This window comes from Leuresthes tenuis, unplaced genomic scaffold (assembly GCF_036924035.1).
Source record: "Leuresthes tenuis unplaced genomic scaffold, fLeuTen1.0.hap1 SCAF_12, whole genome shotgun sequence".
Taxonomy (NCBI): Eukaryota; Metazoa; Chordata; class Actinopteri; order Atheriniformes; family Atherinopsidae; genus Leuresthes; species Leuresthes tenuis.
The window spans coordinates 8,036,561-8,298,467 of record NW_027325366.1 but is presented as its reverse complement, the minus strand read 5'-3'; the positions used below and the strand labels follow the sequence as shown (position 1 = coordinate 8,298,467).

Genomic DNA, 261,907 nt, shown 5'->3' with positions numbered 1-261,907 from the left:
GCAAATGCCACAACACAACGGAAGTGTGTCCAGGGGACACCTGAAAGTGATACACACCTGTCTCCACAGCTGCAGGCAGGGGGATCTCTTAAGAGCAAACATCCCGTGGGTAAGTTCATAATGTTAAAGTTACACAGGATGCACATAATATCTGTCGCTGTCGTATTTATGACTTAAAATTACGTAATTTTGTGTGTGGGAGCAGCTTATGTGTGTAGTGTATAACGTTAGTAGAACATAGCTTTGACCAAACGTGCAGAAAGCTATTTCAAGTTGTTGACTTGTCAACTGCATAAAAAACTGTAAGGTAACTGATAGGGTTTTCGTTCTTATTACCGAAGTCCCACCTTAAACAGAAAGAACCACACAAGAGATCAATATAAAGTTCAGCTTTTGCAAAAGGGGAGAGCCGCCGCAGCTTCAGCCACAGGTGTATGTGTCTAAGCAACCAACAACAATCTCCGACTCCCTCTTTGCAGCAGCCTGGTTTTATTCAGTGATAAGAAAAGGGGAAGAGCTTTACAAAACAAAAGGTTGCATAGAAATTTCGGAGCGTGTGAATCTGTCTAACATTTAGAGACACATCTGCAACTTCAGAGTGTGAGACCTTGACGATAATCATTCTAAGAGATACATCTACAAATTAGTTTGAATCAGGCATTGTGCGTTGTAGTTTGAACTCAGTTGACCTCCGGAAGGCTCTGTCCTGAAGCATCTCCCTTTGTTCATACTCACACACACACATTTCATCATCACATGATTAGAACTAATGCAGTATAAGATCCATACATGATCACACATGATTTTTATGGTATAGCATATGAGTGCAATTAAAGCTCAGGACTATAATTGTAAAACAGGCTATATCATGAGATAACAACTAAAAACTCTAACATTTCCCTCCTGTTTATCGAATGAGATACAAAAACAACATATGCAAACATTACAGAATTTCTTTTGCTTTCACTGTGGTAGGCAGAAACAGTACATTCTACATCACTTGTTTTGGACATTTTCAATGTAGAAGTCATTCTTAGTTTCTTTATGCTTTACACATGTGAAGAACAGTCATCATAGTCATCACAGTAACCATCATCATCCTCTGTGATTTGGCGGAGCAGTTGTAGGTTCACCATGGTGGAAGTGGCCGTCTTAGTTATCACAGACGTGAAACAAGGGATCACACAAGTCGTAAATACACAGAATAAGATCAACACACCAAAGAAGGGGGTTACAATCTTTAAGAGTAGTTGCCACCAGGCATCGGTCGTCAGCCATGAGAGAAAGTCCCATTGTTGTTGTGCTGTTTCTCGTGACATAGTTTGTTGCAGGTTACACAGGGACGCCATTGCCTCATTTATGTGAGTGTCATTTTCTCCAGGGATATAGGTACAGCAAGAAGTACCTATAATGTGATACACACCACCTTGTGCTGCGGTGAGTAAGTCCAGAGCCATTCTGTTCTGGAGAACCATCAGCCGTGTGGCTTGGAGTTCACGATTCTGGCCATTTTCTACCTGCAAAGAAAAGTTGACAGAAGACTGGAAGCGATAATTCAGAGTTTCAATATACAGTGCATGTTTTCCAATACCATCCCAAGGGAAGAGGGAATGTATAACTTTTGAGCCTGTGCTCCAAACCTTATGTTCGAATGGGACATCTGAGCCCCAGATAGGATTGTGTGGTTTGAAGATTGCGACATCTCTCCGTTGTCGCTTATGAAGGGAGGGCAGTTGGCCACGATAGATCTTATAGGTATGGTCGGTGACCCATACCGGCGCACAGACTCCCGTCCAGTTGATGGGCAGCATTGGATATACATTATGTCCGCATAACCACCACCCGTTCTGGATGAGGTACGTCCCGTTCGATGGTGCGGATATGTTAGTTGGGGAGCCTTCTCCAGTTGTCGTGGCAATTCCGTCTTGGCACTCAGAAGTGATGCTTAGAGCTCCCATCCAGGCTCCTCCCTGTGGGCAGCCCTTGCTTGTGCACAGATGCGTTTCATTTCCTTGGGTGAAGCAAGTGAAGTGCTGCCCTTGGGGAATGTGGAGATATGTTACCTGTGGTGTGGGTTCTCCTCTGATTGTGATGTTCATGTTAGCCCAGAACAATGTATTGCATGTCCCGTTTTCCACTCCTCAATGGGGATCAGAGTTATTGATCACAATATTGCCATGTTGGAACCCAATACCTGCCATTGAGGCCATACATTTCGCTTCAGTTTTATTCATCCATTTGGCTGCGAGATGGGTCTGCATAGAGGAAGGGGGAAGTTTGGAACACACATAACATCCCTCAGTTCTGTCCGACCGTCCCACTGTGGATTTCACATACCTGTACCAGGTATTTGTGTCGAATGGGTGTTTTGGGTCCCATGTCCAGTCTTTGTAGTCCACATCATGGGTCCATCTCTTTTCCTGGTTTGGTTTGGGATCACTTTGAACACCTAGGATGAACACAGACAATACACACGCTACAGCCGCAGCACAGCTGAGAAACACCTTTTGTGTCCCCATTGCTGCTCAGTTATCAGAGATGCAGGTGCACCCTAGGCCTAGCAGAGTGAGGATCAGTTGGTTTCTTCACTGACGTTGAGACACCTCACTCTAAACAATGAGGTCCCTTTGTAGTCAGGCTTCCCCACCACTCTGAAATTAGGGGTCCAACACTCTCTGTAACTTACAGTGACTGAGGTGGATCCAGCTGGGTCTTTCAGCAATCTTCACTGCAATAGGTGTGGTCAGGAGCACTTGGTATGGTCCTTCCCACCGTGGGCTGGCCCAGTTCTTTCTTTTGATGACTTTGATGTACACCCAGTCACCTGCTTTGATGGGACTGTCAACCTGTGGAAGAGAGGAATCAGAAGGCAGTAAATTTGCTTTGGACACGTCTTTCTGTTTTAGTGTCCTGATCATATAATCTGCCAGAGTCTGTTCTTCGTCTGCTTTCTGCAAGTCTGATGAAAACACTGGTAACCTATATGGTCTCCCATGGACTGTCTCAAATGGAGGTAATCCATCTGATGTGGGAGTGATTCTCATATAGAGTTTCACCAGGTCCAAGCATTCTGGCCATGGACGGCCAGTAGATTCCATGCACTTTTTCAATCTGCTTTTGATAGTGCAATTTGTTCTTTCCACAAGGCCTGCACTCTGAGGGTGATGGGCACAATGATTTTTCAAATCCATTCCCAAATGCTCTGCCATTTTCTGAACTACTTTGTTCACAAAATGTGGCCCATTGTCACTGTAAATGGTTTGCGGGATGCCGTGGGCTAGGATGATAGTTTTGCTAATAGCCTTAGCTACTGCTAGTGCATCAACTAGTTTTGATGGAACTATCTCAACCCATTTGGAAAAAGCATCGATCATCACTAAACAGTACTTATAAGGTTCACTTTGTGTGAGTTCAATGAAGTCCATGTGCATTGTTTGAAACGGGTAAGAGGGTTTTGGAAAAGAGCCTCTTTTTGGTCTCATATTTCCTTGGGGGTTGTGTTTCACACACACAAGACATGCTTTACAAAAGTTTTTTATGTAGGAATTTAAGGATTCTTTCTGAAATTTGGACCAACGAGTCCAAAGTTATGCAGCTGAATGTACTTCAAACTTTGATGTGTTGGTGGCGCTAGAGAGTTCACTTTTTGGGCACAAAAATTCTTGACTTTGCTAATGGGACTGTCCTGAATACATGTGCCAAATTTCAAAACTTTTTACGATAGCGTTCATGGGCTGCCATAGACTTCAATTGCAGCGGAAGAGAAATCTCTTACACTAATTGACACTAAACAAAGCACAACATCCACAGATATATACGAGAGGTTTTTCAAAGAAGAATAATGTACTTACATACTGTTTCCTTTTTTTTCTTATTTTTTCTCTTTCCTCTCATTTTACTTATTAATTTATTTATTATCCTCCCCACTTTTTCAAGTTTACTGGCATTACTAATGATAACCTTAGTTTACTGTGATTTATTTATTTTTGTTGTTACATATATATTGGAGCACCTTGAACAAAATCAAGATAAGGGATTACAGCATACTTAAATAGACCTCGCGATCGCTCACAGAATCACAGATGGGAACATGGATGATGGATGAACATGATGGAGTTTTATGAAGAGGTGAAAAAAAGGCAATACCAATGCCATAATTAAAGAATGTGAGAAATCCTGGCAAACAATAGCGGACCGGCTTAATGCGTAAGTAGTCCAAAACTGTACACTCCACTGGAACTGTCACAATTAGGCTACAATTAAAGGAGTAAAGGAGTTTCAAGTCCACTAATTAACTGTTGTACACTTTACATTTTCTGAGTAACATGCACCTCTACTTGCCACTTTTAAAGTAGAGTATTGTAGGAGCCAATTTCTTGGAATATAGTTTGGTGAGTTTAGTTATGATTAAGTGCAAAGAATTATCCACAATGTGTGTCATTTAATCTCTTTTTCCTCATGTTACCTTTTGAGCTATTTTATCTTTCTATCCTTCATAAAGAACAAACTTTAAAGTAAATAAGAAATATATATGTAATATTTTAATGCAGGATAATTAGAATGATGCAACATACTTAGAAAGACCATGGACATGCTGTAAAACACATTAATTCCTCACAGGATTGAAGGTGGAAATACAGGTGAATCACTAGGATTATCTTAGCCTGGTCTTGAGCAGGCCAGCAGCAGAGAGTAAATCACCATAGTAACTTGGCCGGGTTAAGTTTGAGGTGCTTTCATGCAACCAACTTGAGACTAAAGTCAGCCAGAGGGGTATTGCACAAAACCAAGATAAAGGATTAAGCCGGGATATGTTGGTTATCCTGGCTGAGTTTAGCCTCAAGTCGGTTGCATTTGTCTTGGTTGCTTAGATCCTGGAATAGAGAGAGTAAAAGCAACAAAACAGTGTTCGGACAGTTTGTGAAATCACTAAAAGAAATGTAAATTAGCGCAGCAGGATTTGTGTATAATGTAGATTTAATTTGGCCAATACTCACATTGTTACCAGGCTTCTTAAGAGACTGCAGCATCTGGGTCCTGTTACACATATTTTCTATTAGCACCACATCACTGACTTCATATCCTTTATGGACTACATAAGCAGGATATTTCCATAAAATTGACATACCTCAAGCCTTCTGGAGTTCAGTGACACAGTCTCCTCATCTGCAGAAGTGCATTCTGCAGCTGCAGATGTGCCTTCCCCTGCCATATACATACATGTATTGAGAGAACTTGAATCAAGATTTCACAGTACCAAGTCTGTGATTTCAATACAATGTACTAACTGGATGATCTTGTGGTGGCTCCAAGAGTGTAAGGCTGTGTCCAAAATCACTCCCTAACTACTATATAGTGACCACGCCATTTTGTAGTGGTGTCCAAATGTTTAGGGATTTTTGATGCTCACTATATAGTGCACTCAATGTATCCCACAATTCACCGCGAAATGTCGCTAACCGGAGCAAGATATCCCATAATGCATTTCCAAAAATTCTCTGGGCTGCTTGTATTATGGCAGACGGACATTAAATTAATATTTAAACTTTAGTAGTAGAGATGGTTGCAGCTTTATCTAGAAAATGTACATAGATCGTTTAATAAGTAAAGCTTAATTCGTCATTTATTAATAATGGCTAGTACAGTGTGTGACTAAAAGCTGAGTGAATCTGACCATTGTGACTACTCAGACTCAACTGGATTAATCAGTTTGTCCAATATTGTGAGACAGGAAATAAAGGAGCTGCCTAAGGTTCAGGAAGTCTCGCCAGTAGGGGTTGTAGTTTTACTTTTTTTTTTTATGGACAAGATTATGTGACATTATAAAGAGTTTATATGTCTATGGTGTCTGAAAGATTTTTCTGTTGAGCACACTATATTGTGCACTACATTTATACCCCTATATAGAGAGTAGGGAGTAGGGAATGAGTGAGTGATTTCGGACACAGCCCATCAGATGTTCACTACATTTCGCTGTGAATTGTGGGATACATTCAGTGCACTATATAGTGGTTAGGGAGTGATTTCGGACACAGCCAACTTGCGCCATGTATTCAACTGATGCTCTTTGTCATAATTGGCTTTAATCAATTTGAAAGAATATTAATTAATAGTTTGCATGTTTATTGTGCTGTAATTGTTTTTATTTGAAAATTATTTTTTGTGAGCTTTGGTAGTGTTATATAAATATTTTTCTTCAGGCAATTTTATCTGAGGTCCTTTACATTTTCACTAAGGCATTGTACAATAGTATCCCCGAAGGACCCGAGCGTCACACACGTGTGAAATTTGCTGTTACAATGGCGGACGTACAGATGAAGCTTCTTCGCAAGAAAATTCAGAAAAGAATTGAGAAAAACAAAGAGCGCAAATCACTGAAGAAATGCAAAGAAGACGAGGAGACTGGTGAGTGTTTCTAAATAAAAACGGTCAGTTTATTTCTGGAGCCGGGTCGAACGTCACTTGTTGTTGTAGCGTTGTTAGCTCTTGGTGGCACCAATAACTTTCGAGTAAATTTAATTTACTCAAAAGTTATTTAAGTGCGGTCAGTTGCTGTTATTACTCCTCGTGCGATTGCTCAGTTTTATATGTATGCCACCAACTTGTCACATGTTTTGATATTAAAGCCTACATTGATAACGTGCTGTTAGCCACTGCTATAGCACATTTAGCCTTCCAGACTTTTCCCAGCAGATTTTCATATGAAGTTGAACATTTTAAGGAATAAATAAGATCTCCTGACATGTACGCGAAAAAATATTTAAAATAAATCAGTTTTATGCATTTACCATCTGATGGTCTGCGTTGCAGTAAGTTTTACAGTGAAGTCCAGTGGACTTGAAAAGGGCCGTTTCGAGGAGAGATCCTCCACCCGTAGGACAGACTGTGAGGCCAAGAAAAAACCGAAGAGGCAAGTTGAGATACCAGTGGACAGGATCACAACTGATGATACTCCTGAGAAGAAAAGCAAAAAAAGAAAGTTAACAGAGGCTCATAAACCACCAGGTAATGCCTACAAAAGTCCAGTTAAAGGGAAACAACAGTGCTTTTTTTTGCTGCTCATCTTAAATATGATCATTTTCATTCTAGCTGTGAAGAAAAGGAAGAATGAGAAAGAAGAGATAGAGATGGCAAATGAGGTTAGGGTAGATGGAAAAGAAAAGCCAACAGATGAAGAAGACAAAGCTTGGAAGGGACTTGAAGAAGTGGAAGATGAGCCTGAATTGCCATCTGGTTTAACAGGTATTGAACACATGCTGTCTGCTTATTGTAGGTCTTGATCTTCACCTTTGGGATTATGTATGATCTTTTTGTTAAAGCAGTGATTCCTCTTAAGGCAGTAACTGCAGGAAATGCTAGATTTGATTATATTCTCTGGGACAATTAACTTTATTTTATATACAGCCCTTTACAGTGGTACCATCTCATTTCATGAACTAATTGCTGTTCAGGAGCCTTCGAGGACACTTTGTTTGCCTCCCTTGCTGGTCTGGTGAGTGAGAACACGCTCAAGGGACTGAAGGAAATGGGATTTGAACATATGACTGAAATTCAGCACAAAAGTATTCGGCCTCTGCTGGAGGGAAGGTAAGTCTGATTCTCCTGAGTTTGTCCGATGAGTAGAATGATGTAACATTATGATTGCGCGATTTTGTTTCAGTTGTCTTAGGGCTCCTAAAAATCATGCCGACAATACCCTCACAGGGATGTCTGTATCCTGTCTTTGGCTCTTTCAGACACTTTCAGTTTCTCAGCAGCCTTCTTTTTTTTTTTTAATGTTCAGTAGCCATAGGGTTGGTCAGTTGCAGAATTGATATGGCTTTTCTCCAACTGACTTCAGTTCAATGAAAGAACTTGTTAATAGTACATTGATGTGACTTCTAAGTACCTTTACAATGCATTGTGCTTAATATAGCATACTTGTACAAAAAGTTAGTTTAAATTGAAACAGGTTTTCCTAACGCATTAAAACCAGCCTATAACTGAGGAACTATGTTTAATGATAAAATCTGAACAGAAAATATTTGGACTTTATACGCTGTTTTGTTTACACTTCTTTACCTTACTGAATAACTGACAGATTTCTGTTCCATTTTGACTACAAAGTGGTTCTCATGCACACTCATAAATCTTAGAGTTGACCGTTTCAGGTCGCATTTCTGTCACTGAGAGTGAGATGTTGAACTGTGTTAAACCCATGCTTTCCTGTAGAGATGTTCTTGCTGCTGCTAAGACAGGAAGTGGTAAAACCTTGGCCTTCCTGATCCCATCTATAGAACTGGTGTACAAACTCAAGTTTATGCCAAGGAATGGTAAGTTGTTTTTTTTCTGTATTGTTTGCTTCTTTGACTTTCATGGTTGCATTTCTTCATCTCTTCACTCGCTGAATCCTGAGATTCCTTTCTTGTTCCAGGCACTGGTGTAGTGATCCTTTCTCCCACACGTGAGTTGGCAATGCAGACTTATGGTGTGCTGAAGGAGCTGATGACTCACCACGTGCACACCTATGGTTTGATCATGGGTGGCAGCAACCGCTCAGCTGAGGCCCAAAAACTGGCAAATGGCGTCAATATACTGGTAGCCACACCTGGCCGTCTGCTGGACCACCTGCAGGTGAGCTGGGACAATATGTGGCATATACATATAAATTGTTTCTTCCTAATCTCTGTATTTTGAGGTTGTTTTTAAAATCATGTGCTCACTTTCTCTTCAGAATACCCCTGGGTTCATGTTCAAGAATTTGCAGTGTTTGATTATTGATGAGGCCGACAGAATCTTAGAGGTGGGCTTTGAAGAGGAACTAAAGCAGATCATCAAATTGCTGCCAAGTATGTTATTATTAATATATTGTCCTTTTTGTGACTTTAGATGTAAGGTTTCCTCAGTGACCTCAGTGTTGCATTGATAAGAGGTTTAGAAATGTTTAAATTGAAGCAGCATTGATCTTATCTTTCACTAATACCAGTTACCATAATACACATTTAGAACCTTTTAATGAAACCATCCTTCCTGAAAAAAGGATTCATGGTCTATTTTGTACATTTCAACTTACAAAATAGTTAGTGTTCAAACCCAGACAGCAAGTGTAATAAGTGTTATTGTAATATTCGGAGGGTAATTTTTTTTAGCCATTTTCACAGGTCTAACTAATTTGTTTTATTTTCTCTACAGAGAGGAGACAGACCATGCTTTTTTCAGCCACTCAGACTCGAAAGGTAGAAGACTTGGCTCGAATCTCCCTGAAGAAAGAGCCCCTGTATGTCGGGGTGGATGACAACAAAGACAAAGCCACAGTGGATGGCTTGGAGCAGGTACTGTCTGACATGGAATAGATTTTTTTTTTTTTTTATTCATTCCCCAGTGGGGGAAATTCAAAATTAGTGAAGTAGCTCAACATTTTTTATTTTTAAATATTTACAATTACTATCCTGGCTAAGTTTGAAGCTGTTACCATTACATCTGTTGGAGGAGTTCAATCATATGTGAGGTGTGGAAACAGCGACGTTTCCAGCCACCAGCAGGTGGCGCTATGGATGAGTGTCGGTATACATATATGTACGCAGTCAGGGCAGAGTCTTGGGCAAGCTCCCGAAGTCTGGTGAAGATCGGACAACGTATGCACGAGTTATAAGTGACTTTGGGTTTTGTGGCGAGCAGTAGTGAGTTGTGAAAGTTTGAGGGTCTGCCACGGTCACACCCTTCAGAGTTTGGAAAAGATTCTCCTAACTGTTAATCCCCCATGGCTAAAGAGTAACCTGACCAAGTTTGAAACCGTTATCATTAAATCTGTAGGAGGAGTTTGATCATATGCGAGTTGTGGAAACAGGTAAAACGGCACCAATTTGCATCTTCCACTCAAAATGGCCTAGTTCCTGTGGACCTGGCACCATGATGTCTGACATATGTTATGATTTGGAGCTTTATAAATAAAACTTGAAACCAGGTGTCAACTTGTAGTCATTTGACACTAATAAAATAAATATATATATATATATAATGGCATCTTCATCAGAAAAAAAAATCTCCATTCAAGTAACTTAAAACTGACTTCCCTGCTGTGAATTTGACTGTACTTGCATCAATGATGATCTCCGAAAGAGACAGTTGGTGGTGGCAGAATGTCTTGAAATTATACTTCAACAGTCCACAGCTTCATACATACTGTGGTTGATTACACAATTTCACACTTGGACTAATACTAGAGTACTAGGTCAGGGACGATGTTACAAATAAATGGCCAAGCTTAAAACCTTACCTCAACACGGTTGTGAATGCAATTGTGGAGTGTCATTTAGTAAATGGAATAATTTTGCAGTCATGATCACACATGAAAGAAACTGTGATCTTGTCATGTATTTCAGGGCTATGTGGTGTGTCCATCTGAGAAACGCTTCCTGCTTCTCTTCACCTTCCTGAAGAAGAACCGCAAGAAGAAGCTAATGGTCTTTTTCTCTTCCTGCATGTCTGTCAAATTCCACTATGAGTTGCTCAACTACATTGACCTACCTGTCATGGCCATCCATGTAAGCTCTCCCTCACAGGAGTCATCGGACAATTTTTATTGTCATCTGCAGAGCCAGCTGTTGTTGAAATTTTTCTTTACATATACCATCTCACAGGGCAAGCAGAAGCAGACCAAACGTACCACCACCTTCTTTCAGTTCTGCAATGCTGACTCTGGGATCCTGCTGTGTACAGATGTGGCAGCTCGAGGGCTCGACATCCCTGAGGTGGACTGGATTGTCCAGTATGATCCCCCAGATGACCCCAAGGTATCAAAAACTTATATCTTCAAATTAAGCTAAGCGACTGTTTTAATTACTTTATAAGATTAATTTAAAGCTTTCCTCCTTGCAAACAGGAGTACATCCACAGGGTGGGCAGAACAGCCCGAGGCATCAATGGCAAAGGCCATGCACTTCTCATTCTGCGGCCTCAGGAACTCGGTTTCCTTCGCTTCCTGAAACAAGCCAAGGTGATCATCTCACACTCTCTGGTTTTTATTTACTTTACATACACAGTTGACCAATAAATTTCCCTTTCAGTGTTTCTAGGTTAAAATAAAATCTTTGCATTTTCTATATTTGAATGTCATTTTTGAAATCATGAATTCTGAGGTTTGGCTCTATTAATGTGTTCGGTTTAGGTTCCACTGAGTGAGTTTGAGTTTTCCTGGAGTAAAGTCTCTGATATCCAGTCCCAGGTGAGAAAACTACTTGAGTCTCCGCTCAGTGATATAGCATTAAATGCTTTAGATGAATATCTGGGGCTGTATTCATAAAGCTACAGAATTTTCTCAGAGGGCTCTTAACTTGGCTTAAAATCTTCTTGCTTGAAGTCTTTGCTCTCATCTCTTATCTTTGTGAGGACAGCTGACCCTATTGTTTGGTTAGCTTAATTTATTTGAGTGTAATAAAACTCTTGCGTTCTGAAAGAGCTGTCTGATCACTCTGCCTATAGAATGTTGCGAAAGATCAAAAATCTCTGGTTCTTAGCTGAATTTTCCCACTTTCCTGTTATTTTATTTTAGTGATCACTTTAATTTCTGGCATTACTGTACTGTTGTGCACAAAATGATTAGTAGCCTTTTAATAATTCAAAGTAATCCATGTCTTGAGCACATCTCATCCATCTCTTTCAGTCTTTTCCTTTGCTGCTTGAGAAACGCTTCAGCCTTTTAGAAGTCCTCCTACCAACCATTTTTTTACCTTAGTAGGTTGTTTAAGGGTTAAGATGCTTTATGAATACTATTTATCTTTACTAGGATCTATTCTTTCATTTTCAAGGGAAATGCCCACAGAAATTGTAAGAATTCTTACAATTTCGTCACTTGCTGTTTTTTTTTTTGTTTGTTTGTTTTTTGCATTAGGAACTTTTAGGAATATATATACTCCATACTCTTGGAAAATATTAAACACTGGTTCCTGATCTGTGTCTGATTTCGAAACTCTTGTTTCTTAGTTGGAGAAACTGATCGAGAAGAACTACTACCTCCACAAGTCAGCCCAAGAGGCTTATAAGTCTTATGTGAGGGCATACGACTCCCACTCCCTCAAACAGATCTACAGTGTTAACACACTCAACCTACCCATGGTGGCGCAGTCCTTCGGCTTCAAAGTTCCCCCATATGTTGATCTCAGTATCCTTTAATGTGGTTACATATACACTCTATTATTTGTTTCCATCATTGCACAGGTCTTCATTCTGCTTAAAAAATAGTTAGATTCTAATGTAAAACATTCAATTTCTATGCACCAACAAATATTACATGTTGTCTAACGGGTAGTACATCTGTTGCATCGTCCCAGACTGGTCCTCATCGTGGTTTAGTCGGAGTCTGTAAGCACGAGTTTTGGTGTTGACAGTGTATTATAAGTATAAATCAGTTGACAGCACTTTCTGTACTCAGTGCGGAGGATGGTTTGACTCCGACTCCACATGTCGAAGTGTCCTTGGGCAAGACACTCAACCCTACGTTGCCTACCGATGCAGCCATCGACGTATGAATGACTAGGAAGCACGTAGTTGGGTATAGACTAAGATGTGCTGTGTGGGTGAATGTGGCATGTAGTCTTAAAGTGTTTTGAGTGGTCAGCTAGACTAGAAAAGCGCTATACAAGTACAGTACATTTACCTGTGACCTAATGGTTTGAAATGAAATCGCCATAAAAGAAATTGGCTCCACAAATGCATAAAGAAAACCGTTTTTCTCCTTAATTGCTCCCCTCTTGAGACATCCACGGCAATAAAGGTGCAAAACTGCAGAAGCGAGGTGGTGGAGGTGGCTTTGGATACCAGAAGTTCAAGACAGTGCAAAAATCCAAAATTTTTAAGCATGTCAACAAAGGAAAAACTGATCAGAGGCAGTTCTCCCGTTAAGCCCTTCCATACAAACTTTATCTCCATACTTCTGTATTGGTCAATTTCTGTTTAGCTGTGTAGTTTTATAAACTACGTTCTACCTAAGATAAAGCTTATCTGATTTTCCTCCTGAGTTCTGTAACAGGTTTTCTATAAATGTACTATTGTGGGAGTGTCTAAGAATCCTTAAGTTCAATTCTGATTGACAGATGGTCACTTCTTTCACTAATCTCACATTTATTTTAGTTTACTTATCACAGCCTTTTCATATGCTTGTTATAATTAATAAAATGATACATATCATGACTGGATGTTTTCAATTTCATTATACAAGAGAGCTAAATATTATACAGTCCAAAATACTTAATACTTCACATCAATAACAGTAAATAAGAAAATAGGAGAGCAAACTGTTTTTTGTCGTGGCTGTTGCCAATAGTAACCATTTTGTTTTGGGTCAATAAAGGGGAATTTTACAGCCTATCGTTCGATTTCACGGTCTTGCCGAACAACGCAATACATATTACCACGAATGTGGGGAAAAATACCTTGTTATTTTTTAGTTTGTTTATGATTCCTTCCTGAATCCCACAGCCCTGCAGAAATTGCAGGAGGGCATCCTACTCTCTCTCCATTTCATGTGCCCGTCAGAAAACTTAAAATAACATAAGAAAACCTTGAAATACACATTGTCCCAGATCTTAATTGGCATGTAAAGTAGCCAAAAGAGAGTCCTTGATACAGGATACAATACATTGAATTAGAAATACCTGGAGTGACCAATGATGTCGCCACATGCTAGTCATGTATGTATGGTTGTCTAGGATCTTTTAATATAGCACCTACGCAATCAGTTATTTTTGAGTAATTTGGACATTAACTGGCGCTCAAGTAGTTGCTTTTGTAATACCCTATGGGCCAATAGTTTGCACTAAAAAGCCATTGTAGAATTATTTGAAATCATGGATAAACAACCATGAACATTGTTAAACAAAGGCCTACCTGATTAACACCAGCCATACATTATGAAACTGGAATACCAATCACCCATCAAAACCTCATGCATTCAGCAAAATATGTTTTATTTAACCTCTTAACGTTTTTATGTCTGCCGGCGGGACGTTGCATACTTCAGGGTGAATCTGGGGTTTTCCTTAGCCCCCCTTTATATGGACCTAAGTATGTTATATACCATTGGAAATCCAGGAACTGTGGGCACAGTAAACACTTGTGTAAAACCAGTCGCAAATATAAAAAGTACCAAAGTCACCTATAAACCCTCACAGTATTCTAAGAAAAGATACAACTCCAACAAAAATGGCCCTGTTATGTTGGCAAGGGTCCAGTTAATGTACTCCAGTAAAATAGTTAGTCTATAACCAGTCTTACTCCCACAAAGACACAGTCTGCGGTGGCAAACTTTCAAAATTTCCATCAGATGCATATTTTTCCGCACATTCTTGATCTTAACTTCAGTTAGCATGCATGTATTAGCCACACTGAGTTGTTCTGGTCTTTAAACATTTGAATGACATGTTACTTGTTCCAATAGATGACTGTTCACCTTGTCTGCTGGGACACAATAGTCAATTACTCACCGATGCGTCAATAGTATCTGCACCTATTCTTATATGTAAGGCTTGAACCAGTTGCGACTGATTTTACTTCAGAGTTTTGCATTGAATAGCTAATGAAATTCTGAAAACAAAGGTATGCAGATTGTGGGTTGGTCTTTTCTTCCATATATTGCAAATGTAACACGTAAAAAGCGTCACACAAAAATAGTCTGGCGTAATAGTGGCAAATTATGCATAGTCGTGCGTAATTTCAGATTCTGCCGTTTATTTGTTTATTTTTCTACAACATGGCTAAACAAACCTCAAAAACAAAATACAGTAAGGAGGACACCTCGGAGGTTTGTTTACGACGGGACAGTGATGCTTCTGACGTCGGGGACAGTAATAATGACTGGACAAAGCATCTGAAGAGGGAAACATCGCTGTTGCTGAGTATTATTTATATTTGTAATGTAATGAATGCTGGACATATTTTGGTATGATTTTTCTTTTTTGTTTTTCTAAATGTCATTTTAGGTACATGGGGGTACATGACCTATCAGATGGCTTGATAAGATATAAAACGCAGAAGTAGACTTTCTTCTACTTCGTGGACATTACTTTTGTGAATGCATCTTGCTCAAAGAACAGAAGGCATCAACAGCAAATAATGTCAATACAAATTGTGAATAGTCATTCAGTCTTGTTTGCTATGTCATTATTTATGCATATAAACTCGTTGCATTTACTATTCGTTTGAGCATTTATTGTATGCACAAAGCTCTGGTTATAGACAAAATGTGTTTGTGCTTCTGTTATTCTTTGTCAGTAATACTGAAACAGTATGTGGGATAAGACAGTCCCAAGTGTAACCTTTCATTAGAGCCTAAGATCATGACTGCATGTTTAAGCGTTCGGGAATGGCAGCCTTTTTTCCCTCTCCAAATGACACAGTTTTGGCATGCCTGGTCCTATTCTTAGACAAACATGTACAAAATATTAATTTCTTGTTGTATTACAGTCAAATTTGAAGTGGGACTAGGTAAGACTTCAGGTTGTAGTTCCATTCTGTTTCTCAGTCTGCAGCTCTATGCTAAAGTCACTTTTAAGATATATTTAGGAAGAAAAATTAGGCTGACATAAAATTCCATCTCTGGCCCGAGTAGGGTGGGAATAGGGGCAGTGGCCACAGGTGCAAGTAGTGGTGGACCACCCGCTGGAGGATCTAACACAGCCACTGAACCAGGAGCTCCTTTCGCCGCTGCTGCTGCTGCTCCTGGAGGACCCGCTGGAGGATCCGACACGGCTGCCAAACATGGAGCTCCCATCACCACCAAATTGGGAGCTCTTGTCCCGGGAATCGGGAGCTCCTGTCACCACTGCTACTGCTGGAGGATCAGACACTGCCATCGAACATGGAGCTCCCATCGCTGCTGCTGGAGGGTCTAACACAGCTGCGGAAGATGAAGAAGGACTCGACGCACCCATCTGAGGCGGATACCCTATCGCCACTGCAGCTGCCGCTGGGGAAACAGACACAGCGAATGGAGGAAGAGCAGCCATCGTCGTCTCCGGAGCCGCTGTTGGAGGGACTTGGCCGGTGACACTACTCGAGTGCTGGAGCACAGCCTCCTTCAGTATCCTGCGCTGGTTAGCAGATGTCAACGAGCGGGGAGTCGGTCGTGTAGCCTGCGTTTTAGCGCGTCAGGACACTCACTGGTGGTGACGGAGGGGACGCAGTGAAGTCAAATGGAGTCATTTCGAGTTCAAGGTGGGATGGGGTTGTTGATGCAGGGACATCAGTGAGGTGGTTTGGGATGTCACCAGTTGAAAGTGCCGAGTACCGTTTTGAAAAGTGGAGGGGGGGAACAGTTTCACCTATGTCTCTCTTCTTCCCTCGGATCACAACTTCTGTGTATGGAGCCTCATGTTTAGGATTTGAGCAGGAGAGCTGTGGGCAGAAGTGGGAATCCCAAACAGCAGTGTCCTGAAGCGCTGTGCTGACAGAGGACAGCTTAACGCACTGCTCGGTCGTCACGTCCATGAAGTTGGACAACAATTCGTCTTTCTTCTGGAGCTCATGTGAGAGTCGTCGGATATCCTCCCTAAGGTTGACAATTGTTTATTCGCAATTTGCAGTGGCATACTGTCTTCACAGGGCAAGGCTTGCATTTGACGGTAACCATAGTTTTAGTCCGTTGTTATCTTGTTTTTAGCTTGTTGTACATGCAGAGTTGTTAACTTATAGCTTATTAATTATCAACAGCTGGATAACAGAAGTAACGCGTTGCTATGTGATGTATGGCATACTAAATTACAGCCACTACCATTACAACAAATATAATGTGGTAACGTTCTATTGTTCTCTGTTATACTACTGACTAAACATGGGCACTGGATTTCATTATTCAACGCAAGTTAGCTGGATATACATAAAAAAACCATGGATTGGCAAAGACTCAATAATCAATACAGTGCCACAGAATACACATACAAAGAAACAGAATTAATTCCACAAGAATAATCAATTTTTGCACTCTTATAGACAAGGGTCTACAAATCTGAGGTGTTGATACTAAGAATAAAAATTATTTATATACACATATGATGTTGATAGAAAGTTTTCAGTTGTTTTTTTTTTTTTCTTCCCTTTTACTAGGAGCTTTACCCAGGAATTGCAACCAACAGTACCTTGAAGTACCTGAACTTAATGTAAATTATGTGCTTATCTTTCTTTTTTCTATTCTGAGTACACAAAGCGTAACAAATTAAATTAGCAATTTCTTTTTCAAATATATTTTTTCCACTGGTTTAAAGCGATTGAGCAATTCCAAAAGTACATCCTTATGTATGCCATTGTGCATTTACTCCACTGCCATTTGAAACTAGAACCCTGATTGCAGCCCTTTACAACAAGTAAGGCAAGCAGTACCGGTTCCAGGGAATAGTAACCTGGCCTATGTCAAAGCAGACTAGATATAGAATGTATTTTATTTTTTCTGATAAGAAAAAAACAAACAAAATACTTATGCCCACAATTAAAATTTGATCCTGCTGATATCAGTTGTGATCTGATGGATTTAACATAAAGTAGAACATTTAATTTCTAAATAGCAAAGTTAGTCCTGTAATCTTAACCAACAATCACACCTTATAATTAATGACTGTCTGAGACCCATGTCAGGTAATCACAGTACCTAAACAGTGATATTATGAGAGATCCGTTCAGCACCATGGATAGCATTTCACACAACTTGACAGACCATCAGTGCAGACCCAATTTTATTATCCATTAGCCCACTTATGTATGTCCCAGTCAAAGAGGAACTGTGGTGGAGTTCAAAAGTACTTTACATAAATGTAGTTTTGAGAAAGGTTACTAGTGCTCTATCAAACTTAGGCAATTCAATTTTGCGCAACTTACTTCAACTCTGTAAAACATATCGGGAACATCTTCAGCAAACAATAACTTAACATATTTTAAAATAGATATTGTCAATAAAAATTTAATTGTGACTTAATATGCTTTGTAAAGATGGCTCAGATTCTGGGCTAAGTTTAAAAAATATGTAGACAATGCTTCCCAGCCTGAGCAAAATTACTTTCCACTCTGTTTTGCATTTCTTGGTCAAGTCTTTTTCAAAAGCAAGTTGGATCAAATGAGCTTTCTGGGAATGTAATGTGCTTCTTCTGTGCTCTGTGAACATCTTTATTAAAGTAGAAAGTGAGTTGTTACATAATGCTGTGGAAGCCCCAAAGGTTTGGCCAACCTTATATGCAGTCAGAATGCTTGGCATGGCTTCGAGGACTCAACAGTGTGTAGTTCCAGTTGGCATTAACAGGACTTTTTCTGGGTCCAAGAATGTGCTGTTTTTTGGGTTAAGCGAAGTAATTCTATTAAAAAATACAAGGCTCCTCTCACCCACAGTTCATATGAAAAAGTATGAAAAGTTATGGACAAATTTTTGTGCATAATCCTACAAATATCCATCAACACGAGCGACCAGCGTGCCTGCGCAAAGCCTGAAGTCAGGGATGATGTGCCTTTTATTCACAGAGGAAAATAAACATTTTAAAATACGTTTGACATTATAATACATTGTTGAAAGTGAAAACTGTACTTTTTTTTTTTTTACGATCTTCCTTCAGGGAATGTATGCAAGCTTTAATTTGTTAGTTGTTAACCTGTAAAGTTTATTTTTGTTTCTAACGTTGCTATGGTGGTTACTAAGGACGCTACTATCGCTGTAGCTTCCGCAAATGTCACGTTCAATCACCATAGGCTATTTTTTTGTTTGTTTGTTTGCTTGTTTTAATTTGCGTTTGTTTTCCGGCTTTGCTACTGAAACGCACTATAAAGGAAATACACGCAGGCAACGGAGAAAAACTGCAAGTTCATTTTGGATGAATAACTGCGGACCCTGAAAGATCATTGCCCACTGACATCTTCTGCATCAAATCAGAGCGCCGAAGCGAATGGAGAGAGCCGTAATAATTATATTTACAGGAGGATGTATTTACCGACAGGTAATATATAAACAAATAAAATAAAGATGGGTTTTATTTGTCATTCTTATGCGTCACATAAAAAACTAAATTGTGTTTCACACATCCACCTTTTGGAGATCAGTGTAGTTAATTTCAACAATAAATAAGTAAACATGGATAAATAAATCAAAACATAAAAATGGTCAGGGATAAAAGAGAATAAAAATTATCATTAAATAGGTGCTCTAACAAATAAACAGCTACAGACACCACTCACTCGTAGCAGTTCTATCTTGAGCTAAAGTAACACACTTTGGACAGGGTGGAGTGATTAAAATGGAGTGAAGAAAATGAGACAACACTGTAAGTGTACGGAAATCCCTTCATCATCTTCACATCATTGCTAATAAACAACATTTGCAAGGCAATGTATGCAAAAGTTAAAATTGTATATCCAGATACGTATTGGCACTCTAAAATGCTGAAGTCTTGGTCATCTAGAACCATCCTGTCAGCCTGGGGAAAGGGATAAAGAAAGTATAATTGGCCATATTAGGTCATTAGAAAATAAAATATGAAACTCACTGTAAATTATGGGGAAAACCAGGTCTAAACTGGTCCAAATTTAAAAGTCTGAGAGTGTATTAAGCAGACCTCAATATTTTGTACACGTTTGAATTATTTAATCCGGCTTGGCCTTAATAAGGGTGTGAGAAAGTACACCTCAAAGGGTCTTGCCTTGGAGAAAGATGAAAATTAAACTTTGGTGAAGGACAAAAGTGAAGACACCATTGGAAAGGTCGTGATCCAGGGAGTAACATAGGTCAGTATGAAAATTGTGGGCAGCTCCTGCTCCTCAGAGGTGACCATAGAACCTTGAACCTGAGACTCTTTTGAACGTTTACAGAGCAGCAACAAAATGGGCTATAGACCAGTTCTTAACAGTTTTGGAAAACTCTTGACCTATACTACCATCACCTGTGGAACACCTGTAGGTGACGTCACTAAGTAGGGTGAAAACCCAGAAAAATTGAAAAATTGTGTATGGCAATTTTGTACAAATAATAGTTTTTATAGCGTGGGTTTGCAAAATTAGGGTTTAAAAAACATATCTGCACATTCTTCAACTGAAAAAGTATAAACCTAATATGTACATTTATGTCATGAGAAAAACTATGTTATAAAAATATGCTAATTTAGACATGATTTCTGCCACTCCGTTTCACCAACGGAAAGGGGCGTGTTCATTTTTCACTGCAGGGAATTGCGCATGCGCACTTGTCGCTCATGTCATTGGATATTCGTAGGATAATGCACGAAAATCTGTACATAACTTTTCGAACGTTTCCATACGAACCCTTTCATGAGAATACGTTGAAAATACACAATTATGCACTGTGGCATCTCATCGGTTACTGCATCAATGCAGCTGTGAAACAGCTTCCGCGGCTCTGTGATCTCCTCGTTTTCAGATGCTCTTGGTATCTCTCCAACAAAAAAAATGTTTGGTGGTCCATGTCCTCCGGCTGCAGTGCCCTGGTAGGTGGCTCGAGGACTGAAAGCATTTCACTCATCATAAGGTCATGAAATCTGAAGCTGTGCTAGGATATAATCCTCAGCAACCCAGTCGCCTCCATCCTTGTTCTATCACGAGTTTTCAACATGCATCAGCACTTGAGATACATCCTGAAAAGATTTCAGAATATTCTGCAGAGTTACCGAGTGCCCTGTCCACCACTGCTCAAGTAAATGCTTCAGTGTGTTCCCATGATACTGGGCCGCAACGGTGGGCTTCTGTGTGAACTTTGCATTATCTGGGCATTACGGATAATAATAATCAACTAGAAAATTTCTGAAGAAATTTTGATGGGTGCCAAGCTGCTGCCCGTCTTCTGCCCGTCCACACACACACACAGAGAGACAGAGAGGCTGGTAGTTGCCAGTCAAGCATTATATGATCGTAATCCAGTCTGAAATATGAGATTCTGGCATGTCCTGGTGAATTCTGCCTGCTTTAGACACATAAGGCCCGGTTGATCTGTTCAGAATAATGGAAAACATATGAGTGAATGCGCGCTATCGCGCGCATTTGTGTCGTCAGGTGCTGCCATGACGCTGTTATCACAACTGATGTGTTGAGAGTAATGGAAACATATGAGTTAGTGCGCGCTAACGCGCGCATTTGTCTCATCAGTGGCTGTTAATCTGTTCTGAAAAATGGAAATTTATGAGTTAGTGCGCGCTATCGCGCGCATTTGTGTCGTCAAGGTCTGTCATGAAGCTGTTAATCTGTTCAGATTAATGGAAGACGTATGAGTTAGTGCGCGCTAACGCGCGCATTTCTCTCGTCAGCAGCTGGCATGAACCTGTTAATCTGTTCAGATTAATGGAAAACATATGAGTTAGTGCGCGCTATCGCGCGCATTTGTCTCGTCAGTGGCTGGCATGAACCTGTTAACCTGTTCTGAATAATGGAAATTTACGAGTGAGTGCGCGCTATCGCGCGCATTTGTCTCATGAGCAGCTGGCATGAAGCGGTTTAACCATGTTGGCTGCCCTGCTGATGCCCTGCTGCTACCCTCCTGCTGCCCTCCTGCTGCCCTCCTGCTGCCCTAATGCTGCCCTAATGCTGCCCTCCTGCCCTGCTCCAGCCCTAATGCTGCCCTCCTGCTGCCTTAATGCTGCCCTCCTGCCCTAATGCTGCCCTGCTCCTGCCCTCCTGCCCTGCTCCAGCCCTAATGCTGCCCTCCTGCCCTCCTGCTCCTGCCCTCCTGCTTTTATGTTTACTCTGCTCTCATCAGCCATCTTATATAATAAGTATGAGCAATAGTAATATGTGTGCCCTGCCTTTGGCATTGGGCACCCATAATAATTCTTCAATAGCCCAACATAGACATATGGGATTTTTCTGCCTAGCTCACCCCAAAGGAGGGTTGCAGAAGGAAGGAACTCCACTGTCTTCCCTCTGTCATAAACTTGATTGAGTACTTATTCTGTCAGTGCAAAGGCCAGTTTTTTGTTGTTCTGTGAGACTTTTATGTATCACCTACTTTTACTGTCAACAGTTTTTCTTTAATGATGTAGTTTTCATCAACAAAACACACCACAATAGAAATAGTTTCACAACCCGTCAGTTCCATTGTAGCATTCTAGATATAAAATTAATTTAATATTCAATTACCTTCGTCAGGGCACCACCTCCTGTCCAGTTTGGGAGGAAACAGGATTAGAAGTTATAAACTCTGGAGTTCATTACTGACGGAGAGAGTTCTCATCTGAATTGACCGTAGTTATTTAAAAAACATGAAACACTGTAGTGATGCTGTAGTGTCGCGAGATTGTGTGAGACTATCGGCAGATTCAAACAAGGCGCGCCTCTAACAGAGCAAACAATATAGTAAGATTATAATTACGCCAATAACTACTGTTTAAATAAATATATTATCGGGTGAAACAAAAACAAAACACTGGAGTACAGTGAAGAAAGCCTGGAGAGCCTCACAGATTTCATCGACGAGTGTTTTGACAGGATCGTCATGGGGAAAACTAACCAAACCCCATCTGCCAGCAGCAAGGCTTCAACCTCAAAAAGAAGTCGTAATGAAGAGTCACCCGGAGCGACGTCTCCAGCTGGTAATGATTCTACGGACATTTTGACATCAATAGATAAGAAACTATCCAGCTTCGACGCCCGTATGTCTCTGTTAGAAATTCTACACAGAGAGTTCCAGGCATTACGGGAGTCGTTGGAGTTCAGCCAGCAACAGGTGCAGACGCTGGCTGCAGAAAACGCAGCCCTCAGAGGATCGGTGAAATCACTCACCGAAGGAATGAGCCGGATCTCTGATGAGAACAAGAGGATGAAAGAATCAATTATTGATCTCCAGGCTCGTAGTATGAGGGACAACCTGGTGTTTTCTGTAATCCCGGAGCAGGCAGACGAGGATCCTGAACTTGCAGTGAAAAACTTAATCCAAAATCAGCTGAAACTTCCAGGAGACGTAATGAAAAACATTACTTTTCACCGAGTCCACCGCCTGGGAGGGAAGAGACCTGATGCCCGCCGACCGAGACCGATTGTGGTCAAGTTCGAGCATTTCCAACAGAAGGTCCAAGTGAGGGGCCGCGGCAGGGAGCTGAGAGGAACGGACTTCAGCGTCAACGACCAGTTTCCCAAAGAAACCCTGGAAAGATGCAGGGTTCTGTTCCCCATCCGGAGAAAGTTCATGGAGGGAGGCTCCCGAGCTGTCATCGCGGTGGATAAATTATTCATCAACGGACAGCTTTACCGCGACCAGGAAACCACACCTTGGCTCTTCTAAACTCCAGGTGATCTGTATTCGTTAACTTGTATGAATCATTTCACTGTAGATGGCATATAAGTAAGATGAAATAATCTATCCAATTTACAGTTCTCTATCAAGGCAAAATATATAGCTCACTGCCAGTCTCACCAGCACAGGATATATGCAGTTCATATTTGTTTATCTGGGTTTGTTTTTGTTTTTGTTTTTTCTATCTCACACTTCCACTCTTTTGCACTGTTTTTCTATTCTGTCTTTCTTCCCCAACCCGCTGCGTTTACATCTTAATAAGTAATGTTAACAAGGACGGTGCACACAGAGTTTTGAGCAGAGCACATAATCAAATACCACACAGCATCGACAGCGCAAGTACATATTGTAGCAAGCTCATACTGACAACTGAAACACCAACAATGGCATGTTCATGGAAGCATATATGCACACACACGCACGGGATGCTTTTAGCAAGCATCCAGCACTCAGTGCGTTAGTCTGAGCATGTCCACGCTAAGGTTTATTTCATGGAATGTGCATGGAGCTGGGTCCAGGGAGAAGAGATTAAAAATCTCCAATAAATTGAAGGATTTACAGGCGGACATTGTTTTATTACAGGAGATTAATTTATCAAAGACTCATGTGTACTCAGCCTGTTACAACTCCAGACAAAGAGGTGTAGCCATTCTGATAAATAGAAGAGTAAATTTCACCGTAAACAACACAGTTATAGATCCAGAAGGTAGATTTCTAATAGTTAATTTATCTATTCAAAATATGAATTTATGCATTGCAAATATATATGGTCCAAATGTTGATGACCCCTCATTTTTTCACTCCTTTTTCACTTCACTCTCTGATCACTCAGATAACACACTCATCATAGGAGGGGACTTTAACATGGTATCTGACTCAGGAGTAGACAGACTCAGTACTTCAGGAAGTCAGCGGAACTGGCAGTCCACGAATATTGTTAAACATTTTGGTCTTTGTGATGCTTGGCGCTCCCACCACCCCATTCTTAGAGAATACACCTTCTTCTCACCGGTACACCACTCATATTCAAGAATAGATTATTTCTCAGTTAGCAGTTCCTTGATGAGGGATATTTCAGACACCAAAATCCACCCCATCACTATCAGTGATCACGCTCCAGTTTCTATCACACTGAAGAATAACAGAGTTACACCACCAGCTAGGAATTGGAGATTTAATACATCATTACTAAAAGACCCCGATTTTATTAATTATTTCAAAAGGGAATGGTCTGTATATTTAGAAAATAGTGACCTGCCAGGAATGTCAGCTTGTACTCTCTGGGAAGCCGGAAAAGCAGTTATGAGAGACAAAATAATCTCTTTTTCATCAGATAAGAAAAAGAGGGAAAGTTCAAGGATATCAGATTTAGAACTCAGGATTAAATCATTAGAAATTGTCTACAGTACCTCCAAAAAGGAATACATACTGAATGAACTAAGAAAAGCTAAACTTGAATTAAACAAAATTATTGATAAACAAACACAGTTTCTGATACAAAGACTTCGCTTGGAGAACTTTGAGCACGGCAATAAATCTGGAAGGTTCCTAGCTATCCAACTAAAGAGAAACAAAGAGAAAACAACAATCACTTCTGTTAAAGACTCAAAAGGAAATGTCACAACAATGCTTTTAGGGACTTCTATAAAACCTTATATTCATCACAAAATTATCCATCAGACAGTAACATAGATCAGTTTCTTAGTAATATCAACCTTCCAAAATTACAAACCGAACAGGCAATGGCTCTGGATTCACCTCTTTCAATAGGAGAACTCCATGAAGCCCTTCAACATATACCTAGTAACAAAGCCCCGGGACCAGATGGTTTTCCAGCAGAGTTCTACAAAGAATTTTGGACTGTTTTGGCACCTGCATTTCACAAAATGGTATTGCAAGTTAAGCAGAATGGCAGATTATCCCCACACATGAACTCTGCTAACATTATCTTGCTACAGAAACCAGGAAAAGACCCCATACTTCCATCCAGCTACCGCCCAATATCTCTAATAAATGCAGACCTCAAAATAATTTGTAAAGCCCTTGCCAAAAGAATAGAAAAAAATAACTCATAATAACTTATAATACATCCTGACCAGACAGGTTTTATAAAGGGTAGACACTCATCCACTAACACTCGCAGGCTAATTAATCTCATAGACTATTCTACCATCAACAACCTGGAAACCACAATAGTCTCTCTAGATGCAGAAAAAGCATTTGATCGAGTGAACTGGAAATTTTTATTCGCAGCATTAAACAAATTCGGGTTTGGGTCACACTTCATCAACTGGATAAGGATATTATATAGCTCCCCAAATGCAAGTGTCAGGACAAATGATCAAACCTCTCCAAGCTTCAGTCTGCAGAGAAGTACAGGACAGGGTTGCCCACTTTCTCCCTCACTTTTTGCTATTTTCATCGAACCTTTAGCAGCTGCTATCAGACAAGATAGAAATATTAAAGGCATCCAACCCCAAAATATTGAGCATAAAATAAGTCTTTATGCTGATGATGTTTTACTTTTCCTTCAGAACTCTCAAACGTCTCTCACTCACACGATCACACTAAAGTTTGGCTGCCCCTCAATTTTAATTGCTCACTATTAGAAAATATTGAAGAGCCAGAAGGGTGAGGGGAGGGGTCTTCTTCCCACACTCCTCCTTCCTGGTTGCTGCTCGGGGCGGGAGGGGCCAGGAGGATTGATTAATTGTTCTGCTGGTTCGGGGTCTGTGGTGGCTGGGGGGGCTGCTGGCCCCCTGGTGTGCCCGCTGCACTACACCCCAGCGGAGTCGAGGGAGGGAGGACGTGTGGATGTGTGGATGTATGGGACGTGAAAGTGTGTGTGGTAATGATCGGGCCTGGATCTGGGTCTTGCTGTCGCCTGGCCTGCCTGTGCTTCTCCCGATGGGGGGGCGGCGTTGCCTCTCCCCGCTGCTCGCGACTTCACCCACCTGTGGGCACGTCTTGACTCCCAGGGCACTTGGCCAGGGGCGCTGGGGCAGGAGCTGACCCATTGTGTGGCTGTCTGGGGCGCTTGGCCCTCCTGGGTATTGGGTGGGGCCTCTGCAGGGGGATTTGGGGGCGCTCGGGCTCCTGGGGCCTGGGTCAAGTGCACGCCCCATGTCTGGGCGGCTGGGGCCTGGCGGGGTCGGTGGGCTGTTGCCCCTGGCTCCCGGATGGCCTCTGCCCTATGCTTATGGGGGCTCTGTCCGGGGGCTTCCTCTGCAGTCTTCTGGGTGGATGCGTGGTTGTCCCTGCGGTGGGCTTCCTGGGTTCTGTGCTCTCTGGGGGCTGCTGGTGGCCTGGGTCTTGTGGCCCTCTCTGCCTGCTTCTGATTGCTTGGGGGGGCTGGGGATTGTGGCCCTGTACGCTTATACACTCATAACTAAGCACGGTTATCATGTAGGTCCTGTGCCATGGGTGTTGCATGTTCTCACACACACACACACACATTCATTAGTCCAGTAGCATGGTCGCTAAGCAGTTGATGTATTATCATGTCATCTCAGGTCATCTATATCCACAGCTGTGTTGTATGCGATTGCCGCTTCTTGTGCTTGTTTGTGTGTTTGTTTTTTCTCTGCTTGTCTGCTTTCAGGTGCTCCTGGTGGCACTAAGGCTGGATTTCCCTCAGAGGCCATGGATTGTTGTCTGTTTTGTTTTTTACAGGTGTAGCAGCTGGTTGTCTGGTTTTTTGTTTCTATTTTTGTTCTGTTTCCTCTTCTTTCCTCTTCTTCTTTCCTTGTCCCCCGGACGGTTCAGTTCTATTACATGTTATATATTGTAAACAGAAATAAATAAATGGGCATCAAGGCGAGCTTTACATTTATAAAACTTCCCTTGGCAAAGCAAATCTGTTTGGCATCAAAGGTATTCAGACTACAATTCTGCTGCCATAATGCTGAACGGGACAAGGGGAAAAAAAAACAAAAAAACATGAAACACGGCTAGTGACTAAATCTGGGTTATTTACTTAATATTAACAGAAAACAGAAACCTTAAGGTTGCAGGACATAAAGTGATAATGATTTAACACCACAGTTTAAAAGGGCCTGAAGCCTTACTGTGGGTAGATTCACAGACGTGGTCCGCCAAGTGGTAAGTAAAAAAGAGAAGTAAGGGAGCTAAGTCAGAAAAGAAGAGATGAGTCTAAGCCTAAGAGATAGAGTTCGGAGAGTTAAGAGATTATAAGAGCGTTTTAATCTTTGCGCATCTGAGTTTTTACTCATGCGGGCGGACTTCCGCTCTCAGCTCTAAGCCAGTGAGATGTCCGAAACAATTTGGGCGTAGCCGAATGTCTTCATTCTTAGATGAACTTTTATGAAAGTAAAAATTAATCTCTCTTATCCCAGCATCCCAGTGCACATTCAATGAGTACATTAGTACACTAATTATAACACAGACATGATACATAGACATGATATAAAGGAAACCTGACTTTGATTATAGTGAATTTATAAAACTGAGTACCATTTTCAGATAGGAGATGGTGATTACATAAACATTTGATTTAAACTGATAAACTGAATGCTATTCGGTAGTTTGGCCCTCTGGCTTACTGTAACACATAGTTCATTTGTATCAATTCTACAGTCATAGGAGTATTTAGAAGTATTTAAATGCAGAGTGATTCTAATTCAAAGGTTTGGTACCACCAACCTCTAGATGGCACTGTGGCTCCACTGCACGATAGCTGAGACCATGATAGAATTATTACTTTCCCTGTGTACCATGTACGACATTGTGAAAAGTCTTAAAATGAAGCTTGAGAGGTCCGTGATTATGTTTCACAACTTGTATGCAGGTATGAAATAGGTTTATCGAAGTTCCATTAATCCGTTTGAAATTGGACTCCACGAATATGGAAACGGTTTGACCAAGTCTGCGTTCCAAGCATGCTAATGACTTCTATTATTTTATTTTGCATTTTGTGGTTTATGTAGTTGACATTCTTGGGACTGCTTGGGGCAACTTTTTCAAGGATACTCAAAGATAGACAAGAATAGACAAAAATATCCCATAATCAGACTAAAAAAAGTCATCATGACTTCTGCAGGACAGGTGATTAATTGCCAGAAATGCCAAAATATCAGTGATAGGGCCCATATAATATATTTTTTTCGTCATTTCTGTGCACAAAAGTTGCTATTTCCTGACTGGTGTCAATTCAAATCTGTATCTCTCACACACTATATAATCCTTAGACAAAGCATGTCTGTTTAGTTCCTTGTCTTTTTTTGAGGTGTGTCTCTGAAACCATTTACAGCAAAAGTCAAATCAGATATATGATGTGCTCTGGAATTTCTACAGGGGAAACAGTATGCTGCATTGCTTGTGACTAAGTACTCAAGAAAGGGCCTATTTTGATACCATACGCTGGCAACAGAAAAGTTGAACAGGACAATTATCCAGCACTACCTGTTTGGGTTTATTTGGGATTACAGCATAATATTCTGTAGATGGTGGAGAAACTGTGACCCAAGCCAGGGTGGCAATGGAAGAGAAGGCAGGGAGTAAGGTGGGACACATGCACCGGGGGTTGCTGAGGTTGCTTCCTTGCTGGGTTCTGTCACGTTGCTGGAATCGTGCAAGCTGCTGGAAGTGGTTTATTTTTGCAGCATGACACCTACTAATATAAGTAACCATCGTCAGTTGTGCCTTTATTGTTAACCACTTTCTTATGTCCATTGTCCAAAGGTATCAGGCTTAACTTAACTGAAGCTAGCCAATGAGTGCAAAATACCACAATTAGTTACACACACACTTCGCTCTTTGCTGTCCATCGTGTACGATGATGATGCTTGCTTTGGGGGTGGTGGTGGGAGGAAGAGGTAAGCGATGTTGCCGCTGGTGGCACTTCAGGTGGCTGTCGAGGTCAATGCGTGAGCCGATCATCTGTCCACTGTCAGGGCAGGGGAGCCCGAACGTGGGGAGAATGCGGGCTGCCCACTGGTGTCGCTGGGCACGTCTCTCGGTCCTTCTCTGCTGATTGCTGCCGTGTATTCATGAAGTTGCCCTGGCACAGGTTACCTGCCAGGCTGACTGGTTGAGTGCCAGGATTTTTTTGTCCGCCGGGAGCTCGTTTTGCGTCACTCAGTTGGCCGTAGAGGACTTAACGGGGCAGGCGGTGGTCAGGCGGTGGTCAGGCGGTGGTCAGGCGGTGGTCAGGCGGTGGTCAGGCGGTGGTCAGGCATGTGGATGATGTGTCCTATCCAGCGTAGGTGTCTTCTGGCGACAGTTGCTTCCATATACCTGGAGTTAGTGTTCTTCAGGATTTCTGTGTGGAGGACACGGTCTTCCCAGGACAGATCAAGGATCTTCTGGAGGCAGCGGAAGTGGAAGCCCTTGAGGAGATGGTGTTGAGGGCGTGCTGCATGGATTCTGGGCTGTGTGCTAAGACTGCACAGTCATCAGCATATTGCAGCTCACAGATTTGGTTGGTTGGTCTTCATCTTCATGTGGGCCTGGAGGCATTGGATGTTGAAAAGGCTTTCGTCAAGACAGTATTCTAGGTTGATATCATCTCCAAGTTTCAGGGCACAATGGAATAGGTGTGTGATGGCAGAGATTGAAAGGTACAGGTGCCCAGACACAGCCTTGTTTCACCCCAGTTTTTACCTCGAAGGACTCTGACTGGAGGTCTCCTGTGAGGACTCTTGTGTGCATCACATTGTGTAGCTGTTTCAGGATGGAGAGGAACTTGGGTGGTACCAAATGTTTTGAGTTGTTGCCAGAGCACCATTGGTGACATCAATGAAGGTTATATAGAGGTCTTTTCGCTGCTTCCTGCTCTTCTCCATTTGCTGTCTCAGGATGAAGACCATATCTGAGGTACAGAGATTTGATGGTGTCATAGAAGCCCTGGTTGTTGTTGCAGTCTGCCAGGTGTTGGATCTCCTGAACTTTCAGCACCATTAGGGGTCTTCCATAACCTGAAGGGCACGTTGGGTTTCAGCTTTCGCTGCAGCGAAGGAGGATTTCAGGGTTGGAGATTCAGGGCAGGACAGGAGAGCTTTATGAGCTTGATGTTTGGTGTGAGGAGGTGACTGCATATTGGCTGAATTGCAGTCATACCAGTCCTGGTGACATGGTGGACCAAGTGCCTCTGAGGCTGCGTTGTAGATGGCGTGATGCAAAATCGGCCAGTCAGTGGAATCCTCCGGGATCTGGTCAAGGTTTGCTGCAAAGACCCGTCGAAGATTGTCTTTAGTGGTGGGGCTATTGAGGGCTGTGCAGTTGAGCTTTCTGTTAGTCTTTCACCAGATAACAGAGGTGGATGTTCATGAAGAGCTTGGATCTGACCATGAGATGGTCCATCCAACATTCGGCTCCACACATTGCCGGGGTTGTAGTAACATCATGTCTGTCCCTTTGACGACCAATCACATAGTCCAGGAGGTGCCAATGCTTCGAGCGAGGGTGCTGCCAGGTGGTTTTGAACTTGTTTTTCATCAGGAATGTAATGTTGGTGATGACCAGGGGCCTCATGTACAAAGACTTGCGTGAATTTCCTACTGAAACATGGCGTACACTCAAACCAAAATGCCCTCCAACGTACAAAAATATCAATTTGTGCGCACGCATGAATCCAAGCACATTTCGTTTGTACATCCCAATCAACGTGGAATTGAGCTCACATGTTGGAGTACCCGACTCCTCCCTGTCCACGCCCCTACTTAAATATGCAAATCATATTTAAATGAGCCCTGCACCTGCGATTCCCCTCTCTGCACGATCAGAAAATAAAGAATAAAACGGAAAAAAGAATAACTTAACGGAAAGTGAGATGGAGGTGCTACTTTCTGAAATGGAGGCCCGCAAAAATGTGCTCTTTGGCACGCTGTCCTACGATATAAGCAGCAAACGTAAGAGTAAGCAGCCTTTAATGCTGAGGAGTTGAACAGAGAGTCGACACAACTATGGGTGACACTGCTCTCTCAGGGGTGGTGGGTGTGGGAATGTGGGTGACTCTGATTACCCCCAAGGTAAATACCTATATATTTGTAACTCACAACTAACGTGTTCATACAGTAATCTAGAGCAGAAGTGCACCGGGGAAAAGGTGAGACTCATTGAGACATTTCACAAGCATGGGGTTATCAACATTTGCACACAGAGACGATCAGGGGCTTGTTAGAAAGATCTTAAGCTATTGTTTAACCAGCAAAAAAACAGTTAGTTATTGACTTTAACCACCAACTATGATGCTGTGAAGACGGGATAGAAATTTTCTTCGCACATGCTCAATGCACTTCATGGGGAACAATATTAGGACAATTACACGGATAAAGTTACTCACCAAGAAGCCACCCATTGCGCATAGTGCCAGCTTGTAGTCTGTTCCCAACAATGCTGTTACTCAGAATGTATGAGTCGTGTGTTGAACCAGGCCACCTCGCCACAATGTTAGTTAAGTGCATTTGCACATCACAAATGATCTGTACATTGATGGAATGGAATTGCTTCCTGTTGACATACACAAATGTGATGGCGCTTTTATAGCAATGTGTGTGCAGTCGATAGCTCCGATTACATTAGGAAAACCGGCTGTCGCTGCAAATTGCGCTTTAATGTTCAGCTGCATTGTGGAAATTTGATATACCTGGCTGAGATGCGGATAATCCCGTCCCACACGGCTGGCATGGCTCGGCTCAGGGTCGACTGGCACAGTCCCGATCGGTCGGCCAGCTCCCTTTGAAATGCCCCGGCTGCCAGGAACCCCAACGTGGTCATCACCTGTATGGGAACAGGCAGCACATGGCTCCTCGCTGTGTTGCGCTCCAATGCCGGCCGCAGCTCTGCGCATAGCTCCATGAGGATTGCCCTCGGGAACCTAAAGCGGCTGATGAGCCACTTGTCCTCATGTGCCAACAAATCATGTCTGTCTCTAAATACACGCTCTCTCCTTATTGCACCATTTGCTATGTCTTCCAACACCGCTAAAGCAGCCATTGTTTTTAATAGTATGCATTGCACCATTTTGCGCATACTTTTATATTCACTCTAACTGTAATTGCAGACACATGGGTGTGTTAATTGTTTATCAGTGATAATTGTTCATGTGTTCCAGATGTGCACATCTCTCATTCTGAGGACAAATTGTGTTTAAATTTATTCATTATAACAGTTTCCCAACATCACCTGTAAGTGTCGCCAATGAAACAACCGCTGTAGAAAAGTGCGTACGACAGCCCTGAAATTTGCGTGAGGCACCGCACATTTCCACAGTCATTTCGCTCTTGATACATCTGATCGTTGACGTGAAAAAGTGTGTACGCCACTTTTTTGTGCGTACGTACCCTTTGTACATGAGGCCCTTGGTGAGGTTCTGCACAGAGGGAGAGGAACCGTAGCCCATTGGTGTTCATTTTCCCCACTCCGTGTTGACCAATAACTCAGTTCTATATCAGATGGTCTGTGCCCACTCTAGCGTTGAAGTCTCCCATCAGTATGCGTTTGTCCATATTTGGGATCTGCTGGATGACATGAAAGAAAGTGTAGCCTGCACTGACCTCTGTCAGGGAGTCCTCTCCATTCAATCTGGTCTCACTGAGTGCTGCGATATCGATATTGTATCTGGCAAGCTCAAGGGCCATGAGCACTGTCCTACGGTGGGGCCTGTCCGGAATCTGGGAAACGCGGCCAATATCTTTTAGATTCTAGTAATCTTTTCATTACTATTTGAAGACCTATTTTACTTTGACTTATTTTATACAGTATTTGTCATAACCACTGTCAGAAACTGTTTGATTCCATAATCATTTAAGTGATTGATTTCATGTTATTCATGTTTTCTTTTAAATATTGAATATATAAATGTCTAATAATGTTCTCAATTTCAATGTTGTCTTACTTTCTTCAAACAGTAATGGTCATACATTACATACGACAGCATAACTAACAGATCATTTTATTTTATTTTGATAAATATGCCATTTCTAAACTTCAATATAATACAAAATAAGCAAAGAAAATCTTCATGTGGGCCTGGAGGCATTGGATGTTGAAAAGGCTTTCGTCAAGACAGTATTCTAGGTTGATATCATCTCCAAGTTTCAGGGCACAATGGAATAGGTGTGTGATGGCAGAGATTGAAAGGTACAGGTGCCCAGACACAGCCTTGTTTCACCCCAGTTTTTACCTCGAAGGACTCTGACTGGAGGTCTCCTGTGAGGACTCTTGTGTGCATCACATTGTGTAGCTGTTTCAGGATGGAGAGGAACTTGGGTGGTACCAAATGTTTTGAGTTGTTGCCAGAGCACCATTGGTGACATCAATGAAGGTTATATAGAGGTCTTTTCGCTGCTTCCTGCTCTTCTCCATTTGCTGTCTCAGGATGAAGACCATATCTGAGGTACAGAGATTTGATGGTGTCATAGAAGCCCTGGTTGTTGTTGCAGTCTGCCAGGTGTTGGATCTCCTGAACTTTCAGCACCATTAGGGGTCTTCCATAACCTGAAGGGCACGTTGGGTTTCAGCTTTCGCTGCAGCGAAGGAGGATTTCAGGGTTGGAGATTCAGGGCAGGACAGGAGAGCTTTATGAGCTTGATGTTTGGTGTGAGGAGGTGACTGCATATTGGCTGAATTGCAGTCATACCAGTCCTGGTGACATGGTGGACCAAGTGCCTCTGAGGCTGCGTTGTAGATGGCGTGATGCAAAATCGGCCAGTCAGTGGAATCCTCCGGGATCTGGTCAAGGTTTGCTGCAAAGACCCGTCGAAGATTGTCTTTAGTGGTGGGGCTATTGAGGGCTGTGCAGTTGAGCTTTCTGTTAGTCTTTCACCAGATAACAGAGGTGGATGTTCATGAAGAGCTTGGATCTGACCATGAGATGGTCCATCCAACATTCGGCTCCACACATTGCCGGGGTTGTAGTAACATCATGTCTGTCCCTTTGACGACCAATCACATAGTCCAGGAGGTGCCAATGCTTCGAGCGAGGGTGCTGCCAGGTGGTTTTGAACTTGTTTTTCATCAGGAATGTAATGTTGGTGATGACCAGGGGCCTCATGTACAAAGACTTGCGTGAATTTCCTACTGAAACATGGCGTACACTCAAACCAAAATGCCCTCCAACGTACAAAAATATCAATTTGTGCGCACGCATGAATCCAAGCACATTTCGTTTGTACATCCCAATCAACGTGGAATTGAGCTCACATGTTGGAGTACCCGACTCCTCCCTGTCCACGCCCCTACTTAAATATGCAAATCATATTTAAATGAGCCCTGCACAAATGTGATGGCGCTTTTATAGCAATGTGTGTGCAGTCGATAGCTCCGATTACATTAGGAAAACCGGCTGTCGCTGCAAATTGCGCTTTAATGTTCAGCTGCATTGTGGAAATTTGATATACCTGGCTGAGATGCGGATAATCCCGTCCCACACGGCTGGCATGGCTCGGCTCAGGGTCGACTGGCACAGTCCCGATCGGTCGGCCAGCTCCCTTTGAAATGCCCCGGCTGCCAGGAACCCCAACGTGGTCATCACCTGTATGGGAACAGGCAGCACATGGCTCCTCGCTGTGTTGCGCTCCAATGCCGGCCGCAGCTCTGCGCATAGCTCCATGAGGATTGCCCTCGGGAACCTAAAGCGGCTGATGAGCCACTTGTCCTCATGTGCCAACAAATCATGTCTGTCTCTAAATACACGCTCTCTCCTTATTGCACCATTTGCTATGTCTTCCAACACCGCTAAAGCAGCCATTGTTTTTAATAGTATGCATTGCACCATTTTGCGCATACTTTTATATTCACTCTAACTGTAATTGCAGACACATGGGTGTGTTAATTGTTTATCAGTGATAATTGTTCATGTGTTCCAGATGTGCACATCTCTCATTCTGAGGACAAATTGTGTTTAAATTTATTCATTATAACAGTTTCCCAACATCACCTGTAAGTGTCGCCAATGAAACAACCGCTGTAGAAAAGTGCGTACGACAGCCCTGAAATTTGCGTGAGGCACCGCACATTTCCACAGTCATTTCGCTCTTGATACATCTGATCGTTGACGTGAAAAAGTGTGTACGCCACTTTTTTGTGCGTACGTACCCTTTGTACATGAGGCCCTTGGTGAGGTTCTGCACAGAGGGAGAGGAACCGTAGCCCATTGGTGTTCATTTTCCCCACTCCGTGTTGACCAATAACTCAGTTCTATATCAGATGGTCTGTGCCCACTCTAGCGTTGAAGTCTCCCATCAGTATGCGTTTGTCCATATTTGGGATCTGCTGGATGACATGAAAGAAAGTGTAGCCTGCACTGACCTCTGTCAGGGAGTCCTCTCCATTCAATCTGGTCTCACTGAGTGCTGCGATATCGATATTGTATCTGGCAAGCTCAAGGGCCATGAGCACTGTCCTACGGTGGGGCCTGTCCGGAATCTGGGAAACGCGGCCAATATCTTTTAGATTCTAGTAATCTTTTCATTACTATTTGAAGACCTATTTTACTTTGACTTATTTTATACAGTATTTGTCATAACCACTGTCAGAAACTGTTTGATTCCATAATCATTTAAGTGATTGATTTCATGTTATTCATGTTTTCTTTTAAATATTGAATATATAAATGTCTAATAATGTTCTCAATTTCAATGTTGTCTTACTTTCTTCAAACAGTAATGGTCATACATTACATACGACAGCATAACTAACAGATCATTTTATTTTATTTTGATAAATATGCCATTTCTAAACTTCAATATAATACAAAATAAGCAAAGAAAATGGTTAGGTTTGAAATTTTACTTAGAAAAATTATATAAGGTAATTAACACTTCTCATCTTCCCATTAGCACTGTGCTATGTGCGCATGCATATATTTTAGTATTTCGAAATGTCTGAACTTTTATATCTTGAATCTATCTTCAGTAGAAACTAAACAAGTACCGGTAGATATTTAAAACATCTGACTGAGGTTTGTGAGTTGGTCCTTTAATTTGCGTTGAAGTAATGATATGAACTCATGAGATTAACTAAACTCAACAATATCTCCAATGGATACAGGCAAATGAGTAATTTGTTCATACTGTTAAATATGACCCATAGAGACTTCTTGTAAAGTACCACCCCTATAAGTGGCAGTAGGGAATTATAACATGAGCATGTACAAACAAGAGCTGAAAGAGAATCATCTCACTAGGCTACGATGAAGCTGTCCATCCATCCATTTTCTATACCCACTTAATCTGTCGGTCGGGTCAGGTCAGCCTGTCCCAGTGGTGATCGGGCGAGAGGTGGGGTACATCCTGGAGAGGTCGCCAGTCCATCACAGGGCCACACAGAGACAAACGAAACAAACAACCAAACTCACTTATGATAAAGCTGTTAGTGGAATTAGTGGATAGTGGAAATCAGAGAAAAACAATAGTGTAGAATTTGTGTTTTGTGTTCAAATTTATTTCTCAGCTTTTACATGCGGTTACAAATTACAACATACAGCATCATCGTGGTTTTCTATCTGCCTGTCACTGTTGTAATTTGTAATTCCATCCTCACTGAACTAATTCAATGGTCTACTTAGCTTTTAAGTTTAAGTCAGTAAGTCTGATCCCTATTCTTTAAAACTATTCTGTTTTGTCAGTCTTCCTCCAAACTGTGCAACCCACCTTCGCCATCATGTTTCTCCAAATGTCATACTTTTAGAGAATTTACTAATATTATTGGATTTAAGTAATCTAATTCTGATGATTAAAGATGAATTTGACAGGTTATGTAACTGCAGCTCTTTTTTCAGTGCTTACTTCTGAGGAAACCATACATGTTTAAAGTATTATTGCTATTATCTGTCTACTATGCTGACACCATGGGGGCTGATATCTCCTTCCTTTTTCAAAAATTATTCAGACTCACAGTCATTCCTAAGAATGAAATGTATTTTGACCATAAGCTCATAAGTGGCAGGTTGGGAGCTTTGGGAGCATTCCTGGTGGGGTGCTAAAACATTTAGGCCAGTGCACTGTTGAGAAAAAAAAAGGTGTCATGAAATTGTTTTACACATATGCATGCTCTGTTCAGGACTTTTTGGGCCTGTGACTCACTGTTGGGAGGAACATGGATCAATACTGTTCTACTGTTCAATACTCTTCTTCCGGCTCTCAACGCATTTCTACTCCCTCCTGATTCTGCCCTCTCCCATATCTCTCCTGCTTCTCTTGTCTTGTCCTGTCTCAACTTCAGTGCCTCTCTCTCTGCATTGCTCTCAAACTAAATCATGGAATTGATCGGCTGGTCTCTAAACGCAATTGACAAAATCTTTGCTACAAGAAGCTCAGGTCCAGGGGAACCCGCCTGTCCCGACGGAACGTTTGCCGCTGGGTACACGAGGGACTCCTGGGAGAAGTGGAGAGTCGTGTGCCTGTCGATTCTTTCGACGTTGAAGACGTCGAGGATCTTTACATATTCTGAACCATGATAACGGGCTTTCTGCTGATTGGATTAGGCATTGCCCGGGTGTATCGCAAAATTCGGAAGTCGGAGACAGCGGTCATAGGCCCCAAGCTGCCCGGCATGTTTGAATCGGTGGGCAGAGCTATTGGCTCTCAGACTGTTGTCACTAACCGCAATATGGAAAACATCTTGGTGAAGCTGGTGGCTCTGCAAAGGCGTATGGATCGTTTTTGTGACCAGTATGGACAAACAGAGTAAGTCGTGTCCATTGAAAATGACTACTCGCCCTAACCAACTATCATAATCTAATCTGCATTCCTGCTCTCCTGGCAACGGCCTAGGCCAAGGCCGCTGCTGTAACAACTCTCCTGAAATCACTGCTCTGAACTACTTCTCCCCCTCCCTTGTTCGGACACCTGGTGATTGTTGACTCCGACTGGGACCCAATCAAGGACTTCTCCATGGCAACCCGCTGTGGTATCACAATGACATCTTGTGAACTGAAACATTGGTTGAGAGCCAGACATAGCAACTCACTGGGCCTACCCCCATCCCACGCCTTCGTGTGTCTTGCATTTTTATGTGTGAAACGAGCAAATGTTTGTTTATGTTTTGAGTTTTATGTCGGATGGTGACCTATGTTACTGTTCTTGATGTGCTGAGGTTTTTTCCCCGACCCCACATTGTACTCCCCATGAAGTATAGTCTGGTGGCTGTGTTTTTTTCCCCTCTCCTCTCCTGTTGTCCCCCGCTTGACTTTGACTTTGACTATAATCACACGATTTTGCCTTAACACGATTAAGCCTTAGATTTATGGTGTTTAGATTTATTCACTACTACCATATCTCTTTATCAAATTATATTCTAGGCTTTGATTAGCAAATTAAATAGTCCCCCATTGAGAATGATGGTGAGAAGATAAGTAGGATAGTAGTTTAGATTATATATGTAGTTATAAATTATTACACTTTAGGAGAAAACAGACATCAAACAAGAATCACAGGTGCATTCTTGTACATGATATATGTTCAGAGGCTTCTGGTGCCTACTTACATCATAGATGTTGTAGAGTTACAAGATACAATTACACCAGATACAATAGAGTTATTTTATTTTAATCAGATGAAGTCAAGCCCTATAATTTTTAATTATACATTTAACATAGATAAAGTCATTGTGCTTGAATGTATTATAAAAATCTAAATGATAGATTAAAAGATGACTTAATGCTATTATGTACTGCAAAGGAAGTCCTTACGTGCAAATGAGACAGTAGTTTACAAAGCTGCAGAAGCCAGCAGATGGTTTAGACTGAAAAAATCTATATAAGGCAGACTACTGAAAGATGCGGTTTAGAATAAACCATTTAGTTTAGTTAATACTATTTCCTCCACAATCATAAGAATGACTGGTCTTGGATTGGGAAGTCCCTTGTCCAATATGTTCATGGTTCAGGTGACATAGCTCAACAAAAGAGAAAAAACTGACTGTATCAGTGAGAAGTGGAATACATTTCATGACATCTAATAGTTATTAAATGCATCTTTAGATGTGAATAAGCAATTTTAGAAAATTTAATAAAGATCCTGCGCTTGTGCTAGGATAAATAAAATCCTGCGCTATTATTTATTATTTTTTTTATCCGAACATTTAATGTTTAAGAGCAAAATTGGCTCTGAAAATGTTTTCCTTTGTGTATTTATTTATTTTCTCTACAGTAAATTGGTGATTATTTCACAGGAACATGATCACTTCCCTTTATGCAATGTTTTTGGCTCTTGAAGAGATTTTTTTTCCCAAGTTGGGTTGTGTAGTGAACTGTATGAGTGTGTGAGTGAATGGGTAAGTGTGGCACGTAGTGTGAAAGCACTTGGAGTGGTCAACTAGACTAGAAAAGCACTATACAAGTACAGTCCATTTCCCATTTTCTCATCCACAGAACATTTATGGACTTGTTCAAAATGCTTTGAAACCTTTGAGGTTTTTTAAAGAAGGTAAAATAATATATTTTCTCATGCCCCTCATCTTTATCAGTGTTCAGTTTGCTAGCCAATTTTATTTTTGATTCTCCAAACTGAGAGCATTTTGACTGCTGTCTACTGTGTATACTACACGGACTACAAATATATACTATACACAAGCCCACTTACAAAAAATCACCAATGAATTTAAACTATAATTATTAGAAAGATTATTTACCAAGTGCAGTAGCTGCTGCATCACCAGGCTTGTCCAACCACATATTTCTGTTGAGGTCAGATCTTACGTGTTCATCATAGAATAGGTTGTTTTTGTGTGCTTATCTTTTTTTGTACAGATGGAGTGTTTGATTTAAGAGACACCTCAGTGGTTAGCATTTGAGCTCAATATAGATCCATTTGATAGGTTTAGGGACCAATTGTATGGTATAGTATTCCCAAAAAGTTTTTTTTTTGACATTCTGTACAATCACACTGCAGGCCTGACCAGATCAGATGATAGCAACACTTTCAAAGACAAGCATAAAAGAGACAAACGCCCCAAAGGTGATGCGATTTAAATAACCCATTTTAATAGACATTTTGCTCAGAGGAGTTTTCTGGCAATTATTACTTGTGACCCACAGCAATTATCTTGTGCTCCCAGCAGACCAAAGGTAATTTTCAACTAATTGAACACTAAGCCGCAGGTATTTATGAGAGCTTGACCTTTTTTTGCTGGTTCGGAGAAGGTGTTGGTACTTTATAAAGCTCTAAAAACTATTTTGAAACTGTGACAATCAGCTTTATTTTCCTAAACTTAGTGATTTATTGAAAGCCTGGGGATAGAAACAAAACGCCAGATCAAGTGTTTTACCAGATCTAATGGTATTGTTACAATTGGCTTTGTTCTTAGACATGTATTCATATTCTGTATTTTTCTAAATAAGTTATGTTCCTATTATGTACTTTTCCACTCTGCGCATACTACGCAACAGATTACCTTAAATGGTCCAAGACTTTGAGATAGCATAACTAGACTAAATAACTGGGTCAGATGAAACTTCTCTGTCTTCTCAGGAAGACAGGTACATGTCAATTAAGGGGAAAATCTCCTTGAACAGTCTGGTTGGGATTGGGTCTAAACTACAAGTCCATGGTTTAGAAGAGACTATTGCTGTTGTTAGCTCAGAGAGATCAACTGGGCAGAAGCCATCTAAATACAAATCAGGTTCTAAAGATACTTCTAAAGCTGTTCTACTTGATGATACATCAGTGATAATAGTGGGAAGGATTCCATCAATCTTCTCTCTGATAGAAACAATTTTATTGATAAAGAATCTCATGAAATCATCACTGCTGAGAGTTAAAGGAATACATGGCTCAACAGAGCTCGGACTCTTTGTCAGCCTGGCAACAGTGCTGAAAAGAAACCTGGGATTAGTCTTATTCTCTTCTATCAATGATGAATAATAAGCAGTTCTAGCTTCACGAAGGGCTTTCTTATACGTTATTAAACTATCTTTCCAGACTAATTGAGACTCTTCTAAATTAGAGGAACGCCACTGTCTCTCCAGCTTTCTTGCAGTCTGCTTTAACGCACGCAGCTGTGAATTATACCAAGGAGCCAACCTCTTCTGACTGATTACCTTCCATTTCAGAGGGGCAACTTTGCCCAGTGTTGTACGCATTGAAACTATAGTGCTGTCAACAAGAGAGTCAAGTTCTACTGGAGTAAAATTTAGGTAGCCGTCCTCTGTCATATCTGCACATGGCAGTGAAGAAAAGGATGAAGAAATCAACTCTTTAAATCTTACAGCATTCTCTGATAGACACCTTCTATATGTAAAATTCTTCAATGTTCAGCTGAGATCTATATTTTGTTTTCAGTGAAGCAACAGCTGAAAAGCACATCTCACAGAGATATGATGTGGCAAAGGGAAGAAGAATGCACACAGCTCTCTGCTCGATGAGTGGATACTCCCGTTCCACTCCAAACCAGAATTCACTAAGAGTGTGAGCTTTAAATCTTAGGCTCAGGGTGGAGTCAGATGTCATCTCAATAAACTGGTCCCTCAGCAGACCTAAAATCAGCAGGTGTTGCAGACAGAATTTAAATGAATAAGCTTACTTGTCATTGCATAATAAACACAAGGAAATCTGACAAGAATCCATTCCAGTTCGTAAGTAGCATACAACATAAATAAAATGCTTGTATAATATATGAGTATAATATTCAATAAAATGTCAAAATACCAACCTGCTGCATTGAATGGCTCCATGCAGGCATACTGTGCACTGTTGTTTGGGAAGTATCTTTGAAACAATCCTCTCAGGGAAGAGATGTGCTGCTTAATACATGGGATCACTGTGGTGGCTCCAGAATCAGCGGTTTCAGCAACTTCACTCAGGTTCTCAAAGACATCTATGTTTTGCTGATCGAGGCGCCTGCCCCATACCTCGAGCTTTCGGGAGAATACAGTGATCTTGTCTGCCAGGTGAGGTAGGTGCTTGTCTTTACCTTGAAGCTGAAGATTTAATTAATTCAGCTTCCCTAACACATCGCTGAGGTTGGCCAGCTTAGACAGAAATTGTTCATCTCTGAACTTGCTTGCAGCATCATACATGTGCTCCTCCTCCAAGAAAATCCGAATCTCTGCCCTGAGCTCAAAGACGCGCAACAGCACTTTTCACCGGGAGAGCCACCTTGCTTCACTGTGCACTGTCATCAGCTCCCATTTCCTCACAAAGTACGGAGAACAGTCGTGCTTTCATGGGTTGGGTTTTGATCAAATTTACCACGCTCACAACTTCTGTCAAAAAATTTCAGATAATTCCTGAGGAATATGACTTAACGGTACCGGTAAAAACTTTCTCGTCTTAGTTGTAGTTTATGCTTTAACGTCATTTTGACCGATGTCGTCGACGTTGACCCCTCCGCCGTAGCTTGACGTGCACCTCCAAAAAATTCTAACTACATATCGCGTAGACGCGGGCCATAAAGGCTGTGATTGGTCCGCTCAGAAGTACTTTCCGGCAGTTGTCTTTTCCGGTCTTAATGACTGTTTACGGCGAAGAAGTTTGTTAACATTCGAAATTATCGACAGTACATTACATTATACAGTACCATCCAGGTTGTAAATTTATGGAAGCGAATCGTGACCATAATTTAAATTAAAATGTATTTGCAGAAATGCTTTTTCATTTTAAGAATGTGGCTGCATTATTGGAGTCCTAAATAAAATTACTAATCAATCTGCATTGCATTATATTGCAAATGTGCCAGGAAATTTATTGAATTGCCGGGTCTTTAGAGGACGCATCACAGATCATGGCGCTCCCTCAAATTGTGCAAACACTGTTTGAGCAGGTAGAATCTAATCATATATCTGAGTCTGATGCCCGTGACCGAGTAGAACAAGTCACAGAGAGCTTGGATGCATACTCTGCCATCACAGATTTACACATTAATGAGGTTGCCATAGTAAACCTCTGTTCAGTCCTGGAACGGCTGGATGCTGTGGAGCCTGAAATGGGACAAGGACGACCAACCATCAACATCCCGTTTGAGTCCATTGAAAGCTATTTCTTAAATGGTTTAAAAATAAAGGAAATAGCGGAGCTGTTCAGCGTAGGCCACCAGACCATCCGTCGGAGGATGCAAAGCAACTGTTCGATGTAACAGACTCCTTATTACCGTTACTTGTAAAGGGACCGTGTTCACAACTAAACATATTTGTTGCCATTTGATGCTTGGTGCCAAAGTTATAACCTGATGTGACTGCCACTAAAAATAACTTTCATAACGTAAATCAGCAGCTCCCAAACTAAATGATCAGCGGCACTCCCTTCTATGTCCCAACTGGGTTGACGCACCCTCAATCCCCCATACATTAAGAAACCAGACGGGCAGTTACGTCCGCTGTTCATTCATGGAACGGGAGGTTTACGTCCACTGCTATGTCAGACCTCACGTATCAGAGAGAATTTTTTATTTTGCTATTTTATTTTATTTTATTATAACGACAGGAGAAGAAATGTATTGTGTGACAACTGAGTATCTTGAAAAGGGAGGATTGACTTGGAAGAACTGTTTTAGTATCTGTACTGATGGTGCGGCTGCAATGATGGGCTGTGCCAAAGGTTTCATTTGCAGGGTCAAAGAGCAAAACCCAGACATCCACACAACCCACTGCTTCCTTCACAGAGAGGCTGCAAACATGCTCTCAAAAGTACTTTCGGATGTCCTTGACAGAGCAGTGAACATTGTTAATTTCATAAAGGCGCGCCCGTTAAAGACACGTCTGTTTTCGATTCTGTGCAAGGAAATGCCACAAAATCTGCAGTTGAAGAGATCACCAATATGCACAGGCGCGGACGCAAACTTTGCCCTGCATATGGCAAGAACTGTCGCTATTGTGGAACAGTAAACCACTCTGCAAAAATGTGCATGAAGAGGGGCCAAACCACTAGACATTTGAACGCAGCAGATACCAAATGCCAGGAGGATATGAGCCCGTCAGACACAGAGGCACATATAGATACTGCACAGAGCTTTGGGGCAGTACAGGGGTGTGGAAAGAAATGGTTTGTTAATATTAAGATGCATGGGGGTGGGGGATCTCAGAGATGCCAGTTAGATTCAGGGGCGACCTGTGATGTAATGAGCATAAAAGATATGAGGAGACTGGCACCACAGGCAAAGCTATTATCAATACAAACCAGATTGGTTTTATATTCAGGCCAGTCGATAAGATCCATAGGAATGTTCAAAACAGAATGTGTAGTGAGAGAAAAAACACACGAGCTGAGCTTTGAGATAGTGAGGAGCAGTGAGAGACCCCTGCTGTCAGGTGACATCTGTGAGCGTCTAGGTTTGATGAACTTCAACATACCTAAGGAGCTACTTATGGTAGGACACATCCGCTCAGACCCTCTAACTAGGCAGCATCTTATCAATACCTATGATGACATTTTCAACGCACCAGTTGAATCTCTCCCAGGGGAGGTTTATTTTGAGCTAGACAAAGAGGTAGCTCCAGTGCAGGCTTCTCCACGTAATGTTCCAGTGGCTCTCAGAGATGCAGTCAAGGCTCAATTAGACAAACATGAGAGAGATGGACATTTAGCCTCAGTGTCATAACCAACCGAGTGGATTAGCAACATGGTGATAGTCAGGCAGCCAGACAAACTGAGGATTTGCATAAACCCCAAATCACTAAATCTAGCTTTGAAGAGGTCCCACTACATAATGCCAACACTTGAGGATGTTTTATACAAACTGGCCAAGGTCAGTGTTTTCACTCTTGTATACGCGTGTGATGCCTTTTTACAGTGTAAGCTAGATGAAGAAAGCAGTTATACAACCACATTTTGGACACATAGGGGCAGGAAACACTGGTTAAAGCTGCCTTTTGGGGTATCAGTGGCTCCAGATGTATGTCAGTGAAAACAGCATGAGCTACTGGCAGGGCTCAAGGGCGTAGAACCCATTGCAGATGATATACTGGTGGTTGGGTTTGGGGACACAGGTGAGGAAGCCACAAAAGACCATGATAGAGAACTGCTAGAGCTCATGGACAGGTGCAGGAAGGTCAAGCTTAGACTGAGTCTAAAGAAACTGCAGTTTAAGGTCAGGGAGGTCAAATTTCATGGACTCATTCTGTCAGCGGAGGGGCTCAGGGTGGACCCTGAGAAAGTCAGGGCTTTTCAGGTTATGCCTCTCCCCACAGACGGCAAAGCAGTACAGAGACTGATAGGCTTCGTGACCTACCTGGTAAGGTTCACCCCACACCTCTCGGAGGTGTGTGAGCCACTATGCAGGCTGCTTGACAGGGATGTCCCATGGCACTGGCTACCAAAGCATGACTCTGCAGTTGAAGAGATCAAGCGCCTGGTCACAGCGGCCCCGACCCTGAAATACTACGACGTGACCAAGCCGGTCACCATCCAGAATGATGGGTGCTGCCTATTACAGGAGGGACAGCCAATAGGGTACGCATCACGGGAACTAACTCAGACTGAACAGAATTATGCTCAAATAGAAAAAGAGTATGAGTATTGTGTTTGCATGCCTCAGTCCTCAACAAGCCCCTCCTCACTGCCCCCAAGTGTCTCCAGAGCATGCTGCTCACACTCCAGAATTACAACCTCAAGGTAATATACAAGCCAGGGCCAGACATGCACATTAGTGACACATTGAGCAGAGCGACGGTTTCACCACAGAGGACTGACACAAGATACACAAAGCACAACATCTGTAACCCGCAGAGGGTGCAGGAGGACACAGAACAGGTAAACCACGCTGATTACCTGAATGTCACCAGCAAGCATCTAAGTCAGATCAGACAACACACTGAGGGAGATGTATCTCTTCAGTTGCTGAAGGCATCAGTGCTCCAGGGATGGCCAGATCGCCGGAAGGACATCCCTCTGACCGTCAGAGAATACTGGTCAATCAGGGACGAGATTAATGCACAAGATGGAGTGCTCTTCAAAAGCCAGAGAGCCATAGTCCCAAAATCGCTGCGAGCAGAAGTGTCAGCTAGTGTCATGCCAATCATGTAGGAGGAGATGCTTGCTATAGGCAGGCGAGAGACATGCTGTACTGACCGAAACATGCACGGGGAAGTCAAGGACTATGTGAGCCAGTGCTCAGCTTGCAACGAATACTCACATGAACAGCAGCGTGAAACAATGCTGTCACATGCACTCCCGATGTGGCCATGACAGATTATGAGCATGGAATTGTTCAGGCAGGCAGGCAAAGACTTTCTACTTATTGTAGATCATTATTCAGATTTTTGGGAAATAGACTTGCTCCCAGATCTATCAGCAGAGACCACAATACTGAGACGCAAGGCCCAGTTTGCAAGGCACAGGCAGCCTGACTGGGTGATAATAGGCTGTGGCCCCCAGTTTGACTGTGAAACATTCAAAAGGTTTGCAAAAGAATGGGACTTTGAACACGTTAAGTCCTCACCCAGACATCCGAAATCCAAAGGAAAAGCAGAGTCAGCTGTGAAAATAGTGAATAATCTGTGTAAGAAGGCAGCCTGTGCAGGCAACGACCCGTGGCTGGCTATTCTACAGTGGAGGAACACACCCACGGAGGGAATGTTCAGCAGCCCAGCACAGAGACTGATGTTCTGTAGACTGAGGACCCCGCTCCCGGTGACTGACATGCTCCTTGAGTCGAGTGTGGTCACTGTTGTTCCAGACAAACTGCAGGTCAAACATCAAGCAGCTAAGCTCTGGTATGACAGGTCACCCAGGGATCTGTCTGAGCTGAGCATTGGCCAGGACAGGTCACCCAGGGATCTGTCTGAGCTGAGCATAGGCCAGGACATTAGAATGATGCCGTTGCCTGGGGACAGGACGGGCAGGTGGAGAAGAGGAGTTTGCATCCAGCAGGTGGGACCCAGGTTATACCTGGTATTTACATTTAGGCTATGCAGTGTTGTTTTTAATCATATTTTACACTGGGGTGCCTTAAGATTGTATGCACTTTTGAAAGGTGCCCTGACTGAAAAAAGTTTGAGAAAGGCTGGTTCATACACACAAAACAACACAAACAAATAAACAATTATTTATCGCAATTTTCTACTATCTGTTTTTAACGTACACACAGTTATTTATTCTTCTCACACCGACTATGGACTCATTTTTTAACTTCACCGTTTTGCAGATCCTAATTGAATATTCCACAACACTGAACTTTACCGGATGAGCAGGTCTTCAGCAGCCTATATGTGAGCATCTATGTGTAAGCTGTACTTCTTTGTATTTATCAGCAGCAAGCAAATCTTCATTGCACATGCATATGAAAACAGTAAAACAATTCTAATACGTCAGCGAAACCTTCTATATTAGGAGGGCCTATCATGATGCTGAGAACCGAACCTCTTTCCCAGAATAGTGAAACCTTCATTACTCAACTGATCCTCACTCCACAATGAGCACATTTCAAAATATCATTCAAAATACATGGACACAAGAATTTATGTATAAATATTTAATATTTCTTATATTTATTGATATTGTTTGGGGTGTATGTGGCCTAAACCCAATCTGTGTGTGGTGATTTTGATTTAAACTGGTTGAGCTCTGCCTCTGATTATCTAAAAGAGGTGTGTACAAATGTCAATCTTTCTCAGGTAATTACTGATCCTACAAGACCGAATTTAAAAGATCCTTCAAAGTCATCCCTGATTGGTTTAATCTTAACAAATCAAAGATACAAAATCTCTGACTCCGAAGTATTTGAACTTGGTGTTAGTAATAATTGCCCAATAACCTGTATCAGAACTGCCGAAATAAAAAAATAAGGTCTGCACTTGGTATCCTGACAGAAACTGAAAAAGCTCTATGAGCAGGCTTTTTTTTTAACTGATTTGCTGAATAGTGATATTTATGACACTGTCCAATTCCCAGATGTAGATCTAGCTCTTGACCATTTTTGTAAATCTTCTAATTCCAGAGTTGCTAAACACGCCCCTTTTAAAAAAAATAGAATATAGGTAGTTCTCTACCTGTTCTGAGTTCTGTCAGTCCCTGGTAGAACTATCTTCTTTACTTAAAGAATAAATAAATCTTGGATGCTAGCTAAGCGTACGAGGGACCCAGGTCATAGACTTGCTTTTAGGCAGCTTAGAAATAAATGTACGTCAGCAATAAGAAAGGCCAAGTCTGATCATTATCTAAATTTGATTCCGAGAGCCTACTCAAATCCAACAAAATCCTGGAGGGTGGTAAACTCTATGAATCGTAAATCTTCTTCACTTCCTACAGCTCCTGTTTTTAATTAGACTTGTGTTTTCGCAGTCTCTCTTTGTCACTTCTGTTGAGCTTATTGCGTATTCTAAATATTGTGTTTTAATCGTGTCCTTAAATGTTTTTGTGTTTTTTTTTGTCTCCGCTATATTTTAAATGATGTTGTTTCCTCAATATATCTTCAAACTTAGATAAAGGTGTCACGTCTGTGGGTTTTTGGTGTTTTTTTATTTCTCTGTTATGACTTGAGGTTTTTCATGTTTCAGGTTTCTGTTTAGTATTTGGTTTCTTGCCATGTTTTCCCCAGTCACTCTTGCACATCATTAGGTTCATCCATGTCACCTGTCTTTGTTCACAGCTGCACTCCATCACATATCACATCCCCACAGTATTTAGTTTCCAGGTTCCCTCACGCCATTGCCAGACCCTCACTGTTCACCAGCATTCATGTTGTCAGGGTGGTCTTTGAGCGTTCTTATTCATAGTCATTATCCATAGTCATGTTTTCATTACTTCAAGCCATGTTTTGTTAGTTTTTCCAGTTCAGAGTTAATTTTCTTTTTTTTTAAATCTAGCTCAGCCACGCTTTTTGTCTGAATAAATCAAGTTTTCCTTTACCAATATCTGCTCCCAACTCTTTGCCAAGCCACACCACAGCTTACCTGGTTGTGACAAAAGGTTATAACGAGTGTGGCACCTGCTGTGTCAAGGGGACAGTGGTGGTACTGCATCATCTTTATTTCTGCTAATCCATGCTTCATACCATAAAATTTGGACTATATAATAAGAGTAATGATTAACAACACATAGTTGTTTCCTCTTAACCCACAAAATCATGGGCATCTAAATGGATGCCACAGCCCTTGTCTGTCCATGTCTTATTTTAGCCACACCCTATGTTCTCATTTTCCTGTTGAGAGAACTCCCCTTTGTAGTCAGACTTATGCCTCAGAGCTGTGGTGGGTAACTAATCTTTCCCTCCTTCTGAAGGTTGTGGTCTTACCAGTTTACAATATGATAAGTGAATCCAGGAAGTCCAGGATGAATGGTTTAAACTGTGGGAGTACAAATGGTCTTCCATACATTATCTCAAATAGAGTTAATCTTGGGCTAGTTGGAGTAATATGCATGTTTAGGGCTGTTATCGGTAAACAGTAAACCCAATTTTTCCCATTTCTTCCATGATTTTCTTCAATCTTGACTTAATTATTCCATTGTGTCTTTCCACCCATCCTGCTGATTTGCCATCAGTGAGATGACATTGTTTACAAAATGTATCAAATTATCACTGTAGATCTTTTCAGGAATTTCAAATCTAGGAATTATTTATTTTACCAGTGCTTTTGCTACTGAGAGTGCATCTGCTTATTCATATGGAAATACTTAAGCCCATTTGGTAAAAAAACTCTATCACGGCAGAATCGTTTCCCTTCACATTTATTTAGTTCAATGAAATCTACACAACAATGAAATTATGAAATCCCTACAAATGTGTTGAAAAGGGTACACTGGCTTAGGGAATTATCCTAGTTTTGGTCTTAGATTGTCTTGTGGATTGTGTTTTGCGCATATTTGACCTGTTAGACAAAAATTTTTTTTATTTTTAGGGCCTGAGCTGTGAAAAAGCGGAGGCCTTATTGTATCTGAAGGAGTTACTAGGGCCCAAGCAGTGAACTGCGAAGGCCCTACTGTTCCTGAAGGCGTTATTAGGGCCCGAGCAGTGAAACGGAGCATGGGGTATTTACCTAGGATATCCCAGAAAAAAACGTACGAAAAAATGACGAAACACCCTTTTGGCAGGCTCAAATTGCGATGGTGCTAAACGGCCCTTAGGGCCCTTTGGGCCGTTTATCACCATCGCCTATAAGTAGGTAAAAAAAATAAACACACCCTGCGGAGCAGGGGATGCGTGCCAAGAACATCCCTGAAAAAAATTTGCGAAAAAAATAAAAGTACAATAAAATTAGAAAAAACCTATACAGTAGGCCCATATTGCGATGGTGAAAAACGGCCCGAAACATACATATGACAAAACTTACACATATTCATAGCGCCACCTACTGGTGGCCAAAAACATCACTTTTTAAGCCTGGCGGTACTATGCCTGGCTGAGAATCTTACATCCAGCTCTATACAAATTTAATGTTGACGGCTTTAAACTTGGTGTGCTAACTCTTCAGCCATGGGGGATTAAAAATTATGATCAGATTTTCAAAATTTTATGTACAAAAGGTGTGTCCGTGGCAGACCCTCAAACTTTAACGACTCGCCTCTGCTCGCCACAAAACATATAGTCACTCATAACTTTTGCATACATTGTCCGATCTTTACCAAACTTCATAGGCTTGCCAAGGACTCTGCTCTGACTGCGTACATATTTGCATAGTGACACTCACCTATAGCGCCACCTGCTGGGGGCTGGAAAGTCCCTCTGTATCCACACCTCGCATATGATCGAACTGCTACTAGAGATTTAAGGCTACCGGCTTCAAACTTGGTCAGGTTACTCTTAATCCATGGGGGATTAAAAGTTAGGAGAATTTTCTCCAAAATCTGAAGGGTGTGGCCATGGCAGGACAGCGAAGATCGTGTTTTGGCATTTGTGGATTAAAATTTATATCATCATCGCAATGTCATTAAACTTGGCACACATGTCCACACTGAAGACCTCATACGTATGTAAATAACATTGTTTGTGGCCGGAGGAAAATGGCTCTGTAGCGCCCCCCCTACAAATTTTCAAAATACCCCTGCCCCTGGGCTTAGTTTTGTGTAGGGTGGTCAAATTCGGTACACGCCTTCATCATGCCCAGACGCACAAAAACGCCTCTTGACATCATGGCGCTGGGGCCACAGGAAGTCAGCCATTTTGAATTGAACGTGCAAATTAGTGCCGTTTTTGCCTTTTTACACGCCTCGCATCTGATTGAACTCCTCCTAAATATTTAGGTCTACCAGGTTCAAACTTGGTGTGCTTACTCTTCAGGCATGGGGGATTAAAAGTTGTTATCAGATTTTCCAATTTCTAAAAGGTGTGTCCGTGGCAGACCCTTAAACTTTGACGACTTGCCACTGCTCGCCACAAAACACAAAGTCACTCATAACTTTTGCATAAATTGTCCGATCTTCAGACTCTGACTGCGTACATATGTGCATAGTGACACTCACCTATAGCGCCACCTGCTGGTGGCTGGAAAGTCCCTCTGTTTCCACACCTCGCTTATGATCGAACTCAAACTACAGATTTAATGATAACGGCTTCAAACTTGGTCAGAATACTCTTAGACCCTCAAACTTTAAGGACTTGCTACAGGTCGCCACAAAACACAAAGTCACTTATAACTTCTCCATACATTGTCTAATCTTCCCCAAACTTCATAGGCTGCACTTGGGCTCCACCCAGAACGCATATACATGACCAAACTTACACATGCTTATAGCGCCACCTGCTGGTGGCCATAAACGTCACTTTTTACGTCCGGTGGTACTACGCATGACTGGGATTCTCTTGTCCTGCTCTACAGTTGATGGACGGCTGTGCGGTGCACATCGGATGGAGTCCAGCGCATACCCCACCGTGCGCACGTGCTTGGGCCCGATCAACGTTGCTTGCAGCTTTAATTATTATTATTGTTTGCGAAACCTCCTCCAAACCACGCCAATTTTGGAAGGGAAGCCAGTCATGGGGGGAAACAGCGCAATTTAGCGTTCACAAATATTGGCGTCGCAAAATGGCTCTGTAGCGCCATTGTATTTACGCCTAACAAATGGGGTCATTTTGCTGTACCATGACGAAACTTGGTACACACCTTCGTCATGCCCAGATGCACAGAAACGCCTATTGACACCATTGTGTCAGGTCCACAGGAAGTCGGCCATTTTGAGTGGAACATGCGTTGTGGCGACATTTTTGCCCGTTTCAACACCTCGCATTTGATCGAACTCCTCTTACACATTTCATGCTACAGGCTTCAAACTTGGCCATGTTACTCTTACGCCATGGGGGACTACAGGTTATGGAAATCTTTCTCAAACCTTAAAGGGTGTGGCTGTGGCGAAACCTCAAAGTTCGACGACTGGCCATTGCTCGCCATGAAAAAAAAAGAAGCTTTTAACTCCCACATACATTAACCAATCTACCCCAGACTTCATATGTTGCACTTGGGCTCAGACCAGAACGCATACATATTTATTTACACATACTTATAGCGCCACCTACTGGTGGCCAAGTAAGTCACTTATAACTTCTCCATACATTGTGCGATCTTCATCAAACTTCATAGGCTGCACTTGGGCTCCACCCAGAATGCATACATATGACCAAACTTACACATGCTTATAGCGCCACATACTGGTGGCCAAATAAGTCACTTATAACTTGTCCATACATTGTCCGATCTTCACCAAACTTCATAGGCTGCACTTGGGCTCCACCCAGAACGCACACATATGATTCAAATGAATGGCTCCTTATCAGGCCACTGCAGAGCTTGATGACGAGCTGATAATTTGAATCAGCTTGGTCATCAACACTGACTTACATTAATATAATATCTATTTACATTTATAAATGTTCTCTATACCATTTACAAATGGTCTGTTTACCATTTATAAATGATGGTTATTGCAAAGTGTTACCGATTTTCCCCTTAATCAACACTTCTATATTGGATTTGATCAACCTGTCTTTGTTGATAGGATATGTACCTCAGACTTTTTGGGTTGCTGAAATTAAACCTTTGCAGCTCAACTTTGTTATCATTTACAAAGAAACAGTCATTTTGAACAGTTCCAGTCAGGATTCAGAGCACATCAAAGCACAGAAACAACACTGGTGAAAGTTATCAATGCTCTTAGCTGATAGCAGACCTGTGTTTGTGCTTGTACTGCAGAATTTGATACAATTGATTCTATTACAGAGACTTCAACATGTTACTTGGATTAAAGGAACTACATTAGGCTGGTTCAAGTCATATCTATCTGATAGATTCCAGTTTTCTTTGATAAACAAATAATCTTCCTCACACACCACAATAAGTCATGGAGTTCCACAGGGTTCTGTGCTTTGACCGATTCTTTTCACTTTATACATGCTTCGATTAAGCAACATTATTAGAAAGTATTGCACAAATTCCATTGCTATGCTGATGATACTCAGCTGTACTTGTACTATGAAACCATATTAAACCAATAGATTGGTCTGACCACAAGTATGTCTCAAAGACAAAGACTTGGATGGCTCAGATCTTTCTGCTTCTAAATTAGTCTAGATGACATTTCCTTGGCTTCTAGTACTACATAGAGGAACCTTGGAGTTATTTAAAACAGGTTTCCAGGACTGCCTTCTTTCACCTTTGTAATATTACCAAAATTAGGAGGTTTCTGTCTCAGAATGATGCAGAAAAACTGGTCAATGCATTTGTTACTTAAATATTGGACTACTGTTATTTTTGATGATTGGGCTGTCCCACAAATTCTCTGAAAAGCCTCCGGCTGATCCAAAATGCTGCAGCCATAATTCTGATTAGAACTAACAGGAGAGATCATATTTCTCCAGTTTTAGCTTCTCTTCATTGGCTCCCTGTATAATTCAGAATAGAATTTAAAATTCTTCTCCTCTTAATGACCAAGCTCCACTGTATCTTCAAGATCTCATTGTTAACATTTTCCAAACAGAGCTCTTCGCTCTCAAACTGCAAGTTTACGTGTGGTTCCTAGAGTTTCTAAAAATGGAATGGGAGGCAGAACCTTCAGTTCTCAGGTCCTTCTCTTATGGAACCAGCTGCCAGTATATGTCAATGCTCAATGGTCCCACCTTTCCTCACTCTGCTCTATTTTTTCTCCCTTTTACTTCTTCATATGACATTATATACATGTGGCATTATTGTTATCATTAACTTGTGTTTCCCTGTCTCTGCAGGTATCCTTTGAATGGTGTCTGTTGTCCCCTCTTTTCTGTCCTCTCAAACCCTAGCTGATTGAGACAGATGGCCACCTTTCCTGAGTCTGGTTCTGCCAGAGGTTTCGTTCTGTTAAAAAGGAGTCATTTCTCTCCACAGTCGCTTCATGCATGCTCTCGATGGGGGATTGGACCAAAGAGATGTTTCAGTGCAATCTGTTGGTTTTCTTAGATAAGAAATTGTTTTTGAATTGGCTTTGTATGTTAGAATTGGATTAATTTTTAATCTTGATTAATTGGATTTGATTGGATTGTGATTACAATGAATTGGACTCTAATTGGCTTGAATTCCACATTACATTGTGGGACAGATTTTTTCCTGTGGGTCTGAGATTGATACCTATGCTGTAGATAGAATTCTGATGAGAACTAGCAGGAGAGATCATATTTTTTCAGTTTTAGTTCATATTTCTAGCTCCCTTTTAAATTCAGAATACATTTTTAAATTTTTCTCCTCATATATAAAGCTTTTAATGACCAAGCTCCAGCTTATCTCAAAGATGTAATAGTTGGATATTTTACTAACAGAGCACTTTGCGCTTAGAATGCAGCTTCACATATTGCTCTTAAATAAAATGGGAGGTAGAGCTATCAGTTATCTGGCCTCAATCTTGTGGAACCAGCTGCCAGGATGCATTCAGACAGGCTTCCTTTTAAAATTAGACTTGAAAGTTTCCTTATTGATTAAGTTTATAGTTAGGGATGGTTCAGTTGACCCTGAAACATCCCACAGTTAAGCTGTTATAGCCCTAGAGTGCTGAGGGACCCCTAGATGCATCTTTACTCACTCTGCTTTATTTTGCACACCATGCACACGTGATATTATTCTTGACATTTACTTGTGTTTCTCTTTCTCAGCAAGTCACCTGGCTTGGTGGTATGATGGTTGTTGTCCCCTCATTCCTGTCCTTCTCAACCCCCAACAGGTTGAGTCAGATGGCTGCCCTTATTGAGTCTGGTACTGCCAGAGGTTTCTTCCTTTTAAAAAGGAGGGGTTTTTTTCTTTCCACTTTTGCCTCGTGCATACCAAGGACAGCTGATTGATTCGAAGAGAAGTTTTGACGGAATATGTCGGTTTCCTTAGCTAGTCAATTTTTGCAAAAAATTTCTATGTATGAATTTGGAATTCAGTGAATTTGATTTCTATAGATTATGATTGGATTTCAAATTGCTGGATATAACTGGCATGAATTGGACTGTATCTTTGAATTGCCTTTGTTGTGTTTCTGTGCTATATAAATAAAACTGAGTTGAATTGAAATAAAAACTTTCTGAAGCTCTGTGTATGGCGTCTACCTACATCTGATGAAAATATCTCATTCCTAATCTCTTAAATACCCAAACTCATTCACCAGAAATCTATTTCTGTGTCATACCTGAACTCTCTTCATTCACCAGAAATCTGTCTGTGCCATTATCAGTGGCCAACAATGAAACTGAGACTAAATGTAAAGGCAACAAAAAAAACAAAACATGTTTTTAAAAGTCAAAGAATGCTGATTGTTTTTTTATCCTTATTTTTTGTTAGTTGTTTTGCATTGCCATTTGATACACTGTAATTACAATTGTTATTGTCTATTTTAAGTATTAAGTGAGCTCTTTATGGTTTGTTTGTCCTGTCATTATATATCATTAAATGATTGAACAAATAACATAAATAGGACAACCTTGGGTTTTACCTTATAATTAAAGTTAAACATAAGAAACTTGTGCTAAAGAAAAAAAAATTGACCAGACTCAGTGTATAATTCCCTATGATCCCTATATAGACCATTGAGCAGTGCTGACCAACATGTCATTGGGGTAATCAGGTGGGAACCTCCTTTCATCAGTGTTTCGTCAGGTTGGGCCAACAACACCTCCAGGAGGCTAGACAGTTATCACTGGTGTCCCAGAGTCACTCCCCTAATGCCAGCCATCACTGCTCCTAACACCACAACAACCATCTTTTTTTCCACAACCACAAGCTACCCCAGCCTCTCATCAACTGCACACCAGTCATAGCGGGGTGGGGATACAAACCCTGGTTCGGGTAGGGGGTACAAATAGAAGAGGTAAAGATATGTAGGAATGGAATTCAAACCCTGGTTCGTGTAGAGGGTAATGAAAGTATAGAGACTTAGTAGGTTTGATTTTCATACCAGCCCACTTAAGATTCTTATTAAGTCTCTCAAGTATTCTCTTTATACATGGTACTGTTGTAGTCAGCAACGTCATATCATCCATGTAGGCCCTAACTGGTGTAAGGTGCATGCCATCCTGACGTCTCTTTCCACCTATAACCCACTTGGAAGCTCTAAAAATGATCTCCATCGCCATTGTAAATGCAAATGGAGAAATTGTACACCCCCAGAAATATAACATGGCTGTCTGAATCTGATGCCAAATCATGCCAGTGTGCTCTAAACACCCTGCAAAAACCTGGTATTCCTGCCTTAAGCACAGTAGTATCTATTAAGCTATTCTTTTCTAAATAGCTAGTTAATCTTTGTGCAACTACACTAAAGAGAATCTTCCCCTCTACATTTAGGAGAGAGATCATTCGGAAATGACTCAGGTCCAAGGACTCTTTCTCCTTTGGAATAAGAACGTCTCCTGCTCTACGCCATGTTCTAGGAATTAACTGTTTCTCCCAAACTATTCTTAATTGCCTCTACAAAAACTTTAGGATATCAGGTGCACTTTTATAAACCTGGTAGGGGCCTATGAAGCCTTTGCACGCCTGACTACCTCCTCAACTGCTTTCCACCTAGGTGGTCTAATATCCATCTTATGAGCTATCTCTCCTACTGGTGGCATGTCAGGTGGAAGGCCTACTACTCTACACTGCTCAAGATCTGAATATGCATTTCTTAGATACTCTTCCACTTCTGACTTTGTTGCCTTAAGCTGCCCTCTCTTTTCCTGGTTAAACAACCCTTTAACAAACTTGAACGGATCCCTATAAAGCACAGTCCTTACATATTCTTTCTTTTTTATGAGATATTCAGATATTCTGAGATATTCAGCCCTTCTGAGTATTGCTATCCTGCTTCTCAATTCTTCCTGCAAAATATTAATTCCCTCTCTCTCTTCCTCTGTAGCTATTTTCCACTGATTTCTTAAGTTTCTTCTTTCCTTAACTAATTTCTCCATTTCTCTTTGCCATCTAGACTTAGCGAAATGTACTCTTTCAACCCTTTCTATTTTGCACCCTAAATCTTTCTACACCGTAGGAGTAAATTATATCTCCCATCTTCTCTAGCCTATCTCTTGCATTTCCTCCTAACCTACTTAATATTGCTGACAAATCTTTATTGACTGTCTCCCATTCTTTGTTGCTATTTGCCATAGGCCACTTAACTCTACCTTTCTGCTCCATATTTCTTTCCCTAACTGGCCTATTCACCTCAGTATCAGCTGTATCCCTTCTTAGGACCTCCTCCTCCACCTAGCCTACCACTTTTATTTTCTCCAGCTACACTCTCTTTGCTCTGAGAACTATTCTGCCCAGTTCTAGCCCTAGAGAACTGGTCCGTGCACCTATCTTTCACTGAGTCACATCTCCCCCTCATAGTCATGTCCGTTCCAGTGTCAGTTGCCATGTAGTCTGCCTGTGAGTCATCTTCCGCCCTTGCTTTCACTAGGGACCCTAGGGGTATTCTCCTTAAATTACTTGTTGCTTATGCTGGTTGTAACAAAGCTGCTAGGCCTCGTTATTGCTACCATGGATTGCTAGCCCATAGCAGCACCTTTGGGGTCTTTGCCTCTTGTCAGCAGTCTTTCCAATCGGTCACATGGTCTTTTCCTTGTTGTCAGCTGCCCTATTCACAGCAGTCACTAGCTAGGCTAGATTTGAATTCAAGGTAAACACAAGAAACTTATGCTAAAGAAAAGAGGTCAAATGCAGACATAAACGATGGATGCCTGTCCTGCTCAGGCAATAAAAATATAGCATTATTATCGCAGCCTCCATCGCTCTCTCTCTCTCTCTCTCTCTCTCTCTCTCTCTTTCAGTGCATGTGTATATGTTTGCTAACAATGCGGCTTGTCCATGTCCCTTTCCAGCTCCATGAAGTTGAATCTCTAATCACATTAAATCTAGCTCTCTCTAGGAGTAATTTTGATAAAGCAGTAGGTTCTTCGGTTTCATTCATATCCCTCCAATATAAGGAATAGATAGACTCGTATTTAAGGAATAACAGCGACCTGTTTACTGAACGTTTAAGCTCTTTGCTGCGGCTAAATAAAGGTTGTTGCATAACAAAGCGATACGACTTTGACACTAGAAAGAGGCCCTCCGACTGAGGAAATGGTCGATTAAGAATTTGATAAAAGCAGCGGCGGGTGGTGAGTGAGCCGTTGTTGCGAATGAAGATTTTACAGCTCCTCCTCCATGTCATGTAGCTTTTCAGTGCACATGGGAAGAAGAGTGTCATTGTTCCCCCAAAACAACCAACTAAGATCAAATCTTAAGGCTCAACAATTCATATTCTCCCCCTTTTTATCTTCAGTTTTTTTATCTGGGGTCTCCAGCAAATTAATTCCCCACCCTCTCAGGAAACCATCACAAGACCACTTGAATATCCTCCTCTTCCTTTATATTCCTTTTTCTTGGGGAAGAGTATCACTTCCTCAGTTTGCCGGACAAGTGAGAACAGTTCGGCTCTTTTGTGTTGATAACGAACGTGTCAGAAATTGTCCTCCCTTTTCCCGCAGGGTGTGATGTGAATGCACGGGCTGCATTGCCTTCACGTCAGGCACTCACTTGCACCTCGCAAATATTCAGTCGTGACGGATTCATCCCTCAGCCCCACCACTCTTGTTTAAGATTCCGCAGCTGAAAAGACGGGCTTTTTTGCCGTCAGCCACAGCCTCTCCTCTGGTGTTTTGATTCATTTACGAAAACGGGGATCTTTCCGGGTTTCTATCGGATTTTGCTAAGTTTAATTACACGAGTTTGCAATGACAGCCACCAAGGAACAACCGAACCAGAGACCGAATCAACCGCAGCAGGATGAGGTGGGCATCTGGCTTTTTTTGTGTGTGTGTGTGTGTGTGAATTTGATTTTATGATAACTCTTTGTGGTAACCTGTCATACAATAGCTGTTTTAAAAAAAAATCAATTTAAAAGCCAGTTGCTCTGACCACTTTCATGACGTGAGATGTGTAAAAGGCTATTAGTGTTTTTGACTGTGTTGCCTTTGGCTTCTTGTCTCCAGCATCAGTTTTCTGATAATCAGACCCTGTGACTGTTGTTATACGGGCTTGTTGAAGTTGGGTTGCAACGAACCAGTCGAATCATGGTGTGCAGACAGGTTATTGCAATTTTTAATAATGGTTTTCGAAATTTCAAACAAAGGATGCGCTTGTGTGTGTGTGTGTGTGTAATGCACCCGTTGCCTCCTGCCAGCTATCCAGACACCTTGAAAGACAGCACACATGCAAATCACTTCGGGTGAAGGTAATATAAGTGTATACAGAGACGCAACATTTTTGTTGCTCCCAGCCAGACAAATGCACTGTTTCTGTTCAAGACTCATGGTGTTCTGGGTTCAGGTACGCTTGCACTAATGGCATACACTGCAATGTTTGTAACCCTAACCCTTTCTTATTTATTAATTTACATTTTTCTTTATGAGCACGGAGTTTTTACCAAGACAGGAATGTTCATTTTGACAATCATTCATCTGTTTGTACAACAAATAACTAACTCAGTTTTTGGTTTTCTCTTTTATAAATGTTTTCAATTTTCCTTTGACAAATGATGCAGTTTTTGTCCTTGCTATTTTAGGCCTTCATCTATTCTTGATCTACCTTCATATTTTCTGGGTGCTCTTAATTGAATTCAGCCATGTAATTCTAAGAAATCAAAACCTTGCTTTCATAATTAAGTTTATGTACCAGAAGGCCTCGTGAGAAATGGTTGACATTTCAGAGTTCAATACCTCCAGCTCCAAAGCTCAGTGCATGCTACTTGGTCGACCTCCTGTTGTTTAAAGTTATGCTGTTGATTTTATGGATGAGCAGCATTCACTGATTTAATTAGTGATGAAATTGTACTTTATGAATACAGCAGAAAGGAGTTGCAAATAGAGCTTGCTTTTATAAAGGTTGTGTGCTTTAATGTGTAAAGAAGCTAAAAGAAAGAAGAATAATTTATATATCCCAAAGTCAGATATTGCGGTATTTGTTATCAAAAGTACAAAAGATGACAATGTACAGCAATTCAACATAGTTAGAAAACTTCAGTGAATTTTTGACCACTCAAGATTTGTGCAGCAGATTGGTGTTATGTTTGCAGGCTGAGAGGAGAGTCAAAGCTTTTAGTGTCCCAGACTACTGGAGTACTCTCAACCCACAGTGTGTATGAAGAGCTTTTTGGCAGGCTCTTAATAAGGTTACTTTATATAATATAAAAGTTGCATCCCGATAGTGAAGGAATTACAAAAGGGGAAAAGATGCAGAGGTCTTTCAAAATACTGTTGATAGTTTTCTTTTTTTATGTGTATGAACCACCATTTGTTACATTTAAGTACATAGTTATTGCACTAATAACTTTAACGTATTGTTTGTTTAATGTGGTTTAAATTTAAAATTGTGTAAAATAAAGAACAGTAGTGATAATTGTAAGGCTGAAATTCACAAACTTTTCGTCAAAAAGTATGATGGACAATTTGTTCTTTGTTTTGTAATTGCATCAGCATCTTGAAATGCAAAGAATATACAGCGTCAAACAACTTTCAACTTAAAAATCCATACTAGGAAATCCCAGATCAAACTGTTAATAGCCAAATAGAATCATGGTTCATGAACATGTTTGATTTTGATAAGGAACAGAAATGCTTTGAGTAGAATAACATTATTTCACTGTACAAAAGAGTATAAAACCTAAAATTTAGTTCTGGTTGGGCCACCACACTAATACAAGCAAAATGACAAAGAGACAAAGCTATTGTTGCCCATTAGGACCAGAGCCACTGTTAAATGAGCCCCGTCTCACAAGAGAAGTGTAATAGGTACATATATCCAAATCTACAAAACCTAGAAGTGTTATACAATGGGAAAATGTGAATGATGAAAAGTAGAACTTCTAACCATGTATTTTTTTTAACTTGAACAAAGTGTTCAAGTTCTAATCCTAAGTATATTCTGAGTGAGGGGGAAGTAGAAAAGTGAAAACATTGGGTCTCATTCAAGAAACAGTCATATAAACAGATTTGCTCTTAAATTGTGCATACCCGTAATTTAAGAGAACTTGCACATTCACCAATTTTTTCGTATTTTGAGTTTTCTTTCAGGTACGAACAGTATTTACGAGTGATCCAGACCTGTCATAGGCGTCACGTCTGTCTCTATGAGTGTGTGACCATGTGCATGTGTGTGTCAACAGGTGCGAACCTGGATGGGTTAAAAGCGGAGGACAAATTTCATGTGCATGCATGTATGTATGACAATAAATTTTAATAGATCTTAATAAAGTCAGGCTCTTGGAAGAGAGCATGTGTTCTGAGACCGTGTAGATATCCTTGCAGAGACAGAAAATATTGAGATTCAGATTTCCAGGGACTGTACTGCTACAAATATGCAGCTTGCTAGAGCCACAACTCCAGAGAGAAACACGATGATCAAATCCAATTCCACCATGTGTCCAGGTCCTCACCACGCTTGGATTTTTGGCCACGGGAACCTTTCAGAGGGAGATTGGAGACAGATTGGGTTTTCTGCCCTCACTGTTAGACTGAGTAGAGATATGCAGATAGATAAACTGACAGGTGTAATGTCCACTTTAATGACGATGCCTTTGATTATCGACAGAGTAAAACGTATGACAAAAAAAGAGATAAACAGCATTTAGACTGTATACCAATGTACCAACACATGTATGATAGCTTAAATCTATCCAACATGAATAAAAACTTAATTTAACAAAGGTGGCCCTCTTCGGTACAAATATGCAAAAATTTTAAAATATATGGTGACTAACATTCATCTTAAAAATAAAATACTTACAAGCAATGCTTTCTGTAAAACAAGAAAGAAGGATGGATGGAGATTACTCCAGGAAAACTTGCTGTCAGTCATTACTCAAACATGTGCTGTAATTCTAACTCTGCAACAATTGAACTCAGCATAAGCAAGAAATAAAACACAGAGCCTTCTGCGGTGAGAAAAACTACAACCAGCACATCGGGTGTGTCCCAGTCCTCTGTGAGTCGTGTGCTTCTCTTGCTCATCAAGCTTCTCATCAGTTTATCACCCATGGTATATCAGATTCCCATATACCACTGTCGAATAAGTACAAATTAAGAGGGACTTTCATGTCATGCCTGGACTGCCAAACATAATTGGAGCAATATGTTGCACACATTTACGCATCAAAGCACTCGTGCCATTGTGGAGCGCACTATTGGTGTGCTGAAGGCCAGGTGGATGTGTCTCGATACAGCGGGGGGCAAACTGCTCTATAGCCCAGATTATTCTGGCATCTTGCGTTTTGCACAGTTTTACCATGAACGAGCGTCTCCCACTAGTGAGATGAGGAGTCAAGGAATTGGTGAGACGTTTTTTTTTAAGCCATTTTTATATCAAAACATTTCGTAAACTACAGGTGACATGGAATTAACAGCACTCGTAATTGCTTCCCATTTCTTCACTTTAGCAGGTTCTGTAATTCCACTGCTGACGCTACTAAAAATGACAGATTTTCCTCTGAAAAGCAGAACTTCAATCTCAGAGCCCGTAAAGTTGTTCTTTTTGCGCTTTGATGCTGTTCTCATGACTCAACACTTCCTGGCACAGGAGATAGAAAGTGTAGCCTTACATGGTATCATTTTGGGTGTGGAGTATGTAAATTTACTGTCCTTGTGCATATGCACTTAAATATGCATGGGTGGCATTCATCATGTTTACACAGGTCATTTACACACTTTTCCAAAGTTAAGAGCGATTGTGGAATCTGATGTGGTGTGTTCATACAAGACCTTCTTGCGAAAAAAGCGAGAAAATTTAGAATAAGGATACGAAAATGTTCTTGCATGAGGCCCATTGTGTAGGAAGCCTATCAAACTGGTCTATCAATTGAGTGACTCTAACACCTCAAACCATTCCTCTATCCGCCATATAAGCAATTGTGGCCAAATCAATATTATTTTAGCTTTTTAAAAGTAAAACTTAGAATTAATAAAAATCCTTTCACAGAAGTAGATAAATGCTGCTATTGTGCCTCCACACCACAGATTTCACTAGTTCAAACATTTAAAGAGAGCACATACAATCACCCACCCATTTTTAGATGCAGTGGCGCACTCTTGGCAGTGGAAGTATACAATATAGCTATTTGTATCTTAAGGAGTTATTATTATTCTATGTGCATTGGACGCGATTTACGGTGCTTTCGCGTGCGCGAAAGCTCACCAATTTTGGCATGAGTGTCAGGCCTACGTCATAGTGAAGTTGCTTCAAAGGGAATATGGAGCGCCCCCTACTGATTCATTAAATACTCGCGTCGTGGGGGTTAGTTTTGCGTAACCGGACAAAATTCGGTACACGCTTTCGACATACCCAGACGCACAAAAATGCCTATGGACACCTTGGTGGCAGGTCCACCGGAAGTCAGCCATTTTGAGTGGAACATGTGTTTTGGTGCCATTTTTGCACGTTTCCACACCTCGCATTTGATCGAACTCCTCATACACATTTTATGTTACAGGCTTCAAACTTGGCCAGGTTACTCTTAAGCCATAGGGGATAAAGAATCTTGGAAAGCTTTCTCAAACCTTAAAGGGTGTGGCCGTGGCGAGTTTGACGAGTTCTACGACTGGCCATTGCTCGCCATGAAAAACAAAGAAGCTTATAACTCCCACATACATTATCCAATCTACCCCAAACTTCATAGGTTGCACTTGGGCTCCACCCAGAATGTATACATATGCCTAAATTTACACATTCTCATAGCGCTACCTACTGGTGGCCAAATAAGTCACTTATAACTTCTCTATACATTGTTTACATTGATAGTTTAAGTCATCAATTGTGGCAAAGATAAGGGGAGAGACAGCCATCAGATCTGACATAGTAGGAATTAGTGAAAAGGAACAGTCATATCTTGTATGTGAATGGGCTGTTAGCACTTAGAAACTGCAGCACTAATCCACTCCTGAGCTACATTGTAAATGTATGAATTGGTGTAGTTTTTCCTTCACTAGCTTAAACATCCATCCATCTTCTATACCCACTTAATGTGGGGGAGCTGGAGCCTATCCTAGCTGTCTTTGAGTAAGAAGTGGGGTACACCCTGGACAGGTTGCCAGTCCATCACAGGGTCTCATAGAGACAAACAAGATAAACAACCATCCATGGTCACACTCACATCTAGGGTAAATTATTATTATAACCATTGCACTACACATTTAACCATGGCTTGAAAATGCGTTGAAAATGTAAAGGTACTTTAGGCAGCATTCTCACAGCTTTAATTGCGGTGCTGGGCCTACAGACTGTTTTCAGACTGAACTAAAGAACTGCCTCCTAAACAACCATAGCAAAATATCCAAATAACTCAAACATCCTAAGAGACATACTATCTCTCATGCAATCTCTTCTTTTCATGTTTATTCTTATATTATTGTACAGCAAGGGTATTAGGCATATTAGATGAGCCTTATATTTGTAGATTACTGTTATATTACATTGGTCAGACTTTTCAAACACTCCTTGAGCTCAACAGATAGACCAAAATATAGTACAATATTTTTTTTATTGACTGTCAATTGTATTTTCTCTGAACATGGCATTGTGAGCAAAAGATACATATGCAAGTTAAGTGTAGACAGTGTAGACAGAAATGTTTTGAAATAAAAAAATATCCAATGAATTCAATTTAAGAAACTAAATAAGAAAAAAAGTTTTAAGAAACTGGATTTGTAAAACAATTAACATGCATGGCCAGATGCTAACAAATGTAGACTGTATGTATGACAGTGGGAGAAAACACTATGGAAATATTTTTTATGTATAGTAATATTAATTGAAGAGCCAATTTACCACGATAATGGATTGGACAATCACCTGAAGGCGGAGACGATGCAAAGTCTGCCTAACAATCCATCTAAAACAGAGAAAACAGAAAAAAACAGCCCACCCCGCCCAGACCCTCATATACAGTATACATTCGATTTGACTCCAGATGTAATATAACCCAATAAATATAACAATTTCTCTTGCCATAAGTCTGTCTCTAAAACTATAGTATAATAATAACTCAAAATTAAAATATCCTGGACAGGTTGCCAGTACATCCCAGGGCCACATAGCGACAAACAGACATTTTGAGACACCAATTAACCTGACATGCATGTTTTTGGGCAGTGGGAGAGAGAACCCGGAAAGAACCCATGCATACATGGGGAGAACATGCAAACTCCACATAGATTGACCCCAGCTCGTCCCCACAGCCCGCTGCCATGTCCAAGCCGGCCGCCACTGCCATGTCCAAGCCGGCCGCCGCTGCCCTGCCCCAGCACTCTGCTGCCGCCAAAGTCCTCCCCTAGCACTTTGCTGACGAGGTCCTGCACCAGCACTCTGCTGACGAGGTCCTACACCAGCTCTCCGCTGACGAGGTCCTGCACCAGCACTCCGCTGACGCCGCCATGCTACAGCCCACTGACGCCGCCACGACCCCGACTGTGGTTCCAGCCACGACCCTGACTGTTACTACAAGGACCAAGATTATTACTACCAAGACCAAGATTGCTACAACCAAGACCACTGTTCATGCCATGACCAAGAATGTTACTACTAAAACCAAGATTATTACTACCAAGATTATTACGACCAAGACCCCTGTTCATGCCAAGACTAAGACTGTTACTACCAAGACTCTTGGTAGTAACAGGTGGGTGCATTTTCGTCCTCGCCTTCGCCAATGGAAGCCCAGGTGGGCGCATCTTCACCACCACCTTCGCTAATGGGAGCCCGGGCTGGCCCACGCCTATCCTTGTCTTCGCCAGTGTAAGCCCAGGTGGGCGCATCTTCGTCCTCGCCTTCGCCAGTGGGAACTCGGGCAGATCCACCACTGCCTTCGCCAGTGGGAGCCAGGGATGGCTCACGTCTACCCTCGCCTTCGCCAGTGGAAGCTCTCGTTTGCCCTCGCCTCTCCTCGCTGCCCTGAAGGGGCGTTCGGGTCGCTGGAGATCTGGCCGCCCACCTGTCGGGATCCGGCACTAGGCCCTTCAGAGCCCCTCCCTCCCACCCTTGTTCCCTTGAGGGGGGGTTCTGTCACATTTTAGGGTTTTTTTCATGTCTTGTCTCGTCATTTCCTTTTTTATTTTGAAATCACTAACTTCCCTCTCATTTCAGGTACCTTGCCCTTCCTCCTGTGTCAAGTGTTTGATTGTCTTCCCTGATTCCAGTGTTTCCACCTGTTCCCCATGGCTCCTCTTGTATTCAAATAGTCTGCGTCTCCCTAGTCTTGTGCCAGTGTGTTGTAACCTGTCTCGTTCCTCAATCTTGCGTCCTTGTCCCACGAAATCCATAGTCTTGCATCTATAAGCCTGAAGTTGAGCGATCCTCCTTCAGAGCTATCTTTGTTTGTAATTTATCCCATAGTCCTAGTTTATCGCACGGTAAGTTCATAGCCTGTTTTGTTCCTCCGTTCAGGAGTGATTTTTGGTTTTCTAATATTTCATTGAACCTCCTATATAGGAGTGTTGAGTGTTTCAGTTATCATTCAAGTTTCATAGTTCCTCCGCTAGTGGAGAGGTTTTGTGTTTTGTTTTCAGAGATCTTTGTGCCGCCATTAAAGCCGAGCCTAGTGTTAATCGTTAAGTTTGATAGTGCCTCCCTTCGTGGAGAGTTTTTTTTCTTCTGTACTGATTGTGCCGTTTATCAGGTGAGCGTCTTTTGTTTAAGTCCACCTCATTAGGAGAGTGTGGAAGTTTATTTTGTAATCGTTCATAGCCTGTTCTGCTTTCCTCCGAGAGTGGAGAGAGTTTTGTTTAGATAATTTTCATAGCTGCACCATCCTCATATATAGTTATTGAGGAGAGTGCTTAGGATTTTCACAGCCCCTCGTTTTTGCTCTGTTTTGGAGATCCTCGAACTGTTTATGAAGATAGCTTATAAAAAAAGTTGTTGTTATTACTCTAATTATTGTTTGGTTAAAGGCATATACATTGAATCTTTCAAACTTTGTTTAATCCAAAGTACTAATTTTCACAAAATCATTGCTTTGGTCATTAGCATCGAACACTCAAGTATCTTCCCATGTTTCATTCTGACATTGTTTTTTTTCTCTCACCCTTCTATCTACAGGATCTGGGTGGAGTAAATCCTCCTCAGAGGAACTGGAAGGGGATTGCCATTGCTCTACTGGTCATCCTGGTGGTCTGCTCCCTCATCACCATGTCTGTCATTCTCCTCACACCAGGTAACATTCAGACGTGATCTTTGTACGTTAAACTTTCCGTGTTCACGATAGTTCTGTTTTTACATGGTCATTTTGAGGAAGGTTTTTGCTGTACTATCAACATTAAAAACTCTCTAAAAAACTTAAAAATTTACAACAAAAATGAACAATTATATAGACAAATACGATTAGAAAGATTCAGCATTCAAAATATGTACATCTTTTACAATTAGAAATAACATATATTGTTTACCACAGCTCAAACAAGATTGGGACCTCAGAGATACCAAGTTATTGTTTAACTGGCAAATAAAGCCTGATCTCATGCAAATACATTAAAAGAGGATTACTTTTTGACACCAGATTGGGTATCTCATTTTCGACAAATTACTATATTATGGGTGCACATAGTGTCTTTAGGTTCAGGGTCAGATCCACCTCTTACTTGCACCAAGACAGCAATGACAATGTCTAACCCCATCAAATCTGTACAGTCCAGACTGGTTCCACTGAAATGTATGAACTTAAACTCAGCTTTTAACACTGCATTAGATTGTGGAGTAACCATGTATAGGGATTAATGTGTTAAAAATACTTTCTACTGGCAGTATTTCTGCGATGCCTATATGCAGTTTCCTCACAATACATGAGATCACCGTGCAATACGGTTCTAAAGATGTTATGCTTATTACATGTAGATCAAGTTGGATAACTCTATACTATCCAATTGTTCTAAGTAGTTTTTCTATATTCTTTGTATATGTTAATACTGGCTTACAAAATTATCCAGAAGAAGGAGAATATTTCATATATTTTTTTATATTTATAAAATTAAACATTTTCAGATCCTACACTCGAACAGCTAAATAATTTCTAGGGCAGTAATGATTATTAATATATGTATGGAATGCCTTGTGAGAGACACTCATTGTAAATATCTTTATTACTATGACATTCTGCATATCTTTCTACCATGCACCATGTAACTGTCCATGTCGTAAATATCCATAAATGTTCATTTCATTTTGACACACATTGAAGCCTTGTGGCCACTGAAGTTAGACAAATGTCTACTTAAAAGCAATATTAGCAATTTATGTCTATCATCAATTCACTGATAATAAGTCCTTACATAAAATTACATTAGCTTGTAATATATTCAGGGGTATAATTTAGTATGTCTTAAATATGTGCTATTATGGCTTGGGCATTTTGTGTCTAGTTGTGCAACAGCATTCTGCCTTTGGCATTCACACTAAATTCTGTTTATGAGGGAAAGACAAGATATATAAATCTTCACAACAATAGAGGGAATAGTAAATAGTGTAATAGAAAACACAATTCTAGAACCAAGCAAAAAGGTGCATTCTAAATTTGGGATAGTTTCTTTGCAGTAAAAAGTTATGTTTCACTGCCGAGTGGTGTTGGACTCAGAAAGCAGACAAAAAGCAGATAAAGATTAGAGAGGCAGCTGGCACTGGGGTGTTTCCATGAACTGGTAACCAAGCTAAGTTCAACTGATATCCAAACGTATACCACAAAGGAGGATTCTCTTTAAATGCAGAAACCACAGTGTCACAGTTGATTGATCTCCACACAGGATCCTTGGAGCATTTTCCTTCCAGTTTGTGTGGATGTCGAGCAACAAGTGGCGGTTGACAAGTTGGCTGCTGGAAGACAAACAGAGACTTGATTAACGTTGAATAAATAACAACTGAGGTATATCAGACTGAGACTTGACCAGAGTGTACCACTGAGGTAGATACAATGATTTATCGATGAGTAGATGCAGAATCAGGGAATATATATGGCAAAGGTTGTTGACAGAATGAAGAGCAGCTGCAACAGGACACCTGCAGGGCAGAGGAGAACATGCCCTCGAGCCACACACTCATATTGCACACAGGCACACACACACACCAGGGAGAGACAAATAATCGCAAAGATAAGGGGAAAGGAAAAAAAAGGGGGAAAAACACCAGAATCGGGAGCTTCATGACACTGTGTCCCACTGCATAACACCAAAGTACACCTTTACTTCTTCGATATGAACTATTATAAAAGGCTATGTAGCCATTTGTTGCACTTGATTATTTGATCATAACCAAGTGTCACCAACTCTATAAAAACAGAAGTTTTTAGCTGTTTGCTGGTCTGGAGAATTAATTTGTGTGGCAGCACAATGCCAAGGTGCAATTGTTGCTGGCCATCAGTTGAGAAAAGGTTGTAAGGTAAGTAAAGTACATCCAAGATATTTGCCAAACTTTCCAGGAATGGACATCCCAGTATATTCACTGAAGACCTTGCATTGTTCAAAGAAATGTAAAAAAAGTAAAAATAAAAAATTTGTTTGGACAGATGCACAGCACCACATTTGGTTAAAACTAAACACGACATATTAGTGCAAACAAATTATCTTAACAATCGAGATTGTAATGTGGACTTGTTTTGTAACCCCAGAACATAAGCACTTTACTGTTATAAAGATGACCATGAGCACCTCTGTATACCAAAGTATTCTTGAGTCAAATTTGAGTCCATCCGTCTGAAAGCCAAAGAAAACCAATATCAGGATCGCGGAAAAGGTAGGACCCAGATGCAGCTCTTTAGTTCACAAAACAAGGTTTATTTACAAAAAAGGGGAGCAGGAACAAAAGGCGCGGCGGAGCCGGATTCAAAAATACTTAACATTAACAAAACAAGACTATGACAACGTAACAGGACTATGAATAAATTCTACGACTGTGACAAAACAAGGCAAGACTATGAGGCAGGAAAACCAGACTTATCTTAGTGCAGCGAAGCATGGAGGGATAGTTAGGATTCTGCAGTTACTGAAAGTAAACCAGGAAGCTAAATACTGTGAAGGGAGTGATCAATGACATGAGGTGCCGCTGTGAACAATTAGACAGGTGACGTGAGTGAACTGAACGTGACAGGGGAAAAACATGACTAGAACATAACATAATTAAACAAACTGTGACATAACATAAACTGATCGGCAGACTGTGACAACCAAAGCCAAAGAAACTGAGTCATGGAACAGGAAAATTATCCCAAGTACATCAGTAAATCTACAATAGAATTGACCTGAAGTCCCCAGTGACTGAGATACTGCACTTCATGACTTTGGTTTCCAGTTCTGTTTTGCTTTATGATTGCTTGACATTTCTGTGGGTTTTTGATTTCGTCTTTGTGGCCTCTTCAACATGGCAACAGAGCCATTTAAAAAAAAACGTTTTATGTATTGATACCTTTATAGAACTGCAAGAGGGTGTAATTTATTTTATCAAATAACCCAATTTCGAGGTCTAGAAAACAAACAAAAAATAACAACAAAAACTGGAGAATATTAATGCCGGAGATCACACGGGGCTTATGGTCAAAAATGATTTGGCATTCAACACAAAGGTGATTAATAATAACCACACAGAATCACACACCTATACAGTGTCTATATTTTGTTTAAAATATTATAACACTAATGATTAAATTAAGCTATGCGTTGTTTGTTTTGCAGCTGACAACCAAGGAGGAAGTGATACTAAACTAACCATAGAGGATTTGTTCAAGCCTGAGTTCAAGGTCCATGACCCAGAGGCCAGATGGATCAGCAGTGAGTAATCCATACAAACTGTACCTGCTAGAATAAAGGCATGTTTACTTTTGAGTGGAAATTAGTCACATGAGTGTTATGGATTAAAGACACTGTTTACTGGCCTTCTAATTTTTCTAATTGTTCTCATTTTAATTAAGGAGACAAAACATAATTCTTATCAACAAAAAGAGTACTGTCTCAAGGCATTAATGCCTGCCTGTTTTGTAGAATGGTCATCATTTGTTAAATTATATATATTATATAGATATGTTGATATTTGTTATCTTCTATGATGGTCAACAATAAACACCCCACCCACAGCATCTTGGCAGGACAGAGGAGCAGCTGCAGTGAGAGGCTCTTCTCACTGTAAATATTTGAATGACAATTAAAAATTACAATGACAATTTGAATTTCCCCCATGGGGGGAATGAATAAAGTATTTTCTATTCTAGTTTCAGAATTATGCAAAAACTTAATTGACAGAATGCTAAAGTGCTTGCTAGTCATTGACATTGCTAGTCCCAATGCTTGTGCAACAGTATTTATACAAAAACCTACTTGACTCTTGCTTGACATTAATGACACTATATTAGTTCAGAGTGTACTCTGCAAGAGCAAACAATGTTGCTGTTTTTGTCTAGCAGCACAGGGATGCCTTCTTTCTATCTTTCCTTTAATAACCAATAATCAGTGGAACAGCCAGCAAAAACTTCACATCTAAACAAGGCTGGGATATTCCCTCCCAGCTTTTTTGTTGTTCTTGTTATGCAAAATTAGATTCTCAGGTTTATTTTACCTTTAGTTATTTATGTATTAGTTCTTATTTTTCGGAAGGGGATCCCATGTCAAGCCTGGAAGACCCTGACTGTAAAAAATGAGTCGAATTATAGTTTGCTTAATGGAATGGAAACGATAACCATTCTACTTAAGAAGAGCATGGACAGGATTGCTACATTCCTGTACTGCTCCTCGCCCCTTTCTTTTCCTGCAGATTAATGTGTTTGTTTTGATGTTCCTCTCTGCTGCTCATCAACTGTGTGACTCTCACTGTGTGCCTGAAATCAAGAAAAAGCAACTTCTTTCTGTCCATCAGTATTTTATTCTTGGGTGATGTTTTTTGCAATGCCATCTCATTCCATGATCTGACATCAGGCTAGACAGAAAAAGCTTTATTTTTGTGCAATAAGGCAGTTAGAAACTTCAGCTTTATTAGGCATTTTCTGGGTAGATGAGGCAAAATAGACCCTAGAGAAATAGAAGAAGCTAACGACCAAAGGGCAAACGTTCCCCCTCCAAACCATATTCTCTGGCAGTTTGTACTCCTGTCTGTATAACGGAAATATAGGTACGTCATGTGATCAGTTAATGAATGAAAATAGCATGAAGTAGTCTGTGGACTCTAGCATTTTGTGTTAAATACATAAAATAAGGTGAAATTTTAGCCAGGTCACAAATTACAACAAATGTCATCTCAAGGCACTTCAATAACATAGTCCAATTCAAGTCAATTGGAGTTCACGTAATTGTAATCATAATCCAATCAAATCCAATTAATTAAATTCAAAATTAATCCAATTCATTCATACAGTGCCAATTCAAAAAATATTTCCTAGCTCAGGAAACCAACAGATTGCACCGAAACTTCTCTTCAGTCCAATCTCCCATCCTGAGCATGCATGAGGCATCTGGAGAGGAACGACTCCCTTTTAACATGAAGAAACCTCTGTCAGAACCAGACTCAGGAAGGGTGGCCAACCAGCTGGGGTTTGAGAAGACAGAAAAGAGGGGGCAACAAACACTGTAACACCATTCAATAGATACCTCTTGAGACAGGTAAACACAAATTAATGACCACAATAATGCCAAATGTACATAACATAATTTAAGAAATTAAATGGGGGGGGGGGGGGGAGCAAAGTGAGGAAAGGTGTGACATAAGAGGCCCCCCAGCAGTCTATATCTATAGCAGCTTAAATATGGGATGTTTCAGGATCACCTGAGCCATCCCTAACTATAAGCTTTATCAAAAAGGAAAGTTTTAAGCCTAGTCTTAAAAATAGAGAGAGTGTCTGCTTCCTGGACATTTACTGGCAGCTTGTTCCACAAGAGAGGGGCCTGATAACTGAAGGCTCTGCCTCCCATTCTACTTTTAGAAACTCTGGGAACCACAAGTAAACCTGCAGTTTGGGAGCGAAGTGCTCTGTCAGGAAGATATTTTCCCAACAGATATTCAAAATATGATCTTTAAGATATGATGGAGCTTGGTCATTAATAGCTTTATATGTGAGGAGATAAATCTGTCTGAATTTAACAGGGAGCCAATGAAGAGGAGCTAAAACTGGAGAAATATGATATCTCCTGTTAGTTCTCATCAGAACTCTGGCTGCAGCATTTTGGATCAGCTGAAGACTTCTCAGATAATTTTGGGACAGTCTAATAATAAAGAATTACAGTAGTTCAGTCTTGAAGTAACAAATGCATGGACTAGTATTTCTACATCAGTCTGAGACAGGATATTCCTAATTTTGGCAATATTACGAAGGTGAAAGCAGATTTAGCAGTCCTAGAAACCTGTTGTATATGCACATCAAATTATCAATTCTGGTAAAAAATAACTCCAAGGGACCTCACTTTCTCCCTGAAGCGCTCAGGTCCAAAGATAATGAGTTTAGTTTTGTCTGAATTTAGAAGCAGAACGTTTTGAGTCATCCAGGTCTTTATGGCTACATTCAGACTGTCATTGCAAGTGACCTGTATCCAATTTTTTTTCGCTCATGTGTGACCCATATCTGATTTGCTTTTGGTAGTGTGAACAGCACAAGTCGGATTGAATCTGCCATTTTCGAATCGGAATCAGGCCACTTTTAAATGTGGTACTGAATCCGATACGTATCAGATTTTTTTTCTTTTGTTTTTCTTTTTTTTTCTTTTTTTTCTTTGAATGCGACTGCAGTCTGAACAGCCAGGTCACATTTAATGCGACTTTGTCGTCATTCTGACCCGAGGACTTTGCGATTCAAAACAGGTTGGCCAAGGTGCGGTAACCCCCCCCGTTGCTACCCAATATAGCACTCCCACTCGCTGTTTTCAGGAGATGGATCTCCGTGATCTCACAGATTTCACTCACACTGCCGCCACACACTATTTTTAGCAGGGATCTCAAGTTTTGAATGAAGGTAAGAGTGAGAATCCCGGCCGGGGATACTTTTTTTTTCAGCGTGAGAAATACCATGTGTGGCCTTTGAGTGTGACAACTTGTTGAAATGCGTGTGTCTCGTCAGACTTGAGAGCGCTGATTTTTTTTTTTTTAATTTGGTCTAGTCAGACCAACCTATTGGGTTGATATCATTTTACAGATAAGTACAGCTTTGTATCATCAGCATAGCAATGGAAATGTATGCCATGCTGTCTAATAATGTTATCTAATGGAAGCATGTATAAAGTAAAAAGAATCGGTCCAACCACAGAATCCTGTGGAACTCCATGACTTACTCTGGTGAGGTGTGTGTGAGGAAGATTCTTCATTTACAAGAACAAACTGAAATCTATCAGATAAATATGATCTAAACCAGCCTAATGTAATTCATTTTATCCCAGTAATGTTGTAAAATGTGTTGTAAACAACAGCAATGTTTACAATCTAGTATATTTAATTTGTAATTTGATAGTTGAGTTTACTTTTTTGCAAATTATATAATTGTCATAAACAGATAAGATTTAAGATACTACAGTAAAAAAAGTAACACCTTCATTCTTTAATATCAAGTTGTGTGTAACACAAGGAGAGATGATGAGATAATAGAAGAAATCATCTGATATTATGTCACCTTGGATGTCATTACATGTAATTATGAAAAAATATGTAAACAATATAAAGAGATATGAAGATACACTTGAAAGAACACCTGTGGTGCAGAGTAGTCCTGATGTGATAGCAAAGAGGACCCCAGCCATGGACTGAGTGATAGTGAATTTGTGATCTCTTAAAGTAGACCAAGCCTGTCCAAACTTACATTACCTATCAGTTAATTTGACATTGTGATGTGTGTTGATTTTACCTAATTTTGCTCAATAATTTAGCTTGTACATTTTAAATACAAGGAAAAAGTAGCACCCTTGAATTGCTTACACAGCCTGCTATACATTCCTTAAGCAATAAGTCCGATACACATATGATGACTTTTTGAGAAGATATAGCCAGAATCAATCCAATCAAATGTGCAATTGAAAAGATTTGAATGGACCACTCTAGTCTAGTTGACCACTCAAAGGGCCTTACCGTACAAGCCACATTCACTCCTTCACAGAGACACACAATTATACAACTCTTCTTGGTAAATAGTATAGCAGTGCTCTTCTCTATTGCACACATCCACACAACGATGGACACATCGAAGCCGACATGGGGTTTGACTATCAATTGTCTGATTGTGAGACGAGTGAGTTTCTGCCTGAGCTATAACCACCCCTCCCCCACTCGTTTGCTTGCTGTTGATCATGCTTTGGTGCATCAAAACTCTGAGAGCTGTGATGCTTGATTTATTATCAAGAAGAGGCAAAATGTGAAATTTATTTACAATCAGCAGTCTTGCAGCTTGAATAAGAAAAAAACCTCACTAATTTTTCCATTAAAAAATGTACTGTCACATCAATATCATATATACCATATGATATTGATGTGACTGTATTGATACACACAGTATATTGATGATAAACCCATTAAATGGATCCAGTGAGTTGTGTCATTTTTATTTTGCAAAACCAAATATTATCACTGGCAAGATCACCAATATTAAAATGTACGACTGACCACGTCATACTGTAAAGAACCGCAGCCAGTTTATATTGGTTTTTCAAACTGTATATTACCACAAACAGAAGCCACGACATTTACTATGCAAATTGACCTTTGTCACACATAACTGAAAATGCAGGCAATGATATCTCAGAACTAAACATGAAGACCTGCAAAAGGTTTTGGTGCACTGGGTATTTTATGATTCCCTCTTGTTAAAGATCCAGATTGTTTTGATTTCCTTCAGTAAGTTGAAAGTTCTAGTTCTTGTCACGATTTAGGTTTTTTTCATGTCTTGTCTTGTCATTTCCTTTTTTATTTTGAAATCACTAACTTCCCTCTCGTTTCAGGTACTCCTCCTGTGTCAAGTGTCTGATTGTCTTCCCTGATTCCCAAAGTGTTTGCATTCGGTTTTGATTAATGTTTCATAGTGCCTCCACTAGTGGAGTGATTTTGTGTTTTGTTTTAGAGATCTTGTCACGCCTCCGTTAAAGGAGAGCTTATAGTTAATTGTTAAAGTTTCATAGTGCCTCTGTTTTCGAGAGAGCTTCTTTTGTTTAAGTCCGCCTCATTAGGAGAGCGTGAAAGTTTATTTTGTTATCTTTTCATAGCCTGTTCTGTTTTCCTCCTAGAGTGGAGAGAGTTTTTGTTTTGGATAACTTTCATAGCTGCACCCTCCTCACTCATAGTTACTGAGGAGAGTGCGTCAGGAGTTTCACAGCCTCTTTGTTTGCTCTGTCTGGAGATCCCCAACCTGTTGTTTTATATTAATAAACACTTTTGCCTTGAAACTGACCCTGCACTTGTGTCCTGGGGCCGTGACAACTACATGTGTGTGTGTGTGTGTGTATGTACATGTATGTATACATATATATTTTTATATATATATATATATATATATATATATATATATATATATAGAGAGAGAGAGAGAGAGAGAGAGAGAGAAGTTAACAATACCAACCTCCAAGGCCCGACAGAGATTTGATCTTAGTTTGCTGCATTGTTTTTTGGACGTGGCCCTCTTGTTCAGCTTTTACTCCCAGTCTCATAACCCAAATGGTTATGTCTCAGGTCCTGCTACTCGGAGCGGATAGATATCTGGTCATTCATTCTAATAGACATACTCTGAATTGTGAATGATCGCTGATGGGAATCTTAAATACCTTGAATACATACACCCATCTGGATTTATTAAATCCAGATTTGTGTGTGTAAGGTTACACGCATATGAATAAAGAACTAAACAATGTTATCTCATCCTGTGTTAACAAAATGGAGCACACACAGTAACGGGGAAGATGAGCCAATAATGGAGTTAATTAATTTAAACGTCTGACTAACTAATTATTTTAGGTTTAACTACTCAATGCTGCTGACCACTAGATGGAAACATAGCTCTATAAAAAAGTTACTAGTTTACCTAATTAATGATTTATTTTTTATTAAAGTTAGTACAAGGTTGAAAGGGGTCAATGCAGCTTGAAATATCAATGAAAAACCTTAGATAACCTGTACAAAGGTTACAAATGGGCCTCCCAAAGATTTAGCATCGTTAAGTGTTCTACAATGACTAGAGAATCTCACTCTTTATCAAATTGGTCTTCACAGTTATGGAAAGTAATTTTTCTAACCACTTTTGTGAGGTTATTCTCTGGCATGCAACTACATTTTGAATACATTTGATGATGTCTGCCCTCATTTTAAGTTTGATAATGACTCTATCACTACATAGGATGAGACACATTTAAAAGATGGGAATAATTGTGGTCTCACTAGCACAGCCTGTACAAAGTACTCACCAGCTGACTTCAGTTCCTAAACCAACAACACTTGAGAAAACTCAGAACACTCTCATTGAAGGCTACATATGTAGAAACCTATTTCTTTGTGAGCAGAATTTAAAAAAAAAAAATAATCTTGCGCCCAGACAACATTTTTTTCCTATTCGGTCAAATTATAACATTTACTTAGGTCAAATGATGAGGTGATTTTATTTCAATATTTTTTTTTTAATTATGAGTAAAAATGTAAAATCAGGTCATAATAATGACTTACTGATATATAACAAGATAGAAAATATACATTTTTCTACTTGAACAGAACTGAACAATGAAAGCAAAACTAATCACAGTATACTCTAAATGCAAATGGTGTATTTGTTTAGGTGTCAATATTTACTCAACACTGATAAATGATCACTTTAAAGGAGCTCAGTGAAGGATTTAATGACACACTGAGTCTGCATGTCCAATAGGAGCTACAGTAGAAACATTGCAGTTTCCACAGAAAAGGAACTGTGCTATCTGTAGACATAAATTGCTTCTTATTCTAAAGAAAATAGGAAAAAATGGGGCAACACGTCACAGAATGTGAATTTGTTGCCTCCCTGATCTGGCAGGAGTCAGTGGTGATAAATCCTGTTAGCATAAAACAGAGAGAAAGACAGCAGGAGCTTGTGATCAACCGGGTGCAGGATTTATTCTGCTTTAACAAGCATTCACAAACACCAATAACTTTCTGACATGTCTTCCAAACTACCAATCATTGACTGTCAAAAAAAGTGTGATACCGGTTTGATGTTTATTATTGTGAGAATGCTGTAATTAATGCTTTTATTATTTTTTATTTATTATTATTATTAAGTTTTTTTGTCGTTTAACTACTCCTGCATACTTTCACCGATTTCAACAATTTTGGTCTCAAAACGTTCAGTTCATTCAGGAGATGGGATATCTTTTGGTATTTCTGACTTTTATACTTTTTAAAATGTTTAACTTTTATTTCTTCTTGGTTTTTATGAATTAGGAGCCAACAGAGTTCCGCACTGATAACCTTCAGCTTTTTCTGAAGTTCAACTACATTTTTTCAAACAAATTCCTCTAACGTTCATACAGTTTAACTTACAGAAACAGATTCTACCCTAAAATGTAGGAAACTTTGTCCTCTTTCAGCCACATGTAAATACGAAAGAGCTGACATTTACAGAATTTCAGTTATGAGCCTTGAAGCGAGAGAAACTTTTCAAATTCTCTCACTAACTCCAATGGAACGTTTGGTCTGTTACAGCAGACAGTTTCAAGTGTGTTCAACTCACTGCCGTTTCAACATCTTTCACTCCATTGAAATAAAAACTACATTACCACGTTACTCTAACCCTTCTGGTGCAGACGGTTTTCAAATTATTTTCAAGGCTCTTACAGTTTTCTCACAGGAGGTCATAGTCACCCTTCAGCTGTCTTCTCCTCCTTGTCCATATCTGCTGTATGTGAGCTCCTCTGTTACATATTACACTGCAGCCATTTTAACAATTACTCACTTGACCTTTGACCTTCTTTATATAATATCGTGCTAATTAAGGTTTTAAGCAACTACTTTTCAAGTAAAAATCCACTTTTCTTTTGCTAGTTTGGGATCTTCAGGTGTCTTCATTACTTCAACCTTGAGGTAAAATGTGAGCACATTTCATTCCAGCCCTTTGTCTCTTTTCTGTAGTTTTCTGCCTTCATCTAGCTCCAGGTCCTTTTAAAAATACCATTCAGGCCTTTTGAAACGTCGGCAAATAACTTTCTGCTAAATTTCATAATTTATTTGTTTTGTTTAGCATGGTCAGCTAACCCTATTCAGCTCATCAGCATTCTCACTGCTGTTTTGCATGACCAGGATTTTATAGTTATTATTATTGTTATTATTATAATATTTCACAGTCCTTTGTTATGACTTAGGTAGCTATAATTGTTACTCACTGAAACACTAGAAAAACAATGTCCATTAGAAAAATAAAGAAATGTCCAAAAATATTCTTCTCTCTGTTTCCATAAAAACTCTATGTTTCAGTCAAACTGAAATAGTCCATTAAACTAAATTTTTTTATACATTTATATATATTATTTTATACATATTCATATAACTTTATATCTGTAACATTTAGGCACATTCAGCATTTGTTGAACATGAAACAATAAAACATACATGAAGCATGTACATTAACACATGCTCTCACTCATTATGACCACATTAACCACTCGGCTTCCCCAGGTCACTTGTCGAAGCATCCTTGGGCAAGACACTGAACCGAGTGAATATGTGTGAAGTAGGAAGCACATAACTGTACAGATTAAGACGTGATGTGTGAGTTAATGAGTGAATGTGGCGTGTTGTGTTAAAAGCGCTTTGAGTTTTGCATAAAACAGAGAGGCAGATGACAGGAGCTACATTTTAAACCAAGTCCAAGTTAACTAGCGACCTTCAGCTAAAAGCGTTGGTGGTTGCTGGTATCATTGCAGCAGTTGAAAAATCGGAAGAGGCTGGTTAGCTGTCCCGATCAATGTTGTATTCTATGTGTCACATCAAAATTCCAGAGTTGTTGTAATGTGGAGTGTGGTCATAGTGAGCAGTCACGACCAGGAAATATTCAGTTGCATCTATATTGTTGCAGTTCAACAGGAAAAGCTGAGAAGAAGACGACAGGAAGAAGTTCTCAACACCATCCACAATACATGCCCACTTTCATTAAATTTCCAAACTAATCTGTGTTGTATATGAAGTTTTGTCTCAGTGAAGATTTGCTATATGTATTCAGATGCATCAGAACAAAAAATGGGAAAAAAGAAGTATATCCTGTGGGACTTGGTGTTATAATGAAAGGGACTTGTTACCAGCTCTGCATGTATCCACATCAATTTTGCGACAATGCAGTATTGAGCCTTGCAGATACCTAACCTCCAATATACGACCCATTATGTTTTAAGACTGAAAGAATCGGCTAGATTAACTGGTGACCAGTGAGGCATAAGCATATACAGTAAGGTTATGTGACCATGTCTAGAATGTCTTATTCTGTGTCTCATAAAACTAGCCATTTAGCAGTTACCATGATGAAGGATCTGTTTGACTTCAGAGTTACTTCTTCAGAAGTTGTAACTCTTAGTTTTTCGATAGTGGGGCTGAAATATTCTACACACAGAAACATAATGTCATGGTCATGTTTTGAGCTTTGTTTTTTATGTCATGTTTTCAGGTTCTTGGTTTATTTCTGGTCATGTTTTTTCCCCTGTCACTTAATTTCATTCAAGTCACCTGTTTTCGTTCACAGCTGCACCCCATCACTAATCACTTCCCACAGTATTTAGTTTCCAGGTTTCCATCGCTCATAGCAGAATCCTCACCTCACTTCCAGGGATCATGGCACGTCTTGTCAGGTTAGGTTAGGTTTTTGCCTCATAGCCACAGTCTAGTCTTGTTTCTTATTTCATAGTCTTGCCTTGTCTATTCTTGTATATTTATTTTTGTCATAGTTAAAGATTTTTGATACCCGGCTCAGCCGCGCTTTCTGTTCTTGCCTTGCTTTTTTGGAAATAAAATCTTGTTTTTGCTATGAGTTCCGCATCTGGGTCCTTCACACCGCGTTTCTGACACATCATATCCACGGGTGACTATCAGGATTTAGTCCTTCTTCTCAAGTGAGATGGTTTTGTTGTGTGATACATTTAATATTCTCTGTTCTGGAGTTGAAATGATAAAGTTATATTTATTAGATTTCAATACTTTGAAATTTTCTTGCCATCCAAACAGTAGCACACTGTGATGGAAATGTTTGTTAACAAAACACAGTGAGATTGTATCAATGTTTCCAAGTTTAATTTTACTTCATGAAGGAGAATTACAGGCCAGGCTGTTAGAATAATGAACAGCAAGCTTGGAGGGAATTCAGTCGCTTGCCCTCTTCAATGTAGGCAAGGTTTTTGTGATCCGTCCAAATGATGAATGGTTTCTTGGCCCCCTCCAGCCAATGTTTCCACTCCTCCAATGCCAATTTGATGGCTAACAGTTCTGTTTCCCACATCATAGTTCCTCTCCGCTGGAGACAGATGCCGGGAGAAAAAGGCACAGGGCTTGCCCTCTGTGTCCTACGTCTGAGACATCACAGCTCACAATACAGAATCAGAAGCGTCCACTTCCAGGACGAATTGACGGTCGGAGTTAGGTTGGGAGAGAATGGGTGCAGTAGTGAACCTTTCTTTAAGTAGCTCAAAGGCTTGGGCTACTTCAGGAGACCAGAGGAAGAGAATCTTAGTGAAAGTTAGTCATGTCAATGGTAAGGCAATCACAGGCTACGTTAGGCTACGTTCTCACTGCAGGTCTTAATGCACAATTACTGCTCAAATCTGATTTTATTTATTTTTTTTGTTTGGCTGTTCACATTACCTCTTTAAATGTGGCCTGTCTACAGATTGCTGTGTGAACAGCTCACATTCCTGAAGTGACCCGCATGCGCAGTTGATCATTGATTACATCACGCCCATAGACCACAATGGTGTTTACTGAAGCAACCAGTACTGCAAGGCTGTATGGTTTAATGCTAAAAATCAGGGCTCTCAAGTCTGACGAGACACATGCAATTCAACAAATTGCCATGCTCACACGCCACATATGATATTTCTCACGCTGAAAAAAAAAAGTATAATATAAATTTCTCTGGCGCACCGCTATCGCTATGCAAATGGTAGGGAACAAGGACGTCTTCCATGAGTCTGAGCAGACCAACACTAACAGCAACACTAATAGTAATATAAGTAATGAAATACCTGCCCCCCCCCCCATATTCAAAACTTGAGAGCCCTGCTAAAAATTGTTTGTGAGATCACGAATAAGGAAGAAGAGGAAGAAAATTCAGATGTTAATGATGGCTCTATGCGGAGTAATAACCACAACATCCGCGCAGAGAAGTATTTGGATGTGGCATCAGAACCAGGAGTGGTGAGATCAGAATGTGGCTGGTTATACGGAGCAGGATTTCTTCCAGAACTTTAGAATGTGGAGGAATACCTTTCATCACATTTGTCAGCGCCTCTCCCTGAGACTTTCAAGAGACAAGTCGTTCAGGAGATCCATCTTCCTAAAGAAAGCGAGTGGGAGTGGGGCTATTTTGGGTAGCAACGGGGGCGGGTTACCGCACCTTGGCCAACCTGTTTTGCATCACAAAGTCCTCCGTTTACGCTATTGTGCATGACTTCTCCAAAGCTGTGCACCAGGTCCTCATGCCTGACTATATTAAACTACCCCAAGGAGACGATCTCCAGGAGGTGCTGCAAGGCTTCAGGCAGAGGCGGGGTTTCCCCCAGTGTGCTGGCGATCAAGCAGTGCAGCTACTGTCAGAATGATGTCAAAATCGCATTAAATGCGACCTGGCTGTTCAGACTGCAGTCGCATTAAAAAAAATCAGATACGTATCCGATTCAGTACCACATTTAAAAGTGGCCTGATTCCGATTCGAAAATGTCAGATTCAATGCGACTTGTGCTGTTCACACTGCCAAAAGCAAGTCACATATGAGCGAAAAAAACAGATTCAAGCCACTTGCAACGACAGTCTGAACATAGCCTAATTGCGGATAAGAAGGCGGTAGAAATTAACAAATCTAAGGAACCTTTATAGCTGCTAACGGTCAGTATGAATGGGCCAGTCTGTCACCGCCTGTATTTTCTCAGAATCAGTCTTCACCTGTCCGCTCGGAAAGATGTAGCCGAGAAAGATCACAGAAGAAACATGACATTCATACTTCTCAGCCTTTATGAATAGACGATTCTCCAGAAGCCTTTGGAGCACTTGGTGGACATGGATCCAGTGTTCAGCTGGTGATTTGGAAAAGATAAGGATATCGTCAAGATACACAAACACAAATTGGTTGAGGTAATCTCGCAGAATGTCATTAATAAGACCCTGAAAAACTGCAGGTGTGTTAGTGAGACTGAAGGACACGACGAGGTACTCAACGTGACGAAGCAGGGTGTTGAAGGCTGTTTTATACTCGTCACAGCACCGAATACGAATCAAGTATTCTCGGCTGTCGAGTTTGGAAAAGATAGTCTTGCCCTGAATAGGTTCAAAATGTAATTAATGGCAAAGGATATTTGTTTCTGACTGTGATTTTGGTTTAAGCCTCTGTAGTCAATGCAGGGTTTCAATGATATGTTTTTCTTTTGAACAATGACCCCTGCTCCAACTGGGGATGAACAAGGTCTAATGACACCGGCCGCAAGAAAGTCTGATGTAAATTTCCATGGACTCTCTCTGGGTGTGATAAATTGTACAGTCTGATAGTGGGTAATGGAGCTCCTGGAAGAAGGTCTATGGAACAGTCATAAGGACGGTGAGGGGGTAGTGATAATGCTTTTTCTTTTCTGAACACTGAACCGAGCTTATTATATTCGCTTGGGATTTGAGATAAGTCTACTGAGGAGACAGTGGTAATAGACAGGGTAGAAGGTGAAGACTGAAGAGCAGATTTGAGACAGTTGGAGAGACAGAAATATCTCCAACTCTCAATGTGATTGTTGGACCAGTGAATATGTGCCAGCCAAGAAAAACCTTGAATGATGAATGTGTTGGAAATGGGGAAGAGATAAAACTCAAGTCTCTCAGAGTGAAACTATAAGGGTGATGGGTGAAGTCTTGTGTGTTATAGTGGTGAGTATACCTCCATCCAATGCAGACATAGAGATGGGAATAGGTAACTTTAGAAAGGTTAGATGATGGTTGCCAGGATGGTGACCCTCCTGAGAGCTCCTCTCCCTCCTTCACTCCGTTAATGTACTGTAGATGCATATGGCAAGGGTTACGAAGTCCTCAAAAGAAGATGGCTCTTCTCTTAAGACTATTTGATCTTTTAATTGTTCATTAAGATAATTTAGAAGTATTTCCTGGAGAGCATTGGGCAGCCAACCAGTCTCTGTGGCCAAAATGCGGAGCTCAATAACAAATTCGGCCGCAGACCAGATGCCCTGTCTGACGCCCAAAAGTCTTTTAGCAGCGTTTGACTCACGTAGTGAGTCTAAAGCCTTATGCGTCAACAGTGAGTTCTTGGCTGCAGCCATGGTAAAGGAGCATGGTGAACGGGCAAAAGCCAAGAAATACTGAACCCTCTGCACCAGTTGGTCTCCATGGAGAAATGGTCCAGAGAAGGAAACGCTGCAGGATGAATAATGTAACTAATAAGGGGTGGGTAGTCACTATGCCAAGGGTAGCGGTTTCCCTCACTTCAATATTTGCCACCTGTGCCCGTACGATAATCTCCCCTCATCAACCAACAATGTGTCAAACACAGGAGATAGGTACAATTTGCAGCCCACAAAGATGTACTATTACATCTAATCTCTGCTATCCCTGGAGCATACTCAGTGACCGCTTCTCAATACGAGTACCATTAGAGCAGAAAGCATACAATTTGCAATTAAGGGGATCCATCTCACTAGGGACCCCACTGTATGCAATGGGTAGTGCATCTTTGATGCAAACAACACAAGAGCGGTTGGACACAGATTTAAATATTTTGCCAATTGATACCAGACATCATGTGAGACCCAAGGTTGTTGTAAAACATCTGTGGACTCCTTCGGTGGTAAGGAAAGCTTGTGAGTAAATATGAGCTCGCTATCTCCACCAAAAAGCAAGCTAAGGGAAAGAGACAATGTTAGAGCAAAAATCAAAACTGTAAACGTAATTAAAGATATACCAATCCAGAAACATTTTTCAGAACAGCGTTGTTTTATATGCAATGTGCAGAGGTCTTTTTTTTTTTTAAATACATTTTTATTAAGTTTTCAACAGAGACACAGAACAATCTGCCATCGTATCAGTTACAGAGATAGATCAAATAAATAAAATGAAATATTGCCATCCATCTATTATCAACAGGCAAATCTTCCAGCTGACTGCCCTCTATCCACCCTCATAGCACAGGCAGACATGAGCCCCTCCCCATATTGCACTGCGTGCACTCATCACCCATCAATGTAGTCACAGGCACATCAGCTTCCTATACAAGTAGACAGTGGTATATCACAAAAACAATAAAATATAGTAGCGTGTAGCTGCCACACTACAAGCGAGGACACTTATGGATTTATCCCAAGTGGGCGTGACCATTGTAAGGAGGACTGGCCCCTCATCACTAACTGAGTTAATTCGTCAGATAGATAGTTAAGCAGAGGAGCCCACATTACATTAAAGGACCTCTCATTACCCTTAACTAAAATGCATTTTCCGGCCAGTAGTAACAATTTCTCACATAATTTGAACTTCAAATGGGATAGAGTCACCTCCTTTGAGGGGAGGCCAAGGATCAAAAGGCCAGGGTCCCTCCTCACTTTTGCTTGAAAGATGCCACTCAGTTCCTGCCAGACTGTCCCCCAAAATCTTTCAATAAATTTACGTTGCCAAAAATAATGGTAATATGTTCCCACCTCTCTATGGCACTTATTACACAAAGGTGAGAACTGACAGTCCATCTTATTTAGTATGTATAGGGTTCGGTGTAGATGGTGTAATATTTTATACTGCGTCTCTCTCAATCTGTTACATGTAAAGGTAATTTAAATACTCCTGTCAATCATCTTCAATATACTCTATATCAAGAGCTTTCTCCCACTTCTGCGCAATGCTTGTGATATCCCCTGTACTAAGAGAGCATAATAGAGCATAGAAGGAAGAAATAAAATGGATGAGACCTTTTCGGGAGATAAAGAACCTCTCAACCTCACTGTACATAACTGGATCAGGAGGGGGTAGGGTCTTAGATCCAACAAACTGCCTGACCTGAAGAAAGCCATAGTGATGTTCCTTAGGGATACCGAATTTAGACTGCAATTGTTAGAAAGTCATTAATATCATATTGTCATATAAGTCTCCTACCACACGCGCCCCATTGCCATGTCATATGTCAAAAATATTGGGATGGAGACCTGGGGGGAAATTCTGGTTCCTCATAAGAGGGGTCAGAAACGAGGCATAACTCCCTCTGCCTAGATGTTTACTGATTTCCTGCCACACTCTAATTTTGTTGGATATAATTGGATTATTCTTGACCTCCTTGTGTAGCTTTTTCTTATCACTCATGACCAAGCTCCATAAGCGAGTATGGCAAAGAGGACCACAAATCTAGACAGGGCTTGGATTCCAGATGAGCATGTAACGATTCCCATAGGAAGCGAGCGTGGCATGCCCAGTTATAATGGGTTATGTTTGGCAGGCCTAGGCCTTCCCTGTCTGAAAGCGATTGAAATGTTTTTATTTTCTGTCTGTGCCTCTTGCCATGCCATATGAATCTAGAAAAAGCCCTCTCTATATCAAGAGAAACCTTCTTGGAGATCCACAGGGGTAGCTTGGTGGACAGATAAGGAAGGGTTGTCAAAAGGACCTTTTTACAGTAGCTGGCGTGAATCCAGGAGGCTCGCTCTGCAACCTTAACAGCAGTGTGAGTGGTCATGAGCACTTGCAATGGTGCAATCCAGTGCTTCCTTCGGGATTCTGAAGGAATCAATCACCCAGTCCCTTGGCTTGAGGTTGTGAAGGGGGCCCTCAGCTGGATCAGGAAGGGCAGTTTCTACCTGATGAGAGATTTTTGACAAGACCGCAGACAATTATTTACAATAATATAACATGTCATCATCACAAAGTGATGTGGTTGGAAGTGGTCTGTTTTCTGGATCCTATCCTAGTCCAGGAGGATGTCCGAATTCTATGACTCAATTTTACTCTGTTTCTTTGCCTCATTTTCTTATAGGTTATCCATGTAATTTAAACCCATTTCCTCACAGCACTTAGCCAGTTTAGCTTTAAGTGTACCACTTTCCCTTTCGACCGCTCCCCCACTCTGTGGATAATACACACAGTGTGTCTTTATGTCAATTCCCAGGAAGGATCCTACTTCTTCCAAGGCTGTATTCACAAAATGTGATCCCTGATCAGAACTTATCTTACCTTGAATACCCCATCTGGGAATTATCTCTGTCAGTAGGCCCTTGGTTACAGCACAGTTTTAGGCATGTTTAGCTGGGAATTCTTCAACCTATTTGTACCACATGTCCACATGACCAAACAGTACTTCTTACCCTTTGCAGGTGTGAGTTCAATAAAATCCATTATGAGGTGGTCAAATGGGTGACTGGGTGGTAGATGAGCTGCCTGGGGAACTGATGTCCCTTTACCTGCATTGTTAGTGGCACCGATCATGAAAGCTTGGCAGTATTTTTGCCCCTTTTGTAAACCAAAATTTTGTCAGAGCATCTAACATCCCTCCTTTTGTCACATGGTCTAACCCATGTGTTAACTTATCATAAAGAGGGAAAAATGCTTGGGAAAACAAGGTTTGTGATTTGGTCCAAGCCAAACATTCTCAGAGAAAACTGCTCAGTTGGACTTCCACAGGTTCTTTTCCTCCTTTGTTGCAAAGCTTTGAAAATAAGACAAAGTATCTGGCAGAAGAAGTGGAGAAGCGAGACATGGTCTGACAACAGCAGCCGCATCTGCTCAAGCATTTCCTGTAGAACAGCCAGTATGAGATTGACACTTACAAACAAAAATAGATTTTGGGAGGAGAACAGCCTCCAAAAGAGCAGAAACTTTATAGTGGTGGAGGAGGGTGGGTTTTCCATCAGATTTCAAGAACTTCCTATGTTTCCATGAGGCGCCAAAATCATGCCCAACTCCAAAAACATAACAAGAGTCTGTGTCTCCAGCTTTCTTGCAGTCTGCTTTAAAGCATGCAGCTGTGAATTATAACAAGGAGCCAACCTCTTCTGACTGATTACCTTCCTTTTCAGAGGGGCAACATTGTCTAGTGTTGTACGCATTAAAACTGTAGTGCTGTCAACAAGAGAGTCAAGTTTTACTGGAGTAAAATTCAGGTAGCCGTCCTCCGTCATATCTGCACATGGCAGTGAAGAAAAGGATGATGAAATTAACTCTTTAAATCTGGTTACAGCATTCTCTGATAGACACCTTCTATATATAAAATTCTTCTCAGAAGCTTTATAATCAAGTAACGTAAATTCAAAAGTAATCCAAAAATTGTCAGACAAGACAGGATTTTGAGGGAACACTGTCAACTGTTCACTCTCAATGCCATAAGTCAGCACAAGGTCAAGGGTAAGATTAAGGCAGTGAGTAGGTCTGTGAACACTTTGAGAAAATCCAATAGAATCTAATATAGAATTAAACTTAATATTTAGGCATATTAGATATATAATTTCCAACAACTACATGAATATTAAAGTCACCCACGACAATGACTTTATCTGTATTCATCACTAACTGTGATAAAAACTCTGAGAATTCAGACAGAAACTCAGAATAAGGACCAGGTGGACGATACACAACAACAAGTAGAAGAGGTTTTTGTGAGTTCCACTTTGGATGGGAAAACCCGAGAGTCAGAGATTCAAAAGAGCTAAAGCTAATCTTGGGTCTTGGACTGATTAGTAACCCTGATCTGAAGATAGCTGCCACTCCTCCTCCTCTGCCTGTGGTTCGAGGAATGTGAACATTTAAATAGTCAGAAGGAGTTGATTCATTAATGCTAACATGATCCTCCTGCTGCAGCCAGGGGTCTGTAAGACAAAATATATCAATATAATGATCACAAATCAAGTCGTTCACTAACAGAGACTTCGAAAGGAGATATCTAATATTCAGCGAACCTCATTTAATTGTTTGATGTTTTTGTAATTAAACTCCAATGAACTATTACTGGCATACTTACATATCCAAGGTAAGTATGTTTCATCATGATTTTTCATCACAAAAGCACATAAGATGGAATGTTAGCTGCAAAATAGTAAAAAAAAAAAACATACTTGGAGGACGTGTTCAAGAGAGCGGATTGAGTTAAATATATGGGGCTTGAGGAAAAGAGGAAAAGAGATTGTGAAAGCTTGGGGGAAGAGAACAAGCTTGTGAAAAGGAAAGTAGACTGCAGATAGCTAGAAGAAAAAACAATGCATTTGCAATGAGCCTAGGGACTGTTGAAGGCCATAAGAGAGGAAATGATTTAATGAAAGGCTAGAACATAACAACTTTGTAATAAGGCTGTTGCTTGTGAAGGCTTGTAGAGAGAAAAGTCAGTTCAGTTCAATTGAATTAAACCGTACTTTATTAATCCAGAAAGCAACATTATATTGCTTCAGTGTTTTTTATTATTGTCATTATTATTATTCATAGTAACAGTATTCACAAAATATATAAAGATATTGTATATATTACATATGTGTCTATATATATATATAAAAGATGGCAACGCGCAGTGATGCAGCGGCTTGTTGAGCTCTCGGGACTAACCCTTAAAACTGAACCTGACAGACATTTTCCCCAGTTTTTACTTGCATGTCACCATTTCTACATGGGGAGACAACACTGTGGACTGTGTGTACACTAACATTCACAGGGCATACAGAGCTCATCATCGCCCCCATCTTGGCCTCTCTGACCAAATTTCCATCCTGCTGATGCCAGGCCAGATGGGTCAGGGCAACAAAGACGACTCTGCAACCAGTGCTCCTGGACTGTTTTCAGTGCAGAGACTGGCAGGTCTTCAGAGAGGCAGCTACGTGTGAGGGAGAGGTGGACCTGGAGGAATACATCTCCTCCATCCTCAGCTTCATCTGTGCTGACGATGTCACCACCACCAGGACAGTAACCTACTATCCGAACCAGAAATGCAGGCATTTCGAGGGCCAAAGCCACATACACCCATAAAATTCAGGGTCACTTCACCACCAACGACTCCGCATGTGGAAGGGCATTAAGTGCATCAAGGACTACAACACCAGGGATGCACAATGTCCAAAGGACCCCTTCTTGCCAGATGCACTCAACAGGTTCTATGCCCACTTTGATGATCCTGACACCCCCCCAATACCAGATTTACACCAGCACCTGGTGACACACCCCTCAGTGTGACCACAGTAGAGCTGCAGGCCCCGACAATATCTCAGGGTGGGTACTGAGGGACTATCGACCTGTAGCCCTAACCCATATCATGAAGTGCTTCGAGAGGCTGCTTCATGACCCACATCAAAGACTCCATCGACGTCACTGTGGACCCCCATCAATGCGCCAACAGGAAGAATCACTCCACTGATGGCGCCATCTCATCGGTGGTCCACACAGCCCTCACCCATCTGGAGAGCAGAAACTCCTACGTCCGTCTGCTCTTCATGGATTTCTCCTCAGCCTTTAACACCATCATCCCATAGATCCTGGTGCAGAAGGTCTCCTCTCTTGGACTCAGTCCGAGGTGTCCAGGTGTACCAGGTGTCCGAAGAAGGGAGGGGGAGAAGTAGTTCAGAGCGTCTCACAGCAGTGATTTCAGGAGAGTTGTTACAGCCTTGGCCAAGGCCGTTGCCAGGAGAGCAGGAATGCAGATTAGATTATGATAGTTGGTTAGGGCGAGTAGTCGTTTTCAATGAACACGACTTACTCTGTTTGTCCTTTCTGGACGATCCATGCGCCTTTGTAAAGCCACCAGCTTCTCCAAGATGTTTTCCATATTGCGGTTAATGACCACAGTCTGAGAGCCAATAGCTCTGCCCACCGATTCAAACATGCCAGGCAGCTTGGGGCCTATGACCGCTGTCTCCAAATTCCAAATTTTGCAATACACCAGGGCAATGCCTAATCCAATCAGCAGAAAGCCCGTTATCATGGTTCCGAATATGTAAAGATCCTTGACGTCTTCAACGGAAAGAATCGACAGGCACACAATTCTCCACTTCTCCCAGGAGTCTCTCGTGCACCCAGTGGCAAACGTTCTGTCAGGACAGACTGGCTCCCCTGGACCCGAGCTCCTTGTAGCAAAGATTTTGTCAATTGCGTTGAGAGACCAGCCGATCAATTACATGATTTAGTTTGAGACGTGCATTAATTATTAATGTATCTACTAAATTTAAGCCACTGTGATTGGTTAATGATTATGGCTGTCAACTTGTGATGTGCCAGTCCAATGAATGAGTTGTGGTCTTTAAACTCTGCCGAAGTGGAAATTGTGAGTAAAGGGAAAAGACAAATGTCAGGAAAAAAAAACAAAAAGTGGAGCTCAAACACGAAAAATGACACAGGCTGTGCGTAATACCCTACGTGGATGTTTTTTTAAAATTTTTTTACATTTATGCTTCCTGTGTGACCATTCTGTGTATTAGAGGGCTGCATTGGGATTGGGTTCGACCGGGTCCCGCGGGACCCAACTCAAATCTCGCGGGAGCGGGCGGCTAAAAAAAAACACTGCGGGATCGGGATGTAGCCTAGCGACAGGATGTCAATAAATGATGTGGAAAGAAGGTCAAATAAGGTCTTTACAGCACAAAGACAGAACAAGGCAAGTCTGACATTTGCAGAAGTTTCTCAATTGTCCATGAATGTCTTTATTAATAGCCTATAAAATGTCGTGTTTTCTCCTGCGGGACGGGAGAAGACACAAAATCAATGCATTCTATTATTATGCGGGCAAAAATTCTCAAAGTTTTGTGGGTGCGGGCGGTAATGGTCAGAAATTCAATGGGAGCGGGACAAAACAAAGCGCTCATAGTGTCGTATGAGTAGGTTAATTCAATTTCTGTATAGAGATATGTAGAGCTATGTACATTTCTTTGACATTAAAAGTATGTTTTGTTACAGTCAAAGTTATACTGCAGTGATTCTTGAAGCATTATTTTATAAAATATAAGTATGTATTCCCGGTGGTGGTGGCGTGGAGGGCCTTGCGAAAGTGGTTAGCCCCGGGGCCCATGGTGCTTTAATGCGGGCCTGGGTCCAGAGATGCTCTTTGTTAGTGACACGTCCAGTTTCACAGGAAAAATGTTCCTTTGCATTTTAATATATAATACAATAGTAATACTCAGAGTCAATCCTTTCCCCCCACTTTATGGTAAAATTATGAAATTATGAAAAAGTAATGCCATAACACATACTTTCTTTTAGCATTTCATACATTTTTTAGATGTTTTAGGTAGGCTCACTTCCACTTATCTTTAAGAAGAAAATCTATAGTCATTGAAAAATGTGCTCTAGTAAATGAGCAGGATGTTACAAGGTTAAATAACATGCATTCATACAACATTCCCTCCCTGTTCTGGGTGCTCATTACCAAAGAACTGATAACTAAACATTTTACAGATTAATTAGTTATGTATACAAAAAGTGCAATGAATTTGATAAAGAATTCTTCACAAAAGAAAGTAAGTACCACTTAATTCAAAACAATTCAACATTACTAAAAGACACCAAAACAAACATTTGTTCAATCAATACTTATAGGCACAAAATGATAATCACAATTACCTAATGTAATTAATTAAAAAGTAACATTTTCAAAGCCCTTGCTCAGCAGTTCACAATCATACACTTAAACTTGCTGTTTGTGATGGTTGTGAGAAATGTGGGGATAAGCAATGGGACATACAGTGGTTGTAAAAGTATTCACCTCTCATGGAATTTTTTCTATTTCGTTTTATCACAACCTGTCATTTCAATAGATTGAAAAGAAGATGGAAAATGTTTAGTTTTTTGTGAATTAAGTATTATTATTATCATTGCATTATCTATCCAGTTAACATAACAAAAACATTAGGAAAACATATACTGCTACATGTCAACTGGTGTTTGTAACATACACTTTTTAAAACTGCTGTGCAGCAAAAACATCCTTGAAAACAAGTGCTATCAGCTTGACTCGAGTATGGTTACAGTTTACTATGAAGTAAATTAACTTTAAGTACAACATATTTCATTATAAGTTACGTAAAAAACTGTACAACAAGTTTGCCTTACTTTTAGAACCAGTTTCAGCACATAAAAGTATAATTTACAGGGCCTCTGGACTGATTGAGGAATGTTAGAGAAGACCAATGTTAGTGTCTTGCTCAGACAAGAACATATACATTTATGAGCTGCTCATGTGCCAAGCGTGTAGCTAGCACATCTTCTCCAGTGCACCTATAAAAGCACCATCTACCGACATAAAGTTGTATTTAGTAGATAACAATTATAAACCAAAAAAAATAGGGGGTGTTTGAGTTTTTTTTGTTGAACACAGTTATTTTTTTCAATCAATCTAACAAATGAGAGGTTGACAGACATGTAATACTCAAAAGAGACACATGTAGGGGTTGACCAACATTCCTCCTCCTGAGCACAATGTTTCCTGAATAAATGGTTGACCAGCATCTTCCTAATTGCAAAACCCAGCTGTTTGGTCAAATTACTTAGCTGATGTCTGTCCTTAAACTGAAGACCATTATTATCCTTCTGATATTTTGACAGGACTCTCCCATGTCTCCAAATAAACAGAATCCATTTCTATAAGACACAAGAGCTCACACAATCTGATTTCCTGCCATTTCAGTCATAAATTGAGCACAGCAGGTCTGCCATCTTCACATTGAGCAAAACACCAAGTAGCTTCTCCACTTCTCATAGTAGCTTGCTAGCTTCTCATTTTACTGGTTCTTCACAGCTCTTGTAAATTAGCTGTAAAGGTCTTGTAAATTGCAAGGATTGCTTCTTTTAATGTTCAATTCAATTCAATTCAATTCAATTCAATTCAATTCAATTCAATTCAATTCAATTCAATTCAATTCAATTTTATTTATATAGCGCCAGATTACAACAATTGTCATCTCAAGGCACTTAAGTAATATAGTCCAATTCAAGCCAATTGGAATTCAATTCATTGTAATCATAATCCAATTAATTCATATAGAGCCAATTCAAAAAATAATATCCTAGCTCAGGAAACCAACAGATTGCACCGAAACTTGTCTTCAATCCAGTCTCCCATCCTGAGCGTGCCTGTGGCGACTGTGGAAAGGAACGACTCCCTTTTAACAGGAAGAAACCTCTGGCAGAACCAGACTCAGGAAGGGTGGCCATCCGCCTCGACCAGCTGGGCTTTGAGAAGACAGAAAAGAGGGAAAAGAGGGGGGTAAAACACCATAACGCCATTCAAAGGATACCCGTTGGAACAGGGAAACACAAGTTAATAACCACAATAATGTCACATGTACATAAAATCAAAGTGTGTGTGACAGATGAGGTCCCCCAGCAGTCTAAGCCTATAGCAGCTTAACTATGGGATGTTTCAGGATTACCTGAGCCATACCTAACTATAAGCTTTATCAAAAAGGAAAGTTTTAAGCCTAATCTTAAAAGTGGAAAGGGTGTCTGCTTCCCGGACATTTACTGGCAGCTTGTTCCACAAGAGAGAGGCCTGATAACTGAAGGCTCTACCTCCCATTCTACTTTTAGAAACTCTGGGAACAACAAGTAAACCTGCAGTTTGGGAGCGAAGTGCTCTGTTAGGAAAATATCTTACAATGAGATCTTTAAGATATGATGGAGCTCGGTCATTAAGAGCTTTATATGTGAGGAGAAGAATCTTAAATTATATTCTGAATTTAACAGGGAGCCAATGAAGAGAAGCTAAAACTGGAGAAACATGATCTCTCCTGTTAGTTCTCATCAGAACTCTGGCTGCAGCATTTTGGATCAGCTGGAGGCTTTTCAGAGAATATGTGGGACAGCCCAATAATAAGGAATTACAGTAGTCCAATCTTGAAGTAACAAATGCATGAACTAGTTTCTCTGCATCACCCTGAGCCAGGATGTTCCTGATTTTAGCAATGTTATGAAGGTGAAAGAAGGCAGTCCTAGAAACCAGTTTTATATGTGCGTCAAATGATAAATTCTGGTCAAAAATAACTCCTTGGTTCCTCACTGTAGAACTAGAAGCCAAGGAAATACCATCTAGAGTAACTATATAACTAGACAATTTCTCCCTGAAGCGCTCAGGTCCAAAGAGAACAACTTCAGTTTTGTCTGAATTTAAAAGCAGACAGTTCTGAGTCATCCAGGTCTTTATGTCTTTAAGACAGGCTTGTAGTCTGACCAACCTATTGGTTTCATCTGGTTTCATAGATAAGTACAGCTGAGTATCATCAGCATAACAATGGAAATTTATGCCACGCTGTCTAATAATCTTACCTAATGGAAGCATGTACAAAGTAAAAATAATTGGTCCAAGCACAGAACCCTGAGGAACTCCATGACTTACTCCAATGTGTGAGGAAGATTCTTCATTTACAAGAACAAACTGGAATCTATCAGATAAATATGACTTAAACCAGCCTAATGCAGTTCCTTTAATCCCAATAACATGTTCAAGTCTCTGTAACAGAATGCTGTGATCGATCGTATCAAATGCAGCACTGAGATCCAACAGGACAAGCACAGAAACAAGTCCGCTATCAGAGGCGAAGAGGAGATAATTGGTAACTTTCACCAGTGCTGTTTCTGTGCTATGATGCACTCTGAATCCTGTCAGAAACTCTTCAAACAGATTATTTCTATGTAAATGATCACAAAGTTGAACTGCAACTATTTTTTCAAGAACTTTAAACAAAAAAGGTAGATTGGATATAGGTCGATAATTAGCCAACACTTCTGAATTGAGAGTATTTTTTTTAAGTAAAGGTTTAATTACAGCAACCTTAAAAGAGGTACATATCCTGTCAACAAAGACCGATTGATCAAATCCAATATGGAAGTGTCAATTAAGGGGAAAATCTCCTTGAACAGTCTGGTTGGGATTGGGTCTAACATACAAGTTGATGGTTTAGAAGAGACTATTGCTGTTGTTAGCTCAGAAAGATCAACTGGGCAGAAGCTGTCTAAATACAAATCAGGTTCTAAAGATACTTCTAAAGCTGCTCTACTTGATGATACATCAGTGATAATAGTGGGAAGGATTCCATCAATCTTCTATCTAATAGAAACAATTTTATTGATAAAGAATCTAATGAAATCATCACTGCTGAGAGTTAAAGGAATACATGGCTCAACAGAGCTCGGACTCTTTGTCAGCCTGGCAACAGTGCTGAAAAGAAACCTGGGATTATTCTTATTCTCTTCTATCAATAATGAATAATAAGCAGTTCTAGCTTACCAAGGAGCCAACCTCTTCTGACTGATTACCTTCCATTTCAGAGGGGCAATATTGTCCAGTGTTGTACGCATTGAAGCTATAGTGCTGTCAACAAGAGAGTCAAGTTCTACTGGAGTAAAATTTAGGTAGCCGTCCTCCGTCATATCTGCACATGGCAGTGAAGAAAAGGATGATGAAATCAACTCTTTAAATCTGGTTACAGCATTTTCTGATAGACACCTTCTACATGTAAAATTCTTCTTAGAAGCCGTATAGTCAAGTAATATAAATTCAAAAGTTATTAAAAAATGGTCAGACAAGACAGGATTTTGAGGGAACACTGTCAACTGTTCACTCTCAATGCCATAAGTCAGCTCAAGATCAAGGGTATGATTAAGGCAGTGAGTAGGTCTGTGAACACTTTGAGAAAATCCAATAGAGTCTAATATAGAATTAAAGTTAATATTTAGGGTGTCAGTTTCAACATCTACATGAATATTAAAGTCACCTACGACAATGACTTTATCTGTACTCAGCACTAACTGTGATAAAAACTCTGAGAATTCAGACAGAAACTCAGAATAAGGACGATACACAACAACAAACACAAGAGGTTTTTGTGATTTCCACTTTGGGTGGGAAAAACTGAGAATCAGAGATTCAAAAGACCTAAAACTAATCTTGGGTCTAGGACTGATTAGTAACCCTGATCTGAAGATAGCTGCCACTCCTCCTCCTCTGCCTGTGGTTCGAGGAACGTGAACATTTAAATAGTCAGAGGGAGTTGATTCATTAATGTCAACATTCTATATTGAATGTTCTATATTGAATGTATAAAACTTCTTTTGAGATTGTAGGTCGTGTTCTGCAGATGTAAAACAGAAATCCTCAACTACATCATTGAACGCTGATTTTTGCTCAATATGTGTTGTAACAAATCAAAAACATCTTATGAAGATTTTAGAGTTTAACCAAAGTCAACATAAAAGAATACAAGAGGACCCAGTTGTCCACATGCCTTCTAACTTTCAGCTGTTTAGCCATTAATGAATGATTAATGATTATTAAGGGTGTGACCACTTTCACAGATTGAACAGATTAAGATTAAGAGAGTACATGAGAGTAAAAAAAAAAAGGAGAATTTTAGAATGGGAATAAGAGTATACTATATACTAAAGTTGCTTAGCATTATTACAAGCCCCATATTTAGGTTTCAGAATTGATTGAATTTCAGAAAGCTTAGATTGGTCAAAGGGGTAAACATAACAAAGCTAAAAGTAACATGGTGACGAGCAAGATCAAACAGCTACATCACCAACTGTTCAAGAGATCTTCTGAATTGGAAAATATGTTAAATTGGGTCTAGCTATAGAGAGGGTAGCTGTGATTCCCTCATATGTCAATAATCCTAAAATGATTCAGATCATGATAAATTAATAAAATGATTGGTTTTAATGGCCTTATTGTGAGACCTCATATTTAGGAGGCCAGAATTGATTCACGTGCAGAGGAAGCATAAAAGGGTATAGAGCGAAAAATGAGTAGATTGTTATTGTTTACACCTTTAACAACAGTGTGTATACTGACACGGGAGGCCAGTGAAAGGGGCTTCTTGAGAGAACAAGAATCATATCAGAGTAGAGAGTGGGATGTAAACAGGTAGGGCTCTTTCAAATGAGAGGCATTTATTTTGTGAATAGTATCTAAAAGATAGACAAAAGGCCTATTTCATTCAGGTTTTCAGTGTCTACCAGTAATAACTCTTCCTTGCTAATGTTTGCTTTTGTAGTAGCAGTTGCAGGTGCTGGACAAATGGTGCATTTAATGATAAACAGCAAAGTGGAATTTCTGACTTCCAATTGTTAAAGAAAATAAAATAAAGAACAGCAACTGGAGGTCAATTTTTCTTGATGGGATATAGAATATCAACACAAGAATGTATTGGTAAATTGATATTGGTAGTAATATTACCAGATACTTTGTTTCTGAATGTTAAATGAACTATACAACCAGTGATGATATTTGACATTGAAATCAAAGAAAAAAAGCAAGTGCAAAAGAGTTTAAACTTCCCACTTCTGAGGTACAGTGAATGCAGCAAGGTTATAAAAGGTTATATTTCTTCTTCTTCACTGGCTGTAGCTCAGGAGGAAGAGCAGTCGCCCACCAATCGGAATGTCGGTGGTTCGACTCTGGCTTCCCCAGGATACATGTCGAAGTGTCCTTGGGCAAGACACTGAACCCCACGTTGCTCCCCCAGTGTATCATTGGAATGTGTGTATGAATGACTAGAACGTAGTTATGAATCTTAAGACGTGCTGTATGAATGTGTGTGATTGGGGTGAATGCGGCATGTAGTGAAGCGCTTTGAGTGGTCAGCTAGACTAGAAAAGCGCTATACAAGTACAAGTTCATTTACCATTTGGAAACAATTGAATATAAAAAAAACAGAGGATGAAACATAAAGACTTGCTAAAGGTTTTGGTGCAAAAGGTGTGTATGGCTCCTTGTTAAGGATTCTAGGTTGTCTAAGGTCTCTTATGCACCAAAACTACATAAAAAGATGTCTGGTATGGCATGCTCTGTCTTCTCATGTCACCAGCGTCTGAGAAAAATAAATTAATTCTGCACTTGAACACACTACAAAGACAACCTCTTAAATCAGCCAAAAAAAGCATCACAGGAATCTGACTGATAACATGTTGTATCATACAGTGAAAAGACAGGTGAGACAGACATTCATCAATCCTCCAGACATCTGACAAATTTTCAGCTTGCTGTATAAGGAACCTAGGAATTCCTCCTGTCAATTAAATATCATGAATTAAGAATTATGTGGCAGTCATTCTGATAACATCTTAGAGCACTCCAAATAAGATTACAAAAAGAGAAACACTTTTACACTTTTAACACACATTCCTCTGTTTTGTCTAAGACGTTTTTACTGTGATTTACTGAGCTTTATGTTAGTGAATAATTTTCTTTGAATTTTGTTATTTTGGAAGGGCAACTGCTTAAATACATATGTAACAGGGCCAGATGTAAAAATTGCTGTGTCTGTGCCTTTTGGCCCCTAATCAATCACTGCAACTCACTTGTAAATACAGACAATGACTTTTTATCGCTAAAACTATGATTTTTGACTGGTACAAAATTAAAGTAAATTTGCTCTGAAACGTGAAGGAGCTGGAGGCTTTTGGAAGCTAGCAGTCTAGTTTCTTGCCCCCATAAATTCTCAGCTGTCATGATGAAAATGAAGCATGTCATCACTAATTTGTAGTGTGGGTAGAATAATCTAAATGAGTGGTGATTAAATGGAAATATTAATTTGATGGGCGTAGCTAATATTATTTTGGGGCACAAGATGTGTCTGTACATTCTCTGTTTACTTGAAATATCTAAGATACAGTGAAGCAGCACTGACTATTTCATAGTGTCATTGAATACAGTCCCAATTTGCCACTGGATTGGTTCAGACTGGATGGTCAAATAAGACTGTGTCAGTAAATAAATCTCTTTTTTGATTTATTCTAAAAGGTTCACAGTGATGAGCCAGTCTTAATGTGAGATAATTTATCTCCTAATCTTTTAATCTGACCAGAGATGTTGCTCATTAATCATCTTTTGCAGGAGAGAAGACGTCAGTCAGGCCACATGCATGGCAGGAGTAGTCTCTAATTTAAGGCATGTGTCTGCTTTTACTTTGTCAGTCACAGTACACTGGTAGTTTCAAAGAAACAAGTGTCAGATGATTGGCTGCAGCTTGTCTTGAGTCACTTTCAGTGGTCTCAACTGATGTAGACATGAGAGCTGCAGATATTCAGAGAGAAAATGAGAATGAACTGAAAGTAAACCCTACTGAAATATACATGTAACATCTCTCAGGTTGCAAGTCTCAAATTTTCATCAAATTTGTGTGATTAATGAAATATTATTTGAATTATTTGCAGATAACATTCACCATCAAGTACCAGTGTATATAGAATTTTTTTTTATGTTTGAGATATAACTTTTTTAAGTGTATAAATCATAAACCAACATAAACCATACATGTCATCTATAAGGATTTTGAATATCTGCTTCAAATATAGGAGCCCAACATGTATTAGCTGTCAGTATATTACAGCCCCAAAACATAAACTTCAACCTCATGTTGGCACAAAAAGTGCATCATTATGGACTTCAATAGATGTTTTTCCATTGAGGGCCATCATGTCTTATTTAGTAGCAGACCATTCAGTAGTTGAGATTTCAGTCTCATATTGTTAACTATAATTTCTGAGAAACGGTGCATAAGCCTACTTTGAAAACCGATCACATTGTGCAGGAAAATATTCACTGTTTGAAATGCAAGCTGAAACTTAAAAATGTTTTAATGGGATTAAAGACTACATTGGGACAATTAACCTTTTAGGAAGCATGTGTTCAAGCAGAAAACCTCTGCATAAACAAAAATAATTTGTTCTAAGAAAAAGTTCAACTGTTGCTTTGAAAGACAATAGAGCAGACCTGACACCATACCCCATGACACCTCTCACCAGCCACAGCCCAGGAACTCCACCCACCCCACCTCGCAGGAGCTTCAGAGCCATGTGCCACTACTGCTTCAAGGCCCCCACCATTATCACCATCCCTAAAAAACGAAGGATCACAGGACTTAACGACTACAGACCTGCCACCCTGACCTCTGTGGTCACGAAGTCTTTCGAATGCCTTGTCCTGTCACACCTCAAATCCATCCCATGCAAAGTATGTTCCATCCATTTTCTATACCCGCTTAATCTGTTGGTCTGGTCGTGGGGAGGCTGGGGCATATCCCAGCAGTTCAATATTAATATCTGAGCTATATATAATTTTTTCGTAGAATCATTAATCAGGTGCATTGTTTGTTTGATGGTGTTGGTCCTCATCCACTATTGCAGAAATGAAAGCTTTTGAAAGTTTCTGACCTAGCGGGCTGATTTGGTTTATTTCCAAATTCAAATAATCTTTGTCTGGCAAATATATCAGATTCTGCCTTCTTTGTCATTAAATTCATTAATGTTCTTGTCGCCTTTAGCTCTTCTAGCTCCTCATCTGATTTAGAGAGAAATCTTCCTCAAATTTTTTGTTTTCTTTTCCATTTTAGAATGCTCTTACGTGCGTTGCTTTTTCCTTTTACTCGAATATGATATAATCATACCTCGCATGTAAGCTTTACAAGCCTCCCATACAAGTCTTAGGTCAGAATCAGTTCAGTCATTTTGTTCAAAATATAAATCTGAGTTTGCAGAAATGTGATAAAATTAACAAAACACTGAAGTATTAATTTTCCAAGACGGTGAACATTCTGCAGGTCTAAGTGGCTGCATTACTATATTAACCATGGTCTGAAAGGGCAATGGATCCAATGTCAGATTGTTCAACTAACTTTTACAACAATTTTACTAAGAGGGCAAAGAAGTCTTCATACGCAATCTGAACATTGTTTTTTTTTTTTAAGACAGTCGAGAACTGATTTTCTCTTTATTACACTATATGAACCCTTTATATTCCACCTAGAAAACTGAATGCTTTAAACATTGTAGGATTATATCATGCTGTATGATCTCTGGCAAAATAAAACAAAACCATAGAAGGAACCAGCCCAAGCAAAAAAAATATGGCGGATGACGAGCGACGAGAGGGCCAATCCGGCGAACGGCCAGGCATCCGGCAACGTGGAACCAGGTCTGGTGGCCGACCAATGGCGAAGGAGCCGATTCGGCATCCGGTCAGACTTCTGGAGATGTGGGAGCTCATCCGGCCAATCAGGAGGAAGCTATTTTACTGGTACGACCCTCTTCAGAGCCGATGTAGAAAGAGGCGAGCCCGCCCGGGCCCCCTCTGGCGAAGACGAGGAGAGCCCGCCCGGGCCCCCTCTGGCGAAGACGAGGAGAGCCCGCCCGGGCCCCCTCTGGCGAAGACGAGGAGAGCCCGCCCGGGCCCCCTCTGGCGAAGACGAGGAGAGCCCGCCCGGGCCCCCTCTGGCGAAGACGAGGAGAGCCCGCCCGGGCCCCCTCTGGCGAAGACGAGGAGAGCCCTCTGAGCTGAAAGAACTCCAAAATGTCGCCAGTCACTCTTAGTCTCTCCCAAGAGCCGGCTCCCTGCACCAAGCAGTCTGCAAAGGCCGCGAATAAACCCTGGAGAACCTGTAATTCTGCTAGGTCCATGCTGGCGAAATCCTACTGTCACAACCATGGGGATTGTGCGTGACGTAGTGGAGAGAGGACCCAGATGTAGAATTCAAAGAATAAATTAGATTGTTTACAAAAAGAACAAAACAAAATAGATAACATGAAATCTAAACTGTGAAGCAAAACAACAAGACCATGGCTGTGGAGAAATAAGAGGCAAAAGCCTGACCTGACAAACCTGAAGACCATGAAAATCGTGGCAAGACGTGAGGAAAGTTAAGGTGAGGATTTTTTTTTTTTTTTTGCACTGAACTGAGGAGAACCTGGAAATTAAATACTGTGGTGAGGTGATTGGAGATGGGGTGCAGCTGTGAAACAAAGACAGGTGACTTGAGTGAACCTAATGATGTGAAAAGTAAAAAACATGGCAAGAAATAAACCTAAAACCTGAAAAGAAGACATGACAAAAACAAAACCCAAAACATGACATGACAAGAAATGCATTTGCTGAGGTTTCAAAAGGCCTGAAATGTATTTTTGAAAGGACCTTGAGCTAGATGAAGGCAGAAAAGTACAGAAGAGAAGAAACATGCAAAAAGGACTGGTAGTTGGGTACTGCTGTGATTCAGTGGCTTCTAATTAAAAAAGTAAAGTCCTGAAGGCTATGACAGTCACATTGGCTGAAAGAGGACTAAATAAAAATTTTAATGCTAAAATTATTTCTGTGGTTTGAATATTTTGGAAACAGTGACAGGTTGAAAACTTTTTTTCTGAAGAATCTTTCTGTATTTTTCCACTCTGTCATTTGGAGCCTCCACTCACATGAACATTCCATGTCATTGGAATGCATTTTAACCTCAGAAATCATTCATTTGCACAAAAACCTTTTTTTTGTCCCAGATTTTTTAAAAACTATAAAAGTTAGAAACACCAAAAGATATAGCCATCATATGATGCATCATATCCAGAAAGAGCTGAACGTTTTGTACAAAAATGTTTTTATGTTTTATTTGTATGCTGAAGTAGTTAAATGGCAAAAAACGTTTGGAATAATAATGAAACAGGAAAATCATAGTGCTTTACAGCATTCTCACAATACTAAAGGGAAACAGGAAAACAATTGTAAGCATTCTCACAATTATAAAATTATTAATACCAAATCAAAATTCTCTATCAATACAGAATTTCTTTGACATATGAGCGACATCTCAATGTCATACTTAAGTACACTTCAATAACTAGCTTTCCTCAAGATGCCACTTCAACATTTATTTTATGCGTGTAGCTGCGAAGCCTCACCAGGACCGCTCTGTGTCTTTGTTCCCCACTGGATTCCTGTAAAGGACCCAAGCTGTGAGCGCGTACTTTAATCGGTTCTTCTTGTGTGTCCATGTTCAAGGCCTCGGGAATCCATGTTTCCAAAAAAAAAAAAAGAAGGGATTTCTCCCTTTTGTATTTTCTTTCAATCCCAACATTTAGTTGTCTGTTCTGATTTCGATAACTCTCAAGTTTTTTTTATTGCTTTCTTGAGCTCCAACTTGGGTTTGGGCTTGGGCTGTATCTTCCCAACTCGGTCCACTAGCTTGTTTAGCTTTTCTGACATCTCTGACAGGTTTCAGGACATTGGCAAGTTTAGTGTCCAATACTTTCTCTATGTTTTGAGTCACTCGTTTAACCATCCTGTCATCCCTGGTGCCACGAGAGTCCACTATTTCAAGCTCTGTTCTAGACTCTTGCTCATTTTCATCATTAGCTCTTGCTCGGTCACACCATCTTGGCTAGTTAGCTCTGTGCTAGCCATACTCCTGCTGCCTTTCTTCCACAGTACTCTTTTCGGAGGCTTCATGAAATAGTCGTCCAGAGACATGTCCAGTGTCAGTATACATTTAGCAACTGCAACAGCTAAAATTTTAGCAATAGTCAAGCCGAGAAATATTTATTTCAACAAATCCAGTGAGGAGACCCGCTGCGCAGCGTCTACCCTCCTTGATAAATCGTGCGACCCCCAGACTTAGCTTTTTTCATAAGGAAGGTAAAACGATTTTTGAGTTGCCTAAATATAAGCCTATCTGCCTCGGATTCGGTCTTCCCAGCCTTAGCCCAAGCAAGGTTTCTTTTGTGTAGTACATTGGCTAAATCGGGTGCAAACTATGGATTATCCCTCCCTTTAATCTTAAAGGGAGCTCAGGAGGAAGAGCAGTCACCCACCAATCGGAAGGTCGGTGGTTCGACTCTGGCTTCCCCGGGCTACATGTCGAAGCGTCCTTGGGCAAGACACTGAACCCCACGTTGCCCCCCCAGTGTATCATTGGGGGTATGAATGTGTGTATGAATGATTACAAAAAAAGCACGTAGTTTTGAATCTTAAGACGTGCTGTATGAATGTGTGTGAGTGGGGTGAATGCGGCATGTAGTGAAGCGCTTTGAGTGGTCAGCTTGACTAGAAAAGCACTATACAAGTACAAGTCCATTTACCATATCTTCTGAAGTTTGTCAACCAGAGAAGAAAAAACTTCTCCACATCATTGATTAATTCAATACATCTCCAATTAAAACTATACAGATCATGAAAGAACCCCTGTTCAACAAAGGGGTTCTTTGTTAGAACCAAATTTATGTCTTTTATCTGTAACAGCCTAACTTTGAGCTTCACCAGCTGCGACATTTTGTGGAACTCTGGGATTGCAGAAACAGCATTCAGGCCAGCCTTTGCTAAATAATTCAGTTTTTGCTATGCATATTACATTGTGCCAAAAGGCTCTTAGTCTCTTCACCCTAGTGTCCTCATCTGCCACTGGATGGGTTCACAGTTATGCTATAATTGGGCTCCATGCTGTTTTCAACCTCCGCCTTTCATTTACCGTGCAACTGCAGCTGACATGTGTACAACAAGGTTTGCAAAAAAATGGTTATGATTCCACGGGGAGTGAGTATTTGGGGTAAAGTGGCATATATATTTGACACACGAGTGTTTCTCATTTTTAGCAATTCTGCAAATGAGTTGCAATGTGGTGGAATGCAATATCTGTTCAAAATACATTTTACATTTTGTCTGGGGCCCAGCTAGACAAAAGTAAATTCTCTCAAGATACAGTGGATGAAAATGAAGAAATTCTATAAACAAATGCATAGGGTGGTGTATGCATGGGCAGTTTTGTTGCGATAGCTCCCCCAAGTCACCCATATTGTTGTAGATTGTTATACACATGACCTATTGCGTATATTGCGTATCTTGTGTATCATATATTGTGCATAATATTTTGAAATCTATCCAATCCATCCAATTAAAGCACTTTTGCACTGCAAGCCACACTCACCCACTCCCAGAGACTCATACAGCAGCTTTTAGTCTCAATGGTTTTCTCCATCATGCACATTAACACACAGATGAATGTGCTTGAGTCAACATGAGTTTCAATGTCTTGCCCAAAGACACTTCAACATTTGGCCAGCGTAACCCAAGAGCCACCAACCAGTCAACCACTCTTTCCACCTAGGCAGTTGTGGAGGGAGTTTTGGTTGATTCATCCCACAGATGCCATCATAATGTTAATTTACTTGTCAGGTTTTATGTTGTGGCTGATTGAGCATATATGAGATTTCACATTGTTTAAAGTATGCAAGCTCAGCTTCCAAATCTGTTGCATTCTAAATTGCAAACCTTGTCATACATTTTAGCTGTAATTTGCTGTGCACTTCCATGAAGTACAGCAGGAAAGAAATGGATGCTCCAACTGTACTCTTCATTCAGTCTGAATATGTTTATATCCTTAATCCATTAATGTTTTGGGGATGTGTTTTGGCTGATACAGTGATCATGGAACAATTTTGATTAGCTTCAGCTAGCAAAGAAGACACTTTGTGTATGTTAATTTGGGTCACACAAAAATCTGAGTACTTGCCAGTGTCAGGCCTATAACAACACTGTTTTGAGATAGAATGCTGTAAAGTACCCAAAAAGTACCCAAACAAGTGCAGGACGACGTATTTGATTTAGTTCATATTTAATCTCCACAATGATTCTGAATAAGGGGTTGTTGGTTTCTAATTAGAATTGGTCCATTTAAAGGCAGGCAGTGTGGATAATTAGTAAACTTACTAGTTTTGTCTTTAAAAAGATCCAACATAAGACTTCAAAATATTGATGAACTTTAAAACATAATGGGTCCGTCAGCCCTTTTCATGAAATGGATATTGAATACAACTTTCATTCAACAGCAGAACCCTTCCTCTTGTGGCTCATTTATTTTCAACAGCAACACTGTTGAAAAAATGAATAGCACATTCAGTGACGATGACAAAATAATGCCTCCATTAAAAGTAGAATATTTCAACTCAGTCCTGTTCCTTGCTAAAAACTAAGTTTTGGTGAGAAGATGAAGTGACCTGTGGTCCCCTTTCAGAGGATAACACACAGGACATTTCTTATACATTAGAGTCTGAGCTTGTTCTTTTTCAGCTACAAATATTTAATTATTTAAAGTGACAAGTGCAGAGACCGATAGTAATGTTTTAAAGATCCCTGGGATGAGGGATGCAGCAGCTACTTCATTGGATAGTAAATAGCAGTGTGGCTAGAAACCTGGTCAGTCATATGCTGTCTCGTCAAGTGATTGTTTACAATTATAGCAATTTTTTCATTAGAACAAAGTTACAGCTAGTCATGGTACCCTAATTGAGTCTCATGAGAAAACATGTAATAGATATATTATTCCATATGTCCAAACTCTATATCCAAATTCATGCTTAGAAATTGTGAAATGAAAATCCATCCCTAGGATGTTGTATTATACAGGACAGGATCAATATGACATGACTAATTCATTACAATGGTATTCTTTGAGCAGTTTTCTTTCACGCAGGACCACCATTCTTAGCCATAATCATATATACCACCATTGTCCTTTCAATTTATCATCTTTCATCTGGTACAGTCAAAAATGTCACACTGTGTGTGCTTCATAAGCACTCATGGCAAAAGTAAAATGTAGTGAGACATTTGAATCAATGACTCGTGTATCAAGATATACACTTTAAACCATTCAAACTCAGTACAAAAACATATTTTACTGGATGTGTCACACAATGCTGTCTCTATTGACACATGAAATGCTAAGTTACCTGCAAGATGAAAAATTCACACCTTTTCCCTTGTGTTTGTCTGGAAGCTAAAGTTCACCTTTGATGCCCAAAATAAGCAGTGCATTGCTGTCGTTCAATATTGGGCTCTTTCAGTCATCTGTTGCATTTATGCTTTTATCTAATTTGTGACATTTGTGATTCCAGGATGTTGTCTGTTGTGGTGTTGTGAATCTACTAAATAGATGGATGTCTGCATTACTCTGATACTTACTGTATGTTTTGACAGCTTCCAGCATTCACAGAATTTTGTTTCCTTTCTTTCTATTCACAGACACTGAAGTCATCTATAGGAACAGTGATGGCCACGTCATCAAATTCAACATTCTCACAAATGAAACTGAGATTGTCCTGACAAATACAACATTTGTAAGTGTGAAGTACTTGCTATGTATTAAGCTCCAGTTAAGATTTTGGACATTGCTATTTTTTATTTCACTACTGAAACAAAACTAATGACAAAAATCTTTTAAAGAAATACACTTGCAATTACATAGTGGAGGTGGGGAGTAACACAGAGACAAACAAGACAAATTCTTAAGGTTTAATATATGTTATACATTTAAATAAATCAGAAGTTGTAAAGTTTTAAAATAAAGTTTTTCTAAAAATGTCGATATATCACAAATAATTACTTGTACTGCATAGTTACCATTGTACAATGTAAATGTATTCATTCTTCATTCCTTATATGATTTCCACCAGATTCATTTCAACGTAGCCAAATATTACGTGTCCCCTGACTTGAAATATGTACTCTTCGCATACGATGTGAAACAGGTAAGTTCCTTAAAAACACCTGTCTTGATACTATTGTGTCATACTGAGACTCAGAAAAAAAATTTTTTTTTTTTACAGTTGACTTTTATACAGTTTCTTTCTGTTTACTTAAAACTGAACCACATGTTGAAGTATCCTTGGGGAATACACTAAACCCTACATTGCCTACTGATGTGTCCATCAGTGTTTGAATGTGTGTGATAGAAAAAAAACACTGTGTAGCCTGTAAAATTATACTGACAAAAACATGCCGTATGAGTGTGGGTGTAAGTGGGTGCAAAAAGCTTGTAGTGTAAAAGTGCTTTGTGTGGTCAACTAGACTAGATAAGTATTTACGATTCATAGGATCCTCCTTATATGATTTTATCTTTCGAAGGTGGGCACAGTTTAGTGAATAAATTACAATATACTTGTAAAGCAGCCTGTGACCCTCAAAAAAAAAAATGTCTACCTACTTTTCTAACTAACTACAGTATGTTTATTTGGCATCTAGACCCAACCATTTACATAAATTCTAACCGTCTTACCATGTACTTTAAACTCTAAGCATTTGCAGGTGAGAAGAAAATAGAAATATTGAAAATTGAATTGAATATGAATTGAATGATTTACACTTATATAATAAGTGAATGGGGGGGGGGGGTAGAGTAAAAAATCCAATGCATGAAAAGCTTAGTTATCTCACTTGATCAACATCTTGACTGAATATAATTTCAATGCTCAACATGCAGTTAGACAAAGAAAAAAATATGTATTAAGTGAAATTAAGGTGTAATGGATTTGGAGAGGATTTTGAAGGATTTAAATTTTCAATATTAGAATAAACAGTAGTTCAGGAGGCTGCATGGTGGTGTGCTGGTTAGCACAGTCACCTCACAGTGAGAGGGTTCCAGGTTCAACTCGTGGCTGATTTATTGCTAGTCACTTTTTAAATTGTTAGAAAAATGACTAAGAATACTCAGGACTACTGTCTGAAATTCACCAGCATAGGCATTTAATCTTGTTGCAACAAGGGAACAGTTTACACACAGACTGTGATGCAACTGCTTAAAGATACAGAGAACTTTTATAGGTTATAGTGGTTGAAGGCTTCCATTTTTGCTGATACAAGTCGTGGGATATTCCCTTTTGGCAGCAGACAGTGGTGCTGATAACACCAAGGCCATGGGATACTCCTCTGTGGCAGCAGACAGTGGTAATGATAACGCCAAGGCCGTGGGCATGGGTAATAATTTCTCTATCATTTCCCTCCCGTTTATACTTTATGCTTACTGGAAACTTCAAAATCAAAAAAGAAAAATTCACTCATGAAATCGTTTCATGAGTGAATTAGAAGTGAATCAAAGTACATCTGTAACATCGATACACACTACACTTTGTTTGATTTCTATAGGGTATCTCATAGACCTTTCACTCATCTTTACAGGGCATGTGCTTTTAGATTTCTATATAATCACAGTTATCATAGTAGGTGTTGCTACCTAGATATACATTTGGAAATTGGCACAACTATATTTAACATTGACATAAGGAAAAATATATAGTATCTTTATTTTGTTTGTGTACTGAATACTAAGAAAGAACGGGAGAGAATAAAGTTGCCACAGGAAAGACTGATTCTAAAGTCTGTTTAAGGGTGCAAATTAGGCATCTGAAGTAGTTAGGATCTGTTTATACATCAATGTTTTAGCTATATACACACGTGGACAAAATTGTTGGTACCCCTCAGTTAAAGAAGGAAAAACCCACAATTCTCACTGAAAGCACTTGAAACCTACAAAAGTAACAATAAATAAAAAATCATTGAAAATTAAATAATCAAAATCAGCCATTACTTTTGAAATGTTGATTAACATAATTATTTTTTTTAAAAAAAACTAATGAAATAGGGCTGGACAAAAATGATGGTACCTATATAAAAGATTGAAAACTATTTGACCAGAGTGACATGATTAACTCAGGTGTGTCCTTTAATTGACATCACAGGTGTTTCCAAACTCATAATCAGTCAGTCTGCCTATTTAAAGGGAGACAAGTAGTCACTCTGCTGTTGTGGAAGAGGGGAGGCAACATAGATCACATAGTTAAGAAACTACAGGAAGGGATAGATCAAGTGGATAAATGGGGAGAAGAGTGGGGTTTTAAATTTTCAGTGGAGAAAAGTAAAGTAATGTTCTTCTCAAAAAAGAAAATTAGTGAAAATAAAAAGTTAAACTTGTACAGAAAGAACTTAGAGAGAGTAAGCAGCTTTCGATTCTTAGGAATGATAATGGATTCTAGATTAACATGGAGGGAGCATGTGAAGGGAATTGAAGAGAGAAGTAAGAAAGTATTGAATATTATGAGGTGTTTGGCTGGGTTAGAGTGGGGTGCGGATTTTACAGCATTAAAATATATATACATAGCATTAATAAGGTCTAGAATAGATTACGGTTGTGTGGGATATGGATCGGCAGCAAAATCAGTACTCTCGCAAATAGATATAATTCAAGCCAGAGCATTAAGAACTTGTCTCGGAGCAATAAAAACAGCACCAATATGTTCACTACAGGTTGAAGCAGGAGAAATGCCATTAGGGCTCAGAAGAAAACAGCTAATAGCCAACTACTGGATAAATTTAAAAGGACACAAAGAAGAACATCCAGCAAAGAGAGTTCTGGAGATGTGCTGGGAAAAGGGGAAGGAGGAAAAAATGAGTTTTGGGTGGGTCAGTGAGGGTTTAGCAGAACAACTAAAAATTCAACATGTGGAATTCAGCCTAACAGTTCTTTGGACAACAATACCAAAATGGATGCTACAAGAAACAAATGTAGACTTAAACATGTGGAACATCAAGGAAAGAAATAAAACAGCAGATATTCAGATGTTCATGTGTGTACCAGCTCATGTAGGAATAAATGGAAATGAAAAAGCAGACAAAGCTGCTAAGGATGCAGTAAAGAAAGAGGTGGTGGAAATGAAAGTAAAATTATCAAAAACAGAAGGGAAAAGTTTAGTATGGAAAGAAATAAACAATCAGTGGAATCAATATTGGAAGAATCAGGAAAAAGGAAGACATTTATATAAATTACAAAGTGTAGCAGGAGAGGCAGGGTGTTATGAACAGAACAGAACAAGTAATTATTAGCAGGATAAGAATAGGTCATTGTAAACTGAATAATACACTTAAGATAATGGGGAAACATCCAACTGGGCAGTGTAGCTGTGGGGAGAAGGAAACAGTGGAACATGTGTTGATAGCATGTCCCAGATATGGAAGGGAGAGGGAAATAATGAAGATAGGGCTGCAGAGGGCAGGAATAACAGAATATAATTTGAAAAACATAGTAGAATCTGCTAAGTTTAAGGAAGGGAGGAGAATAACAATAAGATTCTTGGTAAATACTGGAATAATTAAAAGAATATAGAAAAGAAGAAATAAGAAGGAAAAAAAAGAGAGAAATTTAGTCCAGTAGATGGCGGCATATGCAACACCAAGGATGCCAGCTGCCATTAAACATCAAAGAAGAAGAAGAAGAACACTGTTTGGTGAAAAGGTGTGTACCACACTGAACATGGAAAACAGAAAGCGGAGGAGAGAATTGTCCCAGGACATCCGAAAAAAATTATAGACAAACATCTTAAAGGTGCAGGCTATAAGACCATCTCTAAACAACTTGAAGTTCCTGTGACAACAGTGGCTCATATTATTCAGAAGTTCAAGACCCACGGGACAGTAGCCAACCTTCCTGGACGTGGCCGCAAGAGGAAAATTGATGACAGATTGAAGAGACAGATCGTTCGAATTGTATCCAAAGAGCCCAGGACAACCTCCAAAGAAATTAAAGGTGAACTCCAAGGCCAAGGTACATCAGTGTCAGATCGCACCATTCGTCGTTGTTTGAGCCAAAGTAGACTTCATGGGAGACGACCAAGGAGGACACCACTGCTGAAAAAAAATCATAAAAAAGCGAGACTGGAATTTGCAAAAATGCATGTTGACAAGCCACAAAGCTTCTGGGAGAATGTCCTTTGGACAGATGAGACCAAACTGGAGCTTTATGTAACTTAGTAACTCTATGTTCATAGACTCAAAAACCAAGCATACGAAGAAAAGAACACTGTCCCTACGGTGAAACATGGAGGAGGCTCAGCAATGTTTTAAACAACTGTAATAGCCTGTGAGATCAATGTTAGGGTCTAACAGCAATGGAATTGGACCCAAACTTGGCTGAGCTGTGGCGCAAGCTAAACAGTCTTGTTGCAGTTTTGTGAAAATGAGTTTCATTAATTTCATTCATTCTTATCAGTAAAACCAATTTCAATGGCTACCACAGTTTGGAGGTCAGAGATATTCAGATAAGTTACTATGGGTCTAGATGGTGGTAAAGGTAAACTAGACTGGCTATCATCCGTTTGCAGAATAGTATTGATTGTTACCGTTGCAGTTGCCAGTGGCGTGTAAGTCTATTAGAAAGGTAGTGCTCTCTCCCTTGCACAAATTCACTGTTACCTTGCCTCCCTTGTTGGGTTGGTATCCGCTGACCCTCTTACTTCTATGTGTTTCACCTGCTCGATCAGATGAAATAGGTGATGTTAGGTTGGTGTTGCTTGTGTGTGCCTTTTGGGTGTGGTTGCTGCAGGTGGAGGCTTTCATGTCCTGTAGCTCAAACAATAACAGGGAAAACAAGAAGAACAGCTAAAACTGTCAGAAAACACATTGTGCCTCGGAGGCCATACATGCTAGGCTGTCTAAATGCATGCCAGGGTTGGCCTCTTACTCTGTCCATTTTGAAGTAATGTAATTCAGCAAACCTTAATCAGATTTCTCTCAGTCTCTACCCCCCTCTACTTCCTCAGAGTGTTGTTGGTTGCTTCACTGAGTCCTGTGACTGGTGTGCCTTTTGCCCATTAGCCCCACCTTAGGAAGTGTTCCTATTGATATCACTTCCTCTGGATTCAGACTTACACCACTGAAGTGGTGGGTTTAGAGAATTTACAACTCGTCTGTGTCAGGTTTGCTTGAAATAGTAGATGTGTCTTTTTACACTATGACAAGGAGGTCCTCTCAATAATTTGAGTGATGAGTGATGGGAAGAACTTGAACCTTCCCACCTAAGGCTGGACCAGGTCTTCTTTTTGTTAATTTTGATGAAAACCCAATCTCCGGGATCCACCGTAGATATGGGATACTGATGATAAATATGAACTCAGAGTTCATATGAACTAATCATCTCTGTCCCATTACAGATTGTCAAGAGATTTAATAACTTCTTTATTTAAGCTGTTAAAAATATGACAATGACATTTTGTTATAATATAACTAATATAAATGCTATAACCTATACCATACAAATTCCTTTAAGATCAGGGAAGTGAACCAATCAGATGTCAGGAAAGCCATCAATATGTTAAATTCTACATTTTCTGTTTGTTTCCAGTAAAACTTGTGGTGATGTTGCAGAAGAGCTAACCTCAAATTTAGAAAAACTATCTGACCTTGCTGTTTTAAAATCCTGATATTTTCATATGTCATATGGTTTGACTGTAAGGTTCTGCTTCAGGATGCAATTGTAGACTTTTCAATTTGTGAAACATCTTTTGCTCAGACAGTTTTTCTGTGAAAGGAGCAAAAATTTGAAATGCTCTAGTTGTGTATTTGTCTTTGATACTTTGTATTTGTATACAAATTTGTATACAAATACAAAGATTTGTATTTGAAAACTTCTGAACTTTAACTCTTTAAGAGACCTGTTAAATCTTAATAAAAGCGTAGTGGTATGATTGCCACCTTCCATGTGGGAGACCTGGGTTCAAATCCCCTGCATGAAACGTAACACCTCCAGCAGGGGTCCTTAGGCAAGACCCCCTTATCCTATCTGTCTACTTGTAAGTCACTTTGGATAAAAGCATCTGCCAAATGCATAAACATAAACTTCTTTTCTCTTAAATATTGAAAAGCTGTTTTCAGGCTGTTCATGTATGTTGGTATCGCTCCCAATCAAATACATTTTAAACTAAATAAATTAGTTAATAAGAATTGCTCTAGTAAAAGCTTAACATCAGGAGACTTTGCGACATCTGGTAGATCGTCAGGGTGTACTCCACATTGTGATGCCCCAGTGTCGCACAGAAATGTTACGTCTCTAGTTCCAACAATTAAAGTGATTTCCAGTTTTACCTGATGATTTAAAATTAGGTCTTCATGTAGTAAACTAAACATCTCATTTTCTTCCTCTTTGTCTTCTGTCTCTGTATGTGATGTAGATTTTGTCAAACCTTTTTTTAGTCACGCAAGTTCAGTCATTGCCACTTTCTCCACCTCCCTGAGGTCTGTCCTTTCTTTCTCTGCAGTCACGAACAGAAGTAGCAAGAGTTTCTGTCACCGTGTGGTCTGCCACATCCTCCCCCTCGTCCACCAGCTCTTCTCCTCCAGCTATGTCCTCTGCCACGCTTTGCTTGGAAATACACAATCTTTCCCTCCTCATTAGTTAACACAAAGACTTGTGTTTTTATTGTATTTTTATTGTCATTAAAGTGACTTTCAGCATGTTATCAATGCTCTTAAACGCTATTCAAACAACCTGAGCATAGACTGAAGTCAGTCTAGCATACATTTTGTCACAAAACTGCTGTCTGTACTTCCTGATCTTAAATTGTTTTCCTTTATTTACTCTGTGTATTTTATTGGCGTGACTGTGGTAGTCGGTGCTGGAGGAGCTGTTGGACCTGTGTATGCTCATTGTTGTAAGTCAGGCTAGACTGGTTGTGTTTGATTCGGGTTTGGGTAAGGTAGAGGGTTTGGTATAGGTCCTAGTGGAGGGTCTGGTCTTTGTCCATGTCTATGTCAGCTATATGTTATGTTGTCATATTTTCTGTCAATCAGTCATCATTTCTGTCTTTGTGTATGTCTTTCTGTCTTCTTTGCCTTTTCTTTCTACCTCTGTCAACCATTTTTTTGCTTCCAAAAGACCATTGTTTTGTTTTTTCTTTTACAATTTTTACTAATTTCTCACACTCACTTACTGCTAACCTTCCTAAAAACCCATACTTTTTTTTTTTTTTACTTTTTTAAAAATAATTTTATGTTATCTCAATTTCGACGAAGCATTAACTTTGCATCTCAGAAAGTTGATCATTTTCTCCTTTACAACTGTAATAACTGCAGTTGCCCATTCTTATTTTAGTTATCTTTAATGTGCGCAGTTATCTATATCTATTTCCTTAGGGGTCAGCTCCACGGCTGACCCCTGAGGAGCAGACTCCCAACCGCACACGAGTGGAGAGCTTGGGAGCGAGGAGACTGACGAGCCAAGCTGCGACATGACTTGACAAGCAGATAGCAACGTGACAGGAGCAGCAGACAGCTACAAGGCTAAAAAAGCTGGCAGCACCATGACTGGAGAGGCAGGTAGCAACACGACTGGAGAGCTGAGCTTGGCTAGTGCTGTGTGGTACTCTGCCTTGGCTTCCACTTCCAGCATAGTTATTTCCAAAGAGTAAAGAAACCAAGGCCTTGAATGCAGCAAATCCAGGAATTTTCTACCACTCTCTTTCCCAGAGTCCAGCAAAACCAGCCAAACAGTCAACAAACGCCTTAAATACCATATGTACCGCTCGCTTCAAAGTCCAATGGGTCCATGTTTGGCCAGATCCTAGTGTCACAGGTGGTGGAGGATGAGAAGAACCCAATAAGCAGACTTCAGGCAGGAGGTGAGGGAAAATTAATCTTAATTTATTGCTAAATGAACAAAAAGCACCAGAATACCAAAACCTAACAAATCCTAAGAACTCACAAGAAAGAACAGAACAAGAAGTGAAACTAGAATAGAGGATCTGGTAAGGACTGAAGGAAACAGAGGAGCTTACTGTGGGGAGAGTGATTAGTGAATGAGTGCATCTGAGGATAATAAATACAGGTGGTGGCAGTGGAACTGATAACCAGACAGTAGGGAAAAAGAAGAAGCTATGGGGGAGAATATGAAACAAGAGTAAAACAAAAGAGGCAAGACAAAACAAATCTGATTCAAAGAAAACCTGATAAAAAACTAAAACTAAAGACTAAAATACAAAATAATCACTAGGAACAAGACCAGAGCAACAAAGGAAACAGAACACAAAAAAACACAGATCATGACATCATATAACTCATCATAACTGTAGCCCAGAAGAGTTATTGCAGCTGTTCATCCCGCAGAAACTGACTGTAACTGCTTCTGGCAAGCTCTTAGCTGTTATTTGTTTCAAATATATTTGCTCTCACAATATTTTGTTTTGATTTTTGTTCATTCCAACTCAGCCAGTAAGATTTCCAATTAATTTTCCATCTATTTTCTATACCGTCAATCCGTCGGTCGGGTAGCGGGTGGGCTGGAGCCTATCCCAGCAGTCATCGGGCGAAAGGCGGGGTACACCCTGGACAGGTCGCCAGTCCATCATAGGGCCACATAGAGACAAACGAGACAAACAACCATGCATTCAATGAATTTTCATTTTTTTTAAACTTTTCAGTTAAACTATGAAAAATATGTAAATAAAGAAAAAAAAGATCTTTTGTCAAGGATTTAAGTAAATTTCATTATGTCAAAATATGAAAAAAGTGTAGTACACTCTGGGGAAGCAGGCTTTATTTCAACAAGCATTTCTTAATAACAGAGATTTTCATAATAATGATGTTCCACTTTATATCATGATTGTAGGTGATTTACACACAATATCTAAAATGTCCATCCATCCATTGTCCTTACCGCTTAAGCCACATGGGGTCACAGTGGCAATATGGAGAATAGAGTGCCCCAGACATCCCCGCTATTTCCTCCAGCTCATCCTGGGTGACCCTGAGCCATTCTCAGGCCAATCGAGAGACATAATCTCTCCAGCGAGTCCTGGGGCGACTTCGGGGCCGTGTTGGTCGTGCCCAGTACACCTCCAGAGGAAGGCGACCAGGAGGCATCCTGATCAGATGCCCAAACCACCTAGTCTGGCTCATCTCAATGCAGAGTAGCTGCTCTACTTTGAGAATCTCACAGATCTCCTCACCCTATCATGAAGCATGAGACCGGCCACCCTGCAAAGAAAACTCATTTCAGCTGCTTGTACTTGTAACCTCATTCTTTCGGTCATGATCCAAAAAGACCATAGGTTCATGACCATAGGTGAGGGTAGGGATATAAACTGCCCGGAAAATCAAAAGCTTTGATTTAAGGCTCAGCTCCCTCTTCACCACAACAGTCCAGTGCAGCGACTGCATCACTGCTGCCGCTTGTCCCAGTCTGCGGCTGATTTCACCATCCCTTTTCCCATCACTCGTGAATAAGACCTAGATATACTTAAACTCCTCCACCTGGAGCAATTTCTCTCCCTCTACCTGGAGAAGGCATGCCATCCTTTTTCGCGAAAGGACCATGGACTGAGACTTGGAGGTGGACTTGGACTTGGAGCATGCTGGAGGCACTCATGTGATTGAGCCAAAAGGACAACATCATCTGCCAATAGCAGCGATGAAACCCTCAGACTACCCCACACAATGCCCTCCTGACTTCAGCTACACCTTGACACCCTGTCACAAACAGGAGTGGAGACAAGGCACAACTTTGGTGGAGTCCAACACCCACCAAGAACAAGTCTGACTTAATACAGAGTATACGGACACAAGCTCTCACGCTTGGAATACAGAGACCAAAGCACCTGCACTACCAACCCCGGCATTCCATAGTCCCAAAGTACCTCCCACAAGACATCACGGGGCACATGGTCATAGGCCTTCTCCGAGTCCACAAAACACATGTAGACGGATGAGCAAACTCCCATGCCCCTTAATGATCCATGAGAAGGTGAAAAGCTGATCCGTTGTTCCACGGCCAGGGTGGAACCCGCATTGTTCCTCCTCAATCTAAGGTTCAACTATCGGACAGAGCGTCTTTTCCAGCACCCCGGCATAGAGTTTCCCAGGGAGGCTCAGAAGTGTGATACCCCGGTAGTTGACATACACCATCCAATCCCGTTTTTAAAAAATAGGCAAACCACACTGCACCAAAGGCTCATGCAAAATTGCAGAGACCTGTCAGCCACGACAGCCCCACAACATCCAGAGCCTTAAGCATTTCCGGGTGTTTCTCGTCCCCGGGGCCTTGTCACCAAGGAGTTTTTTGACTACCAGGGAAATGAACACCACATATACCTGTGGCTCTGAATCCTGAGCAGGGGGCATGTCCCTCGGGTTCAGAAGCTACTAAAAGTGTTCTTTTCACCTTCCAATGATATCCTCATTTTAGGCAAGAGGATTGCCACTTCTGCTGAGCACAGCTTGAGCAAGACCACTCCGGCCCCTCCTGAGATTTTAAAAATTTTAATTTTTCAAAGTTAATCGGGCATGACGCTTAAGGATGCAGAGATCGCTTCCTCCCATCAGCAGTTTGGTAAAGATATGGACATGAGTTAATACTAAAACGCAAACGTGATATAGTCAGGGGTTGTTATCAATAACACAAAAAATTAGTTGTGTCAGACAGTGCACTTCTGAGTAAGAACACCTTTCTGTTTTCATGGCACAGCATTGACAATTCACAAGAAGCCACTTGAATTATATTAATGCGTTGACTGAGGCATAGTTTCAACATTACTGTTAGAATTAGCTGTGAGGCGGGCTGTACCCAGCAAGGAGCAGAGACAGCAGGTAAGTAAAAAGAACAAATGTTTATTAAGGAAAGCCAAAGATCCGCTTGGAGAAACCAAACTCAAAATAATAGTCTGTGGCAGTCAGTCTCTGTGAAGAAATAACAGGTATTAAATCTTGGTAGATTATCCAGAATTTCCATAATCCAAGTTAATAATAAGATAATAATCCTTCCAGAACAGACTTAACTTGTGACTGAGGCAGAAGTGGTGGTGGTGCAGCGGCATAAACAGACTCAGCATGATCAGGTTCAACTATGGCTTGCTGCAGTTTAAACTGGGAATTCTCAGTAAAAGAGTCACAAAAAAACAACTTGGGAATACAAATGAAACTGAAACCATGATTTGGCCGGTGTTGTACTACACATGCAAGGCAATGATCTGATGATGAGGAAACTGTAGAGTGGAGCTTAAAAAGGCAAAGGTTGGTGATCAGCAACAGGTGAAACAAATACTCTATCAGCACCTCCACACACCCAGCAGGAAGTCCTGGAGCCACACCATGTAAATCTGTAGAGGAGTTGGGTGTGATGATATTTGTGACGTTCAGTGCACTTTCAATGTAAAATGTGACAGATATGTCACAAGCTAACAAAGCTTTTAATATATTTTAATCAGACATGTCTTTCACGCCCGACTTGGAGTATTTCCTTCCGGTTCAGTTTAAATTTCTTGAGCCAATTTCTGCCCAGTAATGCTGGTCGGTCGCCTTTCACAATAACCAGTGGTACTCTGGCTTCTTGTTGTTCATATTCTACCTTCACAACCACCTTCCCTAACACTGGGATGGGTTCTCCCGAGAAAGTAGACAGCAGTATTTTACATGGACAAAGTGGCAAGTGAGCAAGTGATCTTTTGTAGGTGCTTTCTGACACCAGAGACACACATGGTCCTGTGTCTAACTGCATCTGTATGTTCTGGCCCTCAATGTTCACATCAACCACATAGCCATCATTTCCATCTGAAGCTGTGTATACTGTGTACAGTCTAAACAAACACTCATTATCCTCATCTGCCGGGCTCGTTCCAGCCTCCTCTTCAACATAATGGGTCTTATGCAGTGTCTTCTTATTCCTACACATGCGTGCAATATGTCCCACTTTTGTGCAATGGTGACATTTTTCTTGTTTAAATCTGCACAGTAGCTGGATGCTTACCACCACATCTGTAGCAGGGCTGATGTAGCTGTTGCAGCTTGTCATCCACGCTGCCCTTTTTCCAGTTGCTGTGTGTGTCCCTTGATTTTCTCTGGTCATCTCTCTTTTTACTTTGATTGTACACTTTATTAACTGTTGCACTCTCCTTTATTTTCCCAGAGAATTCCAAGGTGTTGCGTGAAGCCATCTCCATGGACTGTGCCGCATCACATGCACTTTTAAAAGTTACATTTTTCTCTGCCAACAATTTCCTCTGTATTGACTGATCTCAGTCCACTCACAAACCTATCACGGAGGGTATCATCCAGGTGAGCTCCAAAATTACAGTTGGTAGACAGCTGTTTCAGAGCCACCATAAAATCACTCACTGATTCACTCTCTTGTTGATTTCTCTTCTGAAATCGAAACCTCTCCATAATGACAAGTGGTCTGGGCTTATAATGGTCACTGAGTGCTTTGGTGAATTGTGCATAACTTTTTGTACTTGGCTTATCTGGCAGGAGTAAACTTTTCAAAAGTTTGTAGGCATCTGCTCCAATTAGCGACAGAAAAACGCTGACTTTCTTTTCACCTGCCACTGTATTTGCGGCCATCCACTGTTCCAGTCTCTCCAGGTAAGATTCAAAATCTTCTTTACCCTCTTTGTATTCCGATATGCTGCCGATAAGAGCCATTGCTACACTCCGTCTCTTTGTCCCGCAGTCACGTTAGCTTATTAGCTCGTTTGTTAGCCACTCACGATAGTGCCACAATTTCTTCTCTTGTGATCTGCCGGTCATGAATCTCTCGTCTTTCGGGATGTTTTCCTTTTTAACATCCCATCCTCGTCGCCACACTGTAATATATTGAGGTGGGTACAATAAGCCAGACGGAGACCGGACTGGGCGTGCAGACTGGAATTTTACTCAGGTGTTCAACAGCACAGAACCACCGGTTACAAACCGGGTAAAACCTTACAAGAACCACAAGGGGGCATTTCATTCTAGGAGTATCTTCTCAATACACTACAGAGATCTCCAATCCTTTTTTTCTGAGGAGGTTTATACAGAGTTCTCCACTGTGGGCTCAGTCCACCCAGCCTCTCGGTCCACACACTCTCTGCTCTATTGCACAAGCTCACTTTATGGATGGTTTTTACACAGTTCATGTACAGAGTCTTTTTATCGGCCTTGTGCAGGCTTAATTTTTCTCCATCACAGACTCTTAATAGAGGACCGCTGAGTTCTATGAATCCAGGGCTCAAGTGAATCTCTGGATAAGGGTCTTTGGAGTCAGGTTCAGTCTCTCCTCTGCTGTATCTGAGGAGAAGATCTCTCTCCTTGTCTGTCAGCCTCTTCCTCCGGAGCTCAAGGCTCCTCTCCATCAGCCAGACAGAGCGCACCCCCAGAATCCCTGCAATGACGCCTGATGGAGGGTCCAGACAGGCTAACCTGTGCCATAATAAAGAGGCCACCAGGTTATGTTATTTAAGACCAGCACCCTCCCTCTCAAGGACATTTGTGAGTGGAGCCACCTCCACTTAGCCAGTTTGCTGTCTACTTTCTCATTGATGTTGTCCCAGTTTTTCTTTCTCATGTCATTGTTCCCTAAATAAATACTGAGATACTTTAACCCTTCTCTCTTCCAGGTTAGGCTTTGAGGGAGAACAGAACACTGATTATATTTTATATATTATAAATTATATTTTATAATCAGTGCAGAAGAGACAGACAAGGACGCCAGTTTTGCAAGCTTCCTTTTTTGGCAAGAGGGTAATGATGGCTCTCCGGCATGATAAGGGCAATGACCCAGACACCAGGCTTTCATCAAAAACATCCAGAATGTCATGGGCTAAGATGTCCCAGAAACCCTTGTAGAACTCTACAGTGATGCCTGGAGCCCTTCACCCCTGCATGCTCTGCAGTGCAGCATACAGCTCCTGTGGAGTCAGTGGCCTGTCGAGCTGTGAATTAACCCCTTCAGTCAACTGAGGAAGTCCGCCACAGACCTCTTCCATCAGCTCTTTGTTCTCTTTAAATTCACTTTTGAACAGTGAGGTGTAAAACTTGACAGCTCTTTTCCTTATGAAGCCTGGCTCTGTCAGCTCCTGCCCCGTCTCAGAGAGCAGAGAGTGGATTTGTCTCCTCTGCCCTCGTCTCTTCTCCAGTCCAAAAATGTAGCTCGATGGAGCTAAAAGTAGCTTGCTGTTTTGAACCCGGGACGGGACCAGTGCACCCTGTACTTTAGTGACCAGCAGGTTGGCTAAAGCCATCTTTTTAGTCTTGAGGATTTCAATATATCGTCAATTTCCTGTGGAATCGCTTTCACACTCGAGATCCACAATATCAGTCTCCAGATCTTTGATAGATCTGTGAATGTCACGTGTGACATTGAGCGTGCACTGCTGTCATGAAAGTTTAATTTGAACCTTTCCATGGTCCCACCACTGCCTCAGATTGACAAACTTGCTTTTTGTCTGTCTAAAATCTTTCCAAAAGAAGCTTAAAACTTCATTGAAAGATTTATCTGTTTAACTGTTAAAACAGAGGGTAAAATATTTCTAATAAAAATGATACATAAAACCAGAGAATGATCAGTAAAACCGACCGGTAAAATCTTACACATTTTAACAACACTGACTCTGTGCTTAAAAACATAAAAGCCATCAAGTCTGGCCGAGGAGATTCGGTTTTCACTAACGTGGGACCATGATTACTGTCTGCAGCTTGTGTGAATCTTTCTCCACACATACACCAGGCCATGGGGGGAGACCAGCTGCCTCAAGGCATGCTGAGATACTGGATAAGGATCTGCGTGGTTAATTAAAATCCCCGCCCACGAATAAATAATGCTCCGAGCTGCAGCTGTTTAAAATATCACTCATGTTCTCAAAGAAGCGTTTCCTCTCTGCACTGTTGTTTGGAGCATAAATGTTAATAAGAACCACATTAAAATGTTCAAACTGAGCCTTGACTAAAAGGCACCTCGCCTCCACAACATGCCGGACGTCCAGAGAGGTTGGAGTAAAACCTTTGGAGAACAGGAAGCCCACTCCTCCACTGAGAGTGGTGTTGTGACTTAAAATCAGTTCCACTTCCCTCTGCTCCACTCTGCCTCATTCCCGACATCAATGTGTTTCATCTTTGCAGTTTCAAACACTAATGCTCTCTTTCTTAATTCTCTGACACCATTGACATTCAGACTGCCTACTTTAAAAATGTCCACAATGATGATGACGGAGATGTTAAGACACACACTAAAAACAATCAGTGAAATAAATAAAAATAAGATCCGGGCTTTCATCATCATTAAAAAACTAGTTGTTTCCTGACTTTAATCATCTGTTTTTTTAGTCAGAACACTTCTTGGTCTGTCAGGTCTGACTCAGCTCTGTGCTTTATAATATGTCTGTCGGAGCTATAGAAACCCTGCAAATCAGGTAAGTGCTGTTCCAACATTAAGCCCTTCATCCCTTTGGTCTTTTGCAAAAAAAGCCTTCGGCACGTTAGCAGGCTACACCTGAGCAGCAGCCAGCTGAGAGTGAGACAGGTCGCTGCTGTCAGACACACACCCTTTGCTCTCGCTGCTGTCAGATAAACAGGTCTGCTCTCTGCAGCACTGCCAGTCGTCTGGCCTTACCACTGGCCACCACAGTCAACACATTTTTCCTCTTACTGCGCTGTTTAAGAGGAGCAGAACCCCTTCCAGTCTCACAGGCCTCCATTTCTTCAGCCTCAGATACTGTGCTCCCCTCGCACAACTCACAAGCTTATTTGTCTGTTTCACATGACTCAGCTGCCACCTCACCTGCCTCCATCTCCTCACCCATTTCACACTGGTCACCTGCGACCTCAGACGTTTCACATAGCTCACCTGTTGATTTACCTGCCTCACCAAACTCACTTACAGCCTTACCTGCCTTTTTCACTTTACTTGGTTTACCTGCCTCTTCCAACTCAGTTGCTACTTTATTTTCCTCACCCACTTCACTAACAACCTCACCTGTCTCTCTCCCCTCAACTGTTTCACCCACATCTTCGACGACTTCACCTGCTACTTCACCTACAGTATCACCTGTCACCTCACCCATTTCACACACCCCATCTTCCCTCTCACCACTCACCTCGGTGCTCCCTTCAGCCTGGCTCTGAATCTCCTCAGCCTGTTGTTTCTCTGTAGCTGTTACGGCCTCACAAAATAGAAATAATTCACAGGCTCAATGAGACCATAACATATTAGGACGCCACACAATGTTTGCAAAAAGGAACAATATTTATTAAAAGTTGTCACTGAAAAGGAAAAGGGGAAAGAAAAGTTAATGGTTAACCCACAAAGTTATGAACCAAAAAGAGATGGAGACCCCGGCCAAAAGGAACAAAAGGGGGAAACACAGGGCCAGCCACGCAGTGGGCCGTCGCACCCTGCTTTTCCCCACTTACTAAAAAAAAAAACAAATATAACCTGAAACAAAAACGACTAAACAGGACTACCGACAGTCTCCAACTCAAACTAACATAACAAACTAAAATAGGAAAAACCAACACTCTGTCCTTTAAGACAGATGAATAATAATAAGAAAGAATATAAGGGTTAACAATTAAACCAAAATAAAGCAAACCATCCATGTAGCTGCTGCCCCCAGAGTGAGAGAGCGCGGCCTTCCTCCTCTCCCTCTTTATCCTCGACCCGATAACCAATTGGCCACTGGCCTGTGGAGGACGACAAAGAGGAAGGAGAGGGCAGGGAGACAGCAGCACACCAAGACGCGCCAGGTGTGCCATCACCTGGCCACACATAACAGTAGCTCCTGTATTTTCTTCTGCAGCACCTGCTCCACCTCCTTCACAAACAGCACCACAGCTTTATTCATGCGGGCAGCAGCCCTCACTGAGCTGTGCCCGATCACCTGCCCCACGGCCAGCGCTGCACGGAGAACAGGCATCAACCCTGATGCCATGCTTCCGGGACAGTATGGAGAAGCCACCGGACGCCATTGTCGCCTCCCAGCAAGGCTGGGAAGCACACCCAACAAAACAAAAAGAAACCTAAATTAAACTTTCAACACACTACACAAAGTACTCAAAACTACGGAAAAGAATTAGGGCCACTGAAAAAAAAATTCTGAGAAAAAAGTCAGAATTCTGACTTTAATCTCAGAATTCTGACTTTTTTTTTTTTCAAAACATGAAAAAAAATTGGACGGGAGATGTGCTGCTAACAAGGAGCCAACCTCGGTTTCAGTGTGTCACTGCTGGAGAGCAAGAGAACTGAAAATGGCAGATATTAATGATTTTCTTCGGGACAGAGAGGTGTCAGAAGACCAGACCAGACCAGCCTAGTGTCATTAGAGGAGCAGAAGGTGAGTAAAGCGGATATTTACCGAGTGTGAAGCGACGTCTCTGATTAGGCTAGCTTGCATGCTATCATAAGATAAACATTAGCCCATGTAATATTGATGAGCGGACCTCCTTATTGCTATAACCGCATTGTTATGTCCTCACTCGTATCTTCATACAATTCATACCTATTCTGCTGGTGTTTGATTACTTACTTATTTATTTATAGATGCTTACACTTATGCAGATTTTAACATACATAATACACTCGTCAGCCAACCTCAAGTGCATGCTGTCACGTTACTATAACGGTCTGTGGTTCGAGACCCTGAGAGAAATTCTGGCGAAAGTTACCAGTGTTACGTTACTGCTGTGTATTGAATTGTGTTTTATTGCTTATCCTGGTTGAATAAATAAAGCGAATTAATGAATGAACTTGCAAGACCTTACGACAGAGCGTGCGAGTACTGGTTAGTCAGGTGGTCATTGTTTTCTGATGTGTAAAATCACAGTTTAATGTAATATTAAGAGAATAGTTTGATTTGTTTCAAGGAGCAGGTCATTATGAATAAAGGTGCTATACACTATTAATTTCAGATCTGTGCATCATTTCGCAGGAAAATTAAAAAATCATTGATTTAGAATAGTTCCTATTGTGGTGACAGTACAACTAGATCAAAAATCAGCCTTGTATGATATTTCTGGAATTTTATTGTATCATTACTATTATTATGGCACACCAGAGGATATTTTTGGGATGAAGTTTGCATGTGAAAAAAGTAGGGATACAGATTAAGTCACACTAAGTTTTAAGTAATTCATAAATCGGTGTATACAACCAAAGGCGTTTTGAGAAATATTTCACATGGAAAACAAAAGTGCATGCATGAGTGCAAAAAAACTTGAAGTCAGTTAGAAATGTTTAGTCATGTCTGTCTCCTTATCCACCAGCATGTGGATAGGGGATTTTCTGGGAGTAACACTGATATATTTGTGTATACATATATGCTTCACCTTTCTTGTAGTGAACAGTTTAACTTCACTCCCTTTGCTTTAATTTGAATCTGTATAACAATTATGTGCTTTACTGAAAATCAATGTCTTTGTTTTCTTTGTGTAGATCGACAGCAGTGTTATACTGCTCATGGATGATGCAACCCTGGCTAATGATATCCCTTCTTATGGAGACTGAATTGCATTCTTCAACTTCTGCACAGTTGTCCTTTCAAATTAATTTAACTGATGACAATAGTTTTGCCATTCAACAATGCCTTGAGTTGGATGACTTAATCAAACTTTGCTTTAGACTTTCTTTTAGAAATAAAGAAATTATTTTTAGCGCAAAACAATCTAATAGTAATAAGGATCCGGACTTTAAAGAGAATCTGTAAAAGACTTGGGCTGTTTAGAAGGAATAATCAATCAAATTTAAATGAAGTTCTTGCTTTTGTCCAGAATGAGATCATGACAAATGGACAGATGTAGGGTTATCGTTGGCTACATCTTCGTGCGATTCAACATGGATTTGTTGTGTCACAAAATACCATAAGACGCATCATAAAGCTGGTTGACCCGCAAGGTGTGGAATTAAGAAGAGCAAGACGCTTGAGGAGACCTCAGTACAACTGCAGAGGACCAAACACAGCCGATATGTCTTATGGATGGAGGCTTTCACCAGAAACAGTGACCCCAAACTTGTTGCTGGGTATTTCATCAGAACAGTCTCTAACATGGATGGATGCCCAGAAAATGTCTGTGTGAGAGACGTGCAGATCTTTTTACGAAGGAACCACACAGAAAGTTTTGAAAGTTTCCTTTATGGAAGAAGCACAGCCAACCAGCGGATTGAGGGGTGGTGGTGTACCCTTCGCAAACAGAGTGTGCAGTTCTGGATGAACTTGTTCTAAACATTCCAGGATGATGGTCACTTTACAGGAGACTTTTTGGACGAAAGTCTCGTTCAGTTCTGTTTTCTAAATATTGTTCAGGTAAAAATCTTTAAAATCACTCTGAAATTAGTCATAAATGTACTGCTATTCTTTTTCATTGAATATAAATGTTCTAAAATGTACAATTTACATTAGTAGAAGTTCCATTTTGCATCATGTCAGGATTTTTTATTTTTTGAAAAAGTTAAGTTTCTGTACATTTTCATTAATATATTTATAAAATTGATCTTTGAAAGTAAGCTACTTACACATTCACAAGGTATTTTGACAACATGTAATTACTGTCAACATTTGCTTTTACTGTGAAATAGTACTGACCCAACATTTTTCAGTTTAAAACAGACTCCAAATGTACTGTATATTTGTTCAAAATCTTCTTTGCAATTTCAACTTATCTGGGACATTTGTGCTTCAAAAATATTCCATGTTCACTTAGGGTTACACTATTTTGGTCAAAATGAAAATTACAATTATTTTAATCAATCGGGATTATGTAATAGAGGGGTAGAGAGAGGCAGCAGAGGCAGGTGACTGAGTGTGAAATAACAGAGGATGCATTTTGTGCTTATAGTCATTTTGAGAGAACACAGAGAAAACGGGAACCTCTCAGAATTTACGAGGGCTTATGAATTGTTTTAAATAACACTGTTAAATGAAATCATTGAGTTTACTCTGGACAGACTGAATTATAAACATAATTGTCAACGGACCTGTTACTTTTATTAAGCGTAAGCCAAAATTGTGATTAAAATACGATTAATTGTGCCACTCTGGGCCTATGTATATATCTATATGTTTCATAAAATACAGTTACCTTACCTTTTATAACTATTTAAGGAAATTCAAATTAAAATGAAAACAAGACTAAAAAAAACAACATGCAATTTTGCTTTGTTAACTCACATTTTCTTCAGTTCTGATTTAAAGAAATAATGCTTGTTCATTTTTGCAGTATTTCATAGTATTAGTAGTAGTATTATACTGTTCTATGTTTTTAAGGGCTATGTTGTTCCCTTTTTATATCACTTTGACTATACTATTAGAGTACTGATGTAGGAAGATTTTTATTAATTTACCGGGCTTTCATGGGATGTTACGTGTCCACCACCACTTCCACTACTTTTGTGAAAGTGGTGGTGGACACGTATAGGTGGCAGCCTTAACTATAAAGTGGTGTGGGAAACACTGTTAGTAATCAGTAAATGCTTCTTCCTGTACAGGATGAACTGGGCGAAGTTGTCAACACATGGAATGCACACAGAATCGGACCAAGAAGTAGTGGTGCTGTGTCAGGCCGACCAGTTGTGATTTACTTATTCCCAGAGTTCCATGATGCTGAGGATCAACGAAAACCTATTTTCATGGAGGAAATCAGTGTGTGTGCAGAACAGTGTACTATAAAGGGACAGTTTCCATGTGATCAAACTGTTTTTGAACTTTGTTGTCTACTGATGGAGGAGAATGGATGGGAGGCTGCAGCAGATCTTTTGCTGCAGCTGATCTGTACATCAGGTTACGAGAAGAAATACTTCAAATTATTTAATGTCTTTTGATAAAAAGATAAATAAATATATGAAGCAAATATTTCAAGTTCATCTTTGTTTTTCTTTTATCTTTTCACTAATTTGAAGTATATTGATGAACATAAAATCAACATTTTCACAGAAGAACAGAATACACATTTGGTAGAAGAATCAACATTTTATAGAAAATTAAAATTTAAAAAACATTTTTTCCAACCTTAGACACTTGAAAATAAAATGGCATATAAATAACTCAAAAGTTTTTGGTGTGGACTGAAAAGTCTGCCCTGAAAGAGTAAAATGTAAAAAATAAAAAACATACAACTGACCAAGATAATGGCAAATGAACATGACTGTCTTCTTGTGCAGTTTAAAAGAAGCAAGTGGTGTCATAAAATATTTGAATTTAAAGATTGAACACGTCATAAAGGGATAGTTTGGAATTTGTTACATTCAATTATATGAAACTTGTGACCTCCATCATGAGGGGACACAAAAACCAACAATGTAATGCTTCAAACATGATGGGGTCACAAGTTTTGCCTTACAAAGAAGAATGAACATATTTTGTTACATTATGTTAATAGTTAAACAACAGTCCTCGTATATGTCAAACCTTTTGTTGCATATCCCCCGACTGTATCTTCTGTACTATTTTCTCAGTCTCATACAACAATTTAAAGCAGGAGATTTGTTAGCCTATGTGACACGTTTGCATCCACTATACTACTTCCATATTTCATCCAATTTAATGTCCAAAATTCCAAACTATCCTTTTATGATGAGTAAGCTCCTTGAGAAAAACAGCTAAATCCCTTGCTTTTCATACTAATAAATGCTTCTCATCTAACTATTAAAACATGCTGAATAGAACATTTCAATGTAAGATTAAATACAAATTAAATGTATTCCTAAATTAACAGAATTTTGTTGTGTAAAAATGCTGGTTAATAGTATATGATTGTGGCATTATGATATGTAAGAAGGCATCACAGTAGTTTCATTAGTTACCAAAAACAAGTCAGAACACTAATCACATTTAAAGGGGAACTCTGGTATTTTTAAACCTAGACCTTATTTCTGGCATGAAATATATTTATCTAATTACCGAGAACAGTTTGGTGAAAGTTGGCGTCCTTTCGGAGGATACTGCTGCAGCACAGCTTATCTCTGTGCTCTGTGACAGTCAGCTAACTTCACACGTGACAGTTTTGTGCAACATGGCAGGATATTTATCAGATTTTGATGACGTGGACGACAACTTTGAGTACCACGGACACCCTTACCGGAGTCTCTATAAGCCCCCCGATAGCCGCCAAGAAAAACAACATTGCAGCTATGAACTAACTTTGAATGTAATTAAATGCAATGTTTTTCTTCATTTAAAAGTAATATAAATAAATAAAATAATGTCAATGTATATTTCTACATAACCTTAATGTGTACATTTACTTACAACATATAAACTTTAAGTGAACTTTTACATAAACCTTATGGGTTTATTCAATATTACATGTAAAGTTAAAGGTAAGTTTTACTAAAATCTTATGTGTTTATTCAAGCATCTCATACACAAGCAGTTCTGAAAAAGTTTTTTTTAATTAACATTAAGCACTTGGGGCCAAAGAATAGATTAAAAAAAATAAAAAATAGAAATTAAAACAGCTTATTTAGACAAGATTCAATATGTATCACATAAATTAATGTAAATTAAATTAAATGTCAGTTACATTCAAGACATTGACAAATTAGTTGACACAATCCAGATTAAGCCCATCAGCTCCACATAACTGTATTTCCCAGGATAGCAGGGTTTTGCACACATAGGACAGGACAGAGGAGTTCATCCCATCGACGCTTGAAACTGCCACCTTTAGATAGCCAATTAACAATTCAGACAACAATTGTCGAACTGATTCTCCAGAGAGATAAAAGGATGGCATATGCTAATTGGAGTATTCAGCAGCCCCTGACAATGAACCTAATGAAATGTAATCAAGTACCAATAACAGGAACAATAAGGCCTAGACACATCTGTAAAAAACAAAAAGAATTGAGGCTATAATTTGTAGCCAAACAAAATCGACCGAGTGGCAACTCCACTCAGTGGTCTGTCACGTCACTTTTATGAGAATCACTTCAACCTTTCATCCGTATCAGATCAATAATTGGAGCTGATCCACTTTACAGACCACGAGGATTTGCATCAAGTATCAGTACATGTTTTTTTTTTTTTTTTTACATATTTTTGTATGTTAAGCTACCCACAAATTCCACCAATTGGAAAGTCAGTGGTACTATGCATGGTATAGGACAGACCCCACAGAGGCTATGATTTCTCAATAGAACAATTTGAAAATTCAAACATAGAAACAAATTAAAACACCTTAAAACTTGAGAACATTACAGAATTTCAGACGCCATTTTTTACAAATCTTTGTTTTGCTTTTTTGTTTTTCTCTCCTCATGGACTTGTTTGTCCTTGTGAGTCCTTATGTCCTTACTGAAGCATCTTAATCTTCAGTGTTTGGACCTTTGGAATCAGTTTGTTGCCATCCAGGGTCATCAGGACTTTTTGGAAGAACTCAAATGTATATTTGAGTTCCTGGGGATAACTCCAGTTGAGTGTGTAGATGAGGCAAATCCAAGAGAGATGCTCCTCAGGTTGCTAAAGATTTCCACACCCTCAATGACCACTCCAACATCCTCTGGCTCGTCCTCTTCCTCGGCACCTTCTGGGCGAATCAAATAAATCCCCATGGTGGTCTGTGCAATCTCTCTCTTAACTTCTACAGTGTTGATGTCCCAATGGTGAAAAAAAATTAAATGAAATATAAAATAAACTATAAAATGAAGAAAACTGAAAACTTACAGTAAAATGTTATTACTAACCAAGTATTCCTTGACCAATGTGTTGCCAGTGTGTCTCTCTTCAGCTCAATGTTGTCCCTCTGCAAATGGAGCAGCAACAGTACAGAAAGATTATCAGGAAGCCTGATTTTGTCAGTTAATAAATGCTACAGCTTCTCAAGCTAATGTTAACAGTATGTTTTTAGCTGCTAAGTAGCGTTAGCTACATTAATTAGCTGCTCTGTGTGTCCAGAGGAGCAGAGAGAGGAGTGAACAGAGGAGGAGCGAGGAGAGGAGTGAGGACGGGAGCCGAGAGGGGAACGAGGAGAGGAGCAGTGAGAGGGGCGAGGATAGAAGTGAGGATAGGAGCAGAAAGGGGAGCAAGGAGAGGAGCAGGGAGAGATGAGAGGAGCAGAGAGAGGAGCAGAATAATAATGTAATAGTTTAATGCACTTGCCTTAGCTGTCGGAGCCATGAGCAATCTCAGCTTCCTTCTAGCAGCTCCCCCTCTGCTGCTGAAGACCTTCATAAAGTTCGGTGTGTACTGGTCAGGTTGTCCAAAGAACTTGGCTTGAAGTGGCAAAGTTGTGATTCGCATGAATTCTGCATTTATCTGTCAGTGAAAAAGTGACAGAAAATACATCAGACATCTAAACAATAGTGATCTAAATTTCTATGCTTTATGAAGAAACATGTTCTTAGCTAAAGAGGACAGACAGAATCTAGACTGTAATAGGAGACTTGCTACTAGGTAAACATTTTATAAGCCCTTGAAACTTTGGCAATTGAATTACAACAGCTAAATAGAGCCATATCTTCATAAATGGGGTGCTCCCTGTATATTATATCCTTTATAGTTTTATAACCTGCTTCTCTTCTCAATCTGTGTGCAATGTAATGTTGTAATGCTTGATTGACAATAAATGCTTCTGATTCTTATTGTAAACAGTTATAAAATCAAAGAGAGCAATAACTAGTAACTGTAAGCAATATTTGCCTGGAAAAACATGCAATTTTTTCCATTTCTGCTACTTAATACTTTCACTCCTCTACATGTATTTGGTAACTTAGGTAGTTAATATTTACTTCATAGATTCAGATTATCCAGAGTTGATTAGCTATTACCTGTGACATTGCTTACTGTTCTGGGTAGAACAGTGAGTGAGACCACAGTGTGGTGACTACAGACAGTCAAGAATACAATACAAACAAAGCTTTGTATTTTTAAATGTATTTTTTTCAGACACCTATACTGGAAAAATGCCACCTGTTCACAAAGTCGGAGATCACAGGTGCATCCTGGACAACCTCTTGACGTCTGTAGGAGGTCCTTTGCATTTTCACCTTGAGCACAGCTTCATTGTTTCTTATATTCACTTCTGTCAAGAGAGCGACTTGTTCATTTTCAAGACTCTCTCTTGTTTCACCTCCAAGGAAGGATGGGAAGAAGTTGACCTCTGCTTTCCTTGGTTTTTTTATGTTCGCAGCTGCCTTTTCCTGACCTTTGTGCTTGTTCTTGAGAGACTTTACCCTGACCTCAGGGAGTCCAACCTTGCAAAGTTTTGTGCAAAAATTGGTCTTTGTCTTTAGATATAATTTCCATCCCTCATAGCCAGCACAAGTTCCTCTTTGCCTCAAGCATGGATGAGTGTGCACCAGAACTTAAGCGGCCTCTTTAATTTGGGAGTTACTGGGATAGGCCGTGTATTTAAAGATCTCTTCAGCCATGCATTCAAGAATGTCCATTCTTAGCTTTGGTGGTGAGGTAAGAAGAGTGCCATCTGCTCTGAATTCTTTGTATTTGCTTGGAGCTGAATTTCAGCTAAATATGAAAAGCGGGGAACAATGAAGACTGGAGGCCAAGAGGAGGTTCTTGACTCTGGAACTGGATCTAAAATGATTGTATCTGTACTGCCAAATGAGTGCTCAGAAGAGAAACTCTTGGTCAAGGGATGGAGCGTTCAGGGCATTTGGGGACGGGCTTCTTGGGGTCTCAGAACTGTGCGATATATTGGGTGAGGTTATTGGCGTGCTGGTACTGCAAGTCCCTGGAATGCTGGAGTTAGTTTCTTCACAAGAAAAAAATATCACTTTGAGAGTATCCCTATCTCTTATTTCAGTGGTCGACGTAAGGTTGACATCTTAATTTTCCAAAGTCTGCATCCTTGTATTGGAGCCTGAACTGCTCTGAAAGTCCAAAAACAGTCTTTATCTCAAGGACAAGTTGATCCACAGATGCTGCCATCCCTGACATGAAGGTTAGTTTTCTGGCATCCTCTCAACCAAAAACAAATCTCAGGTGGACGGGAGTTGACATTTTTCACTCAACCTATTCTAGGAAACAAATACAGGAAACATGAGTTAGACAAAAGTACCTCAACCATTACTGCAGCTTCATATCACATAATATAATTTAGGCTAATGGTTATTTTCATCAGATAAACTGAGGATTCCCATAAGGTCCCGCCAACTGTATAACTTGAGCCTAGGCTTCCTTTGTAACTTTGCAGTGGCCATGCATTTGATGCAGCTCATAGGGCACATTTCAGCAGTAAAACTTAGCAAATCTAAAAGAACCAAAAAAATTCTCTTACATGCTTTGAATTATTTTTACTGTAAGCACCTCTGAAATCTAAGTGGCTGATCATACAAAGAGAGATAAAACATTATTTTTCTTCACTACATTGCAAAGGCATTTTTAAAACAGAGTGCCCACACAAGTCTATGTGATTGACCCCTAATGCAACACCCGTACGGAATCATGGGGCGGCTACATGGGGCTTACCTTCGCAGTTACAGTTTCTCTGCTGCAATGTTCTTCTTCATTATTGGATCATAATTGTTGTTCCCATCAGTCACTAGAGAAAACAGGTTAAAAAAAATACTGAATTTCCTCTATCATAAGTTAAAAGAACCACATCCAGAGGAAGTGTGGAGACATTTGCAACTTCCAATGAGGATTTACGGTGGGAAGCATTCATATGATCATCATTTGCATCATTGCATCATTTGCATCATTTGCTGATGTTTGGTTGTTAGTGTGAATGGTATATTTTTAAAACAATTTGTATGCTCAGCAACTTCCTTAAAGAAACTATGCTTTGCTTCGAACCTCATAGTCCATTGCCCAACTAAAGGCCCAAAACATTCAATAATTTGAGGGTCATTTTCAAGAAAGTGAGATTTTGGTAAGAGTCGTGCAAGAAAAAGCTCCAAGTATCTATCTCTGTGTTCTATGATTTTGCAGTCTAGGTAGGCAATGGTCTCTTTATTATGAAGAGGGGCAACCAGAAGTTCAACTATTTCTTTTAAATCAAGCAACACAAGCCAAGCAGGCTCTGCCTCTGGTATCAAGTCTCCTATGATAAATGGAAGCAACCTCAATAAATTCCAGTGTTAGTGGATATTACCCGAAAATGCGTGGTATAATATGAGGTTTATTTGTTCTATCCCCACACTTATATTGGAAAGTTCAGGATTAATTCGTTAAGAGTGTTGAGAGAGAAATACTTTTTGGAAATGAATACACCAATGCAGAGGGCTATCTCAACTGGAACAACACCCTGAAATAAGTCAGGAACTATGTTAGGAGGGTAGCCCTGAGGAACATGAAAATAAGATACATTTTTGGTAAACACACACTCTCCCTTTACGCCACAAAAGATGGTTGAGTTCTCTCTTGCACATGAAACGTATGTGTCATGTATGTCTTTTGTTCGAACATTAAAGTGACCTGACTGAACAGCCTTAGTCTGAATATTTGATTGTTCACCTGCACAAAACCTGCAGAAGTAGACACCAAAAGTTTTCAGTGAAGCCTGCTATCCCGTGGGCTCCTAAATTATCTGCAATTACAGACTGGATCATGCCTTTCACAAACTCTCCAAGACCTGAAACAAAAACACCATGCTTCTCTAAAATAACCAAATCCTGTAAGAGGGGCTCTAAAATTTGTTCATACCCATACACATTTACATCAGTAGTCTTGCATAATACAGCTAAGTAGAAAGAAGAAAGAGTGAGAGCCAGGTGGTAAATTATTCAAAATCCAGTAGACACCACAAAGAGTTTTTCTTGATGTGCCTAAACGGTTACAAACCTCAAAGTCATCAACATATAGAGATATGGATAATTTTAGCTCCTCTCCAGTGAAAAAGGCATTTTCTTTATGGTAAATTCCATCTCTTATCGATTTGTACTGCGCTACATGAGAATTATTGTCCTGTGTCTTGTGGGTATGGATGACTGTGATGTAATGACTGTGTCAGACAGTATATTAAAGGTGATGGGAACACATGGGGAGCTTAATAAGTAGTTCAATTCATGCAGTAATTCATTAATCGCTGACAAACAAAAACAAAATATTTTCCAACTTCGATTGAACTGACGCGATATTCCCCTCAATAACTTTGGGAATATCTTCAATACTGGAAAGACTATGTGCAGCAAAATCAGTTTCAGATTCTACATCTGTTTCTGCAGCACATCAAGAGGCAACATCATCAATAACAGAACTGCCTGATTCTTATAATCCAGTAACTTCACTGACAACCTCAGCTTTTTTTCCGCTTCGACCAGCTGGGGTTTGAGAACACAGAAAAGAAGGGGATAAAACACCATAACACCATTCAAAAGATACCTGTTGGAACAGCGAAACACAAATTAATGACCACAATAATGTCACGTGTACATAATATCATTTGAGAATTTAAACAGGGGGAAAAAGAGAGCAAAGTGAGGAAAGGTGTGACAGATGAGGCCCCCCAGCAGTCTAAGCCTATAGCAGCTTAACTATGGGATGTTTCAGGATCACCTGAGCCATCCCTAACTATAAGCTTTATCAAAAATGAAAGTTTTAAGCCTAGTCTTAAAAGTGGAAAGGATGTCTGCTTCCCAGACACTTACGGGCAGCTTATTCCACAAGAGAGGGGCCTGATAACTGAGGGCTCTGCCTCCCATTCTACTTTAAGATATGATGAAGCTTGGTCATCAAGAGCTTTATATGCGAGGAGAAGAATCTTAAATTTGACAGGGAGCCAATGAAGAGAAGCTAAAACTGGAGAAACATGATCTCACCTGTTAGTTCTCATCAGAACTCTGGCTGCAGCATTTTGGATCAGCTGGAAACTTTTCAGAGGATATGTGGGACAGCCCAATATCAAGGAATTACAGTAGTCCAATCTTGAAGTACCAAATACATGGACTTTCTCTGCATCAGTCTGAGACAGGATGTTCCTGATTTTGGCAATATTACAAAGGTGAAAGAAGGCAGTCCTAGAAACCAGTTTTATATGTGTGTCAAATGATAAATTCTGATCAAAAATAACTCCAAGGTTCCTCATTGTAGAACTAGAAGCCAAGTAATTACCATGTAGAGTAACTATATAGCTAGATCATTTGTCCCTGAAGTGCTCAGGTCCAAAGATAATGATTTCACTTTTTTTATGAATTTAGAAGCAGACAGTTCTGAGTCATCCAAGTCTTTATATCTTTAAGACATGCTTGTAGTCTGACCAACCTATTGGGTTCATCGGGTTTTATAGATAAGTACAGCTGAATATCATCGACATAGCAATGAAAAATGATGCCATGCTGTCTAATAATGTCACCTAATGGAAGCAAGTATAATGTAAAAAGAATCCAAGTAAAAAGCTCCAAGCACAGAACCCTATGGAACTCCATGACTTACTCTGGTGTGTGAGGAAGATTCTATATTTACAAGAACAAACTGAAATCTATCAGATGAATATGATTTAAACAGCCTAATGCAGTTCCTTTAATCCCAATTACATGGTCAAGTCTCTGTAATAGAATGCTGTGATCAACCGTATCAAATGCAGCACTGAGATCCAACAGGACAAGCACAGACACAAGTCCGCTATCAGAGGCTAATAGGAGATCATAGGTAACTTTCACCAGTGTTGTTTCTGTGCTATGATGCACTCTGAATCCTGACTGAAACTCTTCAAACAGATTATTTCTATGTTAATTATCACAAAGTTTAGCTGCTACTATTTTTTTAATAACTTTTGACAAAAGAAGGAGATTGGATGTAGGTCGATAATTAGCCAACACTTCTGAATTAAGAGTAGGTTTTTTTAAGTAATGGTTCAATTACAGCAACCTTAAAAGTCTGAGGTATTTGCAAGTGTTACTGGATACACTTCCAGGGAGCAAACCCACATCTGGCAGTTAAAGATTGTGAGAAATGTCTTTTACAAACATGCATTTTTATAATTTCAATAAATACAGATTGATCAAATACAATATGGAAGTGTCAATTAAGGGAAAAACCTGGTTGGAATTGGATCTAAAATACAAGCTGATGGTTTAGAAGTGACTATTACTGTTATTAACTCAGAGAAACCAATTGGGCAGAAGCCGTCTAAATACAAATCAAGTTCTAAAGATACTTCTAAAGCTGCTGTACTTGATGATACATCAGTGATAATAGTGGGAAGAATTCCACAAATCTTCTCTCTGATAGAAACAATTGTATTGATAAAGAAACTCATGAAATCATCACTGCTGAGAGGTAAAGCAATACATGGCTCAACAGAGTGCGGACTCTTTGTCAGCCTGGCTACAGGCTGAAAAGAAACACCATTATCTCTTAAGCTTTCTTGCAGTCTGCTTTAAAGCACACAGCTGTGAATTATACTAAGGAGCCAACCTCTTCTGACTGATTATCTTCCTTTTCAGAAGGGCAATATTGTCCAGTGTTGTACCCATTGAAACTATAGTTCTGTCAACAAGAGAGTCAAGTTTTACTGGAGCCCTCCTCTGTCATATTTGCACATGACAGTGAAGAAAATGATAATGGAATGAACTCTTTAAATCTGGTTACAGCATTCTCTGATAGACACCTTCTATATGTAAACTTCTTCTCAGAAACTGTATAGTCAAGTAATGTAAACAAACAAAAAATGGTCAGATGAGACAGGGTTATGAGTAGGAATGGAAATTGGTAAGATTTTTACGATTCCAATTCCATTTTCAATTCCGCTTTAAGAATTCGATTCTTTATCGATTCCCTTATCGATTCCTTGTCGATTCTCATTTTTGGAAAAAAAGGTTAAACAGGTCGATTAGCATCAACTTTCAGTATTGACAAGCCTTTTACCACAAACTTAGCCACTGCTCTGTGACATTTGTCTATCCTGGCCTGGGTCATTTTACTCTTCCCTGCTTAGATGAAAGGAGAAGCTAGAAGTAGACGTGAACTGGAGGTAGTACTGCCAGCCTCTGGTGCTGAGCCAGTCAGACAGTGTCTATCATGATGGTCATGTAAATGTAATGCATGAGCAGGCATTAATTTAATGTCAACCGTTGCTCATAGCAGGTTTTACAATGAGGCAAATGGCGCTAGCATGACAGGCAGTGTTTGTTAGTTAGTTAGTTAGTTAGTTACCTTCAGTATTAGCCGGAGGACATACTAACGTTGCTGCTGCTGCTGGGTTGAGATTCACTAACGTTAGTCCGGAGCGGATCGAAAACGCAACATTCATTAATAGTTATTGGATGCTGTGTGCGCAAATGTTTCTGCATGTTGGTAGTACTTCCTCCCTTTGATGAAATATCCAAGTATTACCAGTTGTTGTCTTTTCTAGTGAAGTGTAACCAAACTTTCGAGCGTTTGTACCGCTTAGGCGCCATATTTACTGTTGACTGCTGGCTGGACTGGACTCTGCACTGCATTGGACTTGAGTAAGCTACGCAATGTGCGTGACGTCATTCACGCCCACTGGATTCGATAGGGGAATCACTTGCAAAATTGGCAAAAGATACCAAGGAATTGAAACACTGGGAACCGGTTCTCAAAAAGAACCAGTTTTCGATTCTCATCCCTAGTTATGAGGGAACACTGTTAACTGTTCACTCTCAATGCCATAAGTCAGCACAAGATCAAGGGTGTGATCAAGGTAGTGAAGTAGGTCTGTGAACACTTTTAGAAAATCCAATAGAGTCTAATATAGAATTAAACATAATACTTGGGCTGTCATTTTCAACATCTAAATGAATATTAAAGTCACCCACTAAAATGGCTTTATCTGTACTCAGCACTAACTGGGATAAAAATTCTGAGAATTGATACAGAAACTCAGAATTAGGGCCAGGTGGACGATACACAACAACAAATACAAGATGTTTTTGTGATTTCCACTTTGGGTGGGTAAAACTGAGTAACAGAGATTCAAAGCAACTAAATCTAATCTGAACTGATGAGTAACCCTTATCTGAAGAAAGCTGCCACCTCCTCCTCTGCCTGTGGTTCGAGGAACGTGAACATTTAAATAGTCCTGAGGGAGTTGATACGTTAAAGGGGAACTCCAGTATTTCTAAACCTAGACCTTATTTCTCGCATGAAATATGTTTATCTACTCACCGAGAACAGTTTGCTCCCCCTGGAGCACAGTTTATTTGCTCCTTTCTCTGTGACAGTCGGCTAACTTCACACAGAGTTTGCTACTGCTAGTTTTGTGCAACATGGCAGGATATTTATCAGATTTTGACAATGTGAACGACGACTTTAAGTAAGATGGACGTTCTTACCGGACTGAATAAGCTGTGCTGCAGCCAAGTTTGTGGATAATGTGGTCCCAGTAGAGGTGTGTAGGAATCCCTCCGTTAGCTCTCCTATGGCTGCAAGTAGCCACATAACAGTAGCTATGTGCTAACAGAGCTATAGTACACGTTTGTTCATTCATTTGTCTTAAAGTATTGGTGAAATAAAGACAGATAATGCCTTATTTAGTGGCCGCATCATCCCTGCCCCATTAATTCCGTTATATGGATATACAACGATCACAAGTTTTCTAAATAGCTTACAAAGGACGCCGACTTTCGCCAAACTGTTCTCGGTGAGTAGATAAACATACTTCATGCCAGAAATAAGCTCTAGGTTTAAAAATACCGGAGATCCCCTTTAATGCTAACGCACCGGTTCCCCTCAAGACTGCGTGCTAAGCCCCCTGCTTTTCACCCTCTACACCTTCGACTGCACCCCCATCCACACTCGGTGAGGTTGGGTCCACTGGCAAGCTGCGCCTCCTCCGCTGTTTTTTTTTTTTTTTTTAAAGTTTCGTATTGATTCATCAGTATTGTCTTGTGTGAATGACTTGAAATCCGTCAGCTGGATTCGGCTTGCTCAACCAACACCGAAACAGCAGTTGGACAGTCACTATCTGTCTGCTACCTCGCCACTTGTTAGCCAGAAGCTAGCTTCGCCGGTACAGGGCTCACCTGTACGGGACTCCTGTGGCTCATCTCCGCACTCTGTGGCTGGACAACCTGCTCTGGTGTGCCCCACGAAGCACACCTGTTTGGACCAGTCCGCTGTCACCCTGCCAGCTCTCCTGATGTTCATCTGCACCCGTGGACTGCTGTCAACGCGAAGGACGCCGCCTCTGTGCTATACCCATACCCACCAGTGTCCAACTGCCGACCGGCTAGCCTTCCAACTGGTTTCCCCATCTCCAGCAAAGCTACAACCAGCACACTCCACTCATCTGCCCCAGCTGCGCAGGCTCTGTGGCTTCACCATTATCACCTGGACCATCTACCATTGGATTACGTTGCCCCCAATCTCACATCATGTGGAGTTTTAATCTGCTGCTTTGGATTGTGCTATGTTTGACTCTCACGAGTGCATCTCTACAGCTCTGTTATTCGGCAATGGAGATGTTATGTCTCCGGACCTTCTCAAGGACCCCCCCCCCAGCTTGCCTCCCACCATTACATTCTCAAACGACAAAGATCATGGCTGTGGGAAGTGGCGGTGCTTTAAATGTCCCTCTGACCACTAGATTTAGGCAACAGTGGTCGCCTAGTAACCTAACGGCATTCCCCCTGGTCCAGATAGGACAAAACAGATAGGAAAGGCTTCAATGGTGCAGAAACGGATTTTAGATTTTTTTGGAGAACCACCACCAGCCAAAAAAACCTTTACCGGCAGCCATAGCCACAGCACCGGCAGGGACAGCACCGGCAGGGACAGCTCCAGCGGCGGCAGCCCAACCTGGTGTGACTGGATTAGACAAGCCTTTCCAGCCCACATTAAATTTCAAATTCCCTGCACGTCATTGTGGTAATTAAACTTTCTTACGTTCTGTGACACCAGCTTGGTTTTCTAGATGGAGTGGCTTCATTATTCAGATTTATTCATTTTAGGGCCGGCTCTGGGTAATATGGCGCTCCAGGCGAGAGTCGTCGTTGTCATCTGTTTTACAACATTTTAAAGTATCAGTGCCAGGACATGTCTGCATTCCTGTTTTGTAGCAAAACTCAATGAACAACAATGAACATGGCTACAAGCTGATATTCATATTATATCATATTATTACAAATAGAAACAGATCATGAAAAGTAATTGTACTTCCGTCATATTCCAAAATTGAATAAACATCCATTCTTCTTCACGGAAAGGCTCAGCTGAAGACTGTGAGGCCTCTTGTGATGCAGGCTCCTCAGGTGCCTGTTGTGATTTCAAATATTTTTTCATTGCACCTGGAATAATCAAAACAGTAAATAATTGATTTATTTGGATAATAGGTTACATTGGAGCCAACACCCAAGTTTACAATAAACACAGAGTTTATCTAAGGGTTCCTCTCATAAATTCCTGATGTTTAGGCTTTATTCTAAAGCTTTTACCCTCTATTTACTGCATCAGTTCAGCCAATGTCAGCTTGGCAGCCATTTGCAAGACATTTACAATAGTATGTAAATGTATAGTAGAATATAATAGCTGGGGAACCTATCTGTGAGTAGTAACTTTAACTGTATTAACGACAGTATAGTACTTCCTATTTAACACAGCAAGCTTAGCTTAGCTTTGCACTTGCTGTTAGCCAAAATGAAGAAATCAATACCTAATGCTTTAAAAGTTAATTAAAGTTACATACCTCAGCTTTGGGTCAGTTTTGCCTCCTCCTTCTTCCTTCACTTTCTAAAAACAGCACCTGACAGCTTAGGTGCCCTTTTCACTATAAAATGTGAAAAAAAACGTTGCTAAAAATAATACGACAACGTCCTTGTTTATTAATTGATGAAGCTGGGATGCGCTTCCCCATCTCCACCTCACCTTCCACTAACATCAGGTTCAGGGCGCATGTCAGCCGGTCAGCAACTAGATTTTTCAAATTGAGCTTTTCTGTTCTTTTTGTTATTTATTTTAAAGAAAAGGTGTCAAGAAATTTGATGGATGAGTTGAAATTTATTATTATCTTCAAGTACAATTTTTTTTTCACTTTGAGAATTAAATTTTTGCGCCCCTCCAGCAGATGGCGGCCCAGGCGACCGCCTGGTTCACCTATGCCCTGATTTTACATTTACGCTGGGCTATTATAAATAAGCATATAGGATCACTTACTCAACTGCACACATAAAAACAGATAAAACACAATGAATAACAGTTCAACGGCAGCGATTTAGGGTGACCGGACTTTTACTACAGTGGTCACCATGACAACAGGGCAAACGGTAACATTGTTATGCCTTCGCTAAGCCCCTCCCACAAACGGCTTCTGTCCAATCCTACGTTAGCAACCGTAACTATGCACAAGAGGCCACTCTAGCTTTCGGTAGAAAGCAATATGCCGAAGCGGTATGCATACGGGACTTGAAAGTCAGATATCCAAGAAGTTTGGAGTGTGGTGTTGAATTCTTCCCCAAGCCCAAAACGCAACATGAAACATGCCGGGTGTGGATAAAGCAGTGTGGAAGACCCCACGAACAGCTCAATCCCTCCAAAATCAATAAGAGCACCTACGTTTGTTCTAAGGTAAGGTACTAGCTAACCATAGCTTTGTGTGATAATGTTAACAAAGACATGTCTGTTAAACCTTGAGACATTGTGTAATATTTAAGCAAAATAAATACTAACAGATAGAGACAAGAATTTTAGCAAGACATTGTCAAACAGGATGATAGTGAAAGCTAACATAACATTTAATTGAAATTGACATTTTTTTTATCGAATTACCCTACTGTACAAGAAAATTGTTGTTCTTGTATGTGCTGTTTTTTTATTCGAAGCGTCAACAAATGTGGTGCCTGGTGCTTATATTGAGAACGGTGTACTTTTTCCTCTATTTTGAATTCCTCTTTATTTGAACTTCGCCAACATTTAATCTGGTGAACATATCTTTTAAATGCATATTGGAGACCTTTCTCTGCTTCTCTGTGACACCTTTGAAGAATTTTGACAGAAAATTTCAGATAATTCTTGAGGAATAAGACTTAACGGTACCGGTAAAAACCCCATGTTTCTCGCTCTAGGGAGAGCTATAAGGGAAAGCTTGACTGGTGTTGCAACAGTAAGCAAGAGGAGCGGGGCTTAGCGAAGCGTAATTTTCCAATTTTTCAATTTTTTTCAGCACCCCCTGCACAAAATGACTTCCAGCGGCCCTGACCAAGATACATCCACCGTGGCTCTGGACGGAACTTTCAATATACAACAGCAACACAAACATCCGCTCCTTCTGGTTCACAGCCCCACCCCCTGCACTGCCTGTCCTGTCAATCACAGTGTACTGTCCCCCCTGCTCAAAGCAACCACCGACACACCACTCACCTGTATGAAACTTTGTCTCTTGAATATCAGATTCCTCAGTAACAAAGCTATGTTGATCACTGACTTTATTGTTGACCATAAGCTGGACATTCTATGCCTCACTGAGACTTGGCAACAACCAAATGACTTCTCTCAGCTTAATGAGCCTGTCCCAACGGGTTTTTCTTTCATTAGTAAATCCCGTGCTACTGGGAGGGAGGGGGGGGGGGGGGGGTCTTGCTCTCCTTCACCATGATAACATTAAAGTCACTGCTGTCACAGTCTCCCATCACCCCTCTTTTGAATGTTTAGCTGTAAAACTCACAGGCCCCAAACCCGCTATCATTGTGACCATCTCCAGACCACCAAAACTCTCTGCTGTTTTCCTCAATGAATTCTCATCACTACTGACATCTGTATGTGCAATGTCCCCCACTCCTCTGCGATTTCAACATCCAGATTGACGACCTATCCAGTATCTTTGTTAAAGCCTTCACATCACTCCTGGACTGTCTTGGTATCATACAACATATCAACCTCCCAACCCATAACAAAGGTCACATACTCAACTTAATCTGTTATACTGACATCACTCCCACTAACATTGATGTCACTGATTTCCCCATTTCCGACCGCAAAGCTGTACTTTTTTACATTAACATTAACTACACAAAGCCAAAGAACAACGGACCATCTCCTTCAGAAACATCAAACATATCGACACCACAGATCTCTCCACCCTTATCAGCTCCTACCCCAGCCCTCCCCCAGCATCCTCCCCGGCTGTCCTGGTGACTCCCTCACTACTGGTACTGTACCCCCCACTCTCAAACAGGCTGCCATCACACCCATCCTGAAAAAACCCAGTGCTGACCCAGCTGTCCTTAACCATTACCGGCCCATTTCCAACCTCCCCTTCATCTCCAAAACACTTGAAAGGGTGGTTGCCGCACAATTACAGTCCCATCTTGACACAAACAACCATCCAAAACATAGCACTGAAACAACCCTGGTCAAAATCACCAACGACCTCCTCCGTGCAGCTGACTCTGGACAACTTACCATTCTCATCCTCTTCAACCTGCAGTATTTGATTTCATCTCGCACCCTCTGCTCCTGGACCGCCCGGCTGGCATTGGAATCACTGGTTCACATCATACCTCACTGACCGCCAACAATTAGTGCAACTAAGGAACCACAAGTCTGGGTGTTCGGGTGTTTCACTGGGTGTGCCCCAGGGGTCAGTCTTGGGTCCCCTTCTTTTCACCATTTACCTCCTCCCCCTGGGCACACTCTTCCGTTACCAGGGGGTCCATTTTCATTGCAATGCCGATGACACACGGGTCTACATCTCCTATAAACCGACCGCTGCCATCCCTCCTACCTCCCTCATCACCTGCCTTGATGACATCCGGAGCTGGATGAGCAGGAACTTCCTCAAGCTAAACGGCAATAAAACCCTGCTCATCGGCTCTAAATACATCATCACCAAATCCCAACACACCCCAGCTCCACCCAAGTCAAGAGCCTCGGCGTAATTCTGGACAGCACCCTTTCATTTGCACCCCATATTCAAAACATCACCCAGACTGCTTCTTCCACCTCCGCAACATCTCCAGACCCCGCCCATCACTGACCCAGTCCAGCACTGAAATCCTGGTTTACTCATTTGTCACATCCTGCATCATCTACTGCAAAGCCCTACTCACCGGACTCCCCACCAAACTCATCAACAGACTGCAAATCATTCAGAACTCGGCCACCCGGATCATCACATGGACCAAATCATCAGACCACATCACCCGTGTACTCATCCAACTTCACTGGCTCCCTGTACAATACTGCATCAACTACAAAAACCTCCTCACCTATAAAGCTCTCCACAATCTAGCCCCCACTTACCTTTGCGACCACCTTCATGAACACACTTCCTCCCGCACCCTCCACTCATCCTCTTCTGGACTGCTAACCATCCGCACGTCATGCCTCAGTAACAAGGGAGCCCAAGCCTTCAGCTGCTCAGCACCCAAACTCTGGAACTCCCTCCCCCCACACATAAGACAATCAGACTCCATCACATCATTCAAGTCTAAACTCAAAACTCACCTGTTCAAACTGACATACTCTCTATAACTGGACCCTGTGCACTTCACTTGTTTTTATGTTGATGTTTTGTTTTAATGTTGTTTCCATCTTTCTTGCTTTTATCTTTTATCCTGTCTTTTTTATTTATTTTTTATTGTAAGGTGACCTTGGGTGACTTGAAAGGTCACTTGAAAGGTGACTTGAAAGGTATTATTATTATGTTCACTGGTGGGACCTGTGTGTAAAGGGTCAGTGACTTCTGCTTCCTGGGAGTCCACATAGAGGAGAAACTAACCTGAGAAAAGAACACCACACAGATGAGGGCAATACCGCTTCTGTACATGGTTTGCCACCTGCACAATGGCAAACAGGCAAGAACTCCAGAGGGTCACCAAAATGGCTGAGAAGGTCATTGGGTGTCCTCTACCAACTCTGGAGGACCTTCATGGCTCTTACTGCCTCAGGAGAGCCAACAACATCCTGAAGGATTCATGCCACCTGGCACATTTCCTGTTTGAGCCACTGCTGTCGGCAGATCATCAAAACCAGGACAAATAGATTAAAATATTTTTTTTTTCCAACTGCTGTCAGAGCCATAAATGCTTCCTCACGGTGAAGTGCAATATACAGTGTTTTTCTGGTGATAAGTGCAATATATTGTTTTAAATACATAGTCATCAGTAGTATGGTGACACTTTTATATTATCTTATTCAATTTTGCTGTATTTTATTGCGTTTACTGTTATTTTATTGTTTTGTACTTATTATTTTCTTTATTTATTATCTGCTGTAAAGCACTTTGGTACACCGAAATGGATTGTTGTAAAGGGCTGTATAAATAAATTACATTTACATTTTACATTTACATCTTGTTTTTTTATTTAGTTTGTATACTGTTTTTTATATAGCCATGCTGTCCTTTATAGTTATATTGTTTAGAAATTGTTATGTGTCTGCACTGAAAGGCCTGCACCTTACTTTTCATTGTACTCGTTGCAATGACAATAAAGAAAATCTCTGAAATCTGAACATGAGCCTTCTGCTGCAGCCAGGTTTCTGTAAGACAAAATATATCAATATGATGATCACAAATCAGGTCATTCACTAACAGAGACTTGGAAAGGAGAGAGCTAATATTCAGCAAACCACATTTAATAGTTTGATGTTTTTGTTCAGTTCAAGTTTTTTAAGTTTTCTGGATTTGCTCTTCCTATGTTTATTGATTGGGGGGTAGCAGCAGGTGATAAGCCGCAGAGAAGTGTGTAAGAGTACAACTCTGTATCCTGGTCTCAACCCTGGGTTGTCATGTTTTTGGATGACTAATAAATTTGTCCATATTTCTAGAAATGAGAGCTGCTCCTTCCAAAGTGTGATGAATGCCGTCTCTCCCCATCAGACCAGGTTGTCTCCAGAAAGATTGGCAATAATCTACATAGCCCACGTTGTTTGTTTGACCTGGGGAAAATTTTTCCTTCCAGGTCCACCCTCATCTCCCACAATGGTGCCATGTGCAGGAGGCCGTTCATGGTTTTCTTGGAGAATGGTGGTCTCTCCCCTGCCCTGAATTGCATGGATGGTGCTGGGCTTGTGTGGGCTTGCCGCTTTTTCCCTCTCTCCTGCTGGCGCCATATCTTCCTTGGTTTAGAGCAGTCTTACACCCAGATGTGTGCCAATGTTCCTCTTTCGCCACATAGTTTGCACAGAGGGTCTTCCCTCAGCCCCCACCTGTGCAGGTTTGTTGGTGTTGGGAGGGTACCATGCACTGAACGGAGCAGGAATGTGATCCAAGCTCCACAGCTCGAGACATTCTTCACTCCTCCTCCAGTTGTCGGATCTCAGCTTGGACCTTTCTCTTTACTCTGCCTTTTGTTTGTCTTCCCCCACTGCTGGAAATGTGTTGTTCCAAGTCCCTTGCGCCCAATGCATGGGTTCCCGATGATGTCCTTCAACTTCAGGAGGTTTTCTGCCTGAGCCACTGATGTGTTCGCTGCCCATTTGCATCCAGATCGTGTAGTGATACCTGCATCTTGGACCTTCTTATCGGTGGAGTCCCTGAACATCATCACAGCCCTGCACTTTGCCACCTTGAACTCTTCAATGATCAATGATGGGTAGTTGTAACTGAGCGGACCTAATGTAACCTCACTCACCCACGCCAGTCTTTCCAGGATGTCATCTGTCTTTCCAGCATCACCAATCTTCCTTGGTTGCTATCCAGCCTTTCCTGGATTTCACTGATAAACCAGGGGTTCAGATTAATTTCACACAGTGCGGTCCTTGTATATTAATGCCATCGGTGTTGCATCAAATACTAACAACCCCTGAGTTTGGATTTTCATGGACAAAAATATGGCTAGTATGCTAAACGCAACATACAAATGTGTATGCATTTGGCAAACGCTTTTATCCAAAGGGACTTACACTCGTGTAGGAAGGTAGCATAAGCCGGTCTCACCTAAGGGCCCCTATTGGAGGTAGTACCTTTCATGCAGTTTTGAACTCCAGTCACCCACATGAAGGCAGCAATCTTACCACTACACTATCCAGACGAGCTACCACATAGGTTGTTGTCCCTACAATCAGAATATAGCTAAACCCGATGCAGCAGATAGTTGGTCATACTGAATCATCTGGGATTTCCTCTGTATATTCTCTATATACTGCAGGTTTACTTTTGGTTCCCAGAGTTTCTAAAAGTAGAAGGGGAGGCAGAGCCTTTAGTTATCAGGCTCCTCTCTTGTGGAATAAGCTGCCAGTAAATATACGGGAAGCAGACATCCTTTCCACTTTTAAGACCAGGCTTAAAAGTTTTTGATAAAGCTTATAGTTGGGGATGGCTCAGGTGATCATGAAACATCCCATAGTTAAGCTGCTATAGGCCTAGACTGCTGGGGGGCCTCATCTGTCACACCTTTCCTCACTTTGCTCTCTTTTTTGCCCCCATTTAATTTCTAAAATGATATTATATACAGGTCATCATTAACTTTCCCTGTTCCAACAGGTATCCTTTGAATGGTGTTACGGTGTTTGCTGTCCCCTCATTTCTGTCTTCTCAAATCCCAGCTGGTCGAGGCAGATGGCCACCCTTCCTGAGTCTGGTTCTGCCAGAGGTTTCTTCCTGTTAAAAGGGAGTCGTTCCTCTTTACAGTCGCCTCAGGCATGCTCAGGATGGGAGATTGGACTGAAGAGAAGCTTTGGTGCAATCTGTTGGTTTCCTTAGCGAGGAAATTGTTTTTGAATTGGCTCTGTATGAATGAATTGGACTATTTTGAAATTAATCAATTGGATTTCATGGGATTATGATTACAATGAATTCCAATTGGCTTGAATTGGACTATATTATTTATTTGCCTTGAGATGACATTCTCAATTGAAATTAATAGTAAGTTAATATAAGATAGTTTAACATATGATTCATCCCTTGACATATGTTTTCAACAGTAAAACACTATATGTTTACTAACTTATAAAGTACTCTCATGTGCAAGACATGAAAATCTTAATTTTGCACAAGTCAATGTCTTGCAAATTTTTTGCCTTTGTCCTCATTTTTAGTCAGCACAGTAGGTAACACAAAAATTTGGCAGCATTATCACGGTTGAACTCATGTTTACTTGTCACTATTATTATGGATAGAATTTAGCCAAAACTTTTTGACATTGTGTTTCCTTTCTTTCTATCCGTTATTTCAGGGATGTCTCGCAGGCACAAAGATAAATGAAACCAAAGAAAACAATGTTTTAAAAGTAAAGGTTCTCTGTATTTTTAATGTTCTTATATGCTGATCATTTAGGGAGCGTCATTTCCTGTTTCAGAACAACAATCCCATGCAGAAGTCCTTCTCTGTTTACCATGCACCAATATCAAACAATTCTGAGTAGATGTTCAATGGCAACCTGCAGAACCAATGTAGAAAGCAGCGTGCCTATCTCATAATAATGTGGACATTCAGGGTGGGGAGGCTTTGGTGGTAAATGAATGAGTAAAGCAGCTGACTGTTGTACAATAAGGCATTATTCAGGCCCTATTTATATTTCTATTCTATATAAGCCACACATTTTTCTTTAAATGTAAAGACTCATTCCTTGAGGTTGATTATACCTTACAAGAGCATATCTGATATTCACCATTCACTTTTTACATACTTCACTTGAGGTTTCATTTCTCTATTGTTGAATTTTATGTTCTAAATCTAAATTAATACAAATATAGTGTAATAAATAGAAAAACAGATAATATAAGTTAACTAGGCTGATGTGAATGATCAGTGATTTGTAAAATCCATCTATTTTCTATACCCATTCAATCCATCAGTCGGTTTGTGGGGCGGCTGGAGCCTATCCCAGCAGTCATCGGGCAAGAGGTGGGGTACACCCTGGACAGGTCTTCACAGGGCCACACAACCACACATGCTCAGACTCACTCTTACTCTCCAAACAACTTAACATACATGTTTTTGGACAGTGAGAGGAAGCCGGAGTACCTGGAGAGAACCCACCCATACAAGGGGAGAACATACAAACTCCACACAGGAAGACCCCAGTTGGGAGTGGAACCTGGAACCCTCTCACTGTGAGGCAGCAGTGCTAACCACCACACCATCATGCAACTCTACTACTGTGAAGAGGGTGAGCAGCACCAAGTTCCTGGGTGTGCACATCTCAGAGGACCTCTCCTGGACCACCAACACCTCATCACTGGCCAAGAAGGCTGACGAACGCCTCCACTTCCTCCGCAAACTGAGAAGAGCTGGAGCCCCGTCCCCATCATGTGCATCTTCTACAGGGGGACGATCGAGAGCATCCTATCGAGCAGCATCACAGTGTGGTACTGCACCTGCACCGCCTCCTGCCGCAGGTCCCTTCAGTGCATCGTGTGAGCAGTGGAGAAGATCATAGGCACCCCCTCACACACAACTCTGAGACCGAGAGTCGCGTAATTTCAATTACTCAATCTGTCTGTATATGTATTGCAGAAATTGACAATAAAGCTGACTTTGACTTTGACTTTAATTTGCCAAACAGCCCTTACAGAGCATACAGGTGGAATGGTTAGCGATTGCATGTTGTGGAAACCAAGTCGGTTGAATTTTGGATTGACCTCCAAAAGTTTTCAAGCAACCAGCAATTTCACCTCTGCAATTTTTTTTGTTTGTTTTTTTATTCCTTTTCAATTTTCTTCCCAATGCCATTACATTTTGCACTGCTGCTTTGCTTGAGAAAATTTCAGACAGTCGAATCTTTTGTTGCAGGTTTACCGCCACTCCTTCATGGCTTCCTACAGCCTCTACAATACTCACACACGGTAAGCATTCTGTAGTGGCTGCTTTGAAGCAACCTGTGTGGTAGAAACACCTGTTATCAGCTGTATGGTTTGCAAATTTTTACATCATAATTTAAAGTTAAAACAGAATATTTTAAATATAGCTCATTACTGTCTGTTTGGACGTGACTGATAAAAAAAGGTTGATATTTGTTGGATTGTCTGTATCGTTCCAAATGTTAGCTAACTCAGGAATTTTTTAGAATTACAGAGACTTGGTGGAATTCTGCAAGAATGTATCTTGTTAAAAAAGATTTGTCTACACATCTAGCACTGTGGACAGCACTACCTAAGGACAAAAGAAATTTGATGACACAAATGTTCCCCGCAGCAAGTGTCCACTCAGTACTGGGACTATCCTCCCCTAGAAAACAAACCTATAGATTGTGTAAGTAGCTTACAATGGCAGTTTTACTATACTGCATCAGAAGAGATCTAGACATGGAGAACTGATGTTACATTCTCATTTCAAACTGGTTTCTTTTGAGCATGACTGCTCAGTAATATCAACCACACTTTTGTTGGTGTAACAAACTGATGTATACATCCCCAATTTACAACAAAACTTGATTTGTCAATTACTTATCACAACCAAGAAGTTTCAGTGATTTGTATAGTTCTATATCGGCATCTTAATCCACTGGATTATGGATGTTTCATGAGATGTTTCCTACTTTTTGTTTATGTGTTTTATTTATTTATTTTTCAGTGAGGTTTGGGAGCTTGACCCCCCTGAGGTGGTGAACTCTGTTCTGCAGTATGCTGCCTGGGGAGTGCAAGGCCAACAGCTGGTGAGAACACACCAACAAGAATCTCTTTAGTCCTGCCTCACACAATATGTATTATTTTTAATACGTTTCTGGGTTAGTTCAGATTCTGTAGGTTCAACTGCTGAAGCTAACAGTAATGGAGTTTTATAAAAGAATGTTTCTTTTTTGTCATTTGATGGCAATAAATGATAAAATCATTTTCAACCTTCAGTCTCTGATGATTTTTGAGTCCAGCATTAATCTATTATCTAACCAGCAATAAATTCTGAAAAACACTGGTAAATACCATATTTTGAAAAACTTGTAATTACTGTCCCACAGAATAGGCACTTATTCTTGGCTCCCGCTGCAGACCACGTTAAACTTATGTGTGAAGATACAGAGTCACAATACCTTCCAAACTACTTGAAACAGTCTGTGCTGCCATTACTATTTCAGGATTTCCTACCCAATGCAATATGTGATCTGGTTCACATTTTAAGGGACCCTTATTATATGCAAATTGTCACCTGTACCTGAACCAGTCACTAGATGACAAAGCTTTTTATTGACAGCAACAGCCTTAAAGGGCATAGTAGAGCTGTTTTATCCATGTTTGGAAATTTCAACATGGAATATCTGCATGTATCAAACATATCTCCATTAGGAAGTCATTTATGGGTATATTAGGATGACAGATGGAAACATGAGAAGGTTTTCTACCTCTTATTTTGCATACACAGATCATTAGCTGAAAGTGCATCTTTTAAAACAGCAACATAACTTATGTTGTACTAGACTTGAAGCCTAAAAGGAAGGCATTTCATTTAACTTTTGAAACAATGGGTCATTTCACAACTTGTAAAGTCAGCATAGACCAGAACGTTGTGGACTTAATACCACAATAATTGCCCTTCGGCCACTTTTTTCGTGTTCAGTACGATAAGTAAGTCTCACTTTATGAAAAAACTTAAGTGGTGGATGCTGGTTTGTGACCTACGCTGCTCTTACAGATGTTTCACGCTGACATTGGAATAGACGCTCAATACATAAAGCTCCTAAATAAATGTGTTTGGAAAATATACCATTCCACATAGTTACCACCACTTATTCTAATCTTTAAAGCACTTTTAGTTTCAACGTTTAATGCATCATTCTTTTAAAGTTACCAGGATTTCTTTAGTTAGAGCTATTATTCAAAGTTACATTAACACTAAATGCTGGCTTAGAAGCACCTGAAATCAAAGGATCAAAATATAGCCACAAACAGTAATTTGTAGATTCTATCCCCTTCAGATTTGTTGAATGAACCAGTTCAATTGGCCAAAATAAGAGGAGAGAGCAGTTGTGTGCAACAAACTTGTTTAGATTAAATCCAGTCGTTTTTTCAGTACATGTTTGAGGCGATTCTAATGCCCCCTGTAATCTAAACTAAACATGGTTCGACTGGCTTATTTTCAGGAAGAACCCAAATATATTTACAATATTTGGACAACATTTCAGTTATGACAATTATGAGTCATTTTGCACAAGGCTCTTCCCAATAAAAGGACATTTTGGTTGATGACAGCCATGTTTTTTAACTGATTTGGCTAATTTGTTATTGGGTTATCTGGGTCAGTCCCAAAAGGAGGTTTGCAAAATTTGGCAATTCTAAGGTCAAAATACGAAAACTAGATATAACTTTTTTTTGCATTATGCAAATTGTATAGTGGCTGAGAGAGTTTCATCACTCATCACTATGAAACTTCGGAAAACACACGTAAATTGTTAGGGGTGGCAACACCCATTCCGAAATCCCGCCATTCCGACATCCCGCTATTCCGACATCCCACCATTCCGACATCCCACCATTCCGACATCCCACCATTCCGACATTCAAATGTCCCATCATTCCGACAAGGCTTTCCGTATAAGGAAATGTGCGTTACTCAACAGGTGAGTCCCTTCTTTCTGTTCATGCAATTTATATGTTTAACACATGTTTACAGATAAGCGTTATTAAAAACACAAAGTCTCAGCAACTGGAGGAGGAGATGCAGACCGCGATGGTTTTCAATCACACACTCCAATGCCACTTGTTTCAACTTCCGAAAATTTAATCCAGGAAAAAAAGGCTTACAAATATGGACCAAAACGGCTCCATAACACGCACAAGAATCCAAAAGAAACGAAAGTTAACTAAAAGAAAGCAAATAAACAGCATGAAGTGGTCAAAATTGGTTTTACGCATGCCTATGTGCGTCTGGCACATGCGTCTTCGGGCTCTCCTACATTGGTTTGTGGATGAAAGCTATATGTTCAGCTGTAATGTCATGTAAAAACAATCTCTACATGACATTTACTCCCAGGTGTGACCAGTTAAGTCCTTAAGATATCAACAGGCTGTATAAAGCCTTGCGCAATAAATCACGTAAATAACATGAATAAACGTTTTTACTGCATTTTGTTGTGTTTTATACATTCTATGCTGTCATTTCTCTCCTCTCCTATTGGCAAGGCAAGGCGGAGTGCTCGCAACTGTGTCCTGTGCAGTGGCCGTGATATCTGTAATTGCAATTATTACTTTTGCATATGATGACAGCGTGCAAAAGACGCATGGGCTCTGTGGAGAGCTCCGCTCCAGCTCGCTGCTGTGACAGCTCACTGACACTGTATTTCTGCTTAATCAGTTTCAGTCTCGCCAGAGTTACATTAATATCTGTATTTTTATATTTGAAATTTCAGGGGATTTTGATAATAGATTATTAAAGTTTGTTTGCGAGGCTGTGGCCTCTGCATGTGCAGAGTTTGTGCGCCAAACTTTAGGGCGTATTTGCGCCGGCATATCATTAGTGCAAAATGTTTTGGATAAAAAATAGGCTATTAAAAGGAACTGTCGGAATGGCGGTATGTTAAAAAAACAAAAAACATACCGCCATTCCGACCATAGGAGGAAAAAAGTGTCGGGACGTTTGATAAAAAAATAAGTGTCGCCATTCCGACAATTGGAGGCCAATGTCGGAATGGCGAGATGTCGGAATGGCAGCATGTAACCAATTGTTAGCCTAATAGCATAATGGCCTAAGTCATATTTGAATGTTTTTGGAAAATCTTTGTGTGTAGTGGTAAAAATGCCCAAGTCAAAGAGATAGTGATTTAGGACTCTAAAATGTGTTCTGATAGGCTGAGGACATAGGCAGTTAGGCAGGGTGATGCAGCAGTGGTAGGAGAGTAAAGTTAGGCAGATATCACAATTTGGCCCAAAAATGACTTAGGCAATCATGCTAATGAAATTAAGAAAACATCTGCATCAGTATTACAGTGCATGTCCTGCAAATCATTACAATAAATGCATCAATACAGAAACATGCTACAAAGCACAAACAAAAATGTAAGTGTTTCTGGGGGACAAAGAACAAAAAAGGGACCAGACAGAGATGGGATTGTTTTTCAATACTTTACATACTTCAATAGAATATTTTTTTAGAACAAAAATTAAAGACATTTTTCTGGAAGAGAAATTTAGGTTTGCTAACTTAAACAGATTTATTTACACAAATACAATTTTAACAACATTGAAATCAATGTTATTTGAAATGTTCATTCCAGTGTCACAGTTCAAAATATTTTGGTTCCATGTGTTACACCATAAGAGATTTAAGTTATGACTACATGTGCTTTGTCTCTACAGATCTACATATTTGAAAATAACATCTTCTACCAAACTGATGCCAAGAGCAACTCCCTTAGGCTAACATCCTCAGGGAAGGAGGAAGTTATTTTTAATGGAATTTCTGACTGGCTCTATGAAGGTATTTACTTTTTAACACAATCCCAGACTAAAACCAGTCAAGACTGCAAGTTTGTACCCTTTCCACATGTCTAAATAAATCATTCAGAGAAGCTTGATGACTGATAGAACTTACTATCAGATAATCATTTATTGAGAAACTGCTCCCCACAGGGTTTTAAATATAGTAAAGAACAAATGACAAAATCTACAATAGCTTAATTTTAGCTTAAAGTCCTCATTAAACTAAAAATGCAGCTGTTTAGAATTATTACGGCAAAAATAGGCAGCTATAACATATTTATTTGTTTTGGTGCAGATCTCTACAGTGGCTGTGAAGAGTCAACTTATATGCTTATGCTTAAGTGCAAAAAACATGAACAGCATATACCACTTTTGCCCATCTTTTGGTTGAAATCTAAACCATTGTTATTCTCATATTTTGTTGTCTGTTTCCTCTTAGTGTCAGTTATTTTCTAAGTATCATTACATAGCAATCTAAGATGGCATACCCCAAATCAGAACCTAGTTGAGTCCCTTTTTTGCACTGGAAGCTCTTTTTAAGCTCTACTTAAATGTCTTTTGAGTGTACATTAGGGACTACAGAAGGCTGCATTTTCGACACTGCATATGTTGACTGAATATGACACTGCATACTGAACACTGTATTCTGAATATGTTTAAATCTTTCTCATCACTATTAGAAGATAAATTATATGATGTATGCTTTCGGTTACTGAGACGCTATTATTTTTGTGAGTATATTTATTACCCATTTCTTTTTGTCTTGGTAACATAACTGTTCAATTGCAGCTGGTTCTAAGTTTACTGAATATTGTGCTCAGCTGAGGATAGGTTTGATTTAGAAATGCAAACAATATCAAAATAGACTCATAGTTACTTTTTCATATGCTATGTATTTAGTAAAATTCTTGTTCTTTGATCAGTTAATGTAAAGCTTGACTTAAGGAAGATTTAAGAGCTTAGTTTATCTTCAAACAGAGGAGATCCTGCAGACCCATGTGGCTCACTGGTGGTCTCCTGATGGAGAGAGGTTGGCCTTCCTTGTTCTCAATGACACTCTGGTGCCAAATATGGCTTTACCTCGCTTCACTGGCACGACATACCCGAAAGGAAAACAGTACCCCTACCCCAAGGTAACCTATTGTTTCTTTGTAATATTTTTCGTAACATGTAGGATTTCATAGATATGAGAATTATTGCTGGTTTTAATTTCATTGTACAGAGCTTTACATTTTTTTTTCAGAAATGGGATTGTAGAGTTTAAAAATTTGATTCCGTTTGTGTCTGTCTCTGTGTGTGCATACAATATTTTACAACACTAGTTTTTTAAATGTGCATCTTCTAGCTTCTTAAATTTTGTAATCACTGTTTTTTTTTTTGTCATAGACAGATTTATTACTCTACCAGTGTTCAGTCGTACTGTGAAACAGGCATGGACGTTTACACTGGCAACAAGATTACCTGAAGAGAACATCATGGTTGCAATGGTGTCTCGTGTGTGTGTATATCCACACTCGCTCTTCTGGAGGGATAATCCTCCTTTCACGCTTGGGATCTCTACCAGAGGCCTAGGACCTATAGGGTGTTACGGAGTATCTTAGCTGTTCTTAGAACTGCGCTCTTCTGGACAGAGATCTCTGATGTTGCTCCTGGGATAAGTTCGAGTCACTCTCCCAGCTTTTAAGTCATGGCCCAAAGTGCACCAAATACCCTACTACCATTGCCTTCTCTTTCCACATCATTTCAACTTTCTCCTTTAGCACTTGGTATTTTTTAAGCTTTTCGTATTTCTTCTTCTTGATGTTGCTGTCACTTGGAATTCTTACATCTATCACGACTACCTTCTGTAGTTTGTAGTTTCTTCTTTAGTTTGTCAACCACAGCTATGTCTGGTTGGTTAGGCATCACCTGTTTATCAGTCCGGATCTGGAAGTTCTGCAGGATCTTGGCTGTCATTCTTCACCACCTTTGGAAGTAGGCTGTCTCCCACTGTGAGTTTGGGACTTCTGACCCATACTCAGCAAAGATGATCCTGTACACCATTCCTGCCACTTTGTTATGGTGTTCCGTGTATGCTGTACCTGCCTGCATCTTACACCCTGCTAGTATGTGCTGGACTGTCTTGGAAACCTCTCTGCGCCTATCTGGTGTGGTGGTCTGGTGCTCAGGGCCTGTTCTTGAGCTGCCATGATTTACGCCACTGCACTTTCTATACTAACCTTCTCTAGGCATTCTCTAGGACTTCTTTATTTCAGCCACTTTATCAATCTATTGGTGGTACAAGCCATGCTGAGGCTTATTTTTCCACCCTCTTCCTCCTCCACCCTGGAATTCAGTCTATATTGTCCATATTGTCTATACATATAAATATATGCATATACATATATAAGTATATACATACATGTGTGTGTATACATACATATATATACACATTTTTTATTGTAGATATATTTAATATAAACATGAAATAAAATTACTTCAGTATCACCAGTGTTTAATTTTTTTGATTAACTTTTTTCTTATGCCTGCCCTAAAGTTTATCAGACAGTCTCTGCATAATGACACATTCATAAATACTTGACTGTGCATTCAGAGTGTTTTTAAAGAGTTGCTCCCAATGAATTAGTAATCTGAAATAACTTAATGATGTAGTACCTTTAACAGAAACAGTTTGAAAATTGAAAATGAACATCATGAAAAACACTGCATAAAAGATTTCTGTAGCAATCAGGTGAGGTCTGCATCTTTGTTTCTACATGTAGGCTGGCCAACCCAACCCAGTGGTGAAGCTCTGCGTTGTCAATCTTTACGGGCCGACACACACGCTGGAGCTCATGCCTCCAGAGACACTCAAGCTGCGGTGAGAAGAGCTGCTTGTTTGACACGAACTTCAGCATCAGCTGCTGTCACTTAGTCATACTTTTTAAACTTAAGATGATTCTCACAAATAACTTGGCACCTTTAATTGTAGAATCTTGCTCACAGTGTTTTTCTGTGCCCCTGCATTGCAGTTTCTGGAGCTCTATATGAAACTAAGTGCAAGAAAGATAGCAACCAACTAATTTCATTATGACTGTGGTCAGGGAAAATATTTCTTTGTTGTTATTTGATTACACATTATACATTCATGTTTGAGATCTTGCTACTATAAATCCTAAATTTGATGGCGTTAACTGTAATTAGTAAGCTAAGATATAAGTTTGAAAAGCCTTTCTACTCTGATTTTCACTTTCTGTGGGTATTTCTTCACAAAACATCTGCAAAGCCTAGTTCTGCATTTGCTAACTTTCTCCGTGGCATTATTCCATCTACAATTTGTCATTTTTATTTTGCGCACTATTTTTTGTGGTGAACTTTTTACTTCAATAAATTACTGTCATGGACTATTAATAACCTGACTTTTAAAGTGTATGAAATAATTATAGGACTTGACATGTCAAATGAAATGACAATGTTTTTCATAGTGAGCATTATGTGACCATGGTGAAGTGGATCAGCAAGACCAAGACATCTGTTAGGTGGTTGAACCGGGCCCAGAACATCTCCATCCTGACAGTGTGTGACACCACCACAGGAGCCTGTGTCACGGTTTGTTTGCATGTGTTTGTGTGTGTTTGTTTGTAAAGGATTGAGACAGTAAGAGAGAGATGTGCTTGTCATATACACTCAAATCTCTCCCTTACTGTTTCTGTAAAGCAGAAAAAATGTTGATGGTAACACTGTAGAATTTCATTGGGAAATATAATGATAATAACATAATTTCTTTTGAAACAAACTCCCAGCTCATAGCATAATGTGGAATAGCTTTGTTGGTCGAAGTGCAAAATATTGTAGTTTCAGAATAAAGGGTAAAAATTGTACAACTGTTGTGAAGCTGTCCTCTACACATAAGCAGTTATACACCTTGCTCCCTGAAATTTCATGAAGAAGAAGGGGATGATGGAGGATGTTAATTTGAAAACTGCATTGTGAGAGCTTACTAGTTTTATACTTGTCCTGCAGAACTTTTTCCACAGTCCTTCTACTTTTCTGTTTCCTACTTGTGATTCCTTACACCCATACTGCAATCTAACCACATGAGTCCTTTGGGTAAGGACATTAAACATGGTTAGAGGTTTGAATCTATTTCCATGGCTACTCTGAATCAGTCCAACAAATAGGTCAGTACATGACACTCTGGCATTCAGTACCATGTGTGGAAAGATGGGAATGGATAATGATTTTTGAGCATTAGGGAATTACTATTGTGGAAATCACATCTAGTCTAAGTTTAAGATATTTGTTCCAGGATATTTGTTTAGGATATTTGGTCATTGTGGTTGAACCAGCATAAGTGAGATATTGATTCTTTAGGGTAAAGGAGAGGACTTTTTATGTGAAAACTCTTTCTTGTGAAAACACTCTTCCCCAAGGAACACCGTCTCAACATTATTCAAGTCTTGGGTGTGTTCTATAGGCAATTTGAGTTGGATCTCTGGTAACAACGGTTGAAATTGAGCAATGAAGGTTAAGATCATAATGTTGGTTTATATTAAGGTCAGGGAACGTCTCAGAGTCAGGCTGTAGAGCAGGAATTGAACTTGGTTCCATTTTACATTACAGCTCAGTAATGAAATAGTAATAGTTTAGTAATAGGTTGGTAATAAAGATATAATAAATAGATAATATCGTGAAATTACTAAAGGAGTAACTAGATAATAGCTTGGTAATAACAATGGATACATCATGGTACTAACAGAACAGAATTAAAGTTACAGGGTATTAAGTATGTAAAATGTATGTAAAATGTTAAGGTTAAAAACTTCAACCTATATGTGAGTGGTAGTTTTCGATTCTGATGCAAATGTTATTTTTCTGCTGTTTTCTCTCTTTAAAATGTGAAGAATTTTTCATTTAACATCGCTTCAATTACAGCAACAGCTTATTTCATTATCTTGAGTGGAGTTTTACTTGGTGTCTCGTTTGTGGTTCTTACACCCACATGGGAAAACTACAAATACATTGTATTACAAAAATTGTAAGTATTATGTATAGCTTCTAGGGTTTATGAACACTTGCCAATGATGTTTTTGTTCTTATTTATTCACCCTGCCAGGCTGTGGTATGTTACGTTCAATTAATACACTTCACTTCATTACTTCATAGCTTTATTATCAATTCATTTGGTGTCATTTTTAGTTAAATTAATTTTTAAGATTAAGGAAATCTACTTGGAAAGGATAGAAATGCATTATGTTTTCAAGTTAATTATTATGCCACAATGCCTGGTTCAAACAGAAAAACATACTTCATAGCTTTCTGATTCATGCTCATTGCATGAACTACTACTACTACCGCTAAGTGTTTCCAGGTAATCTTTATGTTTGGCTTAATCTAATAATATCCTGAAAAGAAGACAGAGGCAGCTTGAAGCCCTAATTCAGAGTTATTACATAGCAACTACCACACATATTTCCAGGGTAATCCAGTCGCCTCTAGATGTTTGCTGTATTGTTACATTTCCAGGTAATCATTATAACACATTCTTTGATTTAATGAAATTTTAACTACTGAAAGGGTTTTCAGGTAGCTGACTGCAGCAATAAACATTCAGTGTCTTTAGTTGCCTGAAAACAAAAAAATTATTATTATCATTCACAGATTGTTATTCCTCTCATGCCCCATTAACTCTGCCTTAACAAAACAACGGCCTAGAAAATATTTCTAAAAGTCTTCCAATTTTCAATCATGGACTGTAACACTATTTTCCACATATGGACAATTGTAATTATTACCTGTTTTCTGGTGAGACTGGGCTCTACTAAATACATAAAAAAGAGAAATTCTACTGATTACTGAGCATGAACTGGAGTGGAATGAATCCATTCCACTGGTTAGCTTTTTTCCTCCTTGCTGCTTATGTCTCAAACTGGTTTATTATGAAACAAGCCATTTCTTAATGGTCTTAAATCTACTCCTCTAAAAGGAAATTAGTTACCTTGCCTGGCCCTGGAGTCAGACCTGAGAGGTAGCTCACCAGCGAGTGCCTGGTGGCTCCCTCCTGGGACTAAGGTAGCTTGAGCCTGAAGAAGAATTAGGAAGCCAGCTCCACATGTGCCCACCACTCACGGGGAGGAAAATTGAGGTCAGGTGCAATTTGAGCTGGGTGTCATGCGAATCCTCAGCGTTGCAAACTGGATCTAGGTGACATAGAAGGTCACCTCACTGGTGGGGAAAGAGTCTGAGCTGGTGTGTGAGGTGAAGCGGTACCAATTAGATTCCCACTTCCACACACAACGTTGGAAGCGTGAGTGGAGTCTTGTTTTTGGACTTCAGGATAGTCCATCACTGCCAGACTGCCAGATAGACCTGGTAAGCCCAAACGAGTAGGGAGGGTGAATTGGGAACATCTGGCGGAGGCTCCTGTCCACGAGGTCCTTAGCCACGCACCTTCGGGAGAATTTCTATCAAATACCATGCAAGGTTGGAGACATGAAATCCGAATGGACCATATTCAGGACCTCCATTGTGGATGGTGCCTCCAAGAGTTGTAGCCTGAAGGTTGTTGGTGCCTGTCGTGGCGGTAACTATAGGAGGCTATGGACATGGTGGGGCTGTCTTGGCTGACATGCCTCTTCAATGAGGCATGGAGGTCTGGGTCAACGCCTAGGGAGTGTCAGACTGGGGTTATAGTTCCCATTTTTAAGATAAGGAACCAGAGAATGTGTGCCAATTACAGGGGGATCACACGACTCAGCCTCCCGAGGAAAGTTTACTTAGGGGTGTTGGAGAGGAAGTTCCGACCGATTGTCAAACCTTGGGTTCAGGAGGTGCAGTGGGGCTTTCGTCCAGGTCGTGGAACAGTGGACCAGATCTTTACCCTTGCAGAGATACAGAGGGGATCATGGGAGTTTGACCAATCAGTGTATGTGTTTTGTAGACTTGGAAAAGTCTTATGACTATGTTCCTTGAGAGATTCTATGGGGGTTGCTGGGGGACTGAGCACCGAGTCTAACTTGTTTACAGCGGTTGTTGGACTCCACTAGGGCTGCCCCTTATCACAGATCCTGTTTGTAATGGACAGGATCTTAAAGCGTATTCGTGAAGAGGAGCCTCAGGCTCATATCTCTGCTTTTTGCGGATGATGTGGTTATGTTGGCTTCTTCAAGTATCTAGGTATCTTGTTCAAGAGTGATAGCAGATTGGAGCGAGATATGGACAGACAGATCGGGGCTTCCTCAGCGGTAATGAGGGCCATTACCACTGAGTCTGTCTGTCAGCGCCCTGCTGCTCCGATCTGCGGTCGTGAAGAGGGTGCTGAGTTGGAAAGCAAAGCTTTTGATTTACTGGTCTATCTTTTTTCCAACCCTCACCTATAGTCATGAGATCTGGATAAGAACGAAATCACGGATATAAGCAGCTGAAATGGGTTTCCCTTGGAGGGTGGCTGGGCTTAGCCTTAGAGATAGTCTGAGGAACTTGGCCATCTGGGGGGCTTCCCCCGCATCAGAAGGAGTCAGCTGAGGTGATTCAGGCATCTGGTTAGGATGCCTACTGGTTGTCCCACTTTGGAGGATTTCTAGGCACATCCTCCTGAGAGAAGGCCTGGGCCAGACCCAGGAGTCACTGGAGGGATTATATGTCTTCTGGCCTAGGAACACCTCGGGATTCCCCAGGAGGGGCTGGAGAGTGTCGCTGGGGAGAGGGATATCTGGGTTTCTCTGCTAGACCTGTTGCCTCCGCAACCCAATCTCAAATAATCGGACCAAAATTCATGAATGGATGGATATTCTAAGGCAGGGGTGGCGAACCTGTGGCTGCCGAGCCGCATGCAGCTCTTTTCTTTTTATTTCTTTACTATGAATTTTTTTTTTAATGTGCTTCAATATGATTTTAAAAAACAGGTTCCAATACTTCATACAATAAAATTAAAGATCCCATGACAATACAGAAATCTCCCACACTTGCTGAATGTAGCACAGATGTAAACACAGCCTTACACGTGCATAAGCGCAGGTAGGCCTCTGCTAAACTAGCGGCAACAATGGGATCATCATGGCTGAGTTGGGAAAACAAATAGCAAAGCAAAAATATGAAGAAAACTTTACTGTCTCACTTCAAAGCCTCAAACCTTGAGCGTCATTTTTCCTCTGTCCATCCCAATACAGTGAAGGAATTCCCCAAAGGCTCGGCAATTTGTAAGCAGAAGTTAAACAACTCAGAGACCATCACATTGGCGTCATATCAGCTGACATGGAACATTGCTCGTGCTAAGAGGCCATACAGTGATGGGGAATTTATAAAGACATGCCTTAAAGATGTTGTAGCTGTCCTCGCTCCAGAAAATGAAAACTTGAAGCGTTCTGTCTTCAGCCTGCATCTGTCACAACATACCGTGGAGCAGAGAATATTAGACATTAACATGTCATTGGAGGCACAGTTGTACACAGATCTCGAAAAATGTAGATATTTCAGCATTGCTTTGGATGAGACAAGCCACAGTTGGTGGTATCCGTAAGGTCTGTGTCAGAGGACTGCACAATAAAAGAAGAATTGCTTGACATTGTGCCATTAAAAGAAAGGACCCCGGGCATCAACCTCAAAGAGGCACTCATGGCTGTCGTTGAAAAAACTAATTTGCAGTTATTGAAATTAACTGAAAAAACTACCAATGGTGCACAACCTATGTTGGGATCTGCCAAAGGCCTTGTAGGGTTGTATAAAGCTGATGATCGTTTCCCAGATTTTTTAACATTCCACTGCATCGTCCATCAAGAGCACCTTGTATCCAAGAAGCTGAATATGGAGCACATGAAATCTGTGCAAGAAATTGTGAATTTTATTCGTACTCATGCTCTGAATCACAGACAGTTCTGAAACTTAATAGCTGACCTTGATGAAGACCTTCCCAGTGATCTGAGTCTCCACTGCTCTGTCAGATGTAACATGCTTTCTCATTTTTTTTAACTTCTCAAACCAATATCATTGTTTCTTTAGGAGAAAAAGGAGGACTATCCTGAGCTTCGTGACACCCAATGGAATTCAGATTTGGGGTTTCTGGTCGACATATTGAGTCATATCTTATCGTATCTTATTGTTGAAGTAAATGTTAAACCCCAAATAATTTTGAAAAAAACGTTTTCTTCAGAAAAATGACCACACAACAGTTTGAAAACATGAAAACTATTTATTCTTGTGTTGATAAATCTTACACTTAGGCTACATAACGTAGGGAGTAGGCCTATTTTGAATGTGAACTTAACCACTGCATTTGTAGAAATATTTTCTCAAAATATTGCTTTTAAATTTGTCAAATGAAAATAAAATTTTAACTCTTTCCCAATATCAGTTCAACAGAAAACATGAAATACCACAATGTGCTGTCAAGATGTTTTTTCTGTTTTTTTTTTAATGGTCGATCTGGTAGGTTTTTGTTGCGGTCCTTTATGATGCTCTGGATTCTTAAAATCTTTTCTCCATTTGATTTAAGCTTTTGTTTTGGAGAGGATGACGCAGACAGGAAGTTGGACTTGTGAAACACAAGAAAAGCTCGTTGGTTTTCAAAACTGCTTTAAAACTGCTTTCTGTGTGCGCAACGCGAAAATAATTAATAAAAAAAATTCAGCAGTAGGTTTCCCCGCAGGTGCAGCAGTGATGATGGTTGCCCTCAAGAAAGCCTCATCACCCGAAGAACTTGCCTGTTGCTGCTCCTCAGAGTCATTCGTCTTCGATTTCTTAGTAAATCCAAAATCCAGTCTTCTTTTAGACATGATGAATTTATTATTTAGTACCGAAATTGAGTGTTTTTTTTTCTTATTTATATGTAAAGACTAAGTAACATTCGGTTTAAGACACAGCGCCCCCATGCTTCAATGGTGAGGACAAGAATTGCATGCAGGCCGGCATCTTCATTAAATAGCGAAATAGCTATAATCACCCTCATGCACAAACCATACATTAAAAATAGCCTAATTTTACACATGATCCATGATTATGGCAGTACAAAAAGAACAAAAACAAAACGAAAAGGAAATGCTTGGGAAAAAAATTGCATTTTGCTAATATTTTAGAGACCCCCCCCCCCCCCCCCCCCCCAAAATTTCACAAATCATGTTTTCAGGGTAGCTCATGTCTCATTATGAGGGGCTGAGACCCCCCTGGCTCCCCCAACGTTTGCATCCTGAATATATATATCAAATTTAGAAAAGCTAATTTCTGAAGTCTTCTGAACTCTTCTTCTGAAACATTTGATTATGCTGATATGACCATTCTCCCATGTGAATATATAAAACATGGTTCATTCTCCCTTAGATTACAATTTATTTTGCAAAGTGATTTTTTATAAAAAATAGTTTTTGCTAATTTTTTGCTCATAAAGATATTTGTTGTTGTTACATGATGCTACATGTGTACCCCCTATATCATTTTCAAATTACAAATAATTAATTACAATAAATTACAAATAAAATTGAGTGCTATTATGTTGTATTCTTACAATTCTAACTCAAAAAATGTTTGGATGCTGTGTAAAATGTAAATAAAAATAGAGTGCAGTAATTTACAAATTGCTGTGAAATTCAACATGAGGTGACTCTCATTTTTAACATTTAATATTAGTTTATGAAATTGTATTCAGCTTTTATTTACATTTTACATAATAATTGAACCTTTTTCTTATTGAAGCTGTACTTTCGTGTGTTTCTGCTCCAACACAGTGTCAGTTCTAGTACTATACAGATGTAATGAGGAAGAATGAAATGCAGGAAAAAGGTATAACAGATGTTATGTTAATATGATTCACCTGTTCAAAACTAGCCAAAGGTAAGCCATTTAGTTGAATTACAATCTTACAAGGAGTTTTCTTAGTGATAAATATGAATTGTGCACATTTGCTGGTGTAAAATCCCTCCATATTATCGCCATATTCAGACAAGACAGAGCAGTTTTAACCCTGCAGTTGAGCAACAAGACTCATTAGGCAAATCTGCAGTTCTTTTTATACTGATTTAGTATAACTAGAATACCTCTGCTAAAACTCTGGCTTCTGCTCATGCAAATTGGTATGAAACATGGGCACAGACTGGAAATACTGTTCCCAGTAGCTTATTCAAATAAACAGCAAAATGAGGGGTCTATTATCTGAATTATACAGATTATTCTGTCAGGAAAATGAGCGACCAAAGTACTATTCCAAAATATATATCCTTAGTGTGAAAAATATACCACTAATGTTAATATTTGCTGAAATAAAAGAAACATACTCTTGGAAGAAAATATGATTGCTATTTTGCTAGTTTGCTATTCTAAAACCTTAGATTACAGGTAAACTAACAAGAAAGAAAAGGCTTTTTATGATGTGTGTGAATTAACACCACTGTGATATTCTGCTCTGACATGTTTTTTAGAGACATGAAGAAAGCTCTGAGCTCTGGCTTTCCAAGCAGGTAAAGCTCTCAATTCCATTTGTCATGTTGTGTGCCTATCATTTTTAAAAGCATGTTCTCTGTTGCTGCAGTTTTGTTTTGATGTTATGTTTGTCTCAATGCCTTTGCGATTAATATAAAGAACAATTTCTTACCTTTTTGCTGCATTTTCTAAGGAAGCACCTCCCAGAACTCTCTGTATTTTTAAGAAAGGCTGGATTCACCCCCAAAATCCTGAAACTTGTGATGCAAACACAGGCTGAGCAGCAGCAAGACAGATTCTTAAATCATCCTGCTGCTTGATCTGTAATTTCATCATCATGTGTTTAATTGTAAAGTTTAGAGTTGAAAATAAAGGTGGCAGCCTTTTGAATCATTGATTTCATTCAAACTATACACCATATATATATATATATATATATATATATATATATATATATATATATATATATAGATAGATCATATTTATGATGTTTCCACTGTTTATAATTAGATGATTAATTTTTAGATAGACCCCTGTTTCCAGTCTATACATTGTATAAATGTGAATAACAAGAATGCAATCATTTGCAAATAATTAAAACCCCACTATTTGAATAATTAGAAACACACTGTTAAAAAGTGGTGTATTGTGTTCTGCCCCTCATTTCCTTATTTAGTCAAGAAAATGGGAAATGAGCGCAGCGATTTTTCAAAACATGTGCAAATATGGATGCAAATACACTATATAGGGAAAAAAATGTTTCTTCAACTGTATTAACACAGCAAGAACCCTCAAATACAAGCTTTCTAATGATTTCTTTAAGTAGTTTTCTGGATTAGATCTGCTGGCCTCTGGAAGAACATCCGAAAGCTTCCATTCTTTTCAAAATCACCCCACACTTTTTTAATGATAATGACATTCAGGCTTTGGGAGTCATGACTACATAAAGGCCTGCCGTCACTGATTTTCAGTACAGTTATTGTGACATTTGGCATATATCAGCCTTGTTTCCCTGTTTCCTTTCCTTTAGAATATATCCTTGACAATCAGCATTCAATAAAGACCATTTGTAATAGCTTTGGAGAATATTTGAAGGATCAACTTAAGGGCCACATGTCTCCCTTGGATCTTGTGTCAAGCCTTCACTGGATCTTTTCTTATTTCTTAAGGACAGTCCTTTCAAATACTCTTCTTTTGTCGTGGTTTGTTTTTTAGGCCCATCACTTTTTTTTGCTGATACAACGAAAGATATGGGAACAAATTATGTATCTTTGCAGATGGTTGATAGTAACAAAGTACCAAATTAAAATTTTGTAAACTGAAAAAGATAAAATATATAGCTATAGACACACCTATTCAAGAGAGAGTTCAGAAAGACATTAGCACAGCACAGTGTCATACATGGAGCTGTGGAACAGGAACAAGAAAGGAACAGGAACAAGACTTCTTCTTGACAACATTGACAGCCTATGTGTTGTTACATACTTGCATTCTGTCAAATGCTAACATTAGATAAACCTTGTCCCTGATCCTACCTTAAAAAAGGCTTTATATCAGAATCAGAATCAGAAGCATTTATTGTCAATCAAGCATTACAACATTACATTGCACGCAGATTGAAATGGCGTTTATCCAACTCCAGGAGTTAGATTGGTCGCAGCCATCGAGGGCGCAAAGGAAGCCCAATTATTGTTGAGTAGCTGAAATTTCCATTTCAAACAAGAATGAGAAAAGTAATTTACTTTCAGAACTACAATAATCTCTTCTCTTGAATTCCAAAACACTTGACAGAATGTTAAGAGCATATGGTTCAATACGGTATAAACAAGAGCAGATTTATTCAAAGTTGTAGCAAGCATAAAACTGTAAATAAGCAAAAATTTAAAATTAAATCAAATTTATTGCTTTTCTGTGTTTCAACATTCGCACGAGTTGCTTTCTTTGTGAAATCTACCAGTAGATATACATGACTTGTCTATCATCGCGTGGAATTTTTGTTTTGAAATGTCCCAACATTTATGGAAACATTGCTGTAAGTAGAAAAGTATGATCTATGCTTAAGAATGTTATCACTTTCACGCGTGACTTATATTGTCAATTATGATAATTTAGCTTGGTATTAAACTCTTGATTTAAAGCAGATAACGTGCATTACAATAAGTTTTTGTCACGAGGCCAGCGGCGTGATAGTTTTTACTTGTCTGCACTGTTTGTGTTTGCTACCTTCCCCTCCCCCTTGCACTCTGTCTCCTCTGGAGCCGTCTACCTCACACTCTACACCTGCCCTGCTGCTACAATCAAGCCACCTGGTTCCCATCAGCTCATCATCCAGTCTACATTTAGTTCCCGTCCTACGTTCAGTTTCTGCCGGATAGTCACTCTGTTCATACGGTTTGTCAGAAGTGAACTTCTGGCCAAACTTGCCCTTTTGAACCAGTGCTAACCAACTGCTAGTCGGTTCAGTAATATAACCTGTTTTATTTGTTCAGTTCCCTGCCCTGCTTGTCTGCCTGTGTGCCTGCCAGCTCTGCCCACCTGCCAGGCCTGCCTGCCAGCCCCGTCTGCCAGCCCAGGCATCTCCTCCAGCCCTTTACCTCCTTGGACCAGCACCCCACCTTCCTAAACCTCCCTTGTTTAAAATAAACGTGTTCTTTGGTCAGACGGTGTCTGAATTTCGGTTCCTAGCAAAGGTGTGACAGTACGATCCAGCCATACAGGACCCAACCAACAATGACCACGTCCGCCAGGCAGTCACCCATCATGGCACACTGCTTAGCCAGCACTCACAGTTACTGAGGGAAGTAATGGACAGTCTCAGAAAGCTGACCACTTGGGTGAAGGAGATTTGGGATCAGATGAATCTGCTCTCAACCGCCAGTCCCAACTCCAGCAGTATCAACCTCTGTTCTTGTCAAGGAGCCATGGGTTCCTCCCCCGGATTGCTATGAAGGTGACTTTGGATTATGTTGTTCCTTTTTGTTGCAATGCGATCTTGTGTTCCTGCCCCTGTCTTACTCAACGGAGCAGTCGAGAATTGCTTACCTGATGGGGCTTCTACGTGGAAATGCCTTGGCCTGGGCTGCAGCCTTGTGGGAGAAACTGTCACTAGTCACCACTTCCTACGCTGCCTTTTTAGCTGAGATGAGGAGGGTTTTCGACCACCCGGTTCGTGGCCAGGATGCCTCCAAGAGGTTAATCTCCTTACGTCAAGGTATGCGTAGTGTTGCTGAGTTTTCAGTTGAGTTTCGTACCCTGTCCCTTGAGAGTGGCTGGAATAATGAATCACTTAAATCAGTTTTCTGTCAAGGATTAAATGATGTGATTAAAGACTAACTTGTTTCTTACCCGGAGCCCCCTGATTTTGAGGGTTTAGTGTCCTTAGCTATCCGCATTGATAATTGGCTGCGAGAGTGGAGAAGAGAGGAGCAATGACGCCCATCCACTGCTTCTCCAGGGCATTTTCCATCTGCCTTAGAATCCCGTGGGTGAAGGTGGCACAGTTCCTGGCCTGCTAAGGAGGGACCCCTCACCTGTGCTGATGCAACTGGAACGTTTCCACCTGGAACCCGAGGAGCGTCAGCGCTGCATTAGGAGTAACAGCTGCCTGTATTGTGGGAGACCTGGGATTTTCCTGTCCTCCTGTCCTCATTGCTCGGCAAACGACTGGGCTCGTCAGTAGGAGGGAAAATTCTGTCGAGCCACACCTCCCTTTCCTTCTCCCCCCGAACACAAGTGCAAGCAACTTTGTCGTGGAAAGGTCAGTCATTTGATTGCTCAGCTCTTCTAGATTCCGGTGCAGATGAAAATTCCCTTCATGCTACCGTTACTAAGCAGTAAAGTTGCCTTCCATCAACCTTGATAAGCCTCTTGATACAAGTGCATTAGATGGTCGACTCTTAGCCAACATAACTCGAAGGACTGTAACTGTGCGGTTACAATTGTCTGGTAATCACCTGGAGGAGCTCAGTTTTCACATAATTAACTCACCATCCATTACAGTAGTCCTCGGTCTCCCCTGGCTAGCACAGCACAATCCCCAAGTAGATTGGAGGAAATGAGAAATTATCAGCTGGAGCCCTCATTGCCATACAAGTTGTTTGCTGTCAGTCCCACCTTATTCTGTGCCCAGTCCTGAACCCCTGCCTGAAGTCCCTGATCTGTCCTCCATTCCCCCTGAATACCATGATCTCCAAACTGTATTCAGTAAGGAATGTGCTCTGTCTCGACCCCCCCATCTGTGGTATTGATCTCCTGCCTGGCACTTTCCTTCCCAGCAGCCGCCTTTACAGCCTCACCAAGCTCAAGCAGTAGGCCATGGAGAGGTGTATTAAGGACTCCCTGGCTGCCAGCATCATTCGTCCCTTCTCGTCACCCCTAGGAGCGGAGTTTTTCTTTGGCAAGAAAGATGGGTCCCTCTGACCATGTATTGTTTTTCATCCATTAAACAATATCACCATTAAGAACAATTACCCTTTGCCTTTGAATTCTGCCTTTGACTCTCTCCAGGGGGCCACTGTGTTCACAATGCATACCACCTAGTGAGGATACGGGACGGAGACAAATGGAAGATGGCCTTTAACACTCTTCTGGGTCATTTTGAATATCTAGTGATGTCGTTTGGGCTCACAAATGCCCCGGCCATCTTCCAGGCCCTGGTAAATGATGTCCTCAGGGACATGTTGCACCGTCTTGTCAGGTAAACTGTCTTTGTTTACCTGGATGATATTCTCTAGGAATTTGTCTGGACATGTCCAGCATGTCCGCCAGGTCCTGCAAAGACTGTTGGAGAATTGTCTCTTTGTGAAAGCAGAGAAACGTTTCATGCTTCATCAACTTCCTTCCTGGGTTTCATCATTGCTGAAGGGAAGGTGAGGATGGACCCAGCCAAGGTAAAAGCATCCTTGATTTGCCCAACCCTAGCAATCGTAAGGCGTTAGAAAGGTTCCTTGGATTTACTAATTTCTATAGAAGATTCATCCAAAACTATAGTTGTGTGTCTGCCCCTTCAACTGCACTAACCTCGACCTCAAAGCCTTTCCAGTGGACATCTGCTGCTGAATCAGCTTTCATTAAGCTCAAGGGTTTATTTACTACTGCACCCGTCCTCATCCAGCCAGACCAGGAGAAGCAGTTTGCTGTTGAGGTGGATGCTTCAGACATCGGGGTGGGGGCAACTCTCTCCCAGCGCTCCACCAAGGATGGTAAGCTCCATCCCTGTTCCTTTTTGTCTCACCGTTTATCTCCAACAGAGAGGAACTATGATGTGGGCAACCGTGAGCTCTTGGCAGCTAAGCGGTTCAGTGCTTGTCAAGCCAGGTGATCTCTCTTTTTTGGCCGATTTAACTTTACTCTAACCTACAGGCTGGGTTCTAAGAACACCAAGCCCAACGCGCTGTCCCGGATGTGTGGGAGGGAGGATAGGCCCATTGAGTCCCCAGAACCCATCATGCCGAAATCCTGTGTTGTCACTGCAGTGTCCCTGAGGATTGAAGAGGAGGTAAAAGAGGCCCAACAGACACAACCTGACCCAGGTAATGGCCCTCCGGGTCATCTGTATGTCCAAGACTCTGTTAAGACCTCAGTACTGCAATGGACCCATTCATCATAACTTCCCTGTCATCCAGGGTTAAATCGAACATTTGCCTTCCTTAGACGATGGTTTTGGTGGCCATCTATGGATATAGATGTAAAGTTGTTTGTCTGCTTGCCCTGTTTGTGCACAGAACAAGTCTTCAACTCAACCTAGCATGTGCCATCCACTGCCTGTGCCCCGCCGTCCCTGGATTTTGTAACTGGTCTGCCTGCCTCAGCTGGTAACATGGTAATTCTTACTGTCGTGGACCGCTTCAGTAAATTTACTCATTTTTTGCCTCTGCCTAAGCTGCCCTCGGCCAAGGAGACGGCTGATCTCTTGGTCAGAGAGGTGTTCTGTATATATGGGCTGTCTACTGATATCGTTTCGATCGTGGGCCTCAATTCACCTCTGCCGTCTGGAAGGCTTTCTGTTCCTCTGTTGGAGCCACGTCAGTTTGTCCTCTGGATAACATCCATAATCTAATAGTCAAGCCAAAAGAGCAAACCTGGATCTAGAGACACCCCTTCACTGCATGGTTTCCTCCGACCTCTCAACTTGATCTATCCTTATTCATTGGGTGGAATATGCTCATAACACATTGCCTTCATCTGTTATAGGTATGTCACCATTCCAGTGTGTTTTTGGGTATCAGCCTCCCCTATTCCCCTCACAGGAGAAGGAGCTCTCAGTACCCTCAGTCCAAGCACAAGACATGGCACCGTGCACGCTCAGCGTTACTCCAAGCCTCAGACCGCTACAAGCGCCAAGCGAACCGCCATTGCACTCATGCACCTTGCTATGCTCCTGGAGACAAAGTATGGCTTTGAGACAAGGGATGAGAAAAGGTGGACTTCTAGCCAAACTTGCCCTTTTGAACCAGTGCTAACCAATTGCTAGTCGGTTCAGTAATATAACCTGTTTTCTTTGTTCAATTCCCTGCCACCTCGCCTGCCAGCCCAGCCATCTCCTCCAGCCCTTCACCTCCTTGGACTAGCGCCCCACCTTCCTACATCTCCCTTGTTTAAAATAAATGTGTTCTTTGGTCAGACGGTGTCTTAATTTCAGTTCTTAGCAAAGGTGTGACAGTTTTGCAGGGAATCAACCTTCCAATTACCCATATAAAGAAAAATCCTGTGAAATCGTCACGGTTATAAATAGTTGATTCTATAAGCTGCGTTACATTTGAGAAAATGCATTGCGCAATATTTTTTTAGAGCTTCAGACAGAATAAAATGGTGGTCTTTCCTGGATACATTATTCACAGTAACTTTTTCTTGAAATGTTGATTATTTCATTCAATAAGCAGTTACAATGGTAACAAAATGTGCATTTTTCATGTATCATTTTTTTTTACAGATTGATATGTGTAGACTAAAAAATCTTTTTCTGGAGACAATTTCCACATACAGTACTTTTTATTCTTTTGTTCATGTTGTTATTAAATATAATGTATTTTACTGTAACACTCTTTTATTTCCCAGCTTCTGAAGAAACAAGAAAGATGAATTGAAAATCTTTTCAGAGATTAAACCTTCAGCTTTTGTTGTACTGACTTTTCTCTCATGCTTTTTGAAGTTATTTGAAAATTTGTAGTGTGTGTGTCTTGAAAATGTTGATGCAAAGTATTTGTCATTCCAAGCTTTAGAAGTAAAACTACACAAACGTTGCACCAGGGCACAAAAAGGTAACTTTGTAAAACCCTGATTTCATACTTGCCTTCCACAGAATCAAGAACCTGTGTTCTCCAAAGATGGCAAAAGATTTTTTCTGACTGTCCCAGTAAAACAAGGAGGTCGAGGAGAGTTTCATCACATCGCCATGTTCACAACACAGGTGAGGACTCATTCAAGGTTGATAAAGACTATACCACAGCCACCATTTTTGACACACAAAGAGCCACACTAAATTCTTTATTTTTCCATGTAGATGAATGTTGGTTGTGTAGATGCAGTCTGGTCCCAAAAATATGTGAAATGAGCATATCTTCTTGAAATTGCATTACATGGTCAGGACAGGAAATGTGACAAACAGTTGTCGATATGATTGTCCTTCAGTGACTGTAGCATGTAAAGAACTCATGCTTATTGAACAGCCCTCTGTCAGAGCAACTTGCTTGGTTATCTGGGTACCAAGGTGAGAAGTCCCACTCCAACAATGCACAATGCAACCACCTCTGTCAAAGAACTCCAGGATTCATTCTTTGAAGTTGTAGTGCTTTTAAGCTAATGTCAGACTGCCCACACTGTAATTAATCTAGCCCCCCCCCCCCCCCCCCCCCCCCCCCCCCCCTAAAGAGCAGATAGACATTACAGAAACTTTGATCCACTGAAATATTGAATAGGCACAAAATTCTTTACAATTTGACCCATACTGAACAAGAATGGTTTGACTGGTAACACAATGGAGAAAAAAGAAAACATGCTTAAACATGTGCAGCTGGCAGGCTGCGACTGATGTGTGGCTGACATGTCTTTTTAAATAGCACCAAGTAAAAAAAAATTGACACTAAGTAGACCAATAGATCAGTTCAGTCATTTATTAAGCAAATCCCTCTACCAGTTGCTGATATATATATATATATATATATTTTTTTTTTTATTAGAATTTTGTATAAGACAAGTTACAAAAAACAGAAAAGAGACGTACAAACAAAAGTACGAGTACAAGAGTAGAAAGAACAAATAAAGTACAAAAAAAGAAACATTTAAAAATGTCTGCTGCATCACTGACACTAGAATCTTCGCACAAGTACTAAACAAAGATGGCAAAGGTGGGGATGGAACTCTATGAACTCCCTTGCTGGTCAAGATCAATGTTGTATTTATCAAGGTGAATCAGAAATCTGGCTGCCATATATCTGAAAATTTATGAAGACTGACCATAATGCACAATCGAACCTTTTCCATATGCAATAACCCAATGATCTCACTCAACCGATCTTAAACTGAGGTACAGTGTCTGACTTCCAGAGTTTTAAAATCATTTTCTTTGCAATTGCCATTCCATACAAAATTGTGCTTGCACTTAGACTTTGTGTTTAAGCAGAGAAGGAGAAACACCAAATAATGCAATCATTGGGTAAGGCTCAAACACACAGCTGTACATGTCAGAAAACCACTTAAATATGTTACACCAAAAGTTCTACAGTTTGGGACATGTCCAAAAGAGGTGGGTCACAGAACCCTCTGCAGATTTACAGCTGTCACATAGAGAGGAAATAGTGGGAAAGATTCTGTGCAATATGGTTTTTGAATACTGAAGCTTATACATAACCTTAAATTGAATTAACTGGTGCCTGGTGTTGATAGAGAAAGATCAAGTCCTTCTAAGGCCCTCTTTCCAAACTTCATCTCCAATCTGCATTCCCAGCTCCTCCTCTCAGGAGTGTTTGGTATGAACCGTATGTTCAAAGAATATATTTACAATGTAGATATTTTTTCTGTACATTTTTTATCTATCTACATTACAGAAAAGAAAAATAAATTTGAAATGTATTGAATTGAATAATTGAATGTATTCTTTTTATTTTCACATTTCAATTTAATTTCACTTGAAGCAATGTAAAGCTGTCCATTACAGGTAACTTAAAAACTGCATACATTAAAATAACACTCATGACAAAAAAATAACATTTTCAATTCTCAATCAATTTTGTACATCTTTAAAAACTGTCTAAGTGTGACGTATAAACTGTTATCCACAGAGTAAGTGTCAAATGCCTGGAAGCCCATTTCATCACCTGGTTTTAGTAAAGTCCATTCTCCATCAACCTTTACACTGTATGCATGAAAGTGACAGTCATATGACAGAGGAACCAACATTTTGCCACAGAGAATCCACAAGATATCGATGTAATTGCAGTTCCACAGGTAAATGTAAAAATGGGGTAGTCACACTTTTCCCAGGCACTTTTTCAAATTCACCCAGCAAACTCTGTGAGGAAAACTCCCAGCATTGTCTGAACTGGTGTCAGTTGCTCAGAGTTGTAGCTATGTTTACAAAATTTCTGCAGTCATGAAATATTGGTGCTTTCCCTCAAATCTCATGCACCATTATGACTGCAAAGGCCCTTTCTGCAAAAGAATGGATTAAGTAATGATACTTAGGTGTAATAACATCCCCAAATACATCTGTCATTTCTGTCAGAAACTCTTGAACAAGTAAATTTAACAAAAAAAGATTTTCTCTTCTCACTTATGAAGCTATAACAATCTCAGTAATCTCTTGACATAACAGAAAAACGTGCAAACATTTACAGTTACATGGCACATGGTGTGCCATTATAAAAGGAAGCAGCCTGAAGAGAAACCACTTTTGTATAGCTGATCCAGTAACACCAACATTTTGGAGTCTCTCCGATAACTGTACTGGTTTGTTTGCTTAGTCGTTTTGACCAATGTGTATTTTTTGCAGTTACTCATTTATCTCTTGTATCATCATGCGTTTCTTTGAATGAGCTTTGCAAATAACTGGTATCATAACAACAGGAATTACACCCTTGTCAGACACTCACAGACATCGTCTTGAAACCAAGAAATCACTCAAAGGCCTCATTTTACTTGCAAGGGGAGAACAACACACAAACCTTCTCTCTGCAGATTCACAAAAGTTCTCCAGTGAGTGGTTGCCTCCCTTTACCTTTTATTTGGTATCATATCACACACACACACATACAATCTTCTACTACATTTCAGGTGCCGAGACCTGGGATATATCATGAGTATGCAGTCATCGTCTTATTTGGGCAGTGTGAAGATAGTGATCAGAGTGAAGATAACATTCCTTTTTTGTACATCGTTCTCTTTGTCTCACCTCTTCTCCTTGTGAGTTTTGATATGGCCTCTCTGGCCTCGACATTTATGCAGTGATCATATGCAGACTTTTCAGACAACCCTCAAATAAATCGTGCATTCTTCTTCTGGCTCCCAACGAAGGCGGTCGCATTTCTACTCTCTCCTGATTCTGCCTTCTCCCATATCTCTCCTGCTTCTCTTGTCTTGTCCTGTCCTGTCTCAACTTCAGTGCCTCTCTCTGCATTGCTCTCAAACTAAATCGTGGAATTGATCGGCTGGTCTCTAAACGCAATTGACAAAATCTTTGCTACAAGAAGCTCGGGTCCAGGGGATCCCGCCTGTCCCAACGGAACGTTTGCCGCTGGTTACACAAGGGACTCCTGGGAGAAGTGGAGAGTTGTGCGTCGATTTATTCCGTTGAAGACATCGAGGATCTTTACATGTTCGGAACCATGATAATGGGTTTTCTGCTGATTGGATTAGGCATTGCCCTGGTGTATCGCAAAATTCGGAAGTCGGAGACAGTGGTCATTGGCCCCAAGCTGCCTGCCATGTTTGAATCGGTGGGCAGAGCTATTGGCGCTCAGACTGTGGTCATTAACTGCAATATGGACAACATCTTTTAGAAGTCGTATGGATCATTTTTGTGACCAGAATGGACAAACAGAGTGAGTCGTGTCCATTGAAAATGACAACACGCCCTAACCAACTATCACAATCTAATCTGCATTCCTGCTTGCCAAGGCCGCTGCTGTAACAAATCTCCTGAAATCACTGCTGTGAGACACTCTGAACTACTTCTACCCCTCCCTTCTTCGTACACCTGGTGATAGTTGACTCCGACAGGGACCCAATCAAGGACTTCTCCATGGCAACCTGCTGTGGTATCACGATGACATCTTGTGAACTGAAACATTGGTTGAGAGCCAGACATAGCAACTCACTGGGCCTACCCCCATCCCACGCCTTCGTGTGTCTTGCGTTTTTATGTGTGAAACGAGCAAATCTTTGTTTATGTTTTGAGTTTTATGTTGGATGGTGACCTATGTTACTGTTCTTGATGTGCTGAGGTTTTTTTCCCGGCCACATTGTACTCCCCATGGAGTATAGTCTTTTACTTTGACTTAGGCATTATGTCTGGTGGTAAAGCTGTTGTTACATCAAAATTATTTAATTCGCTAAAGGGGGAAGGACTGCATACTCCATAAATTACTTTATCATCAGGGACTTGTTGGATGCGGGAAAGATGACACAGATGAACTTTGGATGTTCTTACAACAAAGCTGTCTTCAGTGAACAAGTGTTTTTTTATCTCGAGTAGTAGTAGCCATGCAATAGCGACAAACTCTACCTGAATTAAATGACATGGTAAATCCACCAATCATGTGAGCTGACAAGTTATCACCAGATAAAGTGGCAAGAGCTGCATGTATGCATTTCATCAACAGTCAATGTAAAAACCATCAGTACCAAGTTTTTTAAGATCATCAATGACATCAAAACCACACTGTTTTACACATGAATAACGTACCAATAACGCTAAATGAATGTATCTCTGCTGAGATCTATATTTTTTTTCCAAATTGCCTACTGTGTAATAAAATGCACACAGCTTGCGTTTGGTTCTTTTTGAACCCAAAGGATTTACTACTTCAAATCCTCATAGAAATGCAGCCGCAGTGCATTTGGGTGGTCTGTGAAAAATTTGTTTAAAAATTTGTCCATCACAGTAGTCTGATAAAACTTCACTGTGTGTCTCGATATTAGTTTTAAACAAAATTTGATCCTGAATATCCTCATGAGAACAGTATTCTTTTAGCATTTTATCAATTGGTACATATGAGTAGGAGCCCACTGTGTGTCCTTCAGAGGATCTTAGCTTATACTGGACAGGTTCAATCATATTGAGCTTGGATTTACAATGTTCTTTTATCATATATGGAGATCGGATAGCCTTTGATGCTTCATCAAAAAAAAAATTTTTGACTGTATGAACCATTTTAGCTCTGGACATTTTGATATATCAAAACCACTTCTCTGCAAGTGGTAAGCTTTTAAAGTGTCATAGTTCTCTTTGAAAAAACAAAGTAAAAAATTGACATCATCAACTATTTCTTTTTGAACAGAGACTGGAAGGTGATTTTTCTCTCTACATTTCAGAATGAACGAGAAAAGATTTTCTTTGAAATTAAGTAACAGTTCATCCATAGAAGGAGGTTTTTCAGTGACGGAATCTGTCCCAGGCTTATCAGAATTCTCAGAGGCCACCTCATCTTCATCACCATCACAGTCATTGTATTGACATAAAACTGTCTCTGTGTCCCCGATAAACATGTCCTCAAAAGACTCATATTTCGTAAATGTTGACTTGCAGTCATTAAGTCCACATGCAATAGTGAAATTAGCTTCATGAGCATGAATAAGTCCTATGTGCTGAATTAGTTTCATCAAGGTGAATGTTCTCCTTGAGCATTTAGAGCACTGGTTTAGACGAGGCATTGCAAAGTCAACAGAGGAGGTTTACTTGCCTAGTGACAGTTACTGGCAGAGGCTTATCGCCATCCTCGATTATTTTGGCGCTGTACCTTTGGAGAAACATTAGTGTGTTCTTCAGGTGTCGTGGAAATGCTAAACTGAACACAAAGTAAGCACAGAAAGCAGAGATGATTCCCTCGTTAATTGCTGAGCTGCAACACAACTCGATACCATCCACTTTCACAACATTCGGAGCTCTCCTGGTGAAGGCCATTTTCCAGTCTCAATCGATCAACTGGATAGTTGGGTATGGAGTGGCAGGATCACACTAATCAAAACCAAAAGGAAAAAAGACAACCAAATCAGATTAACATGATAGCCTAAGTGATTTGTGATGTTTTGTTTTAAAAATGTTACTTTTTTCTACCTAGAATCTAAGGTATCTTTCCATCAGTGGGTCTGTCGAGTATACTTTTTATTGTGAGGTGAACAAAAAGATGCTTGCAGGATACACATACCTCTCCAAGAGTAATAAAACAATCAACCTTCTCCCTGAAGATGTGTGGCAGAAAGATGAGGGCTGCTCTGAAGTCAATATCTGCAAGACATAATATATACTTCAAAATAACACAGCATTTATTCTATATTCAACATATTTTGTGATTCAAAAGGAGAGGTAGAGGGAGGCTGTAACTGTGTAAACCGTATTTGATTCACTGCAATTACAATATGCTCAATTATTTAACCAGATTTATGTCAAGTTAATAACCAAGCTCATTCCAAGATTAGACAGCAGTCCTTAAGATTAGACAGCAAGCTACTATTAGAATTAATCAAACTAGTACTTTTCCCCCACAGAACCTAGGACAGGTGAGCCAAATATTTTTTTTGAGTTCTGTAAAAATTAAGATTTGTAAATAGAAAATGCTTCACATCATTTTCCTTTCAATAAGTGTGGCAAGTCAGGATAAAGTGCCTTTTACAGTAAGGCACAGAGGGGAAATGTATCTTTTAAATTCTGCAACTGATAGTCAATATAATGCACACATGAAGAAAACATCCCAAAAATCAGTTAAAACTATTATTCATCAAGATAGTAAACAAGATGAATATCCATCCAATTTGAAGAACACAAAAAAATACATTAACAGGGAGATAAATTTGTACACACAATTTTAATTATCTATCTTATTCTATCTAATCAATTATCTATTTTTATTATATAATGAGTACCTGGTAGATCCTCTGTGAGAGCCTCTTGTCTTGCTTCCAGAGTTTAGACAGTGGTGATTTCCCCTGAGCCAGATGGAGAACCTTTGATACAATGCAGCTGAAGCCTTCGTTGAATCGCTGACAGACATTTCCCATTGCTGGATGTATCCATTCCAACTCACTGTACAACTACAGGTGAAAAAAGTACGAGATTTATTCAGTATCCGAATCCAAACTACATGCAACTTTTCATACCATAAGACCTTTGAAATGAACTGTCATTAATTACATTATATAGCTAAGAATCCCAGCTATTACTTTATGACGTATTTTCACTTACCCCAGTCGGTGTCTTCAAGAAAGGGTACTTCTTGACAGTTTCCTCCACAGTCATGCCATCTGCTATCTCCTTTTGCAGCAATGCAAAGGTTTGCTGCATACGGTCTTGTACAATCATGGGGCCTGGATGCGCATCTTCTGGTACTGGCTATGTAATATCTTCACATGAGCATCAATGGAAGATGGATCCTCACCAAGAACACTTGATACCTTAAGAGAATTCAAATTCACAGGCAACTCAAAACAGGAACCATTATATCAATATTACATTAACCACCCGGTTAACCGTGTCCTTGCCTTAATGTCTGAGCTAGAACCTAAGTAGCTCACAAATTCAGAGTTAAACAAAATGTGATACAAGATTGGATACAGTTGCTTTCTTTTTCATCAAGGTCTGCACCACTGACCTTGGACATGTTTCTGAGACTGGTTCTGGCAGTTTCTGAAGGTTGTGCTGATGTCTTATGGCAAAGATTTCCCTTACTTAATCTCACTTAATCGTTGTCAGCCAGGGGGGCACGCTCTGATTTGAATTTACTCGCCTCAGAGGCATATGCCATGTATACTAGTTGAGACAGACACATCAATGATTAGCATCTTGACAGTGACACATTGATCATGTGCAACTCCTGTCTGGATATAGGACACAATACTACAATAGATTGATTAGCTTGTTTAATTTTTCAAAATAGATATTTAGTATGAACAGAATATTAGAAAATTGTAACATCTGATGTTTAAAATGCTATGTATAATATAATTTCCCTCAAGATCCTTCAGGAAGGGCTATCTCACAATCAGTGTCTTTACAGCTTGCACATATTCTAAATTTGTGGGATACCTTGGACAAGAAAAGATCTGTAAATTGAAGGTCACTTGCTCTGAAATACTCAAGCACCAGAGCAAATGCTGCCACATCATTGCCATGTCACTGAAATTTTCATCACAGTGGCATATGCTTTTCAAAGACTTGAAAGATATCTTGAGAAATCCAAAAAATAAAGTTATTTTCTTAGAAATTATAATAATAGTTTGATCTGTTAATTAACCTATAGACTGACATGCATAACCAGCAAAAACTAATAGCTAATTGCTCAACAGTTAATATTCTGTCCACTGCACATGCATGACTCTGCACTGAGTAACAGATAGCTAAACACTTGGTGTCACGTTGAAAAGGTGAAAAGATGACTGAGACGTAGATGTAACTTGAAGCTTTACTGTTTGTCTTTGTCAGTTGCTTTACAAAGCCAGACACTTTCTTTTGAAACTGAAAATAAAAATACAGAAAACACTTCTATAAACATTGCATTCTCAGCTTAAAACATACATATGTTACATACGATGAAATATATATTTTTATCATTAGCTAAAATGTATGAAATAAACAATCAATATGCCAAAACTATGAAAGGTACAAATATAATATTTAACAGACTTACAAACAAAGCTTCTCCAAGGCTCAACGGTGGTGAATGAAATAGATTAAAGAAAGGATGCTGCTCTGAAGCACATTACCATCCTGGATAGCATTCAAGATGGCTGATCCGACCTGTGACTTTGCCCATGTGACTTTAACATCCATCCATCCATCCATTTTCTATACCGTGAATCCGTCAGTCGGGTAGCGGGTGGGCTGGAGCCTATCCCAGCAGTCATCGGGCGAAAGGCGGGGGTGACTTTAACAATCAATGAAAAAAGCAAGAAGCTTCAAAATAAAAGAGCACCTTTCAAAATAAAGCTAGGAGTCACTGCTGAGCCACATCACAGTTAACTATTGACATTACTAATTTAAATATTGCAAATCATTCTGTTCCTTTATAAAGTCCTTACCTTACATTACCTTAAACACACTTACATTGTGTATTGTGCCACAGCTTCAAAGAGGACCCTGATTATTGTGTGTCTGTCCTGTCTCTCTGACATGGTTCCTTGTTATCAAGTTTTTTTTGTAGGTGCCTGGGGAATGCTGGGATTTCAAATGTAGTGTGCAGTCTTCCGCTAGGTCCACTGCTATAATATAGATTTTTTTTTCTTTTAATGCGCAAATCAACTTAAAAAAATCCATCTCACATTGCTATGACCCTACCAGATAGAAGGTATCATATGAATAAATAAAATGCATTTACAGGCTTTCATAACATTTTTTTTAACAGGTGAGGAATAAAAATGTATGTAGCATTCAAACAACAACATCAGTTTTAAATAAAAGTGCCATCTTGGCAATAATGACTACAAAAAAACTTGTGGTAATGGTACTCTTTCATCATTCACCTGCACTTGCCATAATGTAGCTGAACAAGTAGGTTGCTGCCATTCTTCTGGAGGCACAGGCTCTAAAGTTAGTGTTACTACTGGCTCTTTTAACATGCTCACAAACTGACTGAATTTGACCTGCTTCTTGAAAGATCCATGAAACAAGCAAGCAATCATATTCTCTGTGAGGCCACCATCAAGTGTTTCACCATCCACACCATTATCTGAGAAGAGTAAACAGAGGGAGATTAAATAGAAAAAGTAGGTAAGACCAACTCAGCTAACTTACAAAGATAATTAGCTTCATGTCCACAGCACTAAGGACAATTTTAGACATGCAAAATTAAAGGTCTACAACATTTAGCATTTTTTCGATACATTTAGCACAGCACTTTCAGAAACCACACCCCACATAACATATGTACAGAACATTACCACTACTATTACCCCTTTCAGTTAATTATTTATCATATATATATATTCAATGGCCATTGAATGGTATTTTTTCTAGAATGCAGTACTGGGGCTCCGCAGGGTACCGTTTTGGCTCCTTTTCTTTTCACCCTGTACACATCAGACTTCAGGTACAACTCAGAGTCCTGCCACATACAGAAGTATTCTGATGATACGGCTGTTGTGGCATGTGTACAGGAAACAGGTGGACAGGAGAAGGAGTACAGGGACCGTGTGGAGTCCTTCTATGGCTGGACCAAAAATAACTTTTTGCTCCTGAACACTACCAAAACCAAAGAGCTGGTGGTGGACTTCAGGAGATCTAAAACTCCATACCAGTTAGTCTGCATTGATGGAGGGGAGATAGAGACTGTTCAGACCTGCAAATACCTGGGGGTGGTATTGGATAATAAACTGAAGTGGTCTGCCAACACAGAAGCAGTGTTCAGGAGGGGCCAGAGCCGTCTCTTCTTTCCTGAGACGCTCAGGTCCTTCAATGTCTGTAGTGATATGATATGCATGTTTTATCACACTATCATTGAGAGTGCACTGGTCTATGCTGTTGTCTGCTGGGGGAGTTGTACTACAGACAAAAACTGTAGGCGCCTGGACAAACTGGTAAAAAAGGCCAGTTCTGTTGTAGGTAGAAGACTAGACCCTCTCAGTGCTGTGGTGGAGCAACAGATGAGGAGGAAACTGTATTCTGTTTTGGAGAATAATAAACATCCTCTCCACAGCATCCTGGCAGGTCAAAAGAGCAGCCGCAGTGAGAGGCTCATCTCACTGCGCTGCAGAACTGAGAGGTTCAGGAGGTCCTTTGTCCACACAGCTTTTTAATAGTGACAGCTGATATGTTCTTCCATCCATCCATTTTCTATACCGTCAATCCGTTAATCGGGTGCTGATATGTTCTTCTCAAATGTATTTATTTCTTCATTGATTATTATTATTGTTGTTGTCTAGTATGCAATCATTGTAAATATTTATAATGTTTTGCGCTACTCGACTAAATTAAATTTTCTCCCACTGGAGGATGAATTAAGTATTTTTCTATTTCTATTTTTATTGTAATCCAGCATGTAGAAAAAAAGGTTCATATACACATACCTTTTACCACTTGAGTACATGTACTTTTGGACCCTCAAAAAGGTACATATAGATACCTTAAGGTCCAATAATTAACCCTAGGGGGTACATTAGTGTAGATGCTGTAGGGAGAGAGTGATGCTGTAGTGTTGCAAGATTGTGTGAGACTATCGGCAGATTCAAACAAGGCGCGCCTCAAATAGAGCAAACAATATAGTAAGATTATAATTACGCCAATAACTACTGTTTAAATAAATATATTATCGGGTGAAACAAAAACAAAACACTGGAGTACAGTGAAGAAAGCCTGGAGAGCCTCACGGATTACATCGACGAGTGTTTTGACAGGATCGTCATGGGGAAAACTAACCAAACCCCATCTGCCAAAAGAAGTCGTAATGAAGAGTCACCCGTCAGTCTCCAGCTGGTAATGATTCTACGGACATTCTGACATCAATAGATAAGAAATTATCCAGCTTCGACACTCGTATGTCTCTGTTAGAAATTCTACACAGATAGTTCCAGGCATTACGGGAGTCGTTGGAGTTCAGCCAGCAACAGGTGCAGACGCTGGCTGCAGAAAACGCAGCCCTCAGAGGATCGGTGAAATCACTCACCGAAGGAATGAGCTGGATCTCTGATGAGAACAAGAGGATGAAAGAATCAATTATTGATCTCCAGGCTCGTAGTATGAGGGACAACCTTGTGTTTTCTGGAATCCCGGAGCAGGGAGACGAGGATCCTGAACTAACAGTAAAAAACTTTATCCAAAATCAGCTGAAACTTCCAGGAGATGCAGTGAAAAACATCACATTTCACCGAATCCACCGCCTGGGAGGGAAGAGACCTGATGCCCGCCGACCGAGACCGATTGTGGCCAAGTTCGAGCACTACCAACAGAAGGTCCAGGTGAGGGGCCGCAGCAGGGAGCTGAGACGAACGGACTTCAGCGTCAACGACCAGTTTCCCAAAGAAATCCTGGAAAGACGCAGGGTTCGGTTCCCCATCCGGAGAAAGTTCATGGAAGGAGGCTCCCGAGCTGTCATCGCGGTGGATAAATTATTCATCAACGGGCAGCTGTACCACGACCAGGAAACCACTCCTTGGCTCTTCTAAACCCCAGGTGATCTGTATTCGTTAACTTGTATAAATCATATCACCATAAATGGTACATAAGTAACTCTGAAACAGTCTATCCAATTCACAGTTATTTGTCAAAGCAAAACATACAGCTCACTGCCAGTCTCACGAGCAGCATGTATGCAGGTCATATTTCTTTATTTGGGTTTGTCTTGTTTTTGTTTTTTCTATCTTACACTTCCACTCGTTTTTCTATTCTGTCTTTCTTCCCCAACCTGATGCGTTTCCACCTTAATAAGTAATGTTAACAAGCATGGCGCACATAGAGATTTGAGCAGAGCAATCAATCAAATACCACACAGCATCGACAGCGCAAGTACATATCGTAGCAAGCTCATACTGACAACTGAAACACCAACAATGGCATGTTCATGGAAGCATATATGCACACACACGCACAGGATGCTTTTAGCAAGCATCCAGCACTCACTGCGTTAGTCTGAGCATGTCCACGCTAAGGTTTATTTCATGGAATGTGCATGGAGCTGGGTCCAGGGAGAAGAGATTAAAAATCTCCAATAAATTGAAGGATTTACAGGCGATTCCTTTTATTACAGGAGATTAATTTATCAAAGACTGCAGCTGATGTTCTCACCACAGCACAGTTTCCTCACGTGTACTCAGCCTGTTACAACTCCAGACAAAGAGGTGTAGCCATTCTGATAAACAGAAGAGTAAATTTCACCGTAAACAACACAGTTATAGATCTAGAAGGTAGATTTCTAATAGTTAATTTATCTATTCAAAATAGATATATGGTCCAAATGTTGATGACCCCTCATTTTTTCACTCCTTTTTCACTTCACTCTCTGATCACTCAGATAACACACTCATCATAGCAGGGGACTTTAACATGGTTTCTGACTCAGGAGTAGACAGACTCAGTACTTCAGGAAGTCAGCGGAACTGGCAGTCCACGAATATTGTAAAATAGTACATGAAAGATTTTGGTCTTTGTGATGCTTGGCGCTCCCTCTACCCCACTCTTAGAGAATACACCTTCTTCTCACCGGTACACCACTCATATTCAAGAATAGATTATTTCTTAGTTAGCAGTTCCTTGATGAGGGATATTCCAGACACCAAAATCCACCCCATCACTATCAGTGATCACGCTCCAGTTTCTATCACACTGAAGAATAACAGAGTTACACTACCAGTGAGGAATTGGAGATTTAATACATCATTACTAAAAGACCCTGATTTTATTAATTATTTCAAAAGGGATTGGTCTGTATATTTAGAAAATAATGACCTGCCAGGAATGTCAGCTTGTACTCTCTGGGAAGCCGGAAAAGCAGTTATGAGAGGCAAAATAATCTCTTTTTCATCAAATAAGAAAAAGAGGGAAAGTTCAAGGATATCAGATTTAGAACTCAGGATTAAATCATTAGAAATTGTCTACAGTACCTCCAAAGAGGAACACATACTGAATGAATTAAGAAAAGCTAAACTTGAATTAAACAAAATTATTGATAAACAAACACAGTTTCTGATACAAAGACTTCGCTTGGAGAACTTTGAGCATGGCAATAAATCTGGAAGGTTCATAGCTAATCAACTAAAGAGAAACAAAGATAAAACAACAATCACTTCTGTTAAAAACTCAAAAGGAAATGTCACCCATGACCCCGATGTAATCAACAATGCTTTTAGGGACTTCTATAAAACCTTATATTCATCACAAAATGATCCATCAGACAGTAACATAGATCAGTTTCTTAGTAATATCAACCTTCCAAAATTACAAACCGAACAGGCAATGGCTCTGGATTTACCTCTCTCAATAGGAGAACTCCATGAAGCCCTTCAACATATGCCTAGTAACAAAGCCCCAGGACCAGATGGTTTTCCAGCAGAGTTCTACAAAGAATTTTGGACTGTTTTGGCACCTGCATTTCACAAAATGGTATTACAAGTTAAGCAGAATGGCAGATTATCCCCACACATGAACTCTGCTAACATTATCCTGCTACAGAAAACAGGAAATGACCCCATACTTCCATCCAGCTACCGCCCAATATCTCTAACAAATGCAGACCTCAAGATAATTTGTAAAGCCCTCGCCAAAAGAAAAGAAAAAATAACTCCACTTATAATACATCCTGACCAGACAGGTTTCATAAAGGGTAGACACTCATCCACTAACACTCACAGGCTAATTAATTTCATAGACTATTATACCATCAACAACCTGGAAACCACAATAGTCTCTCTAGATGCAGAAAAAGCATTTGATCGAGTGAACTGGACATTTTTATTCGCAGCATTAAACAAATTTGGGTTTGGGTCACACTTCATCAACTGGATAAGGATATCATATAGCTCCCCAAATGCAAGTGTCAGGACAAATGATCAAACTTCTCCAAGCTTCAGTCTGCAGAGAGGTACAACACAGGGTTGCTCACTTTCTCCCTCACTTTTTGCTATTTTCATCAAACCTTTAGCAGCTGCTATCAGACAAGATATAAATATTAAAGGCATCCAACCCCAAAATATTGAGCATTAAATAAGTCTTTATACTGATGATGTATTACTTTTCCTTCAGAACTCACAGACGTCTCTCACTCACACGATCACACTCATAAATAAATTCTCAGCACTTTCTGACTACTCTATCAATTGGTCTAAGACCACAGTTCTGCCCATTAACTGCAGAGTCCAGAATATACCTGCGATCACTTTACAGTCAGGAAATATTAGATATTTAGGCATAAACATTTCCTCCAGACTCTCAGAGCTAACAAAGCTAAATTATGTGCAATTATTAAAGACAGTAGAGGACGATCTCTCTTGTTGGAAGTCACTATATCACTTATGGGGACAGTTACAACCATTAAAATGATGATACTACCAAAAGTTAACTATTTGTTCTCAATGATCCCCATAAAACCATCTGCTATTTGGTTTAAGTCACTAGATTCATGCATCTCCAAATTTCTGTGGAAAAACAAACCACCACGTATTAGTTTAAAAACCCTACAGAAGACCAAGGAAAGTGGTGGATTAGATTTACCTAATTTTCAGCACTATTCCTTAGCCAATAGGTTACAGTATATATCAAAATGGTTGAAACCATGGATAAATATAGAACAAGCATTGTGTGATAATCTGGATGTGGGGACCGGGTTGGTCATTGCTGGGGGGGGACTGTGGGGAGGCTTGGAGGGCAGTTTCGGGGGCTTGCGGGCGGGGTCCCTTAGGGGCCATGGGGTGGTGGCTGCTGGCTCTGTACCGGGTGGCCGGGCCGCTCTGGCTTGGGTGGTGGTGCTGGGCCTTGGCCCTGGCGGCTGGGCGCTGGGGGGTCTGGGTTGCCCTGGACACGCCACAGTATGGGTGGGTTGGTGCAGGTCCTGGTGCCGGGCTTGTTGCTCTGGGACCTCCAAGGTGTCCGCAGGTGGTTGTTGTTTTTAGGGTGTTGGGGCGTGCGGTGGGGGGGGGTGCTTTTCCCCTGTTGGGGGGGGGGGGGGGGGGGTGATGGTGGGTCTCAGGCCCGGGCTGCGTTGGCTGGTGTGACCGGGTGGTTTGTTTGTTTGTTGTTGTTTGTTTGTTTTTTGTAGAGGTCCTCCGGGGTGGGGTTGGGTTGAGTGGGGTGGGGCGGGGCGGGATGGGTACCTTCTGGGGGTACAGTAGCTCCCGGAATATGGTCGCTGCAGGCCCCGAGCCTGGTGGACATCAGGCCCTCCTGCCCTGTGTTGGGTCCCAGGTAGCGGGGATGCCTATTGCAGCCAGTCTCTGGCTGCCCTCTACGGGGGAGTTACCCCGGTCTATATCCCCATACCCCTCTCCCTTCTGGCTCCTGTACACAGCACACACTCACACATGAAGGGTTTTGGGGGTGTGTGTGTTCTGTGGGGTGTCGTGGATGGGGCCACGTAGGTGGTCTCCTTGGCTGCACTCTGCAGTTCCCCGCCCCTGTTTTAATTACACCTTAGACATCACTACTTATCAAACACACATACACACATTAGGTCTTGGGAGGTGGTTGCACTGAGTGGCATCTGGTGGGCGGGGCTCTTTGGGTATGTAGGCTGCTCAGAGAGCCGCACTCCCAGTTCTAAAAGGTTGGCTGCCCCTCAATTTTAATTGCTCACTATTAGAAAATATTGAAGAGCCAGAAGGGTGAGGGGAGGGGTCTTCTCACACCCCTGCTTCCTGGTTGCTGCTCGGGGCGGGAGGGGCCAGGAGGGGCCAGGAGGATTAATTATTTATTCTGCTGGTTTGGGGTCTGTGGGCCCCCTGGTGTGCCACTCGGTGTGTCGAGGGAGGGAGGACGTGTGGATGTGTGGATGTATGGGACGTGCAAGTTTGTGTGGTGATGATTGGGCCTGGGTCTGGGACTTGCTGTCGCCTGGCCTGCTTGTGCTTCTCCCAATGGGGGGGCGGCGTTGCCTCTCCCCGCTGCTTGCGACTTCACCCACCTGTGGGAACGTCTTGACTCCCAGGGCACTTGGCCAGGGGCGCTGGGGCAGGCGCTGACCCACTGTGTGGCTGTCTGGGGCGCTTGGCCCTCCCAGGTATTGGGTGGGGCCTCTGCCGGGGGGTTTGGGGGCGCTCGGGCTCCTGGGGCCTGGGTCCGGTGCACGGCCCATGTCTGGGTGGCTGGGGCCTGGCGGGGTCGGTGGGCTGTTGCCCCTAGCTCCCGGGGGGCCTCTGCCCTATGCTTATGGGGGCTCTGTCCGGGGGTTTCCTCTACAGTCTTCTGGGTGGATGCGTGGTTGTCCCTGCGGTGGGCTACCTGGGTTCTGTGTTCCGTGGGGGCTGCTGGTGGCCTGGGTCTTGTGGCCCTCTCTGCCTGCTTCTGATTGCTTGGGGGGGCTGTGGATTGTGGCCCTGTACACTTATACACTTATACTCATAACTAAGCACGGTTATCATGTAGGTCCTGTGCCATGGGTATTGCATGTTCACACACACACACACACACACACACACACACACACACACACACACGCACACATTCATTAGTCCAGTAGCACTCTCGCTAAGCAGTTGATGTATTATCATGTCGTCTCAGGTCATCTATATCCACAGTTGTGTTGTATGCGATTGCTGCTACTTGTGCTTGTTTTTGTTTGTTTGTGTTTGTTTTTTCTCTGCTTGTCTGCTTTCAGGTGCTCCTGGTGGCGCTAAGGCTGGATTCGCAACAGAGACCATGGATTGTTATCTGTTTTGTTTTTTACAGGTGTAGCAGCTGGTTGTCTGGTTTTTGTTTCTATTTTTGTTCTGTTTCCTCTTCTTTACTCTTCTTCTTTCCTTGTCCCCCAGTCCGGTTCAGCTCTATTACATGTTATATATTGTAAACAGAAATAAATAAATGGGCATCAAGGGGAGCTTTACATTTATAAAACTTCCCTTGGTAGAGCAAATCTGTTTGGCATAAAAAGTATTCAGACTACAATTCTGCTGCCATAATGCTGAACAGGACAAGGGAAAAAAAAAGGGTAGATTGTACCTCAGGGGACAAAAAAGCACTCGCACTGTATCTCTATTTCTGAGAGTGTAACCTTCCTGCCAATAGACAAGGGCTTTAGCATTTGCTGCCCAGTAGCAGTGCAAGAAATATGGTAGTCCTAACCCACCCTTTTCTCCTGGTTTATGTAAATGAGTTTTTGAAATTCTGTGAGCTTTAAAGCCCCAAATAAAAGGCAGAACTATCGAGTCTAAAGATTTGAAAAAAGATTGTGCCAAAAAAATAGGTACATTTTGAAAGAGATACGAGAACCTCGTCAAAGAAACCATTTTGATGGCATTTATTGGAAGAGTCCTCCATTTTTCAATGTTCCTCTTCAGTTTCCCCACTTTCACAGAAAATTCAGCATAAAAATTAATTTAGGGTCTTGTGGCAAAACTACACCAAGGTACTTCAGCCTGTCTGTAATTTTGAAAGGGACATGCTGCAAAAATTCAGTCTTGAGATCAGCGCCCAGTGACATGAATTCACTCTTCTGCTAGTTAATTTTGTAACCCGAAACTTCATCATATGTTCTAATAAGATCCAGCAAAACAGGAACTGATTTCTCTGGTTGTGATATGAAGAGAACAAAATCGTCCGCATTAAGTGAAATATGGTGCTCCACATTACCCAACTGAATGGGTTCAATAGAAGGGTGATTCCTGATACTAATGGCAAGAGGCTCTGTATCATACATGAGCACATACCTTAAAAGCTGTCATAAAAATGTCCCGGTCGGTGTACAGATAACGTAAAAGTCAAATACCAAAATACGACATATCGGCAGATAGTATTCAATCCACTGACTCTGCGAAAGCCTCAGCATCCTGCGGGGACAAAAATACTTTGTCCATGTTGCTGCTGGAGACCCGTAACCATGCGGCTAGATGGAAACCGCTTCTCACACCCGCATCTTGGAGTCGCTTGCGGACGGGAGCAAATGCCTGGTGTTGCTTCATCATCTCTGCTGGATAATCAGGAAAGAAGTGAACTGCTTTACTGTTGTAGTAAATGTGGGCCAGTAGCAATATTTCCTCCTTCAATTGGAAATTACATTTTCTGTTTATGCATTTAGACTTGCCTAAGGAACCTACTGGAGGTAGTACCTTTCATGCAGGGGGTTTGAACACAGGTCTCCCATATGCAAGGTGGCGATAATACCACTACACTATCCAGGCCACGTGGATCCGTGATATCATTAAGCGCGGCCGTGGGTTGTCCTCGGAGAGCTGTCTTCCCAGCCAATGAGCCCGGTCCACCCCCAGCGGCTTGGAAAAGTTACCGGCGCCCAGCAGCTCCAGGATACACTTTGCTACAAACTCCGTCGAATGTCCGTTCTCGATTTTCTCAGGCAGGCCAACGAATTTAATATTCTGCCACCGAGAGCAAGCCTCCAGGTCGGTTGCTTTCAGGTGAAGTGCTTCATTCTCCGATTACATTTTCGTACATTTCTGCTCAACGAATATGAGGCAGCGGTCATACTCCTAGCTAGCATTTTCCACCACCTGTATTCAGTTACAGAGACTCGCCAAAGTTGCCTGGGTGGATGCCTAAGGTGCCTCCAAGTCATTGAAGCGATTAGTCATAGTCTTGCTCATGCATCATACCACGGCGAGGACGCTTGATTCAGACTCTGGATCAGACTCGTTGGCTAACTCCGGGGCTGCAGCGGCTCGCTCCGGACATGGCTGGCCATGGCCTCAGCTGAGGCTTTCTTTTGCTGCTTCCCTTTTTCAGATTTTGGTTTTGTCATCCCGAGGCACTTAGATGAAAGTATTTATGAGGCGAAACCGAATGCAATCGCCTGCTGGGTTACTGAAGAGCTACAAGTTTACTGATGCCATATGCTTATGCACATCTCGGACACGGACACCCTGAACTGTTTAGCTACTGATCAAAAATAAATCTGTTTGAAAATCAGAAACACTGGCAGTAACAGTTAACTAAAAGATAGGATTTTCTATTTGACAAGAATAAACATGGAAAATCAATATTTTCATCCGCTCCCATGCAACAGTGGTGTTTCTTAAAGCTTCATTTCTAGCATTACCATCATGCTAGGTTATTTTGATATGATTTGTCATGGCAATGTGGCATTGACATTGCGCTGATGCCATATTGTTGTAAGAAACCCGAGACATCATCATACCTCATTAGATGTCCTGTTCTGTCATGTTGTGGGTATATCTACATATCTAACATAGATAAAAATAAAATTAAATGAAGTAAGAATAAAAATAAGAAAAAAAATCCAAATGTAGAGAAATTGTAACAATAAGAACTTAGCAATAAGACTAATTTAGGCTACATATATGTGCCACAATTAAAACATTGTGACCCTTGTAACCAGAAACAGTGGCAGTAATAAATGGACAGTAGTATTGTTATTGCACATAATTGCGTTTTCAGTTATTGCACATGATAGGCGATATTGCACAAGACATTGTTTTTATACAGTTTGTGTTTAGTGAAGCATTTATGAGTGAACCTGGTGGTTAATTGTGGTTATAGCTCTGGGAAAAAACCTATCCCCTAGACTGTTTTTCTGTGATTTTTCTGTCGAGAGGGGAACAGGTCAAACAGGTGGTGGCTGGGGTGGAATGAATCCTTGATTATGTTTTGGTCTCTGCTGAGGCAGCGAGAGCTGGCAATTACATCCAGACTGGGCAGAGAGCAACCAGTGATCTTCTGAGCTGTGTTGATGACTCTCTGCAGTGCTCTCCTGTCTGCTGTCGAGCACCCCGCGTACCACACTGTGATGCAGTACTTCAGGATGCTCTCGATGGTGGCTCTGTAGAACATCACCAGCAACCTCTCCTCCAGGCTGTTCTTGGAGTCGCTGCTGGGTTTTCTTTACCATTGCTGTGGTGTTGACAGTCCAAGAAAGTTTGTCAGAGATCTGCATGCCCAGGAATCTGAAAGAGTGGACCCTTTCCACATATTCCCCATTGATGATGAGTGGGGCCTGGTCTGCTCTGCCCTTTCTGAAGTCCATGATTATTTCCTTTGTTTTCATGGTGTTCTTTTTACCTCATTTCTGTAGTCACTCTCATCTCCATTTGAGATGAGCCCGACCACAGTGTTATAATCAGCGGACTTGATGATGGTGTTTGAGAGAAGGGTCGTGGTGCAGTCGTGCACGTACAAGGTGTACAAAAGGGGGATCAGTACACATCCTTCAGGAGAGCCAGTGCTGAGTGTAAGGGTGGGGGAGAGGTGTGGGCCTAGTTTAACTAACTTTGGCTGGTTAGACAGAAAGTCCTTGATCCAGTGGCAGATGGGGGAGGAGAGGCCCAGGTGAGAGAGTTTTTCAACTAGGATTTCAGGGATGATGTTATTGAAGGCTGAGCTGAAGTCAAGGAAGAGCATCCTGATGTAGCTTTTCTGGTGCTCCAGGTGGCACATCATAGTATGACGTATGAACTATGCTGATGGCGTCGTCAGTTGATTGGTTTGGCCTGTAGGCAAATTGATGAGGGAGAGGGAGGCAGACAGGCCCTGATGTGTTGCGAGTCTTTCAAAGCACTTCATGAGTACAGGTGTGAGTGCTACCGGCCTGTAGTGGTTGAAGTTGTCTGCTGCTGTCTTTTTGGGGATGGGGATGATTATGGAGAATTTGAGGCATTGTTGGACGATGGCTTGTGCTGGGGACTGATTGAAAATCCGAGTGAGAACTCCAGTCAGTTGGTCAGCGCACTCTCTTTACCTTTACCTTTCCAGGTACCCCATCTGAGCCATCAGCCTTTCTGGGGTTCACTGACCTCAGCACCTATCTCACGTCATGCTCCTGTAGTAAGTTTGAATTATAGAATGTCACAGATTGATGAATATTGCAGATATTTATTAATATATTGTCTGCATTGGATGTAATCAAGTGCAAGTACAAAATGTAGGTTACTTTGCTCTTTGCGAGTTCAGATATAAATCAACAATTATTTTAGTTTTTTTAATTTAAAGAGTAGAAAGCATGAAATATATGATGGTTTGGGTTTACGTAGCATAGACATCTTGACAGCTGGACTGATTCAAATAAAAGTGAGTATTTTTTTATCAGTGATTGAGAGTTGTTGTCAAAACGCCACCTTTCTCGATACTGTGTTAATCTTAAGAGAAATGTTTTCTGACAGAAAAAAAGAAAAACTCCCAATGCCCACTCTTGAACAAATATTCTTCCACAAATTAAAAAGGAGCTTCACCATGAACAATGTGAGCTTACAGCACTGAACATAACTGTGTTTGAGTTTTTGATTTTAACTGTGATTCCCACCGTTACTGTTGTTGGGAGTGGTGGAGGTGCAGATACAGGGCAGGAGCCAGGAGGCAGAATGATAAGAAAACTATTTATTCAAACACAAAGCACAGCAAGGCCAGAACTACCACAATCTAGACATGAAAAACAAAAACCATCTAAGAAAATAAAGAAAACCATACTGTACATTATGAGGAAACAGGAATAAAGCTGACAGGAAACCAATGGGTACAACAATGGAGGATCTGACAAAGAATGAAGACAACTTGGAGTTTAAATACTGTGGGGAGAATGATTAGTGAATGACAGAAGCTCAGGATAACTGAAAATATGTGAAGGGAGTGGAGCTGATGACAGGAGGGAACTGAGGAAAGGTGAGGAAATGGCAAGACTAAACTAACTGAAAACTAAACAGAAAAAACACAACAATACACAGATTGTGACAAATGTGTTGTGTTTTACAATAGTTAAAAGTATTTACACTTTAAATTTTGCATTCAACCTTTATTTAAACATGCAGTCTCACTAAGACACAGATTCATTCTCCAGAGAGACCTTATTCAACAGATATAAATATGTATACTGAAAATTTATTAATCAGCCATTTTTTTTAATGGTCAGTGCTGATTATGTAAATCGTATGGCAGCTGATAGTTGATTAACAAAGCCAATATAATGGCTTATAATTGAATTTTATGATAAACAATAGGCTCCAGCCCACCCGCTACCCGATTAACGGATTGACGGTATAGAAAATGGATGGATGGATTAATTAAAACAACCTTACAACAGACACAAAAATCTGAGCTGTTAATTTGTGGTATATTGTAAATATTTGTTTGTTGAGAAAGATGGAAAATAGGCTTTGTATTTAGAAACACTCTGGCATGTTAATACTGTACTGAGGAAACCCTTTTCAAGAATTATTCATTGGAATCTAGAAAAGTCCAATTTTGTATGGAATTGATAATAAATAATGTGCAATAAATTTATGAGGGTCACTGAGCCAGACTAAGTCCTCCTATTTGAATCAAAAGAACAAAGAAATGATGGACTTCAATTTTGTTTGATATTGGCAGGCTTTATGCAGGTTAAATTTAATACCAATTAATACCTTTTTTGATACCGTTGAAACATTTTTTTAAAACATCAATGCCACTTGCCTCTAGCCATATAGCAAAAACAGGATCGATAAATGGGAGGGCATGCGCACTGTTACTGTAAATCTATTACTTATTGTCATGCAACAGTGTGCATGCTCAACATGCCTGACGTCACGCTCAGATGCTCGGATCAGACAAACCTCCACAGTCAAATGTCAATGTCAATGAAGCTGGATTCATGGATTAAACTCTGATACGCTACCTGTTGTGTTCAGATTTTGTTTATTTTATGTACCCAGCTCCTAAATTTGAGTCTGACTTAAAATTTATGCTGCAAATGGTGACACGAAGATTTAATTTGATTTGCGTCCGATGGGTTGATAGGGAGAGAGGGCCCCCTCCACCAACTTATCACGTTGTAACGTGATAACTGATTATTGCATGACAGCAATACGCTTCCGTGAAAACATTATAAACCAAATGATACATTTTTATGAATGTTATTGAACAAACATGATGCAAGGACCTATGTACAAGAGCTGTTGAGCCTACATTAGGTACTCCTCTACAACTTCTAGCCATTTAACGTAACTGTGAGGCTGGTTATGGCAGGGGAAAAAAAAATCAATAAAACCATTCTACATTAATATGTGAATTAACCATGGAATGCCCATAATTAGAATACTAGTAGATGAACTTACTTTGATTTGATGCAATCAGGGCCGTACGCAGGCCCCAAAAAATACTGAGGTCATGAATCGGAACTTCTAGGTGGGTTTCGGGGCAGGCTCCCCTGGAAATTTTTTTAATTTCCATTATTCAAATCGGGCCATTTTCAGAGACTTAAGGCGCAAAAACAACATCATTATGACTTTTGAATAAGCTTATTTGTTTTTGTTTGTTATCAGAGAACATCACCCTCATCCTAAATGATTTGCAAACGAGTCCCATTGTAAAACTGCAGAATGAATTTCATCAAGTCATGGATTAGGAATCAAAAGGAAATTAACTGTCCTGTACAGTGGCCCTGAGGAATAATATATACAAATGCAGAAAATCAGTTTAACTACTACTACAACGTATTGTACCTACAGTTAATCTTAAATGTCTTAAATGGCCAGCAAGTAAAAAAGACAAAAATAAAGCCTTAAAATAATATTATATCAATGTAGATGTGTTCTAAATAGACACACTAGGCTATAATGAATGAATTGCACATTTTACTGTAATTATTTGAATAATTCCTTATTCATATGCCTCAAATATGCATTCTTCATTTGACATATGTTTTCCCTTTAGTGAAGAATATAAACAGAGTCAATTACTAAACTGGTAGAAATTAAAACAATATACCATTTCAACATCATGCTTTCAGATGTGTCAGAAATCTTAAAGTAGTAATAGAAATAGTAACTTAAATAGCAATACAAACTGAGCCCGCTAAAATGTTTACGTCATGATGTCAGTCAAGCCACAGATCTAACCACGTAGAACAATCCCTATCCTGCGCAGTATGGAAAATAGGTCTACTGTACAGTCTATGCAATAAATTCTGGCAAGGTTTTAACAAACAAACTTATGAAAAATCCTGTGTTATTTAAAAAAAATGTTATACCTCGTAATCAGGCATTTAATACTATTTAATACTTTTTAAAGGCGTTAATTTTCACTAAGTTGATTTACCACCTTTTAATACTTTTTAATACCCCACCGGCACCCTCCTTGGTGAACCATTGATTCAGCTAGGTGATTTTACAGTTTGTGGTGCTATAAAAAAAAACAAAACAGGAACATTCACAAATCCTTTAAAATTCTAAATGTACGATATTGTATTCATGTCACATTCATACAAAAATTGATCTCAATAAAAACAAAGAGCTTCCTCAGTGTTTACCTTTGCCAAGCAAGTTTCTTACAAAGGCCTCTAATCACTTGACTGAACCAAGTATGTTGTTTTTTACATAGTGTGTTTTTTCTGGTGTGATGTATATACACTGTGTTGCCAAAAGTAATCACTCATCTACCTTTACACACATGAACTTAAGTGACATCCCATTCTTAATCCATAGGGTTTAATATGACATTGGCCCACCCTTTGCAGCTATGACAGCTTCAACTTTTCTGAACAAGCTTTCCACAAAGTTTATGAGTGTGTTTATGGGAATTTTTTATCATTCTTCCAGAAGCACATTTGTGAGGTCAGACACTGACATTGGACGAAGGCCTGGCTCACAGTCTCTGCTCTGATTCATCCCAAAGGTGTTCTATCGGGTTGAGGTTAAGACTCTGTGCAGGCCAGTCAAGTTATTCCACACCAAACTCGCTCATCCATGTGTTTGTGGACCTTGCTTTGTGCCTAGACCCTGATCCTGCTCTGTCATTTTACATGGCGAGTTGCTGTCGTTCCCAATGGCTTTGTTATAATAGCACTGACAGTTCACTGGAATATTTAGTAGCGAGGAGATTTCACAACTGGACTTGTTGAACAGGTGGCAGCCTATCATGGCGCTACGCTGGAATTCACTGAGAGCGACCCATTCTTTCACAAATGTTTGTAAAAGCAGTATGCATGCCTAGGTGCTTGAATTTATACACCTGTGCCCATGGAAGTGATTGGAACACGTGATTTAATTATTTAGATGGGTGAGTGAATACTTTAGTCAATATAGTATATATATGTGAATTTATATGGGTTTTGTTTTTCAGTTCAGAGCAGATCAAAGCGAAGTCCGACATTTAACCTCAGGGAATTGGGAGGTGACCAAGATTATTGCCTACGATGATAACGCTGATAACCTGTAAGTCTAACCAACAGTAACCAAAGCATTTCAACAACATTAAGGGTTAAAATTTCACATTCACGTTATATACAGAAAGTAGGTCCATTATGCTTCATGAGTTCAACCCAAACCAAAATAAAAAGGGACATGATGAAAAGAATTTGTTGTTGATTGTATCTTATTTTCTCTGAACAGTTATTTTCTCAGTACAGAAGGCTCGCCACGAAGACGGCAACTTTTCAGGTTTGTGTTACTATTGTTGTGCTTTGAATAAAATGCTTAAAAAAGTTGAATCCACCTTGTCTTATTCTTCAATTTTTCATTATCTTCTCTCCCCAGTGTTAAAACTGTGGGTCTGTTCCCACGACGCTGTTTAACATGTGAGCTAAAAAAAGCTCATTGTCTGTACCTTGACGCTGACATCAGTCCCACAAACCAGCACATTATTCTCCACTGTAAAGGTGAGACATCATTTATACTATTTTAAGGTTCTTCTATTACTCCTGCTGTTAAACTGATAGTCAAATAGCACTTAAAAATGTCTTTGGCTGTCATACTGTGACACATTTCCAAGTTAGGGGAAGCAATTAGAGTATAATGGTATAATGTTTTAAAATGAAAAAAATTCTATGAATCTAAAAAAAAAAAATCAGACCACTGCAGTTTAGTACAGATAATCACCTGCTTTAGAAGTGAAGACTCTCCTATGTTTTTATATATTAAGTTAATTGCAATTCAATTATGTTTTCTTGTTTGTGCAGCACTAAGAGTTTATAGTGTGAGATATGCCACTATAAAGAGATTAAATTATATTAATTTTAATTAATCAACCAAACTTACTATTTTATGAGAATAGTAAACAAGAAGGAATAGAATAGAATAGAAAAATACTTTTGTCATCCCCCAGTGAGAGGAATTAAAAAAGAACCTAATACAACAAACTTTAAATCTGGTTGTAAAAGATATGAGGTTCTGAAGGCCTTTAAGAAGATGAAGCACATGGAGACAGCACAGGAAAAGAAGCTGATTGGACAAAATCCCCAATGACCTCGATGACCGCGGTGTGACAAGCTCTGTAGTTTAATTCACAGCTGTGTGCTTAAAGCAGACTGCAAGAAAGCTGGAGAGACTATGGTGTTCCTCTAGTTAGTATTGGAGTATACTCAAGTATTGGTATAAAAACATGTAAATGTATCACAAGCCCGCCATAAGGCTGATCAAAGCGCTGTAAAAGTGTATACTTTGCCTAACCTTAACCCTAATAATTTTTGTCAGAAAACGTTTTTATCCCGAATAAAACTAGCATACTTTACTTTCATATACCTTCCCATTCCACTTGCCCTTAACCTAAGGTCACAGGACCATAACCCTAATCCTAAATCCCCTCTATGCCACTACCATAAAAATTTTAATTGATTTTAATATTTCTTTCCAAAAAAATATTTTTCATCCCAAATAAAACTACCATTTCCTCCTTTTATACTTTCCCATTCCCTAAGGTTTCCCATTAACCTAAGGTCACATGACTATAGCCCTAACCCTAAAGCCCCATGCCACTAGTATAAAAACAAAAATTTATTTTAAAAATGATTTTATGAAAACAATTTCCTCTTAAATTAAACTTCAACCTTTTTTTAACCTCTCTCTCCCTTCACCCCTCACTCTCTCTCTCCTCCCCCCACACCACCTACCATACACAAACCAAAGGCCTTGGCTTATCTGTATAAATCACATAGCACTCACCTGCACCACTCACCTCAAAGGAAGCCTCGGCATCCTACTGCACCCACACAGCACACTACACCTCAAATATATAACTCTCTCTCCTATTCGCCCTCTCACTCCGTCTCCCCCTGCACCATTCAACATACACAAACAAAGGGTTTTGGCCTACTGCATACATCTCATACCACTCACCCTAAAGGAAGCCTTGGCATCCTAATGCACCCCCGTAGCACATTCCAACCAGAGGATGTGTACCTACGGCCTCCTGAGTCATGTCCAGTCGATAACGAGTTGAGCGTGCACCTCCCTGGTCTCTACACCAAACTCCACGGCAGCTATCGAGCAGTGGAAGGAGATCACTGAGTAAAAACTCACATACCTAACCCATCCCAATACCTGAGTATTTGGGATTTTCTTTTTATTTATGCCCTTTCTATATATTCTAAGAGGGATTTTAAAACTTTACCATTGTTCATAGCTTTTTTGAGCAGATCTTTTTCCTTATCATTATTGAATTCATTATATCATAAGATTGATCAAATATATGTATTTGCTTTTCCTTTCATTTGGTGTCACTCTGGAATCGTGTTTCAACTGTTGCTAACATTGCTAATTCGAGTTGGCTAACTGGTCAGCAAACACCACCGGAAGCTGTCACGAATCTGAGCTATGGTAGCCCATAAGTGATTAAAAAAATATAAAACGATGACTCGCACAATGACTCAGGTGCTTGTGAGAAAAACGTGTGGGCTACACTAAACTTTGATGTCAAAGTCGCAGACCACGAGTTTGAGACCCATGGATTAAAGGAATTGCACTAAGCTGGTTTAAGTCATATTTATATTATAGATTCCACTTTGTTCATGTAAACAAAGAATCATCCTTGCGCACCACAGTAAGTCATGGAGTTCCACAGGGTTCTGTGCTTGGACCAATTCTTTTCACTATATATATATATATATATATGCGCTTCTATGCTTCTATTGAGTAATCTTATAAGACAGCATGGCATACATTTCCATTGCCATACTGATAATACTCAGCTGTACTTATCTATGACACCAAATGAAACCAGTTGGTTAGACTACAGGCGTATCTTAAAGACTTAAAAGACTTGGATCACTCAGAACTTTTTGCTTCAAAATTCCACCAAAACTAAAGTCACAACCTTTGGACTTGAGCGCTTCAGGAAAAAACTATCTAGCTATATAATAATAATAATAATAATAACAATAATAATAATAATAATAATAATAATAATAATAATAATAATAATAATACATTTATAGGCGCCTTTCTGGACACTCAAGGTCACCATACATTTGTTAAAAACAAAGCAAACAATATTAACAACATGGAGTAAGCAAAGTGATCAGAAAAAAACAAAAACAATTTACACAATGCAAATGAAATCATATGAAAAAGGCAGTTTTGAACAAGTAGGTTTTGAGTTTGGATTTGAAGTGTTTGAGTGAAGTAGTGTTCCTCAGTTCCAGTGGTAGACAGTTCCAGAGACAAGGAGCAGAGTGGCTGAATGCTCTGCTTCCCATGGTGGTGAGACGGACAGGTGGGACAGTCAGGTGGATAGAGGAGGAGGTTTGGAGTGTGCGGGAGGGCATGGCAACATGGAGGAGGTCAAACAGGTAGGGAGGGGCGAGGCTGTAAATGGATTTAAATGTTAGGAGGAGGGTTGTAAATTGAATTCGAAATTTTATTGGGAGCCAGTGAAGCTGTTGTAGGATGGGGGTGATGTGGTGGATGGAGGGGGTCCTTGTGATGATGTGGGCAGCTGAATTCTGGACTAGCTGGAGCATATGTAGGAATTTGTGAGTAACACCGGAGAGGAGAGAATTGCAGTAGTCCAGGCGAGAAGTGACAAGGCTATGAACAGAAGTGGTATGGGGGGTGAGGGAGGGCTGGAGGCGGTTGATGTTCCGTAGGTGAAAATATGCAGACTGAGATAGAGTACTGTCGAGGATGACACCCAGACTCTTAACCTGTGGGGAGGGGGAGACAGTGGAGTTGTCAATGGTTACTGAGAAACTGTCGGTTTTTGATAGTGTTGATTTACAACCAATGAGGAGAACCTCAGTTTTGACACTGTTTAGTTTCAGAAAATTGGAGAGAACCAGGATTTTATGTCTGTTAGACAGTCAGCAAGGGATGAGGGTGGGAGAGTGGAGATTGGTTTACTGGAGAGGTAGAGCTGGGTGTTATTCGCATAACAGTGAAAACTGATGTACTTACGGAAGATATTGCAGAGGGGAAGAAGGTAAGTGATGAAAAGGAGAGGCCCCAGGACAGATCCCAGAGGCACAACTGAAGTAACTGGAGAAGGCTGGCATGAGAAGGATTTGAGTTGAATGAACCGAGAGCAGCCTGTGAGGTATGATCTGAACCAGTCGAGTGGGGTGTGTGTGATGCCGCTGGAAAATAATCTATTGAGGAGGGTGGGTTGACTGATGGTATCAAAGGCCGCGCTCAGGTCGAGGAGGATGAGGATAGTGAGTAGACCAGAATCAGCTGCCATTAGGAGGTCATTGGTGATTGTTACGAGTGAGGTGTCTGTGCTGTGGAGTGGACGGAAACCAGACTGGAATCGTTCATACAGATTGTTAAGTGATGAGTGGGAGTGGAGTTGAGTAGCAACTATTTTATCAAAGATTTTGGAAATTAAGGGCAGATTAGAATTGGGCCGGAAGTTATTGAAGTTGGTAGGATCAGCACCAGGTTTTTTTCAGGATTGGGGTTATTGCAGTGGTTTTGAATGATGTAGGAACAGTTCCAGTGGTGAGAGAGGAATGGATGATGGCAGAAATGAGGGGGGCCAGAGAGGGGAGGCAGGTTTTAACCAGAACTGTGGGGAGGGGGTCCAGCTGACATGTTGTGGGCTTGGACTCATGGATAAGGTCAGAGATCTCTGAGAAGATGGGGAGCTCGAAGGAGGAAAAGGGGTGAGTGGGTGGGTGAAGATCCTCTAGAGGATGTCCTCCTGATGGATTATCTGGATTTTGTTGTTGAAAAAAGACATAAGAGAATTACAGAAGGCAGATGAGTATAGAAGGGGTGGTATAGAAACTGGGGATCAAGTGATATTGTTGAACAGTGAAAACAATGACTTGGTATTAACTACATTCGAACAGATTATCCTGGAGTAATAGTTTGATTTGGATACAGCCCTGGTAATGCAGAGAATGGTTTTTGTACATCTCTTTGTGAATAGTGTGTTCAGTTTGGCTTTCATAAGTCGAAGTTCGGGCGTAAACCAGGGAGAAAGAGACAGATCTGATTTTTAGTAGAGCGAGGGAGTTGATGATATAGTGCGAGACCAGCTCTTCAGGGGTGGATAAGTCTTCAACGTCCATTGGGTAATCAGCACTGGAGGGAGGGAATCCATGTTTATGTCCATAATTTTATGGAAGGAGATGAGATGAAGGGACTTAGTGATGGAGAGAGTGAGATCGACGTTGAATGAGAGGAGGAAATGGTCTATGATGGGGAGTTCAATGGGGGTGACACCAGAGTGGCATATTAAGTCCATAATGTGTCCTTTGGAGTGTGTGGGAATATGGCTGTGCTGCTGAAATCCAGAGCTCTCAAGGCAAGATGTAAAGTCTCTGGTAAGAGGGTGGTTTGTATTATCCATGTGAATGTTAAATTCTCCCAGCAATATTGTGTTTGGTGAGAGAATGGATAGGTGTGTGAGAAAAGCAGCAAAGTAATTTAGAAACTCGCAATTTGATTTCGGGGGCGATAAACAGTTGCAATAGTTGTAGGAGTAGATCCAGGCAGTTGATATACAGTGGATTTGAAGGAGCTGAAGTCAGGGACAGACAGCGGCGACACTTTCCACGTATCGTGGTAAATTATTGTGAGACGTCAGACATCGAGACGTCATGTCTCAGGTTGAGAGATGTAAATAAACCCCGGAGAAGTTGACTCAGTGAGTTGGGAAAAGTCTTTGAGCTGTTTTCATGTGTCAGTTAAACAGATAAAATCAAACTTACGGTCACTGGGGAGATCCTGGATGAGATTCCCCTTGCTTGTCAGTGAGCGGATGTTTAGCAGACCGAAGGTGAAAGTGGCGGTGTCTCGGGATGCAATGGAAGACTGTTAAAATATTGAACCGTTCGGTCCGCTATGCATGGGACAATACACCCTTATGGACTGCGGGTTTTCGGTTTTGCAGTTAATTTTCCACTGATGCGTTGCAGAGCGCTATGTGTGCTTGTCCAGGCAGATGAAAAGCCCTGCCCACAAGACGCGAGTTAATGTCCAATCACTGTTGTGCACCACCTGTCAGTCATACTGTTGTAACTGCAGGTGGGTTAAAAGTGCAGCTCGCACATGGAAGCGGAAAAAGAAAACAAAGAGGCATGGCCAGCACTAACGGAGGAGTTGAGAGCAGTGGTGGATTAGCCATCGGGAGCAATGTAGGCTTCAAGGTAAGCAAGTCCACGTGAGGCTTGATAGCCGGGGCAGAGCAGGTGAGCTAGTGTTGGTCATACACAGTCATGCAGGGGTGACAGTCGAGTTGTTTATCTGTCATGAATTAATAGTGGAGACGTTTTCCCCAAATGAGAACAAATGCACTGGCAAGTGTGGGTCATGAGACAGTAAAACATGAAAATAAGTTTAAAAGAGCTGGTGAGCAGCGGTGAGCAGCGGCAGCCAGTTGCGCCAGCGTTAACTCATCTGGAATAGTCAGTTTTGGGCCTAACATCTTTATGGTTACTAATTTGGCATTTCCTTGGCTTCCAGTACCACAATGAGGAAACTTGGAGTTATTTTTTTACCAGAATTTATAATTTGACACACATATGAAATAGGTTTCTAGAGCAAAGATTGCCAATTATCTATGTAGCCCACGTTGTTTGCTGGACACTATCTAGACAACCAGCACTCGAAGGATGACATGCGGTTAAACATGTCATTGGCGATTAGTGTATTACTGCCGACGTTGCTATTTAACTGTATTTACATTTATCCTTAACCAGCAGTTTCAAATAGGATTCTATGTCACCTGCATTAGCTCCTGGAATACATTTGACTGGTTTCTCGCTGGTTTCTCTAATGCCATGATTCTGACAGTAGAGCTGATCAGGGTTTTGTCCTCGTGGGTGTGTTGCTGAGTCGGAAAAATCTGTTTGAAATGTGGACAGGTTGATGGTGAACCACAGGCTTGACTTTCGGACTATGCCTCCTCTTCTAGCCTGTCATCCAGCAAGCCTGGGATCCCAGCTAATTAGGTTCAGCTAAGGGGCAGCTAATGGGGTTAGCTACACTAGATGGCTCCACGTCAACTAAAAGGACCTGGCTAGCTACTGGGTAATTTTCAACAGAGAAGACCCAAGCTTTCAATTAAGATATCCTTGCCTCAAACTACAAAAAGCTACATTTGTTGCATGTACCATTAGGAGGCAGAGGAATAACTAAACATCTGACAGATGGAGCAGGTGAAAATCGGGAGATGGAGGGAGAGAGCTGGTAGTCATGCTAAGCTAGAGAACCAAACACACTGCAAGGAATGTGAAAATAAAGATCTGTAGGAGTGAGTGTTAGAATAGAAAAAGCACATGATAGAGTTAACTTTGCAAAAATGTGTCAGTTTTATTAAGAAATTGAGTGATTTTTAATCTTCTCAGAGGAGCAAGCTGATCCACAGAACACAAACAAGGTAACAGGAAGTGATGCAATATGTCTTACCGCCAGTGGTGGACAGTAATGGAGTACATTTACCTGAGTACTGTACTTAAGTAAATTTTTTGAGTATCTGTACTTTGAGTATTTGTTTATTTTGGAAACTTATGACTTCTCAGTCCATTACATTTCAGGGACAAATTTTGCACTTTCAACTCTACTACATTTCTAGGAAGCTTGTCGTTACTCGTTCCTTTTAGGCCTTGTAATCCACTGTTGCTGTTTTTCTTACCTAAAATGCAATTGGCCACACTAGAGTGGTGTTAAAAGATCTGGACTCTCAGCAGAAAACTGGATTTGGCTGCAAGGCTGTTTTCTGCCGAGACTACGAGAGTGTTTTGTGAACTGAAGATCTTCATCAAAGCAGAATTGTCGTTTGTTCGTGGTAATGGACTCAACAGTACACTTCTACTCCATAGTGAATGTGTGGGGAGAAAAAAAAGGCTTGTTTTTTTCCTGATTTTTGGGTGGGGATGTTTTGGGGATGTACTTCAGTATTTTAATTTGAGTAAAAACTTTTACTTGTAGTTGAGTAAGTTTTGACCGTGATGATCAATACTTAAGTACTGAAGTTGAGTACTTTCTCCACCACTGCTTACTGCAAAGTGTTCAAAGTAGTCGCAAGTTTCCTATCCCAAGAGTAATAAGAAATTGGAGAAAGCTTGTTTTTTTCAAAATGAAAAGGTCATATAATCTTGACGGCTTGTCTTGACAACTGTTTTTATCAAGAGTAGCAGAAGCTTTTGAAGAGACCGTATACATGACTTCTGATAGGTTTACTGTTTTAAAGCAGGCAGATGACACCATGAAACCACTTGTAACACATGAAATGCAAAGGTCAAAGCTAGTGTAGCCTATAAACAGAGGTAAGAGCTATGGTTTGTCTTCAAGTTTAAGTAAAGTAGAGCAGGGCTCCATTTCACAAAGCAGGTTTAGTGAAAACTCTGAGTTAACCCTGAAATGAGGGAAACTGACTTTTCCGTTTCACAAAGGTAGGTAACTCAAACCAGAGAAAGGTTACAGTTACCATAGTAACAGACTCTATAAACCTAAACTGGTTGGGACCAGGTTTTTCTCAATGAACCTCAAGTTTCTCTCTTTCTACGCCCTCTTTCAGCCACACACACTATTTGATTTTCTCATTCATTCATTCATTCAGTCAGCAGGTGAGTTTTGGAGTAGCCTTGTTCTACTAGTTCTAGAAGTCCATTAGGCACATTAGGAGGTGACTTTTTTTCATGAACATGGCATGTCCTTTTGACAACGATCCCGTGGATGAAGGTGCAGCATTACTGTGCAGATAATTAAATATTCATTGGGAAATAGTTATCAGACCGCGCATGTTTTAGTATTTCCAGCTACAAATATTTGTATGAATAGGCTTAAAAACTATATCTATAGGCCTATTACATTTTATAAAGACACTTGTGTCTTGGGGGTGTACTCAGAGGATGAGCTCAGCCAGGGATTCCCTCAGCCACCGGCCTTCCAATATTCTTGCTTAGGGCTAACTCCTCTCCTTTCGTTAGAGATGGCGGTACTGGGCCACCACCCATTTTACGGACATCTGCCTTCTTTCTGTTGGCTGAGTAGAAGCCTTTTAGTTTAAATAGACTTAATTACTTAACAGAACATGATGAAGATGAGAAGACATTTATATGTATGAAAACAGCATTATGTTGGGGATAAAACAACTGCACAGTCAAATAGACACTTAATATTTATTTTACAGGGTAAAACATGATCAAAATGATGTACCTCCATGCCGAGGTCTTACCTGTTTTAACGTTTTTATATTTCATCTTAAGCTGCTGCCAATTGCGCTTCTCTCCCATGGGATTGCATGTAAATGACATAAATGAATGGCTACCATTCAAGCAGTTTTTCCCTGTAATATTATTGAGATTGCAAAGGACTTTTAAAAGGACGGTGCTAACCACCACACCACTGTGCAGCCCGCTACTAAACTAACTGAAATCAGCTATTCTGGAACTGGAAACTCTGAGTTTTCTATCTCAGAGTAGATCAACTCAGAGTTTGTTGAACCTGCTTTGTGAAACAGAACCCAGGAGTATTGTAATTGGGCTTTCAAGAGTTTTTTCGCTCATCAATAAGCATTATAGTGGCAGCTGAGCTGTTGACAAAGCATGCAATTCTATTACCTCTAACTAGATGTTTTACAAAAGGACAAAAAAGAAGAGTCAGCAAGTGACCTAAGTCTGATTTATTCAGATAGGAAAGGTGAAAAGCAAAAAGAGAAAATGAGACAACTGACTGTATTTGGATTTTTATCTAGAAGATCTAATTATATTGAAAAGTATTTGAAAATGTACTGCTCTTTCCCCAGGTCCAGGAGCACCTACTGTAATCCTACACAGCCTCAATAATTCAAGTAAGTAACATACACACAGACGACTTCTTCACCATCTCTCTGCCATTTATTTGTTACATAAACATTGTCACATTCCCTCATGGCTCACATGTGCCTCTTGTTTTTGCCTTTTATTTTATGTAAATGTTTTTATTGCACTAAAAAAGTTAACAACAGTGCTGCAGAAAAGCAAGCAATTTGCTCTGAGTTATTTGAACAGACTCTCCATCCACAACAGGGAACTCAAGACCCTCAACAGTTTCATTATAAGACGTAAATTGATTTTGGATTTTTTTTTCTATTAAAAAATGCTGGATGAATTTAATTTAATTTAGCTGCCTCTGAGATGGCTTGAATGGGAAGAATGGCCAGATCAGGGAGTCGTATTTATCAAATGTGGAGAAAATACTGAGGTTGCTATGTAAAAATACAAGCTCCTGTGTAAAGATACTTTGCATAGATGGAAGATATTAACAATTTTGCTTTTTTCTTCATGCAGGATTAACATTAGCACCAATGACCAAATTATCAATTCACAAACTAATTCAAAAACTAAAAACACATTTACATTTAAGTTAAAGTAATTGTATTTTACAACTATTCTCCTTTATATTCTCAGACTAGAAAAGTTAAAATCAAAGAATATATCCAGATAATTTCAAAGACCATTTAAAAAATGATCCCAAGGACTCAGATTTTCTATGGTACCTACTCCTTTGATTTCACCTTATTATATGACTTGATTAAAAGGAAATTACCCATATCATCAATTTGTATGCAGTCACATTGAGATCTTCTACACAGATTTTGGAATATATCATACTTTAAACACATCACCCTCATCTTCACAGATTACTACATCCTTGAGAATAACTCTTTGCTAAAGGCAGCCTTGAAGTACAAAAGGATCCAGCTGACTGACTTCAGAACTTTTCCAATAGAACATTTTGGTGAGAATAAAGTATTGGGTTTCTGTAGTGATATTGTGAAATACAGATGACTTGCAGGAGAGCTACATGATTTTTTTTTTTCTTTACAGATTTACCTTTAAAGATCTCTTACCCACCAGACTTCTCTGATTCCCGTCTTTATGGATTACTACTGGTAGTGTACGTACCAGAACATATGTGATGACACAGAGCATGTGTCCACTGGCGAACTACATGCATTTCATGTAATATGAATTTCTTTATCTCATGGGGTTAAAATATTTGGTCTGTGCTTTTTGTGTTGTAGTGTAGGAAAGCTTTTGAGGAAAATATCAGCTTTGGAATTAATCTCTTGTTATTTTTCAATCAGTTAGCATTGTTTGGTCCCTGTTCTCTATATATACAATGTTTGATTAAGCTGTAGTTTCATCTCTTAAATCCCCATCTCAGCTTTTTCACAAACAAATACTTTTTCAGGGGAAGTTAAATCCCTTTTTTTGGAACAATTTACCTCAAGAAATAAAGCTGTTTAATAACTATGCGAACATCTTAATATAACTTACTATTTATTTAAAGCCGCATATTACCCCATTACATATTTCAGTATCACCTCAGATGATAAATTTCAGCTTTTAGGGTATTTACTGTAAGTCTATGTAACTTAAGAGTTACATGATATGTATTGAAATGATAAAGTCAAACTATTCATGTTCCTAATAAAGCAGGTAATATTAAACATGTCAACAAAAGGTTATCTCATTTACAAGTATTGTGTGTGTATTCAAGCTCTGCTACATCTTCTTCCGTTGTGCTGCAGTGCTTCATTGTTGTCCAAAAAATTACCTTAATCGAATCAGTGAACCACACTGCTGCACTGGCCAACAACTATCATGAATACACACATGAATGTTTTTTTAAATTTCTTTTATTAAACTTTGAATACACTTGTTATGCTGTGTAAAACACTCTGTAGAACACCAGCAGTGTGTTAATATATGCCTGAAAGTGTCCCATGTAACTGTGACTGTGATATTTACTTCATGCCAAGTAACACTCACCAATTAATACATAGTTTTGCTCTCGAGGTAATTTCTAAACCTTTTTTTGTTTTTTTGCCAAATTTCTGTTTTTCTGAAATTTCACATACTATATTCTAATGATTTCTTTAAATAAGTTTGTGTGAAAAACAAGAATTACTAATATACTTTATATCCTCCTTACAGTGATACAACCCCTGGTGGACAGGCTGTGAGTGACCGTTTCTCTCTCAGTTGGGAATCTGTCCTTGTTAGTTCATACAGTGTCATAGTGGCCCGTCTGGATGGTCGGGGCAGTGGCTTCCAGGGTCAGAGGATCTTGCATGAGGTTCATCAAGGACTTGGAACTGTTGATGTTCAGGACCAGATAGCAGCAGTACAGTATGTTATCATATTCACTTACTCTGCTTTTTACTATTTTCAAATTTAGAGTAACAAATTTCATGAAATGTTATTTAAAACATGAAAATTCCCTGTCACTCAGTTTAGAGATTCTAAAAATATACTACATCTTATTACACTATATCGCCAAAAGTATTCACTCATCTGCCTTTATACACATATGAACTTAACGGAGAACAATTATACCCCTTTTCCCAGTGCACCTCAATGACATGTCTGTGAAATTATTTGGTCAAATTCATAATGGATCAAAAACAGCAGTCCTCTCTGTACACTCTCTGTGGCACTCTGCTCTGAGGCGGTCGGATTTTCATTCCGCGGCTGCTAATGCTAATGCTCAGTCCACCCCTCGGTTTGGCGTCACGCTGCTATGGCAAGAGTTGAGCACAAACACTGGTCATGGCTGCCCACACACCGTTGCAGCCATATATGTTTGAGCCAGTGTCATATAATATATGTCAGATAATGTATATACTCTAATATAATACAACCTGCTGTATAAATAATTTATTTCAGCATCGTTTGTAGGTGCCTAGGCGGCTGTAGCTCAGGAGGAAGATCAGTTGCCCATCAATCGGAAGGTCGGTGGTTTGACTCTGGCTTCCCCAAGCTACATGTCGAAGCGTCCTTGGGCAAGACACTGAACCCCACATTGCCTACCGATGTATCCATCGGTGTATGAATGTGTGTGTATGAATTGTTAGAAAGTACGTAGTTATGCATAGCCTTAAGACGTGCTGTATGAGTGTGTGTGAATGTGGCATGTAGTGTTAGAAGCGCTTTGAGTGGTCAGTTAGACTAGAAAAGCGCTATACAAGTACAGTCCATTTACCATTTACCTGCATGAACTAGCGGTTAGCATTAGCTCGTGGTAATCGGACAAAAGAAACACAAAGAACACTTACATAGTCTGTCCTTTCCCCACGGATGGTCGGTATCAATCTCTCTTTTAGGAAAAGTTTTGCTGCCAGTCCTGCACTGTACTGACCCAAATTGTGGAAGCAGTCCATAGGTTTATGCCGACCATGGCCAGAACTTCGCCATCAAAAATAAACTTTATCCACTCCTGTCATAGGTCCTCTGAGATTCGGGTCTTATGCAGGGTCTTGTGCTGGTCTGCAGCCAACAACAGAGCAACTTACATGCTTAGCTCTCAAATTCGCCATACTGCCATCCGTTTTACTTCACTGCGTTGATTGAAATATGGCCGCCTCACCTGAGCTTTGCTGTTTTATAACCTATAGGGCGTGGTGGGTAGAGACTAGGTGTTGGCCACTGCTGGAGTTTAGATTCTGCCCAGACAAGAGGAACAAGTGAGTGAGTGGCCGCAGCAGCGCACGTGAAATGGACACGGTTGTTGTTTTTAACACTGGGGGGGTTTGTACACACCCAAATTCAAATATATCAGTGTAGAAGAGCTGGGAAAGTTATTTCTGTGACATCCCATTCTTAATCCATAGGGTTTAATACGACGTCGGTCCACCCTTTGCAGCTATAACAGCTTCAACTCTTTTGGGCAAGCTTTCCACAAGGTTTACAAGTGTGTTTATGGGAATTTTTTACCATTCTTCCAGAAGCGCATTTATGAGGTCATACACTGATGTTGGATGAGAGGGCCTGGCTCATAGTCTCTAATTCATCCCAAAGGTGTTCTTTCAGGTTGAGGTCAGGACTGTGCATGCCAGCCAAGTTTTTCCCCACCAAACTCGCTCATCCATGTCTTTATGGATCTTGCATTGTTCAATGGTGCTCAGTTATGTTGGAAGAGGAAGAGGCCATCCCCAAACTGTTTCCACAAATTTGGGAGCATGAAATTATCCAAAATCTCTTAGTATGCTGAAGCATATTCCTTTCACTGGAACTAAGGGACCAAGCCCAGCTCCTGAAAAACAACCTGCACCATAGACTTAGAGACTTAGACTTCCTTTATTGTCATTGCACAAAAAACACAAGGTGAATCTTGACAACGAAATGTCGTTACTTGGCTACCAGTGTAACAGAGCTAGACCTTATTCCTATACAATAAATATGTTTTCTATAACTAAGAGCTAAGAGCTAACTATATGCAGGGTAAATAAGTATCTATATATTCATGTATATTGCACTAAGTTATTGATATATTGCACTAATTGTCAAAAGAAACATTAAAAATTGCACTGAGTTATTGCAAAGAGAAACATTAAATATTGCACTGAGTTATTGCAAAGAGAAACATTAAATATTGCACTGAGTTATTGCAAAGAGAAACATTAAATATTGCACTGAGTTATTGCAAAGAGAAACATTAAATATTGCACTATAACAATTGCACTTAAGAGAACTAGAAAAGAATTTCACAGTCAGAGTAAAGTAAGTGCCAAGGAGTCCCCAGGTTCATGTTGAAGACAAAACTAGACTAACTAAGGTGCGTGTATTGTCCATGTCCATGGGGGGTGGTTTTTGTAGTGTCTGTGTGTGTGTTTAGGGGTGGAGGAGTGTTATGTGGCGTTAAGCAGTCTGATGGCCAGGGGAAAGAAACTGTTCAGTAGTCTGGTCGTTCTGCAGGAGATGCTGCGGAACCTTCTGCCGGACGCCAGGGGGGAAAACAGTCCATGGTTGGGGTGGGTGGGGTCGGAGAGGATCTGGTGAGCCCGGGATAGGCAGCGTCTGTCCGCGATGTTCTTGATGCAGGGGAGCGGAGCCCCCGTGATCTTCTCCCCTGTCCTCACCACCCTCTGTAGAGACTTCCAGTCAGAGGCCCTGCAGCTCCCAGACCAGATGGAGATGTAGCTGGTCAGCAGGCTCTCGATGGTCCCTCTGTAGAAGGTCTGAAGGATGGGGGGCGGGAGGGATGCTCTCTTCATCCGACGCAGGAAGTGCAGGCGCTGCTGGCCCTTCTTCACCAGTGAGGAGATGTGGGGTGACCAGCTGAGGTTGTCAGTGATGTGCACCCCCAGGAACTTGGTGCTGCTGACGACCTCCACAGCTGAGTCGTTGATAAGGAGGGGTGTGTGGGTGGGTCTAGATTTCCTGAAGTCAACGATAATTTCCTTGGTCTTGTTGACATTCAGGATCAGGTTGTTCCCTCTGCACCAGTCCACCAGATGCCGCACCTCCTCCCTGTATGCCGCCTCGTTGTTGTCCCGGATGAGGCCCACTACTGTGGTGTCGTCCGCGTACTTCAGGATGTGGTTGGACCTGAGGCGTGGACGGCAGTCGTGGGTCATCAGGGTGAACAGCAGGGGGCTCAGGACACAGCCCTGGGGGGTGCCGGTGTTCAGGGTGATGACGTCGGAGGTGTTGTTCCCCACTCTGACAGCCTGGGTTCTGTCAGTGAGGAAGTCCAGCAGCCAGTTGCAGAGGGGGGTGTTTATTCCTAAGGGGCCCAGTTTGCCTACCAGGTCCTGGGGGATGATCGTGTTGAAAGCTGAGCTGAAGTCCAGGAACAGCATCCGCACGTGGGTGTTCTTGTCTTCCAGGTGCTCCAGGCTCAGGTGGAGAGCAGTGGAGACTGCATCCTCAGCACTGCGCTTGGACTGGTATGCAAACTGGAACGGGTCGTGTGATGGGGGCAGCGTGGAGATAATGTGGTCCTTAACAAGTCTTTCGAAGCACTTCATGATGGAGGATGTGAGTGCGACGGGGCGGAAGTCGTTAAGGCATGTGATGGTGGTTGTCTTCGGGACCGGAACGACAGTGGCAGACTTGAAGCACCGTGGGACGACGGCCTGGTCCAGGGACGTGTTGAAGATGTCCGTGAGCACGTGGGTCAGCTGGTCCGAGCATTCTTTGATCAACCGACCTGGAATGCTGTCGGGACCTGCCGCTTTCCGCGCGTTGACCTTCCTCAGAACTTTCCGCACTGCTGATGCTTCTAGTCTGAGCGCCTGTTCGTCGGGGTGTGGTGTCGCTTTCCTCGCAGGGTTGGAGTTCAGCTCCTCAAATCTTCCGAAGAAGTTGTTGAGCTCATTGAGGAAGCTGGTGTCGTTCTGGCAGGATGAGGATGTGGGTTTGTAGTCTGTGACAGACTGGATGCCCTGCCACAGTTTCCTCGTGTCTTTGGAGTCTTGGAAGAGACCTTGGATTTTCCGGCTGTGGGCTCGCTTGGCGTCTCTGATGGCCCGGTTCAGGTTAGCCCTAGCAGACCTGAGAGCCGCAGAATCACCAGATTTGAACGCAGCATTTCGTTCTCTCAGCTTCGCTCGCACCTCCTTGGTCATCCAGGGTTTCTGGTTTGCCCGAGTGACTATTGTTTTTGTTACTGTCTCTTTTTCCATGCACCAACTGATGTAGTCGGACACCGATGCAGCATACTCCTCCACGTTGGTGCGCTGGTTGTCTGTTGCAGCCTCCTTGAAGATGCTCCATTCAGTGCACTCAAAACAGTCCTGCAGTGCAGACATCGCTCCCTCAGGCCATACTCGCACCTTCTTCACTGCCGGTTTTTCTCTGATGAGCCGGGGCTGGTATGCAGGAATTAGCATGACAGAGAGATGGTCTGAGGAGCCCAGGTGGGGGCGGGGGGCTGCTCTGTAGGCCTTCTTTACGTTGGTGTAAACAAGGTCCAGCTTGTTCGCCCCTCTTGTAGCGAAGTCCACGTGTTGGTAAAAGTTTGGAAGCACAGTCTTCATGTTGGCCTGGTTGAAGTCGCCAGCAACAATAAAAACCCCTTCCGGCTGTGTGGCTTGCATGTCCGTGATGTTATGGTGGAGAACACTGAGGGCTTGCTTCGTGTTGGCGCTGGGTGGGATGTAAACAGCAACAATGGTGACGCTGGTGAACTCACGTGGCAGGTAAAAGGGTCGGCATCTCACAGTCAGGAGTTCAATGTCTGCAGAGCAGTGACTGGAGACCCAGGAAGCGTTGTTACACCAGCTGTTCTTCGTGTAGATGCAAACGCCCCCCCCCCTCGAGTTTTACCTGTGAGAGCGCTGCTTCTGTCGGCTCTAAATGTTGTTAGCCCGTCCAGGCTAACTGCGCTATCTGGGACCGATGCACTGAGCCATGTTTCAGTGAGGACAATGGCACAGCAGTTTCTTGTTTCAAGCTTTGAATGTAGTTCCAGCTTGAGGTAGTCCATTTTATTTTCCAGGGAGCGTACATTGGCGAGCAGCAGTGAGGGAAGCGGCGATCTGTACGGGTTAGCTTTTAGCTTAGCTGTTAGTCCTCCGCGGCAGCCGCGCTTCTGCTTCCTGTCGCACCGTCTCCGACGTCTCCATGGGCGGCCACTAGTTGTGGGAGGGACCGCTGTTTCGCTGGCCGCTCGGTCCGCTCGGCGTAGCAGTCCGAGGCTAGCGAGTGCGGTCCGCGTCTCCGTGCAGAGGAAGTCTTGGAGCCCTAATTTCCTGAGACTAATTGCAGTCTTACGGGTGTACACTGTTCCTACACCATGACGCTGTGTTGTAGGTACAGGAATCGCTGTCTTAACTGCCGAAAGTAGCCTAAGGTTTGCAATGCTAACCGGAGCCGAAGTAGCCGCAGCCGAGCAGGGCCGCCATCATCTGTCCCCCCTCCAAACTTTACACTTGGCTTAATGCAGTCAGACAAGTAATGTTCTTCTGGCAACTGCCAAACTCAGACTCGTCCATCAGATTGCCAGATGGAGAAGCGTGATTCATTACTCCACTGTTCTAGTTTCCAGTGGCGGCATGCTTTACTACTTCTTCATCCAACGCTTTTCATTGCACTTGGGGATGTATGGCTTGGATGCAGCTGCTCGGCCATGGAAACCCATTCCGTGAAGCTCTCAACACACTGTGCTTGAGCTAATCTGAAGACCACATGAAGTTTGGAGGTCTGTAGCGAAAATTGTAAATATTCACAGTGATTGCATACTAGACAACAACAACAACAACAACAATAATAATGATAATAATAGCTAGAAAAAGCTGTTCCTGCGAAACAGCAATGAGAATGCCGAATGGGGATAGCTGACCATGCTAAAAAAAACTGAAAAAAGTGAAAATTTAGCAGAAAGTTATGAGCTGAATGTTCAAAGCACTTGAAAGGTTTTTTTTAAAGGACCTGGAGCTGTATGACGGTAGAAAAGTACAGAAAAGAGAAGAAAAATGCTAAACAAAAAGTGAAAAATTCAAAAAGAAGAGAAACACTGCAGAAAAATGTGAAAATTTAGTAGAAAGTCACTTGCTGCAGTTTCAAAAGGCCTGAAATGTATTTTGAAAGTACACTGAAAGAAAGAAATAAGAATGATTTACTTAAAAAATATATTGTAAGTATTTGCACGCAAATGATTTTAGTACAATTTAATCCTGCACCTGCATGTAGGTAAGCATGTAGGTAAGTAACACTTACTTGCCAGTATCAAGTAAATGTTACTTTCCATAAAGAGTAACATTTACGTGATTACATCCAAGTTTTAAGGTATATTTATTTAAACAAATTAAGTAAAGTCTACTTTTCATAGGCAGGGACATAATTTTACTTAAAATTTTAAGTAAATTTTACATATCTGTAGTATTTGCTGTTATGAAATAATTAAGTAGATATTAATTATTTTTTGGCGCTTGCCATTTTAATTTACTTGGTTGCATTACATTACACTACTAACTAAAATTAGGTAATCATTACCAGTTTTCTTTTGATAAATATCACGAAATAAATTGAACCTATACTCTGCATTTAATATACACTCGTCAGCACATATCACACAACTAAATTACAATGCAATTAAACTGTTTATTTTTCATTTTAAAGTTTAACAGTCAGACATAATTATCAACCTTCTGATGTTAAAAAACACTACGCACAGAACAGTGCAATCTCAACATTGAAATTAGTCCTCTAGACTAATACAATCTTTACTGTGGACACTGTAATGAACAGATACCTTATCTGACAAAAAAATGAAAAACATTTATGACAGGCTTTCAAAAAAATTTATTTAAAAACACTTAACTTTAAAAACAGACTTAAAAAAATTTTTCTGCACAGGTACTCTACTGGGACGACTTCATCCACACTGGAGCACAGTTTATGTACTCCTTTCTCTGTGACAGTCAGCAAACTTCACAAAGAGTTTGCTACTGCTAGCTTTGTGCAACATAGCAGGATATTTATAAAATTTTGACAATGTGAACGACGACTTTAAGTACCATGGACATTGTTTGGTTTTTTTTCGTTTTTTTCCCTTGTCCTGTTCAGCATTATGGCAGCAGAATTGTAGTCTGAATACCTTTGATGCCAAACAGATTTGCTTTGCCAAGGGAAGTTTTATAAATGTAAAGCTCCCCTTGATGCCCATTTATTTATTTCTGTTGACAATATATGACATGTAATAGAACTGAACCGGACCGGGGGACAAGGAAAGAAGAAGAGGAAAGAAGAGGAAACAGAACAAAAATAGAAACAAAAAACAGACAACCAGCTGCTACATCTGTAAAAAAACAAAACGGACAACAATCCATGGCCTCTGAGGGGAATCCAGCCTTAGCGCCACCAGGAGCACCTGAAAGCAGACAAGCAGAGAAAAAACAAACACACAGACAAACAAAAACAAGCACAAGAAGCGGTAATCGCATACAACACAGCTGTGGATATAGATGACCTGAGACGACATGGTAATACATCAACTGCTTAGCGAGCATGCTACTGGGCTAATAAATGTGTTTGTGTTTGTGAGAACATGCAACACCCATGACACAGGTCCTACATGATAACCGTGCTTAGTTATGAGTGTATAAGTGTACAGAGCCATAATCCACGGCCCCCCCCCAGCAATCAGAAGCAGGCAGAGAGGGCCACAAGACCCAGGCCACCAGCAGCCCCCACGGAGCACAGAACCCAGGAAGCCCACCACAGGGACAACCACGCATCCACCCAGAAGACTGCAGAGGAAGCCCCCGGACAGAGCCCCCATAAGCATAGGGCAGAGGCCCTCCGAGAGCCAGGGGCAACAGCCCACCGACCCCGCCAGGCCCCAGCCGCCCAGACACGGGCCGTGCACTGGACCCAGGCCCCAGGATCCCGAGCGCCCCCAAACCCCCCGGCAGAGGCCCCACCCAATACCCAGGAGGGCCAAGCGCCCCAGACAGCCACACAGTGGGTCAGCGCCTGCCCCAGCGCCCCTGGCCAAGTGCCCTGGGAGTCAAGACGTGCCCACAGGAGGGTGAAGTCGCGAGCAGCGGGGAGAAGCACAGGCAGGCCAGGCGACAGCAAGTCCAGGCCCAATCATTACCACACACACTTTCACGTCACATACATCCACACGTCCTCCCTCCATCGACTCCGCTGGGGTGTAGTGCAGCGGGCACACCAGGGGGCCAGCAGCCCCCCAGCCACCACAGACCCCGAACCAGCAGAACAATTAATTAATCCTCTTGGCCCCTCCCGCCCCGAGCAGCAACCAGGAAGCAGGGGTGTGGGAAGAAGACCCCTCCCCTCACCCTTCTGGCTCTTCAATATTTTCTAATAGTGAGTGATTAAAATTGAGGGGCAGCCAAACTTGTAGAACTGGGAGCGTGGCCCTCTGGGCAGCCTACATACCCAAAGAGCCCCGCCCACCAGATGCCACTCAGTGTAACCACCCCCCAAGACCTAATGTGTGTGTGTGAGTGTGTTTGATAAGTAGTAATGTCTAAGGTATAATTAAAACAGGGGCGGGGAACTGCAGAGTGCAACCAAAGGGGACCACCTACGTGGCCCCATCCACTACACCCCACCGAACACACACGCCCCCAAAACCCTTCATGTGTGAGTGTGTGCTGTGTACAGGAGCCAGAAGGGAGAGGGGTATGGGGATATACACCGAGGGAGCTACTCTCCCCCGGAGAGGGCAGCCAGGGTATGGCTGCAATAGGCATCCCCGCTACCTGGGAGCCAACCCAGGGCAGGAGGGGCTGATGTCCACCAGGCTCGGGGCCTGCAGCGACCTTATTCCGGGACTGTACCTACTGTACCCCCAGAAGATACCCATCCCGCCCCACCCCACCCCGGAGGACCTCTACAAAAAAACAAACAAACAAACAACAACAAAAAACAAACAAACAAACCACCCGGTCACACCAGTCGCAGCAGCCCGGGCCTGAGACCCACCATCACCCAGCCCTTGTACTTCAAGGCAGACATTGTTTCCATGCTAATATAGTCTAAAAGAAAATTTCTAAACTGGTTAATACACAGATTGTTCTTCGCTTTCCAGTTCATGAGAATAGTTTTCTTTGCGATACATAACACTGTGAGAACCATGTGTGCTGAGTTAATTTCCATGTTGATGTTGTCTAAGTCACCCAGTATGCACAGTGTGGGGCATGCAGGGATGCTACACTTTAGCCATGTTGATAGGTCCTCACAGACTTCAAGCCAGAACTTCTGGACAGGCGCACAAAACCACAAAGCGTGTGCATAATCATCAGGTGTGTTATCTGTGCAATGTGAGCAGATGTTTGAGTGTGTTAGACCCATCCCGAACATCCTTTGTCCTGTATAGTGTGTTCTATGAAGGATTTTGTATTGTATGAGCTGTAAATTAGAATTCTGAGTCATTCTGAAGGTGTTGAAACATATTTGTGGCCAGAAGCTATGACTAGAACTGATGGATAAATCTGCCTCCCATTTTGAGGATGGAAGAGACATTGTGTCATCTATTTTAGACAATAATTTATATATTTTTGATAGTAGTTTTGGGGTGCAGATGCTTAGAAATTCTGCTACCCTAGTCGGGAGTTGTAAGTCTGGTTGGTGGAGGATATATTTCTTTGTTATTATAGACATAAGTTGTTGATATTCTAGGAATTTATTTCTGCCTATCTCGTGTTGTGATATGAGCTCATCAAATGAAATAAAATTTCCATTTTGGATTATATGTTCCAGATGTTTGATTCCTTTGATCTTTCACAGAGTAAAGTTTAGCATTTTTTTGTTTTGCAGTATGTCAGGATTGTTCCAGATGGGTGTATGCTTACATGGGACAATTGAAGGCTTTGTTATTTTAAGAAATTCCCACCAGGCTGTCAGAGAGGTGCTGATGTTAATGCTTTTGAAACATTTGTGATTTTTTATGTTTTGACTAATAAGTGAGATTTCCAGATTATCACACAATGCTTGTTCTATATTTATCCATGGTTCATCCATTGGGCTAGGTTTAAACCATTTTGATATATACTGTAACCTATTGGCTAAGGAATAGTGCTGAAAATTAGGTAAATCTAATCCACCACAGTCTTCTGTAGGGTTTTTAAACTAATACGTGGTGGTTTGTTTTTCCACCGAAATTTGGAGATGCATGAATCTAGTGACTTAAACCAAGTAGCAGATGGTTTTATGGGGATCATTGAGAACAAATAGTTAACTTTTGGTAGTATCATCATTTTAATGGTTGTAACTCTCCCCATAAGTGATATAGGTAAGGACTTCCAACGAGAGAGATTGTCCTCTACTGTCTTTAATAATTGCACATAATTTAGCTTTGTTAGCTCTGAGAGCCTGGAGGAAATGTTTATGCCTAAATATCTAATATTTCCTGACTGTAAAGTGATCGCAGGTATATTCTGGACTCTGCAGTTACTGGGCAGAACCGTGGTCTTAGACCAATTGATAGAGTAGTCAGAAAGTGCTGAGAATTTATTTATGAGTGTGATCGTGTGAGTGAGAGACGTTTGAGAGTTCTGAAGGGAAAGTAAAACATCATCAGCATAAAGACTTATTTTATGCTCAATAGTTTGGGGTTGGGTGGCTTTAATATTTCTATCTTGTCTGATAGCAGCTGCTAAAGGTTCCATGAAAATAGCAAAAAGTGAGGGAGAAAGTGGGCAACCCTGTCCTGTACTTCTCTGCAGACTGAAGCTTGGAGAGGTTTGATCATTTGTCCTGACACACGCATTTGGGGAGCTATATAATATCCTTATCCAGTTGATGAAGTGTGACCCAAACCCGAATTTGTTTAATGCTGCGAATAAAAATGTCCAGTTCACTCGATCAAATGCTTTTTCTGCATCTAGAGAGACTATTGTGGTTTCCAGGTTGTTGATGTTAGAATAGTCTATGAGATTAATTAGCCTGCGAGTGTTAGTGGATGAGTGTCTACCCTTTATAAAACCTGTCTGGTCAGGATGTATTATAAGTGGAGTTATTTTTTCTATTCTTTTGGCAAGGGCTTTACAAATTATTTTGAGGTCTGCATTTATTATTATTTATATTGGGCGGTAGCTGGATGGAAGTATGGGGTCTTTTCCTGGTTTCTGTAGCAAGATAATGTTAGCAGAGTTCATGTGTGGGGATAATCTGCCATTCTGCTTAACTTGTAATACCATTTTGTGAAATGCAGGTGCCAAAACAGTCCAAAATTCTTTGTAGAACTCTGCTGGAAAACCATCTGGTCCCGGGGCTTTGTTACTAGGCATATGTTGAAGGGCTTCATGGAGTTCTCCTATTGAAAGAGGTGAATCCAGAGCCATTATCTGTTCGGTTTGTAATTTTGGAAGGTTGATATTACTAAGAAACTGATCTATGTTACTGTCTGATGGATCATTTTGTGATGAATATAAGGTTTTATAGAAGTCCCTAAAAGCATTGTTGATTACATCGGGGTCATGGGTGACATTTCCTTTTGAGTCTTTAACAGAAGTGATTGTTGTTTTCTCTTTGTTTCTCTTTAGTTGGTTAGCTATGAACCTTCCAGATTTATTGCCGTGCTCAAAGTTCTCCAAGCGAAGTCTTTGTATCAGAAACTGTGTTTGTTTATCAATAATTTTGTTTAATTCAAGTTTATCTTTTCTTAGTTAATTCAGTGTGTGTTCCTCTTTGGAGGTACTGTAGACAATTTCTAATGATTTAATCCTGAGTTCTAAATCTGATATCCTTGAACTTTCCCTCTTTTTCTTATTTGATGAAAAAGAGATTATTTTGCCTCTCATAACTGCTTTTCCGGCTTCCCAAAGAGTACAAGCTGATATTCCTGGTAGGTCATTATTTTCTAAATATACAGACCATTCCCTTTTGAAATAATTAATAAAATCAGGGTCTTTTAGTAATGATGTATTAAATCTCCAATTCCTCACTGGTAGTGTAACTCTGTTATTCTTCAGTGTGATAGAAACTGGAGCGTGATCACTGATAGTGATGGGGTGGATTTTGGTGTCTGGAATATCCCTCATCAAGGAACTGCTAACTAAGAAATAATCTATTCTTGAATATGAGTGGTGTACCGGTGAGAAGAAGGTGTATTCTCTAAGAGTGGGGTAGAGGGAGCGCCAAGCATCACAAAGACCAAAATCTTTCATATACTGTTTAACAATATTCGTGGACTGCCAGTTCCGCTGACTTCCTGAAGTACTGAGTCTGTCTACTCCTGAGTCTAATACCATGTTAAAGTCCCCTCCTATGATGAGTGTGTTATCAGAGTGATCAGAGAGTGAAGTGAAAAAGGAGTGAAAAAATGAGGGGTCCACACTTTTGGACCATATATATTTGCAATGCATAAATTCATATTTTGAATAGATAAATGAACTATTAGAAATCTACCTTCTGGATCTATAACTGTGTTGTTTCCGGTGAAATTTACTCTTCTATTTATAAGAATGGCTACACCTCTTTGTCTGGAGTTGTAACATGCTGAGTACACATGAGGAAACTGTGCTGTGGTGAGAACATCAGCTACAGTCTTTGATAAATGAATCTCCTGTAATAAAACAATGTCCCCCTGTAAATCCTTCAATTTATTGGAGATTTTTAATCTCTTCTCCCTGGACCCAGCTCCCTGCACATTCCATGAGATAAACCTCAGCGTGGACATGCTCAGACTAACGCAGTGAGTGCTGGATGCTTGCTAAAAGTCTCCCGTGCGTGTGTGTGCATATATGCTTCCATGAACATGCCATTGTTGGTGTTTCAGTTGTCAATATGAGCTTGTTACAATATGTACTTGCGCTGTCGATGCTGTGTGGAACTTGATTATGTGCTCTGCTCAAAACTCTATGTGCGCCGTGCTTGTTAACATTACTTATTAAGGTGGAAACGCAGCGGGTTGGGGAAGAAAGACAGAATAGAAAAACAGTGCAAAAGAGTGGAAGTGTGAGATAGAAAAAACAAAAACGAAAAAACATGCCCAAAGAAGAGCCAAGGAGTGGTTTCCTGGTCGTGGTACAGCTGCCCGTTGATGAATAATTTATCCACCGCGATGACAGCTCGGGAGCCTCCTTCCATGAACTTTCTCCGGATGGGGAACCGAACCCTGCGTCTTTCCAGGATTTCTTTGGGAAACTGGTCGTTGACGCTGAAGTCCGTTCGTCTCAGCTCCCTGCCGCATCCCCTCACCCGGACCTTCTGTTGGTAATGCTCGAACTTGGCCACAATCGGTCTCGGTCGGCGGGCATCAGGTCTCTTCCCTCCCAGGCGGTGGACTCGGTGAAAAGTAATGTTTTTCACTACATCTACTGGAAGTTTCAGTTAATTTTGGATGAAATTTTTCACTGCCAGTTCAGGATCCTCGTCTGCCTGCTCCGGGATTCCAGAAAACACCAGATTGTCCCTCATACTACGAGCCTGGAGATCAATAATTGATTCTTTCATCCTCTTGTTCTCATCAGAGATCCGGCTCATTCCTTCGGTGAGTGATTTCACCGATCCTCTGAGGGCTGCGTTTTCTGCAGCCAGCGTCTGCACCTGTTGCTGGCTGAACTCCAACGACTCCCGTAATGCCTGGAACTCTCTGTGTAGAATTTCTAACAGAGACATACAGGCGCCGAAGCTGGATAATTTGTTATCGATCGGTGTTAAAATGTCCGTCGAATCATTACCAGCTGGAGACGTCGCTCCGGGTGACTCTTCCTTACGACTTCTTTCGGAGGTTGAAGCCTTGCTGCTAGCATATGGGGTTTGGTTAGTTTTCCCCATGACGATCCTGTCAAAACACTCGTCGATGAAATCCATGAGGCTCTCCAGGCTTTCTTCACTGTACTCCAGTGTTTTGTTTTTGTTTCACCCGATAATATATTTATTTAAACAGTAGTTATTGGCGTAATTATAATCTTAATATATTGTTTGCTCTATTTGAGGCGTGCCTTGTTTGAATCTGCCGATAGTCTCACACAATCTCGCGACACTACAGCATCACACCCCCTACAGCATCACACCCCTACAGCATCACATCCATGGACATTGTTACCGAAGTGAATGAGCTGTGCTGCAGCCATGCGTGTGGATGAAGTCGTCCCAGTAGAGGTGTGTGTAGAATTTAGCTCTCCTATAGCTACAAGTAGCCACATAACAGTAGCTATGTGCTAACAGAGCAATAGTACGCATTTGTTCATTCATTCGTCTTAAAGTATTAATGAAATAAAGACAGATAATGCCTTATTTAGAGGCTGCATCATCCCTGCCCCGTTCACTCCGTTATATGGATATACGCCGATTGCGAGTTATCTGAATAGCTTCCGAAGGACGCCGACTTTCGCCAAACTGTTCTCGGTGAGTAGATAAACGTATTTCATGCCAGAAATAAGGTCTACTTTTGAAAATACCAGAGTTCCCCTTTAAGTCCATCCAGCTCCAGAAAACGTTTTTGAAAGACTTAAAAAGTGTAGCGCAAAGTGGGAAGGTATGCCAAGTTCAGGGCATAAATCAGTCCCATGAGCACTGAGCAAGCTTTGGCAGTACTTTTTGCAGTACCCTGGCAAAATCTCATGGCCTTCGACAAGGATGGAGACATTGACTGGATCCTCATCAGCAAGTAAGCAGTTACTGACATCACTCCGGGTGTCCTCCTGCATACAATGTACAACAAAAAAGAAGAATATTATTGAGAATCAAATAAAAAAACTGCATTCAGAGTGACTTCACTATCACCAGAATATATCTGTTTCTTTGGGCACTTTCTCACCAGCCTTTTGGTTATCATGCATACAATATTTTAAACTTGCCTGAATAATGAAAATGATGAGTTGACTTGCTTCCTGTTGATAAATAGAAACATATTTTAATAAGACTTAAAAATGAATAAACTGCAACATGAAGAAATGTAAATGAACATTTTGTTTTGTCTCTCTAAATGAAACAGCACAGATGTTCATCAGCCCCCCCCATTCTAAATGCAGAATGTTGATTCACTGACCTAACTTTACTTCAGTGTTGCCGCCAAAAGTTTTACAGAGAACAAAACTACGTTCTACTGTTTACATGAGTTGATAAACGTTATACTGTTACATTGGTGCTTTTTTAAGATACTAACTTAAGTTATTTTTAAACTGCAGCCCTCCCAACAAACGGTAACCTTCAGGCAACGTTTCGTGTATGTTACCTAAACGTCCCCTAAAGGATTCAATAGGCTATATAACCGTTGGGGAAGTTCAGAGAACGTTCCGCAAATAGTCCTTAAAAGTTGCTGCAAGGTTGCGACCTTCCGCAAATGGTGCCGGAACGTTGCAGGAACGTCAGCTCAAGGAGGGCTGCGAACGTTGCCATGTCGATGTGTTGACGTCCTAACGTTCGCCTAACATTCCTCTGTTAGTTGGGCTCCCACTACAGACCACCATGGACAAATGTGGCGTTATGCAAACTGTAAATTGACTTTTGAACAGTTAAATATCTTGATTCACACTAGATGCAGATTTATATATAATCACAAATTTAAAACAGAGCAGTAAAAACTTACCTGCCGGCGGTCGTACACCTTACTGAGTGTGATGCTGCTGTAACATCCAGAGCAGTGTCACTTCCTATGCGTATGCATTGTGCATGCGTTTCGAAACCCTACACTTTCGGAGGAATGACGAATATGAGGAAACTGATGTAAAACTTACTTTTCCCCTATAATTCATGTGTTACGTTAATAAAATGTTTAATTTTACTTAAGAAAATCTAGTTCTTACTGAATCTGAAAAATACAAGGTAGAATGACAGTTACTCTAATAGAGTTTATCGCACCAAAAAGTGACTTTTTTCAGTGTACCCTGAGCTAGATGAAGGCAGAAAAGTACAGCAAAGACAAGAATAATGCAAAACCAAGTTTCTTCTCTTTTCTGTACTTTTCTGCCTTCATACAGCTCCAGCTTCATTCAAAAATGCATTTCAGGCCCTTTTAAATTCCAGAAAATTATTTTCTGCTAAATTTTCACATTTTTCTGCAGTGTTTCTCTTCTTTCTTAATTTATTCACCTTTTGTTTAGCATTTTCCTTCTCTTTCCTGTGCTTAAATATTCACATTTTTCTGCATTGGTTCTAATCTTTCTGACTTTTTTCCCTTTTGTTTAGCATTTTTCTTCTCTTTGCTGTATTTTTCTGCCTTCATCTAGCTCCAGGTGGCTTAAATATTAAAATTTTTCTGCATTGTTTGTCATCTTTCTGATTTTTTTTCCCTTTTATTTTAGCATTTTTTCTTCTCTTTGCTGTACTTTTCTGCCGTACTCTAGCCCCAGGCCCTTTCAAAAATACATTTCAGGCCTTCTGAAACTTCAGCAGACGACTTTCTACAAAATTTTGACATTTTTCTGCATTGTTTCTCTTCTTTTTGAATTTATTGACTTTTTGTTTAGCATTTTCTTTCTCTTTCCTGTACTTTTCTACCTTCATAAAGCTCCAGGTCCTTTCAAAAATACCTTTGATGTGCTTTGAACCTTCAGCTAATAACTTTCTGTTAAAGTTTCACTATTTACAGCTTGTTTAGAAGGGTCAGCTATCCCCATTCAGCTCATCAGCATTCGCAGGAACAGCTTTTTCTAGTTTTGGGTGCCAATGCCAAAGGCAGGGCATACGTATTACTATTGTGCATACTATTATTCTCCCGCTTCCGTCACGTTTTTCGGCGTGCTACTCCTCCCGCAGCGAAGGTCCGACTAAAATAAAAAAGACATCACTGCGTGCGCGCCGATGGGCAGAAGTGTGCTTGTATTTATCTCTCTCATTACTCGAAAGGAATAGTGGATAGATGGGAAAAAGTGGGCAAATTGTCAATGGGGAAAATGAATGGAGAAGGCCTTAACGAGGCAGTTTTGGCCTTGAAGAGCCCAAAACTGCCTCCCCTTGGAGGCCTCTGAACTCAGCCATACAAGGTCACACACACATCATTCAAAGTTTGTGTGTGACAGGAAAGACACAGCTTTAACTGTGGTAAAGGGCTTGTTAATAGCTTATACGGCTTTGACACAACGGCAGTTTACGAGGACCTCATCTCATGCCGTCACACTCTAACTGTCACTAAAAATCTTTAAAAATAAATTTCTCGAACAAATGCCTCTCACGTCCAAAATATCTGCCTGATCTGGATGAATTATACATCAAAACGTAGGTATTCTAGTTGTCTTTCACCCAATGTGACTGTCATTGAGCTTGGCCTCACAGATTTCTCACAAATGACCTCTGAGCGCAGAGAGGGAACATTCCATCCCATTATAAAACGGCCGAGCCCTGAAATCAGTCGGAAAACTCATTTTAAAACTGCCATAATAAAGGAGCCACGGGGGGTAGAAGAATAAAAATGACACCGCTTGCTTCCCCCGTCCCATCTGGCGCTCACGGTGAAAGAATTATTCGGATACGACTTCTACTTTTCGAACAGCGAGCGTTTGTTCCAGACTTGTGCCTAAAAATGAAAACCCCATGATTTTAAGCGGACAAAGTGAGGTGCAGATTTGACAGTTGACAGTTGGCAGTCACAGCTGTTGCCCATAGCAACTAATGCTGACCACACCCAAGATGGCTGCCCTGTTGTATCACAGCTGATGAAGCCAGAGCCAAGATGGCGGATGAGGGCAGAGCCAAGATTGCTGATGAGGGCAGAGTAAACATAGCAGCAGAAGGGCAGCAGCAGGGCAGCAGAAGGGCAGGAACGGGGCAGCAGCAGGGCAGGAGCAGGGCAGCAGAAGGGCAGCAGCAGTGCAGGAGCAGGGCAGCAGAAGGGCAGCAGAAGGGCAGGAGCAGGGCAGCAGGAGGGCAGGAGCAGGGCAGCAGGAGGGCAGCAGAAGGGCAGGAGCAGGGCAGCAGCAGGGCAGCCAACATGGTTAAACAGCTTCATGCCAGCTGCTCATGAGACAAATGCGCGCGATAGTAAATTTCCATTTTTCAGAACAGATTAACAGGTTCATGCCAGCCGCTGACGAGACAAATGCATTTACACAAGCTTATAGCGCTACCTACTGGTGGCTAATAAGTCACTTCTCCATACATTATCCAATCTACACTAAACTTCGTAGGCTGCACTTGGGCTCCACCCAGAGCGCATACATATGACCAAATTTACACATGCTGATAGCGCCACCTACTGGTGGCCAAATAAGTTATATAAAACATCTCCATACTTTGTTCGATCTTAACCAAACTTCATAGGCTGCACTTTGGCTCCACCCAGAACGCACATATATGACCAAATTTACAAATACTTATAGCGCCACCTGCTGGTGGCCATAAACGTCACTTTTTACGTCTGGCGGTACTACGCCTAACTGGGATTCTCACATCCTGCTCCACACTTCATGGATGGCTGTGCTGTGCAGTGTGCATTGGACGGAGTCTAGCGCATACCCCGACGTGCGCACGTGCTCGGGAATGATCAACACTGCTTGCAGCTTCTATTATTATTATTATTATTATTATTATTATTATTATTGTTGTTGTTTGCGAAACTTACTCCAAACCATGCCAATTTTGCCAGGGACACCAGTCGTGTGGGGAAACGGCGCAATTTGGCGTTTGCGAACATTGGCGGCACCATGGTGCCAGGTCCACAGGAAGTTGGCCATTTTGAGTGGAACATGCGATTTGGCGCCATTTTTGTCCGTTTCCACACCTCGCATATGATCGAACTCCTCCTACATATTTCATGTTACAGGCTTCAAACTTGGCCAGGTTACTCTTCAGCCATGGGGGATAGAAAAATCTTGCAAAGCTTTCTCAAACCTTAAAGGGTGTAGCCGTGGCAAAACCTCAAGGTTCGACGACTGGCCAATGCTCGCCATGAAAAACAAAGAAGCTTATAACGCCCACATACATTATCCAATCTACCCCAAACTTCATAGGTTGCACTTGGGCTCCACCCAGTATACTTATGACCAAATTTACACATGCTTATAGCGCCACCTACTGGTGGCCAAATAAGTCTCTTATAACTTCTCCATACATTGTCTGATCTTCACCAAACCTCATAGGCTGCACTTGGGCTCCACCCAGAACGTATACATGTGACTAAACTTACACATGCTAATAGCGCCACCTGCTGGTGGCCATAAACATCACTTTTTACATCCAGTGGTACTACGCCTGACTGGGATTCTCACATCCTGGTCTACACTTGACGGACGCATGTGCTGTGCGGTGAGCATCGGACAGAGTCCAACGCCTACCCCGACGTGCGCAGGGGTGTGAAGGCCCTAGCCCAGTGCTAGCCCTAGTTTTGAGTTTTTGAGTGTGTGTCTATAAATGTTTTTGGTGTTTTCTTTTTTGTATTGCACTGCACGACAAGACGAATAAAGAAACCTCCTTGATCTTTACCTTGAATTTTTGAAAGGACCTGGATCTAGATAGGGTTGGGAAAAATTTGAAATGCAGAAAAAATTGAAAATTTAGTAGAAAGTAATTTACTGACGTTTCAAATGGCCTGAAATGTATTTTTGAAAGGACCTGGAGCTAGATGAAGGCAGAAAAATACAGCAAAGAATAGAAAAAAATGCAAAACAAAAAAGTAAATAAATTCAGAAAGAAGAGAAATGCTGCAGAAAAATGATCATTTGCTGGAGTTTCAAAATGCCTGCAATGTATTTTTGAAAGGAGCTGGGTGACGGTAGAAAAGTACAGAAAAGAAAAGAAAAATGAAAAAGGACTGACAGGAAGGTACTGATGTAAAAGGTATTTTTGAAAGGAGCTGGAGCTGAATGAAGTAAAAACTTTAGAAAAGAGACAATAGGCAGGAATGAAATGGGTTGGAGTAATGAAAACGCTTGAAGATGTCAAAGTAGTAAAAGAAAAGTGGAATTTTACTCGAAAAGCATATGCTTGATTCTTAGCACAGTATTCTATAAAAAACATCAAAAGTCATGTGAGTAATAGTTAAAGTGGCTGTAGTGTAATATGTAGCAGGGGAATAGAAGAGTGATGTCATCACAGTGATAGGAATGTTTGTAAGCAGCTGCGGCTTAATGAGCTCCCTCCCTGTATAACCTGCAGAAATGGCTTTTTTTGGATACTATGACCTCCTGTGAGAAAACTGTAAGAGCGAGGAAAATAATTTGAAGACCGTAAGAACCAGAAGGCTTGGACGAACACGGCAATGTTCTAATGTTAAAATGTGCAATTTTATTTCAATGGAGTGAAAGATTTTTAAACAGCAGTGAGTTGAACACAGTTGAACCTGTCTCTGGTATCATACCAAACTTTCCATTGGAGTTAGTGAGAGAATTTGAAAGGTTTCTCTCGCTTCAAGGCTCATAGCTGAATTTCTATAAATGTTACATCAGCTGAAAGAGGGCAGCTGTTCCTACATTTTAAGGTATAATTTGTTTCTCTGAGTTACATTGTATGAATTTAGAGGAATTAGTTTGAATATCAGAAAAAGTTCAAATGATCAGTCTGCCACTCTAATCTTCTCATTCATCAAAAATCAAGAAGGAGCAAAAATGTTCATGTTTTTTAAACTGTGATATTTCAAAAGTGGCTTAATATTTTAAAAAGCGGAATCATTTGGTAATAGCTGAATGTCTTGTGAACATTTTAAAGTTTGAATGGTGTCTCTAGCTCAAAATATGCTGAACTAGTTAGGTTGGAAAGAGGAGGAAGTTTTTGAGGAGTTGAAAGAAATTTCCATTCATTTGAATGACGGGAAAATTTTAATAAAAGTTAAATAGTTTAAAAAGTATACAAGATATCAACACCAAAAGTCATAGCCGGAATGTGCTGAACAAGCTGAACGTTTTGATACAGAAATTGTTGAAATCGGTGAAAGATTGCAGGAGTAGTTAAGTGCCAAAAAAGAGAAACAGGAAAACAATAGTGAGAATGCCTTAAAGCATTCTCACAATAAATAAATAAATTTAAGAAGAACATGTCAGCAATCACTATTAAAAAAGCCTTATGGCTGTGGGGACAAAGGACCTCCTGAACTTCTCAGTCCTGCAGCGCAGTGAGATGAACCTCTCACTGCAGCTGCTCCTCTGTCCTGCCAGGATGCTGCGGAGAGGATGTTTATTATTCTCCAGAACAGAATACAGTTTCCTCCTCATCTGTTGTTCCACCACAGCACTGAGAGGGTCTAGTCTTCTACCTACAAAAGAACTGGCCTTTTTTATGAGTTTGTCCAGCCGCCTACAGTTTTTGTCTGTAGTGCAACTCCCCCAGCAGACAACAGCATAGAACGGTGCACTTTCAATGATAGTGTGATAAAACATGCATATCATATTACTACAGACATTGAAGGACCTGAGCCGTCTCAGGAAAGAAGAGACGGCTCTGGCCCTTCCTGAACACTGCTTCTATGTTGGCAGACCACTCCAGTTTATTATCCAGCACCATCCCCAGGTATCCCCAGGTCCCCAGGTCTGAACAGTCTCTATCTCCCCTCCATCAATGCAGACTAACTGGTATGGAGATTTAGATCTCCTGAAGTCCACCACCAGCTCTTTGGTTTTGGTAGTGTTCAGGAGCAAAAAGTTATTTTTAGTCCAGCCATAGAATTACTCCACAAAATCCCTGTACTCCTTCTCCTGTCCACCGCGCACACATACCACAACAGCCGTATCATCAGAATACTTCTGTATGTGGCAGGACTCTGAGTTGTACCTGAAGTCTGATGTGTACAGGGTGAAAAGAAAAAGAGCCAAAACGGTACCTCAGTACAGCATCTCATTATCAGTATCTCCCCATCCTGACATACTGTGGTCTGGCAGTCAAATAGTCTATAATCCATAATGTCAGGGAGGGGCCCACACCCATACCTAGAAGCTTGTATTACAGTATCGGAGGCCGTATGGTGTTGAAGGCACTGGAGAAGTCAAAGAACATGATTCTAACATATGAACCAGGCACATCCAGATAAGCATATGCCCGAGATATGCCTAGTGCTGGCAACTGCTGCAGAGGTGGATGTGCAGCTGGGCTCATGAGGTCTTGTGGTGGAAGATGCCACAGAGGTGGATGTGCAACTGGGCTCAGGATGCCTGGTGGTGGAAGCTGCCACAGAGGGGGAGGTGTAGCTTGACTCAGGAGACCTAGTGGTGGAAGCTGCTGAAGAGGTGGAGGTACAGCTGGACAGAAGAAGCCTGTTGGTGAGAGTTGCTGCAGAGGTGGAATTACAGTTGGGCAGTGGAAGTAGTATAGAGGAAGCAGCTGTAGTGGTGAGGGTGGAGGGAGCAGCGGCAGAGGTGGAAAAAGCCACACTATCAAACCTGTTGAAATATTGGTTAAAAGTATTGACTCTGTCATCATCACCTTCCACAAACTGAGAGTTTTTCAGTCTGTATCCAGTTATGGTCCTCATACCCCTCCATGTTTCTCTACCTTTTTCTTGTACTCCACCTTAGCTCGACGTAGTGTCTTTTTAAGCTCACGTTGTACATTCCTCTGCTTTTCTCCACCCCCATTTTGGAACGTAATCTTTTTCTGATTCAGGAGGTCTTTGATGTCACTGGTGATCCATGGTTTATTATGAGGATAGCACCTTACAGTCCTCACTGGAATCACTCAGTGCGGTTACATGCAGGCAATCAGATCAGATTAATGGCTAAATTACAATAAGATTGAGTTTTTCAGCTCATGTAGACAGTTTAATCTGACAAGAAATCAAATCGGATCGGGTTACTTGCAATCAAATTAAGACCCTGAGATAACTTGATCCAATTGCCCACTGAACGTGCATGGAGCTTCATCTTGCTCTTCGTTCACCATCTTTCTCGAATGCCTTAGTTTTGTTGTTGTTGGTGGTGAAGACGTCAACCGGAAGTGGCTCTATTAGCGATAGTTGAAATACCTATCGTACTGCGGTATTGCATGCTTTGTGCCAGTGATTCGATTCATTCACTGCCATATAACAAAGGATAATTACCCTTGCTCAGATAAGGAGCATAACCCAACTATAGCTATAATCGAGTTAATCTCATCATGAAAACCCACTGACAGTGTCCCTACAGAAGTTAATGTAGTCAGTAATGGTGCTGACCCTCCTGTCCATGTCAATGTCCATTTCTTCTTCCTCCAGCAGTACAGCCCAGTCTGTGACATTAAAGCAGTCTCTCAATGCATCACTCTGGTGACCACTTCCTGAAAGATCTGGTAGTAACTGGAAGTCTTTGTACACAACGTCTGTATGTGGGTTGTAGATAGACCATGCTGTGATCAGATCTACCCAGTGGTGTAAGAGACACTGCCCTGTAAGCCTCCTTCACATTAGCATAAAACAGATTGGACAGTCCACATACTGTACAAACCCAGTTAGGCAGGAGGATAAAGAGAAGTGGTTGAAGTCCTCTGCGATTGCAATGAATGCCTCAGGATGCTGGGTCTGTATTCTAGCAACGGCTAAGATTAAAACCCCTGCCTTTCCGCTTACCGCTCGTACTCCGGTCACGATCCGTTCGTATGGCTGTGAAGCCCGGTAGTCCACACATGAGTCTGATGTGTTGTCGTTCAGCCAGGACTCAGACAGACAGATCAAACTGCTCTCTTTATACAGCCGTTGGTTCCGCACAAGCGCCTCTAGCTCATCACACTTGTTTTGTAGTGAGTTAGCGTTTCCCATATCACAGAGGGCAGAAAAGGCTTGTACCTCCATCTCCTGTTGTCCCTCTTTGCCTTTCGTTTTGCTCCAGCTCTGCATCCACGGCACAGCTTATTTAGCTTGGTCGGAATTGGATGTTTAATTCCGCGTCCAATCCTTGACAGTGCCAACAGTTCTTCTCTTGTATACACTGCTCCAATGTGCACTGGTAGCAGTGCACATTGACAAAAAAATAAAATAAAAATAAAACGAAATAAGTAAAAAGTAGATCATTAAAAATCACTAAAAAAAGTTTAGATAAAAACTAAAAATGACATATGATTATATAAATGACTAACAAAATTGAGAGCTACACAGACTTGCTGCTGATAAGGCCGGCACATAGCAACCAATCGTAGAAGCAGTCTGCACGCCTAGGTACTTGAATTTATACACCTGTGACCATGGAAGTGATTGGAACACCTGAATTTAATTATTTGGATGGGTGAGTGAATACATTTGGCAATATAGTGTATCAGTGACCACTTTATCATTGCAACAGTAATGAATACATATATATATACATATATAAATATATGTATATATATATACATACATTGAGTATCGGTTGTCAAATTCCATTTATTTGCTGATGATACAGTGATTTACTACTCTGCATCTACTCCTAATCAAGCTCTCTTTCAGCTACAGCAAGCTTTTAATATGATTTCAAACTATTTTTAAATGCCAATAAAACAAAACTCACTATCTTCTTAAATTCAAGATTAAAGCGCCTAAATATTTCCCATATTCTCACTATTCAGGGACATGAGATTGAGTCTGCATTCTAATACATATACCTAGGAATCCTACATGATGATGTTCTCTCTTTCAAACCTCACATCCAGTAGCTGGTAAAAAAAAAAAAAAAGTGAAAACTGTGTTTTTTCCTTTCAAGTCTTGCCTTTCTTTTAATGTCAAAAAGAGACTTGTTGTTGCCACTTTTATGTCTGTACTCAAATAAGTTGATGCTATTTACATGCATACATCTCAGCAATGCTTACGTGCTCTGGATACCACCTAGCATTGAGCACTGACTGTTTGAAAGTAGCAGCAGACCATTGAGGAAACAGCAATTGCTGCTGCTGTCAGAACGGTCGACCTGCTGAAGTTTTCTACAGACTTATATCCATCAAAAGAATACCAGAACTTACAGTCTTTGATCCAATTAACTATTCCTATTGTCTGTTTTCAATGTCTGTACTAAAGCATTTAAGTATACTACCTTCTTCACTCGCATTAAACTGAAACAATCCCCTGAATCTTAAGAAACTGGTCTTGTTAAACAGATTCAAACAAGTTATGAATATATTAGAAGAAGATACGTTGTATTGTAATGGTTGTCTTTGACCAATTCTTTCTCCAGTTAGTCTTTTATGACTGTGGTTTTAAATTTAAAGAGCTTTTGGTGTCTTAAGCTTGTGTTGTTTTGATTTATGATGTTTTATTGGTCCTTTTTTTTTATATCTACGTGTATATCTTATTTTGTTTGAGAGTATTCATGTGTTTATTACTGCTGACCTGAGTTGCTGCATATCTTGGCCAGCACACTCTTGGAAAAGAGTTGTTAAATTTCAAGAGTTTTATTTTCTGGGTACATAAAGGTTAAAAAACTGACATCACTGTAAACTTGCTCTTCTTCATATAGTACAGTCAGTATAGTCAGTATAGACGGAATAGTCAGTCACACTTGCTGATGAACATTTAATCAAGTGCATTTACTAGGAGCACCTGGTTGCAACTTACCTTCTTAATTATTATGGAAACAGAAAGAGGGAACCTGTCACAGTTTATGTTTTGATATTCTTATTTTCAGGTCATTTGTTATGTTTTCAGGTCATGTTTTTTCCCGTCACGTTAGGTTCTCTCATGTCACCTGTTTTCTGTTTCACAGCTGCACATCATCACCAATCACTTCCCAGTATTTAGTTTCCAGGTTCAGTCACAGTCTTTACAGAATCCTCACTTTCCCTTGCATGTTCACGCCAAGTAATGCTGAGGTTGCCTCATAGTACCATGGTCTTGTTTTGCCATAGTCTTGTTTATTTTTCATAGACCTCGTTTTGTCTTGGTTATTTTTGCCACAGTTAAACTTTTTGATATCCGGCCCTCTATTTTTGCCTTGCTCCTTGTTTGTAGAATAAATCTTTTTGATTTGAGAAATCTGCATCTGGGTCCTACCTTCCTCCACCGTTTCGTGATAGAACCTAGTTTTTGACACACTGCTTTACCATTTTGGCATAGAATGTGATACCTTCTGTTTTGTTCTTGATCTGGGTAGAAACAAGACAATATTTTTATGTCTTAGTAAGTAAAACCTTAAGCGTGTGAATTTTCTTTTTCACATGACTGTATATTTATGTAAAAGTTTCGACTTGAGACTAACGGAAGACAAAAAAAACCCAGAAAAGAAACAAGCATTTAATGAATATAACAAGCATGTCAACTTGTTATTGATCATCTTTTCAGACATGAGCAATGTGTTTTGAACAACATTTTGTGTTTTGTTTGTATGTTTTTTTTCCAGATACATGATGAAATTTCCATACATTGATTGGACACGAATAGCAGTGTTTGGAAAGGTGAGGCAATATTACTGTTTTATCAATCTTTCCATATGCTTGGTGCATGCTTTGGTAGATGTATGAATTTATTGAAAATATGCAATGTTTGTTTAAAGAAATTGCATATTTCTTTAAACTGTGTCAGCACTTTTTACCCTTCACAACAGCATTTTAATCACTTGGTGGATGTTGCAAATAGGTTGAGCAAAGCATGTGTTTTCTTGCTCAGGGTTATGGAGCCTACTTAACTTTAATGATGCTCAAGTCTACTGACAGCTTATTCAAATGTGCCTGTGCGATGACACCAGTGACAGACTGGAAGCTCTACGGTGAGTACAAAATTCCCTTCAAATGTCAGGCTCAAGAGTGAATTACACTTGTATGTAATGTCAAACAAATGTATATTTCCCACATAAATGTTGAGTATGGGTAAATGTGGTGGAGGTTTCTGTTAACAAAGCACAGTGAATATGCACCAATGCTTCATGAGGGTTAGGCTGCTAGGCTGCACCTCTGAAGAAGTCTTAACTCAACTTCAAGGACCAGTTTACTTCTGATACAAAGTGCTTAATGGGACACAACTCATGCTGGTAGATGTAGAGCAAAGTAAAGAAACTCCTCTAACATAATGCGGTGAAAATGCTTTCACCCACACAAGGTATTATTTCCACTCCACTGAAAGTACTGCATTTAACTTAAGAATTACAAGTAGCGGCATCATTAACAATATATCACTTCTCATTTGCACAGCATCAGCAATCTCTGAACGATACCTTGGCATGCCATCCCGAGATGACAGCAGATATCAGGTGTGTTTCAGCTTCCTTACACCTTTCGGTCTTTGAAAGGAAAACTCACAAACTCACATCTACAGTTCATCTCCTGTGGTGACTGAATGTTGCCCCTCGCAAAGTCAAAGGTGTCAGTTACCAGAGGGATTCAGGGCGCAGATGCAGGGTCGTGTGGTTTCAAGAGGGTTTTATCTAATTAAACAAACACAGCAGATCACGGCACTGCAGGGCGATCTCCCGGCAGCGCAAAAGAAACGGGCTATAAAAATCCTAAGCACTCTCCTCCGTAACTAAGGTGGAGAAGGAGCGCGGCTATGAAAATTAACAAACATAAAATCTCTCCGAACTGGGAGGAAAACAGAAATGCTATGAAACTTAACAAAGCAAAGACTCTCTCTCGAAATGAGGCGGAATAAAACAAAGGCACACTCTTTAAAACAGAGGCTCTATGAAACTTTAGCGATAACTGAAAGCTCTCCTTTAACGGAGGCGACTATGAATAGTAACAACGAAAAATCGCTCCTTGAAAACGGAGGAAAAACAAAGCTATGAAACTTACCGTCACAATAAATAAACTAAGGCTATGGACAACAATAAATTACAAAGCAAGATGCACTACAGGAGAGTCGCTCACTGCAGGCTCGTGGAATCATGGGACAAGACAAGTGGCTGGTAATGAAGCTCAAAAGGAGACAACATACTGGCGACGAGACAAGGGAAACGCAGACTATTTGAACACATGAGGGACCAAGGGGAACAGGTGGAAACACTTGGAAATCAGGGAAGACAATGAGACGCATGACACGGGAGGAAGGGCAAGATACCTGAAACGAGAGGAGAAGGCCAGTGAATTTTCAAAGTAAAACAGGAAATGACGAGACAAGGCATGGAATGGAAAATAACCACAACCAAACAACAAATCTGGGCCAAACAAGTGACTCACAGCTTCTGCTTTACTGAATTTTTAATGTCATATTTGAAGCATAGACATTAACAACAGCTGTAAAATTATTTAATTTGAATCGGTCTGTCTTTGTGTGTCTGGAATGCAAGAGATAATTTACCACAATGCCATTAATTCTACTTTTTTGTAGCATCTTTCAATGCCAGTTAGCACATATTTGAGTTTATAATTGACTTTTCTTATTTCCTTGCAGTTTTCCAGTTTGCTGCAGAATGTTCAAGCTTTTAGGGAACAGGCACTTATGTTGGTACATGGCACAGCAGATGGTAAGATAAGTGAATTATAGGTAAAGTAAAAATAGTCTATTTGTGTTGCATCACTACTGACCATAAAAACATGCAATCCTAGAATGTAAAATGGCAAAAGGTTTTCAATGAAAATGTTACGGGTCTCGTGCAAAGCGAGACCACATTAACAAAAATAATTGTATCTGTAAAACAAAGGTAGTCTTAGAGCAAGAAGCATATGAATACTCATGTCTTTCTCCAGATTGTCTCTATTCAATTGCTTCAACACATAAACAATTTACATCCAGTGCATTTTCTTGTCCTGTTTACAATATAGCTATAAAAGTTTAAATAAGGTCAATTTACAGAAACAAGCATCTGTAATTACAGTAATTGTTATTACTGCTTAACACACTTTCAAATTACTTACAAACTTGACATTATAGACTACATATGGGACATTTTAATATCTCATTGACTTCAATGGACATAGTGCAAAATTCAGGATTACGTACCTTTATAAAAGTGAACTTATTCAGATATGGACATTGCACTTTGAATGTATATTAATTAGCTTAACGTGAACATGGCAATTTAAATTACTGTTTCTGTATAGAAATAGAAATGGAAAAATACTTTATTCATCCCCCAGTGGTAGAAATTCAAAATTTGTCAAATAGCTCAAAATTTTTTAAAAAAAAAGTATTTACAATGATTGTATATTATAATAATAATAATAATAAATTAATACATACATAAATAAATAAATTTGAGAAAAACATGTCAGCAGTCACTGTTAAAAAGCTTTATGGCTGTATGGGGCAAAGGATCTCCTGTATCTTTTCAGTCCGGCAGTGCAATGAGATGAGTTTCTCACTGCATATACTGAACATATATTATACATACATATATTATATTGTGGGTTCATTAAACATATGTAAAGTCACATCAGGAGTCATAAAAATAATTTGAAACCAATATACAAAGTGCAAAAACCTAATAATGTGAAAGAAAATACATTTAGCATGAGCTGGCGAACTCCTGCGATAACCATGCAAACTCGGCTTTCCTGTCAATACTTACTGTGACTCAGGAAGCTTTTCCAAAACTGAAGCCAAAGTTACACAAATCATCACAAAATTACTGTCCGTCACTTACAGCAGTAATATAAAGGTTCTCATTTATGGCCATTTATGGCCATTTTAACCAAGTAATGACCTGTAAAATAAAGGTTAAGTCTTAGAGCAAGAAGCACATATCTTTCTCCAGATTGTGTCTAAAGGGGGGCAGGAAGTCCTTCCGTGACCGTGATAGGCAACCAAGGGTTCCACCATTTCTCTTCTTTACTCACTAACATTCACACAGGACTACATCTCATATATAGATAATCCATCCATTTTCTATACCGTCAATCCGTTAATCGGGTAGCGGGTGGGCTGGAGCCTATCCCAGCAGTCATCGGGCGAAAGGCGGGGTAGTCCAGTCCATCACAGGGCCACATAGAGACAAACGAGACAAAGAACTATGCACGCTCACACTCACTCCTATGGACAATTTGGAGTCACCAATTAACCTGACATGCATGTTTTTGGATGGTGGGAGGAAGCCGGAGTACCCGGAGAGAACCCACACATACACGGGGAGAACATGCAAACTCCACATAGAAAGGCCCCAGGCAGGGATCGAACCTGGAACCCTCTTGCTGTGAGGTGACGGTGCTAACCACCACACCACCGTGCAGCCTACTGTAAGATAATAATTGTATTAATTCCCAAAGTATGTTTATAGACACTAAGTGCTTATAGAATAAGGTTCAGTCTATTACTCAATACAATAATAATACCAAATGTGGTTGCACCACAGAAACAAAATTATTTTTATTCATTTTATTGTTTTTCATTGAAAACCTTATCTAACGGGTTATCTTAATTAATGCTGAGATTTCATGAGGCAAACATTACCTAGAAAATCATGTCAGATTTGTTGAAATATTTCCATCCTTCAAGAATCTGATTGTTGCCTCTTTCTTTTTGATAATGATTCAGGTCAATCTTGCTGACATGTTTATTTCTTTCTTCCTAGCAAATGTCCACTTTCAACATACTGCTGAGCTTGTCAAGAACCTTGTTAAAGTTGGAGCAAACTACTCGATGCAGGTGTGTCATGCACAGACAAGTATTTGCATTTTGAAAAATGATGCAAAGTACATTTTGTATAACATTGCTGCTGCATGAAAAAAAATGTAAATAATGAATGTAAAAATACACAAAAATGGCCAAATGTGTTTAATCAGGTATTGCAAAAAAAAAGTGCTGCACGATAACAGTAAGGTTCATATAATGTGCAGTCAAACACGATACATTTTGATTGCTCGATTAGTGATATCATTGGCAAAGAAAAACTCCCCAAAATTTTATAGATCAGGCGTAGGGTGACCACATGTCCTGCTTTCTGCGGGACAGTCACGCATTTTCATTATTTTTCACACGTCCCACAAATTGAGACGTTGTCCCGCATTGTTATTGACAAACTCCAGTTTTGAAATGTGTGTCTTATAATCTGGCATTCATAAAATGGCTGTTTGGAGGAAGCAGTGTGGGCTGTCATCAGGGGGCAGGGCGGTCTGTTTGATCATGTTAATCAAACGGGAACACGGACACAGGTTAAGGGTGCGTCCACCTACAAAAAACAATGCAAACCAGAACAGCACAGGCATGCAGCGCGAGAAATGGTTGGATAGGGAGGAAAGCATCACTCGTACAACTAAGAAAAAAAATGCAGCTACAACAAAGACTGGGAAACTATCTTAATTATACTCAGTCAGGTGTGTTAACTTGAGAGGAGATGTGAAATAGTATGAAAGCTCCATGCTTACTTTTGTGAGAGAACTTGGGAAAGTTGTATTTAAATAGGATATTTTTACATTTTTATTTGCAGTCTGTTATGTGCTACTGAATCAACCAGATAGCAAAGCATAGTAATGTTATAAGCTAAGGGCCAGAATAGAGAGTTTTATTTATTTTTTAGTCATTTTAGACTACCTGCATTGGTATCCCACATTGTCCCACACAAACATAGTTTTTTGCCCACATCTGGTGAATTGGAATCTGGTCACCCTAATCAGGCTCACACTTCAATTATGCCATTATCTGTGGACAAATAATTATTACGTGGATAATTTTTTGTTCATACTTTTTATGTTGTAAGGGTTAACTGCAATGGTTGAGTGGTGACTGGGCTCAAAAATTACTGACAGAGGAGGTGAATTAAGGTTTATTGATGCTTGGGGAAAAACACTGGAAGGAATACTGGGACTGACTGCTGACTATGTCAGTCCTCCCAGGGAGACACAGGAGCAGGATGGCTGCAGGTGGCAGGTGAGGGGGTCTGAGTTCTTGATGCAAAAGTTCTCTATCCAGACAGATAATTCAGTCTGGTGGAGAACACAGGACTCCAAATCCACACTATAGAGAAAACACAAGTTTAGGGAGTAAGGAAGATAAAATCTAGGGCTGGTCCAAGGGTTCCAGAAAAAACCCAAGTGTACAATCCAAAAGTATTTATCCAAAGGCAAAAATCCAGGAAGTAGGCAAAAGGTCAATACAGGGCAGACAGTTTAAAAAAAACTTACAGGGTCAAAAACAGGTCCAAGGTCCAATAACGCTAGGTAAACAAGAAAACAGCGGTCAGGGCTGGAGAGTGGACTTTAATGAAGTTGGCACATTCTGGCAAGAGATAAGAGATGTATCCCTGCATAAGAATGGGAGAGGACAGGTGAGAATTAACAGCATTGATTACCTGAAGGGAGGTGAGGTAAGTTCAGACAGAGAGGAGATGAACCAAATAAGGTTGGCACAGGACGCTAGCTGGAGACCATGACATTAACATTAACATGGACACTAAAAAAACAAGCACTGATTTGTTTTATATGTCTTAAAACATTTAAACAGGATGAAATGTTTGATGTTTGATGAAATGTGAGAGGTAGATATGCTAGCAATCTGTGAAAAAGTATAGCAGGAATATAATAACTTTTTTTTCTCACAATGTTATAAAATTATTTTCATTTCGTAGAAAAAGAGCACTATGGAGACATATTGTTTCTGCAAGTTATTTTTGCTTTTCTGCTGCTCCTAATGAAGCAGCTAACATGACAGCATGTAGACCTACAGCTGCCTCATAAAAAGATGATGTGACGGTGGACCTTTACAGCACAGTTCCAGGATCAGACCAGGAGCAAATGAGAGAGGGAGCTGTCTATGATTACCATTTAGGAATTCAGCACTGTCAGAAAATTCCATTGAGCTGTTAAACAGTCCTTTACTCTTCTCAGGTCTCCAACAAAAATGTTGTCTGTCACAGTCTCAGTTTATTTTACTGTTAATACTTTGTCTTTTACTATTGAAACCTTGTTTTTATCCCTCGAAAGCTCATCACAACACTTTACCCCGTGCTTTGTATGTTCAGAAACTGCATAACAGTTTTGCCCAAAACTAAATATTCAGAATAAGTACATAGATTGTTACATTTTCCAATTGATGCAATCATCTAAAAGGTTATCTTAACACCACCCTTCACAGGTTGCTCACCTTTGTTGTTCACACTCATGCTTCTTGGAAAATTAAATCTTTTTTTTTTTTTTTTATTAAATCTGTTGCACATCCAAGTCTTTTTTACAAAGTTAGGAACTTTCTTAATTTTGCAAAAAAAAAAAAAAAGGACCTAAATGTTAACTGCATTACAGCATAATTTTTGGTCACACAGGGCAGTTGAAGTGGGCAGAGATCAAACCAATGACAAATTATCACTATTTAAGTTAGTAAAGGTGACTTATTGGTAAAAGCAAACAATCAACAGATATACAGGAACATTACCAGTGTGTATAAAGGAGAATTTATGTAAAATATTTTGCTCATTTTTTTAGCTCGTTTACCTTTACCACCACTTAAAAGGTTTTGCTTTTCAGGTGGTAATGGCTTAGCTATGTCAAACTTTTGTCCGTCTGCTATGTGAGTTTTTAGAGCAATTTGCTGAAAAAGGATGTCTACTGCTTCTTCTGCTGGCGGCAAGACACTGACAATGAACCAAAATGTTAAAGTTGTTTTATGTTAAAATAATGAGTTGAAAGATAAAAATGCTCAAAAGAGCTGAGATCAACAGCCCAAATTTTATAAGCAGAATGATGTGAGGGATTCTCTACACCCTTTAGATCTACCCAGATGAGGGCCACTTCCTGTCTCTGCAGAGTTGCCAGCACCTCTATACTACACTGGCCAGCTTCTATAGAGAGTGTCTGAAGGAGGAGTTTCTACCGCTGCCTGATGAGGATGAGGAAGAGGAGGAGTGAGCAAGAGGCTCTGAGGTTCAGACCTTGAAGAATTTTACTAAAATTTATCAAGGTCTTTTGCATTTGGACCAAGTGTTAATCCAGATCTGGGGATGGAGCTGCTAATGCTCTTAAAGTTTATGAGAGTGTATGTGTTTATGTGTATGAGCACGTGACTGTATGTATGTGTAAATGTGTTGAAAAGAAAACTGAAGAACGCAACAGCGACACTTGCATTGCATAAGCCAGAGCTCCCCTCAAGCATAAGGTCATAATACTTTGGGATGCTCAGTTTCTGGGTAAAGCACATAGAAGACTGATCCCATCATTTGTAGGCTCTCTGGACTGCAGTCATCCACACTTTTCCAAGTGCATGGTCCCAACCCACCTTTTGACCTCACTCATTTTTGTCATGTTAGTCCCCTTTGTGGTAGCACTTGGGAAGACAGATGTTACACAGATGTAACATTTTGATCTTACATTTTCTTTGGTTGTTGTATCTTTGCACATGTAAGTAATTCACCACAACCCAAGTTGATCTTGAGAAAGTGCAATTTCCAGCTGAAACCCACCACCATTTCCCAATGTAAATGTAAACAAGCTTTAGAAGATGCACAGGATTATTATAGCCTTGACTAGACATGTACAATGCCTTATGCGTTTAACATACTGTAATATTTGTTGGCAGCAATATTCGTTCATTAGCTCTGTCAAGTTAACCTATGTCCACTCAGACCCTCCAGAGGCAGCACTGCAATCAGTTTAGAAACCCTTATAATATTTAATCTGAATGGCTCAGAATAAATTAGTTCAAGATTAAGATTATTGATACTGGCAATATAGTAATTTCAGTCTGGGGTCCATCTTAATATCTGATGGTGTTCTGGTGTTCTCTTAAATTAATTGTTGAACTCTAAGAAGTTGTGAGATCCTTTTATAGTCAATCTCTGCCAGATTGAGGACACCTTTCTTCTGTTCTCTGAACAATGATTCAACAAAACACGAGTTTTACAGTGTCAGTAAAGTCTTTGCATGTCTATGACACTGACCGAGTCAAGTGTTATCCTATTTTGTACAATAAAATACAGCAGAGTGTGTATATAAATATATTTTTAAGATGTGTGATCTCATAGAAAGTTTAGTCTATGGGAATGGATTTATTTTACCTGGATTTCGTTTTAATTTTTCTCTTTTCTTTTGCTCCGTAAGCTTTTGATTTTCCTCGTAAAATAGATTTTGTAATGTTTGTTCTTTTCTGAGTTTTAAAGGGAAGGGATGGGGTCAAGGTTTTGGAGTTATTGTGATTGTCTTCGAGTGATGATTAGAAATGAATAAATGAAATATTGAAAAACTGTGTTAGGGTTTGTGGTTTTTGTTTTTCATGTCTTGGGTTTAGGGGATTTTGCTTCTATTCTATTTTCTTGTTTACTCACTCATTTTTATTAGGGTTTTTATAGTCTGTATCATCTAGTTGACAGGTTATATCCATGTTTGCTTTTGTCATTTACCTGGGTCAGTAGTCTTGTCTTGGTTTAGTCATGCTAGTTTCTTGTTTCACATTCTCACTTATAGCTCTCTCAGTTTCCATGTTCTAGTCATCAAATCCACATTGTCACCTGTGTTCAAGCTTCTCAGCTGCATCCATTCACAACTCTCTTCCCCCAGAAACTCAGATCTTTTCTTTTCTGTTGTTTCATCACTGGTTTGGGTGTCATGTTCATGTACATTTTGTTTTGATTTCTGGTTTGACCATCCCCTTCGTTATAGTTTTAAATAAACCAAGTTTAGTTCTTCAACAACTTCCTGCTCTCTGTGTACTGCATTGTACTGTACTACAATGTTTCACTTTGGAAATCTAATTCAAGAATTAAGGCTGACAACTACCATCTGGGAAAATCTACTTGTAAAGAGTGTTTTAAAATGGATGTTTAGTAAGGTACGGTGAATGCTGCAGCATGTCTGCACTGGAGATATGCAGCCGTGAGGGTTTGCCTCAACTGAGAAATATCCCAGTGTGGGTGGGTGTGGCTTTAGAGATGGGGAGGAGGGAAAAGAAATAAATTTGTGCTGCAAGTTCCTTGGTTGTTTAAAAGAAGAAGTGATCAGAAAGATAATGAAAAGCCTTACTGTTTTAATCTGCAAACGTTTTAGTTTCGGGGTAGCTGCTGCTGCTGGCATGGCACACCAGACAGTTGAAGTTGCAGCACCGTCCGGCCGAGTGAGGCACCTGGGAAAAAGGTATCAGCCTCTGACATTTCCAAATCATACTTACCTGGCAGGAGAGACACCATGATCAAGAAGGTGGTTCACTCAAGGCGAGGCTCAGTCATTGCACACCAACTGTACTGACCCTTGCGAATTCCCCAAATGTGGGAATCTCGACTACATCATTTCTGGTAGTGGGGGACTACGTTCGCGCTTTCCCCTGATTTGGTTGTTTAACATGTATATTTCTCGTCTACATTACCCTTTTTTTTACCTTATGTCGCTGTTTTAACAACACCTTGCCATCTTTAAAATGGCTGTTTAGTAAGGTATGCTGAATGCTGCAGCATGTCTATACAACAGATATGCAGCTGCGCAGTTGTCAGGTGAGGTCATACAGTGCAGTCACCCCAGGCAGGTGGGCATTGCCTTAGCGATGGGGAGGAACAAGATGATAGAAGATGACATGTGACCACTGAAGTGGATGTTTAGCAAGGTTTGCCAAATGCTGCAGCATGTCCGCACTGGAGATATGCAGCCACGCAGCCGTGAGGGTTTGCCTCAACTGAGAAATTTCCCAGTGTGGGTGGGTGTGGCTTTAGAGATGGGGAGGAGGGAAAAAAAATACATTTGTGCTGCAAGTTCCTTGGTTGTTTAAAAGAAGAAGTGATCAGAAAGATAATGAAAAGCCTTACTGTTTTAATCTGCAAACGTTTTAGTTTCGGGGTAGCTGCTGCTGCTGGCATGGCACACCAGACAGTTGAAGTTGCAGCACCGTCCGGCCGAGTGAGGCACCTGGGAAAAAGGTATCAGCCTCTGACATTTCCAAATCATACTTACCTGGCAGGAGAGACACCGTGATCAAGAATGTGGTTCACTCAATGCGAAGCTCAGTCATTGCACAACAACTGTACTGACCCTTGCGAATTCCCCAAATGTGGGAATCTCGACTACATAATTTCTGGTAGTGGGGGACTACGTTCGCGTTTCCCCTGATTTGGTTGTTTAACATGTATATTTCTCGTCTACATTACCCTTTTTTTGACCTTGTGTCGCTGTTTTAACAACACCTTGCCATCTTTAAAATGGCTGTTTAGTAAGGTATGCTGAATGCTGCAGCATGTCTATACAACAGATATGCAGCTGCGCAGTTGTCAGGTGAGGTCATACAGTGCAGTCACCCCAGGCAGGTGGGCATTACCTTAGCGATGGGGAGGAACAAAATGATAGAAGATGACATGTGACCACTGAAGTGGATGTTTAGCAAGGTTTGCCAAATGCTGCAGCATGTCCGCACTGGAGATATGCAGCCACGCAGCCGTGAGGGTTTGCCTCAACTGAGAAATTTCCCAGTGTGGGTGGGTGTGGCTTTAGAGATGGGGAGGAGGGAAAAGATATAAATTTGTGCTGCAAGTTCCTTGGTTGTTTAAAAGAAGAAGTGATCAGAAAGATAATGAAAAGCCTTACTGTTTTAATCTGCAAACGTTTTAGTTTCGGGGTAGCTGCTGCTGCTGGCATGGCACACCAGACAGTTGAAGTTGCAGCACCGTCCGGCCGAGTGAGGCACCTGGGAAAAAGGTATCAGCCTCTGACATTTCCAAATCATACTTACCTGGCAGGAGAGATACCGTGATCAAGAAGGTGGTTCACTCAAGGCGAGGCTCAGGCATTGCACACCGACTGTACTGACCCTTGCAAATTCCCCAAATGTGGGAGTCTCGACTGCGTAATTTCTGGTAGTGGGGTACTGCGTTCGCGCTTTCCCCTGATTTGGTTGTTTAACATGTATATTTCTCGTCTACATTACCCTTTTTTTGACCTTGTGTCACTGTTTTAACAACACCTTGCCATCTTTAACCCTCTAAGCGCCATGGTGGACTTAAGTCGACAAGATGGCGCCTTGAATAAAACGGCCCATTGTGGCAAAAATAACGTCATATTTTGTTCCTACTCTCCACTTCTGGTTGGCAGACATGTCACACTTCACCTTTGACGCAAAAAAACGTCATCCTTCAATGTAATTTTTTTGAGCTACAGCAAGTTGAATCAGTACGAGTTCTTCACCGAGTGAGTACGTCACTGAGCTACAGCAGCAGAGCGATTTAGTCAGCAATAGCGAGTATTTTTTTCCAATAATCGCACAATGTCCACTAAAAAGTTTACCTGCAAAGAAGCGCTGGGTCTTCTATTTGATAATCCTTATTCTGAAGGGGAAAATCTACCTTCAGAAGATGACGGTCAGCTGTTAACTAGTCCCGTCGCTAGTGGCGACACATTCCCGCTCCGCGTCCCTGCCTCACCAGCAGTCGGACAAAGTGTTTCCCTACGCCAAACACCAACTTCAGATCCTTTGCCCAGCAATGTTGGTGGTGAGGAAAATGTTTCACGGGTCGAAGTTTGCATCGAGGAGTTAGCAGGGATGGTAGTACTGGAGGGAACTAGGCTGGGAGTAATGTGCGTGTTCTGTTTTTCCATCGAGCTCGCCAAGTGAACGCTGTGCTTTCTGACACGGTGCCTTCACAAAGTGTCCGCGACAGTAGCTTGACAAATCTGATGGACATGTCAGACGTGGTCGAAGGGTCAGTGGGAGAACTGTGGGAAAACGTTGCGGCGCAGTTCATGCAGCCGCAACCATGCTGTCTGTTCACTAACCGGAGAGCGTGTTGGTGCACTTGGTGGAGACATGACAGGAGCGCATTTAGAGGCAGACGCGCTGTCACACAGCGCAGAGCCAAGTCAGCCAACATGCGTCTCACTAAGCCAGGTTATGGACATGCAGGGTTTGAGTATTTGACTGATGAGGTGGGGTACAAAAATTGGATAAAGCCATTTGATGAAACAGTTGAATATCAGGGGGACAGAGAACTATCCAATGCTGATTCGGCCCTAGATTTTGTGTCACTTTTTCTCAATGATGATTTCTGGAATTTATTGACTGTAGAAACAAATCATTATGCCCATTTTAGCCTCCCATGAAATCAAGCCACATTCAAGATTTCACCAGTGGTCTGATGTAACTGTCAGTGAAATCGAAAACGCATCAGGACAAAACACACTACCAGTGGGTACAGATGAATAAATACACCCGTGTGTGTTGATGATTATAATTCATTCATGGGGTGCATTGACACTGCAGATCAAATAATGAAGACCTAACTCTTTCCCCACAGATCAAGAAAGTGATTGAACAGAATTTTCAGTGCTATTCTTAGCATAAGTATGGTGAATGCTCACATAATTTACTGAAGCTGTATTCCAGCTTCTCACAAGTCTCTGAAGGTCCTTGTGCAAGACGTGGTAACTGGTCTACTGGAAGGCTACTCCAGGAAAGAGAGCCATAAAGGGAGGAAGAAGTCATCGGGAGAAATGCCACAGAGACTCACAGAACGTCACTTTCTGTATGAGGGTGATGACCACCCAGATTGTGTCGTATGTTCTGATCGAACCCGGCCTAAAGGCTGCCGTCAGACAAAATACAGGTGTAGGCAGTGTGGGGTGAGTCTTTGTGTGGTACCATGCAATGAGAGGTATCACACCATAAAAAACTACAAACAGTGTCACCTGGATGGATAGGCATAGGCCTATTTTGACCTCTGCAGGCAAACGTGAGGTTATCGCTCATGTGCATTTTTTTGGCTATTTACTGGAAATAATTTACAGTGTTGGTTTACTCTTTGCTATTTCCCTGAAAATTTTGCATTGTCTAGCGCATTGAATATAGAATATTGAATATAGCACAGAGATTTATAGGGGCATATTTGGGGAAAAAGGCTGCATTTCATCATTGAAACATGAAAATTTCATAAAAATTCTATAATCCAAGATGGCCGCCACGCCATGACGTCATAATATGCAAATTAGGTGTGTCAATTTGCTTCCAACATGAACTTTGGGTCATCCTCAACATTTCTCTAATTTACAGAAAGTCTCTATCTCCTATCAGTTTTAAGATATAGCCTTTTGAAATTTATTTGTCAAAATCAAGGATTTAAAAAAAAAACTCTGGCGCCTAAAGGGTTAATTGTGCCAATACATAGTCCCACACATATTGTTCACTACAACCTATGGATGCTCATACCCAGGGCCAGCTCTGGACATCTGCTGGAGGAGCGCAAAAATTGAATTCTCAAAGTGAAAAAATGTCCGACCATAAAAATGTGTCACGTGATGGTCATGTGATGCAGTTGCACTGAGAGGATCGCTTTTTCAGGCAAAAACACTGTTCGTGGCTAACACAGACACCAGCATGGAAGATGGTGACAGCACGTCGTTTCAGGAAAACATGGCTAACAAAGTTTCCGAGACCTGTACAGAAAAGATCGGTGCTCTCATGGAGCGGAAGTTTAAAGCTGCATTCTACTTTGGACAAACTGAGCCGCCGCGTCGAAGACAACACAAAGCGAATTACTGAAAATGATACCTGCATCTCTGATGGTAAGGTCCGCTTCTCTGGAGAACAAGCTGAACTCGAAAAAAAAAGTGAAAATATTAATAGACCGAGCTGAGGATGGCGAAAACAGGAGACGCAGAGATAACATACGAATCATGGGCCTCAAGGAACCTGCAGAGGAGAATCAGGCTGTCAGGTTTTTTGAGATCTGAATACCAGACACACTGGGTCTGGAGACCAAGCTAGGCTGTATTAAGATTGGCTGAGCACCCAAAGCTGTAGGTCCGCCAAAGAAAAATTATAATATGTTATAAACCGTTATGATAAAGTTGCACAACTTCAGTGACAAACAACTATTCCTCACTGCTGTCCGAGAGAAAGGCGAAGCCACCCTCCAAGAAAACAAAATCTACATCCGTCAGAACCTATCATCCCAGGTGATAGAAGTCCGATGTTAGTTCAATTGGGTTTCTGAATGCCTCTTTCAGAGAGGATTCCTTCAAAATGTGTCTGAGTCTGATTTATTTTACACAAAATAAAAGCTATGTAAACACTAAACACAAATTTTCAGTATACAATTCAGCTGTTCACATCACTTATATTCAACTATTCCATAACCTCAGTGAAATATGTTCTCTTTAAGCCATTTCAGTTTCTCTCATGTTTTCATACACAGTTATATCCAATAAACAGTATCATTAAATACATCACGTTTGTCTAATTCAGTAATTTACTGGTAGAAATCACTATTCAAAGGTATATAATGAAAATCCAGCATGTTGGATCACTGCCCTTACTTTGGAATATTTGTAAAATAATATAATAATAGGTGAAAAATTATTCAAACTTAGAAAAGGTGCGAATGCCCAACCATACATGATCAAAAGTGGGAGCGGAGATTGTCGACTGCAAGAAGGTTTGAACATCCGACAAAAATTGCTGAAAAAAGCGGGTAAAAAAAGATGCGAATGCCCGACCATACAAGATCAAAAGCGGGAGCGGAGGTGTTTGACTTTAAAAAGATGTGAATGTCCAACCAAAGTTTTGCAAAAACCGGTGAAGAAAAGTTTCGAATGCCCAACCACACATGATCAATAGCGGGAGCGGAGGTTTTTGGCTGCGCAAAGTTGTGAATGTCTGACCATTATGTTGAAAAAGTTTGTAAGAAAATGATCAAATCCCCAACCATACAGCATCAAAAGCGGGAGCAGAGGTGTTTGACTGCAAAAAGATGTGAAGGTCCAACCTAAGTTTGCAAAAACCAATGAAGAAAAGTTTAGAATGCCCGACTATACATGATCAAAAGAAGGACCCGAGGTTTTTGACTGCAAGAAGGTGAGTATGTCAAACCATTGTTTGCAAAATACGGGTAAGAAAAGGCGCAAATGCCCGACCAAACATGATCAAAAGCGGGAGCGGAGGTGTTCGTCTGTAAGATGATGTGAATATCCAACCATAATTTGCAGAAAACGGGGAAGAGGAGGCGCAAATGCCCGACCATACATGATCAAAAGCGGGAGTGGAGGTGTTTGGCTGCAAGAAGGTATGAATGTCCGACCATAAAAGCTGAAAAGCGGTTAAGAAAACGTGCGAATGCTTGACCATATATCATCAAAAGCGGGAGCGGAGGTGGTCGGCAGCAAGAAGTTGTGATTGTCCAACCATTATTTGCAAAAACTAGGTAAGAAAAGGTGTGAATGCCCAACCATAAATAATCAAAAGTGGTAGCGGAGGTGTTCGGCTGCAAGAAAGAGTGAATTACCGACCATAATTGCCAAAAGCGGGTAAGGTAAGGTCCGACTGCCCAACTTTGTTTCATCAAAAGGGGGCGTGGAAGGGTTTGAATGCAAGAAGGTCTGAATGTCCAACCAAAGTTGGCAAAAATCAGGTAAAAGGTGCGAATGCCCGATCATATATGATTAAAAGGGAGCGCGGCGTTTGGCTGCAAGAAGGTGTGAATGTCCGACCATAGTTTGCAAAAAGTGAGTGAGGAAAGGTGCGAATGCTCAACCATACATGATCAAAAGTGGGAGCGGAGGTTGTCGACTGCAAGAAGGTTTGAACGTCCGACAAAAATTGATGAAAAAAGCGGGTAAAAAAAGTACGAATGCCCGACCATACAAGATCAAAAGCGGGAGCGGAGGTGTTTGACTGAAAAAAGATGTGAATGTCCAACCAAAGTTTTGCAAAAACCGGTGAAGAAAAGTTTCGAATGCCTAACCACACATGATCAATAGCGGGAGCGGAGGTTTTTGGCTGCGCAAAGTTGTGAATGTCTTACCATTATTTGGAAAAAGCATGTAAGAAAATGTTCAAATCCCAAACCATACAGCATCAAAAGCGGGAGCAGAAGTGTTTGAATGCAAGAAGGTCTGAATGTCCAACCAAAGTTTGCAAAACGCAGGTAAGAAAAGGTGCGAATGCCCGACAATACATGATAAAAGCGAGCGCGTTGTATAGCTGCAAGAAGGTTTAAATGTCAGGCCGTAAACGCTGAAAAGCGGTTAAAAAAACGTGCGAATGCCTGACCATATATCATCAAAAGCGGGAGTGGAGGTGTCTGGCTGAAAAAAGGTGTGATTGTCCAGCCATAATTTCCAAAAAAAGGGTAAGAAAAGGTGCGAATGCCCGACCATACATGATCAAAAGCGGGAGTGGAGGTGTTTGGCTGCAAGAAGGTATGAATGTCTGACCATAAAAGCTGAAAAGCGGTTAAGAAAACGTGCGAATGCTTGAAAGCGGGAGCGGAGGTTGTCGGCAGCAAGAAGTTGTGATTGTCCAACCATAATTTGCAAAAACTGGGTAAGAAAAAGTGTGAATGCCCAACCATAAATAATCAAAAGTGGTAGCGGAGGTGTTCGGCTGCAAGAAAGAGTGAATTACCGACCATAATTGCCAAAAGCGGGTAAGGAAAGGTCCGACTGCCCAAATTTGTTCCATCAAAAGGGGTCGTGGAAGGGTTTGAATGCAAGAAGGTCTGAATGTCCAACCAAAGTTGGCAAAAATCAGGTAAAAGGTGCGAATGCCCGATCATACATGATCAAAAGCGAGCGCTGCGTTTGGCTGCAAGAAGGTGTGAATGTCCGACCATAGTTTGCAAAAAGTGAGTGAGGAAAGGTGCGAATGCTCAACCATACATGATCAAAAGTGGGAGCGGAGGTGTTTGGCAAGAAGGTTTGAACGTCCGACAAAAATTGATGAAAAAAGCGGGTAAAAAAAGTGCGAATGCCCGACCATACAAGACAAAAAGCGGGAGCGGAGGTGTTTGGCTGCGCAAAGTTGTGAATGTCTGACCATTATTTGGACAAAGCATGTAAGAAAATGTTCAAATCCCCAACCATACAGAATCAAAAGCGGGAGCAGAAGTGTTTGAATGCAAGAAGGTCTGAATGTCCAACCAAAGTTTGCAAAACGCAGGTAAGAAAAGGTGCGAATGCCCGACAATACATGATCCAAAGCGAGCGCGTTGTATGGCTGCAAGAAGGTTTAAATGTCCGACCGTAAAAGCTGAAAATCGGTTAAAAAAACGTGCGAATGTCTGACCATATATCATCAAAAGCGGGAGTGTAGGTGTTTGGCTGCAAAAAGGTGTGATTGTCCGACCATAATTTGCAAAAACTGGGTAAGAAAAGGTGAGAATGCTCAACCGTACATTATCTAAAGCGAGAGTGGAGGTTGTCGGCTGCAAGAAAGTTTGAATGTCCAACCATAGTTTGCAAAAAGCGTGTAAGGAAAGGTCCGACTGCCCAATTTTGTTTCATCAAAAGGGGGCGTGGAAGGGTTTGAATGCAAGAAGGTCTGAATGTCCAACCAAAGTTTGCAAAACGCAGGTAAGTATGTCAAACCATTTTTTGCAAAAAAAAGGTAAGAAAAGGCGCAAATGCCCAACCAAACATGATCAAAAGCGGGAGCGGAGGTGTTCGGTTGTAAGATGATGTGAATATCCAACCATAATTTGCAGAAAACGGGTAAGAGGAGGTGCGAATGCCCATCCATACATCATCAAAAGCGGGTCGGAGGAGGTCGGTTGCAAGAGGATGTGAATGTCCGACCATAGTTTGCAAAAGTTGGTAAGAAAAGGTGCTAATTGCCGATGATACATGATAAAAAGCAGGGGCAGAGCTGTTTGAAGGAAAGAAGGTCTGACTGTCCGACCAGAGTTTGCAAAAAGCGGGTGAGAAAATGTTGGAATGCCCGACCATACCTGATCAAAGGCGGGAGCGGAGGTGGTCTGCTGCAAGAGGGTGTGAGTGTCCAACCATAGTTTGCAAAAAGCGGGTAAGGAAAGGTCCGACTGCCCAATTTTGTTTCATCAAAAAGGGGCGTGGAAGGGTTTGAATGCAAGGAGGGCTGAATGTCCAACCAAAGTTTGCAAAACGCAGGTAAGAAAAGGTGCGAATGCCCGACAATACATGATCAAAAGCAAGCGTGGTGTATGGCTGCAAGAAGGTTTAAATGTCCGACCGTAAAAGCTGAAAAGCAGTAAAAAAAACGCGCGAATGCCGGACAATATATCATCAAAAGCGGGAGTGGAGGTGTTTAGCTGGAAAAAGGTGTGATTGTCCAGCCATAATTTCCAAAAAAAAGGTTAAGAAAAGGTGCGAATGCCCAACTAAACTTGATCAAAAGCGTGATCGGAGGTTTTAAGCTTCAGGAAGGTGGAAATATCCAACCAGAGTTTGCAAAAAGCATGTAAGAAAAGGTGTGAATGCCCAACCATACATGATCAAAAGCGGGAGCGGAGGTGTTCGGCTGCAAGAAGGTGTGAATGATAATTTCTGTAATGCGGGTAAGAAAAGGTGCGAATGCCCGACCTACATCACCAAAAGCGGGAGCGGAGATGTTTGGCGGGAAGAAGGTCTAAATGTCCAACCAAAGTTTGAAAAAACCGGGTGAGAAAATGTTGGAATGCCCGACCATACATGATCAAAGGCGGGAGCGGAGGTGGTCGGCTGCAAGAAGGTATGAGTGTCCAACCATAGTTTGCAAAAAGCAGGTAAGTATGTCAAACCATTGTTTGCAAAAAAAAAAGGGTAAGAAAAGGCGCAAATGCCCGACCAAACATGATCAAAAGCAGGAGCGGAGGTGTTCGGTTGTAAGATGATGTGAATATCCAACCATAATTTGCAGAAAACGGGTAAGAGGAGGTGCGAATGCCCATCCATACATCATCAAAAGCGGGGTCGGAGGAGGTCGGTTGCAAGAGGATGTGAATGTCCAACCATAGTTTGCAAAAGTTGGTAAGAAAAGGTGCTAATTGCCGATGATACATGATAAAAAGCAGGGGCAGAGCTGTTTGAAGGAAAGAAGGTCTGACTGTCCGACCAGAGTTTGCAAAAAGCGGGTGAGAAAATGTTGAAATGCCCGACCATACATGATCAAAGGCGGGAGCGGAGGTGGTCTGCTGCAAGAGGGTGTGAATGTCCAACCAAAGTTTGCAAAAACTGGGTAAGGAAAGGTGAGAATGCCCAACCACATATGGTGAAAAGCGAGAGCGGAGGTGGTCGGCTGCAAGAAGGTGTGAGTGTCCAACCATAGTTTGCAAAAAGCGGGTAAGGAAAGGTCCGACTGCCCAATTTTTTTCATCAAAAGGGGGCGTGGAAGGGTTTGAATGCAAGAAGGGCTGAATGTCCAACCAAAGTTTGCAAAACGCAGGTAAGAAAAGGTGCGAATGCCCGACAATACATGATCCAAAGCGAGCGCGTTGTATGGCTGCAAGAAGGTTTAAATGTCCGACCGTAAAAGCTGAAAAGCGGTTAAAAAAACGTGCGAATGTCTGACCATATATCATCAAAAGCGGGAGTGTAGGTGTTTGGCTGCAAAAAGGTGTGATTGTCCGACCATAATTTGCAAAAACTGGGTAAGAAAAGGTGAGAATGCTCAACCGTACATTATCTAAAGCGAGAGCGGAGGTTGTCGGCTGCAAGAAAGTTTGAATGTCCAACCATAGTTTGCAAAAAGCGTGTAAGGAAAGGTCCGACTGCCCAATTTTGTTTCATCAAAAGGGGGCGTGGAAGGGTTTGAATGCAAGAAGGTCTGAATGTCCAACCAAAGTTTGCAAAACGCAGGTAAGTATGTCAAACCATTTTTTGCAAAAAAAAGGTAAGAAAAGGCGCAAATGCCCAACCAAACATGATCAAAAGCGGGAGCGGAGGTGTTCGGTTGTAAGATGATGTGAATATCCAACCATAATTTGCAGAAAACGGGTAAGAGGAGGTGCGAATGCCCATCCATACATCATCAAAAGCGGGAAAGGAGGAGGTCGGTTGCAAGAGGATGTGAATGTCCGACCATAGTTTGCAAAAGTTGGTAAGAAAAGGTGCTAATTGCCGATGATACATGATAAAAAGCAGGGGCAGAGCTGTTTGAAGGAAAGAAGGTCTGACTGTCCGACCAGAGTTTGCAAAAAGCGGGTGAGAAAATGTTGGAATGCCCGACCATACCTGATCAAAGGCGGGAGCGGAGGTGGTCTGCTGCAAGAGGGTGTGAGTGTCCAACCATAGTTTGCAAAAAGCGGGTAAGGAAAGGTCCGACTGCCCAATTTTGTTTCATCAAAAAGGGGCGTGGAAGGGTTTGAATGCAAGGAGGGCTGAATGTCCAACCAAAGTTTGCAAAACGCAGGTAAGAAAAGGTGCGAATGCCCGACAATACATGGTCAAAAGCAAGCGTGGTGTATGGCTGCAAGAAGGTTTAAATGTCCGACTGTAAAAGCTGAAAAGCAGTTAAAAAAACGTGCGAATGTCTGACCATATATCATAAAAAGCGGGAGTGGAGGTGTTTGGCTGCAAAAAGGTGTGATTGTCTGACCATAATTTGCAAAAACTGGGTAAAAAAAAGGTGAGAATGGTCAACCGTACTTTATCTAAAGCGAGAGCGGAGGTTGTCGGCTGCAAGAAAGTTTGAATGTCCAACCATAGTTTGCAAAAAGCGGGTAAGGAAAGGTCCGACTGCCCAATTTTGTTTCATCAAAAGGGGGCGTGGAAGGGTTTGAATGCAAGAAGGGCTGAATGTCCAACCAAAGTTTGCAAAACGCTGGTAAGAAAAGGTGCGAATGCCCGACAATACATGATCAAAAGCGGGCGTGGTGTATGGCTGCAAGAAGGTTTAAATGTCCGACCGTTAAAGCTGAAAAGCGGTTAAAAAAACGTGCGAATGCCTTACCATATATCATCAAAAGCGGGAGTGGAGGTGTTTGGCTGCAAGAAGGTGTAAATGTCCGACATTAGTTTGCAAAAAGGGGGGGCGGAGCTGTTTGGCTGCAAGAAGATCTGAATGTCCAACCAGAGTTTTCAAAAAGCTTGTAAGAAAATGTTCGAATGCTCGACCATATATGGTGAAAAGCGGGAGCGGGGGTGGTCGGCTGCAAGAAGGTGTTAATGTCCAACCAAAGTTTGGAAAAACTGGGTAAGAAAAGGTGAGAATGCCCAATTTTGTTTCATCAAAAGGGGGCGTGGAAGGGTTTGAATGCAAGAAGGGCTGAAAGTCCAACCAAAGTTTGCAAAGCACAGGTAAGAAAAGGTACGAATGCCCGACAATACATGATCAAATGCGGGAGTGGAGTTGTTTGGCTGCAAGAAGGTATGAATGTCCGACCATAAAACCTGAAAAGCGGTTAAGAAAACGTACGAATGCCTTACCATATATCATCAAAAGCGGGAGTGGAGGTGTTTGGCTGCAAAAAGGTGTGATTGTCCAGCCATAATTTCCAAAAACTGGGTAAGAAAAGGTGAGAATGCCCAACCGTACACTATCTAAAGCGAGAGCGGAGGTTGTCGGCTGCAAGAGGGTGTGAATGTCCAACCCTAGTTTGCAAAAAGCGGAATGCCCGACCATACATGATCAAAAGCAGGAGCGGAGGTGGCTCGGCTTCAAGAAGGTGTGAATATCCACCCATACATAATCAAAAGCGGGAGCGTAGGTGGTTAGCTGCAAGGTGTGAATGTCTGACCATAATTGCCGAAAAGAAGGTAAGTAATGGTGTGAATGCTCGATGATACATGATCAAAAGCGAGCGCGGTGTTCGGCTGCAAGAATGTCTGAATGTCCGACAAGAGTTGGCAAAAAGCGGGTCAGAAAAGCGGTGAATGCCTGACCATACATGATCAAAAGCGGGAGCGTAGGTGTTCGGCTGCAAAAAGGTGTGAATGTCTTACCATAGTTTGCAAAAAGCGAGTGAGGAAAGGTGCGAATGCTCAACCATACATGATCAAAAGTGGGAGCGGACGTTGTCGACTGCAAGAAGGTTTGAACGTCTGATAAAAATTGCTGAAAAAAGTAGGTAAGACAAGGTGCGAATGCCAGACAATAGATGATCAAAAGCGGAAACAGAGGTGTATGGCTGCAACAAGATTTAAATGTCGGACATTAGCTCGAAAAAGCGGGAAAGTAAAGGTCAGAATGCCCAACAATACAGGATCAAAAGTGGG

At 40.8% G+C, this 261,907-nt stretch overlaps 2 protein-coding genes and 3 non-coding genes across 5 annotated transcripts; all 5 read left to right on the top strand.

Moving 5' to 3' along the window:
• The first annotated feature begins 6,238 nt into the window (after positions 1 to 6,238).
• On the top strand, positions 6,239 to 13,167 carry ddx18 (DEAD (Asp-Glu-Ala-Asp) box polypeptide 18). Its single transcript, XM_072396512.1, has 14 exons — positions 6,239 to 6,405; positions 6,811 to 7,005; positions 7,090 to 7,242; positions 7,452 to 7,587; positions 8,212 to 8,312; positions 8,414 to 8,613; positions 8,714 to 8,828; positions 9,172 to 9,311; positions 10,362 to 10,523; positions 10,620 to 10,772; positions 10,862 to 10,975; positions 11,147 to 11,203; positions 11,962 to 12,139; positions 12,734 to 13,167. The coding sequence occupies exons 1-14, from the start codon at positions 6,300 to 6,302 to the stop codon at positions 12,877 to 12,879; spliced, it is 1,956 nt and encodes a 651-aa protein (XP_072252613.1). The 5' UTR covers positions 6,239 to 6,299; the 3' UTR covers positions 12,880 to 13,167.
• A 45,580-nt stretch (positions 13,168 to 58,747) lies between these two features.
• Positions 58,748 to 248,643, top strand: LOC140319006 (inactive dipeptidyl peptidase 10-like). Its single transcript, XM_072396517.1, has 26 exons — positions 58,748 to 59,323; positions 67,617 to 67,731; positions 71,231 to 71,326; positions 108,427 to 108,521; positions 108,858 to 108,932; positions 152,269 to 152,321; positions 153,049 to 153,130; positions 156,762 to 156,882; positions 157,863 to 158,017; positions 159,647 to 159,744; positions 160,349 to 160,472; positions 168,269 to 168,307; positions 175,570 to 175,677; positions 201,112 to 201,203; positions 201,381 to 201,428; positions 201,525 to 201,646; positions 210,958 to 211,002; positions 211,833 to 211,931; positions 212,021 to 212,090; positions 213,134 to 213,328; positions 239,542 to 239,596; positions 239,808 to 239,907; positions 240,329 to 240,387; positions 241,527 to 241,599; positions 243,643 to 243,716; positions 246,770 to 248,643. Exons 1-26 carry the CDS (start codon positions 59,267 to 59,269, stop codon positions 246,905 to 246,907), a joined length of 2,388 nt encoding a protein of 795 aa, XP_072252618.1. The 5' UTR covers positions 58,748 to 59,266; the 3' UTR covers positions 246,908 to 248,643.
• Positions 248,644 to 249,150: 507 nt separating this feature from the next.
• LOC140266177 (U1 spliceosomal RNA) lies at positions 249,151 to 249,314 on the top strand. Its single transcript, XR_011906830.1, has one exon. It is a non-coding gene; the product is annotated as a U1 spliceosomal RNA (small nuclear RNA).
• A 609-nt stretch (positions 249,315 to 249,923) lies between these two features.
• Positions 249,924 to 250,086, top strand: LOC140266178 (U1 spliceosomal RNA). Its single transcript, XR_011906831.1, has one exon. It is a non-coding gene; the product is annotated as a U1 spliceosomal RNA (small nuclear RNA).
• A 609-nt stretch (positions 250,087 to 250,695) lies between these two features.
• On the top strand, positions 250,696 to 250,859 carry LOC140266170 (U1 spliceosomal RNA). The gene has a single exon (XR_011906824.1). It is a non-coding gene; the product is annotated as a U1 spliceosomal RNA (small nuclear RNA).
• The last annotated feature ends 11,048 nt before the right edge of the window (positions 250,860 to 261,907 follow it).

Coding starts and splice junctions, on each gene's coding strand:
- ddx18 (XM_072396512.1), top strand. CDS start 6,300: ATGGCGGACGTACAGATGAAGCTTCTTCGCAAGAAAATTCAGAAAAGA. Junction 10,976..11,146: donor GCTTCCTGAAACAAGCCAAG/GTGATCATCTCA, acceptor TGTTCGGTTTAG/GTTCCACTGAGTGAGTTTGA. Junction 11,204..11,961: donor TCTCTGATATCCAGTCCCAG/GTGAGAAAACTA, acceptor CTTGTTTCTTAG/TTGGAGAAACTGATCGAGAA.
- LOC140319006 (XM_072396517.1), top strand. CDS start 59,267: ATGACAGCCACCAAGGAACAACCGAACCAGAGACCGAATCAACCGCAG. Junction 159,745..160,348: donor CCAGAGACACTCAAGCTGCG/GTGAGAAGAGCT, acceptor TGTTTTTCATAG/TGAGCATTATGTGACCATGG. Junction 201,204..201,380: donor GATGATAACGCTGATAACCT/GTAAGTCTAACC, acceptor TTCTCTGAACAG/TTATTTTCTCAGTACAGAAG.